Source organism: Heptranchias perlo, chromosome 3 (genome assembly GCF_035084215.1).
Source record: "Heptranchias perlo isolate sHepPer1 chromosome 3, sHepPer1.hap1, whole genome shotgun sequence".
Taxonomy (NCBI): Eukaryota; Metazoa; Chordata; class Chondrichthyes; order Hexanchiformes; family Hexanchidae; genus Heptranchias; species Heptranchias perlo.
The window spans coordinates 50,154,636-50,442,993 of record NC_090327.1 but is presented as its reverse complement, the minus strand read 5'-3'; the positions used below and the strand labels follow the sequence as shown (position 1 = coordinate 50,442,993).

Genomic DNA, 288,358 nt, shown 5'->3' with positions numbered 1-288,358 from the left:
GCCACTTGCCGCAGAATACCCAGCCTCTGAGCTGCTCTTGTAGCCACAGTATTTATATGGCTGGTCCAGTTAAGTTTCTGCTCAATGGTGACCCCCAGGATATTGATGGTGGGGGATTCGGCGATGGTAAAGCCGTTGAATGTCAAGGGGAGGTGGTTAGAATCTCTCTTGTTGGAGATGGTCATTGCCTGACACTTGTATAAGAACATAAGAACATAAGAAATTGGAGCAGGAGTAGGCCAATCGGCCCCTCGAGCCTGCTCCGCCATTCAATAAGATCATGGCTGATCTGATCCCAACCACAAATCTAAAGAACACAAGAAGTCGGAGCAGGACCCGGCCACACAGCCCCTGGGCCCTCTCCGCCACCCACAGGGCATTGACCGATCCGAACTCAGCTTCATGTCCAATTTCCTGCCCGCTCCCCATAACCCCTAATTCCCTTTACTTCTAGGAAACTGTCTATTTCTGTTTTAAATTTATCTAATGATGTAGCTTCCACAGCTTCCTGGGGCAGCAAATTCCACAGACCTACCACCCTCTGAGTGAAGAAGTTTCTCCTCATCTCAGTTTTGAAAGAGCAGCCCCTTATTCTAAGATTATGCCCCCTAGTTCTAGTTTCACCCATCTTTGGGAACATCCTTACTGCATCCACCCGATCAAGACCCTTCACAATCTTATATGTTTCAATAAGATCGCCTCTCATTCTTCTGAACTCCAATGAGTAGAGTCCCAATCTACTCAACCTCTCCTCATATGTCCACCCCCTCATCCCCGGGATTAACCGAGTGAACCTTCTTTGTACTGCCTCGAGAGCAAGTATGTCTTTTCTTAAGTATGGAGACCAAAACTGTATGCAGTATTCCAGGTGCGGTCTCACCAATACCTTATATAACTGCAGCAATACCTCCTTGTTTTTATATTCTATCCCCCTAGCAATAAAAGCCAACATTCCGTTGGCTTTCTTGATCACCTGCTGCACCTGCATACCAACTTTTTGATTTTCTTGCACTAGGACCCCCAGATCCCTTTGTACTGCAGTACTTTCCAGTCTCTCGCCATTAAGAAAATAACTTGCTCTCTGATTTTTCCTGCCAAAGTGCATAACCTCACATTTTCCAATATTATATTGCATCTGCCAAATCTCCGCCCACTCACCCAGCCTGTCTATATCCCCTTGCAGGTTTTTTATGTCCTCCTCACTCTCTACTTTCCCTCCCATCTTTGTATCATCTGCAAATTTTGATATGTTGCACTCGGTCCCCTCCTCCAAATCGTTAATATAGATTGTAAAGAGTTGGGGACCCAGCACCGACCCCTGTGGAACACCACTGGTTACTGGTTGCCAGTCCGAAAATGAACCATTTATCCCAACTCTCTGCTTCCTGTTCGATAACCAATCCTCCACCCATGCCAGAATATTACCCCCAATCCCGTGATTTTTTATCTTAAGTAATAATCTTTTATGTGGCACCTTGTCGAATGCCTTCTGGAAGTCTAAATACACTATGTCCACTGGTTCCCCTTTATCCACCCTATACGTTATATCCTCGAAGAACTCAAGCAAATTTGTCAGACATGACTTCCCCTTCATAAAGCCATGCTGACTTTGTCCTATTAAATTATGCTTATCTAAATGTTCCGTTACTGTCTCCTTAATAATAGACTCCAAAATTTTACCCACCACAGATGTTAAGCTAACTGGCCTATAATTTCCAGCCTTCTGCCTACTACCCTTTTTAAATAACGGTGTTACATTAGCAGTTTTCCAATCTGCCGGGACCTCTCCTGAGTCCAGGGAATTTTGGAAAACTATCACCAAAACATCCACAATCCCTACTGCCTGGCGTGAATGTTACTTGCCACTCATCAGCCCAAGCCTGGATGTTGTCCAGGTCTTGCTGCATGCGGGCTCAGACTGCCTCATTATTTGAGGGGTTGCGAATGGAATTGAACACTGTGCAATCATCAGCGAACATCCCCTTTTGTGACCTTATGATGGAGGGAAGGTCATTGATGAAGCAGCTGAAGATGGTTGGGCCTAGGACACTGCCGTGAAGAACTCCTGCAGCAATGTCCTGGGGCTGAGATGATTGGCCTCCAACAACCACTACCATCTTCCATTGTGCTAGGTATGACTCCAGCCACTGGAGAGTTTTCCACCCGATTCCCCTTGACTTCAATTTTACTGGGGCTCCTTGGTGCCACACTCGGTCAAATGCTGCCTTGATGTCAAGGGCAGTCAATCTCACCTCACCTCTGGAATTCAGCTCTTTTGTCCATGTTTGGACCAAGGCTGTAATGAGGTCTGGAGCTGAGTGGTCCTGGCGGAACCCAAACTGAGCATCGGTAAGCAGGTTATTGGTGAGTAAGTGCCGCTTGATAGCACTGTCGATGACACCTTCCATCACTTTGCTGATGATTTGAGAGTAGACTGATGGGGCGGTAATTGGCCAGATTGGATTTGTCCTGCATTTTATGGACAGGACATACCTGGACAATTTTCCACATTGTCGGGTAGATGCCAGTGTTGTAGCTGTACTGGAACAGTTTGGCTAGAGGTGCAGCTAGTTCTGGAGCACAAGTCTTCAGCAGTACAGCCAGGATTTTGTCGGGGCCCATAGCCTTTGCTGTATCCAGTGCACTCAGCCGTTTCTTGATATCACGTGGAGTGAATCGAATTGGCTGAAGACTGGCTTCTGTGATGATGGGGATATCAGGAGGAGGCTGAGATGGATCATCCACTTGGCACTTCTGGCTGAAGATGGTTGCAAACGCCTTGTCTTTTGCACTCACTTGCTGGACTCCACCATCATTGAGGATGGGATGTTTACAGAGCCTCCTCTTCCATTTGTTGTTTAATTGTCCACCACCATTCACGACTGGATGTGGCAGGACTGCAGAGCTTTGATCTGATCCATTGGTTGTGGAATCACTTAGCTCTGTCTATAGCATGTTGCTTCCGCTGTTTGGCAACGCATGTAGTCCTGAGTTGTAGCTTCACCAGTTTGGCAACTCATTTTTAGGTACGCCTGGTGCTGCTCCTAGCATGCTCTTCTACACTCCTCATTGAACCAGGGTTGATCCCCTGGCTTGTTGGTAACGGTAGAGTGAGGAATATGCTGGGCCATGAGGTTACAGATTGTGCTGGAATACAATTCTGCTGCTGCTGATGGCCCACAGCGCCTCATGGATGCCCAGTTTTGAGCTGCTAGATCTGTTCTGAATCTATCCCATTTAGCACGGTGGTAGTGCCACACAACACGTTGGATGGTGTCCTCAGTGCGAAGATGGGACTGCGTCTCAACAAGGACTGTGCGGTGGTCACTCCTACCAATACTGTCATGGACAGATGCATCTGCGACAGGTAGATTGGTGACGACGAGGTCAAGTAAGTTTTTCCCTCGTGTTGGTTTGCTCATCACCTGCCACTGTCCCAGTCTGGCAGCTATGTCCTTCAGGACTCGGCCAGCTCGGTCAGTAGTGGTGCTACCGAGCCACTCTTGGTGATGGGCATTGAAGTCCCCCACCCAGAGTACATTCTGTGCCCTTGCTATCCTCAGTGCTTCCTCCAAGTGGTGCTCAACATGGAGGAGGACTGATTCATCAGCTTAGGGAGGGCGGTAGGTGGTAATCAGCAGGAGGTTTCCTTGCCCATGTTTGACCTGATGCCGTGAGATTTCATGGGGTCTGAAGTCAATGTCGAGGACTCCCAGGGCCACTCCCTCCTGACTGTATATCACTGTACCGCCACCTCTGGTCAGGCTGTCCTGCCGGTGGGACAGGACATACCCAGGGATGGTGCTGGAAGAGTCTGGGACGTTGGCTGAAAGATATGACTCTGTGAGTATGGCTATGTCAGGCTGTTGCTTGACTAGTCTGTGGGACAGCTCTCCCAATTTTGGCACAAGTCCCCAGATGTTAGTGAGGAGGACCTTGCAAGTTCGACTGGGCTTGATTTGCCTTTGTCGTGTCCGGTGCCTAGTGGTCCGATGCCGGGTGGGCCGTCCGGCTCTGTGGTCATAGATACTAAATCATGCACGTTAATGTGTACTTCATTAACAGTCGCCATGATTCCTTCATTTAATGGCAATCAAGGATCAGGAAGGCTGGATGGATGGCGGCTATGATCCACTACAGCCATGGCTCCTTGCCTGACTGAATTTTCAAGAAGAGCAAGCGAGTTAGCGAGCATTTAGGGAGCAGCGATCATAGTAGCATAAGGTTTAGAATAGCTATGGAAAAGGACACGGACCACTCTAAAGTAAAAATACTCAATTGGAGGAGGGGCAATTTCAATGGGATGAGAACAGATCTGGCCTGGTGGAATCAAAGATTGGGAGACAAAACTGTAATTGAACAGTGGACAGCCTTGAAAGAGGAGATGGTTCAGGTACAGTGTAGGCACTTTCCCACAAGGCAGAAAGGTAAGGCAACTAAAGCCAGAGCTCCCTGGATGACAAAAGAGATAGTGAGTGAGATGAAACGGAAAAAAGGGGCGTATGACAGATATCAGGTTGAAAATACAAGTGAGAACCAGGCTGAATATAGAAAGTTAAGAGGGGAAGTGAAAAAGGAAATAAGAAGGGCAAACCGAGAGTAAGAGAATAGACTGGCGGCCAACATAAAATGGAATCCAAAAGTCTTCTAAAGGCATGTAAAAAGTAAGCGGGTAGTAAGAGGAAGGGTGGGGCCGATTAGGCCGATAAAGGAGATCTACTCACGGAGGCAGAGGGGATGGCCGAGGTACTAAATGAGCACTTTGCATCTGTCGTTACCAAGGAAGATGCTGCCAGAGTCTCAGTAAAGGAAGATATAGTTGAGATACTGGATGGGCTAAAAATTGTTAAAGAAGAGGTACTTGAAAGGCTAGCTGTACTTAAAGTAGATACATCACCTGGTCTGGATGGGATGCATCCTAGGTTGCTGAAGGAAGTAAGGGTGGAAATTGTGGAGGTACTGGACATAATCTTCCAAACATCCGTAGATACGGAGGTGGTGCCAGAGGACTGGAGAATTACAAATGTTACACCCTTGTTCAGAAAAGGGTGTAAGGATGAACCCAGCAACTATAGGCCAGTAAGTTTAACCTCAGTGGTGGGGAAACTTTTAGAAATGATAATCCAGGACAGAATTAACAGTCGCTTGGACGAGGGTGGATTGATTTGGGAAAGCCAGCACGGATTTGTTAAAGGCAAATTGTGTTTAACTAACCTGATAGAGTTTTTTGATGAGGTAACAAAGAGGGTAGTTGAGGGCATTGCAGTTGATGTGGTGTATATGGACGTTCAAAAGGTGTTTGATAAGGTGCCACATGGTAGGCTTATCATCAAGATTGCGGCCCATGGAATAAAGGGGGCAATAGCAACATGGATACAGAATTGGTTAAGGGACAGGAAACAGAGAGTAGTGGTGAACGGTTGTTTTTCAGACTGGGGGGAGGTGTGCAGTGGTGTTCTCCAGAGGTCGGTGCTGGGACCGTTGCTTTTCTTGATATATGTTAATGACGTGGACTTGGGTGTACAGGGCACAATTTCCAAATTTGCAGATGACAGAAAACTTGGAAGTGTAGTGAACAGTGAGGAGGATAGTGATAGACTTCAAGAGGATATAGACAGGTTGGTGGCATGGGCGGACATGTGGCAGATGAAATTTAATGCAGAAAAATGCGAAGTAATACATTTCAGTAGGAAGAACGAGGAGAGGCAATATAAACTAGAGGGCACAATTCTAAAAGGGGTACAGGAACAGAGAGATCTGGGGGTATATGTGCACAAATCGTTGAAGGTGGCAGCGTAGGTTGAGAAAGCGGTTAAAAAAGTATTCGCGATCCTGGGCTTTATAAATAGAGGCATAGTGTACAAAAGTATGGCAGTCATGATGAACCTTTATAAAATACTGGTTCAGCCACAACTGAAATATTGTGTCCAGTTCTGAGCACCGCACTTTAGGAAAGATGTAAAGGCCTTAGAGAGGGTGCAGAAGAGATTTACTAGAATGATTCCAGTGATGAGGGACTTTAGTTACTTGGAAAGTCAGGAGAAACTGGAGTTGTTCTCCTTGGAACAGAGACGGTTGTGAGGAGATTTGATAGAGATATTCAAAATCATGAAGGGTTTAGGCAGAGTAGATAGAGAGAAACTGTTCCCATTGGCGGAAGGGTCAAGAACCAGAGGACATTGATTTAAGGTGATTGGCAAAAGAACCAAAGGTGACATGAGGAAAAACGTTTTTACACAGCGAGTGGTTAGGATCTGGAATGCACTGCCCGAGGGGATGGTGGAGGCAGATTCAATCATGGCCTTCAAAAGAGAACTGGATAAGTACTTGAAAGGAAAAAATTTGCAGAGGATAGGGCGGGGGAGTGGGACTAGCTGGATTGCTCTTGCATTGGGCCGGCGTGGACTCGATGGGCTGAATGGCCTTCTTTCGTGCTGTAACCTTTCTATGATTCTATGAGTTCTCCCTGGTATCCTGGCCAATATTTAGCCCTCAACCAACATCACTATATAAAACAGATGATCTGGTCATTTATTACAGTGCTGTTTTTGGGACCTTGCTGTGCGCAAAATTGGCTGCCACGTTTTCTACATTACAACAGTGACTACACTTTGTAAGTAATTCATTGGTCGTACAGCGCTTTGGGACTTCCTGAGGTCATGAAATGCACTATATAAATGCAAGTTCTTTCTTTTCTTTCTATCTGAAGAGTGGCAGAATGAAATGAACACAAAGGGTAGAATTTTCACTACCAGCCGGGAAGGGAGCGGTGGGGAGGGGGGCGTGGGGTGAGTGGGAGATCGATTTTCGGGTCCAAAACCAGGAAGGTGAGTGTGCAGGAGTCACAATGATAGGGTTTTATGTCAGGCAGCCAGTCGAGGAGGAGATGGAGGGTGCCGGGGAAGAAATCGGGGTGGGGGGGAGGGTGCCAGGGAGGAGTTCGGGTGGGGGCCAGGGAAGAGAGTGGGGGAGTGGGGGGAGGCCCAGAGAGGAGTGCGGGGACCGGGGAAGAGATCGAAGGGGGGCCCCAGGGAGGAGTTCGGAGGACTGGGGAAGAGATCAGGGTGGGGGGGGCCAGGGCGGAGTTCGGGGGGCCAGGCAGGAGATTGGGGGTCCGGGAAGATCAGAGGGCCGGGAAGAAGATCGGAGGTCGCTGGAGGTAGGCAGGGATCCACCATGGTGGGGCGGGGGTCCGCCACTGGGGTGGGGGGGGGCGGTCGGTGGCCGATCACTGGCTTGTTGGGCCTGAATGAAGCACTCCTGCTCCTCCTACTGGCTCTGACCGCTCCTCATCTTCCTGTGCTTCTTGATTCCCACTCTTTCAAAGAAGTGCGCACTTGTTAGCTCTGCCCTGGTCTCTCTCGGTGAAATAGCCATCCAAAGGACTGTACTAATTTGCATATAATGTACACACCTGCCTACTATCCTTATGCAAAGCAATCGTAGTTATTCAGTAATAATTGCTTTAAGTAGTATCAGAAATTAGGATTGAGGGCTCAGTTTAGTCAATTTAATTGTAGAAGAGGCATTTTTTGTTGACCTTTTAAAAAATACTGAATCTGCATTTACTGAAAAATGTGCTGCAGAGTGAGTTTTTCTCTGATTAAACTGACTCGTGATCTGTAGGTTCAGGATCAGGTTTAAGTTAAGCAGAGTAGGCAAGACTTCCAGTTTCAATTCTCTCAACTCCACCAGAAGCTGAGTCACTAACAATGTCCTGCGGTGGAATGTGTGACAGTCCTGGTCTATCTATTAACTTATATTTCCATATATTAGCTTGAACCTTTTATTTTGAGGCTAAATAATCTGTATCTCTCCATGAGGCAAAAGTACCTCTTTTCTCTCCCGTTTTCTTCCTTTGTTGGTTCTCTCCTGAATCTGAGAGGAATGTACAAACAGTCTACTTTAAGGCAGATGCCAATGCCACTCTTGACTAGCTGCCAAGGAGTGCACAAGAATGGTCTTGAGGAGACTCCTCGTCTGATTTTCTTTGAGAAAATCTGAGGAAATGCGAGGACTCTACTTTGTGCCTTCCTGCACAGTGCAGCTGAGATCAGGGGACTAATCAGAGCAGAAGATGAACCTACATCTTTGCACAGTCTGAGGGCATGTACGTAGCTTCACCTCACACCTTTGAATTGAACCTTTTTGAATGAGTGCTGTTAATGATAGGCAAAGGCAATTTGCTTTGAACATACTGGGCTACCTATAAACTACTCCTTAGATGTTATGCATGCCTGTAGCACAAAGAGCTGACCTCATACTATAGTTCTAGCTCAGCTTTTTAATGGCACTCCTGGTACATGGCATGTGATGTACTGGAAGTGCAAGGGACAAGCACCATGATATTTGGTGGCAGTAGCTCTTAAAGGTGTGCTGTCCCCTCTTAAAGGGGTGTTAATATTGATGGTGAAAGATGGCTTCCGCATGGCAAAAGGGATAATTTTCACTTGTGACGATGGCGGAAAACTGAAGGTAGCGGATAGATTGCCCACCTGATTTTCCTTTCCATAACCCATATCTTCTCACATTCCTTTGCAAACATATATCCCTGTTCTATCTGCCTATAGAAGAAGGCTGCACATAACAGGGACCAGTGCATACAATCTGCTTAATCGCCAACCCATCCACCACCTTAAACATTCACTTCTTCAATCACCAGCGCACTGTGGTTGCAGTGCGTATTATCTATAGGATGCATTGCAGCAAGTTGCCACGGCTTTTTCGACAGCACCTCCCCAAACCATTCTGTACCCACACTCGCTGTGGATTGGTATACTGTTACCAGTTCTACTAATTCTCTATTTCAAACCAGCTTGAAAAAAAAAGCAAATAAATAGCAATAGCCCAGGGTTGTGGTTTGACAAGTTGTACTTTGGACTGGCGGTTGCAGTGCACTTACAATTAGATTCAATTTTCACACTTTATTAGCAACAGACATGAGTCTGATTTTGGCAAAGTTCTGCTGGTAGCATAGAGTCTCCCTGGTGACAAGTTGAACAAACACAGGCTAGCACGTCCAATTTTCAACATGTCCCATTCTGCAGCAAAGAAAAATGCTGGGATATTCTTTCAGCCTTCATAAAGCTTCAATGTGGATTTTAAATATTTGTCCAGGAAGGATTGTCTGGGCCGGTAGATGTGGGTCCTGACTAAGACGCTTGTCTACATAATGTTTGGAATACAGTTGCATCTGGATCTTGTGGCTTTGTTGCCATTTGAAATGATGTGGTGACACTGCATGGCCAGACTAGTAGGAGGCTTCTTAAAGGTGAGCACATCTTTTTAACATTTTGTTTTGCCTATTGTATTGCTTTATCTACATTTTTATTGGTGCATTAATTTTCATCTCCGTTTACTTGCAGCAACCAAAGTGGGCAGGTTGGAAATTCTTCTGTTGTTCCTAGATTTGGAGAAGGAAAAGTAGTTTTTGAGAAGACAAGAAAAGCTTGTGCAATTATATCTCACAAATTATGTACACACCCATCTTAGTCAGGTCCCACATTTATTGACCCAGACAATCCCACATTTATTGACCCAGTTACATGGGTAAGATGGGTATAGAGGGATATGGGCCAAGTGCAGGCAATTGGGACTAGCTTAGTGGTATAAACTGGGCGACATGGACATGTTGGGCCGAAGGGCCTGTTTCCATGTTGTAAACTTCTATGATTCTATGATGCTAATCCTTCCTGGGTAAATATTTAAAATCCACCTTGAAGCTTTATGAAGGCTGAAAGAATATTTGTTCTAATATGCAGCCTGTTACTTTTAAGTGCACTCATTCCTTTCAATTTAATTTGCACATATCCGATTAGGCTAACAGTTGGTGCAAGGTCAAATCTGTCCTGAGAACTGATGCTAATCATTCAAATGACCTGACCTTGCAAAATGTGATAGTCACCTCAGTGCACTGTGGGTTACCTTGCAGGGAGTGCAAAATCAGGGCTATGCTGTACAAATGTTTTTGTGCTAGAAGAGTACACCACATTGCTAATGAAAAGATCGACATTTATCCATTCACTCATGATTCAGGAAATTCTCAGTATTCATCAACATTAGCATATTTTTGGAAAATGAACCTTTGTGAAATTATTTGTGTTTTTATAATGACCATGTCCTGCACGATAGTGGTTGGCTGTATGCTGCATAACTTTGTTCTGCAGTGTCTACTGGACCTTCAGCATGATGAAGGAGACGACACTGATGACAAAGGATGGTGAGGAAGTGGGAGGGCTCCAACCCATGCCTGCAGCCAGAGGTCTTCAACAGCAGCTCACTAAAGAGCGCTTCAACTGAATATTCCCTGCTCCCTTACATGTTCAACATGTAGCAATCCTTCCACCCTTGTAAACACTCTGCATGCACCCAAAGATAAAGGCGTTGAAATTCATGTCAGCTAAAACTGCAGGGTCACCAGCTACTACAGCTACACGTAACCCCACCAGCAGGAAAAAAAAGTTATCTGTTTTTAATACAACTGGACATTCTCTCTCTCTCTCTCTCTGCCTTTCGGGTGTCTGTCTCTATCTGTCTGTGTAATCTGACCCATTGTGTATTCAGTATACTGGGATGTACTGTTTTCCATGGCTAACCTGTCTGAACACCAACGACACCTTTGATTGGTGTGATTGTGTCCCAGCCTAACATAAGATATGCGATTTGAGAACCTTTCACTCACTCACCTGATGAAGGAGATAATCTCCGAAAGCTTGTGATTTTCAAATAAAACTGTTGGACTATAACCTGGTGTTGTAAGATTCCTTACATATGAATTTGAACATAGGAATTGAGGAAACAATATCATAATTGGCTTATTACAAAGTTTTGAAACACCACTCCTTGCTTAGCTGCATCTCTATACCTCAAGAAAATTGTATTGGCAAGGTAATCAAAATGTCTCAGACATAATTGAATAGATTTTCCAAGTCCTCACACTCCCTCAGTGCATATTGAAAAACTACAAGGTGTTACCCAAAATTTGGGAGTGGCGGTCGACAAGGACTCAAAATCTATCGTAAAAGTGTTTGAACATGCCTTCTGTAGTTAATTATTGCTACGATCATAATTGATTCATTGGCACATTACATGGATAAACCACCATCAGCAATGCTATTTCATTTTACTTGAGATTATATTGTGATTTTGTAGTATTTTAGGTAATGTGTGAACCCACAAGAACACAGCATTTAAAAACCTTGGAGAGAAGCTGTATGAAGTCCTGTTTGATACAGTGAAAAGATGTTAATTACCTGAAATCCAATCCTTCCATTTGCCCTCTAAAAATCATTGATTAACATTGTTGTAGACAACACATTGAAAGTTAAATTCCAGGGAATGAAAGACATGGAACATTTTGCATCATCATTGAAAGGGAACATCCAGATATCTCGAGAAAAGCAAATGAATTGTTGGTTCCTTAGTTCCCTGATTTCCTAATATCAGTAATACTGTTATAGGCAGATATTGAGTGAAGGCCAGGGCCAAACGCACAGAAGGAATGGAAAGCCAGTGGAGAGTCATATTGGGCCACTGCCATCTACCTGTTAGTGTTCAGTTGAAGAATGGCAGTCAGCCGACAGTGAGACCTGCACAGAAAGAAAAGGGAACAAAATAGAGATCAGTCATAGAAAATAAAACCTCACTCGCCAGAGAGTTAAGGTATTCATTATTAGTTTGCAGCAAATTACCCAGCTTTCAGGAGAACAGCGTCCACGACACCACACAACTCTGCCACGGCAACCTCTGCAAGACATGCCAGATCATCGACACAGATACCACCATCACACGAGAGGATACCACCCACCAGGTACATGGTTCATACTCCTGTGACTCGGCCAACGTTGTCTACCTCATACGTTGCAGGAAAGGATGCCCCGGAGCATGGTACATTGGCGAGACAATGCAGACACTGCGACAACGGATGAACGGACACCGCGCAACAATCGCCAGACAGGAGGGTTCCCTCCCAGTCGGGGAACACTTTAGCAGTCAAGGACATTCAGCCACCGATCTTTGGGTAAGCGTTCTCCAAGGCGGCCTTCGAGACACACGACAACACAAAATCGTCGAGCAGAAGTTGATAGCCAAGTTCCGCACCCATGAGGACGGCCTCAACCGGGATCTTGGGTTCATGTCACGCTACACGTAACCCCACCAGCAAAAGGGGAAAAAAAAGTTATCTGTTTTTAATTCTCTCTCTCTCTGCCATTTGGGTCTCTTTCTCTCTGTCTGTGTAATTGACACAATGTATATTCAGTGTACTGGGACGTACTGTTCTCCGTGACTGGCCTGTTTGAACACCAACGACACCTTTTGATTGGTGTGATGGTGTCCCAGCCTAATATAAGATATGCGATTTGAGAACCTTTCACTCATTCACCTGACGAAGGGGATAATCTCCGAAAGCTTGTGATTTTAAAATAAAATTGTTGGACTATAACCTGGTGTTGTAAGATTCCTTACATTCATTATTAGTGGGATAGTCCCTTCACAGTTCATAGTATCATGAAGCTTTCTGTCCTAATTTTAAGATCTTCTAAACTATTAACTCTGAACACAATGCAACCTGGCACACCTGCTCTGTGGAGTAACCCTGACCTAAAGTGATTAATTTAGGTAAATTGTCTCAGTTTACCAGACACACACAATCACAAAATACATTATTTTGTTCAATTCTAATTTCTGCACAATGTTTTAAATCCATCAAAATACAATAGCCAAGATCATCTGATCAATTATACCCAACAATTGGACTTAACATCGCTGTAACCAATTGGACAAAGGGGCACAGGTGCATTATGCCAGATCTCTGCCCATTCAGTGCCCCATTTAATTTAGCAATCTGATTTTCAATATCCCAGGAAGCACCACCTAGTTTGTTGGCAGCAGTATGTAAACGAGGCCACAATTAAATAATTACATCAGTCACACAATTAACTGTTCACATCAGCATAGCATTGATTCATCTACACACCCACATAAAATGGGTGTCCAGCATAACTGAAGTGAATGTAAACAGCCCGATGTGAAGATTGGCAGAAGCATTTTAATGCTATTTCTCAACTTTTTCTGTTTTTTAAAATTTTTTTCTTTTCTATTTCGATGGTCAAAAAGCTTTATGTCAAGTGTAATGGCACTGCCATTTTTTGTTGTAATGTTCACTGTAACCCCACAACGGGTTTCCTCCAGTAAACCGTCCTCCACTTAGGAACATAGGATCAGGAGTAGGCCATTTAGCCCCTCGTGCCTGCTCCGCCATTTGATAAGGTCATGGCTGATCTGTGATCTAACTCCACATACCTGCCTTTGGCCCATATCCCTTAATAACTTTGGTTGCCAAAAAGCTATCCATCTCAGATTTAAATTTAGCAATTGAGCTAGTATCAATTGCCGTTTGCGGAAGAGAGTTCCAAACTTCTACCACCCTTTGTGTGTAGAAATGTTTTCTAATCTCGCTCCTGAAAGATCTGGCTCTAATTTTTAGACTGTGCCCCCTACTCCTAAAATCCCCAACCAGCGGAAATAGTTTCTCTCTATCCACCCTATCTGTTCCCCTTAATATCTTATAAACTTCGATCAGATCACCCTGTAACCTTCTAAACTCCAGAGAATACAACCCAGATTTGTGTAATCTCTCCTCGTAACTTAACCCTTGAAGTCCGGGTATCATTCTAGTAAACCTACGCTGCACTCCCTCCAAGGCCAGTATGTCCTTCCGAAGGTGCGGTGCCCAGAATTGCTCACAGTACTCCAGGTGCGGTCTAACCAGGGTTTTGTATAGCTGCAGCATAACTTCTGCCCCCTTGTACTCTAGTCCTCTAGATATAAAGGCCAACATTCCATTTGCCTTCTTGATTATTTTCTGCACCTGTTCATGACACTTCACTGAACCCCTAAGTCCCTTTGGACATCCACTTTTTACCATTTAGAAAGTACCCTGTTCTATCCTTTTTTGATCCAAAGTGGATGACCTCACATTTGCCTACATCAAATTCCATTTGCCACAGTTTTGCCCATTCACCTAATCTATCAATATCGCTTTGTAATTTTACGTTTTCATCTACACTGCTTATAATGCCACCAATGTTTGTGTCATCGGCAAACTTAGATATGAGACTTTCTATTCCTTCATCTAAGTCGTTAATAAATATTGTGAATAATTGAGGCCCGAAGACAGATCCCTGCGGGACTCCACTAGTCACATCCTGCCAATGTGAGTTTTTTTTTATTCGTTCACGGGATGTGGGCGTCGCTGGCAAGGCCGGCATTTATTGCCCATCCCTAATTGCCCTCGAGAAGAGTACCTTCCCATTATCCCTACTCTCTGTCGCCTTTCGCTGAGCCAACTTCCTAATCAAGTCCGTACTTTTCCCTCGATTCCATGGGCTTCTATCTTAGCTAACAGTCTCTTATGTGGGACCTTATTAAATGCCTTCTGGAAGTCCATATAAATAACATCCATTGACATTCCCCTGTCCACTACTTTAGTCACCTCTTCAAAAAATTCAATCAGGTTTGTCAGGCACGACCTACCTTTCACAAATCCATGCTGGCTCTCTCTGATTAACTGAAAATTCTCAAGGTGTTCAGTCACCCTATCCTTAATTATGGACTCCAGCATTTTCCCCACAACAGATGTTAGACTAACTGGTCTATAATTCCCCAGTTTCCCTCTCTCTCCTTTCTTAAAAAGCGGAGTGATATGTGCAATGTTCCAATCTAGAGGGACAGTTCCTGAATCTAGAGAACTTTGAAAGATTATAGTTAGGGCATCCGCAATGTGCTCACCTACTTCCTTTAAAACCCTGGGATGGAAACCATCTGGTCCTGGGGATTTGTCACTCTTTAGTGCTATTATTTTCTTCATTACTGTTGCTTTACTTATGTTAACTTTATCGAGTCCCTGTCCCTAATTCAATATAAGTTTTCTTGGGATTTCCAGTATGCTATCCTCTTTTTCGACTGTAAATACTGACGCAAAATAATTGTTCAACATTTCGGCCATTTCCCCATTGTCAATGACAATATCCCCACTTTCAGTTTTTAAGGGGCCAACACTGCTCCTGACCACCCTCTTTTTCCTAATATAACTATAAGAGTTCTTCGTGTTGGTTTTGATATCCCTTGCGAGTTTCTTTTCATACTCTCTTTTTACAGCCCTTATTATCTGTTTTGTGACCCTTTGTTGATCTTTGTATCTTTCCCATTCGCCAGGATCTGTGCCATTTTTTGCCTTTTTGTCTGCCCTTTCCTTACTTCTTATACTGTCCCTTACCTCTTTAGTTGTCCATGGCTGTTTTTTTTGGCAAGTAGAGTTCTTGCCCCTTATGGGTATAAACCGATTCTGTATCACGTTAAATGTTTCTTTAAACATTTCCCACTGATCATCAGTCGTTTTACCCATTAACAGTTTTGCCCAGTTTACTGTGGACAGTCTCTGTCTCATCCCATTGAAGTCGGCCTTACCCAAGTCTAGAATCTTAGCAGCTGATTCACTTTTTTCTCCTTCAAACACTACATTGAACTCGATCATGTTATGATCGCTATTGGATAGATGTTCACGCACAGTTAAGCTGTTAACTAAATCTGGTTCATTACTCATTACTAAATCTAGTATGGCTTGCCCCCTTGTTGCCTCCAGGACATACTGCTGTAGAAAACTATCCCGGACACACTCAAGAAATTCACTACCTTTCTGACAGTTGCTAGTCTGCTTTTCCCAATCTATGTGAAGGTTAAAGCCCCCCATTAAGACCACTATTACACATTTTAGAGGAAGAAGAGGACCAAGGAGGGATGCAAAGCAGGTCAGGCTTCACCAGAGGTAGTCTGTGCTGACCCACCAATCTAAAGGCTTACCTTGATTTGTCAAAGGAACAGCGCCTGTGGAGGCTCTTGTTCACAAGGAAGGCCATGACAGAATTGTGATGAACTCGATTCTTTCCCCTCAGTCTGGTTCAGCAAATTCTGAGTCGAATACACCGTTGCAGTTCAACAATAACTTTATTGGAGTAGAACTTGGAACTTGGTCTGCAGCATTGATCTGGACTCCCGATCGAGTCCCACCTATGCTGGCAAAGCAAGACAAAGAACATACAGAAAATACACACGTTTATACAGCTCAATAAGGGTTGGAACATTGTTAGCATGAGGGTCAATACCAATCATAAGCCTGGCATAGGTTGGCCATGAGGGGTTACCTCACTACAGGCCAATCATGGACAATACAGTTAGCTGATCACGCCGCAGTGACAGACATAGATGAATGTCTCTTCATCTCCTAGCTTGGAATGTTTTCCCCCAATCATCCCACATCCTTATCAGCTAACCTGGAATGGTCTCTGGCTTCACTAAGCTCATTATTTCTATTGATCACCCAGCTGCACAGAGACACCTACACCAAACTCCCTACTCCCTAATGGCAACATGTCAATGATGAGCATAAGCAGACCCCAACATCTAACGAGTTACTCATCTCACTATTAGCCTTGAAGGGGCCCATTGTTCTAACCTAGGCAGCTTCTAATTAACCCTTGCTTGTCCTATTACTACTTTTCTACTTTGCCACTTAGACATTCTCATTCTATACTTTGTCACTTATACATTCTCATTCTTTGCCACTTCGACATTCTCATTCGTTCGACATTCTCATTCCCCCCTTTTATCATTTTATGATAACTAATCGTTGTCCACTCAGCAATTCTGTCTTGCAGAGCCTATTAGATTCTTCATCAACATCATACCTTACTACATGCTCTGTTTCCTTCTTGTCACATACTTTGACTTGTCTGATAACTAGCATCTTTGGGATCCTGCGATTTGTCTACCGTACCGCGGATTTTGATGGAAACAACAATTATGGCAAAAATAAGTATTGCTGCAATCAGAATAACTAATCCATGCATTAGATACGATTCCCATGAGCCACTGAAAAGCCAGTCTAACGAATCTTCCCCCAAGGAACCTTCTAATCTTAGATAGTCAAAAATATCCATAGGGGCTAACCCATTATGCCTTCTCTCTTGGTTAAATCTCAAGTACCGATCGTGCCTCTGTCTATCTCTCTCTTGTTGACACAACTCAGGGGACCTTTGTCCTTCATATTTACAGACATAATCATATTCGCACTCAGTCCAATGACAGGGTAAGGCACCATCTGATCGACCTCCCATCTCTAGTGTACGGTGGGGCTGCCTCAGGAGCCCGGTACAGTTGCCCATACGGGTGACGTTCCATCTTCCGAATCCCTCTGGGTCATCGTCGTTGCACCGAAGTACGTCTCCTTGGCACAGGTGGTATATGCGTTCAGGCTGGTCCCGTCGACATGTTCTCCTTTTAGTTACTCCCAGGGTCAGCAAGAGTCCAAGGCAGAAGATCCAAGGGAAGACTTCCATGGCTGGTCACGATACCTGTATAGGGAAGATTTCTTAAGAGAAAAGAGAAGTTAGCATCTTAAATTTGACTGATAGTTTTGCAGTGGTGGAGGTGAACCCAAGCACTCTTCCCCTCTACTTTCACAGCGGTAGGGGTGGTGAGTAAGACTTGATAGGGCCCCTCCCAACGAGGTTCCAGTCCTTTCCTTGTCCAATTCCTGATTAACACGTACGTTCCCGGTTCGATTTTAGACGGACTGGCTATAGGAGGAAGTTCAACGTAGGTAGCTCGTACCCGAGAGTGGAGGCTTCTCAATGCCTTAGTTAATGACAAAATATAGTTAGTCATTTCTGTTGTCATGTGGTGAAAGTGGACGGTTTTCGGAACATTTTGATTCCACGGGGTCTTGAGGGGTCTCCCATATATAATTTCAGCAGGACTTAACCGTGCTATCCCAGCCGGGGTAGTACGTATCTGAAATAAGGCTATAGGAAGAAGTTTGAGCCAAGTCGTACCAGTTTCTGCCTGCAATTTAGCCAGTTTATTTTTCAAAGTCTGATTAGCACGTTCAACCAACCCAGCGGCTTGTGGTCTGTAAGCACAATGTAGTTGCTGTTTAATGCCCATCTGGGCGCAGAATTCCTTGTTCACCTGACCCACAAAATGAGGGCCGTTATCGGAACTCAATTGATTTGGAATTCCGTACCTAGGGATGATCTCTTTCATCAGAACTTTTACAACAGTAGAGGCTTTGTTATCCGTTGTCGGATAGGCCTCTATCCATTTACTAAATACATCAACAATGACTAAAACATATTTATAACCCTGACATCTTTCCAACTCAATGTAGTCCATTTGGAGGGTCTCAAAGGGACCTTCAGGTAAAGGGGTCTTTCCCCATTCGCAAGGCACTCCCTTTCCAGGGTTGTGTTGTTGACAAATGAGGCAACGACTGCTGATGCTCTGGGCTAGGGCTTGCAACCTAGGATGCCACCATGTAGCCAGCAGTGTATCACTAGTAGCCTTGGCACAACAATGAGTTGCAAAGTGTACACATTCAATAACCCATAATGCTAATTCATCTGACATACAAGTCTGCCCCGCAGGGGTAACCCACAATTTAGACACACAGTCATAAGTACAACCAAGTTGTTCCCACAATTGCTTATCACAGTCAGGAGCGTCCTCCTGTAATTTAACGACGTCTTGGATGGTTGGCATTGGCTTTTCAGAGGGAGACTTGCTCTGTTTTGAGCTTTTAGTCTGACTCATCATTCTAGGGACAACCACCCTCTGTGTCTGGGACGCTTCCTTAGCTTCCTGATCAGCATATCTATTCCCTATATCTACTGGGGTCTGTCCTGTCGTGAGGGCGGGGCATTTTATAACTGAAATCTGTCTTGGTAACATAAGGGCTTGTAACAAATCTGAGACTAACTTCTGATGGGAAATCTGCGTACCTGCAGAAGTCAGAAACCCTCTGTTTTTCCATAACTGTCCAAAATCGTGAACTACCCCGAAAGCGTATCTGGAATCTGTATACACATTAACCCTTTGGTCTTTTCCGAGGACACAAGCTCTTATCAGTGCAAACAGCTCCACTTGTTGGGCAGAATATGGAAATTCAAAAGCAGCAGATTCAACAGTTTTACCGTCCTGGTCCACTATTGCATATCCTGAAAGTTTCTCCCCAAAGGAACCAATAGAGGCACTCCCATCTACATACATAGTTATGTCCGGATCTTTTATTGGGACATCAGACAGATCGTCTCTGACAGAAGTGTCTTCCTTAATCAAAGATAAACAATCGTGTCCTGGATCAGTCTGTTCAAGGGGTGGCTCTGTGAGAAAACATGCTGGGTTGATGGTAGTACAATGTTTAAATCGCAGCTTAGGATTATTCAGCAGATATATCTCATACTTATTTTGTCGAGCCATGGTAAGATGTTGAGTCTGCAGCTGGCCTAATAATGCAGTTACCGAGTGTGAACTGTGTACAGTGATGTCCTGTTGTAAAGTCAGATTAGCAGCCGACTGCAGGCTATTGTAAATGGCCGTTAAAATCTGAGTACAAACTGGATGTCCCAGTGCCACCGGATCTAACTTCGAAGAGTAGTACGCTACCGGTCTATGCTTGTCTCCATGTTTTTGAGTTAAAACAGCAGTCGAGCAATCAGTGAGGATAGTACAGTACAACTGAAATGGTCTGTCATACAGGGGTCTCCCCAATGCGGGTGCTTGTGACAACGCTTCCTTTAATCTCTTAAATGCCCCTAAGGCATTGGAATCTAGTTGAAATTCGCCCTCTATGCTGGTATATGGCGTTAATAATTTAGTGTCCAAGGCAATGTTAGGGATCCACTGTCTGCAATAGTTCATCATTCCCATCCACTGCCGTACCTCCTTTGCAGTGTGAGGTACAGGGAATTGACAGATTGGTTCAATCCTGCTTCTTTCTAAGCTCCGCTCAGTTGCTGAGAGCATGATACCAAGAAACTTAACCCTCTGTTGGCCCACCAGTACTTTCGAGTGGGATACTATGTATCCTAGTGAGGATAAGTGATTTAGCAGTTGGGCAGTGTCTTCCCGGTTACTCTGCTCATCAGGGCTGGCTATCGACATACTGGACTAGCGCAGACCCTTGTTTTAAAGTTAATGTCTATAATTGCTCCTGTAAGCATCTAGAAAATAACGTTGGGGAGTTAACGAAGCCTTGTGGCAGTCGGGTCCAAGTATATTGCTGTCCCTTGTAAGTGAAGGCAAAAAGGTACTGACTTGATGGGTCTAGCGGCAAGGCGAAAAAAGCATGTTGGAGATCGACTACTGCAAAGACTTTGGCTGTTGCAGGAATTTGAGCCAGAATGTGGGCTGGATTGGCCACTAACGCATGTATCGATTGTACAATCGCATTAATTGATCGTAAATCCTGTACTAATCTGTACTGATTCGGCTTTCCTGGCTTCGGGACTGCAAGGATGGGCGTGTTACACGGGGACTGACATTTAATCAAAATACCTTGCTTTAATAATCCAGCGATCAGTTTGTCAATGCTTGGTATTGCCTGTTGCTTTAGTGGGTATTGTCGAATAGAGGGTAATACCACATTGTCCTGCAGAGCGATATGAATAGGAGTCATTTTAACACATCCGACCTGTGTGGGATCCTCTGCCCCCACTTGTGGATTGACGTATTCTGGTTTTTCATTGCCCACATGGTGGCACAATTGTGCCCTGTTAACCCTTGGTGTCTGATAAAACAGAATAGTCCGGCCGTCTGACAGGGTCTGTTTCTGTCGGTTATCTGGATCAGCTTGTTCGACTGTTTGTTTTACCATGGGTCCTAGATCTCTCGCATGATACGGGTAATTCACTTCCCGGGTGATATGTGGGACTCCCTTTATTTCAAAGTATCCTGGATCCCATCCCATTGTCTTCGCAGCACCCCGAGTGATGTAACCTGTAACAGGTGCTTCCTTCCACAACTCTGAGGGGATCTCAACATACTCTGCTCTCCCTTCTGGTCCTGTAACCATAGCTCGACGGATAACTTCCCATTCCGTTCCTACATAGCTTCGGTAAAAGTCCTTCAATTCCTTATTTCTCCCACTCCTATCATAGGCCAAGGTTACATGAAGGGAACCCTCATCTTCGAAGTCTAGAGACCACCATTGTGGGGTGATGGAAACATAACACTGCATTTTAGGGGCCCATGGTTTCACAGTCAGTCCTTCGTCCCCGCACTCAATGCTCAGGCGGAATGCACATAGCAAGTCTCTAGCCATGAGGTTACAGTCTAGTCCACTTGTAATTACAAATTGGTGTTTTACTGGCTCATTTCCAAATTGTACTTCCACTGGTTCAGATATCGGGTATTGGCTCACTTGTCCCTGAAAACCAGACAGACTCTGTTTTTCCCCGGACTCAGGGAGATTGAGTTCCGATCGGACAGATGACATGGTTGCTCCGGTGTCTACCAAGAATATATGTGGGTTTCCTTTAATCATCAGTGACAGAACGGGCTCCTGCTCTGACTGGATCCCGTTTACCACAAGGTTAGCTAGTCAATACTGGGGGAACGGATTGTTTTGGGAAAAGTCCGTATATCTTCCTCGTCCTTGATTCCCTTGCCGATTCCCTTGCCAACCTCCTCTTCGCTGCCCTTGCATATGGCCCCCTTTTCCTTGTCTACGGGAGGGACATTGCTTGCTCCAGTGGCCTGGCTGACCACAATTAAAACAGGCATCTGAACCTGTTTTTCTCCCCCCTCCTCCTCTCACTTCAAAATCACGTCTCGGGGGAACGTAGGGTGGGCCGTAATTAGGAGCGGTTGGTCCGTTAGGGTGTATAATGTACCCATTCCCTTCTCCGTCAACCCATCCTGGGACACAATACTGAGGCTCCATCTGATATCCTGTTCTGTCTGGGATGTGTTTCGGCTCTTCCTTTTTTACCACATACTCAGTTTTGACTCTAACCTGGGCTTGACCTTCCTGGTGCTTATTATCCGTCCAGTAGTATTTCACTGCCCTATCCATCTGATTGGGAGTATTCTCTGACCAGTTCATATTATTAGTCTTAATTGCTTGAGCAACCTGAGTCGGCAGGCAGTTCAGTAACGTAGCGCAGAACAGTGGTGAGTTTCTTCCCTCACGGTATGCTACATCTCCTGACTGATTCTGGTATATTTCAGAGAATCTTTCCAAATATTCGTCTGCTCCCTCGCCCTTTTTAGGCCTGGTGTCTAAGATCTTATTTAGGTCAATTGGTTTTTGTAGGGTGGTGGTCAAGGCGTTGAGTATAGACTGTTCGCGATCACCATTCTATGCCTGAGCGTTTGCCAATTCAGTATAATTCACATACTGTAAGTGACCCAAAAACCGAGTGCGTTCAGCAGGGGTTAAAATTTGCTGCACTAATGCCCACAAGTCTCTTGGTTCTGCATTATAAACGGAAATGGTAGTCCGAAGAAAGTCTACAAACAGGGTAGGTGATTTCTTTCTATCCGGCATCCCTGCTAGAATGGCCATTATCTCGTGGGGTCTCCAGGGACAGTGCACATTTATCAATTGGGGGTTGCCAGGTGCTCCGACGTTAGCCTGGTCATAGGCGGGATTAGGCACCTGTTTCATTGGTAACTGACGAGGGGTCGATTCATACCTAACTAGTGTCTCAGTACGAGGTTCTGAGTTTAGCAATGTCAAGTCGTCTCCTGCTGCTCCACTGTCTGTGTCTCTAAGTTCCTGACTGTCCAGTCTCTGATCTCTCTGCTTTCTAAAACTAAGTGGGCTGGCTGAGAATTTAAATGTTGGAGCCAATAATTCCGTAGTTTTACTTCTGGTACGGGAGGAGACCGGGGAGACAATTTGAGGCGTTATCGCAGGGGTTTGAACAGCCAGTTCCGTAGGCACCGAAGGATAGAGATTACCGTACTCAGGAGGGGCATTAGGACCCTGGGGAGCTACACGGGACCTACAATTCCACTCATCCAATTCATCCTCGTCTTCCTCAGCCAAGCAAAGGCCAATCATTGGATTACGTAATCCACTTTTATCAAGCCCTTTTGGCTCACCCGAAGTCTTTTCAGACTTCTGTTTAGAGTGTCTCTCATTTTTACATTCTCCTTTTAAGACCTCTACAGACTTAACCACTGCTCCCTCAGTGAGTGTTATTCCTAACTTCAACGCGTTATCTTGCCAACTTGCTAATACCGAAGCTTCTTTCAATTCTTGACAGTACTGTCTCCATGAAGCAATTAACCCTTTGGTTGGTTTAGCTGCATTATTTTTCCAAATTAATTCCTCTGCTTTTATGGCAGTATCCAGGTCTTTAGTTCCTCCCAATGGCCATTGAACATTTCCCAGTCTTTTATTCAACCCGCCTGACAATTGTCTAAATTGTTTTGCCTTGTCTGGATATTTTTCACACAAAATCTGTAAGGCACTGCCGGGTTCTGCAGTGACATCCAGACAATTACCCATTTTATCTCTCGTTTCCCTTACGCTTAATCAACTAGTTAACACACCCGTATTATCGCCCCCCAGTCGCTTACTGGATTTAATTATGGTCCTGACCGCTTGTGCGTCACAATCCTAAGTGCCCTTGGTGTCTGCGCCCACTTCAGGGTCCTGACCTTCGCGTGGAGGATCTCCTCTCTTAACAACCAGTCTAAGGCTGAGCGTGTGACATCGGCACTTCCTTCTGTAGTCGATCAGCACAAGCAATCAGTTCCTGTTTATACCCACTCCCCAAAGATTCGACGTTCTGGTTTATACCCAATCACCAGAGACTCGAACACTAACTCTTAGTGATATTGATCACTGACCCACTGTGTTCTAAGGTCCTGTTTATATCCAATTATCAGGAACTCGAACCTAGTGATATTTTGATCACTAACGCACCGTATTTGAAATTCCTGTTTATATCCAGTTACCAGGAACTCGAACCTAGTGATATTTTGATCACTAACGCACCGTATTCAAAATTCCTGTTTATATCCAGTTACCAGGAACTTGAACATTGACTTTCAGTGATAATTTTGATCACCGACCTAAGTTTAATTACTCCCTCAGCACATACGCTGACCCTCAGCCGAAGCTGACCCTCAGCCGAAGCTGACCGACCCTCAGCCGAAGCTGACCCTCAGCCAAAGCTGACCCTCAGTGATGTCGAATCACTGACCTATCTCGGTGTATTCGCCAGACTGACCTGAATCTCGTAAGGACGCCACACGAGTGTTAGCGAGTGGACGATTCGTCGTCAGACTTAACAGATTCAGGAAAGCCGAAGTGGTAAAAGAAAGCTTTACTCACCCCGGGGGCGCCTCCTCCTTCGTCCGTGTCCGAAACAACGGTGATCGACCGTTGAGATCCTGCCGACTACGCCAAATGATGAACTTGATTCTTTCCCCTCAGTCTGGTTCAGCAAATTCTGAGTCGAATACACCGTTGCAGTTCAACAATAACTTTATTAGAGTCGAACTTGGAACTTGGTCTGCAGCATTGATCTGGACTCCCGATAGAGTCCCACCTATGCTGGCAAAGCAAGACAAAGAACATACAGAAAATACACACGTTTATACAGCTCAATAGGGGTTGGAACATTGTTAGCATGAGGGTCAATACCAATCATAAGCCTGGCATAGGTTGGCCATGAGGGGTTACCTCACTACAGGCCAATCATGGACAATACAGTTAGCTGATCACGCCGCAGTGACAGACATAGATGAATGTCTCTTCATCTCCTAGCTTGGAATGTTTTCCCCCAATCATCCCACATCCTTATCAGCTAACCTGGAATGGTCTCTGGCTTCACTAAGCTCATTATTTCTATTGATCACCCAGCTGCACAGAGACACCTATACCAAACTCCCTACTCCCTAATGGCAACATGTCAATGATGAGCATAAGCAGACCCCAACATCTAACGAGTTACTCATCTCACTATTAGCCTTGAAGGGGCCCATTGTTCTAACCTAGGCAGCTTCTAATTAACCCTTGCTTGTCCTATTACTACTTTTCTACTTTGCCACTTAGACATTCTCATTCTATACTTTGTCACTTATACATTCTCATTCTTTGCCACTTCGACATTCTCATTCTTTGCCACTTAGACATTCTCATTCGTTAGACATTCTCAATTGTACCATGTGTTCCAAGGTGACCTGCAGCCATGCTCCTCCACGGGCACACCACTGCCAATGGTTGTCAAGGGTCACAATTGCCCTTAACTGTTATATTTTGCAATCAATCCTTGCTGCCAATGGGACATCAAAAAGATAACCCAATCATCTGTAATAGGTGTATTAACCAATTCACCAATGCCTTGTTTGCTTGAGCAGGAAATTCCATCTCCTTCCCCACTGACAACTGGTAGAAGCATGGGAGGGCTGTGGAATTTTAGAGAATGGTAGGATTCCCAAAGGCCCGGAGAATAATAGGTTGAGCCCACGTGGTTCTACGTGCTCCTTCACGTGATGCCATTATCTGCATAAATTGGAAAGGATTTCTCTTCATGAGTGTTCACCTTGACTCTGACCATCAGTACTTAATTTTGCAATTCAGTGCTCATTTCCAGGGTAGCTCTCATGATACCTTCATTTTAAGGGAATCCAACATACTAACAGTAACAACAAAGGAAAGTGGCAGAGTTGCCCCTTCCATCTGGATCTCTGGCTCATGACAGCTCTAAGAACTTTAGCTGAAAACAGGTGTAATGAGATGAATATTTTCACCAGAGTAATCATAGAGCACACAACTGGCATGTTGAAGCAGTGTTTCAGATGCCTGGGGCCATCTGACAGTACAACCCAGCTAAAATATCAAGGATCATGGTAATCTGCTGCATGGTGCACAACTTTGTCTTGCAAAGAGGTATCACCTTAGAGTCCTGGAGGAGGAAGGCCTGCTGACGGAGGAAAGGGACCACCAAGAGCAGCATGAGGAGCTTGGAGAGGCATGCAGAACAGAACCTGTTGCTAGCTACAAGAGCCATTTGGCAAGCTCTCACGGAAGAGACCTCCTAACTTAGGAATATGCCCATTGCATTATCAATCCAGTCCATACTTTTCCCATGCCCGCCACTGATATACCTTTACTTACAGTGCCTTAAATCAATGACCAAGTCTTCCATTCCTGACATCTAAGAAAACATGCTACAAAACATTTAGCAAGAACTCTGTCTGGACATATTATAACTACATGTGATGTGTGGGAGTGCATGTACTTGCATCACGTATCTACATTAGATTGAAAGCTTATTTAGGGCTGAATGCCTGTACATATTTGAATGAAGATATACTTTCAGGTAAAGACTAGTGGTGCAAATCATACCCTGCTGCACATTGAGCATTCATAGTAAGCACTGTGAGTACTTTAAGTGTGAGAGGGAGGTAATTGTAAGTGTCATAGTTGCTTACTACACTGTATTAATAGCAGATGATGTTAGGCTGTCCTATCTCGGCTAACCTGGTAAGGTCATTAAACTAATGGCATTGCTTCCAGGTGTGCCATATGGTGAGGATGGCATTCATGCCTCTACCAATGCTTCTTGGGGTCCTGCGATGGTTACTGCTGAACTACTCTGTCTCACTTCTCACCAGCATTCTCTGGGCTGCTGAACTCCTCCTAGACATTCTTTCACCAAAGAAGCTTGCTGCCTTGCAAGCTAGCAAACCGCAATGCCTGCTTCCTTGAATTGTTCCATGCCTTTAAATTCTGCAGCAGCACCAGATTTCCCAACTATCAATAGGCAAGCTCCAATCTCAGACGTCTTCATTTTTGGAGCTTGCCTTAATTATGTTAATGATGCTGACCCTGGAAATACATGTGGGGTCAGTGTACTAAAGGTCATGTGGGTGCTGTTCCTGCATTGTCTGACTTTTGGTCAGATGTATGCCCGACTGGAAAATCTATGCCACTGAATCAAAATAATGACATTTTCAGAGAACATTGTTATAGCTGAATAAATAAAAGGTTGGTCAGCTTCATATTCAGCTATGCTTTGGGTGGGCTTGTTTGAACTGAGCCTATTTTCTAATACATAGAAGTTACAACACGGAAACAGGCCACTGGACCTAACCAGTCCTTGTTGGCATTTACCCTCCATGTGAGCAAAAAGCTCTAAACACATTTATCAGCCCTTTTCCCATATCCCTTCAAACCATTTTCCTTCATCCACTTATCCAATCTAATCTTGAATGTTGACATAGTTTCTGTCTCAACCATTAACCCCAGAAGTGAACTCCACAGCCTCACAACTCTTTGTGTGAAGAAGTTTCTCTTGCCCCCAGTTCTGAATCTCATATATCCACCAACAGCAAATATTACTCCATGCTTGAAGACTGATGTGTACTTTTCAATCTTTAGAAAATAACAGGTCCTTAGACCTGTGCTCTGAGTCCTATTGCACTAAATCAGAAAGAACTGTTCATTATGACCAGCAGCTGTCAGAAATTAGCATTTGGATAGATGACTGTACCGCAGAGAGCTTGTATGCCAGTGACATCTCCCTTCCATCTGAGAAAGCTTTTTAACAGGTTTCTTTTTAAGGCCATTGCACCCTCCCTTCACACTTTCTGAATTGGCTTATTATCTTATATTCCAATCCCCTGCAGACTGGAATATTTTTGTTAATGCTTCACATTAGCTTAGAAACTGCAGCTCTGCAAAGAACAGGCATGTGTTCAAGAGATAAAGTATCCGAGGATATTACATTTATCTTGACAAACTCTTGCAGGAACTTGTTTGTACAGTACCACAAAGTGAAAAACAAGCTTACACAGCAGAATGTACTCAGGCACAATGCCTCATTTACTCAATACAATTAATAGGTTACCGACTGTGGCAAACTCAAGGCGGATTGCAAATTGCCCAGCTCCCTTGGAGTCATCCAAACATTATGTACATGGGGGGAAGAGAGGTTTGAAAAATTATATAAAGGCCTATGGGGAAGGAGGGCTTACATAAAACAGATGCAAACTTTTTTTATGGAAGCTGCAAATGACATCACATCAGGGCTGAAGGAAAATGAAAAGGAGAGGAAAGAGGAGAGGCCAGGAGCCAGGGGTCAGAGACTACAGCTCGAGCCAAATGGGGGGTGAGGATGGGGTATTAAAGGGGTATTAAAGGGCAGGGGAGGTGAATGAGAAGAGGCAAACAACTGAAAGTGCAGTGCCACGCAGCAGCCACATACCCTGAGGCAAAGATGGCACAAACAATAGCAAACCGAGTGAATGGTGCTCACAACACCCTGAGCGGGGGAAGCTATATAAACTGTGGCAATGGGATTCTCCCCCATCCACTCTATGTGTAACTGAGATTGAGTCTGATGCTCCACTCCAGATTTGATTGTCAGTTTTAACCTCATTGTCATTCCATTTCATGTCTAGGGGGCCATGACTGGAGACCAACACCTGCTGCAGCTATCTAATCATTTTCTCTAAGCAATAATCTTAGAGAACGCTAATAAGCACCTTATGCTGTCTCCTGGGAATTACAGTCTTTTATATCAGATTCCTGTGTTTGTACACTTTGTTTGTTTACATCGAAGTTCTTAAAGGGGAGTCAAGAAAGAACTTGCATGTATATAGAGCCTTTCATGCCCTAATGACGCCATTTCAAGTGTTGTCACTGTTGTTATGTTGGCAAACATGGCAACCAATCTGTGCACATCAAGGTCCCACTAGCAGCAAATGAGATAAATGACCAGATAATCTATTTTAGTGGTGATGGTTCAGAGATGAATGCTCATCCAAAAGACAGACCTCTGACAATGCAGCACTCCCTCAGTACCACACTGAAATGTCAGCCTAGATTATAAGACCATAAGAGATAGGAGCAGGAGTAGGCTATTTGGCCCTTCGAGCCTGCTCCGCCATTTAATGAGATCATGGCTGATCTGATTTTTACCTCAACTCTATTTTTCTGCCTTTTCCCCATATTCTTTGACTCCCTTGCTGATCAAAAATTTGTCTAACTCAGCCTTGAACGCATTCAATGACTCAACCTCCACAGCTTTTTGAGGTAAAGAAGTCCAAAGATTCACGACCCTCTGGGAGAAGAAATTCCTCCTCATTTCAGTCTTAAACGGACAACCCCTTATTCTGACACTATGCCCCCTAGTTTTAGATTCCCCCATGAGGGGTAACATCCTCTCAGCATCTACCCAATCGAGTCCCCTCAGAACCATTTATGTTTCAATAAGATTTCCTCTCATTCTTCTAAACTCCAATGAGTATAGACCCAACCTGTTCAATCTTTCCTCATAAGACAACCCTTCTCTGAACTGCCTCCAATGCAAGTACATCCTTCCTTAAATAAGGGCACCAGAACTGTACGCAGTCCTCCAGGTGTGGTCTCACCAGCACCCTGTACAGTTGGAGCATGACTTCCCTGCTCTTATACTCCATCCCCCTAGAAATAAAGGCCGATATTCCATTTGCCTTCCGAATTACCTGCAGCACCTATATGTTCACTTTTTGGGCCGGATATTACCAGGGTGGCGGGTTTGCGGCGGGAGGTGGTGATTGGGCGCGTGGGTAACGCGCCCGGTGAAATCAGTCTGCCCCGAACACAATCGCAGGCTGATTGGATCCACTTACCTCTTGTTCCGGGTTCCCCGCTGCTGAGCTGCGCAGCGGGCGGACTGCGCATGTGCAGTAAGGTCTGTCAGCTGGAGGAGCCCTATTTAAAGGGGCAGTCCTCCACTGACTGATGCTGCAAGAAATAGGAAAAAGTACAGCATGGAGCAGCCCAGGGGGATGGCTGCTCCCAGGTTTAATGATGCCTCACTCCAGCTTTTACTGGATGGGGTGAGGAGGAGGGGGAGGACAGAGATCTTCCCCCCGGCGGGTGGGAGGAAGCGGCCTGCCTCTGCCACCAAGAAGGCCTGGCTTGAGGTGGCAGAGGAGGTCACCTGCACCACCAACATATCACCCACCTGCATACAGTGCAGGAGGCGCTGCAATGACCTCAGTAAGTCAGACAAAGTGAGTACACTTACTCATTCCCCTACACTCCGTCTGCCACATCACCGCCCCCCACCCCACATCTCCTTCTGCACTGCCAACACTACTCTGTCACATCACCCCTTACACCCACTCAAACCTCATCCTCATCTTACCTGCACTTACTCACATTGCCAGTACTCATCCCGCCACTACCACTCAACCCAATCCTCATACAATCTCATGGATCTATCTCATACTCACCCTCTCATGCATCTCTTCCACGGTCAGCCTCACTCAACCTGCCACTACCTGTGCTGCAGCCACAGGGCATGCATCACATATGTGCAGTAGGCAGCGTAAGGCAAACGTGTCGTGAGCATGAAAGGGATGCACAAGGGTTTTTGAGGGTTTGTCATGGTTTTTACTTATATTTAATTTCTGAGCAACTCACATCACATATTATATTGGCACCACTACTGCCACGTCTTTGCGAATCTTGTCTGGTTTGTGCAATAATGCCCTTTCCTGAGGATCACAATGAAGACCCACATCTGATGCCACCCATTGTGTCACTGCAGAGTTGGTGTAGGTGTATTTGCAGGGCTTTTTTGTGCAGATGACTGAGAGACGTCGGCGATGTCCCCGGTGACACCCTGGAAGGATGCGGAGGAGAAGTTGTTGAGGGCAATGGTGACGTTGACAGCGACAGGAAAGAAGATGGTGCTCGGGCCAGCCGGGAGCAGCTCGGCATGAAGGAGGCTGCAGATGACCACGACTACATGTCGGGTGACTCTGAGCCTCCGTGTGCACTGCTGCTCAGAGAGGTCCAGGAAGCTGAGCCTCAGTCTGTGGACCCTGTGGCGAGGGTAGTGCCCTCTGCGATGCATCTCTCTCTCTGCGGTTGCCCTCCCTCCTGCTGTGCAGGTGGATGTGTCACAGCACTGTGTTGTGGAGCTCCACGTGTCAGAGGTGGACGGCTGTTCGCCCTCCGAGGAGGTCATGACTGCAGATACGGCAGCCCCCATCCGGAAGATGTCAGACATGATTTCCCCTTCATAAAACCATGTTGACTCTCCTTGATTGTATTATGAGTCTCCAAACGTCCTGCTACTACTTCCGTAATAATGGATTCTAGCATTTTCCCAATGACAGATGTTAGGCTAACTGGTCTATAGTTAACTGCCTTCTGTCTCACTTCCTTCTTGAATAGGGGTGTTACATTTGCGGTTTTCCAATCCGCTGGGACCTTTCCAGAATCTAGTGATTTCTGGAAGATTACAACCAATGCATCCACTATCTCTGTAGCCACTTCCCTTAAGACCCTCGGATGCAAGCCATCAGGTCCAGGGGACTTGTCAGCCTTTAGACCCATTAGTTTACCGAGTAATTTTTCCTCTATTGATAGTGATTGTTTTTAGATCCTCCCTCCCCTTTGCCCCTTGATTTTCTACTATTATTGGTATGTTATTAGTGTCTTCTACTGTGAAGACAGATACAAAATATCTGTTCAATTCCTCTGCCATTTCCTTGTTTTCCATTATTATTTCCTCAGTCTCATCTTCTAAGGGACCAATGTTCACTTTAGCTACCCTCTTCCTTTTTATATATTTATAGAAACTTTTTCTGTCAGGTTTTATATTTCTTGCTCGTTTACTCTCATAATTTATTTTCTCCCTCTTTACTATTCTTTTAGTCATCCTTTGCTGGTTTTTAAAGTTTTCCAATCTTCGGGCTTACCAGTAATCTTTGCCATGTTGTATGCTTTTTCTTTTAACCTGATACCATCCTTGACTTCCTTAGTTAGCCATGGTTGGTTCACCCTTTTTGTGGAGTCTTTCCTCCTCACAGGGAAATATTTTTGTTGCGAGTCATAAAATATCTTTTTAAATGTTTGTCACTGCTTATCCACCATCACACCATCTAATCTGTTTACCCAGTCCACTTTAGCCAATTCCGCCCTCATTCCTTTGTAATTGCCCTTATTTAAGTTTAATACAGTAGTTTCAGACCCAAGATCTTTGCTCTCAAACTGGATGTGAAATTCTATCACTGCTTCCCAAGGAATCCTTTAGTTTGAGATCATTAATTAATCCTGTTTCGTTACCCATTACCAGATCCAAAATGGCCTGTTCCCTGGTTGGTTCCCCAACGTATTGGTCGAAGAAACAGTCCCGAATACACTCTATGAACGCCTCCTCAGGGCTACATTTGCCAATTCGATTTGTCCAATCTATGTTAAAGTTAAAATCGTCCATGATTATTGCATTACCTTTTTTACATCCACCCCCCCCATATTTCCTGATTTATATTTTGCCCTACAGTGTAGCTACTGTTGGGGACCTATATATTACTCCTACCAGTGATTTATTTCCCTTGCTATTTCTTACCTCTACCCAAATTGATTCGACATCTTGGTCTTCTGAGCCAAGATCATTTCTCACTATTATACCAATTTCATCCTTTATTAACAGAGCTACTCCACCACCTTTACCTTTTTTCCTATCCTTATAAACACAAAGCCTCGGAGTGAGGCTATGAACCCACAATCTTCTGATCCTGAGGCAAGAGTGCTATAACTGAGCCAAGTTGCCACTCCAGGAGTGTCTGGTGTCCAGTATGCTCAGAGGTTCAGCATAATGTCGCAGGACCATCAGCGGCTGGAGGCTTCTATGAGTGGCATTGCTGAGCCAGGTTGCTGATGCTTGTTCTCAGTATTGTTAATGTTTGAAAGGGGCTGTTAAAGGAGCAAAAATATCATCAGAGTCCCAAGCCATTCCAATGAGGAAATTTAATGAACAAAAAATACAAAAAAAAAGATTTAAGTTTTAGAATTCGAAGTTACACTTCCTTAAAAAAAAACAATTTTCAAAGTATGACTTAAAGCCAGCTTCCTAAAATCTATCCTTCCCTTTCTCACAGGCTGATGCCCTACTAATCTATTAAAAACAAACCACATCTTAAGGATGGGATTATTTTTTTTTTCTTAAGTCTTCCTTCTTTATCATTCCTGTCCTGAAGGCAGTATCAGGGTTATGGTTCCACTGCAGCCAACTGGTGTCTCGCTCAGGTGGCCATGCCTCATGTGTGAACCTGGATAATTGAGCTATTTGACCATTGAGGTCATTACAGCCAAGCTCAATCCTGCCTTCGCCTGATACCGACAGGGGTGTACTTTTTATCAGCGATTAGTGCAGAGTGAGAACATAGGCCAATTTTTTCCCTTTCCCAGCATAAGAACACAGGCTAATAATAGCACTTTGACTCTTGCTGAGGTCAGTTAATTGATAGGTTTTTGTTAGGCAAGGGTATTAAGGGCTACGGAACCAAGACGGGTAGATGGAGTTAAGATGCAGATCAGCCATGATCTAATTGAATGGCAGAACAGGCTCGAGGGGCTGAATGGTCTACTCTTGTTCCTATGTAACTCAGCACAGACTGAACCTGGGATCTTCCAGTTCTCTGCTGCTAAGTATTACACCATCATATGCACTTACTCCCTGAGTCAGGGGGTAGATGCCTTCTCAATGGCACCAGCAAGTTTTTAGGAGCTGACAGATATACAGGTGAAGCAGATTTGATCATAGAAAAGGCTGTGAACTTTCTGTGGTAAATTTTCAGGTGTCTGAGTGGGAGTGAGGTAGTTTCATGTATTATAGCTGTTGCATGTATGGATGTCTCTGCAAGAGGTGTTTAAGTTTTGATAATGGCTGCATTCATTGTAGTAGAGCAGAAGCTGCAGAAAATGCAGCTCAAAGCTGAGGAGGGAAATGACAGCGGTATATAGTAGCTGGATCTTACCACTATCTCAATCATATCACGTCCATTCCCATGTCACAGCTTCCTTCCTCACGGTTATTGCAGTCTGGTATGAATTATAACAGTTGTTTTTTTAATAGATTTCCCACAAATGACAGTCAGAACTCCCACACACTTATCACTTGCTGTCTCTCCTCACAGTTCACAGCTGTTGAACATAACTCATAATGTTCTCAAAAAGTTGGATGTAATTAAGTCAATTCGTTAGCTGAACAAATATTTTCAGTTGGGCCCAAAATTCCTATTCCAATGAAAAATGGGGTTGTGGAAACATGTCAAATATCTGTGTTTTCAGGGCAGTGTCTGCTTCACCACACTCACCATTCCTAGCTCCTCCCTCGATTCCATTGCTAACTCCCCCCTTCAGTGACACTTACTATTCCTCCCCTCAGTGCTGCTCCCAGCACTTACTGCCTAAATAATCCTGCATACAGTGGATGGGAATTCCTGATCTTGAGAGACCTTCCCACAATGTGCAGCAGTGTTCAATCCCCTCAAGCAGCAGTTACAACACTGGCATCTACCCGACAATGTGGAAAATTGCCCAGATACGTCCTGTCCACAAAAAGCAGGACAAATCCAATCCAGCCAATTACCGTCCCATCAGTCTACTCTCAATCATCAGCAAAGTGATGGAAGGTGTCGTCGACAGTGCTATCAAGCGGCACTTACTCACCAATAACCTGCTCACCGATGCTCAGTTTGGGTTCCGCCAGGACCACTCGGCTCCAGACCTCATTACAGCCTTGGTCCAAACATGGACAAAAGAGCTGAATTCCAGAGGTGAGGTGAGAGTGACTGCTCTTGACATCAAGGCAGTATTTGGCTGAGTGTGGCACCAAGGAGCCCTAGTAAAATTGAAATCAATGGGAATCAGGGGGAATACTCTCCAGTGGTTGGAATCATACCTAGCACAAAGGAAGATGGTAGTGGTTGTTGGAGGCCAATCATCTCAGCCCCAGGACATTGCTGCAGGAGTTCCTCAGGGCAGTGTCCTAGGCCCAACCTTCTTCAGCTGCTTCATCAATGACCTTCCTCCATTAGGGCATTGGCCTATTCATCAAGGCATTCAAAGGTTGTGAGTTTGAGTCCTACTAGGGTCGAATTATTGAGGGTTTGAAGCTGAACGATGAATGCCCGGGGTTAAAAACCCGACTTCTCCAGTGATCCATGTGACTTGGCTGTGAGGCCCCCCATGACAGAATAATCTGATGCTCACTATCGACACACAGATGAAGAATGCCCATTTGGGTGAGGTACTGGAAGGGTGCCAGTACCTGTGGAACTGTACCCCCGTGAGGGCCAGTGCCTGTGGAACTGTACCCCCGTAAATGGGCTGCCGACTCGTTTTACACTAATCACAAAAGTCAAGATTTGCAGATCTACCTCCATCCATAATTGAGAAAATTTACTAATTATGTTGGAATATCTGCTAAATAGTAAAGTCTTGAGAGTCTGTCTTGGCTGCACTGATTTAGCATTTACAGTGCGCTTAGAGGGGACAAATTCTCGCTCCCTCCCCCCGCACCGCGCCCCCCCCCTTCCCTCCCTCCCACACTCCCTCCATTAAATCAGCACCAAACCCACTGTTTCAAATGTGACTGGTCTGTACAATAGGCTGGGTGGCTCATTTTCGGCCGGTGCGGACACGATGGGCCAAATGGCCTCCTTCTGTGCCGTTAATTTTCTATGATTCTATGATAAGTTCAGAAATGGGGATGTTCACTGATGATTGCACAGTGTTCAGTTCCATTCGCTACCCCTCAGATAATGAAGCAGTCCGTGCCCGCATACAGCAAGACCTGGACAACATCCAGGCTTGGGCTCATAAGTGGCAAGTAACATTCGCGTCAGACAAGTGCCAGGCAATGACCATTTCCAACAGGAGAGAGTCTAACCACCTCCCCTTGACATTCAACGGCATTACCATTGCCGAATCCTCCACCATCAACATCCTGGGGGTCACCATTGACCAGAAACTTAACTGGACCAGCCATATAAATACTGTGGCCACAAGAGCAGGTCAGAGGCTGGGTATTCTGTGGCGAGTGACTCACCTCCTGACTCCCAAAAGCCTTTCCACCATCTGCAAGGCAGGAGTGTGATGGAATACTCTCCACTTGCCTGGATGAGTGCAGCTCCAACAACACTCAAGAAGCTCGACACCATCCAGGACAAAGCAGCCTGCTTGATTGGCACCCCATCCACCACCCTAAACATTTACTCCCTTCACCACCGGCGCACTGTGGCTGCAATGTATACCATCCACAGGATGCACTGCAGCAACTCCCCAAGGCTCCCTCGACAGCACTTCCCAAACCCGCGACTTCTACTACCTAGAAGAACAAGAGCAGCAGGCACATGGGAACAACACCACCTGCGTGTTCCCCTCCAAGTCACACACCATCCCAACTTGGAAATATATCGCCGTTCCGTCATTGTCGCTGGGTCAAAATCCTGGAACTCCCTTCCTAACAGCAATGTGGGAGAACCTTCACCGCATGGACTGCAGCGGTTCAAGAAGGCGGTTCACCACCACCTTCTCAAGGGCAATTAAGGATGGGCAATAAATGCTGGCCTAGCCAGCGATGCCCACACTCCATGAACGAATAAAAAAAAATGGACATTGGTGAGGAGAGGAGGGAGAGGATTTCCAGCATGGAACTGGGGATCGGGTTAAGAGAGTGCCAGCATAAACTTAGGGGAAAGGGAGTGCCAGTTTGAACTGAGGGGAAGGGGAGTGCCAGTTTGAACTGAGGGGAAGGAGAGTGCCCGTTTGAACTGAGGGGAAGGAGAGTGCCCGTTTGAACTGAGGGGAAGGAGTGTGCCCGTTTGAACTGAGGGGAAGGAGAGTTCCCGTTTGAACTGAGGGGAAGGAGAGTGCCCGTTTAAACTGAGGGGAAGGAGAGTGCCCGTTTGAACTGAGTGGATGGAGAGTGCCCGTTTGAACTGAGGGGAAGGAGAGTGCCCGTTTAAACTGAGGGGAAGGAGAGTGCCCGTTTGAACTGAGGGGAAGGAGAGTGCCCGTTTGAACTGAGTGGATGGAGAGTGCCCGTTTGAACTGAGGGGAAGGAGAGTGCCCGTTTGAACTGAGGGGAAGGGGAGTGCCGGTTTGAACTGAGGGGAAGGGGAGTGCCAGTTTGAACTGAGTGGATGGAGAGTGCCCGTTTGAACTGAGGGGAAGGAGAGTGCCAGTGTAAACTGAGGGGAAAGAGAGTGCCCGTTTGAACTGAGGGGAAGGAGAGTGCCAGTTTGAACTGAGGGGAAGGAGAGTGCCAGTTTGAACTGAGGGGAAGGAGAGTGCCAGTTTGAACTGAGGGGAAGGAGAGTGCCAGTTTGAACTGAGGGGAAGGAGAGTGCCGGTATGAACTGAGGGGAAGGAGAGTGCCAGTTTGAACTGAGGGGAAGGAGAGTGCCAGTTTGAACTGAGGGGAAGGAGAGTGCCAGTTTGAACTGAGGGGAAGGAGAGTGCCGGTTTGAACTGAGGGGAAGGAGAGTGCCCGTTTGAACTGAGGGGAAGGAGAGTGCCAGTTTGAACTGAGGGGAAGGAGAGTGCCGGTATGAACTGAGGGGAAGGAGAGTGCCAGTTTGAACTGAGGGGAAGGAGAGTGCCAGTTTGAACTGAGGGGAAGGAGAGTGCCAGTTTGAACTGAGGGGAAGGAGAGTGCCGGTTTGAACTGAGGGGAAGGGGAGTGCCAGTTTGAACTGAGGGGAAGGAGAGTGCCAGTTTGAACTGAGGGGAAGGAGAGTGCCAGTTTGAACTGAGGGGAAGGAGAGTGCCAGTTTGAACTGAGGGGAAGGAGAGTGCCCGTTTGAACTGAGGGGAAGGGGAGTGCCAGTTTGAACTGAGGGGAAGGAGAGTGCCCGTTTGAACTGAGGGGAAGGGGAGTGCCCGTTTGAACTGAGGGGAAGGAGAGTGCCAGTTTGAACTGAGGGGAAGGAGAGTGCCAGTTTGAACTGAGGGGAAGGGGAGTGCCAGTTTGAACTGAGGGGAAGGAGAGTGCCAGTTTGAACTGAGGGGAAGGAGAGTGCTAGTTTGAACTGAGGGGAAGGGGAGTGCCAGTTTGAACTGAGGGGAAGGAGAGTGCCCGTTTGAACTGAGGGGAAGGGGAGTGCCAGTTTGAACTGAGGGGAAGGAGAGTGCCCGTTTGAACTGAGGGGAAGGGGAGTGCCAGTTTGAACTGAGTGGATGGAGAGTGCCCGTTTGAACTGAGGGGAAGGAGAGTGCCAGTTTGAACTGAGGGGAAGGAGAGTGCCAGTTTGAACTGAGGGGAAGGAGAGTGCCCGTTTGAACTGAGGGGAAGGAGAGTGCCAGTTTGAACTGAGGGGAAGGAGAGTGCCAGTTTGAACTGAGGGGAAGGGGAGTGCCAGTTTGAACTGAGGGGAAGGGGAGTGCCAGTTTGAACTGAGGGGAAGGGGAGTGCCCGTTTGAACTGAGGGGAAGGAGAGTGCCAGTTTGAACTGAGGGGAAGGGGAGTGCCAGTTTGAACTGAGGGGAAGGGGAGTGCCAGTTTGAACTGAGGGGAAGGAGAGTGCCAGTTTGAACTGAGGGGAAGGAGAGTGCCCGTTTGAACTGAGGGGAAGGAGAGTGCCAGTTTGAACTGAGGGGAAGGAGAGTGCCAGTTTGAACTGAGGGGAAGGAGAGTGCCCGTTTGAACTGAGGGGAAGGGGAGTGCCCGTTTGAACTGAGGGGAAGGAGAGTGCCAGTTTGAACTGAGGGGAAGGAGGGTGCCAGTTTGAACTGAGTGGATGGAGAGTGCCTGTTTGAACTGAGGGGAAGGAGAGTGCCAGTTTGAACTGAGGGGAAGGAGAGTGCCAGTTTGAACTGAGGGGAAGGAGAGTGCCAGTTTGAACTGAGGGGAAGGGGAGTGCCCGTTTGAACTGAGGGGAAGGAGAGTGCCAGTTTGAACTGAGGGGAAGGGGAGTGCCAGTTTGAACTGAGGGGAAGGGGAGTGCCAGCGTAAACTGAGGGGAAGGAGAGTGCCCGTTTGAACTGAGGGGAAGGAGAGTGCCAGCGTAAACTGAGGGGAAGGGGAGTGCCCGTTTGAACTGAGGGGAAGGGGAGTGCCAGTTTGAACTGAGTGGATGGGGAGTGCCCGTTTGAACTGAGGGGAAGGAGAGTGCCAGTGTAAACTGAGGGGAAAGAGAGTGCCAGTTTGAACTGAGTGGATGGAGAGTGCCGGTTTGAACTGAGGGGAAGGGGAGTGCCAGTTTGAACTGAGGGGAAGGAGAGTGCCAGTTTGAACTGAGGGGAAGGAGAGTGCCAGTTTGAACTGAGGGGAAGGAGAGTGCCAGTTTGAACTGAGGGGAAGGAGAGTGCCAGTTTGAACTGAGTGGAAGGAGAGTGCCAGTTTGAACTGAGGGGAAGGAGAGTGCCGGTTTGAACTGAGGGGAAGGAGAGTGCCAGTTTGAACTGAGGGGAAGGGGAGTGCCAGTTTGAACTGAGGGGAAGGAGAGTGCCAGTTTGAACTGAGGGGAAGGAGAGTGCCAGTTTGAACTGAGGGGAAGGGGAGTGCCAGTTTGAACTGAGGGGAAGGGGAGTGCCAGTTTGAACTGAGGGGAAGGAGAGTGCCAGTTTGAACTGAGGGGAAGGGGAGTGCCAGTTTGAACTGAGGGGAAGGAGAGTGCCAGTTTGAACTGAGGGGAAGGAGAGTGCCAGTTTGAACTGAGTGGAAGGAGAGTGCCAGTTTGAACTGAGGGGAAGGAGAGTGCCGGTTTGAACTGAGGGGAAGGGGAGTGCCAGTTTGAACTGAGGGGAAGGAGAGTGCCAGTTTGAACTGAGGGGAAGGAGAGTGCCCGTTTGAACTGAGGGGAAGGGGAGTGCCAGTTTGAACTGAGGGGAAGGAGAGTGCCAGTTTGAACTGAGGGGAAGGAGAGTGCCCGTTTGAACTGAGGGGAACGGGAGTGCCAGTTTGAACTGAGGGGAAGGGGAGTGCCAGTTTGAACTGAGGGGAAGGAGAGTGCCCGTTTGAACTGAGGGGAACGGGAGTGCCCGTTTGAACTGAGGGGAAGGAGAGTGCCAGTTTGAACTGAGGGGATGGAGAGTGCCCGTTTGAACTGAGGGGAAGGAGAGTGCCAGTTTGAACTGAGGGGAAGGGGAGTGCCAGTTTGAACTGAGGGGAAGGGGAGTGCCAGTTTGAACTGAGTGGATGGAGAGTGCCAGTTTGAACTGAGGGGAAGGAGAGTGCCAGTTTGAACTGAGGGGAAGGGGAGTGCCAGTTTGAACTGAGGGGAAGGAGAGTGCCAGTTTGAACTGAGGGGAAGGAGAGTGCCCGTTTGAACTGAGGGGAAGGAGAGTGCCAGTTTGAACTGAGGGGAAGGAGAGTGCCAGTTTGAACTGAGGGGAAGGGGAGTGCCAGTTTGAACTGAGGGGAAGGAGAGTGCCAGTTTGAACTGAGGGGAAGGAGAGTGCCAGTTTGAACTGAGGGGAAGGGGAGTGCCAGTTTGAACTGAGGGGAAGGAGTGTGCCCGTTTGAACTGAGGGGAAGGAGAGTGCCAGTTTGAACTGAGGGGAAGGAGAGTGCCAGTTTGAACTGAGGGGAAGGGGAGTGCCAGTTTGAACTGAGGGGAAGGAGTGTGCCCGTTTGAACTGAGGGGAAGGAGAGTGCCCGTTTGAACTGAGGGGAAGGAGAGTGCCAGTTTGAACTGAGGGGAAGGAGAGTGCCAGTTTGAACTGAGGGGAAGGGGAGTGCCCGTTTGAACTGAGGGGAAGGAGAGTGCCAGTTTGAACTGAGGGGAAGGAGAGTGCCAGTTTGAACTGAGGGGAAGGGGAGTGCCAGTTTGAACTGAGGGGAAGGAGAGTGCCCGTTTGAACTGAGGGGAAGGAGAGTGCCAGTTTGAACTGAGGGGAAGGAGAGTGCCAGTTTGAACTGAGGGGAAGGAGTGTGCCCGTTTGAACTGAGGGGAAGGAGAGTGCCCGTTTGAACTGAGGGGAAGGAGAGTGCCAGTTTGAACTGAGGGGAAGGGGAGTGCCAGTTTGAACTGAGGGGAAGGAGTGTGCCCGTTTGAACTGAGGGGAAGGAGAGTGCCAGTTTGAACTGAGGGGAAGGAGAGTGCCAGTTTGAACTGAGGGGAAGGAGAGTGCCCGTTTGAACTGAGGGGATGGAGAGTGCCGGTATGAACTGAGGGGAAGGAGAGTGCCAGTTTGAACTGAGGGGAAGGAGAGTGCCCGTTTGAACTGAGGGGAAGGAGAGTGCCAGTTTGAACTGAGGGGAAGGAGAGTGCCAGTTTGAACTGAGGGGAAGGAGAGTGCCCGTTTGAACTGAGGGGAAGGAGAGTGCCAGTTTGAACTGAGGGGAAGGGGAGTGCCAGTTTGAACTGAGGGGAAGGGGAGTGCCAGTTTGAACTGAGGGGAAGGGGAGTGCCAGTTTGAACTGAGGGGAAGGGGAGTGCCAGTTTGAACTGAGTGGATGGAGAGTGCCAGTTTGAACTGAGTGGATGGAGAGTGCCAGTTTGAACTGAGGGGAAGGAGAGTGCCAGTTTGAACTGAGGGGATGGAGAGTGCCAGTTTGAACTGAGGGGAAGGGGAGTGCCAGTTTGAACTGAGGGGAAGGGGAGTGCCTGTTTGAACTGAGGGGAAGGGGAGTGCCTGTTTGAACTGAGGGGAAGGGGAGTGCCAGTTTGAACTGAGGGGAAGGGGAGTGCCAGTTTGAACTGAGGGGATGGAGAGTGCCAGTTTGAACTGAGGGGAAGGAGAGTGCCCGTTTGAACTGAGGGGAAGGGGAGTGCCAGTTTGAACTGAGGGGAAGGGGAGTGCCAGTTTGAACTGAGGGGAAGGGGAGTGCCTGTTTGAACTGAGGGGAAGGAGAGTGCCAGTTTGAACTGAGGGGAAGGGGAGTGCCCGTTTGAACTGAGGGGAAGGAGAGTGCCAGTTTGAACTGAGGGGAAGGAGAGTGCCAGTTTGAACTGAGGGGAAGGAGAGTGCCAGTTTGAACTGAGTGGAAGGAGAGTGCCAGTTTGAACTGAGGGGAAGGAGAGTGCCCGTTTGAACTGAGGGGAAGGAGAGTGCCAGTTTGAACTGAGGGGAAGGAGTGTGCCCGTTTGAACTGAGGGGAAGGGGAGTGCCCGTTTGAACTGAGGGGAAGGAGAGTGCCCGTTTGAACTGAGGGGAAGGAGAGTGCCAGTTTGAACTGAGGGGAAGGGGAGTGCCAGTTTGAACTGAGGGGAAGGAGAGTGCCCGTTTGAACTGAGGGGAAGGGGAGTGCCAGTTTGAACTGAGGGGAAGGAGAGTGCCCGTTTGAACTGAGGGGAAGGAGAGTGCCAGTTTGAACTGAGGGGAAGGAGAGTGCCAGCGTAAACTGAGGGGAAGGGGAGTGCCAGTTTGAACTGACAGTAATGGTTGGTGGGGGGAAGGGGCAGCAAGACAGTGCTATTATAAATTAAGAGGGGAAGGAGGGTGCCAGCAGGAATGTGGGGGAAGGGGAAAGAGACTGCCAACATGAACTGAAAGGGGAAAGGAAAAAGAGAGTGCCAACATGAAGTAGAGAAAGGAGAAGAGTGCCAGACCGAACTGAGGATAGAGAGAGAACAGTATCCTTCATATGGGGGAGCGGTGAAGAGTGCAATCTTGAATTGAGGATGAGAGGGAGAAGACTCAGCAGGAAGTGGGGGTGGAGGGGAAACTTTTAGCTTCAACTCAAGAGAGCAGCAGAAGAGTGCCAGTGTAAAGTGAGAGTGATGTGGGGGAAGAATGCCAGCATGAACTGTGAGGAGGAGGGAGAAAAATGTTGGTGTGAACTGAGTGGAAAGTACAAGCATGAATTGAGAGGGGAGAAAGAAAGAACAAATTCTAGGATCTTCCTCATGTATTCAAGAAATGGCAGAGCATCACAAGCATCTTGTTTTAGGCTTAATAAATTTATTGAATAATGGATGAACAAATGAATAAATAACAGAAAGACAATGTATATATTTATAGTAGATGGTAGACTACGGTAACCTCCTCGAACTTGGAAAATAATGAATTGTTCATAATTTCTATACTAAACTATATATTTTATAATTAAATTTTATATACACATATATTTTCTCCTTACATTCCTACCAACTGCAGCTACTAACGGACAGTCCTGATGTCTATAAAAGTTCCAAACTGTAAATACTCCCCAACAGTTACAGTGGCTTATAGATTTGAGTAACTGCCACCAAATTTAAGAGGAGTAGCAAGTTATGCACATATTGAACAAATTACACAGTATTATTTTATCTGAATTGTATGGCTTGGCTCCTCCCTCAAGTCAACAAGCTCAGAGACAACTGATCAAAAGACCTCATAGCATTGTATCAAGTTAGGCAGGGCCATGATTCTGAATGCAGCTAATTTTTAATAACTTATATATTTTGACTGAATTAGGTGTCAGGCATGACTCAGTGATAGCTCACTTGCCTCTGTGTCAGAAGGTTGTGGGTTCAGAGTCCCACTCCAGAGACTTGAACATATAATCTAGTCTGACACTTCAGTGCAGTATTGAGGGAGAGTTTTTGGATGAGACATTAAACTGAGGCCCTGTGTGCCCACGCAGGTGGATGCAAAAGATCCTACGGTACTATTTGACAAAGAACAGGGTAGTTCCCCCAGTATTTTGGCCGACAGTTATCCCTCAACCAACATCTAAAGTAGCTAATCTGGTCATTTAGTTCATTGCTGGTTGTGGGACCTTGCTGTGCACAAATTCGTTGCCACATTACAACAGTGATTAAACTTCAAAAGTACTTCATTGGCTGTAAAGCGCTTTAGGTCATCCTGAGGTCCAAAAAAAATGCTATATAAATGCAACTTCTTTCTTTATTAAAGGAACCACTACCAAGCTGAATCAATAGTAAATGGTTTTTGTCACAGACAGACATTAATCAGTTTTCATTGAAAGAGAAATTTTGCACTCATCTGTTGTAATCCAACCCTCCATTATATTTCTAGAATATTATGTTCATTATTTGAATTATATAATCTCCATAGTATTCTTTTACAAGGCATTTATGGTGTGACTGTGCTAAGCACTCACATTTTAACACTGTACTGGGGAGTACAGTCATTGGACTTACGTTTGTGCCCACAGTTTCCACACCTTATTGCGTCAATCGGAGAGTCACTGAATGGAGTATAAAGATTATTGCTGATTGAGTCACACAAGGTTTTTTGTGAACCTCCAAGTAACCATTTACAGAGCAGCAGCAACTGAGGCCTTGGAGCAGGCACTTCACATGTTCTTTTCGATGGGACATGGAGAATGGAATTGTGATTCAGCATGACAGCACCTTAAGAAGAAGAGGATAAAATTGGAGGGGAAAACATATTTTTTTTTAAAAAGGGACAAACTAGGGCAATTTGTTATAAAATGTTTTAGTCCTTGGAGTGGTGATTATCAGTGCGTTAAAATGTTTAAAGCAATTCCATGGGCATCAGTCACACTCTAGTATCTCAGCCACATGGCCATTCTTCATGTGTAAGCCTATTTGAGTGTTGGCAACTGTGAAGCAAGTTACAGTTGAGTCCAATACTGTCCTCACCCTGTGCCCATACAATAGTCACTGGATAGTGGTCGAGGAAGTTGTCTGTTTTTTCCCCCTAACCAGGGGAACTGTAGCCAATTACCACTACTCCAACTGAGATTCATGGTCTGTGTGGCTCAGTATCACACTGGGTGGAGCATTTATCCATTAAGCCTTCACTGTCTCTCTCTATTCTTTAGCAAACTTCAGTACTATGCATTATCAATGAAAAAGATTCATTTCAGTACAAGGCCTAGTTGGTGATGGGTGAAAGCCATTGAGATTATAGGGATAATAAACTCTGCTTACTGCATTCATTGTCATTTATATTTGAAACAACTAATCTGTGCTAGAACTTCATCACAGTAAATTTTTGTTCGCAAACTGACTAACGTCAGCATATAGAGAAATGCATTGACTGAACAAATCAAACCAAACCACATCAATATAACAACAGTGGCAGAAGTGCAAACATAAGGTTAAACTAAAGTAAATTGCTGTCTTTGTATAAAGTGTTGTGCAACACTATTAAACAAAAGTGTTAGTACAATGTAAAATACAGCTGATAGCTCCACTGTGATTCTCATTGTCTCTAGTACAATACAGAAGTCATTTATCAATGAGTTTGTGCTATTAATAGGAGTTCAGTGAAAGTACACAAGATATATTTTTAAAAATACCTTTCCAAAATTATTCTGGAGATTGAAAAGTGTATTTAAGATGTTGGAATGTATATAAAACAGAACAAGGTTGTACACTTAATCTTATTGAGGTCTATGCTTCAATATATTTTGCTTCAGGAATATAAACAAATAAATCACCATTTGAAGTTCCTATAAGATTTATATTACCTGCAACAAAAGTTCATATTTGCTGATAAATGCCCAATATTGTGGATGTCAACAGTTTTCTTTGTAAGATATTTATATATATTGTCTTTCTTTTTTGATCATGATTTTTGGGCATAGACCATCACTTGAATTTCTGGTAGGGGCGATTGATGGGCGCAGGAAGATACCCACCCAATTTTCTTTTGTTCATGCGTGTCTAACACTAATTCATCTACCTGCCATATAAAATGGGCAGCTAATGTTGCCAGGAACTGAACTGTGTATGGAAGTTCTTTTAAAGATCCCTTTGCACAATTTTCAGTCTATTTCTCAACCATGTTCTTGTTTATTTTTTGTTGCTCCTGTTGATTAGGTGGTCAGGTGCCTTTGTGGCCGTTGTGACACGGCCATTTTTTCCCAACAGCTGAAATAGTACCACTATGTGCTTTCCCATGGGAATCCCTCTATCGTACCTGTGCTTTCTCGAGGCAAAAAAGGGAAATCAATGGAGGAATGGCAGGCACGTTAGTCTGCACCTGAGGCATCCGCATATGCCCGCTAGTATCCTTGCACCCAAATTTACAGACCAAGATGCACATAGCATGATTCGTAAAGGAGACTCTGGTTGAGTTGTGCCACATGCTGCAAAGTGACCTGAAGCCAAATTCATCCACAGGCATGGAACTACCAGGCTGTGAGGATGACAACAACCCCTAAATTCCATGCTTCCAGATCATTCTAAGATACCACTGACGGCACCACCCACATTAGTCAATCTGCAGTACGGCGATCTGTGAAGCAAGTGATGGAAGCTTTGTTTGCTTGAGCAAAGAATTTCATCTACTTTTTGAAGGTCCAGGGGGTTATTGCTTGCACCCATGTGGTCCTACCTGCTTCATTGCACAATGACACTACCTACATGATTCAGAAAGGATTTCAGTCTCTGAATGTTAGATTTATTTACGACCACATGCACTGGGCTAGGCATTTCGATGTAAGCTGTCTCCATGCCTTCATCTTAAGGCAGACCATGGTCAAACCAATATTTGACCCACAAAGGAACATTGCAGGATAGTTCCTAGTTGATCATGAAATCTCTGCGGTGTCCCAGATCACCAGCTGAACACTTGGCATCCACCTACGTAATCATTAAAAAAAACATTTGTATGTTGCAGCAGTGTTTCAGGAGCCTAGGCAGACCTGGGGCATCCAGGCTAGGAATATTGCATTCTGTGGTATTGTAGAGGAGGAAGATACCCCTCTGCAGCAAGTGAACCAGCATTAAAAGCAGAAGCGACCTGAAACCAACTTCCCTTCATGGCCCCCACACGAGCTGACATTGTAAATGGTTCCCTCTCCTCAGGTACTTTCCCCTCCCTTTCAAAACCATTGTCAACACCCCCTCCTCAAAAAAACCACACTCAATCCCTCTGTTCTTGAAAACTACTGCCCCATCTCCAACTCCCTTTCATCTCCTTGAATGTCCTTCAATGTGTTGTCACCTCCTAAACCCATGCCCATCTTTTTCGCAACTCCCTGTTTGAAACTTTCCAATCAGGTTTCCGCCCCTGCTACAACATTGAAACAGCCCTAATCAAAGTCACAAATGACATCCTCTTTAACTTTAAGCCTGGTGCACTATCCCTCCTTGTTCTTCTCGACATCTCTACAGCCTTTGACACAGTCGACCATACCATCTTCCTCCAATGCCTCTCCTCTGTTTTTCAGCTCAGTAAAACTGCCCTCACTTGGTTACACTTTTAACTATCCGATTGTAACCAGAGCATCTCCAACATTGGCTTCTCTTCCCAGCCCTGCACCGTTACAATTAGAATCCCTCAAGGGTGTGTCCTTGGCTCCATCCTTGTCCTCATCTACTTGCTGCCCCTTGGCGACATCATCCAGTTCCATATGTATACCGATGATACCCAGCTCTACCTCTCCACCACTTCTGTTGATCCTTCCACTGCCTCTGATATGTCAGACTGCTTGTCCAACATTCAGTCCTGAATGACCCACAAGTTCCTTAAGTTAAACATTGAGAAGACCAAAGCCATCATCTTCAGCCCCCGCCATAAACTCTACCCTCGCCACCGATTCCATCCTTCTCCCTGGCCACTGTCTCAGATTGAAACAGACTGATCACATCATCGGCCTCCTAACTCTGAGCTGAGCTGAGGTTCTGACATCTTGTCCTCTCCATTACAAAGACCACCTACTTCCACCTCCGTAACATTTGCCGGCCTCCACCCCATCCGCTGCTGAAACCCTCATCTATTTGCTGCCTTCAGATTTGACTATTCCAATGATTTTATGGCCATCCTTCCCTTCCACCCTCCATAAACACCAGCTCATCCAAAACTCGGATCCCATACCATCTCAAGTCCCGCTGACTCAGCTATCCTGTGCTCGCTGACCTATGTTGGCTCGAGTACCCCAACACTTCAAATTTAAAATTCTGATCCTCGTGTTTAAATCCCTTCATGGCCTCACCCCATCCTAGCTCTGTAACTTCCTCCACCCCTAAAACTTCCGAAAACTCTGCGTTCATCTGACACTGGCCTCTTGTGTATGTCCAGTCCCTTTGCCCCATCGTTGGCGGTCGTGTCTTCAACCATTGAGCTCACAATGTGGAATTCCCTAAATCACTTCTCTTTCCTCCTTTAAGACCCTTTTTAAAACCTACATCTTTAATCAAGCTATTAGTCACCCTTCCTAATATCTGCTTCTTTGGTTTGGAGTCCATTTTTGTCTTATTTAGATTTTCTATGTAAAATGCAAGTTGTTGTTGAAAGGGCTGCAGAAGAGAATCTTTTTCTGGCCTGGAGAGCCATTTATCACAGACCTTCTCCTAATGTTCATTGCGTCAACAGTCCGGTCTACATCTTGCCCGTGTTCTCCACTAATTAGTCTTCACCTTATCTCTCCCACTGAATTCCTAAAACTTCCATTCTGTCAGCTGCTGAAATGTCAATCAAAACCTTAGGAAAAAACACTTGCTGCAAAGAGTCTAACTGTAGTGCAACCGACTTTTTTATTACCCTACATGTGATGTGTGCCGGTGCCTACTATTCTGTTTTCCAATGCTTTCCCTTAAACCTAATGCAGTGTTTCATCTTAATGCAACCTCAGGGGCAGGCTGCCATGTGTCCATAGAGCCTCTTGAGAATACAGTGATCCTCCACCTCCAGTGGCTGGACCCTGAGATAGACCAGCTGCCAGCTTTACCACTTCTGCAATTGGATGGTTGGCCTGACCCTATATGCTTTCTGGCACCTGTGGCATGAAGGTGGAATGGCACACATGTCTTGCTATTCTGAGAAATAGCACCATCATCCATGCCCATTTCAGCCATGTCTTGATCGGAAAATTGAGACTCCTGTGCCACATACAATAGTCCAGCAGAGAAATGGGCAGATGATATGCTCCTAAGCCCCTGCCAAAGCTGTTATATAATTGACAACTAGGAAGTATAGAAGAGTGCCCTGGCATGAGTCATGCTTCCTCTTTTCCTCCCTTGCTACTTGCCACTTCCCCCTTATGGTGTACCCAAGATAAGGAAGTCACTATGTGAGCAATTGTGCATCAGGCTCTAATGTAGTATAGCACTATGCAGCTTTAAGAGATGTTAAACTCTTAGCTTTGTTTTTAATTAATATTTCTATTGGTATTTCAAAGTTCACATGAACATTAAGCTGACAACATTATTAAAATGGTCACTAAATACTGGACATTAAAAGCAATTTGCAGTTTTCATAGAAACGCAATCTCCAAAACACCAGTAAAAATCCAGAAAGTCTTCTAATCCCAATTAATAAAAATGGGATTTGAGGTAGTCAGTCACTTTACAGCAGTGGCCCCAACCAAAATCTTAAACAACTCACTCCTCCCCATCTACAATTTGCTGACCTCTGAATCTCTACTATTTGAGGTTTCAAACATTTGCCTTCCATCTACCTTTTCCTTTGTCCTTTGTTCACTGCACTTTAATTACCTCTATTATTGTACTGTTTTTCACAGCCATCCACACTGGGTGCTATATAACTCCATAGGTTCTTTAAAAAAAATTCTAATATCCACAGTTTTCATGATCTTCCCTTTTAGTTAAAAACAGATTAGATAGAGAGTGCAATGTTGTAGGAGTTCATGTGACGGAAATAATTTTTCTTTCATGGTGATAAATAGGTCACAGGGTAAATAAGTTCTGGGAATCGACACTAACAATGTGTTGGCTGCTCTGTGGAGAATAGATGCCAACTGATTCAGCAGGAGGAGTTAAGAATTAGGGTAAAGGTCATATATTACATTACCACTAGATCTTTAAAAGCACTCTTACAGTACAGGAATGCAGGTGTTGGGAGCCTCAGTGGGCTGTATTACTTAATGAACATAAGAATATAAGAAATAGTAGCAGAAGTAAACCATACGGCCCCTTAAGCCTGCTCCACCATTCAATAAGATCATGACTGATCTTCGACCTCAACTCCACTTTCCTGCCCAATCCCCATGTCCCTTGAGTCCCTCAGAGACCAAAAATCTATCGATCTTAGTCTTGAATATACTCAGTGACTGAGCATCCACAGCCCTCTGGGGTAGAGAATTCCAAAGATTCACAACCCTCTGAGTGAAGAAATTTCTCCTCCTCTCAGACCTAAATGGCCGACTCCTTATCCTGAGACTGTGCCCCTTAATTCTAGACTCTCTTCTGCCAGGGGTAAACAGCCTCTCAGCAACTACCCTGTCAAGCCCTCTCAGAATCTTATATGTTTCAATGAGATCACCTCTCATTCTTCTAAACTCCAGAGTGTATTGGCCCATTCTACTCAATCTCTTCTCACAGGACAACCCTCTCATCCCAGGAATCAACCTAGGGTTGCAATGAAAGTGGCCCAACTCACCTGAAACCAACGGCATCATGGATCCACAATTTGCATTGGGTTGAAGCTGCCCATTATTGTAATGAAAACACAGGGAGCTGGTTCATCCCATTTGCACTCTATTAGGGTGAATTTCCTTGGTGTTTCTCCGCTCCACTGCCCTAACTTCCATTGAAGGGAGCAATTTTTAACGCAGGGCGGAATCGGGCGTGGGGGGCACAACACGGGCGGTTCACCTGATAGTCTGACCATGAAAGTACCTAGAACAGGCCCCACCATTTATGGTATCTTCTGACTACTCATGAAAAAGTCCCAGGGGTAGATTTAATAACATTCCCTGTGTCTCGGTGATCCAGTGACAGATTCTAACTGTCCATCACAGAGTTTATCCGAGCTCGATTCTCAATCCAAATGTGTGTCATCTTTTAGAGACACCAAGAGAGAACATTAGAGAAGGAAACAAATGGCTGATTGGATTCCAATTCCATCCCCATGGTTACTCTTCGATCAACTAACCAATTAGAACAATCGTAGTGTAGCTTTTTCTTCTGTAATCTATGTTTTCTGAACAGACACAGAATGAACCGAGACCGTCAGCACACCCCTTTTAAACAGACACATACAGTGTCCAAAATAGCCGGTACGCTTAACACATTGTAAGCGGCGCCTTTATAATTGACTACTACAGTACAGGCAAATGGTTAGCACTATTTACCTGTATTAGACGGCTGCCTGTGATAAGTGTGGATGTTGTAAGTGGTGGGGACTGTACAACATTCCTCCACCATATTATCATGCATATTTAAAATTGTTTAAGCGCTGGATTTCCAGTTCTGCAGAATTATATTTTTTAACCGAACATGAACTCTAGGACTGGTAGCTTTCACTGATCTCTCCATGGTAAACTCCTACTTATAGCTCTCCAGATTTTGATGCATTCGGTAGGTCGATTTCCAATATTCCTTTCAGTATTCTACAGGCATCTCTCCATAATAGTTTTCCATTCACCATCTGCTGATGATTCTATTTTCACCCACCTGTCAGATACCACCAACATAAGTTGATCACCTACTCATTGGTGCAACAATCTCCTGATCAACAACTTCAAGTGTCAACATGAAGAGGAATAGCTGGAAACCAAAATAACACCAACCATGACGTGATCTCCACTGCAGTTTTTATCAGCCTCACCCAAATGGTTTGCTTCCCAACTGAACATAGTACCTATTTTGTGAAAATACAGTTTATATGATGATATCTACAGAAAGAATTATAGTTTCTTTTTACACTAGGCATTATAATTTCTGAAAATAAATCAAGATGTTACATTAAAGTCCATTGCATATTTTGGTCTAGAATAAAATGTGATTACAGTGACACCTGAAGCTCTGAAGTGCTTTGGGCACTGGAGCTCCATATTATTTGTCTTTAGGCTTGCGATCTAGTCCACCCCTGACAGCTCAGCATGGGCAGGCAGCCCCTAGTGTGCTGGGAGCTTGCGCATTGTTTGTGCAAGGCTCATTGGGGTAGAAATTGGACCTCATTGTACCCATTTTATAGCATAAAATGAGCACAATGAGAGCCAATTTTAGGGACCAATGTCCTGAACCCCAAGGATGCCTGAAAGAAGTACGACTCAAAAACAGGCATTAGGTGCCTTGCATATGTAAAGTAAGGGCCTAATGACTGTTTTAGGACCCCGCTGCAAAATTAGACAGCACGTCGCAGAGCAGGCCTGCTCCACTGAGGATTCTTCAGTAGCCGCTGTGGCCTAAGCAGTGGCTGCCACCAAAGGGTCAGTTTTAAAAAAATAACGTTTAAAAACATTCCTATGGAGCCAGGAGGAGCAGGATTGCTCCCCTTGAATCCACAGTACCCCGACTGACCCAAACACCCCACCCCCAACCTCCTTGGACTTGCCTTTAGGCTGCTGCCGGCAAGGCAAACAGCCCCAAATTCATCTATTCCTCCACAGGCAGCTCACCGAAATAATATTAATGAGGCCCAAAGCCTAATTTCAGCCTCCCGGTTAGAGCGCCCGCTCCTTGCATGGTGCCCATTTCAGGCCCAAAAATAGGCTGTAACAGATTCGGAGGTGACACCAATTGGTAATCAATGTCTCATTTATTAATAGTCAAATCAAACATATAAAGGTGTCAAATATTTAGACAACAAAAATCAAAGCAATATTACCCCTCTGGGCAGAGGTTATAATTAAGTTGGCGACGTGGTTGTTTCAAATTTTCCAACAGTGAGGTAGTCTTCTAATAGTCAAGTGTTCTTCTGACAGCGGTATCATCTTCAGACAGCTAAGTGTTCTTTCGACAGCTGGGTGAACTTCGCTAATTCCTCTGCCCTCAAAGACATTGGTTTTTATGTCTCCCTGGCAGGAAACTCACACCATATATGGAACAACCACATATAAGACCCTCATAGATTAACAAAGTTGTTTTTCAAAGAATTCCAGATGGCCAGCTTATTTTAACATTACTCATTTAACAACAAGATCCTTTTGCAAATTCATTTTTCAAAGAATTCAAGCTGGTCAATTTGTTTTAACATTAATCATTTAATCACAAGACACTTTTCAAGGTAGTTCTTCAAGGTGGCCAGCTTGTGTGACCGCATTGTCTAGCTATCTAACCATGATCCTGGTCTTATCGCTATCTTTGCATTATTGTTCTGCTTTTTTGGGTCATTGTTCCTCTTTTATCATGTAGCTGCCATGTCTAGCAGGGAGAGTGACGCAGGTCAGTCACTAGTCAGTCAAAGGTTAACAGTTTACAATTCAGCAAAACAAGTTGCACACTCAGCAAAATACGCAGCACAGCCTGCAGAGCATGATGGTTAGTAACTTTAAAAAAAATGTCAATTTTTCCCTATTTCCAATATCCTTACAAGGCCTAAAGCAATTTCACCCCCATTAAGCCCCAGAAATTATTTAAATTAGGGCGTATCCTTCCCACAATGCAGCTGCCTGAGTAGCGATACAGTTGTCCGCTACAGAGGAGTCCTTCCTAAAAAATTTAAATTTTGCTCCAGGCTGACCCCTTCCTTGGTATAGACCTACTTTTACTTAATGTCCACCCAGTCTCCAGGCCTTTATTGACCAATTATTCAATGGGTCCCAGCACATGTAAAGAAAACATTCCTGTACTTCCATTGCTGTTGGTGCCTGATATTCCAGCCCCCAGTGGGTAACGTACTTTGTGCTGGGAGCAGCAGCAAATATTTCAATAAGCTGAGCTTGCATTATCGTGTAAGGGGAGTTCACTTTGGCACAGACATGTTCAGTGCCCGATGCACTGTGTTCTTGGCACCGCTGCACTTCGATCAATTATTGGTCCCAATAAATCCAATGATGTTTTTATTGAATAGGATCTGGGAATTTCACTGGTGTTTTGGAGATCATATTCTGCGATTCTAGGGGCTCAATTTTGCAGGGAAATAGCGGGTGCATTGAGGGCGGGGGGCTCCGAAAATCGGGGAAATCCCGATCGGGTTCGGAACCTGGCTCCAACCCGATCCAGGTTCCCCACTGACACGTCTGGGTGCACGCGCCCCTCCCAAATGCAGAAGTCCCAGCGGCAATTAAAGGCGGCAGGATGATACTTTACACAGTTGTTTAGATAGTTTAAGTACTTGAAGTACTTAATTTTCTCCACTTTGAGGCAGGGGTCCGATTTTGAAGCGCCCCCAACGTGTTTCCTGTGCTGTGGGAAACACTCCATGTTCTAACAGACGTGTTTCAGCCAGCAGCCAGATGGACATTCAAATGCTTGTTTGACAGATGGGGAGAAAAGGTGAGTTATTGCAGCAGGGCACTCAGTTCTTTCACACAAACTTTTGGCTGCAAGATCTTTGTGTTTACGCTGAAAATTATTAGTTTCCACTCACAATTCTTCTGTTCACACATATTTAACTACTTTGCGGACCCTCTCAAACTCACACCATCAGGATGGGGGGGCGTCATGGCTGCATTCACCACTACATCCAAGGACGAGCAACATCACCAGCCTCACCAGGCATGACGTCCACCTCCACCACGTTGTGCTCCACAACACAGCGCTGCACCACAGGCAACTGCACAAGAGCACAGAGGGCAACAACAGATAGAACGACATCGCAGGAGGCACTACCCTCGCCACAGGGTCTACAGACCGAGGCTCAGCTTCCTGGACCTCTCTGAGGAGCAGTGCATACGGAGGCTCAGAGTCAGTCACCAGGTAGTCGCAGACATCTGCAGCCTCCTTCATGCCGAGCTACTCCCGTTGGGCCGAGCAGCATCTCCTTACCTATCTCTGTCAAAATCACCACTGCCTTAACTTCTTCACCTCCAGATCATTCCAGGTTGCCACCGGGGACATCACCAGGGTCTCTCAGTTATCTGTACACAAGTGCATAAGGCAGGCCACCAACACAGCTTGTTTTGCAGAGCTTCGCAGTATGTCAGTCCCCATGGACGACCTCAGCCAGACGGAGAGGACAGTGGAATTCCACTCTGTAGCTGGCTCCCCACAGCTGAGGGTGCAATCGATTGCACCCATATAGCAATTAGAGCACCTCCAAATGTTCATCAACAGGAAGGAGTATCATTCCATCAACACTCAGCTCGTTTGTGACCACCGCAAAAAATTCCTTCATGTGTGCGCCAGATTCCCTGGCATGAGCCACAATTCCTTCTTCCTGAGGGAATCCAACATCCTGCCCCTCTTCCACGCACCAAACATCCTTAAGGGCTGGCTCCTCGGGGACAAGGGATACCCCCTACACACGTGGTTCATGACACCTCTGAGGAACCCCATCACCGAGCAACAGCGTCGATAAAACAACAGCCACATGGCCACCAGGTCTACAACTGAGCATGCTATATTGCTGCTCAAGATGTGATTTAGTTGCCTTGATCGTTCTGGGTGAGCGCTTCAATACGCACCAGACAGAGTGGGACGCATTATAGTAGTGTGTTGTGCCCTGCTCAACATGGCACAATAGAGAGTGGTGCCGCTTGAGGAGGCCCCATCCACATCTGCCATCCAAATTGAGGAGGAAGAGGAGGAGGAGCAGGAGGAACCCATGGGCAGAGCAGTGGCTCACCTGGCTGCTCATGAGGCCAGGGAGTCACTGATATGTGAACGGTTCTCCTAACATCAGAAAGTGTGAGGAGTCCAGTCTTCAGACCACCTGGAAAGAGCAGCACCCACACCAGGCCGCCCACCCCTCCCTGCACAAAACAGTTCTGCAACTACACATACACCCACTGTAAAGTGACCCAATGGGAGGCATCCATTGTCGGCGTTCATAGCGAACCTCATGAAAAAGCCAGTCAAGAATGGCAAACACGTGGCAGTAGTGGTGACAATAATAATATTTAATGTGATATAAACAAAAAGCAAATATAAATGAAAAACATGTCAGTCTGTCAGACACCCTTGTGCATACCCTTCGTGCTCACAAAATCTTCACTTTTCGCTTCCTACTACTTCTACGTGGTGCATCCCCTGTGGCTGCAGCAGAGGTGGTGGCAAGTTGCTCATGTTCATGCCCTGACTGCTTAGATGCTTTGGGCCGACGCCCTCTAGGTTTTGGAGCCCGTGAGGGACCCTCCAAAGACTGCTCCACACGCACGTGTGCAGGGGCAGACTCGGCCACCTGGAGAGAAGGCAACATTCCGGGTACTGGTTGAGAGGGGGGGCAACAGGTGAGATGTGGGAGCGCTTTGAGTGGCGTCCCCACTTCCATGTCCGCTTTCGCCATCATCCCTCCTCTGGGCCAGGGCCACATCATTCCTATCACTCTGCTGGACAACAGTTTGGAGGACATGAGTGATGCCTTGTGAGGCCAGTGCTCGTGTATCTGTCTGCATGTTTAAGGTGGCAGAATGTTGTTCACCCTGAGTCTGAACAGCCATTGTCAGGGTCTGAATGGACTCATTTGTGAGCCGTGCTTGAAGCTCCATGGAGGCTAGCCTTCTCTCCATCGCAGACATTCCCACACTTACCTGTGACACTATCTCAGACAGTTGCTCACGCCCCTGTGATAGTATCTCAGAGATTCCCTCCCGTACCTGTGCCACCATTCCACTCATGCAAGAGTTGAACTCCTCCATCCTCTGTGCTATTGTGGAGAGTGCGCGTGGCACCTGCTCCATTACCTCGCAAATATGCAGCTGTCCCTCTATCATTCTCATTTTAAAGGATGGCCCCCAGGGTTCCGCATCTGCGTCAGCTGAGCAGAGCCTGGACAGGAGTGCTCCCACTAACTCGACTCTCCGCAACTGCCCCTGCCACCAGTGTCTGCTCGTGCTCACATGTGTGTGGTAACTCACCAGGTGCCAACCCAACTAACTGACTACTAGGAGCCACCGAGGTGTGAGTATCTGCGCTGGTGGATGGCTCGCTAAGATGTGATGGTGCACCCTCAGAGGCTGGCAGGTCCTCTGAGGATTCGCCCTCTGCCGTCACAGCGGCCGCTGAAGGCCCTGTATGTAATAAAACAGAAGGCAATATTAAGCATCATCACAGATGTGTCATGTTGCAATGAGCATAATGAGGTGCTGAAGATGGCAAGGCATGTTAACATCAATTCATATTGTGTATGATGAATGTTAAAGTTGTGTCACCACACGTTTGTGTGGTGCTAGTCTCGGCGTCCCTGACGGACTGACACTCGAGAGTTCGGCTGAGCTCCAGTGCCTCCTGCTCCGCCTCTGTGAGGACAAGGATTTCTTGCGGCCCCCCTCCGGTCCTCGCCCTCTCCCATGCATTTTGCGCTCTCTTCTCCTAAAAGGGGAGAAAGAACAGACATGTGTGTGAGTGATGGTGAAGTGGCCAACTGATGAATGCATTGGTTTGGGTGAGGCTGACCGTGAAAGAGATGCATGAGAGGGTGAGTATGAGACAGAGCCATGACATTGGATGAGGATTGGGTTCAGTAGAAGTGGTGGGGTGACTAATGGGGAGGTGAGGAAGTGCAGGTAAGTTGAGGATGAGCCTTAAGTGGGTATGAGGAGTGGTGTGATAGAGTAGTGTTGGCAGTGCAGAATGAGTTGGGGGGATGGAGGCGGTGATGTGGAAGACGGAATGTAGGAGAATCAGTAAATGTACTCACTTAGGCTGACCTAGTTAGGTCATTGAAGCGTTTCCTGCACTGGACCCAGGTGTGCAAGATGTTACTGCTGCTGGTGACCTCCTCTGCCACCTCGAGCCAGGCCTTCTAGATCGCAGAGGCAGGCCACTTCCTCCTGTCCGCCGGGTAAAACAAATCCCTCCTCCTCCTCACCCCATCCAGTAGCACCTGGAGTGAGGCATCATTGAATCTTGGAGCAGCCTTGCCCCTGTGCTGCTCCATTGTGGTGTGCGGGTGTTTGCTCCAGGAAAAGCCATTGGAGCAATGGCCCTTTAAATAGAGCTCCTCCAGCTGACAACCTGTGATGCGGGCGCGCAGTCCGCCCGCTGCGCAGCTTTCGGATGGCAAACCCAGAAGCCACATTAACTGGCACCAATCGAATGGCGATCGTGCACCCCCCCTGCTGCCATCCGGCATAGGATTATGTGATTTTCAGCAGGGGCTGAAAATCACATAATCTTATGTTTTTACCAGTGTTTTGGGGAATGTATTCTGAAATTTCATTCATTTTATCATGGACCAACAATCTGTGGCCTTGAACATGATGCAAAAAAAATTAATTGTATTATTATTCCATAATCTGAGAGTAGAAACAAACTTCTTTATTCACTGAAAAATGTTTCTGCTGCTTTTTTCTATATAAAATGGTTTGCTATGCATTTGCTCTGTTAAATACTCTGCTACAAGAAGCAGACTTACTCTATGCTTCCTCATGCAACAACTTTCCAATTATGGCTGTGACATGAGGGAGACACACAGCATAGGACTGATGCTTTCCCACTGGAAAGGAGAGGAAAAATCAGAGGGCAAGTTACAATGGGACCCAATATTGTACCTGATTGTAGCCAATTCAAAAGTGGTATTGTTGCAGAACGAATTGTCTGTCTTCACAGAGGGAGAGAGAGAGAGAGGGGAGGGAACAGAAAGTTAGCTAAGACGTCACCTGGGGCTAATGATACACGACCGACAAACTCCTAACCCTTCTGTCTACTTTCAAACCTGCCCTAGCATCAAAAGCGTTCTGGTCAAAGCTACCACCACTTTTGACATGGTGGATCATTTCATTGTGCTCCACCAACTCATCTTTGTGGTCTACCTCTGTAGAATTGTCCACTCATGGTTTCATTCTATCATAGGCAGCACACCCTGCAATGCTTACTCCTCACAAGCCTGCATGCTCACCTATAGCATATCCTAACGTTTCTTCTTAGTTGTCTCTGATATCTCATTTACATGCCATCTGTCAGCAACATTAACTGCAAGCATGAGGTCAGCTTCTATATTTATCCTGATGACAAGCAGCTTTACCTCTCTGCCACCACGCTCAAATCCAGCTGGTGTTTTGGAGATCACATTTTGCGATTCTGTATGTTTTTTTTAAATTGTATGCCAATTACTTTATAGTGGTGGAACAGATCAAACTTTTTCCAGCTCCGCACTTGCAAGACTGAAGAAATCCCTTTCGGCCCACAGCAGAAACGTTATACTTTGGCCCCCACTCTATCTCCCTTTGTAGCTGCTTGCTCAATCTAAACCTAACAGTGCACAATCTCGGCATCTTGTTTGACTCTGAGTTGAGCTTTGAACCTTATATCTAGCCCATCATCAAAACCACCTACTTTCACCTCCATAATATCGCCACCTCACCCTCTCCACTCCCCAAAATCCGTATCGAGGCCTTTTATCACATTCAGACTTAATGGGCCCGATTTTACCAGGGGTGCGGGTTCTCGGCGGGTAGGCCAGCGGGCGCGTTGAAATTAGTGGATTGCCCGCGCGATCGTAGCAGGCAACACACTAATTGGATCCACTTACTTGCTCCTCCGGGTTCCCCGATGCTGATCTGCGCGTCGGGCGGGCTGCGCATGCGCAGTAAGATCTGTCAGCTGGAGGCGCTCTATTTAAAGGGGCAGTCCTCCACTGACAGATGCTGCCACAAACAGCAAAAATTACAGCATGGAGCAGCCCAGGTGGAAGGCTGCTCCCAGTTTAATGATGCCTCACTCCAGGTATCATTAGATGGGGTGAGGAGGAGGGGGAGGACAGAGATCTTCCCCCCGGCGGGCGGGAGGAAGCGGCCCACCTCTGCCACCAAGAAGGCCTGGCTCGAGGTGGCAGAGGGGGTCACCTGCGCCACCAACATATCGCCCACCTGCATACAGTGCAGGAGGCGCTCCAATGACCTCAGTAGGCCAGCCACAGTGAGAACACGTAGTCTTTCCCCTACACTCCGCCTGACACAACACTGCCCCCACCCCACATCTCCTTCGGCACTGCCAACACTAATCTGTCACATGACCCCTCATACCCACTCAAACCTCATCCTCATCTTACCCGCACCTACTCACCTCGCCAGTACTCACCCCGCCACTAACACGCAACCCAATCCTCATACAATCTCATGGCTCTATCCCATACTCACCCTCTCATGCATCTCTCTCACGGCCAGCCTCACTCAACCTGCCACTACCTGTGCTGCAGCCACAGGGCATGCATCACATACGCAGTAGGCAGCGTAAGGCAAACGTGCCGTGAGCATGAAGGGGATGCACAAGGGTGTTTGAGGGATTGTCATGGTTCGTACTTCTATTGAATTAAAAAACAACTCACATCACACATTATATTGGCACCACTACTGCCATGTCTTCGCGAATCCTGTCCGGTTTGTGCAATAATGCCCGCTCCTGGGTATCCCTATGAGGACCCACCACTGATGCCACCCAGTGTGTCACTGCATAGTGGGTGTAGGTGTATTTGCAGGGCTCTTCTGCGCAGACGACTGAGAGACATCGGGGATGTCCCCGGTTGCAGCCTGGAAGGCTGTGGAGCAGAAGTTCGGGAGGGCAGTGGTGACTTTGACAGCGACAGGTAAGAAGATGGTGCACGGGCCAGCCAGGAGCAGCTCGGCATGAAAGAGGCTGCAGATGTCCACGGCTACATGTCGAGTGACTCTGAGCCTCCGTGTGCACTGCTGCTCAGAGAGGTCCAGGAGGCTGAGCCTTGGTCTGTGGACCCTGTGGCGAGGGTAGTGCCCTCTGCGACGCATCTCTCTCTGCGGTAGCCCTCCCTCCTGCTGTACAGGTGGATGTGTCACAGCACTCTGTTGTGGAGCTCCACGTGTCAGAGGTGGACGGCGTGGATGGCGAGGCTGGTGAGGCTGGTGATGCCGTTCGCCCTCCGAGGAGGTCATGACTGCAGCTACGGCGGCCCCCATCCGCAAGATGTACATCTGAGGGGGTCCGCAAGGTAGGTACATGTCTCCGGACCCCGGGGTAAGTGTGCAGGTTGATGACTTCGACCATCAGGAGGAGGGTGGTGGAGGCCAAACTTTGTCCCAAGTGACAGAGCGGCCTCCTGCAATGGCTGAGGGTCTCTCCCCCCCCCACCTGTCAAATGGACCTTTGCAGCTGCCACAGGCTGACAGCTGCAACACGTCCATTTCAACTGGGACTGTTTCCCCAGTGTGTGAAACAGTCCCATGTTTATCCAAAATCACACACAGTCCCTTAATCAGGTCAGTTAATGACCTGAACAACCAAAGTAAATACACTCAAGTGGCATCCCGCTGGCTTTAATTGCCTGTGGGATTCCCACCAGCGGGGGCTGCGCACGCACCCCCGCACGTCAGCGCGGAACCCGGACGTGGGCGGGATCGAGGCGCGATCCGGTCCCGCTCCGGGATTTCGGGATTTTCGGGGCCCCCCCGCCGAGAACGCACCCGGTAGCGGGTGCTAAAATCGGGCCCAATGCCTCTTTCCTGGCATCCAAGCTCCATCCTACCCAAACTCTAACTAAGTCAGAACTCTGCCATCTGCAGCTTATCCTGCACTAAGTCCTGCTCACCTATCACCTTGTCCCTTACTGGGTCTCTGTCCCCCAGTGTATTAATTTCAAAATTATTTTCCTTGCTTATAATTCCCTCCATGACCTTGTCCTACCTTACCTCTGAAACTTCCTCTAACACCTATGTTCTAGCTCGTACCTTCCACTCCGACTTTCTGTACGTTCCCTTCCCCCCTCCATTAATTCACCATTGGTGACAAAATCTTCAGTCACCACACCCAGCACTCTGGAATTCTCTTCCTAAAGTCTTCCATCTTCTCACATTTCTAGTTTTCAAAGGTCTCGTCAAAACCTACCTATTCAACCGTTCCTTTGTTCATCTCTCTTTAGCTTCCTCGAGACTCCTTCTCAGTGTCCAATTCTCCACTCCAGAAATGTCACTAAGAGGTCTGAAGTTGTTGTTGCAATGTAGGACAGACAGAAGCATAACAGCAGTTTGTCTGTCCAAACTCTTTATCAGACACCAAAAGCTAAAATAGTAGTGAAAAAATTATTTAAAATGGCAGGGACAAATGGAATATATATGTTTTTAAAGGTTTCTGCACAACAACTACAAGAAAAAATTGTCAGCAATGATTACAGAGAATGCCAATGGGTAGCATATCACTATAGCTCTTTACTGACACCAGGTGGCCATAAAGTAAGTTAAAACAAAAATAAATCAATACTTTTTAAAACCTGGAAGAAACTCAGAAATGTTAATTTTGTAAGTGAAAGTTTTAATATGAAAATCATGCCCATATAGATTCAAATACATCACAGCGTGATAATCCTAAAAGTGATTAGTTGTATTCTAAGAAAGATATGACAAGAAAGGGGGCATTGAATTATAAGTTGAAACAAATTGTTTTAAAATGTGTAGCTCATCAGTAAGACAGTATTTAGAATATAGTGTTCAGTTTTGGTCACCCTTCCGTCAATATTACATTGTCGCATCAGAGAGAGTTTAGAGATGAAGTACCAATCTTATTCTGGGATTTAGGGCTCAAATTAAAGCCTTGATTTTTACTGGTGGCGAGAGACAAATGTGGGGTCAGCAGGGTGAGCGACAGGCTCGCGCTGACTCCTCAACGTGAGGCCAGAGCCATTTTAACTTCTGGGTCTCATTTAAATATACCAGGCCTGACTCCCACCCGAACGCGGGGTCAATGGCTCGAGGCCGACGGGCAGGGGTGGGGACAGTGCGGCAGGACGCCACAGCCAGGGAATGCAGGAATGCTGCCCTATAGTCGAGTAAATGGTGAGGTGGGGGTAAGTGATCACAGTCGGGGGAGGGAAGCCTTCCTTTTCATCTCCAGCATTCCTGGCACAGAGTTTCATACACCAGGAAATTATAGCGGGAATGCAAGCACGTGCTCTCCCCCCAATAATTTTCTGTCCATTCATTTTGGATGGAAAATCATGGGGAACATGTATCCAAATTCTAGATATGTGATCACAGCATGCGAAGTCTACACCAGGAGCATTGAAGAGGAAAATTTACCCAAAGAATTCATTAGGCTCAACAACACATGTGCTAACCACTTGTGCTTCATGTGGACAGTCTACATTCTGAGTTAGTGTCTGTGTGTTTGCATTTATAGATGAAAATTAGCACTGCTCCCAGCTTCCAGCTCACCTGACGAAGGAGATAATCTCCGAAAGCTTGTGATTTTCAAATAAAATTGTTGGACTATAACCTGGTGTTGTAAGATTCTTTACATTTGTCAACCCCAGTCCATCACCGGCATCTCCACATCATGCCTAGCTCCTACCTCAGCACCACCCCTGGTTGTGCCTCCCAGTCCCGCTCAGGGGAATGGAATGTTGCTGTGGGCTGAAATTCTTGTGATAGTTTTGTGATAGACCCCATCTGGAGTACTGTGTTCAATTTTGTGTTTAAAGCCAGGCACTCTATTTACACTCTATTACTTTTTTTCTTCTGAATTCTCAATCGTTCGTGCTGGGAGTAGTTAGGGCACAGGGGTAGTGGGATCTAAAAGAAAGCCAAGATCCAACTAATTGGAATCCTGCATGTGACATGTATATGGTTGAAGTAGGAAGCCAGTGTCAGATAATAACACAAGCGCTAGAGTTGGGCTACATCAACAACAGCACCTCAGGAAGGATATATTGGCTTTGGGGGGATACAGCGCAGATTCACTAGAATGATACCAGGACTTAGAGGGTTAAATTATGAGGACAGGTTGCATACACTTGGCTTGCATTCCCTTGAGTGTAGGAGATTGGAGAGGTGATCTGATCAAGGTGTTTAAAATATTAAAAGGATTTGATAGGGTAGATATGGAGAAATTATTTCTACTGGTGCGGGAATCAAGAACAAGGGGACATCATCTTAAAATTAGTACCAAGCCATTTAGGAGCAAAATCAGGAAGCACTTTTTCACAAAAAGGATAGTAGAAATTTGGAATCCTCTCCCCCAAGCGGCTGTATATCCTAGGACAATTAGAACTTTCAAGACTGAGTTGGATAGATTTTTGTTCGGTAAGGGTGTCAAGGAATATTGAGCAAGGACAGGGAAATGGAGTTGAAGTGCAGATCGGCCATGATCTAATTGAAAGTCGGAACAGGCAAGAGGAGCTGAATGGCCTGCTCCTGTTCTTAATGTTCCTATGAGTTCAACAAATCCCACCAAGAGCAGAGTTCCATCCTCCAATCCATAGAAATAAATGGAAGCTACAGCACAGAAACGGGCCATTTGGCCTAACCAGTCCGTGTCGGTGTTTAACCTCCACTGGTTTAAAGCCAGGCCTCTATTTATACTCTATTGTTTTTTTCTGAATTATCAATTGTTCAAGCCGGGAGTAGTTACGACACAGGGGTTTTGGATCTAAAACAGAGTCAAGATCCAACTAGTTGGGATCCTACATGTGACAAGTATATGGTTGAAGTAGGAAGCCAATGTCAGATATTAGGAGGGATAACCTAAAGTTTGGTCAAAGAGATGGGTTTGAAGGAGGGTCTATAAAAGAAAAGAATGAGGTGAAGAGACAGAAAAGTCTGGGAGAGAATTCCAGACAGTTGGACCTAGACAGCTGAAGGCATGGTTATCAATAGCTCGGCTAAGGGGCGGGGGAGGGAGGGTGCAGGAGAGGCTGGAATCAGAGGAACAGAGAGTTCATGTTAAGATTTTAGGGCTGGTGAAAAGGCTTAAAAACAAGGATGAGAATTTTAAATATGAGGCACTGAGGACCAGGAGTCATTGTAGGTCAATGAAGATGAGGTGATTGGTAAGCAGCAATTGGTGTGGGATAGTATACAGGTAGCAGAATTTTGGATGAGTTTATGGGTGGTGGAAGATGGGAGGCAGGATGGAATAGTGAAGTCTGGAGGTGACAAAGGCATGGATAAGGGTTTCAGAAGTAGATAGGCTGAGGCAGGGGCGGAGACAGGTGATATTATGGAGTTGGAAGTAGGCGGCGTTTGTGATGGAGAGGTTATAAGCTTGGAAGCTAAGCTCAAGGTTGAACAAGATGCCGCGGTTGCAAACAGTCTGGTTCAGCTTGAGACAGTGGCGAGGGAGACGGAAGGAGCCAGTGGTGAGGATTCAAAGTTTGTTGCAGAGGCCAAAGACAATGGCATCAGTGTTTAGCTGGAGTTGTGGCTCACCCAAGACTGTTGGACAAGCAGTCTGACAACATGGAAAGAGTGGAGGGGTTGAGAGAGGTGGTGGATAGGTACAGCTGAGTGTCCTTAATATGCATGTGGAAGCTGACTCCATCTCTGTGGATTATGTCACCAAGGAACAGCATGCAGATGAAGAAGAGGAGGGACCAATGATAGATGCTTGAGGGACTCTGGGAAGGGAAGAGAAGCCATAGCTAGAGATGCTCTGGCTATGATCAGATAGGAAAGAGTGGAACCAACCCAGGGCAATGGAGGAAAGGTGTTGGAGGAAGATGGTGTGGTCAACTATGTCAAAGGTTACAGAGAGTTGGAGGAGGACACGGAGGGTTAATGCACCATGGTCACAGTCCCATAGAATATCATTCATGTCTTTGGTTAAGGCTATTTCAGTGCTGTGGGTGGGGCGGAATCCTAATTATTGAGGTTAGAACAGGAAGTTGCGGGACAGAGGGGCATGGATTTGGGAGGCGACAACATGTTCAAAGACTTTGGAGAGGAAAGGGAGGTTGGAGATGGGGCGGTAGTTAGAGGAAAGGAAACCATTTCCAATGTAAGAAAGTTGGGTGGTCAGCAGTTTAGTGAAAATGGGGTCAAGGGAACGGGAGGTTAGTCTCCTGAATGAGATAAGCTTGGAGAAGCATTGAGGAAAATGGGATAGAAACTAGAGAAATGCTAGGATGGAGGAGGCTAGGGAGAGGTTTGACTTGGTGGACAAGGGGAAGGGAAAGATGCAGCTGAAAGGAAGGTCTTTATCTTGGTGACAAAGAAGTCTATGAGCTTCTTGCACTTGTTAGAGTGATGGTGGAGGGGGCAGAGGAGAAGGGTTTAAAAAAACAGTTGGTAGTGGAGGAAAAAAACAAGGAGTTATCTTTGCTCTCTCGGGTGAACATAGATCAGTGGACAGTTTTGGCAGAGAGGAGTGAGGCTTAGTAGAGCTTGATGTGGTCCAATCAGATCTGGTGATGGATGGCTAAAACTAGTTGCATACCATATATACTCAAGTCTGCCCCTTTTGAACTTGAGGGACCAAAGAGGGGGCTTTAAAGAACATCAACTATGTCAACCAAATAACTGATCATTAGAGAAGGAGTTTATTTAATGAAAATTTTAATACATTTTCATTTTAACCAGCCAATTTGACCCCAGAATGTTTTCCTCCATTTGAATAATAGATGAACATAAATGGTGCTGAAATTCTGCCACCGCCACAATTGAGGTTATAATGCCATGTTGCTGGTGCAAACAGTGCCAGTGGAGCAGTGTACTGACTGCCCCCAAATATCTACTCCAGCTCAATTGAATAATTACTCGTAACTGTCATTGTTAATTTTCATTTGTGCAGGGAGTAAGCTTAATGGAGCAGAAATTCTGGCCACCAAGTCCAAATTAAGGGAATGTGCACACTAAAAGGTAAGTGCCTTCAAATGGGGACAAATACTTATATCAGCTTTTATCAAGTTTCAAAATGAATTTCAGATATTTGTCAACCTTAGCTCAAGCTGAGAGTTGGGGAGGGAGTGTCAGACATAAATGAAGTGAAGGTAAACCCAGTGTGGAGGCACAAAACTGATTCTATGGGTAAGTGACAGAGTGAGTACAGCCATATTTGAGGGATGGCTAAATGGACAAGCAGCTACAAGAGGTAGGTGTGAGGAGGATTGTCCAATTTAGCACTTCAGGGCACTCTCCCCAGAGGGTAGCAGTACCCCATTCCTGGCAGCAGATGGTAAGCATTCCCAATGCTGGGTACACTACCTCAAGGTTATAACACCTGAAGTTATTAGAGATCGACCTAGCTGGATGATGCACAAGCAGTTGTGTTACCCAGGTTGGCATGCAGGGCGCGCACATGTGCATGTGCTCCTTCAGTTTCCAATCTCTCAAAACTGCTTTTCTGCTCGTACAACCAGATGCCATAATGAGGGTTTAATCCCAAGCTGGAGAACAGCCTCCCTTCTTAGGTCTCCTGTGCTTCTGTAATTTTCTGTTCTGTTTCAACAGAAAGTCTAGGTGGATTTCTCAGTAGCTTTGTTTTGAATCCCTTAAACATGGTGAGAGGTTTCCCCACATGTCAGACATTTGGCTGACAAAAAATACAAATATCAAGGAGTTGCTTTGTTGATCCAATATTAAGCCACTTGAAGAATGGGAAAAAAAACACTTGACTCTATCAACGCCATCAAATCAAAGGGTCTGAGGGGGTCAGGCAGCGAGACAAGGGAGGCAGCGTCCCAAAAGTTATTTGGGCCTGGCTATCTATTGGCTGCTAGTGGAGATTTATTGTAGGGGACTGGGAAGATACTGGGTAGATTGGTTCTTGGGGTCTGTAGGAGAAAGTGTCCTGTATTAAGGTCTGGCAGATGCCTCTTGCAGCTGGTAAAGGCACTTGTGTTAATGCCTCTTCTGGTCAGTAGCTGAGCCATATACACCAAATAAATCCAGAGTTCAATCCCTGCACTGTACATACAAACATACAAAAAAGAGCAAGATCATCAGGCCCATCAAACTTGCCTATTCCATTAGATGGTATAACCTCGCACACTGTCTTCCTGCCCCCCAGAAATGCTCTCCTGGGAAAGGAAACAAAAAGGGGGAAAAACTGGAAATTTAGGAAGAACTCTGGCAAATTGCTCTCCAACTCTCTAAGAGAATAAGGCAAGCTCCAGGATTGCTGCTGTTCATGACGCTTTGTTATTTAAACTATCCACTTACCCTCTTTAGCTGGCAATGTCTTCTTCTTTCAAGTTCCATTTTAAAGGGCTATAATGACCCCATACTCATTTCATGATGCGGAGGTTTGTTCCACAGAATGATGACTCTGCAAAAAGAAATACCCCTTGTCATCTAACTCTGGCTACAGATATTATAGACATGTTCCCCTATCAGCTGTGGCTCAGTGGTAGCACTCTTGTCTACAGACACAGAAGGTTGTAGGTTCAAGTCCCACTCCAGAGACTTAGCACATAATGTAGGCTGACACGTTATTGCAGTACTGAGGGGGTGCTGCACTGTTGGAGGTGCTGTCTTTCAGACGAGATGTTAAGCCAAGGTCTTGTCTGCCCTCTCAGGTGAACATAAAAGGTACCACAGCACTATTTGTGGTGTCTTGGCCAACATTTATCCCTCCTCAAAATATCCTTGCAACCTACCACCCCATTTCCAACCTCCCTTTCCTCTCCAAAGTCCTTGAACATGTTGTCACCTCCCAAATCCATGCTCATCTGTCCTGCAACTCCATGTCTTTTTTTTCCTTCATTCATGGGATGTGGGTGGTGCTGGCAAGGCCAGCATTTATTGCCCTTGAGAAAGTGGTGGTGAACCACCTTCTTGCTTTTATGTAACAGGATTGTACAACTGAGTGGCTTAATAGACCAATGTAGAGGGCAGTTAAGAATCAACCCATTGCTGTGGGTCTGGAGTCACATATAGGCTAGACCAGGTAAGGATGGTAGGTTTCCTTCCTTAAAGAACATTAATGTACCAAATGGGTTTTTATGACAATCCAGTAGTTTCATAGTGACCCTTACTCATACTAGCTTTTAATTCCATATTGTTTTTAATTAAGTGACTGAATTTAAATTCCCCAGCTGCTATGGTGGGATTTGAACTCATGTCGCTAGATTACTAGTCCAGTAACATAACAACTATGCTACGGTACCCATATCAGTTGAACCCCTCCAATCAGGTTTCCACCCCTGCCATAGCACTGAAGCGGCCCTTTTCAAAATCACAAATGACATTCTATGTGACTGTGATCATGGTAAACTATCCCTCCTCATCTTTCTGCAGCCTTTGACACAGTTGACCACACCAGCCTCCTCCAACTTGACTATTCCAATGCTCTCCTGGCCAGCCTTCCATTTCCACCCTCCATAAACTTGAACTCATCCAAAACTCTGCCGCGCGTACCCTAACTCGCACCAAGTTCTGTTCACCCATCACCCCGGTGCTCGCTGACCTACATTGGCCCCCGGTTTGGCAATGAGTCAATTTTAAAATTCTCATCCTTGTTTTCAGATCCTTCGCCCCTCCCTATCCCTGTACCTCCTACAGCCCGACATCCCTCTGAGATCTCTGCACTCCTTCTTTCTATGATTCCATTGCATTTTAAATAACCTAACTCCCAACATTAAATCCAATCCAAAACTGGACACAGACATACCAAAGCCATATATCGCCGAAGGATACTGTTTACCTATACTTAAGAATCCTGACTTAAAACCTTTATCACAAGAGCCACAGTCTCTTTTCTGATGATTTTTTTAACAGATATATTTGCATGGTATTGCCATGCCCAGTTTCCGAACCCACTGCATTTGTCCACATAAAATGACATCTGCCAAGCATATATAACTTGCTTCTAAATGTCCAAAATGTTGTGTGTTGCATATGTTACATGCTGCATGTGACATACTTGTGCTGTCACATGCACCATGTTATTTGTATCACCTGCACCCTGTTATTTGTATCACCTGCACCCTGTTATTTGTATCACCTGCACCCTGTTATTTGTATCACATGCACCATGTTATTTGTGTTGTCACATGCACCCTGTTATTTGTATCACCTGCACCCTGTTATTTGTATCACCTGCACCCTGTTATTTGTATCACATGCACCCTGTTATTTGTATCACATGCACCCTGTTATTTGTGTTGTCACATGCACCATGTTATTTGTATCACCTGCACCCTGTTATTTGTATCACATGCACCCTGTTATTTGTATCACATGCACCCTGTTATTTGTATCACATGCACCCTGTTATTTGTATCACATGCACCCTGTTATTTGTATCACATGCACCCTGTTATTTGTATCACATGCACCCTGTTATTTGTATCACATGCACCCTGTTATTTGTATCACATGCACCCTGTTATTTGTATCACATGCACCCTGTTATTTGTATCACATGCACCCTGTTATTTGTATCACATGCACCATGTTATTTGTATCACATGCACCCTGTTATTTGTATCACCTGCACCCTGTTATTTGTATCACATGCACCCTGTTATTGTGTTGTCACATGCACCCTGTTATTTGTATCACATGCACCCTGTTATTTGTGTTGTCACATGCACCATGTTATTTGTATCACCTGCACCCTGTTATTTGTATCACATGCACCCTGTTATTTGTATCACATGCACCCTGTTATTTGTATCACATGCACCCTGTTATTTGTATCACATGCACCCTGTTATTTGTATCACATGCACCCTGTTATTTGTATCACCTGCACCCTGTTATTTGTATCACATGCACCCTGTTATTTGTATCACCTGCACCCTGTTATTTGTATCACCTGCACCCTGTTATTTGTATCACATGCACCCTGTTATTTGTATCACATGCACCCTGTTATTTGTGTTGTCACATGCACCCTGTTATTTGTATCACATGCACCATGTTATTTGTATCAAATGCACCCTGTTATTTGTATCACATGCACCCTGTTATTTGTATCACATGCACCCTGTTATTTGTATCACATGCACCCTGTTATTTGTATCACATGCACCCTGTTATTTGTGTTGTCACATGCACCCTGTTATTTGTATCACATGCACCCTGTTATTTGTATCACATGCACCCTGTTATTTGTGTTGTCACATGCACCCTGTTATTTGTATCACATGCACCCTGTTATTTGTATCACATGCACCCTGTTATTTGTATCACATGCACCCTGTTATTTATATCACATGCACCCTGTTATTTGTATCACATGCACCCTGTTATTTGTATCACATGCACCCTGTTATTTGTATCACATGCACCCTGTTATTTGTATCACATGCACCCTGTTATTTATATCACATGCACCCTGTTATTTGTATCACATGCACCCTGTTATTTGTGTTGTCACATGCACCCTGTTATTTGTATCACATGCACCCTGTTATTTGTATCACATGCACCCTGTTATTTGTATCACCTGCACCCTGTTATTTGTATCACCTGCACCCTGTTATTTGTATCACATGCACCCTGTTATTTGTATCACATGCACCCTGTTATTTGTATCACATGCACCCTGTTATTTGTATCACATGCACCCTGTTATTTGTATCACATGCACCCTGTTATTTGTATCACATGCACCCTGTTATTTGTATCACATGCACCCTGTTATTTGTATCACATGCACCCTGTTATTTGTATCACATGCACCCTGTTATTTGTATCACATGCACCCTGTTATTTGTATCACCTGCACCCTGTTATTTGTATCACATGCACCCTGTTATTTGTATCACCTGCACCCTGTTATTTGTATCACCTGCACCCTGTTATTTGTATCACATGCACCCTGTTATTTGTATCACATGCACCCTGTTATTTGTGTTGTCACATGCACCCTGTTATTTGTATCACATGCACCATGTTATTTGTATCACATGCACCCTGTTATTTGTATCACATGCACCATGTTATTTGTATCACATGCACCCTGTTATTTGTATCACATGCACCCTGTTATTTGTATCACATGCACCCTGTTATTTGTATCACATGCACCCTGTTATTTGTATCACATGCACCCTGTTATTTGTATCACATGCACCCTGTTATTTGTATCACATGCACCCTGTTATTTGTATCACATGCACCCTGTTATTTGTATCACATGCACCCTGTTATTTGTATCACATGCACCATGTTATTTGTATCACATGCACCCTGTTATTTGTATCACATGCACCCTGTTATTTGTATCACATGCACCCTGTTATTTGTTTTGTCACATGCACCCTGTTATTTGTATCACATGCACCATGTTATTTGTATCACCTGCACCCTGTTATTTGTATCACATGCACCCTGTTATTTGTATCACATGCACCCTGTTATTTGTATCACATGCACCATGTTATTTATATCACATGCACCCTGTTATTTGTATCACATGCACCCTGTTATTTGTATCACATGCACCCTGTTATTGATATCACATGCACCCTGTTATTTATATCACATGCACCCTGTTATTTGTATCACATGCACCCTGTTATTTGTATCACATGCACCCTGTTATTTGTATCACATGCACCCTGTTATTTGTATCACATGCACCATGTTATTTGTATCACATGCACCCTGTTATTTGTATCACATGCACCATGTTATTTGTATCACATGCACCATGTTATTTGTATCACATGCACCCTGTTATTTGCATCACATGCACCATGTTATTTGTATCACATGCACCCTGTTATTTGTGTTGTCACATGCACCCTGTTATTTGTATCACATGCACCCTGTTATTTGTATCACATGCACCCTGTTATTTGTATCACATGCACCCTGTTATTTGTATCACATGCACCCTGTTATTTGTATCACATGCACCCTGTTATTTGTATCACATGCACCCTGTTATTTGTATCACATGCACCCTGTTATTTGTATCACATGCACCATGTTATTTGTATCACATGCACCCTGTTATTTGTATCACATGCACCCTGTTATTTGTATCACATGCACCCTGTTATTTGTATCACATGCACCATGTTATTTGTATCGCATGCACCCTGTTTTTTGTATCACATGCACCCTGTTATTTGTATCACATGCACCCTGTTATTTGTATCACATGCACCCTGTTATTTGTATCACATGCACCCTGTTATTTGTATCACATGCACCATGTTATTTGTATCACATGCACCCTGTTATTTGTATCACATGCACCCTGTTATTTGTATCACATGCACCCTGTTATTTGTTTTGTCACATGCACCCTGTTATTTGTATCACATGCACCATGTTATTTGTATCACCTGCACCCTGTTATTTGTATCACATGCACCCTGTTATTTGTATCACATGCACCCTGTTATTTGTATCACATGCACCATGTTATTTATATCACATGCACCCTGTTATTTGTATCACATGCACCCTGTTATTTGTATCACATGCACCCTGTTATTGATATCACATGCACCCTGTTATTTATATCACATGCACCCTGTTATTTGTATCACATGCACCCTGTTATTTGTATCACATGCACCCTGTTATTTGTATCACATGCACCCTGTTATTTGTATCACATGCACCCTGTTATTTGTATCACATGCACCCTGTTATTTGTATCACATGCACCATGTTATTTGTATCACATGCACCCTGTTATTTGTATCACATGCACCATGTTATTTGTATCACATGCACCATGTTATTTGTATCACATGCACCCTGTTATTTGTATCACATGCACCATGTTATTTGTATCACATGCACCCTGTTATTTGTGTTGTCACATGCACCCTGTTATTTGTATCACATGCACCCTGTTATTTGTATCACATGCACCCGGTTATTTGTATCACATGCACCCTGTTATTTGTATCACATGCACCCTGTTATTTGTAGCACATGCACCCTGTTATTTGTATCACATGCACCCTGTTATTTGTATCACATGCACCATGTTATTTGTATCACATGCACCCTGTTATTTGTGTTGTCACATGCACCCTGTTATTTGTATCACATGCACCCTGTTATTTGTATCACATGCACCATGTTATTTGTATCACATGCACCATGTTATTTGTATCACATGCACCATGTTATTTGTGTTGTCACATGCACCATGTTATTTGTATCACATGCACCATGTTATTTGTATCACATGCACCCTGTTATTTGTATCACATGCACCCTGTTATTTGTATCACATGCACCATGTTATTTGTATCACATGCACCATGTTATTTGTATCACATGCACCCTGTTATTTGTATCACATGCACCCTGTTATTTGTATCACATGCACCCTGTTATTTGTATCACATGCACCATGTTATTTGTATCACATGCACCCTGTTATTTGTATCACATGCACCATGTTATTTGTATCACATGCACCCTGTTATTTGTTTTGTCACATGCACCCTGTTATTTGTATCACATGCACCCTGTTATTTGTGTTGTCACATGCACCCTGTTATTTGTATCACATGCACCCTGTTATTTGTATCACATGCACCCTGTTATTTGTTTTGTCACATGCACCATGTTATTTGTATCACATGCACCCTGTTATTTGTATCACATGCACCCTGTTATTTGTATCACATGCACCATGTTATTTGTATCACATGCACCATGTTATTTGTATCACATGCACCCTGTTATTTGTATCACATGCACCCTGTTATTTGTATCACATGCACCCTGTTATTTGTATCACATGCACCCTGTTATTTGTATCACATGCACCCTGTTATTTGTATCACATGCACCCTGTTATTTGTATCACATGCTCCCTGTTATTTGTATCACATGCACCCTGTTATTTGTATCACATGCACCATGTTATTTGTATCACATGCACCCTGTTATTTGTATCACATGCACCATGTTATTTGTATCACATGCACCCTGTTATTTGTATCATATGCACCCTGTTATTTGTTTTGTCAAATGCACCCTGTTATTTGTATCACATGCACCCTGTTATTTGTATCACCTGCACCCTGTTATTTGTATCACATGCACCCTGTTATTTGTATCACATGCACCCTGTTATTTGTATCACATGCACCATGTTATTTGTATCACATGCACCATGTTATTTGTATCACATGCACCCTGTTATTTGCATCACATGCACCCTGTTATTTGTATCACCTGCACCCTGTTATTTGTATCACATGCACCCTGTTATTTGTATCACATGCACCCTGTTATTTGTATCACATGCACCCTGTTATTTGTATCACCTGCACCCTGTTATTTGTATCACATGCACCCTGTTATTTGTATCACCTGCACCCTGTTATTTGTATCACATGCACCCTGTTATTTGTGTTGTCACATTCACCATGTTATTTGTATCACATGCACCCTGTTATTTGTATCACATGCACCCTGTTATTTGTATCACATGCACCCTGTTATTTGTATGACCTGCACCCTGTTATTTGTATCACATGCACCCTGTTATTAGTATCACATGCACACTGTTATTTGTATCACATGCACCCTGTTATTTGTATCACATGCACCATGTTATTTGTTTTGTCACATGCACCCTGTTATTTGTATCACATGCACCCTGTTATTTGTATCACCTGCGCCCTGTTATTTGTATCACATGCACCCTGTTATTTGTATCACCTGCACCCTGTTATTTGTATCACATGCACCCTGTTATTTGTATCACCTGCACCCTGTTATTTGTATCACATGCACCTTGTTATTTGTGTTGTGACATGCACCATGTTATTTGTATCACATGTACCCTGTTATTTGTATCACATGCACCATGTTATTTGTATCACATGCACCCTGTTATTTGTATCATATGCACCCTGTTATTTGTTTTGTCAAATGCACCCTGTTATTTGTATCACATGCACCCTGTTATTTGTATCACCTGCACCCTGTTATTTGTATCACATGCACCCTGTTATTTGTATCACATGCACCCTGTTATTTGTATCACATGCACCATGTTATTTGTATCACATGCACCATGTTATTTGTATCACATGCACCCTGTTATTTGCATCACATGCACCCTGTTATTTGTATCACATGCACCCTGTTATTTGTATCACATGCACCCTGTTATTTGTATCACATGCACCCTGTTATTTGTATCACCTGCACCCTGTTATTTGTATCACATGCACCCTGTTATTTGTATCACCTGCACCCTGTTATTTGTATCACCTGCACCCTGTTATTTGTATCACATGCACCCTGTTATTTGTGTTGTCACATTCACCATGTTATTTGTATCACATGCACCCTGTTATTTGTATCACATGCACCCTGTTATTTGTATCACATGCACCCTGTTATTTGTATCACCTGCACCCTGTTATTTGTATCACATGCACCCTGTTATTAGTATCACATGCACCCTGTTATTTGTATCACATGCACCCTGTTATTTGTATCACATGCACCATGTTATTTGTTTTGTCACATGCACCCTGTTATTTGTATCACATGCACCCTGTTATTTGTATCACCTGCGCCCTGTTATTTGTATCACATGCACCCTGTTATTTGTATCACCTGCACCCTGTTATTTGTATCACATGCACCCTGTTATTTGTATCACCTGCACCCTGTTATTTGTATCACATGCACCCTGTTATTTGTGTTGTGACATGCACCATGTTATTTGTATCACATGCACCCTGTTATTTGTATCACATGCACCATGTTATTTGTGTTGTCACATGCACCCTGTTATTTGTATCACATGCACCATGTTATTTGTATCACATGCACCCTGTTATTTGTGTTGTCACATGCACCCTGTTATTTGTATCACATGCACCCTGTTATTTGTATCACATGCACCCTGCTATTTGTATCACATGCACCCTGTTATTTGTATCACATGCACCCTGTTATTTGTATCACATGCACCATGTTATTTGTATCACATGCACCCTGTTATTTGTATCACATGCACCATGTTATTTGTTTTGTCACATGCACCCTGTTATTTGTATCACATGCACCATGTTATTTGTATCACATGCACCCTGCTATTTGTATCACATGCACCATGTTATTTGTATCACCTGCACCCTGTTATTTGTATCACATGCACCCTGTTATTTGTATCACATGCACCATGTTATTTGTATCACATGCACCCTGTTATTTGTATCACATGCACCATGTTATTTGTATCACATGCACCCTGTTATTTGTATCACATGCACCCTGTTATTTGTATCACATGCACCCTGTTATTTGTATCACATGCACCATGTTATTTGTATCACATGCACCCTGTTATTTGTATCACATGCACCATGTTATTTGTTTTGTCACATGCACCCTGTTATTTGTATCACATGCACCCTGTTATTTGTATCACATGCACCATGTTATTTGTTTTGTCACATGCACCCTGTTATTTGTATCACATGCACCCTGTTATTTGTATCACATGCACCATGTTATTTGTATCACATGCACCATGTTATTTGTATCACATGCACCCTGTTATTTGTATCACATGCACCATGTTATTTGTTTTGTCACATGCACCCTGTTATTTGTATCACATGCACCATGTTATTTGTATCACATGCACCATGTTATTTGTATCACATGCACCCTGTTATTTGTATCACATGCACCATGTTATTTGTTTTGTCACATGCACCCTGTTATTTGTATCACATGCACCCTGTTATTTGTATCACCTTCACCCTGTTATTTGTATCACATGCACCCTGTTATTTGTATCACCTGCACCCTGTTATTTGTATCACATGCACCCTGTTATTTGTATCACCTGCACCCTGTTATTTGTATCACATGCACCCTGTTATTTGTGTTGTGACATGCACCATGTTATTTGTATCACATGCACCCTGTTATTTGTATCACATGCACCATGTTATTTGTGTTGTCACATGCACCCTGTTATTTGTATCACATGCACCATGTTATTTGTATCACATGCACCCTGTTATTTGTGTTGTCACATGCACCCTGTTATTTGTATCACATGCACCCTGCTATTTGTATCACATGCACCATGTTATTTGTATCACCTGCACCCTGTTATTTGTGTTGTCACATGCACCCTGTTATTTGTATCACATGCACCATGTTATTTGTATCACATGCACCCTGTTATTTGTGTTGTCACATGCACCCTGTTATTTGTATCACATGCACCCTGCTATTTGTATCACATGCACCATGTTATTTGTATCACCTGCACCCTGTTATTTGTATCACATGCACCCTGTTATTTGTATCACATGCACCCTGTTATTTGTATCACATGCACCATGTTATTTGTATCACATGCACCCTGTTATTTGTATCACATGCACCCTGTTATTTGTATCACATGCACCCTGTTATTTGTATCACATGCACCATGTTATTTGTATCACATGCACCCTGTTATTTGTATCACATGCACCATGTTATTTGTTTTGTCACATGCACCCTGTTATTTGTATCACATGCACCCTGTTATTTGTATCACATGCACCATGTTATTTGTTTTGTCACATGCACCCTGTTATTTGTATCACATGCACCCTGTTATTTGTATCACATGCACCATGTTATTTGTATCACATGCACCATGTTATTTGTATCACATGCACCATGTTATTTGTTTTGTCACATGCACCCTGTTATTTGTATCACATGCACCATGTTATTTGTATCACATGCACCATGTTATTTGTATCACATGCACCCTGTTATTTGTATCACATGCACCCTGTTATTTGTATCACATGCACCATGTTATTTGTTTTGTCACATGCACCCTGTTATTTGTATCACATGCACCATGTTATTTGTATCACATGCACCATGTTATTTGTATCACATGCACCCTGTTATTTGTATCACATGCACCATGTTATTTGTATCACATGCACCCTGTTATTTGTATCACATGCACCATGTTATTTGTTTTGTCACATGCACCATGTTATTTGTATCACATGCACCATGTTATTTGTATCACATGCACCCTGTTATTTGTATAACATGCACCCTGTTATTTGTATCACATGCACCATGTTATTTGTTTTGTCACATGCACCATGTTATTTGTATCACATGCACCATGTTATTTGTTTTGTCACATGCACCCTGTTATTTGTATCACATGCACCATGTTATTTGTATCACATGCACCCTGTTATTTGTATCACATGCACCCTGTTATTTGTTTTGTCACATGCACCCTGTTATTTGTATCACATGCACCATGTTATTTGTATCACATGCACCCTGTTATTTGTATCACATGCACCATGTTATTTGTATCACATGCACCATGTTATTTGTATCACATGCACCCTGTTATTTGTATCACATGCACCCTGTTATTTGTTTTGTCACATGCACCATGTTATTTGTATCACATGCACCATGTTATTTGTATCACATGCACCCTGTTATTTGTATCACATGCACCATGTTATTTGTTTTGTCACATGCACCTTGTTATTTTATCACATGCACCATGTTATTTGTATCACATGCACCCTGTTATTTGTATCACATGCACCATGTTATTTGTTTTGTCACATGCACCATGTTATTTGTATCACATGCACCATGTTATTTGTTTTGTCACATGCACCCTTTTATTTGTATCACATGCACCCTGTTATTTGTATCACATGCACCCTGTTATTTGTATCACATGCACCCTGTTATTTGTTTTGTCACATGCACCCTGTTATTTGTATCACATGCACCCTGTTATTTGTTTTGTCACATGCACCCTGTTATTTGTATCACATGCACCCTGTTATTTGTATCACATGCACCCTGTTATTTGTGTTGTCACATGCACCCTGTTATTTGTATCACATGCACCCTGTTATTTGTATCACATGCACCCTGTTATTTGTATCACATGCACCCTGTTATTTGTATCACATGCACCCTGTTATTTGTATCACATGCACCCTGTTATTTGTATCACATGCACCCTGTTATTTGTATCACATGCACCATGTTATTTGTATCACATGCACCATGTTATTTGTATCACATGCACCCTGTTATTTGTATCACATGCACCCTGTTATTTGTATCACATGCACCCTGTTATTTGTATCACATGCACCCTGTTATTTGTATCACATGCACCCTGTTATTTGTATCACATGCACCCTGTTATTTGTATCACATGCACCATGTTATTTGTATCACATGCACCCTGTTATTTGTATCACATGCACCATGTTATTTGTATCACATGCACCCTGTTATTTGTATCATATGCACCCTGTTATTTGTTTTGTCAAATGCACCCTGTTATTTGTATCACATGCACCCTGTTATTTGTATCACCTGCACCCTGTTATTTGTATCACATGCACCCTCTTATTTGTATCACATGCACCCTGTTATTTGTATCACATGCACCATGTTATTTGTATCACATGCACCATGTTATTTGTATCACATGCACCCTGTTATTTGCATCACATGCACCCTGTTATTTGTATCACCTGCACCCTGTTATTTGTATCACATGCACCCTGTTATTTGTATCACATGCACCCTGTTATTTGTATCACATGCACCCTGTTATTTGTATCACCTGCACCCTGTTATTTGTATCACATGCACCCTGTTATTTGTATCACCTGCACCCTGTTATTTGTATCACATGCACCCTGTTATTTGTATCACATGCACCCTGTTATTTGTGTTGTCACATTCACCATGTTATTTGTATCACATGCACCCTGTTATTTGTATCACATGCACCCTGTTATTTGTATCACATGCACCCTGTTATTTGTATCACCTGCACCCTGTTATTTGTATCACATGCACCCTGTTATTAGTATCACATGCACCCTGTTATTTGTATCACATGCACCCTGTTATTTGTATCACATGCACCATGTTATTTGTTTTGTCACATGCACCCTGTTATTTGTATCACATGCACCCTGTTATTTGTATCACCTGCGCCCTGTTATTTGTATCACATGCACCCTGTTATTTGTATCACCTGCACCCTGTTATTTGTATCACATGCACCCTGTTATTTGTATCACCTGCACCCTGTTATTTGTATCACATGCACCTTGTTATTTGTGTTGTGACATGCACCATGTTATTTGTATCACATGCACCCTGTTATTTGTATCACATGCACCATGTTATTTGTATCACATGCACCCTGTTATTTGTATCATATGCACCCTGTTATTTGTTTTGTCAAATGCACCCTGTTATTTGTATCACATGCACCCTGTTATTTGTATCACCTGCACCCTGTTATTTGTATCACATGCACCCTGTTATTTGTATCACATGCACCCTGTTATTTGTATCACATGCACCATGTTATTTGTATCACATGCACCATGTTATTTGTATCACATGCACCCTGTTATTTGCATCACATGCACCCTGTTATTTGTATCACCTGCACCCTGTTATTTGTATCACATGCACCCTGTTATTTGTATCACATGCACCCTGTTATTTGTATCACATGCACCCTGTTATTTGTATCACCTGCACCCTGTTATTTGTATCACATGCACCCTGTTATTTGTATCACCTGCACCCTGTTATTTGTATCACCTGCACCCTGTTATTTGTATCACATGCACCCTGTTATTTGTGTTGTCACATTCACCATGTTATTTGTATCACATGCACCCTGTTATTTGTATCACATGCACCCTGTTATTTGTATCACATGCACCCTGTTATTTGTATCACCTGCACCCTGTTATTTGTATCACATGCACCCTGTTATTAGTATCACATGCACCCTGTTATTTGTATCACATGCACCCTGTTATTTGTATCACATGCACCATGTTATTTGTTTTGTCACATGCACCCTGTTATTTGTATCACATGCACCCTGTTATTTGTATCACCTGCGCCCTGTTATTTGTATCACATGCACCCTGTTATTTGTATCACCTGCACCCTGTTATTTGTATCACATGCACCCTGTTATTTGTATCACCTGCACCCTGTTATTTGTATCACATGCACCCTGTTATTTGTGTTGTGACATGCACCATGTTATTTGTATCACATGCACCCTGTTATTTGTATCACATGCACCATGTTATTTGTGTTGTCACATGCACCCTGTTATTTGTATCACATGCACCATGTTATTTGTATCACATGCACCCTGTTATTTGTGTTGTCACATGCACCCTGTTATTTGTATCACATGCACCCTGTTATTTGTATCACATGCACCCTGCTATTTGTATCACATGCACCCTGTTATTTGTATCACATGCACCCTGTTATTTGTATCACATGCACCATGTTATTTGTATCACATGCACCCTGTTATTTGTATCACATGCACCATGTTATTTGTTTTGTCACATGCACCCTGTTATTTGTATCACATGCACCATGTTATTTGTATCACATGCACCCTGCTATTTGTATCACATGCACCCTGTTATTTGTATCACATGCACCATGTTATTTGTATCACATGCACCCTGTTATTTGTATCACATGCACCATGTTATTTGTATCACATGCACCCTGTTATTTGTATCACATGCACCCTGTTATTTGTATCACATGCACCCTGTTATTTGTATCACATGCACCATGTTATTTGTATCACATGCACCCTGTTATTTGTATCACATGCACCATGTTATTTGTTTTGTCACATGCACCCTGTTATTTGTATCACATGCACCCTGTTATTTGTATCACATGCACCATGTTATTTGTTTTGTCACATGCACCCTGTTATTTGTATCACATGCCCCCTGTTATTTGTATCACATGCACCATGTTATTTGTATCACATGCACCATGTTATTTGTATCACATGCACCCTGTTATTTGTATCACATGCACCATGTTATTTGTTTTGTCACATGCACCCTGTTATTTGTATCACATGCACCATGTTATTTGTATCACATGCACCATGTTATTTGTATCACATGCACCCTGTTATTTGTATCACATGCACCATGTTATTTGTTTTGTCACATGCACCCTGTTATTTGTATCACATGCACCCTGTTATTTGTATCACCTTCACCCTGTTATTTGTATCACATGCACCCTGTTATTTGTATCACCTGCACCCTGTTATTTGTATCACATGCACCCTGTTATTTGTATCACCTGCACCCTGTTATTTGTATCACATGCACCCTGTTATTTGTGTTGTGACATGCACCATGTTATTTGTATCACATGCACCCTGTTATTTGTATCACATGCACCATGTTATTTGTGTTGTCACATGCACCCTGTTATTTGTATCACATGCACCATGTTATTTGTATCACATGCACCCTGTTATTTGTGTTGTCACATGCACCCTGTTATTTGTATCACATGCACCCTGTTATTTGTATCACATGCACCCTGCTATTTGTATCACATGCACCCTGTTATTTGTATCACATGCACCCTGTTATTTGTATCACATGCACCATGTTATTTGTATCACATGCACCCTGTTATTTGTATCACATGCACCATGTTATTTGTTTTGTCACATGCACCCTGTTATTTGTATCACATGCACCATGTGATTTGTATCACATGCACCCTGCTATTTGTATCACATGCACCATGTTATTTGTATCACCTGCACCCTGTTATTTGTATCACATGCACCCTGTTATTTGTATCACATGCACCCTGTTATTTGTATCACATGCACCATGTTATTTGTATCACATGCACCCTGTTATTTGTATCACATGCACCCTGTTATTTGTATCACATGCACCCTGTTATTTGTATCACATGCACCATGTTATTTGTATCACATGCACCCTGTTATTTGTATCACATGCACCATGTTATTTGTTTTGTCACATGCACCCTGTTATTTGTATCACATGCACCCTGTTATTTGTATCACATGCACCATGTTATTTGTTTTGTCACATGCACCCTGTTATTTGTATCACATGCACCCTGTTATTTGTATCACATGCACCATGTTATTTGTATCACATGCACCATGTTATTTGTATCACATGCACCATGTTATTTGTTTTGTCACATGCACCCTGTTATTTGTATCACATGCACCATGTTATTTGTATCACATGCACCATGTTATTTGTATCACATGCACCCTGTTATTTGTATCACATGCACCCTGTTATTTGTATCACATGCACCATGTTATTTGTTTTGTCACATGCACCCTGTTATTTGTATCACATGCACCATGTTATTTGTATCACATGCACCATGTTATTTGTATCACATGCACCCTGTTATTTGTATCACATGCACCATGTTATTTGTATCACATGCACCCTGTTATTTGTATCACATGCACCATGTTATTTGTTTTGTCACATGCACCATGTTATTTGTATCACATGCACCATGTTATTTGTATCACATGCACCCTGTTATTTGTATAACATGCACCCTGTTATTTGTATCACATGCACCATGTTATTTGTTTTGTCACATGCACCATGTTATTTGTATCACATGCACCATGTTATTTGTTTTGTCACATGCACCCTGTTATTTGTATCACATGCACCATGTTATTTGTATCACATGCACCCTGTTATTTGTATCACATGCACCCTGTTATTTGTTTTGTCACATGCACCCTGTTATTTGTATCACATGCACCATGTTATTTGTATCACATGCACCCTGTTATTTGTATCACATGCACCATGTTATTTGTATCACATGCACCCTGTTATTTGTATCACATGCACCCTGTTATTTGTTTTGTCACATGCACCATGTTATTTGTATCACATGCACCATGTTATTTGTATCACATGCACCCTGTTATTTGTATCACATGCACCATGTTATTTGTTTTGTCACATGCACCTTGTTATTTTATCACATGCACCATGTTATTTGTATCACATGCACCCTGTTATTTGTATCACATGCACCATGTTATTTGTTTTGTCACATGCACCATGTTATTTGTATCACATGCACCATGTTATTTGTTTTGTCACATGCACCCTTTTATTTGTATCACATGCACCCTGTTATTTGTATCACATGCACCCTGTTATTTGTTTTGTCACATGCACCCTGTTATTTGTATCACATGCACCCTGTTATTTGTTTTGTCACATGCACCCTGTTATTTGTATCACATGCACCCTGTTATTTGTATCACATGCACCCTGTTATTTGTGTTGTCACATGCACCCTGTTATTTGTATCACATGCACCCTGTTATTTGTATCACATGCACCCTGTTATTTGTATCACATGCACCCTGTTATTTGTATCACATGCACCCTGTTATTTGTATCACCTGCACCCTGTTATTTGTATCACATGCACCCTGTTATTTGTATCACATGCACCCTGTTATTTGTATCACATGCACCATGTTATTTGTATCACATGCACCCTGTTATTTGTATCACCTGCACCCTGTTATTTTTATCACATGCACCCTGTTATTTGTATCACATGCACCCTGTTATTTGTATCACATGCACCATGTTATTTGTATCACATGCACCCTGTTATTTGTATCACATGCACCCTGTTATTTGTATCACATGCACCCTGTTATTTGTATCACATGCACCCTGTTATTTGTATCACCTGCACCCTGTTATTTGTATCACATGCACCCTGTTATTTGTATCACATGCACCCTGTTATTTGTATCACATGCACCATGTTATTTGTATCACATGCACCCTGTTATTTGTATCACCTGCACCCTGTTATTTTTATCACATGCACCCTGTTATTTGTATCACATGCACCATGCTATGTGCAATTTGTTGGGTGTTGCACTTCACGGGCGTTGCAACTGCATGTCACGTGTTCGGCTGCGTTCTACGTGATGACGTTTTAGTTTGTGTTTCGGTTTCATTCTGTGTGTTGAATTGCGGGTTTTTGCAGGCGGGGGAATGATGAACCTGACGCGGAACAAATTAAATAGCGGCCTGATAGAGGTGAGCCGGTCGCGGCAGCGGCTTTTCGTCGCGTCCGCCTGGAAGATACGGGAACACAGACTCGGGACTGGGGCACAGGCGGCTGGGTGTCGGTGAGGGGCAGGAGCGGCGGTGAGCGAGGAGTGACGCACACTGGACAGTGCAGTATATTGCACCCTGCAACCTGGGGTTACAGTGAGGAATGGTTTATATTGCACCCTGCAACCTGGGGTTACAGTGAGGAATGGTTTATATTGCACCCTGCAACCTGGGGTTACAGTGAGGAATGGTTTATATTGCACCCTGCAACCTGGGGTTACAGTGAGGAATGGTTTATATTGCACCCTGCAACCTGGGGTTACAGTGAGGAATGGTTTATATTGCACCCTGCAACCTGGGGTTACAGTGAGGAATGGTTTATATTGCACCCTGCAACCTGGGGTTACAGTGAGGAATGGTTTATATTGCACCCTGCAACCTGGGGTTACAGTGAGGAATGGTTCATATTGCACCCTGCAACCTGGGGTTACAGTGAGGAATGGTTCATATTGCACCCTGCAACCTGGGGTTACAGTGAGGAATGGTTCATATTGCACCCTGCAACCTGGGGTTACAGTGAGGAATGGTTCATATTGCACCCTGCAACCTGGGGTTACAGTGAGGAATGGTTTATATTGCACCCTGCAACCTGGGGTTACAGTGAGGAATGGTTCATATTGCACCCTGCAACCTGGGGTTACAGTGAGGAATGGTTTATATTGCACCCTGCAACCTGGGGTTACAGTGAGGAATGGTTCATATTGCACCCTGCAACCTGGGGTTACAGTGAGGAATGGTTCATATTGCACCCTGCAACCTGGGGTTACAGTGAGGAATGGTTTATATTGCACCCTGCAACCTGGGGTTACAGTGAGGAATGGTTCATATTGCACCCTGCAACCTGGGGTTACAGTGAGGAATGGTTTATATTGCACCCTGCAACCTGGGGTTACAGTGAGGAATGGTTTATATTGCACCCTGCAACCTGGGGTTACAGTGAGGAATGGTTTATATTGCACCCTGCAACCTGGGGTTACAGTGAGGAATGGTTTATATTGCACCCTGCAACCTGGGGTTACAGTGAGGAATGGTTCATATTGCACCCTGCAACCTGGGGTTACAGTGAGGAATGGTTTATATTGCACCCTGCAACCTGGGGTTACAGTGAGGAATGGTTTATATTGCACCCTGCAACCTGGGGTTACAGTGAGGAATGGTTTATATTGCACCCTGCAACCTGGGGTTACAGTGAGGAATGGTTCATATTGCACCCTGCAACCTGGGGTTACAGTGAGGAATGGTTTATATTGCACCCTGCAACCTGGGGTTACAGTGAGGAATGGTTCATATTGCACCCTGCAACCTGGGGTTACAGTGAGGAATGGTTTATATTGCACCCTGCAACCTGGGGTTACAGTGAGGAATGGTTCATATTGCACCCTGCAACCTGGGGTTACAGTGAGGAATGGTTTATATTGCACCCTGCAACCTGGGGTTACAGTGAGGAATGGTTCATATTGCACCCTGCAACCTGGGGTTACAGTGAGGAATGGTTTATATTGCACCCTGCAACCTGGGGTTACAGTGAGGAATGGTTCATATTGCACCCTGCAACCTGGGGTTACAGTGAGGAATGGTTCATATTGCACCCTGCAACCTGGGGTTACAGTGAGGGATGGTTTATATTGCACCCTGCAACCTGGGGTTACAGTGAGGAATGGTTTATATTGCACCCTGCAACCTGGGGTTACAGTGAGGGATGGTTTATATTGCACCCTGCAACCTGGGGTTACAGTGAGGGATGGTTTATATTGCACCCTGCAACCTGGGGTTACAGTGAGGGATGGTTTATATTGCACCCTGCAACCTGGGGTTACAGTGAGGGATGGTTTATATTGCACCCTGCAACCTGGGGTTACAGTGAGGAATGGTTTATATTGCACCCTGCAACCTGGGGTTACAGTGAGGAATGGTTTATATTGCACCCTGCAACCTGGGGTTACAGTGAGGAATGGTTTATATTGCACCCTGCAACCTGGGGTTACAGTGAGGAATGGTTTATATTGCACCCTGCAACCTGGGGTTACAGTGAGGAATGGTTTATATTGCACCCTGCAACCTGGGGTTACAGTGAGGGATGGTTTATATTGCACCCTGCAACCTGGGGTTACAGTGAGGGATGGTTTATATTGCACCCTGCAACCTGGGGTTACAGTGAGGAATGGTTCATATTGCACCCTGCAACCTGGGGTTACAGTGAGGGATGGTTTATATTGCACCCTGCAACCTGGGGTTACAGTGAGGAATGGTTTATATTGCACCCTGCAACCTGGGGTTACAGTGAGGGATGGTTTATATTGCACCCTGCAACCTGGGGTTACAGTGAGCAATGGTTTATATTGCACCCTGCAACCTGGGGTTACAGTGAGCAATGGTTTATATTGCACCCTGCAACCTGGGGTTACAGTGAGGGATGGTTTATATTGCACCCTGCAACCTGGGGTTACAGTGAGGAATGGTTTATATTGCACCCTGCAACCTGGGGTTACAGTGAGGAATGGTTTATATTGCACCCTGCAACCTGGGGTTACAGTGAGGAATGGTTTATATTGCACCCTGCAACCTGGGGTTACAGTGAGGAATGGTTCATATTGCACCCTGCAACCTGAGGTTACAGTGAGGAATGGTTCATATTGCACCCTGCAACCTGGGGTTACAGTGAGGAATGGTTTATATTGCACCCTGCAACCTGGGGTTACAGTGAGGAATGGTTTATATTGCACCCTGCAACCTGGGGTTACAGTGAGCAATGGTTTATATTGCACCCTGCAACCTGGGGTTACAGTGAGGAATGGTTTATATTGCACCCTGCAACCTGGGGTTACAGTGAGGAATGGTTTATATTGCACCCTGCAACCTGGGGTTACAGTGAGGAATGGTTTATATTGCACCCTGCAATCTGGGGTTACAGTGAGCAATGGTTTATATTGCACCCTGCAACCTGGGGTTACAGTGAGGAATGGTTTATATTGCACCCTGCAACCTGGGGTTACAGTGAGGAATGGTTTATATTGCACCCTGCAACCTGGGGTTACAGTGAGGAATGGTTTATATTGCACCCTGCAATCTGGGGTTACAGTGAGGAATGGTTTATATTGCACCCTGCAATCTGGGGTTACAGTGAGGGATGGTTTATATTGCACCCTGCAACCTGGGGTTACAGTGAGGAATGGTTTATATTGCAACCTGGGGTTACAGTGAGGAATGGTTTATATTGCACCCTGCAACCTCGGGTTACAGTGAGGAATGGTTTATATTGCATCCTGCAATCTGGGTTTACAGTGAGGAATGGTTTATATTGCATCCTGCAATCTGGGTTTACAGTGAGGAATGGTTTATATTGCATCCTGCAATCTGGGGTTACAGTGAGGGATGGTTTATATTGCACCCTGCAATCTGGGGTTACAGAGAGGAATGGTTTATATTGCACCCTGCAATCTGGGGTTACAGAGAGGAATGGTTTATATTGAACCCCGCAACCCGGGGTTACAGGAAGGAATGGTTTATATAGCACCCTGCGATCTGGGTTTACAGTGAGGAATGGTTTATATTGAACCCCGCAACCTGGGGTTACAGTGGGTTTATATTGCACCCTGCAATCTGGGTTTACAGTGAGGTGCGATGTATATTGCATTCTGGGGTCTGGGATTAGAGTGCAGAGTGGTGTGTATTGCACTCTTGGAGCTGTTAACTTTTTGAGAAAGGACATCTAAATGCCATTTTGAACCAAATACCATTTGTGAACCAAAAATTGCTTATTTCTACCCCATTGACTGATGTTTATCAGAGCTGCTTTCAAAGGTTCTGTGCTGACAGTCCGTGGTGCTGTCTTTCAGCTGTGATGTTAAACCAAGGCTCTAAGATGGACATAAAAGATCCCATGGCACTTCTGTAAGAAGAGCAGGAGAGTTCTGATGTCCTGGCCAGCATTTATCCCTCAACCAACATCACTAAAACAGGTTATCTGGTCATTTAACTCATTTCTGTTTGTGGGACCTTGCTGTGCGCATATTGGTTGCCACGTTTCCCTACACTACAAAAGTGACTACACTACAAAAGTGCTTTATTGGTTGTGAAGTGCTTTGGGTCGTCCAGAGGCTGAGAGATCCATTATACTGTTCTCTCTTTCTGGAAGCACATGAATTGGAGGAAGAAAGAGAGGAAAAACAGGCTTGCAGTGGCAGAAAGAGGAGCAGCACTGGGAGCATCGAAGAGCCCCTAAAATTTCAGACAAATGTGTAGAAGTGCTGTTGACAGAGATAAGGACAAGGATTGACTCTTTGGCACCCCTTATGAAAGACAGTATGGAGGGAGGTGGCACAGCCAGCCAGTGCTAGAGGGGAAATAAGAGATTGTGTCTTCTGAAGCTGTTACTCAGCTGTAGCACTTAAGGGTAAAGGAGAGGGTGTATCTGGGCTGGGATTTTTTGCAAGAGCTCACTTTGGCACCAAGACTGGGAGAAAAGGAGATTGGGACTTGCAATCACTGCTGGGAGGGAGGGATTGAGTAGGAAGCTAGACTGGTCAGAAAATGGAGAATCATGCCAGGCAAAGGGGAACCTGTTACTCAGCCTGGTTAAATTGAATTAGGATTAGGACTGGGAAGATTAGGTGGAAGAGTGGCTGCCTTTACTTTGAAAAAAAAATAGAAATCCGGCAAGTTCTTGCCACCCACAGACCAATCAAAGGAGGAACGAATCACTTGATTCTCAGGGATCAGTTAGATTCCTAAAAGTGTCACAGCTTCAAAAATAGCATTTGTAATAATGGCCAGTTTTGTGTTGGGGTCTGATATGCAGTAGGAATGAGGATGAGGCCACCCATATCATTCACAAAAGATTGTTGCAGCTGGTAGAGAGAGGAGGCCTAGCTCATCAGTCTGGGTTGTTTCAGCACCACCTCCCAGAAGACAAAGAGCATCATCTTGACGAGCTGCAGTTCCTAGCACTTTTTTTAAGAAAAACCTCTTGGAATCAAATGTTATTTTATATGCTATATAAGGTTTGATTTTGTAGATTTTCAAATATTTAGAAATGATCAACTAATAACAATAAAAGGAATTTATATTTTGATCTTATAATATGCAATGTTGCAAATAATTCTTATTTTTTTCTTTTACAGTGTTCATATAGTTATCCAGCAGAGGTTGTGAAAGAACTTAAAAATGTACAAGCAATGTACAGAGATCTCACTGTCTGTTTTGACTTTTATTGTAAGTGATGGTTCACTGTTTACATTGAGATGGGCAAATTATATTTAATTGTTCTCCTGTACATGATTAAAATGCATAATTCCACATTTATTTACTTAGAAAAGAGAGTCCCTGGAAAATGTTACTGTAAAATACAGGGTTTTTTTTCTGAGTGCAAATTTTGGTGAGTTTAAGAAGAAAATACAACACTGTATGATGAGGCAAAAACAAAAACAACTTGCATTTATATGGCACCTTTAACGTAGTAAAACGTCCCAAGGTGCCTCACAGGAGCTTTATCAAATAAAATTTGACATCAAGCCATGTTAGGAGATATTAGGTCAGGTGACCAAAAACTTGGTCAAAGAGGTAGGTTTTAAGAAGAAGTGAGAGGTAGAGAGGTTTAGGGAGGGAATTCCAGAGCTTAGGGCCTATGCAGCTGAAGGCACGGTCACCAATGGTGGAGCGATTAAAATCGGGAATGTGCAAGAGGCCAGAATTGGAGGAGCGTAGAGATCTCGGAGGGGGTTGTAGTGCTGGAGGAGGTTACAGAGATAGGGAGAGGCGAAGCTATGGAGGGATTTGAAATAATAACAGAAAATGCTGGAGAAGCTCAGCAAGTGAGGCAGTATCTGTAGAGAAAGAAACAGAGTTAACGTTTCAGGTCGAAGACATTTTGTCAGAACTGGAAGATGTTAAAAGAGTTAAAGTTTTTAAGCAAGTATAGAGCCAGGGAAAGGGGGGAAGGAAAGAACAAAAGGGAAGGACTGTGATAGGGTAGAGGGAAAAAGTGATTAAATGATAAAAGGGATGATGGTGCAAGGCAAGGAGGGTGGTAATGGGACAGGTTAAGAAACAAAAGGTGGGTCTGGAGTAGCTGTGAATGGCAACAGCAGAACCATTAACAACACTTGCTATCCAAAAAAATGGAAGCAATGGTTATGATCTGAAGTTATTGAAATCAGTGTTGAGTCCGGAAGGTTGTAAAGTGCCTAAACAAAAGATTAGGTGCTGTTCCTTGAGCTTACATTGAGCTTCATTGGAACAATGTAAGAGGCTGAAGACAGAGAGGTCAGAGTGGGAGTGGGACGGGGAATTAAAATGGCAAGCGACCGGAAGCTCAGGGTCACGCTTGCAGTCAGAGTGGAGGTGTTCAGCAAAGCGATCACCCAATCTGCGTTTGGTCTCCCCAATGTAGAGGAGACCGTATTGTGAGCAGCGAATACAGTATACTAAATTGAAAGAAGTACAAGTAAATCGCTGTTTCACCTGTAAGGAGTGTTTGGGGCCCTGGACAGTGGGAAGGGAGGAGGTGAAGGGGCAGGTGTTGCATCTCCTGTGCTTGCACGGGAAGGTGCCGTGGGGAGGAGAGCAGGTTTTGGGGGTGATGGAAGAGTAGGCTAGGGTGTCGGGGAGGGAACGGTCCTTTCGGAATGCTGAAAGGGGAGGGGAGGGGTAGATGTGTTTGGTGGTGGGATCGCGCTGGAGGTGGTGGAAATGGCAAAGGATTATACGTTGAATGTGGAGGCTGGTGGGGTGGAAGGTGAGGATATTGGGCACTCTATCATGGTTCTGGGCGGGAAAGGAAGGGGTGAGGGCAGAAGTGCGGGAAATAGGACGGACGCAGTCGAGGGCCCTATCAACTATAGTGGATGGGAATCCTCGGTTGAGGAAAAAGGAAGACGTATCGGACGCACTGGTGTGGAAGGTGGCATCGTCAGAACAGATGCAACAGAGACGAAGAAACTAGGAGAAGGGAATAGAGTCCTTACAGGAAGCGGGGTGGGAGGACGTGCAATCAAGGTAGCTGTGGGAGTCAGTGAGCTTATAATGGATGTTGGTTGACAGCCTGTCCCCAGAAATGGCGATAGAGAAGCCGAGGAAGGGAAGGGAAGAGTCGGAGATGGACCATGTGAAGGCAAGGGAAGGGTGGAAATTGGAAGCAAAGTTGATAACATTTTCCAGTTCGGGGCGAGAGCAGGAAGTGGCACCGATACAGTCATCTATGTACCGGAAAAAGAGGCGAGGGAGGGGACCTGAGTAGGACTGGAACAAGGAATATCCCACGTAGAGGGATTTGAAAACAAGGATGAGAATGTTAAACCTCCTCACTTGCAGGAAGACATCATTGCTCATTATCACATTGCTGTTTGTGGGACTTTGTGCAAATTGGCTTTCCTACATTACAACAGTGACTACACTTCAAAAAGTACTTCATTTTAGCTGTAAAGTGCTTTGGGATGTCCTGAGGTCACTATATGAATGCAAGTCTTTTTTCTTTCAAAGGGAAAAAGGAGATTTGGGGGGAAATTAAAGACATGGTCAAAGTGAGTTTTGAGGTTTTGAAAACAGGGATGAAGGTGACAAGATGGAGGAAACTGGGCAGTGTGTTTCAGAGTGTAAGAGCATAGTGGCTGAACGAGTAGCCACTGATTGAATGGGGGGCAAGGAGAAGCCCAGTGTTAGAGAAGTGAAATGTATGTGTATGGGTGTGTAAGGCAAGAGGAGATTACTATGTTAGGATTGGGATGAGGACATGTAGAGTGAATCAACTTGCCAGGACATGGGGAGCCAGTGAACCCTGGAGGGGACGGTTAATACGAGTGCCTAACGTGTTTGGGTGAAGATGCAGGCAGCAGTATTTTGAATGAGTTGAAGCTTTTGGGACAGAGAGGCTGGCTAGCGGAGCATTCAAAAATTTGAACCCTAAGATAATGAAATCATTGGCATCTCCATTACACTATATAATCCTCTCCTTATCAATACGTGAGGGAGGGGCCCTGAGTAGGACTGGAACAAGAAATGTCCCACGTAGAGGGATTTGAAAACAAGGATGAGAATGTTAAACCTCCTCACTTGCAGGAAGACATCATTGGTCAGTATCACATTGCTGTTTGTGGGATTGAGTAAATATGTGCACAATTGCGACATTTGAGCCTGAAAATACCACTAACACACTCGGTACTCTGTAATAAAAAGACAATTTGACATAATAAATCAGAGGCTTGATATATTCTATGTTACATGAGAACAGTGTATCCTCCAATGTTACTATATATTTCTTTGATATTAGAGTAAATACATCTGAATGAAGGTAGCTAAGTCAAGTCATGGTAGGTCGCAATATTTCTTTAATCCACTTTGTGAAAATATATTTTCCTTTTCCTTCCAGGTCATAGAACAGAAGTTAAAAATAAACTGGTTAATTTGAATGGTACTATTCCAGTGCCATGCAAAGGTAAGACAACACAGTATGGTAGCTATATTAGATTGTTAGGAACAAACAAATAGATCTGTATTGGTTGGCAATTTGGACTAACAGTTAAACTAGGGTTTCCCTTGGTAGATGTGCTTTTCCAGTCTTGAGAAATTTTATCTGAGAAACACTGCTGAAGGTGAAGTTGGGTTTTATCTTCAACAGCACTAGACCTTCAAAGCAAGTATTGATTTTAGAAAAATTACTTATAATACAAGAACAATTCATTGATGGCTTAACAAATTGATTCTTAAGAATAAGTAGGCTATTCCAACAAGAACTTGCTCAGCTTTTTTTGTCAGAAGTTTCCCTTTTTCTCCATCAATATTCAACAGATGTTAAATTGAGATGGGGAGGAATTTCTCCAGTGCAATATGCCGTGAAGTAATCTATAAACACAAGTCTTTAATTGTGCAGTTGATCACTAACTCCTTAGTAAAGTACAGTGCCGTTGAAGTAAGCTGACAAATTTACTTATTAATGATTTCTGTATAATTTTTTTTTATTGGTGGATAATGCAACACTTTGGGGGGAATTTTAACCCCCTGGAGGGGTGGGTGGGGTTAAATTCTTAAAAATGTGAAAACTGCCGTGAATGTGCCTACTTCCGGTTTAACTGGGGCGGGTTGGGAGGACGGGCGAGTAACCTGCACTCGAGAGGCGAGTCAGTAACTATAATGGCTCAGAATTTCCTTGGAGTGGTGAACCAACAGTGCTCGCCGCTCCATAGATTTATCCTAACTCGCTAACTTACGTGGTCTTTACTGGGTACACTTCCTCTGATAGGAAGAGAAGAGCCCAGCGTTCGCTCCAGCGAAACTAGGACCCATGGGAGAAGCGAGAGGAGCGATCTCTCCTCTCAACCCATCAGATTGTAGCATTTTTGACAAGCTGAGAAACTGTTTTTGCAGGCTGGAACTTTTTAAAAGTTAATTTTTAGTTGTTTGGCAGTCATTAAGACTTAGTTTAGACCTATATTTTTAAGAGTACCTGTTTTGTGGTGATATTAGTTACTTTCCAGTTGGGCAGATGAACAAGTTGACACTGGTTCAATGATTTCACTGATTGCAGCCGGCGATAACCCTTTAATTCGAAGCTGTCATATCGCCGGCGAATTAGGAGGAACAAGTTCCAGGTTTCCGCGTTCCATTGCGCATGTGCGAACGCCAGAACTTGCTCCTTGATTTCGCCACTAACAGCAGAGAGCGCTGTTAAGCTCACCATTCTTTTCTAAGCAATCTCTGGGCCAATATGTTAATGAGGTTGCGTGCCTCAGATTTTGGGAGCCATTTTGATTTAACAGCTGCGGGCCGAGTTTCCCTCGGCTTGGGAAACCCGACAGCTAAAGGGAGGCGAGAACTGCCGGATCCAGCACTGCTTGTGGGCCAGGAGTGCTTTCCCCCCCAAGCTAACCTGCCGCAATTGGCCCACCACCTCCCTGCAATCGGCCGACCTCCCTCCGATGTCCTGACCACCCCCCCCCCCCCCCCCCAAGAATGCAATGACGATTTTTTTCCCCCTCCACCCCAGTAAATTCGGTAGGACCTCCGAGTTTCTCATCTTTCCAGGTTTCCTGGATGCTGGTAATTCCCCGTAAATATTATGGTCTTCATGTTTTGGGCATTCATTGTGAAGATCAAACACTCTTAAGGTCAGCTATTGACTCCCCACACCAGTCTCTCTAAGTGAGATTGCTAATTTAGTTGGTGCCAATTACCGTTTTCTTTGGCCAGTTTTGTGTTGTGGACCATGCCACTAGAAATTGGATTAAGATTCCCTAAACTCATTTATATACCACCTTTAACTTGGGAAAACATACTAAGGCACATCACAAAAGTACAATCAGACAAATTGTGAAATGTCCTTTGCAGTCATCAGTCTGGAGAGACTTGCTGGCCAGGATTCAAACCCAGGTAATGCTGTTGAAAGGTTAACGTCTAACCCACTGTACCACCCAGTTCCTTCCCCCAAGATTAACAATTTAAGAAGAGTCTATTAAACTCCCAAGTCTTTTGTTTTGTGGCTCCTCTGTGGGTCAGGTTAGTGAATCATGTTTAGTAGACAAGAAGGAATGGAAAACAAATGTTTTATTTAAGTTTTTTAAAAAAACTTTAAATTTAGTGCCAAAAAGATAGAAATGGAAAGCTCCAGACATGGATCTTATATTAGGTGTATTTTAACAGTGTGCAAATGTGTTTATATTCAGGCATAATTTATAATGTTCCAATAAGCATCTGGTTGCATAACACACACCCGCAGAATCCGCCAAAATGTTTTGTGAAGGGGCTACCAATTCCGTGCCGAAACCCTGGAATCCATGTGGATAACACTGGCATGATGTCTTCAAGTTATTTGTACAACTGGAAATATGTAAGCAAGAATATATGTTTACACGATGAAAGCTCATGAGTATTATCATTTTGTTCATACAGCAAATACCAAAGCTGTAAAGACGATTCTTCATAAAATGATGAGACAAATCTATGGATGTTTGAAAGGCTCTGGTATTAGCAAATTTAAACACACACATTCTGACCTGAAGAACATAAGAAATAGGAGCAGGAGTAGGCCATACTGCCCCTCGTGTCTGCTCTGCCATTTAATAAGATCATGGCTGATCTTCGACCTCAAGTCCACTTTTCCGCCTGATCCCCATATCCTTTGATTCCCTTGGAGTCCAAAAATCTATCGATCTCAGTCTTGAATATACTCAACGACTGAGCATCCACAGCCCTCTGGGATAGAGAATTCCAAAGATTCACAACCCTCTGAGTGAACAAATTCCTCCTCATCTCAGTCCTAAATGGCCGACCCCTTATCCTGAGTTTATGCCCCTGAGTTCTGGACTCTCCAGCCAGGGGGAACAGCCTCACAGCATCTGTCAAGCTCTCTCAGAATCTTGTATGGCTCAATGAAATCACCCCATATTCTTCTAAATGAAGACTACGTTACTTGATGATAACTTGAATAAAATAGCGCATAAATTATTGAATGTAGCAATAATATGTTGAACTTTACCAAGTTTCTAGTAGAATATCTAACCTAGTCCTATTTGAACATGAGAATTGGCAGAATTTACTCATTAAGCACACATCAGATATATTATTCAATGATCAGACCGTGCCAAATTATGCCAAAATGACCATTATAATTGTGTTATAAACATTGCGCTGCAAAGGTGGTGTGAGGATAGTTTAAAATAATGACGTATCAAGTTTTTTTAATTGTACAATTACCTGTTGTAACGTTTTTAAACATAGAAATTGAGTAGAAGTAGATTTTTTTTTCATCCCACTACGTGTAACATTGGGATGAAAAAAATTGTACACACATTAGTAGCTGTAGGATTGCTGCAGAAGCATATAGAACTCTGGTCCTCATGATAGCTAGTTTTAAATGTCCTCACAAACTATTGGATATGTTTATAATATATATATAATGTATCTTTATCAGGGTTGTGGCAAACATTTTAAGTTTGAGCCAGCAATTTTATTTGTGATAAACTCTTGCTAAATCAGAATCAATCTCTCTCACCATCCCCATCCCCAGAACACGGTGGTGTTTTTATTTAATGTTTTGTGTGTCTCCCATCCCTATGTCCAATAAAAATAGCAAGCCAGCTAATTCACCCCACCAAATATATATCTTAGAAAGCTGTTGAAGAAAAGTCTGCCACTGATTTTTTTTCTCTCACTGTGATGCTGTTTTACCATTGAGCGGTAATGTTTTTAATTGCAACCAAATAGATACTTTTTTTTACATATATTGGAGTTTCTCCAAGTACAATAGAATACAAGAGTGAAAGTGTTATGCTCGAGGATTATTATGGGATTTTATAAATATTTAATTGCAAAGGTGGTGTGAGGGTAGTTTAAGAGCGTGGTTTTAAATGGGAGCATTAAAAATACAAGTTTGACTTGGGTTTAGCAAAGATGCAGTAAAGTAATTGCTGGGAAGTAAAAATACAAAGTTCAAGGCCTGGGCAATAAAGGTTTTCTTTGTTATTTATTGTTTACTTGATTGTTTTGCTTTCTTCAGCCAGCATCGCATTTGGTAGGTCTTATTGAAGACATAAGAACATCATTTATGCATTGCTTAAATAATCCAACACAGATTGATCTTTCGCAAGGTAAAGTTACATTTTTATATTAAAGGATTTAGTAGAATCCTTTTACTCTTATACCTTTTTAAATTTTGTTCTTTTGTGGGGGTAAGATGCCCTTCTGTTTTGTTTTATTTTCTTCCCGTCATTGGTCTTCCCATACTATGCACTAGGAATGGCTGTGAGGAAAGGCAGTCTGCTCCCAGACCTTACTGCTGTTCTGAAGAAAAAAGGATGTGTGACCAGTCTAGGAATAAATTCTCCCTTTGATTTTTTTTCCCCATCCCTGTGGGAAGACACTTGGCCCCTTCCCAAAGGCAGTGCAAAGTTCAGGAACTTCGCTTTGCACGTTGCGTAGTGCCAACATTTTGAATTGCAGTTTTATAGCTTGTTATTCTTGATGTAACTATGCCATTAGTGACCTATCTAACAGGAACACAAGTTTCTTTAGTGTAAGAGTGAGCCTTTTTGGTGTATTTATAATAGGAACGAGTCAAATTCCTGTGCCATTGTGTACAGTGAATAAATTACATAGACTACAGCACAGAAACAGGCCATTGGGCCCAACTATTCCATGTTGGTGTTTATGCTTTACACGAGTGTCCTCCTACCCCTCTTCATCTAACCCTATCAGCATAACTTTCTAATAAAGACCAAATGTAGTCTTCAGTTGAAGCAGTGTTAAAGGGTGTGGGATAATTGGACCAGGGCTTCCAGACATAATTCAGTCTCCATTTTGACATCATAGATTCGATCCTTATTTTTATGTTTCCATTATGTCTACATTTATAATGGAAATTGCCTATGCTGGCAGATCACTGACAGGGAGGGTGTAATGACAGTGTGACAAGTTTACATAGGCAGTTTCCATTATAAATGTGGACATAAGAATTCATAATGGGAAAAGTTGACAACAGGACGTAAGGTTTTCTGAACAAGAAGTATATGCAAACACCAGGTTTTTAATATAGACATGTTGAGTAAGGAAGAAGTGACTACTCCTTGGAATAAAGTGCTGGTAAGCCGGCACTTTTCTTATGCTAAAGCCTAGAAATCACTTCCTATTCATTTTAATTAATTTGAATTGTAATGTCTTTATTTTGTTGAGGAAAAAGTTTGGAATGCTATATTTTAAAGTCTATTAAAGCACAAAAAAAAAGTCATGACTTGGAAGAAAATTGTAAAAGTGATGTTTGCATATAGAACTTTCGGAGAACATGTTTTAATTATTTTTCTTTGAATTGTGTCTTTTAGCACACCTTTTCCCCAACTCTCTTGCTACACCTCTTCAGCCAAGGTAAGTCTCTGTTGCTGGTGATTGCCCATATGTTATTGGTGATTACTTTAGAAATTAAATACTTTGTAACTCCTCTGTAAATTTGTCTACTGTTACAGTGGTATATTTATTGATGGAAATACAGTGTACTTTTACTAAGTGTAGTCAGCAAGAAGTGAAACAGTAAGAATATTTAAAAATGTTAATGGTATACTAAACTGCTGTTAACTACAGAATTTGCAATAATTTACTGCATTAGATATCAATGCACCTATAACAAAGGCATTATTGTGTAAATCTTTTTAAATAGTACCAGCTTTTGATGTTATCCTTTACTTAGAAAAAAGTTTGGGAAATAGAGTTGGATGGAGCATAGGAATTTCTCTGCAGTACAGACTGAAGAGCTCATAAATACATAATGGAAGCACTAGGATAACACCATTGGCAGGAGAGTGTAATTACAGTGTGACAAGTTTACATAGGTAGTTTCCATTATAAATGTGGACATGAGAATTAATAATGGAAAAAGTTGACACAAAGTGTTTGCTGATGTAAGATTTTTAATATATAGAATTACATAGGATGTACAACACAGAAACAGGCCATTCGGCCCAACAGGTCCAAGCCGGTCTTTACGCTCCACACGAGCCTCCTCCCTGCCTACTTCATCTAACCCTATCATCATACCCTTCTATTCCTTTCTCCCTCATGTATTTATCTAGCTTCCCCTTAAATGCATCTATGTTAGTCGCCTCAACTACTCCTTGTGGTAGCGAGTTCCACATTCTAACCACTCTCTAGGTAAAGACGTTTCTCCTGAATTCCCTTTTGGATTTATTAGTGACTATCTTATATTTATGGCCCCTAGCTCTGGTCTCCCCCACAAATGGAAACATCTTCTTTACATCTACTCTATCAAACTCTTTCATAATAAGATCTCGATCAGGTCACCCCTCGGTCTTTTTTCTAGAGAAAAGAGCCCCAGCCTGCTCAATCTTTCCTGATAGGTATAACCTCTCAATTCTGGTATCATCCTAGTAAATCTTTTTTGCACCTTCTCCAGTACCTCTATATTCTTTTTATAATGTGGAGACCAGAAGTGTGGTCTAACCAAGGTTCTATACAAGTTTAAAGTAACTTCTCTGCTTTTCAATTCTATCCCTCTATAAATGAATCTCAGTGCTTGGTTTGCTTTATTTATGGCCTTATTAGTCTGCGTCGCTACTTTTAGTTATTTGTGTATCTGTACCCCCAAATCCTTTTGCTCCTCTACCCCATTTAGACTCGTATTATCCAAGCAGTATGTAGCCCCCTTATTCTTCCTACCAAAATGTGATACCTCACACTTTTCTATATTGAAATTTATTTGCCAATTACATACCCATTCTGCAAGTTTATTAATGTCTTCCTGTATTTTGTCGCAGTCTTCCTCAGTATTAAATATAGCCCTCAATTTTTGGTGTCGTCCGCAAATTTTGAAATTGGACTTCTGATTCCCGAGTCCAAATCGTTTTTGTAAATGGTGAACAACAGTGGTCCCAGCACTGATCCTTGTGGAACACCACATCCCACCTTTTGCCAGCCTGAATAACTACCTTTAACCCCCTACTCACTGTTTTCTGTTTTGTAGCCAGCTTGCCATCTATTCTGCTACTTGTCCCCTGACAACAACAACAACTTCTTGCATTTATATAGCATCTTTAGTGAAGTAAAATTTGACACCGAGCCATATAAGGAAATATTAGGACAGGTGACCAAAAGCTTGGAAAAGAGGTTGGTTTCAAGGAGCATCTTAAAGGAGGAGATAGAGGCGGAGAGGTTTAGGGAGGGATTTCTAGAGCTTAAGGCCTAGGCAGCTGAAGGCACGGCCGCCAATGGTGGATTAAAATCAGGGATGCACACGAGGCAAGAATTGGAGGAGTGCAGAGATCTCGGAGGGTTGTAGGAGGTTACAAAGATAGGGGCGAGACCCTGGAGGGATTTGAAAACAAGGATGAGAATTTTAAAATCGAGGCGTTGCCGGACCGGTAGCCAGTGTAGGTCAGCAAGCACAAGGGTGATGGTTGAATGGAACTTGGTGTGAGTGAGGATAAGGGCAGCAGAGTTTTGGATGAGCTCAAGTTTATGGAGGGTGGAAGATAGGAGTCCAGCCAGGAGATCATTGGAATAGTCATTGGGTGATGTTATGGAGGTGGAAGTAGGCGGTCTTGGTGATGGATTGGGTATATGGTTGGAAGTTCACCTCGGGGTCAAATAGGATGCCTCAGACAGTGGCCAGGGAGAGGGATGGAGTCGGTGGCTAGGGAACGGAGTTTGTGGCGGGGACTGAGGACAATGGCTTTGGTCTTCCTAATAATTAGTTGGAGGAAATTTCTGCTCTCGGACAAGCAGTGTGACAAATCAGAGACGGTGGCGGGATTGGGAGATGTGGTGGTGAGGTAGAGCTAGGTGTCGTCAGCGTACATGTGGAACCTGACATGTTTTTGGATAATGTCGCCGAAGGACAGCATGTAGATGAGAAATAGGTGGGGCCAAGGATAGATAAACTTGATTGGAGGGATTCAAACATGGAGTTGCGGGAAAGATGGGCACGGATTTGGAAGGCGACAACACGTTCAAGGACAATGGAGCGGAAAAGGAGGCCGGAGATGAGGCGATAATTTGCAAAGTCAGAGGGGTTAAGCATGACCTTCCCCTTTGAAATCCGTGCTAACTATTCTTTATTATATTTTCGTTTTCCAGATGATTTTCTATTACATCTTTGAGTAAAGATTCCATTATCTTTCCTACCACCGACATTAAGCTAACTGGTCTATAGTTCCCTGGACTTGTTCTATCTCCCTTTTTAAATATAGGAATCACGTTGGCTATCTGCCATTCCTCTGGCACTATTCCTTTTTCTAATGAATTTTTATATATATGTAATAATGCGTCTGCTATCTCCTTCCTAACTTCTTTTAATATGCGTGGATGCAATCCATCCGGACCAGGATGATACCCAGACTTCAAGGGTTAAGTTACGAGGAGAGATTACACAAATTGGGGTTGTATTCTCTAGAGTTTAGAAGGTTAAAGGTGATCTGACCAAAGGTTATAAGATATTAAGGGGAACAGATAGGGTGGATAGAGAGAAACTATTTCCGCTGGTTGGGGATTCTAGGACTAGGGGACACAATCTAAAAATTAGAGCCAGACCTTTCAGGAATGAGATTAGAAAACACTTCTACACACAAAGGGTGATAGAAGTTTGGAACTCTCTTCTGCAAATTGATACTAGCTCAATTGCTAATTTTAAATCTGAGATAGGTAGCTTTTTGCCAACTAAAGGTATTAAGGGATATGGGCCAAAGGCAGGTATATGGAGTTAGATCACAGATCAGCCATGATATTATCAAATAGCGGAGCGGGCTCGAGGGGCTGAATGGCCTACTCCTGTTCCTATGTTCCTAGGGGTTTTATCCTCTCTGATTGGTTTATCAATTATCTCTTCCCCTTTCTATCTTAAATGTCTTTATATCTTTTTTTGACCTCTTTTTCTAATGTCATGCCCACCATGTTAGTCTCCCTGGTAAATACTGAGGCAAATTATTTAGTTTTTCTGCCATTTCACTGTCATTACCTGTGAGTTTATCTTGTGCATCCCTTAATGGCTCTATCCCTGTCCTGATTTTTCTTTTGTTATTTATGTGTTTGCAGAATACTTTATTTCTTTTTGTATTCCTTGATAATGCAATTTCGTAGTTTCTCTTCGCCTTTCTAATTTCTTTTTAACTTTCCTAACCTTTTCAAATTCCCTTTTGTCATTCTATCCTTTGTTGTCTATGTACTTAGTGTATGCCTTTTTTTTTAGTTTCAATTTTGCTCTCATTTCTTTATTCATCTATGGTGTGTCATTACTGGCTAGTTTGTTCTTGCTTTTTTAGTGGGATATATTTCTCCTACAGTGTATTGATCACCATTTTAAATGTTTCTCAGTTCTGTTCTAGTTCTTTGTTTATCAGTACATTTTTCCAGTTTATTTTCTCTAGTTTCATTCTCATCCCCTGAAAATCAGCTCTTTTCCAATTTATTACTTTTGTCTTTGTCTTACTTATGTTCTTCTCAAACTTGACCCAGTGCTAAAGAATGAACCTACCACCATGGGGTATGTTGGTGAAACTGCTGAAACCCCCCCACACCAATGTTTTTGTTTTGTACTGATAGAGAGAGACAGCTTGCCCTGGAGAAACCCAGAGAACTGTCCACAGTGGATGAGAACTCCTGTTTTAGGTTTTGCAGCACTTACTGGGGCCAAACCAAGAGCCGACTGCGGACACTAGGTTATTATTTTGTTAAGTGGACATTGCATGCTCTGCACTTCAGAGAAAATAAGTTGCCTCAAATTAACTTTGAGTATTAGATAATTATCAATAGAATAGTATTTTTAAAATATTGTCAGTAGGGTGAAATGAAAGAATTGAGTGAGAGTGGAGTTTTCCACCTTTACCACTGACTGAAAATACAAGCCTTTGTAATACAGGCGGTTATGCACATCATTTCTAAAAGATAAAATCTGATGAGGTATATTGTTTTTCAGTTGTTCCATTGCCCCTTCCATTGGAAATAGTTATCAGAGCCTCCAGAACAATCCTCAGCCTCTGAATTCTGGTAGTTTCCTGCCTGTCTATCCAAATGAACGGCGTAAGTAAGCAGGTTAAGATAACTGGATACTAAGACATTTTTAAATAGTAAATGCATTTTTCAATCATTTTATTAAATGTTAACACCTGACAATACCTTGTAGGCAAGTTAGTACATAAAAGAAAGGTAGCTTTTATTGGACTGTGCAAAATCTTTCTGTCTCAGGAGAGCTTCGGCCAATTTAATATTTTCTTTAGTTGGCCACCCCCAATTACTTTAATGTCTCAGACATATCCCAAAGTGGTTCACATACAAAGAATTGCTTTGAAATTTAGCCACAGTTAAGTTGATGAATGCAGCTACCATTTTGTGCACAACAGTGTCCCACAAATAGCAATGAGATGAATGACCAGTTAACCTGGTGTTGGTTGAGGGAGGAAAGTTGGCCAGGACATTGCTAGAACTCCTTGCACTTCAAATAGTGCCATGCGATCTTTGTAATGTTTACCAGAATAAGCATTGAGGCCTCATTTTAACATCACTCAAGCATATATGGTAAGCTGACACTTCAGTGCAATACTGACTCAAAGACAAGAGTGCTATCAGCTGAATCAAAGTGGCACAAGGTGAGCTGAGTGGAGATAGATGCACGTTAGTCCTGAGGAGATTTGAGACCCACACTACTCAGTTGCTTCCTATGCTCCAGTATAGGAATCAACTGCAGGAGGTTAATTAACGACTCTTGTAACTTACAAAACACATGCAAAATATTAAAGTCATACTTTTGTAAAATGTAGTGAGTAGCTATTGCTCAAAATCGTAATCCTTCATTTTAACTAAATACACATTTATTGACCTAGTTACAAATATTGTCTGAAATTTATTCCACAAGAAAATATATTCTTAACATAGAAACATAGAAAATAGGAGCAGGAGTAGGCCATTCGGCCCTTCGAGCCTGGTCCGCCATTCAGTATGACCATGGCTGATCCTCTATCTGAGTACCATATTCCCGCTCTCTCCCCATACCCCTTGATGCCTTTTGTGTCTAAAAATCTATCTACCTCCTTCTTAAATATATTCAGTGACTTGGCCTCCACAGCCTTCTGTGGTAGAGAATTCCATAGGTTCACCACCCTCTGATTGAAGACATTTCTCCTCACTTCAGTCCTAAATGTCCTACCCTGTATCCTGAGACTGTGACCCCTTGTTCTAGACCCCCCCTCCCCCCCCAGCCAGGGGAAACATTCTCCCTGCATCCAGTCTGTCTAGCCCTGTCAGAATTTTATATGTTTCAATGAGATCCCCTCTCAATCTTCTAAACTCGAGTGAATACAGGCCGAGTCGACCCAATCTCTCCTCTTATGACAGTCCTGCCATCCCAGGAATCAGTCTGGTGAACCTTGGCTGCACTCCCTCTATGGTAAGTATATCCTTTCTTAGGTAAGGAGACCAAAACTGCACAATACTCCAGGTGTGGTCTCACCAAGGCCCTGTATAACTGCAGTAAGATATCCTTGCTGCTGTGCTCAAATCCTCTTGTATTGAAGGCCAACATACCATTTGCCTTCCTAATTGCTTGCTGGACCTGCATGTTTGCTTTCAGTGACTGGTGTACAAGGACACCCAGGTCCCTTTGTACATCAACATTTCCCAATCTATCACCATTCTTGATTAAATATTATATGGCAGGGAGATTTAGTAAATAGTACAGTTAATTCTGAGTAAATTTGGTTTGACAAAGAAGGGGAATCAAACTTTTTTTTAATATTCGTTCATGGGATGTGGGCGTCGCTGGCGAGGCCAGCGTTTATTGCCCATCCCTAATAAACTGATAAGTAGAATATGGTAGTAAGTGTTACAAATAGTTCTGAAGCTGGAAAACAATTCAGAAACTTAGTGCAATTTAGATTTAAGAGATTATTTTTTTTTATTTCTCTTCTCTCCTGAAGGTGGTGACTAACACTCTCATATCATTGGATGTGTACCAGCAGCTTTCAAGTACCTTGCCCTAATGACCATTCAATATGTGAGATTTGAGCACTGAATGTTAACAGGGTGCTCAGCAATGTGGTGGGGGATCACTGACTAGCCAAATGTTGTCTTTGCCCGAAGTCCACACATGTAACTTTCTGGTTGGAAGATTTAGGTAGAAATGGAACCCTAACATTAGTATCTCGCTGAACTCAATTAAATTAGCCAAGCGCAAGATAGAACTGGTGACATTCCTAGTGTACATAGCTAAGTATTACAACAAACAGGGTATTTACCCATTCAGCCATCAAGGATGCCTACTTTTATCTTTTTACATGTAAAAATATATACTTTTTGGCAGTGCTTAATTTGTTAGGGTCTATTAAATGTTAATTGTATTTGCATTTAAATTTTACAGCTCTTAGTTACCAACATCAAGTTAGTGGCTGTTCTGGGCCTCCTGCAAGAATTTCTATAAGGTAATACTCAGTACTAAGAAGTTGCTTGTTAACTGTTAATTCAAATTAAAATCCTGCAAAAACTATCCCTGTGCTGTTTCATTTAAATTGTTTAATTCAAATTACTGGATAATTTGATTTTTTTTCGAGGGAAAGTATCTTTAAATTAATAGGAACAGACTATATGTCACTGAAACTGGATTAGAAAAGAAACATAAGTACATTGGGATATCTGATTTCAGTTATTGTTTTGTGCAATCTCATATGATTCAAATTGGGTATTCTGTAGAAAGTTATTTTTGTGTCTTTAGATGTTTTGGGGTTTTAAAGTTTCCTTCTACGACACAAAAATTCAGATGCCATCTTAAAACCCTTTTCAACAGTTCTGCCACAAAAATTAAGTTGGACCATTACTGTGTAAATAGGCCTATTGATGCTTTCTTTATAAATGTTTCTTACATGACTGACTTTCATGAAACAAAAATAATGTGTAGTTGCATAATGGATTTAAAGTGAAGCATTAACCATGTTTTGTTTTATTTTATTTCTTTTGTAGTTCTAGTCTGTTATCTTCCAGATCTTTGCATGAAACTTACAAGGGAAAATCTGGTATGTATTACTGTTTTGTAATCCAGCAGCAGTTATGATCAGACTCACTTAATTCAATCGATAGAACTTATCTTTGTGTAATAATGTGAAAATAATAAAAACGCTACGCTTCCCCACATCATTGGATCATTTTGCTTGACTTAAACAAAGTGTTCATGATTTTGACCTGGAGCCGGGATCTCAGCGGGTGGGTAGATGTTCACGTGGGAAACCCGGAAGTGAGTTGAGTGCATCGGAATCAATTGAAGGTAATTATTTTTGCTTCCGGGTCTCCCGCACAACAGGCAGCCAGATTGACAGACTGGCTGCCTGTCAGGAAGGAAAGTAGCCGAGGATCAGAAAGGTAATATCAATTCAATGTATTTTTAAAAATCTTGTAGACACTCAGGATGCCTCTTTGGTAATCTGGCAGTGTGAATCTCCCTCTGGTTGTAGAACTTGCACAATTTGGGGAAGAAATAACTCCTTTAACTTTTTTGTGATGTGTGAGGCATTTTCCTCTCCAACATCAAGGATGAGCCGGAATAACATTTTAAGCTTATGAATCCTCATTTGCTGGTGTGAAACAGTACGAAACAATCACTTTTTGTGTCACACATCTACATTTAGCACAGCTATAGTCAAAAATAAGAAAATTCAGTTCTTAAGTCACTACCCTGCTCAGTCATTTTGTTTTAAAATATAAAAGAGGTTTAATATTAAACCGTGGAGAAGATCGGAGGGGTGGGGGCCATGGAGGACATCGGGGGAAGAGCTGGTGAGAAGATCGGAGAACAGTTGGAGATCGCAGGTCGGGAGAACAGTTGGAGATCGCAGGTTAGGAGGAAACTTGGAGATTGTAGATCGGTTGGACATCGGAGGGGAGTCAGACATCGGAGGGGAGTCAGACATCGGGGGGAGAAGGCAGTCTCCATTGAGGGGGTCTACATCAGGTGGTGGGGGTCGGTCGAACATGAGGTGTCTCCATCGGAGGGGTCGGACATGTGGGGGTGGGGGGAGGCCCGATCCTGGCAGGTAAGCTTGTTGGGCCTGGAGGGAACACTCCAGCTCCTCCTGGCCCACAAGCAATGCTATAAAGGCACTTGCGTCCTGGATCTGGCCCTTCTCACCTGCTTTCACCTGACGAGAATCAGAAGCGATGGGGAAACCCGAACAGGTATGGTTAAATTCGTTTTACATTTCTGATACACAAAAAATTCAGTGCCTCAACTATCGCAGTGAGATACATTGTCCCTTTAAATATTAGCCTGCTGGCTTTAAATGGAGACAGGACTTCTGGGTTTGTTGCGCGCGCATCTAAACGTGCCTGGGTTAAACCCGGAAGTGGGCACGTTGGAGCCAGGATGCGGTCCCGCTCCAAAAACAAACTATTTTCACTGCCCACTTGCCCCCAAACTACCTGTTCTTGGGGGTTAAAATTACCCCCGAGGTCCTTCCTCACACAACAGGAAAGAAAAAACAGAGAGGCATCTAAAGAACATCAGGTTTCAGGGTAATATTAGGAAAGCATGCTATCGAATAACCTGCCCGCGTACAGGTTCCCTTTTTGGAAGGACATTGGTGAACTACTTGGGTTTTTACAACACTTTAGCAGCATTAATGACCATTTTTCCTGGTGCCAGCCCATAAATTGCGCTCAGATTTCACAATTTGCCATGACAGGACTTGAACACCATCTATCTATATCTATATTATATTAAAAATCTTATGCCTGCATGCAGTTTCTGCCTGCATCACTTGGCTTCCTAAAGTCACGTTCATCCAGGCCCAACAAGCTCACCTGGCATAGTCGGACCACCCCAATCAGCCGAAGCCCCCCCCCCCCCGATCTTCAAGGCCAACCCAATGTCATCCACGTCCCCCCACCGAATCCTTCCATGGCCCACAATCTCTCGCAGCTCCTTTTTCCCCCTCCCTGACAGGCAGCAAGCTTTTCAGTCTGGCTGCCCATTATGTGGGAAACCTGGAAGCACAAATACCGTCAATTGAGTTGCGATCGCAGTATGTGACGCACTCACTTGACTTCCGGGTTCCCCACGCGAATATCTATGCACGCGTTGGGTGTTCCCGGCTCTGAGCTAAAATCATGCCCCTGGTCGCTGCTCTGTACCCGCTCCCCCATCTTAAAAGAGGTGTGGCTCAGGTTAGATAATTGGTAATATGGATGCAACTCATACATTAATATCCCAGTGTTGCATCACCAGCTCAGCAAGTTTTGTTAGCGATCCTTTATATAGTAACAGTAATGTTTTGGAGAAGACCGCTGATCCATCTAGCCCAACCTTCTAAGCCACCCATCAATTTCCTGATCATGATTCTGGAACTAATATTCTTGTATCCCTTTTCCTACTTGGACTTCATCCACTCCTTTTTTTAGAACCTGCAATCGTTATATGTTCTACTTCCCCCACTCGTTATAGGTTACATATAAAATACTCTAGTTTAAGTCCTCTCTCAACTGCAGTAATATGTTATTTTATATTTCAGAGATCCACTGTGTTGCAAAAGGGGCACCTTTGCTTTCTGGAGAGTGCACTACAAACAAAACTAAGAAGAAGTCTTATGTAACAGAGCTGATGTCCCTGGGAATCTCATTTTCGCAAAGCCCTGCAGAAGCTTCTCCTCCTAGGAGGGCAGATTCAAAAGGTGCATAATACTGGGAGGAACACACTGTGGCCTGTTAACAAAGAATAAATATCAATTCTTCAGAATTACAGGGAAGAGACATGGAGGTTTTTAGATTATCCTTTTGTGAACTACTTTGCTGTGTAATAATTCTTTGTACTGAAGATACAAAACACTGGGGGGAACAAATGCGGATTAGGTAACTGTTTGGCAGAACACGTCCATTCAGTTTGCCTGAGCTCCCTGTGGCTTGCCACTTTTAACTCGCCTTCCCATTCTGATCTCACTGCCTTTGGCCTCATACACTATTCCAGTGAAGCTCAACATGAGCTTGAGAAACAATTTCTCATGTCCTGCCTCGGCACTCTGCAGTCCTTTTGGTCTGAACGCTGACTTCAGCGACTTCAGACTTCAGCTGCATCCTCCATTTCTTTTACAACAGGGCTTGCTGACGTTAGTGTTTGGGGGAAGGGAGAGAGGTCGGTGTTTTGGGTGGGGAGACCCTTCATCAGAACATAGTGCTGTTAACCTGTTCTTTTCCTTTTCAGAGCTTTATTTTACTAAGTACCTTGTGTTTTAATTTCAAACGTAATCCCCAGGTTTGCTGTTTTCCATCTCTCCCATTTCCTTGCCCCTCCCACTCCCTTAGCTATTCACAGGTCCTTTGTTTTCTTTAACGTCTAACTTGTTTAAAAGAAAGCTAGAAAGAAACTTGTTTAATGCTTCTTTCCGTTACTGGGAAGATCTGTTACACCATTCCACTGATACTTCTCCTATTTCTCCCTCCTTTTTCTGATTCTATTAATATGCTTGTTCATCACTTATGTTTCACTTCTGAAAAAGAGTGCAATTCTAAAACTTTGACTGTTCTCGCCACAGATGCTGACTGACCTGCTGCCGTTTCCAGCTTTTTTTGTTCTAATTTCAGAATTCCAGTATGTTGCTTTTTATTTGACAGTTAATTTTCTTGTTCTAATAGCCTCCGGAAGTGGGGTGGGGGGGAAAGACACCTCCCTTACCCAATTTATTAACCAAGTTTTTTTGAAACTTAATTTTCATGTGGCTTGCTAAACCAAGAGTTTGGGAAGGCTGCCATGCCATAGGCCTGTATTTTACCAATTCCAATCTGACTGGCCATTTGGAGGGGTGGGAAAGTGATCTGAGGTTGACATGACCTCTTGTTTGTTGTATTTTTTCCCCATCCCTGTGGGGTAGCACCTTCACCAGATGGCCCTGTTGACATTTGAAACACTTTAAGTCGAGAACCTGGGATGTGAACCTGCGCCTTACTACTCCACGGTGCAGTGCGCCAACATATTGGCCGGGGTTTTCTGGTTTTGCGCTTGCTGGCCTGCGATTTTCCACGCATTATAATGAATGGGAGGAAAAATACAGGCTGGCAAGCACAGAAACATAAACTCCTGACCTTTGTGTCATCAGACTGCCATAAAAAGTATTTCATTTCTTCAAGAATGAGATTGTCAATGTGTCTGTGTAGTTGCTGTTTACTGCATTTTAATCAGTTGGTTGAAATGTTGTATTATTATTTCATTTTTTTAATAGATCATGCTGCAGAGAAGAGAATGGATTCTGTAGAACAAACTGTAGATCACTTCAAAGACTTAAATTTGGACACAGTGCTTAATGCATTTAACCTGGTGACATCTTCCCAAAAGAAACAAGGTAGCACTTGTACATAACAACAATCAACCTGAAATATGAAATGCTTAAATTGAATAACTACCTTGTCTAGCTTATCTTGCTTAGTGCCTTATTTCCTTACAATTATTTTTCTAGAATTGATATCTTTTATCATCTAAAGTAGTTCTACTGCTTGCTTTTAGACTAGATTATTAAGAATGCTATTTAATATTTAGAAAGTCCCCATCAGTGAAAATAACTATTTATAAAAAATTAGCAGAAAGTATTTGGCTGCTTTTATACTGCAGATACTAGTCTCAGACCAGTATCCATGAAGTGCAGTGTGCAGTTGGCATTCTGCTGCTACATGGCTGCAGGTTGCACTAAGGTCAGTCAGAAAGGAGGTCTGTGCAAGTGTACTTGAATGCACATGCGGAGCTCTACTCCTTGGCTGCGAATTTTCCACGTTAAGGCATAACAGGTGGAAATATCCCTTTCTCCTAATGCTGAAAAATCTATAAAGTGTCCAGGTGGTCCAAGAGTCCTGGGAAATTTTAAAATGTGGCTTTGTATCAGGTCGGAGTTATACTACACCTGCTGCAAACTCAAACTTGCATAATGCTGCCTCCTGAAGCGTGCGCTGGAGTCAGACGGGGATCTGACTGCCCAGTTACACAGCCAAGATTGTGCTGATGTACATCCATCAATGCAAAATATTATTTTAAAGAAAGCTGATCTTTGAAAAATTACTATTTATGTAGAGGTGTACAGATTTTCATTATCAGATTTGATACAGGTAAACTCATAATACTGTGACATGCAGGTTTTGGAATGACATGCTCTGTTTCTTGAAGGTGTGGTTGATTTTACATTTTCTTCTGATCGGATTGAATCAGAAGATAGAAAACCTTTGAGTTTACCTGATGCTCCGAAGTCAAGCTTGTATAAGGATAAACAGAAGAAAGTGCATGTGCTTAAAATTCCTGTTGAGTTTCCAGTGTACAGGATGAAAGATAAGCTTACCATATTTTTCCAAAGAGCTAGAAACGGTGGTGGGGAAATAGTCGATCTTCAGTATCCAACTAGAATTCCAGGATCTGCTGTTATCACATTTAATGATGCCAAAGGTACAATATGCTTGAAGTATGATTTAAATTGTACAATGTGTTTCAAATCAATAACACTAATCTATATAACTTTATTGTAAAATCTTACTTTGTCAGCAAAAATAAGACTTTATTATTTGTGTTCAAAACTAAGCTCTGTTGCATTCATATATCTGCTGTGATGAAAGCAACTGCATAGTTATACCTTAAGTGTTTTCAAGTAACTAGTATTTACCCATAGCCATAAAATAGTACCATAACTCTGTAGTCTGAGGGAGCTAAATTAACATCCATTGTGAGAAGAACATGATCAACCTTGAGTGCTTCCAGTGTGTGCATGGTAATTTATACCAGCCTGTTTAACCAGCTTGGAAGAGTACTATTAAGTCAGTAACATTCACTGTTTAAGCGCAAATATTTTCAGAAATGCTTCACTATAATTCTGTTTAAAAAGGGGTGCTGATGGTCATGCTTTCTCCTTAAAGGAGACTCATCTTTGACTTTCCACTAAAGCTTTTTAAATTATAGATAAGATTTACCCGTAACATTTTCTAACAGCAGGCTGCATTTTTTTCAGCAACTTCAAATCATGATTTAATAAAATAAATAATTGTTGCATTGCCTCATGCAAACTGGAATAACATCTGATACCAAAATGTTGGACTGGTAATGTTACTGAAAGATCGTTCTAATAGCCTTGGAAATCTATGGACTTTAAAAACAAACACAAAAAAATCCAATTAACTTTAATTTCAGTGACTAAGAAAAATTGAAAAAATGTAAAGTACACAATAAGATTAAACAAAAATATGGGTACACAGAATTTTCCATTTTCATACTGGATGTGAAAAATTATGCTCTATTCACTGACCCAAAAATACATTAAACTTAATTCATTTTTTGTTCAGTTGCAGAAAGAGTTGTCCAACAGGAACATCATGTAATCACCATTAATGATAAAAACTTCCCCGTACAGGTGAAGTTGTACAATGAAAAAGATGGTGTGTTAGTTAAAGATGACGCTGGTGCTAAAATTCTTGCTGTGGATATGGTGCATACTCAACAAACTTGGGTAGGTAACTTTAAATACTGACATATTGGTGCTTGGGAACTAGAATTATAGTTTCCCTTAGTTCATTGTGTTTTAACACCTGCTTCTTTACTGTGATAGCAGATACCATGTAAATGGTAAGTATAGATCATTGCGAAATAGACTTTTTTAGGTTGCAAAGGAAGTTTTTCCTCTTAATCACAGAGGGTTTTTGTTTTTTCAATTCACAGGCAGATTTGCCATTGATTCCTGTTGAGCTGTCAAAGGAAAAATCGGAAATTTTCCAGAGTCTACTGAGCCTTCAAGACCAGAATTTCAATGCTGAGGATGTGATGGAAGTTGTGCAGTCTGGTTTAAATTATGAATCAGCTTTGCGATATCTTTCTCATGAGTGTCCCATTTGCAGAGAGCAGGTGTCTTTTAGCAAGGTATGGTATAATGTATAGAATTCTTGGCTCTGCTATGAAGTATCAGGCAGTAATACACTAATCTTCTCTTGCAAAATCTATGACCTATGCAGCACACTCCTACCTCATGCAGAGCTGAGCATGAAGTAGTTAGCTGTTGATGTTATGTTTTATGTATTTATGTATCCTGGACATGGAAAGGCCATTGGACCCATACGTGCCCGCCCACATCATTTGGCTGATTTTATTCTGTACACCAACCATCCCTTCCCTTCATTCCTGAAAGAGGCAAAAATAAGACGACTTGTAGCCAGTTCAGCAGCCCTTTGCCTGAAATATCTTTAGAGCTGACAAGCTTTAAATAATCCTATTATCATGGTCTGGCCAATACAACCTAGGGCCCTGTTTGCTCTGGCCATGGTTTTTTGACACTGAGCTTGAACTTTTTCTCCCATTCAGTTACCTCTACCTGACAATGTTCTGTTCTACGCCCTTAATATATGAACCTACGTGCATAACTACACATTTGTTGATACTGAAGGACATTTGCAAGTCTTGGGTCCACTTCCACAATCTATCCAAATCCAGTTGTTTTCTATTTCTCTCTTCTAGGTTACCGACTCCACCAAACAATTTGGCATCACCTGCAAATTTAATGACTTCCCCATGCTGCACTACCCTGTGACCAGGCATATTGATATAATTACCTGTTAGCTGAGAAGCCCCAAAACTCTTATTGTTCAAGGGTACCAGCTTTGATATTTTAAGTCTAAGACAGTAGAGCACATTTTCTGCTCTAACTGGTTGAGTTGTACAGCCCCACACTGATACAAGAATACTGACTTGGAAAATTAAATCTTTTGTTACAGTTTATGTATCTCAATTGTGCTTTGTAGATGCAGGTTAAATAATTACTGAAACTTTCAGATTATAGCGTATTTGATAAAATATACATAATATACGAGAATGTTAGATTGGAGAAACTGATGAAGGTCATTCAGCACAGAACAGTGCTAGAAATCCCACTCAGCAGGGCCACAACAATGGCTTGTGTAGGAAATGGAGACATTGGCCTCTATTTTCACTCCAAGCCGTGGAGAGCGGAGGTGGAGCAATTCTGGATGGGAAATCCGGAAGTATGAGTTTCCCAGACGTCCTTACAATTTTGACGTAAGGTCGTCTTTTAAATTTTTTTCCGCAGGTTTCCCACGCGACAGCCAGCCAGATTGATAGGCTGGCTGCCTGTTGGGCGGGAAAGCTGCCGGGGAGCGGATGCCAGCAGGTAAGTCTAACATTGGGGGCTTGGGGCGGGACACCGGGGGAAGAGGAGGTCGGTCACCAGGGTGGGATGGGGGGGTCAGACATGGGGGTGGAAAGTCAGCTAATCGCGGGGGTCGGATCACGACAGGTAAGCTTGTTGGGCCTGAAGGAAACACTCCTGCTCCTCCTGGCCCACAAGTAGTGCAATAAAGGCACTTACCTGTTGATCTGGCCTTTCTCGCCTCCTTATGTGGTAAGAATCAGAAGGCCCGGGAATCCTGGCCCTCGGGAGTTAAAAATAAAAAAGCTATTAAAATGGAGGTCCACAGCCTCCCTAGCAACAACTGAAACAACAACAGTTTACATTTATGTAGCGCCTAAAACATTCTAAGGCACTTCACAGGAGCGTTATCAAACAAAATTTGACACAGAGCCACATAAGGAGATATTAGGACAGGTGACCAAAAGCTTGGTCAAAGAGATAGTTTTTAAGGAATGTCTTAAAGGAGGAGAGAGAGGCGGAGAGGTTTAGGGAAGGAATTCCAGAGCTTAGGGCCTAGACAGCTGAAGGCACGGCCGCCAATGGTGGAGCGATTAAAATCGGGGATGGGCAAGAGGCAAGAATTGAAGGAGCGCAGAGATCTCGGAGGGTTGTAGGGCTGGAGGAGGCCACAGAGATAGGGAAGGGCGAGCCCATGGAGGGATTTGAAAACAAGGATGAGAATTTTAAATTCGAGATGTTCCCGGACGGGGAGCCAATGTAGGTCAGCGAGCACAAGGATGATGGGTGAACAGGATTTGGTGCGAGTTTTGAATGAGTTCAAGTTTATGGAGGGTGGAAAATGGGAGGCCGCCAAGAGAATAGTCTAGGCTAGAGGTAACAAAGGCATGGATGAGTGTTTCAGCAGCAGCTGAGCTGAAACAGGTGATGTTATGGAGGTAGAAGTAGGCGGTCTTGGTAATGGAGCGGATATGTGGTCGGCAGCTCATCTCATGGTCAACTAGAATGCCAAGGTTGTGAACGGTCTGGTTCAGCCTCAGACAGTGGCCAAGGAGAAGGATGGAGCCAGTGGCTAGGGATTGGAGTTTGCGGTGGGGACCAAAGACAATGGCGTTGGTCTTCCCAATGTTGAGTTTGAGAAAAATTTTGCCCTTCCAGTTGAATAAGCAGTGTGACAAATGAGAGACAATGGAGGAGTCGAGAGAGGTGGTGAGGTTGAGCTGGGTGTCATCAGCGTACATGTAGAACCTGATGTGTTTTCGGATGATGTTGCCGAGGGGCAGCATATAGATGAGAAATAGGAAGGGCACTCTTCTTCGTTATGTTATGCACAGATTGTAATTTGCTATTGCTTTAACATGCACACTGCTTGCTTTCTAAGTACGTAAAAAAAAATTGCATATAGAACAGTGGAAATGGGAGTGTTCAGAGAAAGCTGTAGCAACTTCTGATCATCCTCTGAATCCCAAGTTAGACTGCTAGCCAATAATCACTTCCATCTATCAACTATGTTTAATGTATGTTTTAGAACTTCAGTCAGTGCTATTCTTATGTAATAAACTGTCTCATCTATCCATTATGTAATTCTTAAATCTCGATCATTTTTTTTCCAAACTTGACTGAATACGTATTGTATAGTTTGTTTAACTTAAATGACTTGTTCCTTTATATTTTTATTTTTGTAGATTGTCACAATGATACACTGTAGCTGTTCTTTCTGTGAAGACTGTTTTAAGAATTATTTTTCAACAGTCATAAAGGAAAAAAGCATTGTTAATGTGGTTTGCCCAATGTGCAATATACCTGATCTGAAAAGCCACCAACTCCAAGAGGATATCACGGAGTACTTCAATTTACTGGATATTCAGGTTAGAGTTTCAAAATCTGAAGAAAAATCCAGAGAAGTTGTTAGCAGAGATTCTATCAGAAGCTTAGGTCAGGAAGTAAGTTGTGTAACTGTATGAATAAGAGTAACCAATGGAAAGCACAAAAGTGGGAGGTTTGGCAAACGGTGAAGGACTGTAAAAGACTTCAGAAAGACATCGACAGAGTAGCGGAATTCATAAATATGGTTGGTCACTTTCTTTTTGTTAATGGGAATTTTTTGTGAGTGACAGAAGCGTTTAACCTGAGTGTCACATTTATTTAAAGAAGTAACCAATTAACTTGACTTAAACTTGTCAGATATTTTGTGAACTGCAGAATTTTGAATTATATAGATTGACATTTCTTAAAAGCTTATTATTGCAAAACATTTCATACTTAACTTGGGTGATTACAAGTGATTTAAAACCTAAATACCAACAATAACTATTTTGTAGTTTTAAAAAAAAATCTGGGTGACTTTTCAGGATGGAAATAGGAGAAAATTCCAAGTGTGACAATTTTACTAAACTTATGTAAACATTTTATTTTTAAATATTTAATTCTGTGGTTTTAATAATTAAGTCCCTACCTGTGTGTGTCTTTTTGTTTTTAAAGAAAATCTGTTAATTTTGATAAATTGAAATGTCTATGCATTGTTTTACAAAAAATATATATTTTAGATTCGCCACTATCTTGATGAACAAACTCATGAGTTGTTTCAAAGAAAGCTTCGAGACCGAACTCTGAAGGAAATGCCAAACTTCAGATGGTGTGCACATGTAAGGATGTTTTGTGGTTGGTCCCATTTCAATCGAGAAACGTTTTTCTAAAACTGGACACCAAATAGAGATTTTATTCTTGTAATCATCTGTACTTTTTAATGTTGGATTTTTACTTTATTTCCTTTCCTGAAAGCGATGACTCTTGCTGACACTCAGTTGCATGAGAGTCAATGGTCCTCGAGTACCTTACTCATGACCCTTCCTTATGTTAGAGGCAAGACAGTGTGTGTTGGAAGGTTATTTGGCTCTAGGGACATCACAGGTGTCTATTTACCCAATAATTGTGACGTAAAAGATCCCACGGCACTATTTCGAAGAAGAGCGGGGAGTTCTCCATGGTGTCCGGGCCAATATTTATCCCTCAACCAACGTAACTGAAACAGTTTATTAGATCGTTATCTCTGTTTGTGGGACCTTGCTGTGCGCTAATTAGCTGCCACATTTCCTACATTAAAACGGTGACTACACTTGAAAAGTACTTCATTCGCTGTAAAGCACTTTGGGACATCCTGAGGTCGTGAAGGGCACTGTATAAATGCAAGTCTTTTTTCCTTTTTTTATTTCCCACACATTCCCATGCATCTCCATTTTACATTTCAGCACTATCTGTCTATAAGATTCCACTCCCTCCACAATTCTCTAGAGTTAGGTACAGTTACATGTTTAATAGTGAGCCCATCCAACTCTGTGTTACCCCCTGCCATGGAAATGCACAATTGCAGTTTTGCAGCTAATGGTTTCAAAATGGCAGAATTAGTGAAAAAAAGACTAGCTTGGCTCTCTTACATCTTTTTAGATTAGTTCATTTACAAGATTAGTTATACTGGTTCTTAATACCAGAACTTATATATTTGTAATTGTTAGTTGTAGAATTGTTCCTTGATCATTCCATTGAATCTGTGGAGGCTGTCTAGACACTTCAACTATTGAGGCTTCAAACGATGAACCAATGTGCAGATAGGCAAGTCTGTGAGTAATGGCTGTGGATCACAGTTCTTGACTTCCTTAATTTCCTGTCTACTAAAGACTCAAAAATCATATGGAAGCCATATGGTTGAGGCAAAATTATTCAATCAAGGTTGCAACACAAATTGGATTAGTTAAATTTTTAAATAACACTAAACTTAATTTTATTCAGAACTTAGTTTCTATGTTAAATGTTGCATTGTTTCTTTCAGTGTTCCTTTGGACTGTTGCATGAGATAGATAGATTGAGAATGGATTGTCCTTCTTGTAAAAAAAGCACATGCTTCCAATGCAAGATTCCTGTAAGTAATCTGTAGTACTGTACAATTTTTTTGTGTTTAATTGATCTGCATTCCAGCTATTCTGGAGATTTCACAGAACTATGACCAAAGATGCTTCATGTTTTTTACTCAGTGGGAGCAACAGCATGAAGGAATCAGCTGTGAAAAATTTAAGCTGTGGAAGGAGCAGAATAACCCTGAGTATCAGGCAAGCAAACTAGACAACTACCTCACCAAAAATGGAATAGGTAATTAATTGCACTTAATAGCAGCTGATGATTATAGATTAACATTTTTAGCATGCCACAGACAAATGTAGTCATCAAATTATGCCCTTATTCTGTGGGCTATTGACAAGGTAGCTTGTCATGTAGCACTTTACTGTTTTGACATTTTAAAAAAATCCAATGATAAGTGTGCAACGATGATGTAATCATGGGTCAACGTTTGCCATTCAGTTAGCTTTTAAAATTGGCCTTTGGAGGCATTTTTTGGTCAAACAGATGTCAGTTTTTTTCTAAGTTGCTCCTATCCCCAAAAAGAATGCTGGACAGGGTGTCAGAAGATACAAGACAAATATAAATGGTTTTAATTTTTTTTTCCAAATTAAGGAATACGTTAGAATAGGTTATACTAGATAAAGAATAGTTAAAATAGGACAGAGAATGGGGGAAAGGATATCAGTACAAGTGTTAATGTTTTTTATTTAAGTTGCATATTTTATTTCTATTAAGTAACAAAGTTATTTATGACATTCGAGTGCATTTATTACTGTAATTGCATTTGTTTCAGTCTCTCAGCTTGTGAGCTGAAAACTTACAGAACCAATTGGTCATAGAGTCATGAATTTTCCTGTACTGTTCATAGTTTAAGGGCTAAAATCATTACTGGAACACCTGAGTGTTGAGACCCTTTCAAGAGGTGTGACCGATATGAATAGTTTTAAGTTTCCTAGGTGCAAAAGATTGGCTATAGTTGTTTACCATTATGGCAGTAGATTTTTGTTGTTTTTTCCATTTATATTGAAATCATAAATGTCTTCTGTATACATGCATTTTCTCTGTAAATAGCGAACAGCAGAAATCTTCCCTATATGGGGTGACATCTGTGTTCTTGAGTTAATGATATAATGTCTGTTTGATGTATTTTCAGACATTTTTGGCCTGCGGTGTGAGTTCTTATTCTCTTTCATTGTATATTTTGTGTCTGCATTAGAGTGCCCTAATTGCAGAGTTCGATTTGACCTATCCAGAGGAGGTTGTATTCATTTTAATTGCACAGAATGTCACTATCAATTCTGTGGTGGCTGTAAGAGACCCTTTAAATTTGGATCGGTAAGTTGTTACTGTCTCCAGATCCTTGAATGTGCTTTCTTTCATAAAATATTTTTGTGTTTTTATTGTGCTTTTCACTTTTATCTATAATATAAAGGTTGCTTTTTGCAGGTCCAATGTGTTAAAATTGGATAGCCATGTGGTGAAGGATAGAATACTAGAGCCTGAACTTTGGTTGTTTCCAAGCCTTTATTCATAGAGATTCCCCTTGCATACACCCTACATCCTACCTAAGCTCTCCTATAAAAAGGATACAAGTGAGTCCCCAATTGATACCCACCAACTGAATACAATTAACACTCATTGATAGAAATCATACAATTAACCCAAAGAACATTTACTAGACTTTTAGTCATTGTGATAATGAGTTGTGGATTCCTATTTGAAAACTATGTTTATTCAAAACATTTGATATTTAAGTAATGCACAACTCATGTTGTCCTATTGTAACACTTTTCTCCCTTTTTTTTCTTCTCTAACCATCTGCATTGTACCATCTCCCATTGAGGATTAACTAGTAACCTTTTCTTTTGTTAATCTAGCCTTTAAGTGCTCATTCAGATGTTTTCAAAATGTCCCAGGTTGTTGTCTTCTTTCTCTCCCTTTTTTTATTCGTTGATGGGATGTGGGTGTCGCTGGCAAGGCCAGCATTTATTGCCCATCCCTAATTGCCCTTGAGAAGGTGGTGGTGAGTCGCCGCTTTGAACCACTGCAGTCCGTGTGGTGAAGTTTCTCCCACAGTGCTGTTAGGAAAGGAGTTCCAGGATTTTGACCCAGCAACGATGAAGGAACGTAGATATATTTCTAAGTCGGGATGGTGTGTGACTTGGAGGGGAACGTGCAAGTGGTGTTGTTCCCATGTGCCTGCTGCTCTTGTCCTTCTAGGTGGTCGAGGTCGCAGGTTTGGGAGGTGCTGTCGAAGAAGCCTTGGGGAGTTGCTGCAGTGCATCCTGTGGATGGTACACACTGCAGCCACTGTGCGCCGGTGGTGAAGGGAGTGAATATTTAGGGTGGTGGATGGGGTGCCAATCAAGCGGGCTGCTTTGTCCTGGATGGTGTCGAGCTTTTTGAGTGTTGTTGGAGCTGCACTCATCCAGGCAAGTGGAGAGTATTCCATCACACTCCTGACTTGTGCCTTGCAGATGGTGGAAAGGCTTTGGGGAGTCAGGAGGTGAGTCACTCACCGCAGAATACCCAGCCTCTGACCTGCTCTTGTAGCCACAGTATTTATATGACTGGTCCAGTTAAGTTTCTGGTCAATGGAGACCCCCAGGATGTTGATGGTGGGGGATTCGGCGATGGTAATGCCGTTGAATGTCAAGGGGAGGTGGTTAGATTCTCTCTTGTTGGAGATGGTCATTGCCTGGCACTTGTCTGGCGCGAATGTTACTTGCCGCTTATGAGCCCGAGTCTGGATGTTGTCCAGGTCTTGCTGCATGCGGGCTCGGACTGCTTCATTATTTGAGGGGTTGCGAATGGAACTGAACACTGTGAAATCATCAGCAAACATCCCCATTTCTGACCTTATGATGGAGGGAAGGTCATTGATGAAGCAGCTGAAGATGGTTGGGCCTAGGACACTGCCGTGAAGAACTCCTGCAGCAATGTCCTGGGGCTGAGATGATTGGCCTCCAACAACCACTACCATCTTCCTTTGTGCTAGGTATGACTCCAGCCACTGGAGAGTTTTCCCCCTGATTCCCATTGACTTCAATTTTACTAGGGCTCCTTGGTGCCACACTCGGTCAAATGCTGCCTTGATGTCAAGGGCAGTCATTCTCACCTCACCTCTGGAATTCAGCTCTTTTGTCCATGTTTGGACCAAGGCTGTAATGAGGTCTGGAGCCGAGTGGTCCTGGCGGAACCCAAACTTGGCATCGGTGAGCAGGTTATTGGTGAGTAAGTGTCCTTTGATAGCACTGTCGATGACACCTTCCATCACTTTGCTGATGATTGAGAGTAGACTGATGGGGCGGTAATTGGCCGGATTGGATTTGTCCTGCTTTTTGTGGACAGGACATACCTGGGCAATTTTCCACATTATCGGGTAGATGCCAGTGTTGTAGCTGTACTGGAACAGCTTGGCTAGTGGCGCAGCTAGTTCTGGAGCAAAAGTCTTCACCACTACAGCTGGGATGCTGTTGGGGCCCATAGCCTTTGCTGTATCCAGTGCACTCAGCCGTTTCTTGATATCACGTGGAGTGAATCATATTGGCTGAAGACTGGCTTCCGTGATGGTGGGGATATCGGGAGGAGGCCGAGATGGATCATCCACTCGGCACTTCTGGCTGAAGATGGTTGCAAATGCTTCAGCCTTGTCCTTTGCACTCACGTGCTGGACTCCGCCATAATTGAGGATGGGGATGTTTGCAGAACCTCCTCCTCCCGTTAGTTGATTAATTGTCCACCACCATTCACGACTGGATGTGGCAGGACTGCAGAGTTTTGATCTGATCCGTTGGTTGTGGAATCGCTTAGCACTGTCTATAGCATGTTGCTTCCGCTGTTTAGTATGCATGTAGTCCTGAGTTGTAGCTTTACCAGGTTGGCACCTCCATTTTTAGGTGCACCTGGTGCTGCTCCTGGCATGCTCTTCTACACTCCTCATTGAACCAGGGTTGATCCCCTGGCTTGTTGGTAATGGTAGAGTGAAGAATATGCCGGGCCATGAGGTTATAGAACATGCTGGGATACAAATCTGCTGCTGCTGATGGCCCACAGCACCTCATGGATGCCCAGTTTTGAGCTGCTAGATCTGTTCTGAATCTATCCCATTTAGCACGGTGGTAGTGCCACACAACACGTTGGATGGTATCCTCAGTGCGAAGACGGGACTTCGTCTCCACGAGGACTGTGCGGTGGTCACTCCTACCAATACTGTCATGGACAGATGCATTTGCGACAGGTAGATTGGTGAGGACGAGGTCAAGTAGGTTTTTCCCTCGTGTTGGTTCGCTCACCACCTGCTGCAGGCCCAGTCTGGCAGCTATGTCTTTCAGGACTCGGCCAGCAGTGGTGCTACCGAGCCACTCTTGGTGATGGACATTGAATCCCCCACCCAGAGTACATTCTGTGCCCTTGCTACCCTCAGTGCTTCCTCCAAGTGGTGTTCAACGTGGAGGAGGACTGATTCAGCAGCTAAGGGAGGGCGGTAGGTGGTAATCAGCAGGAGGTTTCCTTGCCCATGTTTGACCTGATGCCAAGAGATTTTATGGGGTCCGGAGTCAATGTTGAGGACTCCCAGGGCCACTCCCTCCTGTCTGTATATCACTGTACCGCCACCTCTGGTGGGTGTGTCCTGCTGGTGGGACAGGACATACCCAGGGATGGTGATGGAAGAGTCTGGGATGTTGGCTGAAAGGTATGATTCTGTGAGTATGGCTATGTCAGGCTGTTGCTTGACTGGTCTTGGGACATTGGGACATAGGAACATAGGAACAGGAGTAGGCCATTCAGCCCCTCGTGCCTGCTCCGCCATTTGATAAGATCATGGCTGATCTGCGATCTAACTCCATATACCTGCCTTTGGCCCATATCCCTTAATACCTTTGGTTGCCAAAAAGCTATCTATCTCACATTTAAATTTAGCAATTGAGCTAGTATCAATTGCCGTTTGCGGAAGAGAGTTCCAAACTTCTACAACCCTTTGTGTATCGACATGTTTGCTAATCTCGCTCCTGAAAGGTCTGGCTCTAATTTTTAGACTGTGCCCCCTACTCCTAAAATCCCCAACCAGCGGAAATAGTTCCTCTCTATCCACCCTATCTGTTCCCCTTAATATCTTATAAACTTCGATCAGATCACCCCTTAACCTTCGAAACTCCAGAGAATACAACCCCAATTTGTGTAATCTCTCCTCGTAACTTAACCCTTGAAGTCCATGTATCGTTCTAGTAAACCTATGCTGCACTCCCTCCAAGGCCAATATGTCCTTCCGAAGGTGCGGTGCCCAGAACTGCTCACAGTACTCCAGGTGCGGTCTAACCAGGGTTTTGTGGAGCTGCAGCATAACTTCTGCCCCCTTGTACTCCAGTCCTCTGGATATCAAGGCCAGCATTCCATTAGCCTTCTTGATTATTTTCTGCACCTGTTCATAACACTTCAATGATCTATGCACCTGAACCCCTGAGTCCCTTTGGACATCCACTGTTTTTAACTTTTTACCATTTAGAAAGTACCCTGTTCTATCCTTTTTTGATCCAAAGTGGATGACCTCACATTTGTCTACATTGAATTCCATTTGCCACAGTTTTGCCCATTCACCTAATCTATCAATATCGCTTTGTAATTTTATGTTTTCATCTACACTGCTTACAATGCCACCAATGTTTGTGTCATCGGCAAACTTAGATATGAGACTTTCTATTCCTTCATCTAAGTCGTTAATAAATATTGTGAATAATTGAGGCCCCAAGACAGATCCCTGCGGGACTCCACTAGTCACATCATGCCAATGTGAGTACCTTCCCATTATCCCTACTCTCTGTCGCCTTTCGCTCAGCCAATTTCCTAACCAAGTCCGTACTTTTCCCTCGATTCCATGGGCTTCTATCTTAGCTAACAGTCTCTTATATGGGACCATATTAAATGCCTTATCAATTTTGGCACAAGTCCCCAGATGTTAGTGAGGAGGGCTTTGCAGGGTCGACTAGGCTTGGTTTGCCTTTGTCGTGTCCGGTGCCTAGTGGTCCGATGCCGGGTGGTCCCTCCGGTTTTAATCTTATGACTTAGCGAGATTTTACAACTGAGTGGCTTGCTAGGCCATTTAATAGGGCAGTTAAGAATCAACCACGTTGCTGTGGGTCTGGAGTCACATATAGGCTAGACCAGGTAAGGACGGCAGGTTTCCTTCCCTAAAGGGCATTAGTGAACCAGATGGGTTTTTACGACAATCCGGTAGTTTCATGGCCACCATTACTGATACTAGTATTTTAATTCCGGATTTTATTTAATTAATTGAATTTAAATTCCCCAGCTGCCCTGGCAGGATTTGAACTTATGATTCCAGACTACTAGTCCAGGCCTCTCTGCTATATGATGATATACTAATGTGGGGAAGCAGAGCGTGTTCGTTATCTTGTATTATTACGCAAAGATATGTTGCACTGATTGAACTAAGTCAATCTGATCGTGACTGCTGTTCGGTATGTTCACTTGCTGTGAAATAAAGCAGGTCTCAGCAAAGTATTTTCTTGGTCCCCCTTCGAAGAGATTGAAGAAGCATGCCTGCAAAAGATATGAGTATACATTTCAGATCACATGGGGTTTCTGTTGTCACACTCCCAGGTTACACTGTTGTATGGTTAGATACTGGGCAGTATAAGCACATGCCTAAACACAAGGCGTTCAGACCATTTACAGGAGTGACTAGCATCGCTGTACCCGAGAGAGTATCCAAGGCAAGACCCCGAATTTGTAGCAAAGGCCATTTGGCTCATGTTAGTTCATCCATCTGGAAAAACTCTAAAGCTCCCTCCCCCATTGTAGCATCCAGTTGTTTCTTGAATGATTCTATGTTTTTTGCTTTCACTGCTGTATCTAGAAGTCCAAACCATTTAATTATCACTCTTTGAAGACTTCCTGACATCATTCGTAAATTTGCCTTTTACTAGTTTGGCTGGATGGTATTAAGCTTCTTGAATGTTGTGGCTGCACGCATCCAGCCAAGTGGTGAGTAATCAGTCATGTTCTTCCTGTAAATGGTGGAAGGGCTGTGAGAGGTCAGGAGGTGAGCCATTCATTGCAGAGTACAAAGCCTCTGTCCTGCTCTTATAACTGTGATGTTGATATGGCTGGTCCATTTAAGCTTCTGGTCAGTGGTGACCCCTCAGATGTTGATGGTGGGGACTGCGGCAATGGCGCTGCCGTAAAAGGTCAGAGAGAGATCACTGGGCTTTCTCTTGTTCAAGATGTGGCATAAATGTTACCTGCATTTGTCAGCCCAAGGCCTGGATATTCTCCAAGTCCTGCTGTAGGTAGGCATGGACTGCTTCATTATCAGAGGAATTGTGAATGGAGATGAACAATCTGGAATCGTTAGCAAACAGCCCTACTCCTGACCTAATGATGAAAGGAAGGTCATTGATGAAACAGTCAAAGATGATTGGGTCGAGGACACTTCCCTGAGGGATTCTAATGATGTTCTGGGACTGTGATGTTTGACCTCTGATAGCCACAACATTCTTCCTTTGTGTCAGGCATGACTGCACCCACTGCAGGGTTTTCCTTTTGACCCTCGTTGACCTCTGTTTTGCATAAGGCTTCTTGATGTCATATTTGGTTGACCTTTTTTAGAAAGTTCAACTCTACGGCTAGAATGGCGAGCCCACACCCCAATGGAACAACAGTGTGGTGCTCTGATACTTCTAGCTTCCTGTGGGGCGAATGCCCAGGGAGTACTGTAAATGGCACAGGTGCCTGCCCCTTTTACGTAAATGATCCCAATCCCCCAAGGATGCTACAACTTTATTTCCTGTATATTGTCTGAGTCACTCAGATACCAGGTCAAGATGAGCACCGCCTCGAGTGGATCATGACGTCGTCATGCTTTACATTAGAATCATAGAAAGGTCACAGAACGGAAGGAGACTATTCAGCCCATCAAATCCGCGCAGGCTATATGTAAGAGCAATCCAGCTAGTCCCACTCCCCCGTCCTATCCCCGTAACCCTGCACATTTTTTCCTTTCAAGTACTTATCTAGTTCCCTTTTGAAAGCCATGATTGAATCTGCCTCCACCGCCCCGTGGGGAAGTGCATTCTAAATCCTAACCACTCGCTGTGTAAAATCACCTTAATCTATGTTCTCTGGTTCTTGACCCTTCTGCCAATGGGAACAGTTTCTCTCTATCTACTCTGTTTAGACCCTTCATGATTTTGAACATTTCTATTAAATCTCCTTCTCTGCTCTATCCACGTAACTAAAGTCCCCCATCCCTGGAATCAACCTATCAATCACTCTGTTCCTGTACCCCTTTTAGAGTTGTGCCCTCTAGTTTATATTGTCTCTCCTTTTTCTTCCTATTGAAATATATCACTTTGAATTTTTCTGCTTTAAATTTCATCTGCCACGTGTCCGCCCATGCCACCAGCCTGTCTATATCCTCTTGAAGTCTATCACTATCCTCCTCACTGTTTACTACCCTTCCAAGTTTTGTGTCATCTGCAAATTTTGAAATTGTGCCCGGTACACCCAAGTCCAAGTCATTAATATATATCAAGAAAAGCAGTGGTCCCAGCACTGACCCCTGGTGAACAGCACTGTACACCTCCCTCTGTTCGAATAACAACCGTTCACCACTACTCTCTGTTTCCTGTCACTTAGCCAATTCTGTACCCATGTTGCTACTGTCCCCTTTATTCCATGGGCCACAATCTTGATGATAAGCCTACCATGCGGCACTTTATCAAACGCCTTTTGAAAGTACATATACACCACAACAACTGCATTGCCCTCATCTACCCTCTCTATTACCTCATCAAAAAACTCTAACAGGTTAGTTAAACACGATTTGCCTTTAACAAATCCGTGCTGGCTTTCTCTAATCAATCCACCCTCGTCCAAGGGACTGTTAATTCTGTCCCGGATTATCGTTTCTAAAAATCTCCCCACCACTGAAGTTAAACTGACTGGCCTGTAGTTGCTGGGTTTATCCTTACACCCTTTTTTGAAGAAAGGTGTAACATTTGCAATTCTCCAGTCCTCTGGCACCATCCCCGTATCTGCGGATGTTTGGAAGATTGTGGCCAGTACCTCCGCAATTTCCACCCTTACTTCCCTCAGCAAGCTAGCATGCATCCCATCCGGACCGGGTGACTTATCTACTTAAAGCACAGCTAGTCTTTCTAGGAGCTCTTCTGTAACCAAAGTAACCAACTCTGACTTGAAATTTTCATGTTCCTCCTATCCCTTCGTAGAGCAAGCTGTCTTCTTCCTTATGGTAATCTGGTTAGCCTGTAGCATAACCCTAGGGATAAGCTGGATTTTTTTTTCATGCAGAGATGTCTAACCAGAATAGCTTTCTCTATCACAAGGTCAGAAATGGAGATGTTTGCTGATAATTGCACAGTGTTCAGTTCCATTCGCAACCCCTTAGATAATGAAGCAGTCCGTGCCCGCATGCAGCAAGACCTGGACAACATCCAGGCTTGAGCTCATAAGTGGCAAGTAACATTCGTGCCAGGCAATGATCATCTCCACAAGAGAGAATCTAACCACCTCCCCATGACATTCAACGGCATTACCATCGCCGAATCTCCCACCATCAACATCCTGGGGGTCACCATTGACAAGAAACTTAACTGGACCAGCCATATAAATACTGTGGCTACAAGAACAGGTGAGAGGCTGGGTATTCTGCGGTGAGTGACTCACTTCCTCACTCCTCAAAGCCTTTCCACCATCTACAAGGCACAAGTCAGGAGTGTTATGGAATACTCTCCACTTGCCTGGATGAGTGCAGATCCAACAACACTCAAGAAGCTCGACACCATCCAGGACAAAGCAGTCCACTTGATTGGCACCCCATCCACCACCCTAAACATTCACTCCCTTCACCACCGGCGCTCTGTGGCTGCAGTGTGAACCATCCACGGGATGCACTACAGCAACTTGCCAAGGCTTCTTCGACAGCACCTCCCAAACCCGCGACCTCTACCACCTAGAAGGACAAGAGCAGCAGGCACATGGGAACAACACCACCTGCACGTTCCCCTTCAAGTCACACGCCATCCCAACTTGGAAATATATTGTCGTTCCTTCATCGTCGTTGGGTCAAAATCCTGGAACTCCCTTCCTAACAGCATTGTGGGAGAACCTTCACCACACGGACTGCAGCGGTTCAAGAAGGCGGCTCACTACCACCTTCTCGAGGGCAATTAGTGATGGGCAATAAATGCCGGCCTTGCCAGCGACACCCACATCCCATGAACGAATAAAACAAAAAAAAGCTCATTGTGTAACTTTCTACCTCCTGCAGGATCAATTTCATCTACCACCCATGTCTTCTGACATATAGGGCTGTGCTGCCTTCTTTTCTGTCCACTCTATCTATATGCTTATTTGTTACTATCCTCTGGAGTTAGCCAAGTTTCAGTTATTCCCACTATGTTGTCGTTCCTTACAGCCAGAATCGTCTCCAGTTCCTGCACCTTATTTCATTTTTGTATTAATTGTTATAGAATCATAGACGTTTACAACATGGAAACAGGCCCTTCGGCCCAACATGTCCATGTCGCCCAGTTTATACCACTACGCTAGTCCCAGTTGCCTGCACTTGGCCCATATCCCTCTATACCCATCTTACCCATGTAACTGTCCAAATGCTTTTTAAAAGACAAAATTGTACCCGTGTCTACTACTGTTCTGGGCGAAACCGGCATGACAGCCATTTATGCCCTCAGAGCAATAAGGGGTGGGCAATAAGAGTCAACCACATGGTATGGAACTGGAGTAGTATGTAGGTCAGACTGGCAGTTTCACTTCCCTGAAGGACATTAATGATCTATTTAGATTTTCATGATAATCTAGAAGCTTTCATGGTATTTTTTTCTGGTAACAACCCACAAATTACTAGTTATTCAGTTCAGTTTCACAACCTACCATGGTGGAATTTTAATTTGTTTAAATACATCTTGATGTAGGTAGATTTACTTTGTTTCATAATCCCCAGTGCCTGCTTTTTCTTGGCCTCTGGTTCCTGTATACAGTTGCTATGCCCAAACCCACCTTTAATATCTTCTATCCTATGATTAGTCTCCTCTGAGAACTGGCTTCCTCACAGCCTCCAGCTGAAGTATACTTCAATCAGCTAGTCCCCTTTTAATCTTGCTTCTTTTGTTGCCCCTTTTTGATTTAACTTTGTATATTTTTACTTTGTGTACTCTTTGCTAAAAGCCATATCCAGATAATAGAAACTGCTTGCTTTATATAATTATACAATAATTATTTTCAATACATTTGATTACAACAGGCTTGTGCATTCCTGAGTAACTGCCATACAAAGGGATTGCATGCACATCATCCCCGGGACTGTTTCTATCACCTCAGAGACTGGAGTGTGGAACGGCTGCAGCAGCTATTAAATGTGAGTCGTATCTAATATCTTGATGTTTTACTCTGCCTAAAGTATTGTAAATGCATTTAAAATAATTTAACAAGAGGAAACATTATCGTAGAGGGAAGACATTCAATACAGACTACTCCTTGATTTCCCTCCCAAGCTCGCCATTAGGTATGAGAGATAACATTTAGAAAACCCCTAACTGGTAGGAGCAGTAAATGGCTGATAATGAATCATGCCAGTCTAGCTACTGATCTAAGAGATTCCCCGTGGAGCCTCTTGCAGTCAGGACTCGTCAGTGAGTCAGTGGATTGCTAGTTTGCCACAACTCCACACCGCGACTTGAAGTGGAGGATCTGTATATGGGGAGAGAAGGTTTCTCAAAGGACAACATTTATCAGTATGTCCACACAGTTTTATAGTGAAAGGTGTCCCTTCTACAGTCATATTCTTCTTGAGTCATATTATACTTTATTGAATACCAAAACAGTTGGCTTTTTTTGGCACTTTCTTATGTGTGATTTCTTTTCATACAGATGGAGGGTATTTCCTTGACTGCCTTTATTACAGATACCAGTCTAGGACAGGTGGAAGGTAATTACTATTAGCTTTTAATAATGGGGGGTAGTATACTGCATAAGAATATAATTTGTATGGACATTCTGTGCACCCTTAATTTTATGTGTCCTTTGACATTAATGAGTAGCTTGCCCATGGTGTTGCTCACAGGTAGTTTAGCATAGAGAATCTTGTCTTTTTTATATATATCTATATACACACACCAGATACTGTAATATTTGACAGAAGTTAATAGTGTTCAATTTAAATCATTGCTTCCCAACCCCAATAGTGGCTCTGTGGGATTTTTTTTTAACCACAGAACAAGGGAAGTGTACAGAAAAAGGAAAAATCACTTTTTAAAATTTTTATGAAATCATATTTTAAGATTAGACAGATGGCTACCCAGCAATACAGATATTGTTGCACTGAATAGTGTGATACCAATATTTTCAATTCTAACAGAGAAACATTTTTGGACATATGACATTTTGTGATGATCTAGATTTACATGTAAATGATAACTCTATACTTGTCTGCTTCACATAAATCCATAATACAGAATGAACTTTTTTGTGTGAAATGAAGAAAAACCCTATTTGCATTTATGCTGCATCCAATAGTAATGGGGCAATAAAATTGAATCCAACTTTTTCTGTAAATATCAACAAATGTAATCTTCACCGGTGGATTGCATAACTTTCTTCTCCATGATAAACATTGTGCTTCTTTAGGTAAATGTAAGGTAATGGAGCAGAGAGAAACCTCATGTGGTCTGAAAGATGAGCAATGTGGACACACTTCAATTAGAGGTTACTCGGGCTTCTGCAAGTAAGTGAAATGATAATCTTAGTTGACATTTCTCTGAACTTGAGTCTGCTAAAGATGGTCTGAGGCAACTATAGTACCTCCGACTTATTGAAAATAGTACTTAAAAGCTTTACAATAGTCCATTTGTGATGATTCTAATATTTGGAAATCACCAAGTCAGACCCAAAAGGTGATGGTATAGATTTTTATCTCCATGCATTATGTTTAATCTTGTATCTCAGTTGCTTACAGAGGAGACTGAATTCTGCATTCCCCCATTATTTCCTGTACAGTTGTGCCCCGGTTATCGTAATAAACTATGGGGAAACATGGCAACAATTTGCACAAACAAGGTCCCACAAATAGCAATGAGATAAATGACCAGATAATCTGTTTTAGTGATGTTGGCAGAAGGATATATATTGGCCAGGAAACCAGAAGAAGTAGTGCCGTGAGCTCTTTTATATCCATTTGAGAAGGCATATGGGGCCTCGGTTTAACATCTCATCCAAAAGATGACACCTCTTGACAGTGCAGCACTCCTTCAGTCCTGCACTGAAGTGTCAGCCTAGATTATGTGCTCGTCTCTAGAGTAAGCTTGAATCCAAGACCTTCTGACTTAGAGGCGAGAAAGCTACCACTGAGCCACGGCTGACACCTGTCTATTTCTAAGTACCCAGGTTTGACTGTCATTGAAAGATATGAGGTTCATCCCTGAGAGTCACTATGCAGCTTGAAATTGAATTTTGACAGTGCCCACTAATCATCTCACCATACTTATGAGCACTGAATGCAGGAACAAATTTTCTAATTCACCTCCTGTGTGCCCCAAGTCTCCACCCTTGGTCCCCTCCAATTCTTCAGTTACATGCAACCACTCAGCGACATTATTCACAAGCATGAGGTCAGTTTCCACTTGTATACTGGTGACATCCAACTCTATCTCTGCACCAAAAACATGGAGTCCAAGGCTGTTTCTGTACTGTCCAACTCCCTGTCTGACACAATGCTGGGGTGCGCCATTTTGTTAACAAACTGAAGTCATCCCTTTTGACTCCTGACAACATTAACTTTCCAAGCTGGCTGCTCAGGTTAAATTTGATGGTGTGCAACCAGTGTTCTGTTCAGTGCTGAGATATTTTTGCCCCATGTCTCATTTGTTATGTTTACTGCCACTTTCTACTTTCCAAACATGACCTATGTGAACTCATGACTCTTTTTATCTTCCCCTACTACCACTGTTCCTAATCATCTTGAGGATTGAGTTCTTGAATACCTTCTTTGCTGTGCTCTGCTATCCACAACCTCAGGTAATTCAGAGCATTGCAGCACGATTCCTGTCCTTGCAAAGCATCACTAAGTCCCTGTGCCTCAGCAAATCAATTTGTAGGATCTCCTTCTTCACTTCATCACATCAGAATGATATTTTCCAGCCATATGCCCCAGCCCACAGCCTCCACTCCTCTAACTCTGGATTACAGCTTTTTCCCTACTCATCAACGCCTTATCCTTCAGTCATTATATCCCTTTATTTTGGAATACTTTTCCAAAATCAGTTCATCTAGCCACTTCTTTTCTCATCTTCAAAGGACTCTTTAAAACCAATCTCTTCAAGGTTTGCTCCTTAATCTCTCCTCTCCGTTCAGTATCCACCTCACCCCTTGTAAAGCACTGAGATGTTTATGTTGCTGCTGTTATCATAATCATTGTCTCAAAACATCCTGTTTTTAAAATGTAAAACTATTCTTGCAATTAATTTTAACGTAGAAATGCTTGCATTTTATTTTTAATGAACAGTATTTACTTTCTTAAACTGATACCTAACCAAAATAAGACTGGCCAAGTTTTTCACCATGAGATATTTTTTGTTTAAACAAAATATTGCAAATCGAATTTGACAGTTGAAAACCGCACTTGGGAAAAATATAAAGACTTATTAATAAATGTGTCCAAAGACTTTTATTTGACACAGCGCTCTCATCTTCATTTCAGAATCCATTATAAACAGTGTTTGGTGGAACTCATTAATAAAAATTCTTTGGACCCAGCTGTACTATACAGCAAGAAGGAAATGTTAATGGAACTACAACGCTGGGGTATCACTATCCCTAACCAGCATGTGAATGAACTAGAAGAACAATTTATACAAAGACTAAGAAATGTAAGTTATCAAAAATCTCCAAAGAAAATGATCTCCTGTGTACAATTAAATGCATTAGCTATTAATATATTACATACCCAAAATTCAGTCAGCCAATTCAGTACCAATGATCAAAATCAAATTGTGTTTCTGACTGTATCTTTCTATTTTGCTGGCTCTCTGTTATCTTTGCACTCAACCATCGTTCCTATGCAGTAATACACCAGTTATTTAGTTTCTTTTTTGTTACTCACTTTTCTTTTCCTCACTTTTGTTTTTACTTGTACTAACTTTCTTTCCCTCTTCTGACTTCCCTTTCAGTTTCTTTTTGGCTTTGGGGTTGTGGATTGGCTGCTATTAGAAGCTGCTATTAGACACATTGGCACCATGCATTTCTCGCCCCAGATAACACCTTCCACTGCTCGTATTGTTTTTCTTCCTCCGACTTCTCTTCTCAAGAAAGTGATAATTCGTCTGGATCTGTTGCTAAAAACTCTGTTATTTTGCCTTTGACCATTATTCACATGAGCCTAGACAGTGAGTATTAGCAGGCTTTTTGACAACAGAAACCATTATCATCAACAACTTGCATTTAAATAGCGTCTTTAATGTAGTAAAATGTCCCACAGCGTTTCACAGGAGCGTTATCGAACAAAATTTGACACCGAGCCACATGAGATATTAGGACAGGTCACCAAAAGCTTGGTCAAAGAGGTAGGTTTTAAGGAGCATCTTGAAGGAGGAGAGAGAAGTGGATTGGTTTAGGGAGGAAATTCCAAAGCTTAGGGCCTTGGCAGCTGAAGGCACGGTCACCAATGGTGGAGCGATTAAAATCGGGGATGCGCAAGAGGCAAGAAATAGAGGAGCGCAGAGATCTTGGAGGGTTGTAGAACTGGAGGAGGACACTGAGATAGGGAGAGGCAAGGCCATGGAGAGATTTGAAAACAAGAACCGAGCCTGATCCTGTTTTAGTTTTAGTTCCCACATACATGCATTTTTCAGCAGAATCACAGGATACTGTTTAAAAAAAATGGCTAACCCTGGCTGACCTATTTTCTTCCTATCTCAGGTACACTGAACTCAATTGTAATAGATCAAATTCTCCCTGACTGAGATTTGTTAATTCAGCATAAACCAAGAGTCAAATCAGGAACCAAGAAGCAAAATACTGAAGATGCTGGAAATCGGAAACAAAAACAGAAAATGCTGGAAACACCCAGCAAGTGAGGCAGCATCTGTGGCGAAAGGAGAAAAGTTAATGTTTTAGGTATGACCCTTTGTCTGAACTCCTTGAGGCCTGAGGAAGGATTATACCTTAAACATTAACTTTTTCTCTTTCTTCACAGATGCTGCCTGACCTGCTGAGTGTTTGCAGCATTTTCTGTTTTTGTTTCAGTCAAACCTGGGACCTGGTTGATTGGTTCCAATCCTGTCTGTCTCATTATAGTCAGCAAATCTCCAGAAATAATACTCCTCCTCCTACCCCTGCATGGTCACTTTCGGAGTATGGGAAGGTTCCTTCCTTGGTTCCTTTTCCTGATTTACATGTTGCACCTTTTTGAATTTCCTCATGGCCAACAACATACTTGGGGCAGAAGTCTGGCAGAAGTTGACTAGCGGGCCCAGATAATGCTGGATCCCCACTCCAAAGATCATAGCCAGGAGATTTTCCCGGGGGCAGATGGAAATACTGTCTGTTCCATGGAGATCTGGTGTGCTAGAGGAAGGGTGGATAGCTTCACCTGCCAGATTCCCTGCTGTTCACTCTTCCTGTGCACCTGAGGTACTGCACATTGGCAAAATACAGGCCTACAGTAACTGTGAACGATAGAAATGGGGCTTAAGGGCCTGGGCCTTGGCTTGCAGCACTCCTGAAGTTTGAATATAGATGCATTGAAGTCAGTCGTCTGCTAAAGAGAGCCGATTCAAAAATCACCAGACCTTTGTAGCCAGTCGTAGGAACATAGGACATAGGAACAGGAGTAGGCCATTCAGCCCCTCGTGCCTGCTCCGCCATTTGATAAGATCATGGCTGATCTGCGATCTAACTTCATATGCCTGTCTTTGGCCCATATCCCTTAATACCTTTGGTTGCCAAAAAGCTATCTATTTCAGATTTAAATTTAGCAATTGAGCTAGTATCAATTGCCGTTTGCGGAAGAGAGTTCCAAACTTCTACCACCCTTTGTGTGTAGAAATGTTTTCTAATCTCGCTCCTGAAAGGTCTGGTTCTAATTTTTAGACTGTGCCCCCTATTCCTAGAATCCCCAACCAGCGGAAATAGTTCCTCTCTATCGACCCTATCTGTTTCCCTTAATATCTTATAAACTTCGATCAGATCACCCCTTAACCTTCGAAACTCCAGAGAATACAACCCCAATTTGTGTAAACTCTCCTCGTAAATTAACCCTTGAAGTCCAGGTATCATTCTAATAAACCTACGCTGCACTACCTCAAAGGCCAATATGTCCTTCCGAAGGTGCGGTGCCCAGAACTGCTCGCAGTACTCCAGGTGCGGTCTAACCAGGGTTTTGTATAGCTGCAGCATAACTTCTGCCCCCTTGTACTCCAGTCCTCGAAATATAAAGGCCAGCATTCCATTTGCCTTATTGATTATTTTCTGTACCTGTTCATGACACTTCAATGATCTGTGTACCTGAACCCCTAAGTCCGTTTGGTCATTCACTGTTTTTAAATTTTTACCATTTAGAAAGTACCCTGTTCTATCCTTTTTTGATCCAAAGTGGATGACCTCACATTTGTCTACATCGAATTCCATTTGCCACAGTTTTGCCCATTTACCTAATCTATCAATATCGCTTTGTAATTTTATGTTTTCATCTACACTGCTTACAATGCCACCAATGTTTGTGTCATCGGCAAAGTTAGATATGAGACTTTCTATGCCTTCATCTAAGTCGTTAATAAATATTGTGAATAATTGAGGCCCCAAGACAGATCCCTGCGTGACTCCACTAGTCACATCCTGCCAATGTGAGTACCTTCCCATTATCCCTACTCTCTGTCGCCTTTCGCTCAGCCAATTTCCTAACCAAGTCCGTACTTTTCCATGGGCTTCTATCTTAGCTAACAGTCTCTTATGTGGGACCTTATCAAATGCCTTCAGGAAGTCCATATAAATAACATCCATTGACATTCCCCTGTCCACTACTTTAGTCACCTCTTCAAAAAATTCAATCAGGTTTGTCAGGCACGACCTACCTTTCACAAATCCATGCTGGCTCTCTCTGATTAACTGAAAATTCTCGGTGTTCAGTCACCCTATCCTTAATTATAGACTCCAGCATTTTCCCCACAACAGATGTTAGTCTAACTGGTCTATAATTCCCCGGTTTCCCTCTCCCTCCTTTCTTAAAAAGCAGAGTGATGTGCAATTTTCCAATCTAGAGGGACAGTTCCTGAATCTAGAGAACTTTGAAAGATTATAGTTAGGGCATCTGCAATCTGCTCACCTACTTCCTTTAAAACCCTAGGATGGAAACCATCTGGTCCTGGGGATTTGTCACTCTTTAATGCTATTATTTTCTTCATTACTGTTGCTTTACTTATGTTAATTTTATTGAGTCCCTGTCCCCGATTCAATTTTAGTTTTCTTGGGATTTCTGGCATGCTATCCTCTTTTTCGACTGTAAATACTGACGCAAAGTAATTGTTCAACATGTCCGCCATTTCCCCATTGTCAATGACAATATCCCCACTTTCAGTTTTTAAGGGGCCAACACTGCTCCTGACCACCCTCTTTTTCCGAATGTAACTATAAAAGTTCTTCGTGTTGGTTTTGATATCCCTTGCAAGTTTCTTTTCATACTCTCTTTTTGTAGCTCTTACAATCTGTTTTGTGACCCTTTGTTGATCTTTGTATCTTTCCCATTCGCCAGGATCTGTGCCATTTTTTGCCTTTTTGTATGCCCTTTCCTTATGTCTTATACTTTCCCTTACCTCTTTAGTTGTCCATGGCTGTTTTTTTTGGCGAGTAGAGTTCTTGCCCCTCAGGGGTATAAACCGGTTCTGTATCTCGTTAAATGTTTCTTTAAACATTTCCCACTGATCATCAGTCGTTTTATCCATTAACAGATTTGCCCAGTTTACTGTGGACACTCTCTGTCTCATCCCATTGAAGTCGGCCTTACCCAAGTCTAGAATCTTAGCAGCTGATTCACTTTTTTCCCTTTCAAATACTGCATTGAACTCGATCACGTTATGATCGCTATTGGATAGATGTTCACGCACAGTTAAGCTGTCAACTAAATCTGGTTCATTACTCATTACTAGTATGGCTTGCCCCCTTGTTGCCTCCAGGACATACTGCTGTAGAAAACTATCCCGGACACACTCAAGAAATTCACTACCTTTCTGACAGTTGCTAGTCTGCTTTTCCCAATCTATGTGAAGGTTAAAATCCCCCATTAAGACCACTATGCCTTTGCTACACGCTTGTCTAATCTCTGCATTTATACAATCTAGCACTTCAGAGCTGCTGCCAGGGGTCCTATACACAACTCCCACTATAGTCTTAGATCCTTTCCTGTTTCTCAATTCAACCCATAAGGTCTCTGTTGGCTGCTTACCCCTCGTTATATCCTCCTTTATCATTGAAGTGATTTCATCTCTAATCATTAAGGCTACTCCTCCCCCTCTTCCATTTTCCCTATCTCTCCTGTAGACCTTATAACCCCGGTATATTTAGTTCCCAATCCTGACCATCCTGCAGCCATGTCTCAGTAATAGCTATCAAGTCATACCCTCCAATTTGAATTTGAACCTGTAGATCATTTAATTTATTACATATACTCCGTCGGCTTCATACTGAAAGTGACTTCCCAGGAGCATATTTTGTTCCACTGCCCTCTAGTCGGTGTCCAAGGTGCACCCACACAGGAATGGGCATCTGCTTTATTCAAACTTCCTGAGCGCAGGAACTCCAGCAGGGTCAGAATCTCTCCACATCAGCAGATTGCAAGTTTTCGCAGGTCCATAGTCTCTGATAGAGCAACACAAGTTGTGAGAATGAGTTTTCACTGCAAAATAGACTGAATCTCCTAGGATCACTCCTACTTAACTTTTCTTGGTTGGATGACCGTCCTCTCTTAGTGGGGCTATATGATGGGAAGCAGCAGTTTTAAGATTTTTTGGTAAGTAGAAGCTGATGAAGATAAGCTATGCTGCTTGACTTGCACCTATCAATTGATTGACAGCAGCTATAGATATCGACCCCAGACCGTGCATTTTATTTTTTTCACCTCATTCAATTAGCAGTGGGTGAAATATTTCTCTATTTACATCCATTCTTTTGCCATTTCAAATTAAAATTGACCAATTTAAACATTCATCCAGTGGCACTAAATCCACTGAACCAAATTAAATGTGAGTTGAAATGTAGGGTTTTGGCTATGGCTGACATAAACCGTACAACTTAAGACCAAAATAAAAATGAAGTAAAATGTAATAACTAGCCACCTTTTGTGAATTCTTTTGAATTTGGTGCAGTTCAAGTGAGCCTTTCTCCATGGAGATACAATCTTAAATGGGCCCTAGGTGATGCCTAAAAAATACTTTCTTTTTGAGTTCTTGGATGTCAGAGGAGGACATTTTGTTCAGAAGTAAACAGATTTACATAGAATTTTACAGCACAGAAACAGGCCATTTGGCCCAACAAGTCTATGGTGATGTTCATGCTCCACATGAGCCGCCTCCCTTCCATTCAAGTCATGTACTGTAATGACCAGCAGCTGATTGCATGCAGTTCAGTAATGTGAAACTAACACTTGTTATCTGGTTTAATTTTAACAGAAAATAATGAATGAACTAAAGCTGGACAATCAACAAACTCTTTGCAACAAGAATTCAGGATCATTTGATTCCATCAGTTAGATGTTTAATGAGAAGTAGAAGTATCCTGTGCAGACACGGAGGGGTAGATCTGACTGTGCGGTAGTGTAAAACTGGGTGACAGCAAGTCGGCAGCCCGTTTTACATCTCCCAATTTTTACTTCCGTTGACCCACTATCACCTGTTTTACATTATCACCTGTTTTACACTATCGCACAAAATTAAGATCTATCCTAGAGACTTTAAACTTACTGTGAAAATGCTTTATTTTAAGATCACATTTATTTTTATTTGTTTTATTCACCACTTATTAATTTTGTTTAAGCACTAGTTGATCTCTTGTGGCATTGCTCACAGACAAATGATTCTCAGTTTATTTTTAACTTTTTTTTCGTTGTGGTACATGTATCTGTTTGTTTTGTGTCTGTCTCCTCTCTTGTATATGGCTTTTACACATGTTACTTTTCTGCTGAATCAATTTTGATGCCTTATCATTGTTTTGTAATGAGATAGCAACTGGCATGAGATACACAACACACACAGATGAGAAAGAAGTTGGGACTTTGGGGCTGAGACTTGGCTTCAAGGTAAGAGAATGGAGTAGCTAGTTTGGGCCTGGCACCACTTGGGCTGAGTGTAGGAGAGGAAGGGTGAGAAGAGGAGATTGGGATTTGGCATGCAATAACCTGCACCTGAAAGGATCTTAGAAGCAGGAGCAGAGCTTGTATGGGTGCCCTATACAAGTGTGTTGTAGCATTAGGGGAATGTCAGTGTGGTGGTTGGCTCTTGGGATGCCTTTTTCAGAACTCTATAATGGTGCCCAGCTGAATCAGGGAAGCTCAGGGAATGTAGCAGAACTCAAGCCCAGCCTTCAGAAAAACTTCTTGCACACATTTTTAAGAAAATAGTAGGGAAATTAATATTTTTCACAATTTAATTTTTTTAATGTTAAATGTAATTTTTAAAAGAATACTATTTAAAAGAAAATAAATTCACCCATTTGATTGTCTGCATTGTAATAAATAACCATGAGAATAATTTTACAGAAATTACAAGGCTCCATTGTCAATGCAACACCTCACCATACATGTGCTTGGTTTGGAGATGGGGCTACAACAATCAATTCTGCACCCTGAGCTCATGTGTAGCAAGGCTCCTTAACAATGGTCTAACTTCAATTTCTGCCCCTTTTCTTTATAAAGTTAACATAGGGGGTTTGAGCCGATCAGGATTGATTTGCGTCCTATAGGCACGTTAGAAATTTTGCCCATGTTCTATTGCCACGTGCCAGCTGCAAGACAACTAGAATGATTCCCAAACTAATTCTAAAATTCAGTGTTATACAAAATTAAATTAACATGGAAACTGATGCACAACACAATGAAAATTATACACAGTGAGAGCTCCAGCCACTCTGGCTAAGTGGTGTACAGTCACTGAAATAACTGGTGTCACCTTCTGCTGGTTGTCTTTCTGAGGTTTCAAACTTTTGCAGTTAAGTAAACAACTCGCTGCTTGAGTGATTTTGCACATTGTTCCCATTTAATTTATATTACCTTTTAATCAATTTGTCCTTGTAAAATATCTCATTCTAATTATTTACCACTTTTATATTTTTGAATGTTTAAAAAAAATAAAATTTTCTGTATTTTTATCCGTGTGTTAAATATCCTACTGCAGAGCTGTCCAAAATGCAGCCTGTTATATTCAGCCTGCAAAATCTAGGCTACTCCGTTCTATTTGCATTTATATTTCTTACTCATTAATTTATCCTATTTAATAATTTTTTTGGATGGGGCAGGTTAGCCTCATTAGTGTAGAATTCCTAAAGTTAAAGGCCAAGATCGGTTAATAGCCTCAGCTTGAGATAGATGCAGATTAATAAGAACTTTGTTTAAAAGTTTATGTGCAGCCCATGATGATAAAAAGCATGGACATTCCTACTCTACTACCAATCCAGAGAAAAGACATTTCCTCCATCAGTCTGGAATAAATACAGAACCAAGAGGTGAAAGGATAGCAGCATATGCCATCCAGCCCTAGAACAAAGCATTTAAAATGCTAATTGTGAAGTGATTTAATTTGTAAACCCATATCCCATCTCTCATATTCACAATAATTAATCGCAGCCACCATGACATAAGGTGAAGCTAAACAAAGGCTTAATGTTTACATATTTATAAATACCATAAACTCATCTTCTATTGGGACCACTAACACGAGGGAGGGAGAATTGCAAATAGAATTTTCTGATTTGCAAATACAGTGCAGTACTTCACCTTTAAATAGCCAGAAGTACAACGACTTGCATTTACATAGTGCCTTTAACGTAGTAAAACATCCCAAGGTGCTTAAAAGAATTGAAAAGTGGTTAACAGAACCCACATTTACAAAAGAGGGTCAAGTGTCATATCTGGAAATTGCAGACAACGCTTATCCGCTACAAGGTCATAGGGCTCGATTTTACACGTAAATTTTGGTGGGGGGTGGCTGCAAAAATTGCAGAAATGCAGAGCAGGCTTGGAAGCTGGCTCCAATCCACCGACTTCCGAGTTCCCCACAGACGCACCTATGTCGCGCGGGCGTCCTGATGTCCCGCCGGAAATAAAAGCCGGTGGGATGATCATTAAAGAGCCTAATGTACCTCAATGAGGTACTTAAGGCACTTGAGACATAGTAGATGGTTAGAACGATTTTTAAACTTACCTGGGCGGCTTTCCATCGGCTACTGATTGGACTGGATCTGGCAAAAAGAAACAAAATAAAGAACAAACCACTGCACAAAGTTAAAACACAAAATCAACTTGCCTTTCCACCATGCTCCGATGTCTCCCTCTCCGATCTCCCCTACACTCCTCCACCACCACCCCCCCCTTCCGATCTCCCCTCTTCACCCCCTCCGGATGTCCCACCCGATCTTCCACTCCCCCCACCCCCCTCCCCGATCATCTATTCCATCGCCGGATGACGTCTCGCTCTCTTTTCCCCCCCCCCACCGCGGTTGCATTCCTGTTGGCAGCCAGGTGCGAAACCCGGAGAGAACTTTAAACACCATCAATTACGATGCGATTGCATCGGAAACAGCAAGTTTTGTTTATGCGGGTTTGCCACGTTCACCTTCACTGCGCCCCCCCCCCCCCCCGCCACCATTTCAAAATTGAGCCCATAGTGTAGATATTGTGAGCAATGCCATTCAGCCCCTCCTCGTTCATCCATCCAGAAAAAAACCTACAGTCCCCTCTTGTAAAGCAAATCTTTGAAAGACTCATGAGATCCAGAGCGTGAACAGTTAAAAAAGCATAACTTTTTATAAGGACACCTGATCCAGAAAATTAAAGACTTCCACTTGTATAGCACCTTATCACAGTGATGGCCCAAAGCAATTCACATCCACTAAATTGCTTTGCAGTTCTGGCATTGTTACCATGTGGATGAAATTACAAAGTTCTATACTGGAGGAGGGCAACAGGAGCTTTTTCAATTACATTCAGGTGTAGCACACAAACTACTGGATCAGGTGAGGTCGTCCTCTCATTGCAACACGAAACAAAACCAATTCTGGTCATTTAATAATGATTGATTTTCTTCGATGTTTAGAAAACTAATAAAACGAGTTTTATTAAAAGTTTAAACAAATTCTGGCAAACATTTAACAGTCCAGGTGTAAAAAGTTTTACAATTTTCAATGTTTTATATAAAAAATTGAAAAGTCGTACATTATTTTTATACTAATATTATCCTGGTTTACATTCTCATCATTTACAGGAGTGTCAATTAACATCCAAATAGTAGTTGTATGTAGTATCTAGCTAACCTACATTGGCTTCTGGTCCAGCAACGACTTAAATTTAAAATTTGCATCCTTGTGTTCAAATCCCACCGTGGCCTCGTGCCTCCCTATCTCTGTAACCTCCTCCAGCCCTACCATCCTCCAAAAACTCTGCACTCTTCCAATTCTGGGCTCTTGTGCATCCCCGATTTCCTTCACCCCACTATTGTTGGCCGTGCCTTAAACTATCTAGGTCCAAAGCTCCCTAAATCTCTCTGCCTCTTCTTTAAGATGCTCCTTAAAACCAACCTCTTTGGTCAAGCTTTTGGTCACCTATCCTAATTTCTCCTTATGTGGTTCACTGTCACATTTTGTCTGCCGATGCTCCTGTGAAGCAGGTCTTGGGGCCTTTTACTCTGTTAAATGCACTATATAAATGCAAGTTGCTTATAGTTGTACAGGGGTACATAAGGTATCCCATTCCTCCAAAAGGTGTCCTTGGGTTGGGTCTTTTCAGTAAGTTAATAGTATTTTTACATTAATGGCGAGAACCTAATTGACCATAAACATGTCTACAGGATCCATACTCACTGTTCTCTTATAGTTCATCACATTTGTTTTCTGAATGTAGATCCAGTCGTAAAATACACCTGTTCCAACCAAAGAACATTTAATGCTGAATTTTCCCCCACTATGCTGGAGGGGATGTCACAGAAAAGAAAGCCATCTCACCATCCCATCCTAAGGTTGCCAACTCTGGTTGGACATAACTCCTGGAGGTTTCAACAAATGACCTCTGCCACCAACCACCCCACCCCCACCATTGGTCGCCCAACATGTCCATCCTTATGGTGCACCGCCTTCCCACATCAATCAGAAACCAAAGAGACTCTTAGTTACCTGATTGATTGGATGATTCTTAACTGTCAAACAGCCTTTTTTCCTCATGTCCAATATTTTTGTAACTAGTAAACAAGTGTTCGACGAAAATGTTAAAAAAATTTTTTTTTAATTGTCCCAATGAATTTTCTTCCAGGTTGCTAGTAGCAGTGTCCTGGCTAGTAGTCTTTAATTCATGGAGAGTCCAGGTCAATCCGAGAGGGTTGGCAACCCTATCCCAGCCTGACCTGTATTTTCCTTCTTCCCTCCCTGCCACTTGCAAATGCTACTGGAGGAGATAGGGCCTGGATTCCAAGCCCATTTCTCTCCTGTCTTATTCTCACCATTCTCCGAACAGTCAGGTGAACCTGGCAGTAGTCCCAGGGATAGTGGGGGAAAGACCTTGAAGTCGCCCGAGGGAGAGGGTCTTGTAGCGGCGTCCTCTCCCTCCGTCACTCCCCTTCAGTGTGAGATTGGACCTAGTCTTCAGAGCTCTCTGTCCTTTAATATGGCTCCCACCTCTTCTGGTACTGCAGCAATGGTCCTAATGCAGCACACCTGGACTTTGCTCATGGCCACCGCTAGCGAGTTCCCACTTTCCCATGGGAATCTCCATAGGAGCTTGCCACAAATGCTTAATGACCCCGACCCAGAAAACTGGACCAGAAGCACGGTAGGGTCAGGACAGTGGTCAGAAGTCCCATCCCAACCCCACAGAGGCAGGAAGAGGGAAATTCAGCCCTTAACCTTCAAGGCTTCTATACTTCCTGCCGTATAAAGGAGGAAACTGGTATTTATCACTATTGTTTCTATAATCATAAACAATCCTCCCAAGTCTTTCACTTTAAAAAGATGTACCAGCAGTCTATACATATAACATGGATAAGTATAAATAGGAGCCTTCTAATAAGACTTGCATTCATATAACACCTTATAAAAATAAAACATAAAAGCACACCACAAATTATTTAATTCCAATGAAGAAAGACAAAAGATCAATGAATGGGGCTGATCTGCAAACAGGCGCAGATGGAATTAGTCAGAAATCAGTTCAAACATTTCTCAGTTCTTGCGCATTTCAAAAATACCTTTGAATAGCAATAGTAAAATAGCCATGTGGAATGTACTTGGAATAAATGATTTTGCACTTTTACATGTAGTAATAAAGGGAGCTGGTATATGTCCATATTTGTTCAAAATTACACTTCTCACATTCAATGTACTAATTTCCATTTATTAAATATCAAAACACTTAAGGAATGTGTGTTCATATACCATAATCATATATCTACCAAAACAATACCTGCACAGACCATCTAGTAATGGTCCAAATTCTGACTGCATCACTTAAATCCATCAGCTTCTGCAGAAGCAGGAAATTCTTTTATTGTAAAATATTGGTGAAAGTTATGATATTCATCAACATTGTGATACAGCACAATATACATCAGATACTGAACTTGACCTAACCAGTTCACCATTTTCACTTAATGGGTTCAGAGATATTCCTAGGACGTTTGCAAATGAAACACTGAAAACTTATTTAAACGGGTTTAAATGTAATAAACTGTATTGAGATACATTTTATTCTCATTACTCCTGATCATCCCTCTGATAAGGGATTGTCTGCACTTCTTGTGCTATTCTCTCTGCAATGGCTCTGCTGCTTGCAGCTATCACTCTGCGTGACATCAGATCAAAAGGTCCTCCTAAAAGGAGAAAACAAAATGTCAATTACAAGAGGGATATCATTAACATGGAGTATTCTTACAATTAGGTGTACATTAACTTCAAGGTTATTTTGTGTCAACTTTTAATGATAGGCAAAAATTATATAAGATGTTGACATTACCCTTAGCTTAGTTCTACAGGCAATTTGTGCAACCCTATCAGACAATAGATGTCTTGTATCTTATTGATGTACTTGCAATTTTATATTTCCTTAAATGCATTACACTAACAACTTGCAATTATATTGCACCTTTAACATAGAAAAACATCCCTAGGTACTTCATAGAGGCATAATCAAAAAATGGATACTGAGCCAAACAATCAGATTTTAGGAGGGACGACCAGAAGCTTGCTCACAGAGATGAGTTCGAAAAAAGGAGAAGCAGGGGGCTTTAGGGAAGGTATTCTTGAGCATGGGGCTTAGATGGCTGAAAGCATGGTCGCCAGTGATGGGGTGAAAGGATGAGGGGAGATGCATAAGGGGCCAAAGTCAGGAATGGAGAGTTGGGAGAGATAGGCAGGGGAAAAGCCTTGAAGGGATTTAAACATGAAGATGAGAGTTTTAAATTTGAGGCATTGGGAGCTCTGGAACTATTGTAGGTTAGTGAGGACAGGAGCAATGGGTGAACAGGACTTGGTGTGGAATAGGATACGGACAGCAGGGTTTTGGATGAGGTGAGACTTAGAGGGTGGTGGATAACAGGTCATCCAGGAGGGCATTGGAATAGTCCAGTTTGAAGGTGACAAAGGCATGGATGAAGGTTTTCAGCAGCAGATAGGCCAAGGTAGGGGCGGAAGCAGGCGATGTTATGGAGGTGGAAGTCGGCAGTTTTGTGACAGAGGACATGGGGTCGAAAGCTCAGTCTGGTTAACATGAGACAGTGGCCAGGAAGGGGGTTGGAATTGGTGGCAAGGGTACGGAGTTTGTGGTGGGAGCCGCAGATGATGACTTCGGTTTTCCCAATGTTTAACTGGGAAATTGCAGCTCATCCAAGACTGGATGTTGGACAAGCAGACTGACAACACAGAGGCAGTGGAGGGGTTGAGAGAGATTGTGGAGAGGTAGAGCTGCGTGTTATCAGCATGGAAGCTGACCACGTGTCTGCTGTGAAGTTGCCAAGGAGCAACATGTAGATGAGGAAGAGCAGAGGGCCACAGATAGTTATTTGGGAGACTGCAGAGCTGCTAATGCAGGGGCAGAAAGAGATGCCATTGTTAGAGATGCTCTGGCTATGATCATATAGTTATAAGTGGAACCAAGCGAGAGCAATCCCACTGAACAATGGAGAGGCTTTGGAGGAGATTGATGTAGTTGACTGTGCCAAAGGCTGCAGGGAGGATGAGGAGGGATAATGCACTATACATTAACAGAGGATATCACTTGTGACTTTGCTGTATTGATGCTGTGGGAGGGTCAGAAAATTGATGGCAGAATTTCAAACTGGGAGTTGCAGGAAAGATGGGCACAGATTTAGGAGGGGACAGCACATTCAACAACTTGATAGGAAAGGGAGGTTGGAAACGGGGCGGTAGTTTGTAAAGACAAAGGGGGCAAGGGTGAGTTTTTTGAACAGGGACTGATGACCGGTTTTGAAAGGGAGGGCGTCATTACCAGAGGAAAGGGAACCACAACACCATTAGGAATAGCAGTTCAAAGGATTTGGTATATGCCTGTCATGTGCATAATTTCGTTTGAACATAATTTGAACTTAAGTGTACATATTTTGAGAAAACACTAAGTAAATTTTAAGCACCTTTTTGATCAAATCTGACTGAAAATAGCATCATCTGAAGTTGTGCAAAAAAACTATTTGGCATTTTATCTAACTTTAGCAACAGATGTGTGTATTGCTCCTTCAAACTGGTCTTAAATTGTGCTAAATCTGAATAATTAAAAAAAAAACGATTTTAATCTATTCAAGTGAAAGGAGTTTGCTTTTACCAGAAAAACCATGAACAGAAAATATGCTAGAAAGTTCCACTTATATGCAAAACAGCGAATTTATGATTCACAATCACCTGATATATCTAGTACAACACCACCAGCCTCAGTAACAATGACTGCGGCTGCTGCCATATCCCAGCAGTGAATACCCATCTCATAGTAGGCATCTGCACCACCTGCTGCCACCGTGCACATGTTTACAGCTGCAGTTCCCAGAGCTCGAATTCTGAAACACATTCAGAAAGTAAGGCTAAAGTCTAAGTAAACTTTTCACATATCAGTACATGAAAGTTCTCCAAATAAACTGCCATTCAATACAGTTCATCAGCAATAGCAGTGGTTTGCAGTTTCACAGAAAAATAACCAGAATTGCAGAAAGTGATTCCCAAAACACCAGTAAAATTCCAGAATCCCATGTAATAAAAGGAAATTCAGTCACCATAAATCAATGTCTCTGCCCACTGACAGTCCTAGAGAGTCTCACAGAAGATAATGCTTGGAATACTGCCAAGTCAGTGCCTAGAGAAAAATGATCTTAATTTTTTTTTAAATCCTGTTTTGCAGGCTTAAAACACCATAAAACAATATTGCTATACACGTTTTTCTACTTCAGAGAAACCTTTATAATTTAACTTATTGAATAATTAGTTAAATTGTTAACTTCCAACTAAAGAATTGTGCATCCACTCCCTTTTCAATTATTTCTCATTCCTTCAAGTCTCCCTACACCATTCCTTACTGAGGGGGCAACAGGTGCCTGTTCCCGGGATTCCATTAATGCCATTCTAGAGATGATGTGTGACAAGCCAGTTGACTACTGATTTCTGTGCTTTGCTATATTACAACAGTGACTGTACTTCAAAAAAAAGTACTTCATTGGATGTGAAGCACTTTGGGATGTTCTGAGGTCATGAAAGGCACTATATAAATGCAAGTTCTTTTTTTAAAAAAATAACAGAGAAATGATTAGCCAGGATTTTTAAAAAATTGAAGTTCACATGGTAGATGTGGCTGGAAAGTGAAGACTATGAAGGTCTTTGCCATTTAATGCTAAGGTGCAGATTTCTGTAAAATAGTTGCAGATGATTTAGGAATCTGGTTACTTGATTAAGATTGCAAAATTCCGAGCAGCTATAAACTGTAAAGTTTTAAATGGGGTGAAACAGGCCACAGGCAAACCAATACTGATCTCTTACAATTCCCACGACACAAACTGGATAAGTTTGTACGGCATGACATGGCCAGTTACGCAGTGACCACAGATGTAGACAGATTGACTGCTCACCTTCATCTGGTCAGTGAATGGAATGCATGCAAGGTGGTTGCAAGACACTGACTGCTCTTTCACGATAATGCATGGTGGCCTGGTGAATGACTACAATCATATAAAGGGCAAAGTTGCTCGCATTTGGAGACTGGATGACCACAGAAATATCTATGGCCAGAGTTTGGCTGAATGATTTTGGTTACACGGGGTCGCAGGAGTGAACTTATTTATCCATGTCGTTTGATGTTCTAGTAGGGAATGACAAAGATACCAATGGAGTTATAGACAAGAAGTTCAGGGAAGAGGTCGGGGTGAAGCAGCGCATGGAGAGATTTATTGGTCCAGCACAGGCAGCTGCAGACATTTCTAACCAAGTAGCATAAGATCTAGGGCTCCCTGCACCTGAAGAATCAGGAGCTAAGGCGATAATACAAACCTGGGGAGGTTGGGGGGGGCACGAGGCTCAAGGAAAGACAGACAGAAAGTTCCATCCCATGGACTGAATTAAGAAAGGCACCAGATCCTGGGAGAGAGTGTTCAGTTATACAGAGGGAACATGGTGTTCGGGAAGCAGGTGTGCACCCCACAACACAGGAAGAAATAGCTTTCTCTCTTACCTGCTCAAGGGGAAAACACGGACCCCCACATGTCACATTGGCCAAGGATGGAGGAAAAGAAGTCACATTTCAGAATTTCTGACTATGCCACCGCAGGTGACTATGGTGTAACACATTTTAAAGCGTTACGGAGTTAAACTTAGTTCTCAAAGGGTTAAATTCTCAGGACAGCTGTGTAACGTATATTAAGACGTGTCTGAACCATTGTACTTCAGGCAATTAAAGTTTGTTCATGCATTTCACGTATTCTGGTTGAGATGACTCAATTCATTTGCATGGGTAGTTGCCAGAGCAGTCCGGGGAGCTTCCACTCCCTAAGGTTAGAAATTAACAAAAGGAGTGGAAAAATCCATGTTGAGACATAGCCAGGTTTTTAAAACAGAAGCTGCCATTACTAGCATTTGTTCAACGATGGCTGCGAGAAAGTTAAAATGCAGGGATAGTAGTTATTTTGTAGGGATATTTTGTTTAAGTCAAACAAGACAACCCACTGAAATGGAGAAGTGTAACATGTTCATTATTATGCAAACACAAGTTGTACTGATTGTGCAACAGTTATGATTAGACTTAATTCAATGTATTTAGCTGTTGTCTGTGAAATAAAGCAGCTTAAGGATTGTCTTACAAAGTGTTTTCGTGATTTGCCTTTGAAGAAATTGGAGAATCACACACAAGGGCATATGTGAAAGCCACATTATCCGGTGTAGGACAGAGGGCATATTGTTGCATCCCTTGGGTTACACAACTGAATAAGTAGATATAGTGTAAGTCAACATCTAAAATGTAAGGATTTGGGATCTGTTTAGGGAAGAGATCTGCATCACTGAACTTGAAAACTTATCTAGCAGATTTGAATTTGTAACATTGATCTTTATTGATGGGCTGATCCACTTAACCCTTTAGAAAACTGAAAAGATGATTGGTTACCTCTAGTTGCAGCATTTACATGGCTATTGGGGGGGGGGGCAGTGTTCCTCCAGAAGCAATTATGAAACCCACCTCCAAGTGAGTCTCGGCGCCTCGAGATGCAGCAGCAATGACGCTATGATGTCAAAGTACGAAACACCAAAAATTAAAATTTGGTCATGTGATTTGCGCAGTTTAATCTTTTCATAATTGTTACTGCTGTAGATACCGCTCCTATTGGTTTAGATCTCACGACTTTAGTGCATTCTTTGATGGCAGTGCAGTCACTGAGGAAATGTCCATTTCAGCGTGTGATTTTCAAAGTGTAGATTAAAACTGCTACTTTCAGCTTACAAGTTAAGCATTTCCTGGAATGTCCATTTAAATGCACGAAAGTAGTTCCTTGAAAATTGTTCACACAAGTTCTCATGAGCTGAAGGATAAAGCCCATGATGTGGCTGTTCCACTGATGATCTTCTTGCCTGTGTTACATATCTCTGGAACGTTGCTTTTCAACAATATGGCGATGTCCAAGACATTGAGAAATAAATCACCAAGATCTTAACAGAGTCAGGCATTGTGCAGATCTCAGTAAGTTATTTAATATTCCATCTAAGGTACATATATGGCTAACTAGTTTATTCTAAAATTACTATATGTGTTATGGTTGATAGTTCATCCTTGGACTTTCTTCATCAACCCAGGGAATCCATTCTCTCTCCCACTCTGTTCTTCACATCAATGAGTTCCCCCACTTGCACCCTTGCTATACATTCTTTAGTGAGTCCACTCTATATTCATGAACCACCTTCAAATTGCACAGTGCACACAATCTTTATTCTCCCCAGTTCATCCTAGAAGGAGTTTCTAGCAAAGATGATCATTGTCTATTGTCCATATACAAAAAAATCAATTTCAGATGTCATTTGTGAAACTTAAGATACCTACCCATGGCTCGGAATAGAAATGAGTTTTTCCATGTTTGAAAGAACGGTCTTCAGAATTTCTGGAGAGCGATTAGATCCAAGCTCAGTCACTATAAGAGCTTTGCTTATATCTACAAAATTTAAAAGACAAACAATTACTCAACTACATACAATGACATGGCAAGGATATCTAACTGTGCGAATCATATATCAGTACCAGAAAATTGACCTATAAAGAAAATACTTCTTAGATTACAACATTTCACACTCTTCAATCCCCACAGTGGATTATTAGAGTTCTTTACATTTTTTAGTTTTTGAGAAAACCTTCACAAGCAACCAAATCTCACAACACTCAAAAATCATGGGTTCACAAGTTTGTCAATTTTTGGATGAAAGTCAGTAAAGGCTGATAAGAAATTTTAAAATGAGCTCCTCTATTGGCCTAATGGGTAAATACACCATCCAGTGTAGCCATACAGACAACAGGATCCCATGTTCTTGCTGCATGCTGTGTTATTACAGTTGAGGCATTGCAATTGGTCTCAATATCCCTGTGCTAGGGAAAGAAAACATTAGCTAGGATTCCCACTCCTGCTGGAAGTGTGCACGTAAAAACATCAGGCAAGAACATGACTGGGTTTGACTGTAAAGCTCTCTGCTGTCAAACAGCTTGCTGACACTCACTGTCTAAGCTTGCACATGAAGACTGGCCACTTGTGCGAGTTACTGGAGAGCTGCCTTATCCATGGAGTCATACCCTAGCAACAGTCAGGATCTTCAAGAGAGAGGGAAGAAAACTGGAAAAACAAAAAGGAATTGCAGGAAATTATCCAGGGGAGGGGAGAAATTAGCAAAAATTAAAAATAATATTGCTGTTAATTTACTCAAAAAAAGCAGCCACTTCACTGCAGTACTGAAGCAGTGCTGCATTGTCAGAGGTGTGATCTTTCAGATATAACGTAAAACCAAGACCCTGGATTAACTGATCATTTATCGTAATGTTGCTTGTGGGACCTTGCTGTGTGCACATTGGCTGCTGTGTTTCCTTACATAACAGTGAGTTCTTTAAAAATGTACACTTGGGATGTGGGTAACGATGGCAAAGCCAAATCTATTGCTCATCCCTCGTTGCCCTGAGAAGGTAGTGGTGGCTTTCTACTTGAACTGCTGCAGTCCTTGTCATGATGGTGTTCCCACAATGGGGTTGTAAAATAGGAAATTCCAGGATACACTACTCTTCGAAAGTAATTCATTGGCTGAGAAATGCTTTGGGACATCCTGAGAACATGTAAAGTGCTATATAAATGTAAGGTTTTGTTTCTTTCAAAAAAAAATGATTTCAAAGGTGGTCCACCTGAAATAAATTTCCATTTGGGATCGAAGGTATGCTGGCATAAAAATGCTTAGCAATAGAAAATTGTGCTCTAACCACAAGGTCAACTATTGCCAGAGCAATTATTTGATATTAGAGTCATTGTGGAGAGAGAACAAGAACATTTACATCTACACAGACAGATTAATCCAATTCAATAAATATTCATAAAAGTCTGTAATTAAAAATTGAATTGGACATATATGACAGATTAGACTTTGGCATGTATTCATACCATATGAAAACAATTATATCCAACACCACCTCCCCTCGCCCCCCCCCCACCAAAACATGCCAGGTACCATACTAGAGGCAGGCAACCTCCTGCCACCAACTTTTTGCAAGTGCTCATTTACAACTTGCCATTGGGTGGTGTATCTAAGCTGTCCGAGCTGTCTATGTGGATAATGAAGATTTTCAAATGAAAACGTTCTTTTGCATCCCCAAAAAACTACACGAAGATGCACCTCATCTGACTGCAAAGACAGACTATGTTATGTATCTGTTGCCTTTAATGTGATCTAGTAGAAAAAGCCCTAATTCAAAATGAACACTCCAATTTTAATGAGCACTTTTCTTTAACAACAAATTAATTGTTGAAAGTACTTTTATTTATAATTTAAAATTATGAAAGCTCATATTTAAATTGGTTAGTAAAATCTGCTGAAGATCACTAGTCATAAATTAACTTCTTCCCTCTCTTTGCCATCTAACTCAACACCACATGCCAAAATGTGGACACCTGTCTCTCTGATTACCCAGTTTCATTTGTGAAGCCTCCAAAACAAGGGAGCTTTGAACTCTCCCTTCATAAATACTTATCAAAGCCTAACAGTGCCTTTCTAATTTACCATTCTCGTGACCACAAAGCAATTACATTGAAACTACAGCACAGAAACAGGCCATTCAGCCCAACAGGTCCATGCCGGTGCTTATGCTTCACACGAGCCTCCTCCCACCCTTCTTCATCTAACCCTATCAGCATACCCTTCTATTCCGTTCTCCCTCATGTGCTTCTCTAGCTTCCCCTTAAATGCATCTATGCTAATTGCCTCAACTACTCCTTGTGGTGGCGCGTTCCACATTCTTACCACTCTTTTGGTAAAGATGTTTCTCCTGAATTCCCTATTGGATTTATTAGCGACTATTTTATATTTATGACCTCTAGTTTTGGACTCTCCCACAAGTGGAAACATTTTCTCTATGTCTACCCTATCAAACCTTTTCATTATCTTAAAGACCTCTATCAGGTCACTCTCAGCCTTCTCTTTTCTAGAGAAAAGAGCCCCAGCCTGTTCAGCCTTTCCTGATAAGGATATCCTCTCAGTTCTGGTATCATCCTTGTGAATCTCTTTCGTACCTTCTCCAATGCCTCTATATCCTTTCTACAATATGGAGACCAGAACTGTGCACAATACTCTAAGTGTGGTCTAATCAAGATTCTATACAAGTTTAACATAACCTATACAAGTTTAAGTTAAATTGAAAGGTATTAACTCACCTTCTTGTCCAGATATTTTCAATCGTTGCCCATTGCAAAATGCACCTTGCCCTCTTTGAGCTGTGTACATCTTGTCCTCCACACAGCTATATACAACACCAATTTCACTCTAAGTGCAATATATAGAAAATGAGACACTCAGTGCACTACAAAATATATTAACTTCATCTATTACAACTGCCTGTGTTGAATTAAAAAAAACAAATATGGAGATACAATTCAATAACAACGTGCATTTATATTGCGCCTTTAATGTAAAATGTCCCATGGTGCTTCGCAGGAGCATAATCAGACAAAAATTGACAGCTAAAGATGGAGACATTAGGACAGGTGACCAAACGTTTGATCGAAGAGGTAGGTTTTAAACAGCATCTTAAAAAGGTGGAGAGGAGAAGAGGTTTGGGGAGAGAATTCCAGAGCTTTGGGCCTAAACAGCTGAAGGCATGGCCGCCAATGATGGGGCAAAGGAAGTGGGGGATGCACAAGAGGGTAGAGTTGGAGAAGCACATATTTCTCGGAGGGTTGTAGAGCTGGAGGAGGTTACAGAGATAGTGACGGGCTTGAAGGAGGGGCATAGAAGGATTTGAACACGAGGATGAGAATTTTAAATTTGAGTCGTTGTTGAACCAGGAGCCAATGTAGGTCAGCGGCAGGAAAATCTTAAGTTGAGTATAATTGAATGTCAGTTCAATATTTTTAATTGTAAACAATTTTACAACACCAAGTTATAGTCCAGCAATTTTATTTTAAATTCACAAGCTTTCGGAGGCTTCCCCCTTCGTCAGGTGAACGATGTGAAATTTAATATTTTTAAGACTAAGATACAACTCTGTCCAGCTCATAGCACATACTTTACAACATTCTCATTGTTTACAATTTTCACAATTGCTTCCAAATATTAAATGATGTAATACAAGAAAATATATTCAGAGCAAAAAATTAAATACTGTACAATATACTTGCATTACCTGTTTATTCACAGAAAAGCCAATAGAAACTGCTACAAAGGGAAACCTAGAAGACAAAATTGCCCAAGTTAAATGAACAATGTCCACTTCTGTTAATTTCACACCAGGCATCTTGAAGTTTCTTTTAAAATTTTAGTTTTAAAGCATCGTTGTGGTAGTTAGAAATACAGAACCATGGTCGGACAACATTCTCCCTAAGTGCACATACGAAAAAAAACTTAATCAGATCTACAGAGCTTATACAGTATATATTATCGAGAAACATGAAGCCTGTCCTAGCTAAAAAAGCATACCTGTGGACAAAATTAGTGGTCCCATCAATGGGATCAATTATCCAGGTGGGATTGTCTGTTAACACACTTGCTGCTCCATCTGCAACTGACTCTTCACCAATAAAGCTAAAATAAATAAAAGTCACAGTAAAACATTAAAATTCTTAAGTTAACCATTTTGTAGTTTATTTGGATTCTGCAGAATTTGAGCATTTCACCATCTGTCAAATTACACTGAATCCTGTACAGGAAAAGCAGTGTGCCACTAACCCAAGTTCTCAAAAGAACTCACTGCTTCATTGCTATACTGCGACAGACATTTTTCACTAAAACAAAGCTTTGATGAATGTGAAGTTACAGCAGCAGTTGTCTTTTCCAGATATGAATCATTTGAAAAGAAAATTGCTATAGTCTTTATAGAGAAGCATCTGTTTCTTCAAAGAATTGCAAAGTTTTATTCAGGGCGCAGTAACCCAAATATAGATCAATATTGCCTTTAAGGCATTTCGTTCCAAACTACTGTATACACACCAAACCCCATTCGGGAACTTCTTGACAAGTATATTTTTGTGGTGCATTAATGCTCAGAATTACACTTCATACTCAGATTATTACAATAATTCTTTACCTGTGAGAAGGAAATTTTTCCTTTAAGGTGCATATAATCATTTTTTCTACATTTTGATCAGTCTCTGTCACCAGGTCTGCAGGAGAACTTTTAATCTGAACGGTCTGTTCTTTTTTCAAAGCTTCACAAATAACCTGCAAAGAAAATATGAGTGATTTAACAACAAGAAATTAACAGAATCCTATGGAGCTGTCTCATTCTTTTAACTCCACAATTTCCTAATGGGAATAAGAATTTGCCTTTTAGTCCCTTTGAAGATGTAAAATATTGAAATATATTGAGAATAAAAATGTCAACTCTTTCTTCTCTTTCCCCCTCCAATTATTCTTTAACATGTGAGTTCTTTATATTCATATTTTTGCCTCAGCTTTGCATTGACTATAAATGTGACAAATTAAACATTTGGATAAAATAAATAGGAAAAGAGATAAACAAAACCTAATGCAACTTAGCAAAGTCGTTCTGAATGAACCAACACTTGCTCAAATGACAATTTACAGATTTTTTAAAATTTCAAATACTCAACTGAACACAAAATACATCTCCATGTTTGTTTGCTATTACAAAAAATAAGAGTGAATGGCTAAACAAATTGCACTTGCACTACTGCACCAAACTCACAATAAGTGACAAATACAGTAATCAACTAATCATCACATCAATAAAAGTGGCACTATATTCCTTGCATTATTTCCAGATTACAAGGTCAGGTATGTACTGTATATATACACCCACACATATAAAACATTCTGGAAACCAACAGAAGACTGGATATATATGAACCACACCGCATGTAAAGTCTTGTATATTGTTTAATCCGTGAGTGAAAGAGGCTGCATCACTCTCAAAGATGTGAGCCAGTTATGCCAACTTCCTTCACCTGGATGTAAAAAAGTTACAACAATTTCACATATAATACTGCATGTTTGTTCAAATTTTGCATAGTATATAGTTAAAAAAAGAAACTGGATTATGAATAGAATTGGAGATTTTTTTTTGGGGGGGGGGAAGGAATGGCAGAGAGAACATAAAGAATTTGTTCTGTAGTGCAGAGTAGTAGCACCCTATAATCAGTGGGATAGTTGGCTCTCGAATGCTGTGGCACTGTTAGTTGGTATTTGTTCGAAGATGTAGCAATGGTATCTACTCGTTTTATTTGTCAATGTGAAGTTTACAGATTAGCAATTTTTTATACCATCAATCCTTCAGAATGCCCAATCATAATCATACCAAGAGACATGCCAAGGCTACGTGTTACTCATTATACTATGAACATGCAGTTTGATTTTCAAATTGCCAGTGATTCATGGAAAAGTCATGCCCTTTCACAGATGAGATATAAAATTCTGTATTCCATGTAGTAGTGAGATAAGTAAACTTCACATGTTGTTTTTGGACCATGTGTGATTTCAAGCAATGCTACAAGGAAGCTATTCTATTATCTGTGTTCCACTACCAGATAGTTAACTCTATTGTAGAAAGGAAGAATTTATAACCTTGAGATTGAGAAATCCTATCTCATGGCGCTTGACTTATAATAAGTTGCCATGCTGCTGGAAGGAATAGTGAGGCAGGTAGGCGTACTCTGAACAGGAGGCATTCCTACCAAAGGGAATACATAAAGGAGCAATCCCACTGAGGGAACAATAGGGGAGTTAGGGAAAGTATGAAGGAAGATCAAAATGAAAATGATATTTTCTGGGGAAAAAAGGAAAAAAAAATCTATCTTCCCTCAGGAAGCATGCAGCCACTTGGGAATGCATGAAGTCCAGGAAAAGGAATGTGCTCGCAAATCAAGAAAGTCAATTAATTTTTGGTCTTAAAAAAGGCTTAATTAAAAAGTATGATGCATTTTATGAAGATTATGTTTGTGTTCTGAGCTAGAAATATGATGGAATAAACAAAAGCATGCGTTTAAAATTATTTTATCACACTAAATCCTTCAGCTGAACGTTTAAAAATAGTATTTCAGAAGAAAACAAGCTTCCCTGGATCATTTAAGTTTTGAGAGCTCAGTCTATTGAACATAGAAAATATGCACAATTCAAATTCCATTATTTACTCACTGCACCAGCTTGTCGGGCAACAGCGACTGCTACTTCCATACAATCTTGCCATGGATCTGATGCTGCACATTTGTTTGCCATCTTTCAACTGTGAATTCCTGTCTAAAAGAAAGTCACAGAAATTTGAAAGAACTGCTGTGCACTGTACATTCATACAGCTCAAGAAAATAAAGTTAGTTATCCTCACTGTAAGCTGGAAGTCATAGATACAGATTAACTCTGGCCTTAAAAGTGGGAGATTTGCCCAGATGTTGCAAAATGTGAACAAAAAAATGCTAACTTGTTCAGCAGGATCTATAGCAAAGAATCAGCACCACACACAATATTAGACTATTACAAATGCTGTATCCACCCAGTATCTACCCTTTCCAGGAAATTTTGTAATGAGCTAAGCACACAATTAAATTAAATGTTTGTGATACACTGTTGATCTAGTGGATTCTCCTTTTGCACTTTTTCTATTTTTATTGAACAATATCAAGTTTCCTGTGTAACCTTATTATTTATAAACCCAACCACTTGTTTCTTGTGTTGCAAGGTACTTTAGCAAATTTCTGCATGCACTTTAGCATTGAGCAATAAAGTTTCCTGAACCACAGGACTCAACAAAAAAGATCCACTGGCTATGCCTCCATTTCTGCATTTTGAGGTTGCACATAATTAGGTCTATATTTATACAAATCAAGTTAATAACATCTTTCACATCTGTATAGGACTCTACGTTACCTGTCAATCTTTTATACTCCAAGTGGATAAGCGTACACAGACAAGTCAGAAGCGACTTAAATATTAAAACCAAACACAAAAATTGAGGACCAATTATTTTTTTCTAAATATCTTTATGACCAGTTTGTAAATCATTCCATACAGTTGGTTTAGCGCTTATACACAGCTGTTGTGTTTCAGGAAATTTGCTCAGTTGCCCATCCTATACTAACAATCTTTGTGGAAGAAGTGTTATTGTGCAGCACAAAGGATATTCCATTAGTATTTACAGACGCGTGGTGCACAGTGACATCTGCAAAGACATGGTGCAGACACAGTCCATGTTGGTTGCATTACCTGTACAAAAAGGGCATGCATACCTATAGCTGAAAGATTGATGCACAATTTGCAAGTTTGACTACAATTATTTTGTCCGAGCTTTTATTTTATTCGTTCATGGGCCAGCATTTATTGCCCATCCCTAATTGCCTTTGGGAAGGTGGTGGTGAGCTGCCTTCTTGATGCAGTCTCTGTGGTGAACACACGGTGCTGTTAGGTAGGGAGTTCCGGGATTTTGACCCAGTGACGATGAAGGAACAGCGATATATTTCCACTCTGTTGAGAGTGCATGTAATCGAGAGTTGCCTTGTCAACAGACATGGGAGCAGTGCAAACAAATTTTATTGGTTTCACTCTCCACTGATAACAATACATACAACAGCTCCACAATCTGCAGCATCAAAGTTTGCAAATGCACTAACTAACTATAGAAGCTGTGTAAACTACCTGCAGGGAATTCAGTACTACACTTTGCACTGGGGTATCTCAAGCATGTCACAAGTTTAGTCTGCTGGTTATCCATCAACCATGCTGAAGTGCAACTTGAAAGTTTCAAGCACTTCTGCTAAGTACAAGGTCGAGGAATGTAGAATCATAGAAGTTTACAACATGGAAACAGGCCCTTCGGCCCAACATGTCCATGTCGCCCAGTTTATACCACTAAGCTAGTCCCAATTGCCTGCACTTGGCCCATATCCCTCTATACCCATCTTACCCATGTAACTGTCCAAATGCTTTTTAAAAGACAAAATTGTACCCACCTCTACTACTGCCTCTGGCAGCTCGTTCCAGACACTCACCACCCTTTGAGTGAAAAAATTGCCCCTCTGGACCCTTTTGTATCTCTCTCCTCTCACCTTAAAAATGTACCTTTGGTAATTTACTTTTTCTTTCTTTGGAAATAATGAATCTGCCATTTTTACATTGCATGCCTAGATACATCAATAATCATAATTAATTACTTAGCTAAAAAAAGATCACAGGCTTGTCTCCAGAAAAAAAAATAACAAGTATCTTTCTGTAATAAATAATTCAGTGGCATCAGGAGAATTAGAATGCTGTCTAGCATTTCTTTGCATTTAACAATTTTATTTGCAAAATGCTGGTGAAACAAAATAAGAATGGGGAACACTGAAGGCCAGATTTGGGGGGGGGGGGGTGGAGAAGGGAAGAAGGGATGACATTCCGAGAGTTGGGACACAAAAAGTACGGTTAGGAAATATTTCCAACTGTAATCCACTTAAGTGTCAGCCTTGGCTCAGTGCTCTGAGTCAGAAGGATGTGGGTTCAAGTCCCACTCCAGAGACTTGAGCATATAATCTAGTTTGCTACTTCAGTGCAGTATTGAGGGAGTACTGCACTGTCAGAGGTGCTGTCTTGCGGATGAGATATTAAACTAAGACTCTGGCCTTTCTGATGGACGTAGATCCCATGGCATTATTCTAAGAGGGCAGTTCTCCCAGTGTCCTGGCTAATATTTATTCTTCAACCAATATCACTAAAAAGCAGATTATCTAGTCTTTTATACAATTGTTGTTTGTGGGACCGTGTTGTGCACAGATTGGCTGCTGCATTTCCCTCCCTTACACCAGTGACAAAAGTATTTCATTGGCTGTAAAGCACTTTTCGGGACATCCTGAGGTTGTGAAAGTCGTTACATAGATGCAATTCCTTTCTTTCTTTGGATTAAAAAATTACCAACTGGCTGCAGCCATCTCGAGTTTATTCTTGCTCGTCTGATTTTAGGGTCTAGGAACATTTCAGAGTTTTCTCTTAAAGGAACCCAAGGTCACTCATCTCTCCAGGGAGCAGAAGTAAAATGATCAGGATGATTGGCAGGAATGGGCTGGAAGGACCTGAAGTTCTTTTACTACACCCCCCGCCCCCGCCCCCGCCCGGCGCGCTTCATCCCCATCCCAGGACAGACACACCGTTTAAACCAAGCAGAAGAGCAGCTCGGAATGGCCTTCAGCAAGTGGTCAGAGACTGGAGCCGAGCCCAGCCGCCCAGCCCAGCCATCCCCAACAGGGAAGGTCCTCCGGGCCGAAATATCGGTGGCTAAAGTCCCTGCCTTCTTATTCAGAGAACGGTTCATCACCGGGAATCGGACCGGGCCTGTGCAATAACCGAGAGCCCCGCCGCCTGCTCACCCGCCGCCGGTCCGCTTCTCTCCCCGGGAACGACTCTCAGGTTCACCGACACCAATCTCTTCCGGAGTCACTCACTGCCCATGCGCAGCCCCAGGGAGCGTCTTACAACCTGCCGTGGGAGCGAAAAGGAAAACTGAAAACTACACGCCAACCTGGAACAGAAGCAAAAGCTGTCACAGGCTCAATGACAGCCTGAGGACACGTTGTGAGGATTTAAACTGCAGTTTACAACTTAGGAGGCCATTCGGCTCATCCTGTCTGTGCTGGCTCATTGCTAGTGCAATGCAAATCTAATCCCACTGCCCTGCTCTTTTCCCATAGGCTCGTATTTTCCTCTGCTTCAATTATTTATCCAATTTTCCCTTAAAATATGCAACGGTCTCTGCTTTAACCAATCCCTATGGCAAAGTATTCAATGCTCCAGCAACACTTTCTCCTAACTCTGTAGTGACAGTTTTAATTTGAAGCCCCTTTGTTACTGACTCCCCAACCAAAGTCTTTTCTCAGTTAATTTACCAAAATGTTAGAAATCTCTATTAAATCTCTTATCTTTGTCTGCTCCAGTGAAAATGGTCCCAATATTTTGTTTATTTTTATAATTATAAATTTCCATGGCATCCTCCTGGCGTACCCTACTTAGAACTGTGCTGTACCCTACTTAGAATTACATCGAATGTACAGCACAGAAACAGGCCATTCGGCTCGACAGGTCGATATCAGTGTTTATGCTGCACACGAGCCTCCTCCCTCCTTACTTCATCTAACCCTACCGGCATGTCCTTCTATTCCTTTCCCCCTCTTGTGTTTATCTAGCTTCCCATTAAATGCATCAATACTAGTCGCCTCAACTACTCCTTGTGATGGCGAGTTCCACGTTCTAACCACTCTCTGTGTAAAGAAGTCTCTCCTGAATTCCTTATTGGATTTATTAGTGACTATCTTATATTTATGGTCCCTAGATCTGGTCTCCCCCACAAATGGAAGCATCTTCTCTACGTCTATCCTATCAAACCCTTTCATAATCTTAAAGACCTCTATCAGGTCACCCCTCTGTCCTTTTTCTCTGTCCTCTCAGTTCTGGTATAATCCTGGTAAATCGACAGCGCCTCCCAAACCCGCGACCTCTACCACCTAGAAGGACAAGGGCAGCAGGCACATGGGAACACCACCACCTGCACGTTCCCCTCCAAGTTACATACCATCCTGACTTGGAAATAAATTGCCGTTCCTTCCTCGTCGCTGGGTCAAAATCCTAGAACTCCCTACCTAACAGCACTGTGGGAGTACCTTCATCACACGGACTGCAGCGGTTCAAGAAGGCGGCTCACCACCACCTTCTCAAGTGAAATTAGGGATGGGCAATAAATGCTGGCCTTGCCAGCAATGCCCACATCCCATGAATGAATAAAAAAATATTTTTTGCACCTTCTCCAGTGCCTCTACATCCTTTTTATAATATGGAGACCAGAACTGTACATAGTACTCCAAGTGTGGTTTAACCAAGGTTCTACACAAGTTTAATATAACTTCTCTGCTTTACAATTCTATCTAGAAATGAACCTCTGTGCTTGGTTTGCTTTTTTTATGGCCTTATTAACCTGCGTCGTTACTTTTAGTGATTTGTATATCTGTATCCCAGATCCCTCTGCTCCTCTACCCCTTTTAGACTCTTATTATCCAAGCAGTACGTGGCCCACTTATCCTTCCTACCAAAATGTAATACCTCACACTTATCTATATTGAAATTCATTTGCCAATTACATGCTTATTCTACCAGTTTATTAATATCTTCCTGTATTTTGTTGCAGTCCTCCTCGGTGTTAACTATACCCCCAATTTGGTGTCGTCCGCAAATTTTAAAAGTGCTCTTCCAATTCCTGAGTCCAAATTGTTTATGTAAATGGTGAACAACGATGGTCCCAGCACCAATCCTTGTGGAACATCACTTCCCACCTTTTGCCAGTCTGAGTAACTACCTTTGACCCCTACTCTCTGATTTCTGTTTTGTAGCCAGCTTGCTATCCATTCTGCTACATGTCCCCTGACTCCACATGCTCTGACCTTAGTCATGAGTCTACAATGTGATACCTTATCGAAGGCCTTTTGAGATCCAAATATATTACATCTAGTGCATTACCCTTGTCTACCCTTTCTGTTACTTCTTCAAAGAATTCAATAAGGTTGGTCAAGCATGCCCTTTCCTTTTGAAATCCGTGCTGACTGTTCTTTATTATATTTTCGGTTTCTAGATGTTTTTCTATTCTATTTCACATCTTCGAGTAAGGATTCCATTATCTTTCCTACCACCAACGTTAAGCTAATTGGTCTATAGTTCTCTGGACTGGTTCTATCTCCCTCTCTATTCTTTAATATTCTTTCTATAATGGTATGCTCAAAGCTGCACACAGTAGCCTAACTGTGATCTAACCAGTATTTTGTTCAAATTTATCATTACTTCTTTACTCTCATACTCTATGCACCTATTTATAAAACTCAAAACGCTGTTAGCCTTATATTTGAAATGGCTTTGCAGTTTCAGGGAATTATGTATTTGAACCCCTTAGTCTCTTTGTTCGCCTACACTCTGTAGCAATGTTCCACTGAGTATGTACCCCCATTCCTTATTTTACCTCCTTAAATGTATTACCTGACACATATCCACATTAAATTGCATCTGCCACTTACCTGCCCATTCCGCTAACCTGTGTCTTCCGGAAGTTGTTTACAATCCACCTTATTTACTAAACACTTTACTTTTGTGTCATCAGCAAACTTCAAAATTTTGCTCCCCATGTCCAAATTTAAATCAACTATATTTAGCAAAATACTTAAATACAAAATACAGTAAAATAAATAAATAAAAGTTTCAGTACTCTTGTCTCAGTCATTTCCACTAAAACTAAACTCGCCTGGCCTTTCACACTCCATAGACCTCTTATACCTTGAGAATGACCTCTTCCTACTCAGCTCAAACTTATACTGTCTCAAACAGCTGATAAGAAAATAAACACACTACCTATTGAAAAAAGTAATTAACCTATTACTGATTCAGCTAGCCTATAGTTAAGACACCAAATAGACAAGTATAAACATCTCCTAGTAATGAACAACTAAAATAAAGTAAATTTTATTCAAAATTCAGCAAAATAAATAAAAATTTCAGTTCATGGGGCCGAAATCAGCAATAACGGGATAGTAACGGCCTCAAAATATGATCGGTGGACACCACCCATTAACCCCGACAATTGGCACACCGCAACTTTCAAAGAGGCCCACCACTGGGAAGTCAAAGCATCTGTTTCAGGTGGAAGGCCCCTTTAAAGATGCAAATTGAGGTCCTAGAGGTGTATAGGATCCCAAATGCCATTTTTGGAGAGAACTGGTCAGAATATGCATCAGTTTCACTGGTGTTAGTGTCAAAGAGGCCATGTAAGGGTAAGTTTCACTTTTTTGTGGGGCCAGGAAGAATAGGAATGCTCTTCTGGGCTCCATAAAAATACTGTAGGTCGCTGCAAGCCTGGGCCCCCCTCGGCCTCACCCTGCCTCCCTCCCCAGTGACTCCCCAAAGCCTTTCCACCATCTACAAGGCACAAGTCAAGAGTGTGATGGAATACTCTCCACTTGCCTGGATGAGTGCAGCTCCAACAACACTCAAGAAGCTCAACACCATCCAGGACAAAGCAGCCCGCTTGATTGGCACCCCATCCACCACCCTAAACGTTCACTCCCTTCACCACCGCGCACCATGGCTGCAGTGTGTACCATCCACAGGATGCACTGCAGCAACTCGCCAAGACTTTTTTGACAGCACCTCCCAAACCCGCGACCTCTGCCACCTAGAAGGACAAGGGCAGCAGACACATGGGAACAACACCACCTGTACGTTCCCCTCCAACTCACACACCATCCTGACTCGTCGCTGGGTCAAAATCCTCGAACTCCCTACCAAACAGCACTGTGGGAGAAGCTTCACAACACGGACTGCAGCGGTTCAAGAAGGCAGCTCACCACCACCTTCTCAAGGGCAATTAGGGATGGGCAATAAATGCTGGCCTTGCCAGCGACGCCCACATCCCATGAACGAATATTAAAAAAATCCCAGGATCTACCTGCAGCTGCCGCTAACATCACAGCCACATGACATTCCTGCTTGGCTCTTCTTATTTTAGTATCCTCTCCAGGTCACAAGGTCAGAAACAAATAGAAGGAAATAATGAAGTTTCTTTCTTTTATTACACACTTTTTATGATTGAGCACCAACAAATCACAAGTGAACAGAGTGTGATATCTGGAATGGGATGGTTGCTCTCAAAATGCTTAAATAAATAGAAGATGAGCAGGTGAGTGTTATGCATTCTATTTTGTACAAAACAAATTTCAAGTAAAAATACATGTACACAAAAAGTCTAATGTTGTTTAAAAATGTGTCACACTCATAGAAGCTATAAATCAAAGTATGTTGCAGCCATTTCTGACATGTTTAGACGTATATGAAACATTTTTTAAAAATCAGATCCTAAAACCTAGTTGCTTAGTTTTGGTACTTTAATCATTAGAGACTGGGCAGATATGTGGCAAATACAATTCAATTAAGACAAATGTGAAGGGCTACATTTTGGGAAAAATAATCGAGAATTGAAATATACCCTAAATTTTAAAAATTCACAGTGTAGTGGAGGGACAGAGAGATTTAGTGGTGCATGGGTCAATGGATTGGTAACAAAGGGTCATAAGGTTTAGATTAGTACTAGAAGCACAATGAGGGAAGTTAGAAGAATTTATCATGCAAAGAGCTGTTAAGGGGAGAAATTCAACTCACAACTCAAAGCAGTTGTGCTTCATGTAAATGCTACTGTTACATTGTAAATTTAACCCTAAGGAATGCAAGACCAATTTTGCCATTGGGACTAACATGAAACAGTAGCTTGCCTCTTATCATATTCTATTGTACTGAAGTTAGCAGTCAACTCCTAGGAAACATTAAACTATTAAATCAATTGTTAAGTCTTGTATAGTGATATGATACTGAACCTTTCAATATCCTACTATTGCCTATTATATAGATATCTAGCTGAATAAGTTGCTCTGAATCTTGTGAGCTATTTGATTATTTAACCCAAAAATAATTTGGGAATTTGAGACTAACACTTTGTAATTAGTGGCACTTGACTGTTTGAAACTCTACCTACAACTCTTGAAGAGAACATTTGAAAGAAAAACTTATAAATGCAGTGTTTTATTGGTTTTAAGTCTTTTTCTGCAGTTATAAAATATTAACAGTAATATAATCTCATAGGCTGCACTCAGAGCTACAATAAAAGGAGCAGCAGAGCTTGCATCAGCCTCTGCTTGAGAGAAAGAAAACTGCAACATTGCCAATGCTATTAATGTGTTCTGGACTCCACTTTCTATTGCCACGGTCTTACAAACTCTAAGAGGGAGTTTGTAATAGCTGGCAGAGAAGTATCCAGTAAAGAGACCAAATGCTGGGACTAGTAATCCAATGGGAAACAATTTTGGGTCAGCGCTCTGTAGGAACGTGGATCCCATTTTGAAACCAAGATAAAAACCTACTGTGATTATCACTATACTAAACGGCTTTATTATTCTTTCAAAGATTTTGGCTACCTTAGGAATTTTATGTTTGAGGTATATTCCAAACGACATAGGTACTGCAATAGAAAGGAGGGTGGACCCAATTGTAAAGAATGGAATGTGTAGATTATTTGATGTACCCAAAATGACACTGAATATTGATAAAGACACTGGCATCAGAAAAACTGCTAACACTGTAGATGTGAATGTCATAGTAACAGCCAATGTGACATTTCCATCCAATAATAGAGCATAGAGATAACCGCCTCCTCCACCAGGACAAGAGCAAGCCATGATAAAGCCCAGAGACAAAGCTTCGTTCAACTGAACCAGCCTTGTTAAAAGAAACCCGTAGAGTGGCATTACTACAAACTGGACAACAGCACCAATAACAACAGGATGGGGCTGGTTCCAGGTATTAACTAAGGTTTCCAAATCAATTTTGCACCCGAAAGCACATTTGTTCAATAAAACCAATAGAATGAGCAAATACATCAGAGGGGTTGCAGTGAAACGTTTTTGTGGTTCAGTTAAATTTCTCATGGATGTATTTGGAATCACTTGAGGTTTGCTGCCATTTTTATGCTCAACCAGGACATCACTGCCTTCCAGGGAATCCCAGAGCTTGATTTCCAGGCTGCTCGCTCTTATTTCACCAGGTTTTATATAAACCTTGTATGTGGCCGGATCTGATCCAAGAATCACATTAACTATCGTCCCAATCTTTAGATTCTGCTCTTCTCCTCTGAAATCATGCTTCACATATGTAGATGAAACAATAAATGCACCTTGTGCCTTTTCTAAAACCTTAAGATCCTTGTCAGAATTTAGACGTTGAATTGTCATAGCAGAATTCTTTGATCGTCCCATTGTTACTAAGAAGATCCAAACAAGATAAAACATCTGCCCCATTCCGGTTATAATTTAACTGCAGACGTTGTTGCAATCCACTGCTTCAAAAGTTTTTATTCCAGGTTTTCCTATGCCCCAGTACGACAGACTTGCTGAACTTGGCCACTTATTTCCATATCTTCACACTGCATTGACTATATTTTCCTTTTCAGAAGAATTATTAGAATTTCTTTTAATTTCAGCACTTACTGGAGTGTCCGAAAGGAGAGAAAGAAAATGCAACTTCGATAGTATTCGTTATCTGTTCCAGTGGTTTTACAGTAAAATGATGAATCACCGTTCTGAAATTGGTCAATGATTGACATAAATTGCTGTATTTTTTACTCAGTGCTTCCTTGTTGGTAGCTCCAAATAGATTATTTCGTACCTTACTTTGATTTCCAGGACCAAGTTATTAGAAAGTAAAAAAAAGAAATTTATTTGCATGCTCTTCACCTGCAGTGAAAATATTAACAGATTTGGTTGCATTCCAACTATTATCACCCGTCGTGTTATGTAGTTCAAAGTCCTCACATTGCTTAAATGGTTAAACAACTATAACCATGCTGTAAGTATGATTTAAACTGCTTGCACAATAATGTGATTCTAAAACCAAAGTCTGCACATCCACACACCTGTAAAACTAAACTATTACAAATTCCAGAATGTCCCATTAACAAAAACTAACAAGCCTTGAACCAGTCCATTATTACTATTCATAACGGAGTTCTGCACTTGAAGCTGAAGTGAAGTTGATCAGAGCAAAACAAAAATAATTAACCCAATTTGAAAGGCTAAATTCAAAGAAATGGCTGAAGACAACGCCCAAATATCCCTGGGGTCAACTGGATTCTCCTTTTGAAAGAAGGGATATGACTTGCTCAATTTAAATAGGTATTTTTATAGCAGCATATATACAAGTGGCATATGTCCAATAACAAGGAACAGCAAGATCCACCTATTATAGTTCAATACATCAACTGTCATAGAATTACTAGAGAAGAAAATTACAATGGGTACTGCTCTCAGATGGACACTTTGCACGCTGGTACCAAATACCTCTATTTTAACACAGGTGTTACCCTATTTAAATGCCACAGAGAGGAATTTGGTACAAGTGTATTAAGTGTTGGTATCAGAATGGCACCAATCATAATTTCTACTCCAGAGTTGATTTCACAGAGGTAATTTTAGAGATTCTACTCTTAGCATGCAACCTCGCTACATGAGGTGTAAGATGAAGTTAGGGCTGTAAGACTGATAATAGGGCTGATATTGTCACTTGCACTCCCAGCCAGGGAGCCTTGCCTCACAAAACTATGACTCATATGTGTTAGGAATAGCTTTGAGTGTCGATGAAGATATGCCAGTTGAATCAATTTATTTATGTGATGTATCAACTGATTATTTTTTCAGACTTCTGCTAAGAGATAATAGTGGAAAAAACATGATTTATGTTGTAATAGATGAGTATGTTGCACTTCACAATATCAATAAAATGTGAAGCAGAAACAGATTTTCTTTTGTTAAATATTAATATGACATTATAAATATTCAAACTTCATTAATCCAGAATATCATAAGAACATGTAAAAAATGTTTAATCATTTATTCATTCTTGGGATGTGGGCATTGCTGGCAAGGCGGGCATTTATTGCCCATCGCTAGTTTCCCTTGAGAAGGCAGTGGTGCACCGCCTTCTTTAACTGCTGCAGTCTGTGTAGTGAACAATGTTGTTTAGTCGGGAGTTCCAGGATTTTGGATTTTGACCCAGTGACAATGAAGGAATGGCAATATATGTCCAAATTGGGATGGTGTGTGACTTGGAGGGGAACTTGGAGGTGATGGGTATTCCCATGCACTTGCTGCCCTTGTCCTTCTAGGTGGTGAAGGTTGTGGGTTTGGGGGTTGCTGCCGAAGAAGTCTTAGCAAGTTGCTGCAGTACATCCTGTAAATAGTACACACTGCAGCCACGGTGCGCCAGTGGTGGAGGGATTGTATGTTTAGCATGGTGGATGGGCTGCCGATCAAGCAGACTGCTTTGTCCTGGTAGTGTCGAGCTTGTTGAGTGTTGTTGGAACTGCATCTATCCAGACAAGTGGAGGGCATTCCATCACACTAGTGACTTGTGCCTTGCAGGTGGTAGATAGGCTTAGGGGAGTCAGGAGGTAAGTCACTCAACGCAGAATACCCAGCCTTTGATCTGCTCTAGTAGTCACGGCATTTATATGGCTGGTCCAGTTCAAGACACTGCCTTGAAGAACTGATGCAGCGATGTCCTGGTACTGAGATGATTGGCCTCCAATGACCACAACCATCTTCCTTTGTGCTGGGTATGACTCTAGCCACTGGAGAATTTTTCCCTTGATCCCAACTGACTTCAGTTTTACTAGCGCATCTTGGTGGAACATTCAGTCAAATGTTGCCTTGATGTCAAGGTCAGTCACTCTCATCTCATCTCTGGAATTCAACTCTTGTGTCCATGTTTGGACCAAGGCTGTAATGAGGTCTGGAGCCAAGTGGTTCTGGGAACCCAAACTGAGCATCGGTGAGCGAGTAAGTGCCACTTGATAGCACTGTTGACGACTCCTTCCATCACTTTGCTGATGAATGGGAGTAGGCTGATGGGGGTGTAATTGGCCTGGTTGGATTTGTCCTGTTTTTTGTTGACACGACCTAGCTGAGCAATTTTCCACAGTGTTGTAGCTGTACTGGAACAGCTTAGTTAAGGGCGAGACTAATTCTGGAGCACAGGTCTTCAGCATTACAACCGGAATATTGTCAGGTCCCGTAGCCTTTGAGTGTCCAGTGCACTCAGCCATTTCTTGATGTCACATGGAGCGAATTGATGTTCTTATGTTCTTATGTTCTTCAGATGATGAACTTACCATATTGCCACGTTACTGCTTTTGTGTCGATGCAAACCAGTTTCCAATACAAAAGCGGTACAGGAGTCAGGTCAGTGACTTAGTGGCAAAAGATGGTCATCTGGCACCACTTGGACCCGATGTAGCATCATTTCAGATCAGTGCAAAGACACGTTTTTGCCTAGGCCCTAAGCTCTGGAATTCCCTCCCTAAACCTCTCCGCCTCTCTCTCCTCCTTTAAGACAGTCCTTAAAACCTATCTCTTTGACCAAGCTTTTGGCCACCTGTCCTAATATCTCCTTATATGGCTTGGTGTCAAATTTTGTTTGATAACGCCCCTGTGAAGTGCCTTCGGATGTTTTACTATGTTAAAGGTACTGTATAAATGCAAGTTGTTGTTGAAGCCTGTAAATCATTAGCCAATTTCAAACTGAAAACAGACTCCCATAATTGAAGTGTTGTTGTACCATGTGAAGAGTTAATTGTATTTCACTGTTTGAAGGCAGTAGCATACTCTTTGTGTCATACTTAAATCATGATTTAGGTGTGCAACGCATTTTGTTATGAGGATAGAGATTTACAGCATCTGTTGTATTTAAAGCTACAGAATCCCACAATTATTTTAAAAAAAATTTATTTTATATTCTCATCAAAGTGAGAATATAAAGTGCCGATGCTGGCGAATGGAAAACCTTTTCCTCTTCTGGCAGCATGTATTAAAACAGTCTGCTTCCACAATGCGTACCCCAGTATCAGAAAAGCACCAGTGTGATTTTGTTCTATTTCCTTTTGGCCTCACCAGACCAATGAGTTTGCCCCTGTATCAGCAATTTTGGGTTACAGGTCTACACTTACTGGGAAATGGGCTGAAATAATTTTATGTAAAGTCCTCACAAGTTTGCAGAGAAGATACTTTCATTACTTTAGGTTGAATTTTTACTAATAAGTTCTAAGAGGAAAAGACAATGTGTAAACCAACTATGCCAACCAGTCACCATCCCTTAATTATCAATAGAATGTTCTAATGTATAAATAGCTTGGAAAAACTGCAGCAAAAATAAAATTAGGCCATTATGAATCATACAACTTTTAGACTTTATTGTATTCTCTCATGTTTCTATGTAGTCAATGCACTGCTGACGTTAGCCTTGTTACACAAGTTAACATCATGTAGCATGTTTGCTGCAATTTCCAATGGCATTTGATATCACTGTGCTATAAGTGGAGTTTAAAAAAGCACGCGGGAAACCAAAATTGAAAAGTGCTAGTTAGGATGTTTAAAAATGGGGAGGGAGGGAATACAGCTTTAAATTTTTCTTCAAATCTTCACACTGATTAAAATACTTTGTTCCACCTTCCATTTATAAAGAGTAAGAAAACAGTCCCTTCATCTAAATTATCCCATCTCCCACACAGACCACATACCATTGGGGATCACATGAAACATACAGCGGTATTAATATGTTTGTGACAGAACTAACAAACCATCAGCTTTTGAAATTGCACTTGAATTCAGCATAATCTTAAATCCAGCATAATATCAGGATACAAAAATAAGTTATACATAGAAATAGCATTTATATCACATCTTTCACGCTATGTTCCAAAGCACTTTACAGCTTATGAGTTACTTTTGACGTGCAGTCACTGTTGTTACGTAGGTAAACAACAGCCAATTTGCATACAGCAAGTTCCCACAAACAGCAATGATATAAATGACCAGATAATCTGCTTTAGTTAAAAGATAAACATTGGCCAGGACAATTTCCCTTTCTGCTTTAGTGTCATGGGATCTTTGACATACATGTGAAACGGCAGATGCCGCCTCAGTTTAATATCACATTAGGAAGATGACGCTTCCGTCAATGCATTGCTCCCTCAGTACTGACCTGAAGTGCCAGCCTAGATTATGTTCTCAAGTCCTGGAATGTGGCTTGACCCCATTACTTTCTTTCTCAGAGTCAAAAGTGCAACCACTAGCCCAAGCCGGCATTTCATTTATCTATATACTAAAAGTCTTACCTCTGCTGCAATTTCTGTCAAATTTTCCATTATGTCCACATTTATAATGAAATTGTCTTTGTAAACTTGTCTCAACAGTAATTACATGCTCCCCCGTGGCGGTGTATAAAACGGCATGATGTAACTTTCGAACGGGAATTGGATATATACTTGGCTTCCTTCTGTGCTGTATGATTCTATGTATGACATTAAAATGGGGACTGAATTATTTCTGTGCATCCTGGTCCAATTAAACCCCACTCCACCTGGTCTTGACTCCTGTAAGTAATGCTATAGAAATTTGACAGATATATTTTTAAAGATCTTGGCCCAGAGTTTCCACTAGATTGCGCTGGCTTTTTCAATGGAATCCGGCCGAATCAGCGCAAGACAATTTTGAATTACGCCAGGCATAATGAGTTTCCGCGATCTTTTGCGCTGGCTATAAAAAAAATCGCAGAAACTAGCCCCGCCCCCGCTCAAAACAACAAGGATGGTACATTTCCATTGTTTGTGCCAGCCTGCAGCCGTTTGAGGATTTTAAAATGAAGCTATTTTTCTTAGGCATGAAGGCACTGCTAAGCATTGTTTAAATGTTTTTAATTAGTAAAAAATATAAATTTATTAAGAATCATAGAATCATAGAATGATTACAGCACAGAAGGTGGCTATTCGGCCCATCGAGCCCGTGCCGGCTCTTTGTAAGAGCAATCCAGTTAGTCCCATTCCCCCGCTCTTTCCCCGTAGCCCTGCAATTTTTTTTCCCTTCAAGTATTTATCCAATTCCTTTTGAAAGCCATGATTAAATCTGCTTCCACCACCCCTTCAGGCAGTGCAGTCCAGATCATAACTACTCGCTGCGTAAAAAAGTTTTTCCTCATCGCCTTTAGTTCTTTTGCCAAACACCTTAAATCTGTGTCCTCTGGTTCTCGACCCTTCCGCCAATGGGACAGTTTCTCTTGATTTATTTTATCTAAACCCTTTCATGATTTTGAACACTTCTATCAAATCTCCTCACAACCATCTCTGCTCTAAGAAGAACAACCCCAGCTTCTCCAGTCTATCCACGTAACTGAAGTCCCTCATTCCTGGAACATTCTAGTAAACCTTTTCTGCACTCTCTCGCAGGTCTTCACATCCTTCCTAAAGTGCGGTGCCCAGAATTAGACACAATACTCCAATTGTGGCTGAACCAGTGATTTATAAAGGTTCAACATGACTTCCTTGCTTTTGTACACTATGCCTCTATTTATAAAGCCCAGGATTCCGTATGCTTTTTTAACCGCTTTCTCAACCTGTACTGCCACCTTCAAAGGTTTATTCACATATACACTCTGTTCCTGCACCTACTTTAGATTTGCACTATTTAGTTTATATTGCCTCTCCTTGTTCTTCCTGACAAAACTGACTAGTGTAATGAAAGTAGGAAATGCTTCAGTATAGTTTTTTTTGAGTCATTTTCATTAAATCAGGTTACGCACAGGCAGGACTGGATACCTTTATTAAAATTGCTGATTTTTGGTGATATACCCATTTCCACTGTATTAATAAAACTGCAATCTTCAATATATCTCTTACATACATCAATGAATATTTTTGATTGCAAAAAAACGATTACACCATGTTGAGCTGCCGAATTGCCCTGATTTATAGCCGATTTTACATTTGTGATTATGTAAATGCAGTTCAGCAGAAACTCAGCGGAAAATGCACCACTGCAATTTTTGGGTGTAATTTGCTTCCAATTGCCAATTTCGCCAAAGCAGAAACTCCAGGCCCTTGCGTACGTATGCACTTTCTGTCCAACTTCCTGTTGTCATGGTTTTTGGTCAGCTTTTATGTCAGGTAACATTGAAGCTGCCTAGGCAAACAAGGTCTGGCCAGTAGGTGGCATAGTGGAGTGAGTTTCTGAAGCCTCTCTCTCAACTGTTATCATCTTGCACACAAAAACTTAATTTCATCGACTGACGCTTTACTAGAATTCAGTGTTGTTTTCTTATTGTCTTGCCTGCATTAAACTTTTAATCATGGTCATTTTAATGACCTCAATAACTATATCAGTGAAGATGTGGAGATGCCGGTGATGGACTGGGGTTGACAATTGTAAACAATTTTACAACACCAAGTTATAGTCCAGCAATTTTATTTTAAATTCACAAGCTTTCGGAGGCTTTCTCCTTCCTCCTTCCCACATCGTTCACCTGAGGAAGGAGAAAGCCTCCGAAAGCTTGTGAATTTAAAATAAAATTGCTGGACTATAACTTGGTGTTGTAAAATTGTTTACAATATATCAGTGAAACCAGTGCTGAGATACCTATCCATTATAACCATCTCTGCAACTAAATACCACACAAAGACAAAATGTATCTAAAATTTTAATCATATTCCAGAATTTAAGAGTGCAGAAAGATTCTTCAAATGACTTGTGGGGAAAAACCATATGATGGCAGTTTAAAATCATTCTTTTTTTTATTTGTTCATGGGATGTGGGCGTTGCTGGCGAGGCCAGCATTTATTGCCCATCCCTAATTGCCCTTGAGAAGGTGGTGGTGAGCCGCCTTCTTGAACAGTTGCAGTCCGTGTGGTGAAGGTTCTCCCACAGTGCTGTTAGGAAGGGAGTTCCAGGATTTTGACCCAGCGACGATGAAGGAATGGCAATATATTTCCAAGTCAGGATGGTGTGTGACTTGGAGGGGAACGTGCAGGTGGTGTTGTTCCCGTGTGCCTGCTGTCCTTGTCCTTCTAGGTGGTAGAAGTCGTGGGTTTGGGAGGTGCTGTCGAAGAAGCCTTGGCGAGTTGCTGCAGTGCATCCTGTGGATGGTACACACTGCAGCCACTGTGCGCCGATGGTGGAGGGAGTGAATGTTTAGGGTGGTGGATGGGGTGCCAATCAAGCGGGCTGCTTTGTCCTGGATAGTGTCGAGCTTCTTGAGTGTTGTTGGAGCTGCATTCATCTAGGCAAGTGGAGAGTATTCCATCATACTCCTGACTTGTGCCTTGTAGATGGTGGAAAGGCTTTGGGGAGTCAGGAGGTGAGTCACTCGCCACAGAATACCCAGCTTCTGACCTGCTCTTGTAGCCACAGTATTTATGTGGCTGGTCCAGTTAAGTTTCTGGTCAATGGTGACCCTCAAGATGTTGATGGTGGGGGATTCGGCGATGGTAATGCCGTTGAATGTCAAGGGGAAGTGGTTAGATTCTCTCCTGTAGGAGATGGTCGTTGCCTGGCACTTGTCTGGCGCGAATGTTACTTGCCACTTATCAGCCCAAGCCTGGATGTTGTCCAGGTCTTGCTTCATGCAGGCACGGACTGCTTCATTATCTGAGGGGTTGCGAATGGAACTGAACACTGTGCAATCATCAGCAAACATCCCCATTTCTGACCTTATGAAGGAGGGAAGGTCATTGATGAAGCAGCTGAAGATGGTTGGGCCTAGGACACTGCCCTGAGTAACTCCTGCAGCAATGTCCTGGGGCTGAGATGATTGGCCTCCGACAATCACTGCCATCTTCCTTTGTGCTAGGTATGACTCCAGCCACTGGAGAGTTTTCCCCGATTCCCATTGACTTCAATTTTACTAGGGCTCCTTGGTGCCACACTCGGTCAAATGCTGCCTTGACATCAAGGGCAGTTACTCTCAACACACCTCTGGAATTCAGCTCTTTTGTCCATGATTGGACCAAGGCTGTAATGAGGTCTGAAGCCGAGTGGTCCAGGCGGAATCCAAACTGAGCATCGGTGGGCAGGTTATTGGTAAGTGCCGCTTGATAGCACTGTCGACGACACCTTCCATCACTTTGCTGATGATTGAGAGTAGTCTGATGGGGCGGTAATTGGCCGGATTGGATTTGTCCTGCTTTTTGTGAACAGGACATACCTGGACAATTTTCCACATTGTCGGGTAGATGCCAGTGATGTAGCTGTACTGAAACAGTTTGGCTAGAGGCGCGGCTAGTTCTGGAGCACAAATCTTCAGCAGTACAGCCGGGATGTTGTTGGGGCCCATAGCCGTTGCTGTATCCAGTGCACTCAGCCATTTCTTGATATCACGTGGAGTGAATCGAATTGGCTGAAGACTGGCTTCTGTGATGGTGGGGATTTCGGGAGGAGGTCGAACTGGATCATCCACTCGGCTGAAGATGGTTGCAAACGCCTCAGCCTTGTCTTTTACACTCATGTGCTGGACTCTGCCATCATTCAGGATAGCTTCATCCTCCCGTTAGTTGTTTAATTGTCCATCACCATTCACAACTGGCAGGACTGCAGAGCTTTGATCTGATCCATTAGTTGTGGAATCACTTAGCTCTGTCTATAGTATGTTGCTTCTGCTGTTTAGCATGCACCTAAGTCCTCTGTTGTAGCTTCACCAGGTTGGCACCTCATTTTTAGGTACGCCTGGTGCTGCTCCTGGCATACTCTGCAACACTCATTGAACCAGGGTTGATCCCCTGGCTTGTTGGTAGTGGTAGAGTGAGGAATATGCCAGGCCATGAGGTTATAGATTGTGCTGGAATACAAATCTGCTGCTGCTGCTGATGGCCCACAGCACCTCGTGAATGCCCAGTTTTGAATCTATCCCATTTAGCATGGTGGTAGTGCCACACATGTTGGATGGTGTTCCTCAGTGCGAAGACGGGACTTCGTCTCCACGAGGACTGTGCGGTGGTTACTCCTACCAATACTGTCATGGACAGATGCATCTGCGACAGGTAGATTGGTGAGGATGAGGTCAAGTAGGTTCTTCCCCCATGTTGATTCGCTCACCACCTGCTGCAGGCCCAGTCTGGCAGCTATGTCCTTCAGGACTCAGCCAGATCGGTCAGTCGTGGTGCTACCGAGCCACTCTTGATGATGAACATTGACGTCCCCCACCCAGAGAACGTTCACTAGTTTAAATTCAGTGTAGGACTAGAATCACATGCATGTCAAACCAGGTAGGGGCAGCAGGTTTCCTTCCCTGAAGGAAATTAGTGACCCAGTTTTTACAAATATCCATCAGCTTTCATGGTCATTTTCCTGGTGCCAGACCATAAATGATCAGATTTATTGATACCAGTTTCAGAGCTTGGTGGGATTTAAACTCATGACCTCTAGGTTGCTAGTCCAGTACCATAACTATTAGTTAAATATACCCCATAACACAGGGGGCAAACTAAAGTGGAATTAAAAAGTAAACTAAAATAATGGCAAAAAATTTCCCGACTTGGAAATATATCGCCATTCCTTCATCGTCGCCGGGTCAAAATCCTGGAACTCCCTACCCAACAGCACTATGGGAGAACCTTCACCACATAGATTGCAGCGGTTCAAGGCGGCGGCTCACCACCACCTTCTCAAGGGAAACTAGGGATGGGCAATAAATGCTGGCCTCGCCAGCGACGTCCACATCCCATGAAGACAGAAGAGATCATTTCTGGAAATACATTTCAACTCTAAATATGATCAGTTCAAATTCAGCTAAATTGTAACCCATGAAGTAGGTAACAATGTTCTTGGACAGATTGTTTAAGGCTTCCAAATTAAATTTTAATTAAACACAATTTTGATAATACAAAAAGGGTACACTATTTACACAGCATTTTCTGACAAGGTTATAATACATCAATGTACACATCAACAGAATGTATTTTCTTCAGAGTACTTTCCTATTAAAATGTGATCATTAGGTTTTGTTCATTTTAGTAACCGTCAATCCGTGTATGAGTTTGTGCTTTCTAATGTTACACAATCATTGTCTAAATATTCAAGGATAATTGTTCCCCCATTGTTCAGTGGACAGTCGGTACTTGTCATCCACAATTCCAAAGTATGGTCCATGGGCAATACACTTCCTGATTCACTGTGACACAGTCTCAGTTTCTGGGGAATTAAAGAAAAAGAGCATAAAAAGAGGTAGGGATGCAAAAAGTAATTTGTCCTATTGAAGTACACTACCTGTCTCATCATGGCAGCAATATTTTTGTCTTTATCACCTTGCTTGATTATTCCAAAACATTTCCACTTTTTAAGCAAAAATGGTTTTCTTCAGATCATGGTAAATTTACTTTTCACTAATTTCCATTTTTGTCCTCCAATCCTACTTTCTTGGTATATTTTGAAGTAATTTGTTTACCTTATTTACAAGTTAATATTTTATATATTTTAATAAGTATTCCCCTTAATCAACCTCTTAACTGTAGCGCTTCATTTTCGCTAATCTTTCCGCTTAGCTCATCCCCGTTGCACCTGGGATCAGTCGCGTTGCTCTTTTCTGCACCCTTTTTACTGCAAACATTACTTTTTTGTAAAGCCGTAGCATAACTTCTGTAGTCTTGTAATGTTTTGCCACGTTGTCACAACATGAAAAGTGGTATGTCTACTACTGTTTCAATGCCTCTCCCTAGCTCTCCATGTGCTAATTCATTGTAAGCCCATTTCCCACCTTTAAAAACAAATCTATGCATACTTTACATTTATCTGCCCAATGGCATAACTGATCTAAATCCTCAGCAGGATCCTCTTTCTTTACTGTTCTTCCTATTTTTGACTTTAAAATATCAAGCAGTAACATTATACATAGTGTTTCATCAAACCAATTTTTTAAAAAACATTTATTTACTTTTATGTTACCTTCATTTCCCCCTCTTTACGAGAATAGGATATGCAGCCTAGTTCTAGGGCCATGTCACTCTTATTTGGCTGCCAGAAGACAAGCAAGAGAGGCTTGGGGGAAAAAAAAACTTCTCTTTTCAGCATCTCCCCACATGTGGAAGTAGATATTCAGACTTCAGACTTGACTGTTCCAATGCTCTCCTGGCCAGCCTCCCATTTTCCACCCACCCTCCGTAAACTTCATCTCATCCAAAACTCTGCTGCCCGTATCCTAACTCGCTCGAAGTCCCGTTCACCCATCACCCCTGGGCTCACTGACCTACACTGGCTTCCGGTCCAGCAACGTCTCAAATTTAAAATTCTCACCCATGTGTTCAAATCCCTCCATGGCCTCGACCCTCCCTATCTCTGTAACCTCCTCCGGCCCTACGATCCTCTGATTCCGACTTCTTGTGCATCCCTGATTTCCTTCGCCTCTCCATTGGTGGCCATGCCTTCAGCTGCCTAGGTCCTAAGCTCTGGAATTCCCTCCCTAAATCTCTTTGCATCTCTACATCTCTCTCCTCCTCCAAGACTCTCCATAAAACCTATCTCTTTGTCCAAACTTTTGGTCACCTGTCCTAATATCTCCTTATGCGGCTCATGTCAAATTTTGTCTATTAACGTGCCTGTGAAGCACCTTGGGATGTTTTACTACATTAAAAGGTGCTATATAAATGTAAGTAGTTGTTGTTGAGCTCAACAGGACAGGAGAATGTCATCTGTGCTCCAGCTCACTGCACCACCTTTTATTGTTAGTTTTGCTATTTGAAACTATGGACAAACCTGACTTAGCAACACAAAATAGATTAATATATGACATGCTAGCTAAATAATGGACATAAGCCACAGAATGGTACATGTATACAGACGGTAAATGCAAAATTTTTATATTTTATCAAATGTTACCTTAGATGTCAAAATATTGTTGTCATTTCTTAGGTTCAACAGTGAAGCTGCATTATCCACCATTTTTCCAATACTCCATTTGGAACAGAAGAACATTGGTTTGCTTTTCTCTTTGCTTCCTCTTGGCAAAAAAACTTGAAAATACACACGCTCATTCTGCAAGTAACAACTTCAATTCAGTAACGATTGTGTCCATTTGTACATTTGAGAAAATCAACAGCTTAACTTCTGTAACTTTACACCAGTTTGTGTTGCTGATTTACAACTAGGAACCCATAAAATTCTTGAATGGATTCCTTTTGTAAAGTTTACCTTATTTGCAAAAGATTTAAGTGGAGAAAACACCATGAATGTTCTGGCCTGAGGATCTAAACTATCTACAGGCTCTTCTTACTCTAGAAAAGCGTACACTTAAGTGATTTGATGAAGTATTTAAAACGATCAAAGGACTGGACTGTGTCCATGTAGTTAGGGAGAACGATGGGATATGCGTAATAGTTACATAAGCACAGAACCAGGTTAGATGTCAGGAGATTTTTCTTTTCACAGAGAGTATGGACCATTGGAATAAGTTGTTGACTCACTGCTGATGTTCAAAGGGGAGCTGGGCAAATTCCTGGAGGAAGCTGATATTGCTGCATACAAAAAGGTAGGTTTACCTAGTAGTCACTGCCATCTCCTGGAACTTGTTTTTGATTGCTTTCGGGGGTTGGAGAGGAATTTCACAGAATTCTTTTTTCCTCAGATTGCTTACGGTTTTTTAAATCATTTTTTTCTTGCTCTCCCAGGAGATGACACGGCTGCTGGTGGGTGGGGAGCAATAACGGTCATGATGCTTAGTTGCAACATGACTAAACGAGGCAGGCTAGATGGACCAGCTGGTCTTTTTCGTATGTTCATATCCACAATATCACACTGCACACACACCACGAGGATTCCCTACACTACCAGCCCTCTGCGTCTAACTTACATATGTAGATTGTGTTCACCTGCACTCGCAATAGCACCAAACTCAGAATCAAACTCTGCTTATTCACTTCACACACGTATTAAATTGTAGAAAAAGAAGTCTTCTGTCCAACTGACTTGAAGACTGAGCTCTATCTATGGCTCAACTCTGGCCTCTTGCAACTCAGCTCAAATTTATACTCTTAACTTACACAATAGCCCAACTGCCACAGGAAAAACAGCTAATTAGAGAAAAGCAAATCTCACCACTTATGTAACCAATTACCTATTACCAGCTTAAACCCGTCCAAAGCAAGGAAGGTACCAAAGAAACAAATTTAAACAGCTTCTAATATTGAACAAGTAAAATTAATTAAAATGTCAGTACTTGGGATGATATGCTCAATGGATCATCAATCGAGGCCATATAGGTTGAGCTAAGAAATAAAAAAGGGGCAGTCACACTACTAGGAGTGTACTATAGACCCCCGAATAGCGAAAGGGAGATAGAAGAACCAAATATGCAGGCAAATTTCTGAGTGCAAAAATAAGAGGGCAATAATTGTAGGGGACTTCAACTACCCTAACATCAACTGGGATTCAAACAGTGTGAGGGGCACAGAAGGCGCAAAATTCTTGATCGGTGTCCAGGAGAACTTTTTTAGCCAGTACGTGACAAGCCCAACAAGAGGGGATGCAATTCCAGATTTAGTCCTGGGAAATGAAGATGGGCAAGTGGGTGAAGTGACAGTGGGTGACCACATTGGGGATAGTGACCACAATTCAGTTAGTTTTAGCATTATTATGGAAAAGGAGAGTTAAATCAGGAGTAAAAATTTTAAATTGGGGGAAGGCAAATTTTATAGAAATAAGAGGTGATTTGGCAGTAGACTGGACACAACTACTTGAAGAGAAATCAGTGGGAGGCACTAAAAAGTGAAATTCTACGGGTACAATGCAGACACGTCCCCTCAAAGAAAAAGGGTGGCACTGCCAAATTTAGAGCCCCTGGTTGTCCGGAAGTATACGGGGCAAGATAAAGCAGAAAAAGAAAGCTTGTGACTGTCACAGAAAACTAAATACTGCAGAAAGCCTAGAGAAGTATAGAAAGTACAGGGATGATGTAAAGGAAAGCAAAAAGAGGACATGAAAAAATATTGGCTAGTAAGATTAAACAAAACTCAAAGATTTTTATCACAACATTAAGAACAAGAGGATAGCTAAAGAAAAGGTGGGACCTATCAGGGATGATAAGGGTAACTTGTGTGTAGAAGCAGAGGATGTGGGTCGGGTTTTAAATGAATATTTTGTCTCCGTATTCACAGTGGAAAGGGATGATCCGGACGTAGTAGTTCGAAAGGAGAGGTGTGAAATACTGGATAAGGTAAATATAACGAGAGAGGAAGTACTAGAGTGACTGGAATCCTTGAAAGTTGATAAGTCACCAGGGTCGGATGGATTGTTTCCTAGGCTATTGAAGGAAGCCAGGGAGGAAATAGCGGATGTTCGGAGGATCATTTTCCAGTCCTCACTAGATACAGGGGAGGTACCGGAGGACTGGAAGACTGCAAACGTAGCACCGTTGTTTAAAAAGGATACGAGGGAAAGGCCGAACAATTACAGGCCGGTCAGTCTTACCTCGGTGGTGGGCGAACTATTAGTTTATCCTATCTCTCAGTATTGATTCTATCACTTAGAAAAGCATAGTTTAATCAGGGATAGTCAGCATGGATTTGTTCAGGGAAGGTCATGCCGTACAAATCTGATTGAATTCTTTCAGGAAGTGACAAGGAGGATTGATGAGGGTAGTGCAGTGGATGTTGTCTACATGGATTTTAGTAAGGCATTTGACAAGGTCCCACATGGCAGACTGGTCAGAAAGGTAAAAGCCCATGGGATACAGGGAAATCTGGCGAATTGGATCCAAAATTGGCTCAGTAACAGGAAACAAAGGGTAAAAGTCGATGGATATCTTTGCGAATGGAAATCTGTTTCCAGTGGTGTGCCACAGGGCTCAGTGTTGGGTCCCTTGCTGTTTGTGGTATATATTAATGATTTGGACTTGAATGTAGGGGGCATGATTGGCAAATTTGCAGATGACATAAAAATTGGCAGTGTAGTTGATAGTGTAGAGGATAGCTGTAGACTCCAAGAAGATATCAATGGGTTGGTGGAGCGGGCGGAAAAATGGCAAATGGAATTCAACCCGGAGAAGTGTGAGGTAATGCACTTAGGGAGGGCAAACAGTAAAAGGGAATACGCAGTAAACGGGAATATACTGAGAGGGGTAGAGGAAGTGAGAGACCTTGGAGTGCATGTTCACAGGTCCCTGAAGGTGGCAGTACAGGTAGATAAGGTTGTGAAGAAGGCATACGGAATGCTCTCAGTTATTAGCTGAGGTACAGAATACAAAAGCAGGGATGTAATGATGGAACTGTATAAAACGCAGGTAAGGCCACAGCTGGAGTATTGTGCGCAGTTCTGGTCACCACATTACAGGAAGGACGTAATTGCTCTGGAGAGAGTGCAGAGAAGTTTTACAAGAATATTGCCAGGGCTTGAAAATTGCAGCTACGAGATTGGATAGGCTGGGGTTGTTTTCCTTGGAGCAGAGAAGGCTGAGGGGTGACTTGATTGAGGTGCACAAAATTATGAGGGGCCCAGATAGAGTAGACAGAAGGACCTGTTTCCCCTAGCGGAGAGTTCAAGAACTAGAGGACATAGATTGGCCGAAGGATTAGAGGGGACATGTGGAAAAACGTTTTTACCCAGAGTGGTAGGTGTATGGAATTCGCTGCCTGAATTGGTGGTAGAGGAAGGGACCCTCAACTCTTTTTAAAAGTACCTGGACCTACACCTAAAGTGCTGTAAGCTGCAGGGCGACCGACCGGGTGCTGGAAAGTGGGATTAGAATGGGCACCTGGTTGTTCTTCGAGCCGGGGCGGACACGATGGGCCGAATGGCCCCCTTCTGTGCTGTATCTTTTCTATGGTTCTATGGCTCTTTCTACTTGTGCCCCAATTTGGGCAAATCCATGGCCCTCTCTTGCTGGTTCCAGCTATCGATTGAGTAAATGATGAAATTTTGTACTCTGGTCTTGAGGGAAGTGGCAGTAGGGATTGTGGATGCTTTGGTAATAATTTTCCAAAATTCTCTGGACTCAGCAAAGGTCCCGGCAGATTGGAAAACTGCTAATGTAACACCCTTATTTAAAAAGGGTAGTAGGCAGAAGGCTGGAAATTATAGACCAGTTAGCCTAACATCTGTGGTGGGTAAAATTTTGGAGTCTATTATTAAGGAGACAGTAATGGAACATTTAGATAAACATAATTTAATAGGACAAAGTCAGCATGGCTTTATGAAGGGGAAGTCATGTCTGACAAATTTGCTTGAGTTCTTTGAGGACATAACGTACAGGGTGGATAAAGGGGAACCAGTGGACGTAGTGTATTTAGACTTCCAGAAGGCATTCGACAAGGTGCCACATAAAAGATTATTGCTCAAGATAAAGAATAACTGGATTGGGGGTAATATTCTGGCATGGGTGGAGGATTGGTTATCTAACAGGAAGCAGAGAGTTGGGATAAATGGTTCATTCTCGGACTGGCAACCAGTAGCCAGTGGTGTTCCACAGGGGTCGGTGCTGGGTCCCCAACTCTTTACAATCTATATTAACGATTTGGAGGAGGGGACCGAGTGTAACATATCAAAGTTTGCAGATGATACAAAGATGGGAGGGAAAGTAGAGAGTGAGGAGGACATAAAAAACCTACAAGGGGATATAGACAGGCTGAGTGAGTGGGCGGAGATTTGGCAGATGCAATACAATGTTGGAAAATGTGAGGATATGCACTTTGGCAGGAAAAATCAGAGAGCAAGTTATTATCTTAATGGCGAGAAACTGGAAAGTACTGCAGTACAAAGGGATCTGGGGGTCCGAGTGCAAGAAAATCAAAAAGTTAGTATGCAGGTGCAGCAGCTGATCAAGAAGGCCAACGGAATGTTGGCTTTTATTGCTAGGGGGATAGAATATAAAAACAGAGAGGTATTGCTGGAATACTGCATACAGTTTTGGCGTCCATACTTAAGAAAAGACATACTTGCTCTCGAGGCAGTACAAAGAAGGTTCACTCGGTTGATCCCGGGGATGAGGGGGTGGACATATGAGGAGAGGTTGAGTAGATTGGGACTCTACTCATTGGAGTTCAGAAGAATGAGAGGCGATCTTATTGAAACATATAAGATTGTGAAGGGGCTTGATCGGGTGGATGCAGTAAGGATGTTCCCAAGGATGGGTGAAACTAGAACTAGGGGGCATAATCTTAGAATAAGGGGCTGCTCTTTCAAAACTGAGATGAGGAGTAACTTCTTCACTCAGAGGGTAGTAGGTCTGTGGAATTTGCTGCCCCAGGAAGCTGTGGAAGCTACATCATTAAATAAATTTAAAACAGAAATAGACAGTTTCCGCGAAGTAAAGGGAATTAGGGGTAACGGGGAGCGGGCAGGAAATTGGACATGAAGCTGAGTTCGGATCGGTCAAGGCCCTGTGGGTGGTGGAGCGGGCCCAGGGGCTGAGTGGCCGGGTCCTGCTCCTACTTCTTGTGTTCTTTAGATTTGAGGTAAGGATCAGATCAGCCATGATCTTATTGAATGGCGGAGCAGGCTCGAGGGGCCGATTGGCCTACTCCTGCTCCTATTTCTTATGTTCTTATGGTACACAACACAAGTCATCTGCTTTATCCTTGTACGAACTATAGATTGGTTGATGTTACCAATGTCCCCAGTAGCAGACTAGAAGAAGCCCCAGGCAAAAAGATTCTGGGCTGCAGTGACCTTTAGAACATAAGAACATAAGAAATAGGAGCAGGAGTAGGCCAATCGGCCCCTCGAGCCTGCTCCGCCATTCAATAAGATCATGGCTGATCTGATCCCAACCACAAAACTAAAGAACACACGAAGTAGGAGCAGGATCCGGCCACTCAGCCCCTGGGCCCTCTCCGCCACCCACAGGGCATTGACCGATCCGAACTCAGCTTCATGTCCAATTTCCTGCCCACTCCCCATAACCCCTAATTCCCTTTACTTCTAGAAAACTGTCCATTTCTGTTTTAAATTTATCTAGTGATGTAGCTTCCACAGCTTCCTGGGGCAGCAAATTCCACAGACCTACCACCCTCTGAGTGAAGAAGTTTCTCCTCATCTCAGTTTTGAAAGAGCAGCCCCTTATTCTAAGATTATGCCCCCTAGTTCTAGTTTCACCCATCTTTGGGAACATCCTTACTGCATCCACCCGATCAAGCCCCTTCACAATCTTATATGTTTCAATAAGATCGCCTCTCATTCTTCTGAACTCCAATGAGTAGAGTCCCAATCTACTCAACCTCTCCTCATATGTCCACCCCCTCATCCCCGGGATTAACCGAGTGAACCTTCTTTGTACTGCCTCGAGAGCAAGTATGTCTTTTCTTAAGTGTGGACACCAAAACTGTATGCAGTATTCCAGGTGCGGTCTCACCAATACCTTATATAACTGCAGCAATACCTCCCTGTTTTTATATTCTATCCCCCTAGCAATAAAAGCCAACATTCCGTTGGCCTTCTTGATCACCTGCTGCACCTGCATACCAACGTTTTGATTTTCTTGTACTAGGACCCCCAGATCCCTTTGTACTGCAGTACTTTCTAGTCTCTCGCCATTAAGAAAATAACTTGCTCTCTGATTTTTCCTGCCAAAGTGAATAACCTCACATTTTCCAATATTATATTGCATCTGCCAAATCTCCGCCCACTCACCCAGCCTGTCTATATCCCCTTGCAGGTTTTTTATGTCCTCCTCACTCTCTACTTTCCCTCCCATCTTTGTATCATCTGCAAACTTTGATATGTTGCACTCGGTCCCCTCCTCCAAATCGTTAATATAGATTGTAAAGAGTTGGGGACCCAGCACTGACCCCTGTGGAACACCACTGTTTACTGGTTGCCAGTCCGAGAATGAACCATTTATCCCAACTCTCTGCCTCCTGTTCGATAACCAATCCTCCACCCATGCCAGAATATTACCCCCAATCCCGTGATTTTTTATCTTAAGTAATAATCTTTTATGTGGCACCTTGTCGAATGCCTTCTGGAAGTCTAAATACACTACGTCCACTGGTTCCCCTTTATCCACCCTGTACATTATATCCTCAAAGAACTCAAGCAAATTTGTCAGACATGACTTCCCCTTCATAAAGCCATGCTGACTTTGTCCTATTAAATTATGTTTATCTAAATGTTCCGTTACTGTCTCCTTAATAATAGACTCCAAAATTTTACCCACCACAGATGTTAGGCTAACTGGCCTATAATTTCCAGCCTTCTGCCTACTACCCTTTTTAAATAACGGTGTTACATTAGCAGTTTTCCAATCTGCCGGGACCTCTCCTGAGTCCAGGGAATTTTGGAAAACTATCACCAAAGCATCCACAATCCCTATTGCCACTTCCCTCAAGACCCTAGGATGTAAGCCATCAGGTCCAGGGGATTTATCCGCTTTGAGTCCCTTTATTTTACTGAGTACCATCTCCTGAGTGATTTTAATCGTATTTAGCTCCTCCCCCCGTATAGCCCCCTGTTTGTCCAGTGTTGGGATATTCTTAGTATCCTCTACCGTAAAGACTGAAACAAAATATTTGTTCAGCATTTTTGCCATCTCCATGTTTCCCACCATTAATTTCCCGGTCTCATCCTCTAAGGGACCTACGTTTGCCTTCGCCACCCTTTTTCTTTTTATATAACTATAGAAACTCCTGCTATCTGTTTTTATATTTTTTGCTAATTTCTTTTCATAATCTAACTTCCCTTTCTTAATCAATCCTTTCGTTACTTTTTGCTGTCTTTTGAAGAATTCCCAATCTTCTATCCTCCCACTAAGTTTGGCTACCTTATATGTCCTTGTTTTTAGTCGGATACTATCCTTAATTTCTTTACTTAGCCACGGATGGCTGTCATTTATTTTACACCCTTTTTTCCTCAGTGGAATATATTTATTTTGAAAGTTGTAAAATAACTCCCTAAATGAACACCACTGCTCATGTACCGTCTTACCCTTTAATCTATTTTCCCAGTCCACTTTAATCAATTCCGCTCTCATACCATCATAGTCTCCTTTATTCAAGCTCAGTACGCTTGTTTGAGAATCAACCTTCTCACCCTCTAATTGGATATGGAATTCAACCATGTTGTGGTCGCTCGTTCCAAGGGGATCCTTAACTAGGACATTATTAATTAATCCTGACTCATTACACAGGACCAGGTCCAGGGTTGCCTGCCCCCTTGTAGGATCAGTTACATACTGCTCAAGAAATCCATCCCTGATGCACTCAATGAACTCTTCCTCAAGGCTGCTCTGCCCAATTTGATTTGTCCAGTTAATATGATAGTTAAAATCCCCCATAATTATAGCTGTTCCCTTATTACATGCCCCGACTATTTCCTGATTAATACTTCTTCCAGCAGAGTTGCAACTATTAGGAGGCCTATATACTACGCCCACTAGTGTTTTTTTCCCCTTATTATTCCTTATCTCTACCCAAACTGTTTCATTATCTTGATGCTTTGTCCCAATATCATTTATCTGTATTACAGTGATTCCTTCCTTTATTAACATAGCCACCCCACCTCCCCTTCCTTCCTGCCTGTCCTTCCTGATTGTTAAATACCCTGGCATATTTAATTCCCAGTCGTTGTCAGCCTGCAGCCATGTTTCTGTAATGGCCACAAGATCATACCCATACGTAGTTATTTGTGCCGTTAACTCGTCCATTTTGTTACAAATGCTACGTGCATTCAGATAAAGAACTTTCAAATCTGTTTTGTGACGCTTAGTTCCTGCTTTTTCCTTTTTTAACACTTTACCTTTTACTCCATACCTTCTGTCCCTTCCTGTTACGCTTTCCTCTGTCTCCCTGCTCAGGTTCCCAACCCCCTGCCACTTTAGTTTAAACCCTCCCCAACAGCACTAGCAAACACTCCTCCTAGGACAGCGGTCCCGGCCCTGCCCAGGTGCACCTTTACAGCAAATAGGCAAGTTCGCTGCAGGTCACTTTCCAGTATGCAACACAACTGCTACTTTCTTCCTGAAGAAGCACTACTTTCATCTGCATTGCACCTCTGACAAGTGCCTTTGCCTGTGTACTCAATTGGCAGCGCAAGGGCGCATTGGTGCATGGTGTTACTTACAATCCTTGCATTGTTCCTTTTTCTCCAAGTAAGATGAATAAAGATGAATTCCTACAAGGGCACCTATCATTCAAAGGTCCAGGAATTTTTCAAAACTAGAGTCACCAAAATCCCTCCCTTTTGCATATAGCGCGGAGAATTGTAATAGAAATTTAATTTGAATAATGGGTTGATAAAATAACAAATTCAGAAGACACCTGTTGCCCCTTTAAATACTTTGACACTCAAATGGTAAGTCTTGGATGCTGAAGTTATATGGGCATGAGGAACAAGTGTAATCATGTCATAAACTATGTTAAATCTAAATACCACCACTTCTCTGCTCATTTAAAATATGAAACTCCCACCTATTTTGGGCTGGAAATTCTGCTACCTGTCCAACCCGTACAAAAATGTGATTAGCATGCAGCATGGTCAGAGACCTACTGGGACTGATCTTTACCAATTTTTACACTCTGTCTGCATCTGTTTCGAGAGCATAATAGTGACTAAAAAGCAGCTCCGAGACATGGTTTAAAAATTGGAAATTCATCACAATATGCACTATCCTCATCGGGGCAGCTTCAGTGAAGATTTCACCTTAGATAGACTGACATTAACCTGTGGTATGGACCCGACTCCAACAGCATGCAGTTTCAGCTTCATAAGTGCCACTTTTGCAGCAGTCTCATTGTTCTTTGCTCCTTTTCTTCCTTTCTTCGGTGGGATTGCTTTCTTGGCTTTTGATTAAAAAAAATTTTAATTCAAACACACTGCATGACAAAAAGCAATATTAACAATGGATGAGCTAATAATTTACCTGCCCATTTAAAACCAATAAGATTATGCTTGAGCAGATGCAACTTATTGTCACCTGTCCTTGGAACAAATATATCATTTCCATTCTGTGAAATTTAACACTAATTGCAAAGAGGAGAACCAAATAGGCTATGCAGGTGCTGCTGAGTGATACATGAAAGATTATGCATACACTATCCATGCAGTGAATTAAGGACCTCAGCCTGGACATATGAAATAGTCCTCCAGAAAGGTAGGAAAGTGTTAATCTGCACTGATGTCATAAACCTACCAGTAGCTGACTACAGTTGCTTTAGAAAAAGGCCTGAAAAAAAGGTGTGTCTGGCCTCACCCTTTGATCAGGGATCAGCACAAAACAACAGTATCCACAAAATTCCAATAATTTCCTGTTCTACTACAACAAGGAATGTACAATTTGTTATTGTATTTTTAGTTTTCACTAAGCTGACACATACTTTTTGAGCATTTGATTAGACTCTAAATATTAATTTACTGGTAGCCAGGTCACAATGGATAATGTAAGATATAGAATGGCTATGCTGCTTATGAATGGTAATGCAGTACTTACCAACAGTCTCTTTTACTACTTGCTGAGTGACAACGAAATGTGATTTAGGCACCTCTTGCTTTTCACAGTCATGTTCTGACTGGTGTCGATGCCTGTAACATAAACACGAACATACTGAAGTACAAAACTTAACCAACACCAGTATCAGAATTCAACTTACACAAATACTCACCCCAGACAAAAGTGTTTCTCACAATACGGGCAAATTACTGGCAAGAGTTCTTTTGCCTTACAGCTTTTGTATGTACAGTTGTAAGGTGAGGTTCCTTCAGATTTCACTGGTTCCTTCCTTAAACAAACCTGAAATTTGAATTTCAGACTTTAAATATTTAGCTCCCTGACTTTGTAGCACACTAAATGTTACTACGTACTAGCAGGGATCTCCCATTGTGTTGCTCACAGTGTATAGGTATGTTTTCGCCATGTAGGGATAACATTATGACCACTGATTTACAGAGTAATTTAAATTTCATTTTTCTTAAATTATATTCTGGTATTTTCCTGGTGTAATGGCAAGAGAATTCCACAATTCTGTCCATTATTCTGTGAAAACCAAATAAGTGGTCTTTATTTTATATACATTATTTTACCAATGCATTTAGTTTTTCTCTCTTAAAATAGAGACTGCACAGCAAGACATAGCAGTTGAAGTTAGATACCACCCTGGATATTTAGCAGTACTGAGCAAAGGAAATGAGTTTAGCTGCACTTGGGGCATCAAGCTTTGGTAGCACAGGGTTTGGGGTTTTGGCAAAACTGGAATGGAGGGTCACGGAGCATGGTAGCAGGCTCCCTGGGGTTTTGCAGCATGGTGAGGGATCCTTTGGTCTTGCATCACTGTGGAGTGAGGGAAACTGAGGTTTGGCAGGAAGCGGGGTAGAATGTGAGATCTGACTCACTAGTATCCATCAGCAGTGAGGGAAGAGGTAAAGTATCCCAGGTCTGGCAGCACTGGTTTGTAACTTTCTAAGAGATCTATGCAAACATCAAATTTGGTGCTTTATGATTCAATCTTGCAAGTATATCCTCTGTACATGTCTCTCGGTCTGCCTTTCTGTCTATGTGTCTCACAGAAGACAGTAATTAGAATGTTTATATTTTCTTTCTTTTTATTTGTTTTGGGATACAAGAGATGCTGGCAAGGCCACATTTATCACACATCCCTAGCTGCCGTGAGATGATGGTGGTAATGGGCAAAGGAAGTGAGTTTAGCTGCACTTGCGGCATCAAGCTTTGGTAGCACAGGGTTCGGGTTTTGGCAAAACTGGAACGGAGGGTCACAGAGCATGGTAGCACTAAAGTAGGCTCCCTGGGGTTTTGCAGCATATCCTTATGGTGCAATGTAGAGGGGAAGGGTGTTGAGTCCAGTGGCAGGGGCCGATCAAGCGAACTGATATGCCCTGGATGGTGTTGAGTTTATCAATTGTTGTCAACATAAGCTCGAGGAACAGCACCTCATCTTTTGATTAGGCACTTTACAACCTTCTGGACTCAACAATGATTTCAATAACTTCAGATCATAACGACCGCTCCCATTTTTTCAGACAGCAAGTGCTGGTAATGGTTCTGCTGTTGCCATTCAAAGCTCTTCTAGACCAATCTTTTGTTTCTTAACTTGTCCCATTACCATCATCCCTTTTGTCATTTAATCCCTCCACCCTATCCCAGACTTTCCCTTTTGTTCTTTCCTCCCCTCCATCCCCCTTTCACTGGCTCTGTACTTGCTTAAAAACTTTAACTCTTAACATCTTCCAGCTCTGACAAAAGGTCTTCGACCTGAAACGTTAACTGTTTCTTTCCCCACAGATGCTGCCTCTCTTGCTGAGCTTTTCCAGCATTTTCTGTTTTATTTCAGATTTCCAGCATCCGCAGTATTTTGCTTTTGAATTGTTGTTGAGGCTGCACCCACCACACTCCTAATTTGAGCCTTGAGGGATCAGGAAGTAAGCCACTTGTCACACAGTACCCAGCCTCTGCCCTACTCTCATAGCTATGGGGTTGATATGGCTGGTCCAGTTAAGCTTCAGGTCAATGGTGACCCTCAAGATATTGGTGGTCAGTAGACCTGGAAATGGTGGTGCGATTGAAGGTCGGGGTAAGTGGCTGGGCTTTCCCTTTTTTGTGTTGGTCATTACTTGGCACGAATGTTACCCGACACTTGCCAGTCTGTGCCTGGATGTTGTCTGTGCTTGGATATTATCTAAGTCCTGTGTGAGTGATAAGGACTGTTTCATTGTTGGAGCAGTTGTAAATGGAGCCAAACACTACAGAATTGTCGATAACAGCTCCACTCCTGATATTCTAATGGAGAGGTGCTCATTGAAGCAGCAGATGAAAATGGTTGGGCTGAGGACATGTCCCTGAGGAACTCCTGCAGCGATGTCCTGGGACTGCAACGAATGGTCTCTGACATCCACAACCATCTTCCTTTGTGTCAGGCACAACTCCAGCCAATGAAGTGTTTTCCCATTCACCATTATTTTGAATTTTGATAGGAAGAATAAGAAGGCCACATACTCCTTGGAAAGTAAGAGTCTAAATGGAGTAGAGGAGCAAAGGGATCTAGGGGTACACATTCACAAATCATTAAAAGTAGCAACGCAAGTTAATATGGCCATAAAAAATGCAAACAAAGGAGTGGGGTTTATTGCTAGAGGAATAGCATTGAAAAGCAGGGAAGTTATGTTAAACTTGTACAAACCTGAGTTAGACCACACTTGGGAGTACTGTGTACAGTTCTGATCTCCATATTACAAAAAGGGTATAGGGGCACTGGAGAAGGTACAAAAAAGATTTACAAGGATGATACCAGAACTGAGAGGTTATAACTAGCAGGAAAGACTGAACAGGCTGGGGCTCTTTTCTCTAGAAAAGAGAAGGCTGAGGGGTGATGTTATAGAGGTCTTTAAAATTATGAAGGGGTTTGATAGGGTAGACGTAGAGAAGATGTTTCATAAGAACATAAGAAATAGGAGCAGGAGTAGGCCATACGCCCCCTCAAGCATGCTCCGCCATTCAATAAGATCCTTTTTTAAAATTCGTTCATGGGATGTGGGAGTCGCTGGCAAAGCCAGCATTTATTGCCCATCCCTAATTGCCCTTGAGACTGATCTTTGACCTCAACTCCACTTTCCCACCCGATCCCCTTGTGGGGGAATCCAAAACTAGGAGCCATAAATATAAGGTAGTCACTAATAAATCCAATAAAGAATTCAGGAGAAACTACTTTATCCAGAGTGGTTAGAATGTGGAGCTTGCTAACACATGGAGTAGTTGAGGCAAATAGCATAAATGCATTTAAGGGGAAGCTAAATAAATACGTGGGAGAAAGGGATAGAAGGATATCCTGATGGGGTTAGATGAAGTAGGATGGGAAAAGGCTCATGTGGAGCATAAACACCAGCACAGACCAGTTGGACTGAATGGCCTGTTTCTGTGCTGTAAATTCTGTGTAATTATTGACCTCAGTTTTGCTAGGGCTCCTTTGTCAAATGCTGTCTTGATTTTGAGGACAGCTACTCCCACCTCTCCTCAGGCATTCAGCTCATGTTGGTGTCTGGATCAAGGCTGTGACAAGATCTGGAACCGAGCATTTCTGGCAGGACTAGAACTGAGCATCGGCAAGCTGGTTATTTGTGTGTATGTGTCACTTAATGGCACTGTTGATGACTCATTCCACCATTTTCCTGAGGAGGGTGATAGGGTGGTAATTTAACAGGTTAGATCCTGTTTTTGTGGATAGAATATATCTGGGAAATCTTCCAGAAAATTACATCAAGTTTGTAGCATCTCAATAAATTATGCAAATGAGCACATTTACTTAATAGGTTACATTGCCACACAAATGTTAAAGAATTTTTTCTATGAATATTCCAATTCAACTGATATATTGATACTCACTTTATGTTCCTTCCTGCATTATTTATCAGCAAGTGAGAAAGTAGGTAATAACCTCTCAGTTTCCTACCAAATATTTGCTGTCGTGCCCATTAGGAGCTGTACAAGTGGAGCTTAGGGGAACTTGCCTGTTAAGCTTCTGTCCTTGTAGGAAACGCCTCACCTCCACTACCATCCACTTATGGTTCGGTGAATTAATAGAGCATCTCTGAATGGGAGGGGCTTTTTTTTTACAAGGGCTGTGTTATAAGAAAACAATACATTTTGTCTTATCAGGAAATTCACTGTCCTAGTTATGTGCACATATTTTAACTTGTTTTACAGCAAAGTGTATCTTTTTTCATTTAACCCCAATATCATAAGGTACTTCTGATAAAATATGATGAGGCAGATACAATAAAATCTCCCTTCAGATGTCATGATAATTTGCCTCAACCGAAGCGTAGAACACACCCCGAATTGCACCACTGAAATATGTGCCTTTTTGCCTCAGGGCAACATTGATAAATTTAGCGCAAGCCTATGACTAGTCCTGTAATCATAATGGAAATTGAGATTTAGACTTCCCAACAAAAAGAGGACTTTCAAATGTTGCCTTAATACAGTTAAAACCATCTAATTCAGAAATATGTTTCAAGTGGTTAAAAATAATCACTCAAAATCATCTGGCACATTCCAAACAGGGGCCTGCAGCACAATGTGACACAGAAGATTCTTTGTGATCTATTTAAATACAGGGGAAAGTGATCTATCTATTGCCCACATTAATGCTCAAAAGCATAAAATACTACATGCACATGTTCAATTTACAAAAACTCACCCCAGAACAACCATGAGCATCTTTACTTCTATGTTCAAGGCTAAAGAAAAGGAAGAATATATGGTATACCAACTGCAATATTTAATAAAAGGCTGGAAGAACTAAGAGGAATCATCCCTATTGTTATATTAATATAATGCATTTTCTTAGTTAGAATTGTAGCTGCTTATTTCGATGAACAATACTGTACCAGTAAGTTCCTGAGCATTCATCACAAACAAATGGTAGAAAATCTGAAAGATGGGAGAATGCTGGTTAGTTTTACAAAACTCATCAGCTATTTTGACAGCTTATTTGCTATTCACTTAAAATTACTTCAGCATTTACCTGGAATGACTTTTTGGCAATTATACCAATGAGAAAAAAAATTCAGTTAATTCTCTAAGTTCACAATTGACTTACATATAATCATAAAATAAGGTTAATGATTATCTGGTAACATATAATCATTAACCTTATTTATATATATATATATCAGACATATATATTGAGTCTGATTTTGGAGCCAAATTTCCAGTAAACACGTTTAATAAACGTGCTTTATACACTTGTTTGTAAGACTAGAAATGTATATCCTTGTTGGGGGCCACAAGTGTGTGTGCACACACGTGAAAAGGAAATCACATAGTGCATTCCTGTCAAGGACTGCGAAGTTTCACTCTTCCAGTGTTGTGACATTTAGATGGTAATTTCCTCTCCCTACCCCTGACTTCCAATTTTTCACTGCTTATTTAAGATCAAATACACAGGGTCATTAGAGGAGCCACAAGAGGTAGTGCTCATCTTGACCTGGTATTTGTAAATAACCTAAAGTACAAAAAAAGGAACTTGTGGCACCCTTGGGGACAGCAACCACAGAATGACAAAAACAGGATAGTAAACTTTTCTGAATTACTTCCCCCAAGTAATCATAGGGAGATAATGAGCAACATGCCCTCCTCCAACAGTTATCCCAGTCAAAATTAATGACTTCAATATAACAGAGATGGAAGTCCTAGACAGGGCGAAAGAGCTCAAAAAAAATAATTCTCAGGGATAGATGGTTATTTATCTGAATGCTAAAGGCGACAAGGGAGGAGATGTGAGGCACTGACAATTATGAAGGAGTCACTCGACATAGGGGAAAATAATATTCGATTGGAAACAGGCCAACATGCTGCCCATATTCAAAATGGCTTACAAATCAGTCTCAAGCAACTATATAACCATTAATCTTATTTCAATTGTGTGTAAAATAATGGAATCAATTATCAAGTGTAAACTTGAATCTGTGCAATAATGATTAGGAGCAGATACTGCTTGACCAAACTCCTTGATTTCAGAGGATGTAATATCCCAAGTGGATAATGGTAATCCCAATGAAAATATTGTGTCATGACTTCTAGAGGGCATTGACAAAGTTCTGTGTGAAAGGGTATTAGTTAAGCTCAAAGCTGTAGGGGTATAAATAAGAAACTGGCTGAATGGTAGAAAACAACAGGTACATGTGAGAGGAGTTACACTGAGTGGGGTGTCCCAGGGATCTGTTAGTACTACTATATCTAATTTACATCAATGATTTGGACTCAGAAACCCAATATAAATTAGCCAAATTTGCAGATGATATCAAACTAGGAGAGACAGTGAAATTAGAGCAGCCAGTTAAAACTTCATAGCCAAAGCAGCTGAATATAAGTCAGAGGAAGCTGATCAAACTGTGCAGTGTTATGGTCAGACTATTGCTTGAGTGCCAGCTTCAGTCCAAAGGCAGTGCAGCGAAGTGGGTTTTTCAGCCGCTTCCCGTTGATAGGACTTCAATTAAAGATATTCCCGTCGCAGCTACTATTTACACGGTATAGTCATACTTCTATTCTGACCTGTACCTACTCCTCCCAGGTTCATACCTAACTGTCCACAGTGCTGCACCGCACAATGCCGTCCGATCTCCAACTCCGCCATTTTGTCGCTGGCTCCCCTTTGACCCGCCCCTTCGCCGAGTGACAGCCAGTTTACCGGAAGTGCCACCGAGTCGGCCCCGAGCCGATGCGCGTTCCTTGTTTTCGTGCGGCTCGAGGCGGCGGAGAATCGTTATGAATAAATTTTCAAATTTGTTCAAGGGCGGCTCGGGCTCGGGCTCATCCCGCGCCAGGAAACAGGGCCCGGGCCCGGGCCCGCAGGAAGCCCTCCATCGTCTCCGGGCGACCGAGGAGATGTTAACCAAGAAACAGGAGTACCTGGAGAGTAGGATCGAGAAAGAGCTGGAGACCGCCCGGAGGAGCGGCACCAAGAACAAGAGAGGTAGGAGCACAGCCAGCCAGAAATATACAGCACCAGGGCAGGAGAGACAGGGACACAACTACCTCTCCCCTCCGAGTATACAGTGCACCACGGGCAGGAGAGACAGGGACACAACTACCTCTCCCCTCCGAGTATACAGTACACCAGGGCAGGAGAGACAGGGACACAACTACCTCTCCCCTCCGAGTATACAGTGCACCACGGGCAGGAGAGACAGGGACACAACTACCTCTCCCCTCCGAGTATACAGTGCACCACGGGCAGGAGAGACAGGGACACAACTACCTCTCCCCTCCGAGTATACAGTACACCAGAGCAGGAGAGACAGGGACACAACTACCTCTCCCCTCCGAGTATACAGTACACCAGAGCAGGAGAGACAGGGACACAATTTCTCCTCCCTTCCGAGTATACAGCACACCAGGGCAGGAGAGATAGGGACACAACTACCTCTCCCCTCTGAGTATACAGTATACGGTACACCAGAGCAGGAGAGACAGGAACACAACTACCTCTCCCCTCTGAGTATATGGTACACCAATGACAAGAAAGGCATGAATGCAACTATCCCATCCCTGGGAATATATCATTACACCAAGGGCCAGAGAGGCAAGAACAGTTTTACCTCTGAATAAAAGTAATAATACATATCATGAGCAAGGGGTAGGAAATCACCTTCAAAACACCACAAGTAACAAGTGAGGTAGTGACATGACACCCCAATCCCTCAAAGATAACAGAATACTAGGGGTAAGATGGAAATACTATTCTGCCCCTTCAAATATAACACAGCATCAGGTGCTAGAGATAGGAAATCATCTCCAAAACAGCACAAATAACAAGTGAGGTGGAAGTACAGCTCCCGTAGCACCATGGACAAGAGGGATAGCAACACTATCCCAACCCCTTAAACATAACACCTAACTCTCCCTCCAAAATATAACACAGTACTGCATATTCTTTATGGATCTTTGGTGTGTATTTAAAGAGGACATGTATAAATAGTGTGTATGAAAGTATAGAAAATACACCACTAATAAATAGCAGACCTACTAATTAACAAGCATTCTAATTGCAAGTGAGTCTGCTGTCACAAGTGATATATTTTCCAATTACCAGCTATCTTGGGTATATTATTTACTGTGTACACGGTATGCAAATTGAACTACGCCTCCATTCAGCAGTAGTGTATGACAAGTATATGCACACACAATGGGTAAATATATAAGAGTTGTAGCACAAAGCAGCAACTGTTTACAGTTAATACAGTTTTATATTTAAAGAGGTTCATGTATTAGAAACAAAAAATCTTGCAGCCAGCAAAGACCATGTGTTCGTCTCATCAGTCTTCCTGCTGTTCTAACAGTTCTATCCAATAAATTGATTCTCCAAGATATGTGTCCAATTCAATTCTGAAGTGATCTAAGCTACTTGCTCCTACAATCTCCCGTAGCAAGATATTCAAAAAACTAGCCACCCTGTCAGTGAAAATAATGCTTTATGTTCCACCTGAATCAGCTTATACTTATTTGGCCATCCTGTAGCAACCAAATTGCCCGGACTGTCCTCTACATCCCTAAGCTTTCCTAATTTTAATACCTCAATATCCCCATCAGTCTCCTCCTACCAAATGAGGCATCCCACTTTTGTGAGTGAATCCACGTACGTTTTATTCTCTAGTCCCCTAATCGTTCTAGTAACTCTGCACCTTTCTCAGCAGATGCATCCTTCCTGTAATGAGGGTTTCAGAAGCCTGACCAACACTCTATAAGTGGCAGGACAACCTCCCTTTGATTTACATTCTATTTCCCTTTTTGCACAACCTAATGTCCGTTTGCTTTTTTGATAGCAGCCTCATGTAGGCTTGATGTCTTGTGGGATTTATTTATAACTGCCAGATCCCTTTCCTGATTCATCTTAATCCTACAGTTGTGCTGCTTATTTTGTATCTCTAGGAGCATGACTTTACACTTATATTGACATTTTAAACTGCATCTGCCAATTGTTTTCCAACTTCCCAGTCTAAGTTCCTTACGTAGCTTGTCCCCATCTTCTGCTGTATTAAGAAGGACAAAAGAACTTCTATTTATTAACTGCCTTTCACTACCTCAGAACTCCCAAAGCACTTCACAGTCAATTAAGTGCTTTTGAAGTGTAGTCATTGTTGCAATGTCGGCAAAGGTGGTAGCCAATTTGCGCACAGCAAGGTCCCACAAACAACAATGAGATAAATGACTACATAATCTGTTTTGGCGGTGGTGGTTGAAGGATGACTGTTAGCCAGGAGACCAGGAAACCTTCCTGCTCTTTGAGTAATGTCATGGGATATTTTACGGCCATCACGGCAGATGGGACCTCGGTTTAACGTCTCATCTGAGCGACAGCACCTCTGATGGGACAAAATTCCTTCAGTACTGCACTGAAATGCCAGCCTAGATTATTTGCTGTAGTCTCTGGAGTGGGGCTTGAACCCACAACCTTGACTTAAAGGTGAGAGAGCTACCACTGAGCCAGTGCTGCCACTTTTATTAGGCACCTCTGCTATTTTGGTGTCAGCCGTGAACTTTGAGATGAAGCTACTGACACCTTCTTCCAGGTCATTTTTAAAAGGATCCCCTCCATCCAGAATACTTGCCATTGACACAGACCCTCTGTTTCCTATTTCCCAGCTATGATTCGGTCCATCTTAGCACACTGCTTCCAACGCTATGCATGCTAATGTTCTCCCCTAATTTTCTCTGAGATGCCTTCTTGAAATTTTTACTACAATCTAAGTAAACTGGACTTTGGTTTTATAGAGAATTCAGAGTTGTTGAGGAGAAATAACTGCTCAGCCCAAATTAATTTGTAAACAATTTTACAACACCAAGTTATAGTCCAACAAATTTATTTTAAATTCCACAAGCTTTCGGAGGCTTCCTCCTTCGTCAGGTGAAGGAGGAAACCTCTGAAAGCTTGTGGAATTTAAAATAAATTTGTTGGACTATAACTTGGTGTTGTAAAATTGTTTACAATTGTCAACCCCAGTCCATCACCGGCATCTCCAAATTAATTTGAGTTGTGGTATTAGAATTATGCTGAAAATTGTTTAGACCACTGAGAACTGGATTGACCACCCAAATTCACTTCTAAGAAATGATATAATAAAGTATAAGCTTTGACAGTTTGTGTCTGTAGGTGCCACAAAATAGACAACATATATATGTATATACGGAAGGTTTTGTGGCTTTAGTGAAAAACAGAATAGCACCATTGCACATTTAAAATGCCACCTTAGATGAACCAAAAATGTTGGGGGGGGTGGGGGGAGCAGAGCAGAGCAGATCTGATTATAGTGTGCTTTCAGAAAATCACTGCTAAAGTTATGCTGAATCAGATAAATAGGAACCCGCCCATTTTCTTTTGGGATCACCCCTCTTGCCTATTTTGGACCAGTATGTAATGATGTGACACAAATTAATCTCCCTCCCAGGCTCATTGTGATACAACAGGTGTTGGATTAAACACAAAAAGCAGATTATATCTGATGATCAGAGGTCTCCTAATGATGTCAGAATGTCGTGTACCCTCGTCGGTTGTTTTAAATGTAATAACGTGTTATGTCGTCAGGTAATAATCCAGTTTTTTTCTGAATGGTTGGTTGGTTGCTCTGTTTTGTACAGACCATTAAGTAGTGACGTTGAGGAAAACCCAATCCTGTCAGAAAATCTAAAAGTGCCCCCCTGAATGGAGGTGTCACTAATAATAGCAAACAAACTAAAATCAATATCCTGTAATTCAAATAACAATAGTCATATTTATATCAATAATAATCAATTGATGCCATCAAGTGAGTGTCAAATTCCTATGTTGTGACTGGCTAGTGAGATTGGGTTGTATAATGTATTGTATTATGAGATTATCCTGTTTCTGTAGAATGTAGTTACATTTTTATTGTCTGCAGTTTTTTTATATACCGAATTAGCCATAATCCCAATGAGCACTATTAAGGTGTACATAGTTTCATTTTTGGAAACTTGCCAAGTTAGAACAGGGTGTTTTCATTTGAAAGAGCTTTCCTGAACCAGCGCAATTGGTAGAAACTCACAATGTCAACCTGATCCGGGCGAATTGAATCTTAAACCGGCGTAAAAGATCGTGGAAAACACGAACGCCAGTGGTTTTGGGCATAATTCGCGTTTAAAATTCCCTGATCTTTTGCACTGGTTTGGACGATTGCGCTGGAATCTCAGTGTTAGGTCCCTTGCTGTTTGTGGAATATATTAATGATTTGGACTTGAATGTAGGGGGCATGATTGGCCAATTTGCAGATGACACAAAAATTGGCCGTGTTGTTGATAGTGAAGAGAATAGCTGTAGACTCCAAGAAGATATCAATGGGTTGGTGGAGTGGGTGGAAAAGTGGCTAGTGGAGCTCAACCCGGAGAAGTGTGAGGTAATGCACTTAGGGAGGGCAAACAGTAAAAGGGAATACGCAGTAAACGGGAATGTATTGAGAGGGGTAGAGGAAGTGAGGGACCTTGGAGTGCATGTTCACAGGTCCCTGAAGGTGGCAGTACAGGTAGATAAGATCGTGAAGAAGGCATACGGAATGCTCTTTGTTATTAGCTGAGATATAGAATACAAAAGCAGAGATGTAATGATGGAACTGTATAAAATGCAGGTAAGGCCACAGCTGGAGTATTGTGTGCAGTTCAGGTCCCCACATTACAGGAAGGACGTAATTGCTCTGGAGAGAGTGCAGAGAAGATTTACAAGAATGTTGCCAGGGCTTGAAAATTGCAGCTACGAGGAGAGATTGGATAGGCTGGGGTTGTTTTCCTTAGAGCAGAGGAGGCTGAGGGGAGACTTGATTGAGCGGAGAGTTCAAGAACTAGAGGACATAGATTTAAGATGATTGGCGGAAGGATTAGAGGGGATATGAGGAAAAACTTTTTTATCCGGAGGTTGGTGGGTGTATGGAATTTTGCTGCCCGAATTGGTGGTAGAGGCAAGGACCCTCAACTCTTTTTAAAAAGGACCTGGACCTGCACCTAGTGCTGTAGGCTGCAGGGCTATGGACCGGGTGCTGGAAGGTAGGATTAGAATGGGCGCCTGGTTGTTCTTCGAGCCGGCACGGACACGATGGTCCGAATAGCCCCCTTCTGTGCTGTATCTTTTCTATGGTTCTATTCTATGGTTCTATCTGGGCGTAAAACCAGCGGAAACGTGGAAACTCTACCCCCTCAACTTATTTTAAACAAAGCTATCCTCACAAACCAAATACACGTTGGGAAACAATGCAACATTTCACTCATGAAGATAATATTTCAGTGATTTTGTCAGTCGTTTGTACAGGGGTGCACTACTCAAGTGGCCTTTCTTCAGGTATAAGGCTTAAAGAGTGAGTATCGGTGTGTTGCCATCAATGCCGAGCCAGCTCCCGGTATCACTGTGTCATGCTACTAGTGGTTGCTGGATATCATACGGGAGTGGGACTCTGGCCATTTTTTTCTCTCTCGTTCGGTTATGCTGAGGCGAATTTGTTGTATACTCTAAATTTGGCTGCCAGTTTAGAGTAGCAATTGAACCCTCATAGTTTCTTTGGGTGTGTGGTATGTTTTCTCACTGAACTATTTGCAGAGGTTCTTAAAGGCACATCTTGATTTGTTTCTACCATTAAAGATTGCAATATGTCATATTTGTGCTTGGTTTAAAGCTAAGTCATTTCTTATCACTAAAATCTGTTAAAAGCTAATAGAGAATAAAACTTCAGTGAAATTTGAATGGAACAAAATTACTAAATCAAATAAGTTGATTTAATGTTTGTATTTGAATAGTAAATTTTTGTTTAGGCTTTATAGAGTGCCTTTTCTGCCATATTATACAACATATATAACTTGCACAAATTGCATTCCAGTAAGCAAATTTACTATGTGATGCTAAATATTAGATGGGAATTAATATTGCACATTTCAAAGAATACAGTTCTAATTTTGAGCATGTATAGAACTGCTACTGTAGTTTTCCGGGGTTAATGGTTATTCATTTCACATCTTGATTTGTTAATTGTTAAATGTTTGAGAAGGAGGACCATTTTGACATTTTTATCGTAATGCATGGTTTCCCTCTGATTTTATTTTGCATGTTTTAATTGGGCACATGTGTTTCTCTTGACAGATCACCTCTGGTTTATTCACTTTCTTCATACTTGCAGAAGGAACACCTCCAAATCTTTTCAGTCTTCTCTGGCCTGATCTGTGATAAAAGCTACGTAAACCTGTAGTCCTTCTTTCTGTCAGATCACCTGTAAGTCTCATTTGGTGAATGGTTTAAACTCTGGGGCTGTTTTTTTCCCTTTCCAAGAAACTTCTTTTCTGTCTCTAAATATGAATGTACTGTAGAATAATGTCAGAATTTTGCTTAAACTGAATTTGGTCCCAAAATTCTTAAGGATTTTTAGAAATGATGCATAACATTTGCATGTGAGATGAAATGTACACAATAGTTCTTGTGGTTTAACTTGTAATGAAGCACTGTGAAGTCATGTATGCATTTGGGCCCATTTCAAAATATTTTTTCTCCTTACTTTCCCTGAATTGTGCATCAATTCAGGTCAAGTCTGTTGAGAGGCATTGTTTTCGCAGACCAATTCCAATGCTGTTGCTGTGCAGGTGGCCTGGAACAACTTGTACTGATTCCCATTTTTCTTGTGGGAAGACTATAATTTTCTGCTTAGTACCTCCCCAAAAGGTTTGGGAATTTTGGGTGTAAACCACAAGCTGCCATCTTTCTCTCTGAATTTATGGACAATAATGATTCACAGCATTGCAAACAAAAGTGAAGTAAAAGTCACCTTAGTTTTGAGTAAATGGTGTATGTTGTACAAAGTGTTCTGGAACAATTTGAAACCCAAAGCCAAACAATGAGTACATAATGTCACACCCAGTGGTACCACTTTACCAGTGTTATTTAGAAGGCCTTCAGAAGTCGCTTTGTGTGCAGGTATGATGCTTGTAAGTTCCGAGTCTTGCATACGAATGAGAAAACAATAATAATGTTTCATTACTGTGTGCTGCATTTATTGCATTATCAGAACATTAAATATTATGTTTACTAGTGTTCATTATATTGTTTTAATAAACCTACAGTGTGCCTAGCTTTTTGAGGTGCATACAAAACACTGAGGCATCTTCCAGTTTTGCAAGTAATGTACTACTAAGAACCTAAGCTAATTGCACCACAATAGGTTTGATTTCACTGAATTGATATAATTTGGTGCTATTCGCTGTTGTGCAGCAATTCCAAGCAACGGTTTTGGCAACATCTATCTGCAATAGTAGGCAAGTATATATGTATTTTAGGAATGAAGAGTACATTAAAAAGTGTATTGCCAATTTCCTCTACCCCAAGAAGAAATGTTTACAGCACAGAAATAAACTGGTTTCCTTTCAACGCACTGCTTCAGTGGTTCTTTATTTTTTCTATGGCAACAGTTCTGAACTTGTGGATCTCAATTCCTTTCTCTTTGGAGGAGGGGCAGTGACCACTTACCATTCTGCTTCTTGATGTGGTCCTCAGTGCTGGTCCCAACTCCCAACCGATGCTTCTGCTTTGCTTCAGGAGGTGATTTTTTTGCTGTGTGCTGCAAGTGTGAATTTCTGAACTTGGAACAGTTTTTGCCAGATCGAAAAGTCTGCTCCTGGAGCAAGCGAAAGTGGAAGGAAGGAGCCAGGATCAGCAGCCATGTGCGTGGCAGGGAGGAGCACCTGTGTGGTATGGGAGCATACCTCGAGGAGCAGGGTGGCAAAGAGGAGTGACTCAGGAAGTGGAGTAACTTTTTAGTATTTAGTTAGTCATGAGTAAATTATGGTCACAGGAAAATTTTGCCCCGCCAGCACAGTGTTCCAATGGAGGGTTCCCACCCATGCGCCAACATGTTTATCCCTCCTCAAGAAATGCCGACACACCCATCCCACAATGCTGGCATCTCCTATTGTAAAGAAAGTGGGAGTTAAAATCATGGTTTGAAGCTATTAAAATCAATATTAAAGCCAGTGGGTTACAGAGTGTCTAATAAAAAGATAAAGTGCTGTTCCTCAAGCTTTTGTTTCAGATTTCTAGCAATTGCAGTTTTTTGCTCTTTATCATCGAAGTAGGACCCAGTCCAATGGGCACATACCTCATCCAGCTGAAATAATGCATCCTACTCATGAATATCCATCTTCTTGGTCAGTTGCAGTTGTTTCTTTTTCTCTGCTTATATGTTGCATTGGGTATTCCTTTTTTTTTCTAGTTTCCCTTGATGATTATGTGGTGGATATTCTGAAAATACTTTCTGAAAATCTGATACTAAAGTTATATTCCTTGAACTGATTACATTCATAGTTATATTGTTTCTTTTCCCAGCTGCCCTACAAGCACTCAAACGAAAGAAGAGATTTGAAAAACAGTTAGCACAGATTGATGGTACACTCTCTACAATTGAATTCCAACGAGAAGCATTAGAAAATGCAAACACAAATACTGAAGTATTGAAATCTATGGGCTATGCTGCAAAGGCCATAAAAGCTGCTCATGAGCACATGTAAGTGATCCATCTGTGCCAAATTCTAGTTAGCTTATTTCCAAATAAGTGATTCTAATAATTGACATTACTTTGGATCCATATTGCATTCAATTTTTTTTAGTCCCTATTGTTGTTTGTGTGGATATATCGGGGGGACGGTACGGGGTGATAGTCAGGAGGATGGACGAGCGATGACTGGCAGTTGCTCCCAGTTTTAATGTGGGGCAGGGAGGAGCACTACTGCTCCTCCCCAACTCCACATTCAGTTAAGGAGGTGGGGTGGCAATTTTGATTAAATAAACAATTACAGCTGTGAGTAGGGATGATAAGTTAGAAGGAACATCAAATGAGGCCATATGGGTTGAGCTAAGGAACAAAATAGGGGCAGTTGCACTACTGGGAGTGTACTGTAGACCCCCAAACAGTCAGAGGGGGATAGAAGAGCAAATATTTAGGCAAATTCCTGAGAACTGCAAAAACAATAGGGCAGTAATACGGGATTTCAACTACTCTAATATTAACTGGGATACAAACAGTGTGAAAGGCATAGAGGGCACAAAATTCTTAAATTGCATTTTCAGGAGAACTTTTTTTAGCCAGTAGGTAGCAAGCCCAACAAGAGAGGGGGCAGTTCTGGATTTAGTTTTAGGAAATGAAGCTGGGCAGGTTGAAGGAGTTCAGAGGTCCAAGAGATTCAGAATCAACATGTTCCCACAAAGAAATAGGGTGGGACTGGCAATTCTAGAGCCCACTGGATGTCAAGGAGCATACAGGGTAGGATAAGGCAGAAAAGGAAAGCTTATGTCAGACACCGAGAACTCAATACTGCAGAAAGTCTAGAGGAGTATAGAAAGTGCAGGGGTGAAATTAAAAAGGAAATTAGGAAAGCAAAGAGAGGGCATGAAAAAATATTGGCAAGTAAAATGAAGGAAAACCCAAAGATGTTTTAAAAATACATTACGAGTAAGAGGATAACTAAGGAAAGAGTAGGGCCTATTAGCGACCAAAAAGATAACCTATGTATGGAGGCGGAAGATGTTGCTATGGTTCTTAATGAATACTTTGTGTCTGTCTTCACAAAAGAGAGGGACGATGCAGACATTGTAGTTAAGGAGGAGTGTGAAATATTGCATGGGCTAAACATAGTGAGAGAGGAAGTATTAAGGGGATTAGCATCTTTGAAAGTAGATAAATCACAAGGGCCGGATGAAATGTATCCCAGGCTGTTAAAAGAAACAAGGGAGGAAATAGCGGAGGTTCTGACCATCATTTTCCAATCCTCACTGGATACAGGCGTGGTGCCGGAGGATTGGAGGACTGCTAACATTGTACCATTATTTAAAAAGGGAGCGAGGGATAGACCAAGTAATTATAGGCCAGTCAGTTTAACCTCGGTGGAGGGCAAATTATTGGAATCAATTCTGAGGGACAGGATAAACCGTCACTTAGAAAGGCACGGAGTAATCAAGGACAGTCATCGTGGATTTGTTAAGGGAAGGTCGTGTCTGACTAACTTGATTGAATTTTTTGAGGCGGTATCAAGGAGGGTAGATGAGGGTAGCGCAATTGATGTAGTCTACATGGATTTTAGCAAGGTTTTTGACAAGGTCCCACATGGCAGACTGGTCAAAAAAGTACAAGCTCATGGGATCCAAGGGAAAGTGGCAAGTTGGATCCAAAATTGGCTCAGTGGCAGGAAGCAAAGGGTAAAGGTCGATGTTTTTGTGCCTGGAAGGATGTTTCCAGTGGGGTTCTGCAGGGCTCAGTACTAGGTCCCTTGCTTTTTGTGGTATTTATTAATGATTAGGACTTAAATGTAGGGGGTATGATTAAGAAGTTTGCAGATGACACAAAAATTGGTTGTGTGGTTGATAGTGAGGAGGAAAGCTGTAGACTGCAGGAAGATATCAATGGACTAGTCAGGTGGGCAGAAAAGTGGCAAACGGAATTCAATCTGGAGAAATGTGAGGTAATGCATTTGGGGAGGGCAAACAAGGCAAGGAACTACACAGTAAATGGGAGGATACTGAAAGGTGTCGAGGAAGTGAGGGACCTTGGAGTACATGTCCACAGATCCCTGAAGGTAGCAGGACAGGTAGATAAGGTGGTTAAGAAGGCCATTCAGCCCATCGTGTCTGCACCGGCTGAGAAACGAGCCACCCAGCCTCCCTACGTTTAAGCCCAAATCATTAATGAATACCACAAAAAGCAAAGGACCTAGTACCGAGCCCTGCGGCACCCCACTAGAAACAGCCGGCGCAAAAACACCTGTTGACCATTACCCTTTGCTTCCTGCCACTGAACCAATTTTGGATCCAATTTGCCACATTCCCTTGACCTTTACTTTTTTGACCAATCTGTCACGTGGGACCTTGTCAAAAGCCTTGCTAAAATCCATGTAGACTACATCAATTGCGCTACCCTCATCGATCCTTCTGGTCACCTCCTCGAAAATTCAATCAAGTTAGTCAGACACGACCTCTCCTTAACAAATCCGTGCTGACTGTCCTTGATTAGTCCGTGCCTTTCTAAGTGACAGTTTATCCTGTCCCTCAGAATTGATTCCAATAATTTGCCCACCACTGAGGTTAGGCTGACTGGCCTGTAATTACTCGGTCTATCCTTTGCTCCCTTTTTAAACAATGGTACAACGTTAGCAGTCCTCCAATCCTCCGGCACTACGCCTGTATCCAGTGAAGTTTGGAAAATGATTGTTAAAGCCTCCGCTATTTCCTCCCTGGCTTCTTTTAATAGCCTGGGATACATTTCATCCGGCCCTTGTGATTTATCTACTTTCAAAGATGCTAATCCCCTTAATACTTCCTCTCCCACTATGTTTATCCCATCCAATATTTCACACTTCTTCTTAACTTCAATCCCTATATCATCCCTCTCCTTTGTGAAGACAGACACAAAGTATTCATTAAGAACCATACCCACATATAGTTTACTTTTTTGGTCTCTAATAGGCCCTACTCTTTCCTTAGTTATCCTCTTGCTCTTTATGTATTTATAAGACATCTTTTGGTTTTCTTTGATTTTACTTGCTAATATTTTTTCATGCTCTCTCTTTGCCTTTCCCAATTTCCTTTTTAACTTCACCCCTGCACTTTGTATACTCCTCTAAGCTTTCCATATTATTGAGTTCCCAGTGTCTATTACAGGCTTTCTTTTTCTGCCTTATCTTACCCTGAATGCTTCTTGACATCCAGGGGCCTCTAGATTTGGCAGCCCCTCCCTTTTTCTTTGTTGGAACATGTTTACCCTTAACCCCTTGAATCACCCCTTTGAATGTCTCCCACTGCTCTGACACTGACTTCAAGTAGCTGTTTCTAGTTTGCTTCTGCTAAATCACTTCTCAGTTTAGTAAAATTGGCCTTTCCCCAATTGAAAACTTTAACTGCTGCTCTGTCTTTTTTTGTCCTTTTCCATAACTATGCTAAAACTAACTGTATTATGATCACTACCACCAAAATGCTCTCCCACTGCTACTTCTTCCACCTGCCCCTCTTCATTTCCTAGAACTAAATCCAGAACTGCACCCCCCGCCTCTCGTTGGGCTTGCTATACACTGGCTAAAAAAATTCTTCTGTATGCAATTTAAGAATTCTGCGCCCTCTATGCCATTCACACTGTTTGTATCCCAGTTAATATTAGGGTAGTTGAAATCCCCTACTATTACTGCCCTATTGTTTTTGCACTTCTCAGAAATGTGCCTACATATTTGCTCCTCTATCTCCCTCTGACTGTTTGGGGGTCTATAGTACACTCCCAGTAGTGTGACTGCCCCTTTTTTGTTCTTTAGCTCAACCCATAAGGCCTCATTTGATGCTCCTTCATATACCAGGTTAGTTTATTAAAGATTGAAATTACATTAAAAAACTTTAAGTTTCTACATTAAATGTGTCTTATGAATAAAATGAAATCCCACAAAAACCCATAATTGTAGAGGCCAGTGTCTGAAATGGTTTGAAGGAAAACTGAGTTGGTAAAACTGAAGCTAAAGTTTTGGAGGTATTAATTGATTTCTTTTCCCCCAGGGATTTAGATAAAATTGATGAGATGATGCAAGATATCACAGAACAGCATGAAATAGCACACGAAATCTCTGATGCAATTTCCCGACCAGCTGCATTTGGTTCAGAATTTGATGAGGTACATAAGAAAATATTTAATCAAATATAGATGACAAATCTGGAGTTGATTTGTGAAGGGGAGAAAATATACTGAAAGGAATTTTTTAAATGTATGAAAGATATTGAGGGGGTCTAATAAACAAATTTGGGCTCTTCCTGTTTACTATTGTTTATTTCTAGACATCAGCTGTTTGTTCCAGTGATGATAGCATGGCTGACAGTCGGGGAAATTCAAACTTTTTCCATTTGTGGGCCACACGATTGCTTATGGAGCCTGTGGGCTGCATGTAAAAAGCTGTATACTACTACTAACATTGTAAATCTATTTAGGATAGCCCAGGCTTTCTTACCCTTTTCCCATCCTTTCATTACTTTGAATCTTGTTTATTTTCCCCTTAGCTAAAAGCTGTAGATTTGCCTACCTGTAAGCTCAGTTGGGCTTATGACCTTTGCTGCTCAGGACTTTTTGGTGGACGGAATTTTTAAATAGAAGGATTGAAAAATGTCTTTTCACTGTCCTTTTTCACCAATCAGAAAATGACATTTTCAATCCAGCAGCCCTTTGCTGGTCACACTGGGAGCTTGCTAAGGATAGTCCAGGGTATATTTTCACATCATTTTTAATATTGGATATTCTGGAATTTATGAGTCAGTTCTGACCAGTGTGTGGATTTCATTGGAACTCAGTTGGCCCCTGCACCAAAAGCTTCTCTGAGATTGAATGTTGCAATGGTCAGCCACCTACTGCAGGCCCACAGACAGAATAATGTTGCAAATTCATTGGGGTGGGTTCTGTCCTATTTCCTCTAGCAGCAGTGACAATGATGGGTTAGTTCTTGTCTTGTGAAGGTACCTCTGCCGGTGTATCAAAAACCTTTCTTCCATTGTTTGGAGTCCACAGACGTTGGGCAGATAGGTTGAGCAGATAAAGCGTAGGAGGTGATATGCTGCCTTTATTGCTCAGTTCTGGATTGTTTTTAGCCTCTTAATCTGCCCCCGTCCCCATGTCCCTTCAATTTTCATCGTTACCAACACACTGGCAGACAGTAATTTGGGCTTGATGCAGCATTGGAGCTCTGCTACCTCTCTGTAGAGGTGTATATAGAGAAAAATCAGTTTAAAAAAAATCAGGTATAGATGAGCAGGACATGGAAATCAAAGAAGATTCAGGCAATGCGAGAGAAAGATCAGGCAAGAAAAAAAGACAGAAGTAGTTAAAGCAACAACAAAAAATACAATTGCTGATGTCTGGGAAAACCTTGGCTAAATCAATATTGGTATAATGGGGTTTACTTATGTACAAGTGCAATTGTAGCACAACATTAATTTCAAAACAGTGCTTTGAGGAGCTGTAAGGCTTAATATATGTATTAAAAATGACCACATTATTAGAGTTTCTATAAAAATAGTCCTTGTAGAATGCTGATATGTTTCTGAAATGGGAACTACTATCAAATAGTGTCACCTTACTTGTCATAAGTTATGGAACTGAAAGCATTGCTGAAAATATATTGAGCCATGTAATTACTTTTTCATTTTTGAAGAGACATAATGCAATCACCACATGTTCTGTTATAGATCTTGGAAATTTAAATCGCTCTGTGAACATTCATAAGAAAATAAGAAACAGGAGCAGGAGTAGGCCATCAGGCCCGTCAAGCCTGCTCCGCCATTCAACAAGATCATGGCTGATCTTCTACCTCAACGCCATTTTCCTGCACCGTCCCCATATCCCTTGATGCCTTTAATATCTATCGATCTCTGTTTTGAATGTACTCAATGACTGAGCCTCCACAGCCCTCTGGGGTAGAGAATTCCAAAGATTCACCACCCTCTGAGTGAAGAAATTTCTCCTCATCTCAGTCCTAAATGGCCTACCACTTATTCTGAGACTGTGACCCCTGGTTCTAGATTCCCCAGCCAGGGGAAACATCCTCCTTGCATCTACTCTGTCGAGCCCTGTAAGAATTTTGTATGTTTCAATGAAATTGTTGGCCTTAAAGAAATACTCTGAGCTGCCCTGATGGCTCTAGATGTACCACATGATTTATTGCTGAACTATAGAGTCTAGGAAGGACCAGGTTAAATCCCTGTTCTGTCCTGAGTTAGCAATTGACAGCCAGTGTAACAGTAGGGATGCTGCAATTGTCCCTGGGCCAAGTAGAAAAAGAAAACCAGCTTGATCTTGATCACTATGCAGTGACCCCTATTGCAAGTGAAGACTGCCACTTGGATAAGTTACCAGAGGGCTGCTGGCAACTGTACCTAAGCATGAGTTTTCTGGAGCTGAGAGGAAAGGGCTGAAAATTGGAAAAAGGGATGTTTATGTTTTTTTAAAAGAGTTTTGTCAGTTAATATAAATTAGTATGCCTATTGTATTAAGTTAGAGGTTAAGGTTATGTATTGGTCGGCCATTAACTATTGTATCCCTGACAAATAGTACCTTATGGTTGTCATTGTAATTGGAAACTGCAGTACTTTTTGTTGATAGCTGCACTATAAACAAGAAGAATGTGACTTTCGAAAAAGCTTGTCTCCATTTCCCAGGGTTCTTTGCTGATGAAGCTGAAACTGAGGAAAAGAGTAGGGTGCTAAATTTCTCAATATCTGCAATGCAAAGTTAGAAAATTCTATCCTTACAACTCTAGTGCTGTCATCTGCAGGCCAAGGAGTTCCCAATGAGGGATGGACACTGGGCAGCAGTTAGCAAGACAGATTTCTCTGGTTTGCTGTTGGTAGGGAAATTGGGCAGAGACCAATATAAGTGAGGATATGAATGACTTCATCTAATTTGTACTTCATACATGATTAGCTTGATCAGTTAGATCAATTAATGTTGTTTTATTAAAGTTTGTATTCCATTATGACCATAGCCCTTTATATATAAATTATTGTTGTTTCAAATTATTTAATTTATTTCTTGAACTTCTTTCAATTATGAGTGTTTTACCTTTCCATCTTTTATCAATTAAAAAATTCCAGTGTTTTAGTTGCTATGGGTAAATCTCAAAGTTCTTCCATGCCATCATAAATTGTTTGATGCACATTGTTTCCAGGATGAATTGCTGGCAGAATTAGAGGAGCTGGAACAAGAAGAATTAAATAAGAAAATGAGTAAAGGACTGCCAAAAGTTCCAACCACTTCCCTCCCATCCAGACAAGGTGAGCTAACTGGAGCTGGCTGTTGGAATTAATAAAGTATACAGGATGTTCTTGGACACTAATGTACCACAGGACTAGTGAAAATCCATTTGGAAAAAGGGAGTAAATTATACAAGTTTTCCACACTTAAGTATTTTTTATCGATAAAATCAATGTCTCTTGTTAAGAGTTTAACAAAAAGCACTTACAAGTATATTAACATTCAGTAAGCAACAACTTAATGAATTATATTGGGCCAGAATTTGCTCTCAAAATAACAGTGAGGCTAATGTGCTCGCCATTATTTATGCGCAAATGCTGCTGCAACTACAGGCAAGGGCAGCTGTGTGGTTAAACGTGGAATTCCAAAAGTTGCTGTCCGAGAGGCGCCGCTCTGCCGTTAGCTTTGCGAAAACGGCATCTCACTGTCTGCCTCACCAGTGAAATGCATTGAACAGCTTGTAGTTCCTGTATTTGCGCAGTAGATACAAACTAAATTCACCACAGAAAGTTAAGTCATAGAATCATAGAAAGGTTACAGCACGGAAGGAGGCCATTCAGCCCATCGAGTTCGTACCAGCTCTACGCAAGACCAATCCAGCTAGTCTCACTCCCCAGCCCTATCCCCGTAGCCCTGCAAATTTTTTCCTCTCAAGTACTTATCCAGTTCCCTTTTAGAGGCCATGATTGAATCTGCCTCCACCATCCCCGCGGGAAGTGCATTCCAGATCTTAACCATTTGCTGTGTAAAATAGTTTTTCCTCGTCACCTTTGGTTCTTTTGCCAATCACCTTAAATCTATGCCCTCTGGTTCTTGACCCTTCCGCCAATGGGAACAGTTTTTCTGTATCTACTCTGTCTAGACCCTTCATGATTTTGAATACCTCTATCAAATCTCCTCGCAACCTTCTCTGTTCCAAGGAGAATAACCCCAGCTCCTCCAGTCTATCCACGTAATTAAAGCCCCTCATTCCTGGAATCTCTTCTGCACCCTCTCTAAGGCCTTCACATCTTTGCTAAAGTGCGATACCCAGAACTGGACGCAATACTCCAGTTGTGGCCGAACCAATGTTTTATAAAGGTGGTTCATGACTTCCGTACTTTTGTGCACTGTACCTCTATTTACAAAGCCCAGGATCCCGTATGCTTTTTTAACCGCTTTCTCAACCTGCCCTGCCACCTTCAACGATTTGTGCACATATACCCCCAGATCTCTCTGTTCCTGTACCCCTTTTAGAATTGTGCCCTCTAGTTTATATTGCCTCTCCTCATTCTTCCTACCAAAATGTATCACTTTGCATTTTCTGCGTTAAATTTCATCTGCCACATGTCCACCCGTGCCACCAGCCTGTCTATATCCTCTTGAAGTCTATCACTATCCTCCTCACTGTTAACTACCCTTCCAAGTTTTGTGTCATCTGCAAATTTTGAAATTGTGCCCTGTATACCAAAGTCCAAGTCATTAATACATATCAAGAAAAGCAGTGGTCCCAGCACCAACCCCTGGGGAACACCATTGTATACCTCCCTCTAGTCCAAAAAACAACCGTTCACCACTACTCTCTGTTTCCTGTCACTTAGCCAATTCTGTATCCATGTTGCTACTGCCCCTTTTATTCCATGGGCCACAATCTTGATGATAAGCCTATCATGCGGCGCTTTATCAAACACCTTTTGAAAGTCCATATACACCACATCAACTGCATTGCCCTCATTTACCCTCTCTGCTACCTCATCAAAAAACTCTATCAAGTTGGTTAAACACAATTTGCCTTTAACAAATCCGTGCTGGCTTTCCCTAATCAATCCACCCTCGTCCAAGTGACTGCTAATTCTGTTCTGGATTATCGTTTCTAAAAGTTTCCCCACCACTGAAGTTAAACTGACTGGCCTGTAGTTGCTGGATTTATCCTTACACCCTTTTTTGAACAAGGGTGTAACATTTGCAATTCTCCAGTCCTCTGGCACCACCCCCGTATCTACGGATGTTTGGAAGATTATGGCCAGTTCCTCTACAATTTCCACCTTTACTTCCCTCAGCAACCTAAGATGCATCCCATCCGGACCGGATGACTTATCTACTTTTAATTACAGCTAGCCTTTCTAGTACCTTTTTATCAATTTTTAGCCCATCCAGTATCTCAATTGTATCTTCCTTTACTGAGACTCTGGCAGCATCTTCTTCCTTGGTAAAGACAGATGGAAAGTACTTATTTAGTACCTCCGCCATCCCCTCTGCCTCCATGAGTAGATCTCCTTTATGGTCCCTAATCGGCCCCACCCCTCCTATTACAACCCGTTTACTGTTTGCAGGCCTATGGAAGACTTTTGGATTTCTTGCCAGTCTATTCCCTTACTCTCTCTTTTCCCCTCTTATTTCCTTTTCATTTCCCCAATGAACTTTCTATATTCAACCTGGTTCTCACTTGTATTTTCAACCTGACATCTGTCATACACCCTTTTTTTCGGTTTCATCTTACTCTCTATCTCTTTTGTCATCCAGGGAGCTGTGGCTTTAGTTACCCTACCTTTCTGCCTTGTGCGAATGTGCCTAGACTGTACCCCAACCATCTCCTCTTCAAAGGCCGCCCACTGTTCAATTACAGTTTTGCCTGCCAATCTTTGATTCCAATTTACCCAGGCCAGATCTGTTCTCATCCCACTGAAATTGGCCCTCCTCCAGTTGAGTATTTTTACTTTAGAGTGGTTCATGTCCTTTCCCATAGCTATTCTAAACTTTATGGTACTATGATCGTTGCTCCCTAAATGATCCCCACTGACACTTGCTCCACCTGGCCCGCCCCATTCCCTAGAACCAAGTCCAGCAATGCCTCCTTCCTCGTTGGGCCGGAAACATACTGGTCAAGAAAGTTATCCTGAACACTTTTCAAAAATTCCTCCCCCTCTTTGCCCCTTATATTGTTACTGTTATCCAAGTCTTGTTCATTTCAGTCTGAGTACCCGTTTAATGACGTGATAAGCATTAATTACTGCCATTCAACCTCGCTGGAACTGAAAATTAACTATTACAAGTATGGAGTCTCATTCCTTCAGGTTTTAATTGTTGTTGGGAGATTTTAGAAATGCAAAATTTTACATTAAAATGTTATTTTTATTTTCCTTTCTGTCTTTCTTTTTCTCTCTCTCTTAATCCAACCTTTAGGAACATAGGAACAGGAGTAGGCCATTCAGCCCCTCGTGCCTGCTCCGCCATTTGATAAGATCATGGCTGATCTGTGATCTAGCTCCATATACCTGCCTTTGGCCCATATCCCTTAATACCTTTGGTTGCCAAAAAGCTATCTATCTCACATTTAAATTTAGCAATTGAGCTAGTATCAATTGCCGTTTGCGGAAGAGAGTTCCAAACTTCTACCACCCTTTGTGTGTAGAAATGTTTTCTAATCTTGCTCCTGAAAGGTCTGGCTCTAATTTTTAGACTGTGCCCCCTATTCCTAGAATCCCCAACCAGCGGAAATAGTTTCTCTCTATCCACCCTATTCTATTCTATTCATTCCCTCTCTTTATTTCCCTTTCCGTACCTGATTTGACATTGAATTCACCCACACTAATTTACACTTCCTTCTCAGCCCCTGCGCTGTTAATTTCAGAATACTTCAATCTGATTGATCAAGGAGATACACAGTTGCTTGCCCTGTTCATTCAGGTCCCAGATGTCCTGTTTCCCTCGCTGCGACGTTATCAGCTTACACTTTCAGCAACTTGCCACGCAAAAAATTAAAAAACCAAAACGTGCAAGGGCAAGTCTAACTATGTCCTGCCACATCAAATTATGGCTCTTTATTTACATTTGCTTATCCATATCATGTAACAATTAGATATTGTTACAAACGTTCAACATTATGGGCAATTTAACATTGTCTTTGAGCAAGGGGTTACTAGAACAGTGTTTCTAAAGATGAGGGCGAAATTAGAATTACAACACAGGCTACGCTTGAATATCTTTTGGTAAATGATTAAGAAGCATGTGAGCTAGATGCCAATCCACCCTCTTGGCTAGAGAATTGTGTGGGCCACATGGAAAAAGTACAATTCCTCAATAAAGGAACACTAATTGTCTCCTTTCTAGTTACAACTAAGAAGAAAACAAAGGAGGAAGATGAAAGTATGAAGCATTTGAAAGCATGGGCATCATAGAACCGCCCACAAGAACTAGGAATACTAAGGGACATGAAGGTGACTTTGTATTCATATGTGTGATGGTAAATAGTCCTGCAAAATTGTATGTACTGTATGGTTATGGGGTATGAGGTTCAATTCTGCAGTGTGGTAAGCTCTGATATTCACATGGATTTTTTTTTATCATTGATAGCAAATCATCCATTTTTTAATGTATTAGCATACACTAAATCTCTATGCAGTTCAAGTCAGACTAAGTTTGGAAAATAATTTCAACATACAAATTTCATAATGATACTGGATGTACGTCAAAAGTGAAATGATTCCAGGGGCTGAAATATCCCATTCAGTACATAGCTATATAGAACATTTTGAGCAAAGAACTGATGAAAGCCTGATATTTTCAAGAGACCAATCACATAATGCATAAACATTTATAAAAAATCAAACTGAGATTTGATGGTTGATTTGAGATGAATCCTTCTGACATTCAGATATTCCTTGGCATCTGTTCTGTTTTTAAATCCACAGGTGTGCACACAAGACTAATCTGATTTATTCCTAATGAGTTATTTTTGTAACAAAGCAGTTGTTACATAATTAGAAACCCATGTACGACACACACTAGCTCTCAGCTTTGAAAGCACTAAATTTAAAATTTCACTTCCTGCTGCAGCTTGCATTAGCAATAACCAATAAAAACACTACAGAAGTGGAAACTGGCACATGTTCAGGAGAAAGGGAAGAAAATTGAAGGGAAAAAGTAAAATAAAACACCATAGAAGCAAACAGCGCAACACAAAATATACTGTCACTCAGGACAAAAGATCCTTTAGCTAATTTCACATGAGGTATTGATTTGCTACTGAAGGGATTTTACACCAGATGAAGACCAGCTGCTTCAAACAACACAAGAGATTCATATCCACACATGTTGCCACAGCTCAAAAACTAAAGAACACTCCATAAGAAATATAGTGTGCATGTAACAAATGATCAAACACAGCTAAGTAAATATGACACCAACCCTATTGTCTCTTGAACCTATTTACACTGTCCACTTCCATGTCCTTCCCTGGTAATTTATTCCGCAAGTCTTTTTTTCTGCCCAACTTTCCTTCTTATTCCTTACTCCCTAGTCTTTAAATCAAAAGCAAAATACTGCGGATGCTGGAAATCTGAAATAAAAACCGGAAATGCTGGAAATACTCAGCAGGTCAGGCAGCACAGTGGAGAAAGAAACAGAGTTAACGTTTCAGGTCAATGACCCTTCATCAGAACTGGCAGCCAGTTCTGATGAAGGGTCATCGATCTGAAACGTTAATTCTATTTCTTTCTCCACAGATGCTGCCTGACATGCTGAGTAATTCCAGTATTTTCTGATTTTATCCCTAATCTTTAATTTACTTATATTCCCCAGTATTTGAGCCCTTTGCGATAATGAACAATTTGCTGGAATCAACTTTGCCAATTCCTGTTTTAATTTTGAAAATTTCATTTGGGTTACATCAAAGTTTGTACCGAGCCCAACTTCCTTAATGATTTTGAAAACCTAAGTAAATGAATGGGAATAGCACCAGGCACAAGTGAACTAAATTTAAAACAATTTTTAACAACCCCATGTTTCAAATAGTCACAACACAAGGCTTGAAACTTTCTATTGCTATTACAAATACAGAAGATCCAAATAAAAATATGTGTTGGCATTATAATATTGAACCTTCTGTCCAAAAGAACTGCAATAGAAAAGGGTTGATATAACTAATAGTGAATGTGCTGGAGAGTATGTTGAAAACGCTCATCCTTTCTCAAGTTTCTATATAAAAGTCAGAATGGGATAGTTGCCTAAAGCTGTTGTTACACAATTCTTAGAGCACATATTTGCTTGTTCTGCCACCAGAGGAATGAGGTGTCTAGCAAAGGGATATCTTTTATATTTAGAAAAGAAGGGACAAGGAAAGTAAAAATCCCATGTAAACTGAAAGGGATTAAGGCACATTGCAAACTGCTTATGAGGAAGAATATGCAAAAAATAGATATTTAAAATAAAATTATCACCTATCTGCAATAGTAACATATATAATTCACAGATAAGAATTTTTAAACAGTGAAAATAAAACCAATAAAAGTAATGAAAACAACCTCATCAGGTGATATTATTAAATAATTTCAGAACTACGGCTACGTTTATGCACACCACAAAAATAATGTTTCTTGTTGAATCCCTGGTATTTCATGGCCTATCTCTGGAACCATCTCTAGCCTTACCTCCCCCCCTCCCCCTGCCATACAAACTCTCTGTTCCACTGACTCTGGCAATTTGTGCATCTCCCTCGCCCCGCCAGTGGCGGCCGTGCCGTCGGCCGTCTATGCCCAATGCTCTGGAATTCCTTCTCTAAATCCCTCTGCCTTTCCACCTTTCTCCACCTCTTCCTAATATCTATTTCTTGTCTTGCTGTCCATTTTTGCCCAATTACATCTCTGTGAAGTGCCTTGGGATGTTTTACTATATTAAAGGTGCTATATAAATACAAGATATTGTTCATTTGAGAATATCACATGGTAGCACAATAGATGATTGTGTGTCATTCAACTGAAACGTCACAGAGAAAGAGATAAATTTGGAACATTGCAAAAGCAAAAATATATAAAACAGAAAAAAGCTAATCAAAAATAAAATGCATGTCTGTCAAAAAACAAAACAAAACCATATCTGTATAACATAATAAAAATCTTATGTTTGTACGCACTTCCTAACAACTTTTTCCATTACAAATTCCTAAGTCCACATTTATAATAGAAACTTCCTGTAGTATAATATAAAAAAGGGGATGAGTTTCTACGGAAGGTGTCTTGCTCATCCACTGTAATTTCAGCGTAAGAGTCACAGAAATCCTAGCTATTTTTCCGAGGTTTCCGCAGCTCCTGCTGAAGTTGCAGCAGATGAGTGGGAGAACACCTGCGGAACTTCACCCCCAAAGTGCATATGCAGATATTACCCAGTAATTATATACAAAATACAAGAGCAGCATAGAGGAGAAACCAAAGTTAGACCATGACATAGACATCAATGCCTACAATATAAATGATGCAGCTTTCTGAGTTCACTCAGTATGCCTTGTGGGGGGTATAGTGAGTGAACTGCTTCACTTAATCTCTCCCCAGACAAATGGGCCAAGATCAGGAACTTGCTATGGGGAAATTGTGGATGAAAATTTGGTCTTGTACACTACAGAAATTATATTTTATATTTAACACAAGCTTTTTTTTAAAAGCACAAATACCTGTGGTATAGAAGAATACATGACACTGGCTTGATAGCTTATCAAGAAAATTTAAATGAAGCCTTTTCTTGCACTTTTTTTTTCTCTTGCATTGCAAGATTTTGAATGACTTTATATTGTATTTTATATGTTTGAGAAGGTAAAATAGTTGATTTGATTTACTGTGTCCAGTAGTTTTTTTTGTTAAACTACCTGATTCTTTTATGTTTTTGGTCTAATTAAGGTGTAATTTAAAATGGGGGGGAAAATATCAAATTTACATAGACCTAAATTCATTTTGCTTTCTTTGGAAAATCTGCATAAACACAAGTAATTTTATGTCACAGTTAAGATGCATCCAAGCAATTAAATCGATCAGTATAATTATTTTACTTGATAACATATATATTTCTGTAAGTATAATAGTACAATTAACACTGAGTAACCAAAAAGATTTGTCTTTAAATAGAACCTATATATACATATTTTTATTTGATTTGTTTTTATAGATGTTCATTGAAGATAAATGCACATGTTCAAAAAGCCAACTAGTAGATGGTGGTGGTACACAAATGCATTTTGTAAATAAAAGTATTTCATTTCCATATAATGTAATGTCTTTGAGTTGAATGTTACCCTATTACCATAAGCAAAACCAAAAATTGAAATAGCTATTACAGAATGATGATTGGGCTTTTACTGGTAGATTTCTGGAAGATAAACAATTTTGGTGTTTAACATAACCATAGTGTCAGCAGATACTCAATCCAGGGACACCATAGCAGAGCCTGATCGTGTCTTCGTGCAGATATGCACATTTCAGCAGGGTTGACTCTATACCAATTATGAGCAGGATTCCTGGCCAATTTAATGCTCCTTAAATCAAGGCATTCAAGACCGCCACCAGATTGAGAGCTAATTTAGCACAGCAGGGACCAAATCTTGGATTTTCCTGGTCTGTATGGCTCAGCTACTGACTATAGACCTGCTGTGCCCTGAGTGAGCCTTGTTATTAATCCACCCTTTTTTGTGCTGATAATGGAGGGGGTACTTGCATAGAGACATTACATGGGACAAAGTGGATTATTTTGCATAAACCATGAGTTTCTGATGTGTAGTCTCTATGTAATGCAATTAATAAGGTTCTAATTATTTACTATATTCCCAACATGTGGTAGAAAATGTAAAATAAATTAATATTTAACCTTGAATGTTTTTTACACCCTTAAAAACAAAGCATTTTTTTAACAATTCTTCTGTGGTTTTCTTTTCTGTTAAAATGTTCTGAGTTTTGCCACTGGAATTTCTGCATTCTGTTAACACTGATTTTTTTCCTTTAAGTTTTGCTATGCAACTTTAAATCCTATGCCAATTTTTAAAATTACTGTTATATAAATCTGTTACAATATTATAAGGGTGAGTATAGGCCATAGAATGTTAGCATTATGTAGATTGAGATACTTAGTGTTTTCCCACCTAGCTGAATAAGGAATTCCTCATGTTGGTTTGTTTTCTCCAACAATGTTTTGGCTGTCATGCCAGTTTGGTGCAGTTGATTTTGTATCTCGACATGTGCCTGCATTGCTCACAGTTGTTATTGTAATACCAAGAACAGCTGTGTTACATATAGTAAATGTGTTCATACGTATGTCAGTTTACCTCAGTTGGTATCTTTTATCTGAGTCGATAAAATCTGTGATAGCACTTCTGTGGGAGTACTGCATTGTTGAAGGTGCTGTCTTTTGAATAAGATGTCAACTTACAACAACAACCTGCATGTATATGGTGCCTTTAACATAGTAAAATGCCCTAAGACGCTTCACAGGAGTATAATCATACAAAAATTGACACTGAGTCAAGGAAGGATACATTAGCAGAGGTGACCAAAAGCTTGGTCAAAGATGTAGGTTTTAAGGAGCATCTTAAAGGAGGAGAGAGAGGTAGCAAGGCGAAGAGGTTTGTGGAGGGAACTCCAGAGCTTAGGGCCCAGACGGCTAAAGGTACGGCCGCCAATGGTGGGACAAAGGAAGTAGAGGATGAACAAGAGGCCAGAGTTGGAGGAATGCAGAGTTCTCTGAGAGATGTAAGTCTGGAGGGAGGAGTAAGGCCAGGGAGGAATTTTAACGTGAGGATGAGACTATTAAAATTGAGGCGTTGTTGGACCGAGAGCCAATGTAGGGTGAGCAAGCACAGGGGTAATGGGTGAACAGGACTTAGTGCAAGTTAGAACATGTGCAGCAGAGTTCTGGATGAACTCCAGTTTATGGAGGGTGGGAGATGGAAGGCTGGCCAGGAGAGCATCGGAATAGTCAAGGCTGGAAGTAACAAAAGCATGGATGAGGTTTTCAGCAGCAGATGGGCTAAGGCAGGGATGGAAAGTGGCAATATTACAGAGGTTGAAGTAGGCCGTCTTTGTGATGGAGTGGACATGGGGTTGGAAGTACAGCTCAGGGTCAAATAGGACGCTGAGGTTGTGAAGTCTGGTTCAACTTGAGACAGTGGCCAGAGAGGGGAATGGAATTGGTGGCTAGGGAACGGAATTTGTGGTGGGGGCCGAAAACAATGGTTTTGGTCTTCCCTATGTTTAATTGGAGGAAATTTTGGCTCATTCAAGATTGGATTTTGGACAATTAGTCTGATAACACAGGCAGTGGAGGGGTTGCGAGAGGTGGTGGTGAGTTAAAGTTGGGTATCGTCAGTCTGCATATGGAACATGATGTGTCTTCGGATGATGTCGAGGAGCAGCATGTAGATGAGAAATAGGAGGGGGCCATGGATTGATCCTTAGGGAACTCCAGAAGTAACGTGGGGTGGGAAGAAAAGCCATTGCAGGAGGTTCTCTGGCTATGACTGAATAGGTAAGAGTGGAAACAGGAGACGGCAGTTCCACTCAGCTGGGAATGGAGGAGATGCATTACAGGAGGATGATGTGGTCAACTGTGTCAGAGGCTGCAGACAGGTCGAGAAGGATGAGGCGGGATAATGCACCAGTCACAAAGGATGTTATTTATGACTTTGTTTAGGGCTGTTTCAGTGCTGTGGCAGGGGTGGAAACCAGATTGGAGAGGTACAAATATAAAGTTGCGGGAAAGATGGGCATGGATTTGGAAGGCGACAACATGTTCAAGGGCTTTTCTTAGAAATGCTCAAATGCATTACAGTGATAGTTAAGTAGGCAGTCATTTTACATACAGTAAGATATGACGAGGGACAGTGATACAGTAATCTGTTTTTGCTGGTATTAGTTGAGAGAGGAATTAATATTGGCTAGGACACAGTATTCCCTGCTCTTCAAATAGTGCCTGTGATCTTTAACATCCATTGGAACATATAGACAGGGCCTCAGTTCAATATCTTATCTCCTTCTGTATTTCATTAGTGTCACCCTAAATTATTTACTCAAGTCCCAGAATGGAGCTTGAACACATACCTGTGGACCCAAAGGCAAGAGCTCTATGCTGACACATGCATCAAGAGGTAGCTGTAATCGTGACCCATTGCCTTGACCTGTTAGGTTGTGAGTAACCTAGTGGCTATTTCCAGTTTAAATGAGCAGTGTGCACATAAAATGTATTAGTGTGTATCTCACTTGCCTCTTTTCAGATAGAAGCTATAGGCTACATTCATTAGTTGTGGCTGGCAATATAATGCATCGGTGGGACCCATGTGGCAAGAATAAAACTGAAGCCTATTTTATTCAACTTGAACCTTTGGGAAGACTTTTTTTTCAGTTGTGATGGAAGGATACACAGGTTAGTTTTAGGAAGCACTTAGCGCATATATTCAGAAGCCACCTGATGTCATAGGAATGTCTCCCAGTTATTCCTCTACTTTCATCTCCCGTGCATCTCCCCCACTCCCAGGCAAGGGTATCTTATACTGGTGCTGTGGTATGACTAGAGTTTATGCTCCTCACCTGAAACCAGTGTTTTCCATTTGCTGTATATTTTGTTCTAGTTATTGGTTACAAATTTGGGCAAAAAATTTCCAACCCAAATCATGCCCACATATTGTCTTATACTTCTTGTTTCCCATTTTTTTCCTCTGGTGACAGACAAAAAAGTTTTCCTGCTCATGTCCTCCAGGAGAGGGTGCTTCACCAATGGAATGTTCTCATTGTGAATTTTTTCCACTTTATCACTGAAATATAGTGTAGGATTTGAACCTTGTGTACAATAGATTTACTGTAGTCAATTTTACAAGCTGAGGCAAAGTAAGTTGATGCCTTAGATTCACCATTATAAACTATGATTGCCTTTCATATATTGTAGTTTCCTTAAGTTAGATCTGTGACCTGGACAAACGGGGCCTTCTATCATTTTCTTTCGATAATACAATTGAGAAGGATGAAGTCCTTTTGAATTTGCTGCTTGTGGGTCTCATATTAATATATGTAGTGTCTCATGCTCTCTGCTTATATATTACATGACCATTGGTCAGGACCAATGTTTGGAGCCAATTGCCAGTGATTTCCGTGGGGTTCTTCTGATCTCCGGCTGTAACTTCAGCAGAAGATCAGAGGAAACCTGTTTGTCGTTCCTGCCAATCTTCAGTCAAAGTAATGGTGGGAGATTAGGGACCCTCTGCAGAAATTCTACCCCAATGTGTTTACAACTTTTAACAATTTACCATATTTTTATGTCCTTGGGCATGAGTTGAGATCCCCAGCAAACCAATGATAGAAAAATTTTAATAAGCAGACTAGTTTATAATTCCCTACATCACTGAAGCTAGCAATGCTGCTATGGGGAGGTACCAAGTAGAGATTAGGTGCCTTCTCACTCTGGAGGAGAAGAGACACCCTTGTGTGGCCTCAGTGGCTCACATGCGCAGAAGCAAAGGAGCAGGCTGCCGACCTACCTAACTGGCTGCAGATGCAGGATGGCCCAGGAGACCAGGTGAAGAAAAAAAGAAAGGGTTAGATAGCCTCACAAAATGCGACTCAAGCGTCCCAAAAGGTCGGTCATTCTGTTATTTGGGGTCATTTGCTCAGTACTGTGATTTCCTGTCAGTTACTCTTACTGCTGCATTTCCTGTTGATTATCCATATATTGAGGGCATTCCTGCTTGGAAGCATTTTCTTCACTTTCCATGACTTGGCATGCTGCTATGGAGCCTACTGGGAAGAGAAAGAGGCATCTTTATAGCATGCCCATTCTTGTCAGGAAATTTCTAGGTTTTTTTTTGTGAGGGAAATAGGTTTGTGTGCCCTCCACACATAATAGGTGTGCTGAAAAGAACATGTTATAATAGCTGCTATGAGCAACTCAAACATGATGACAATTTAAGACTTCCAGGGGTAGGTAGTTGTATATATCTTTATGGCACCTTGTCAATTAACAAATCCACATTTAGTACCATTTTCGGGTTGCTTGATTTATGAAGCAACATGGAGTTCATGGGTGGTTAGAATGTGTGGGTCGTAGTATCAGTATGTATAATGCCGTTCAGATCTGCAACATCAGTCATTGCAGCAAAGAGCTAATCCCATGCTCCTGGTACGCTAAGTATACATAATTATTTCAACCTGTTTATTCCCCTGAAATAGGTTTTTTATGTCAGTTCTGAATTTCAAAACCTTGTGGTGGGGAGCATAATGTATTCCTCAACTCTGGCCTTGAGATGTATTGCAGAACCACAGGGGTTATAGTAGCAGCTGAACTGGATTGCAGAATTCAACAGACCACAACAGTAGCATTATATTTGATTGGCACTGCAGTCAGGAAACAGAGCGGATATTATTTCACATTTCTTAGGTTCCATGTAGGGGAGGGGGCATAATATATTATCAATTGGAAAAATTGCTATACTGCTATGAGTATCAGTGTCGGTAAAACTCAACTGTTCACATCCTCCATAAATTATGACTATACCAGCTTCTTTCTTAGAAATATGTTTTTACAATAATGGTTGCTTACTACTTTCAATTTCCAGTCTTTTTCTTTTATAGATTCATGTACTTTGTTCCCAATGTCTCTGTGATTTGCCTTTCTCTGGTTTCTTGCCTGCTTCTGCTTTTCTTCCAATTTCAGTCATTTTTGATCTTTAATTGCTTTATTTTTGGTGTTTCCCTCCCAAATAGTTGTTGTTCATTTTACTTTCTAATTTTCTGTTTATGTTGGACATTGTACTAGGGTTTAAGGTGGCCTAGGATGCTGTTCCACTTCTTGCTACTTACAGTACTGCTTCTTATTTTCTCAGGATTTCAGAAGTTTGCATTTTTCATTGGCTTGGATCTCATAATATTAAAAAGACTATTGCATGCCTGCTTCATTCTGGATTCTTCTGACTTACTGCCACACACTTCCATTACTAAGTTAGTTTTATCTTAACAGGTTTTTGCCTGCTCCCGTTAATCTTTTTGCCAAACTCTACCACCTTGGCCACTGATCCTGCTGCCGAATATTTTGCCACCAAAGGCTCCCACTGGCCTTGTTGCTGTTGTCACGTGACTGGTCATAAGGTCAGAAGTGGGGCTACTCACTGACAATTATAGTGTTCAGTTCTATTTGCAACTCCCCATATAATGAAGTAGCCCATATCAGCCTACAGCAGGCTGAGATGTGGCAAGTAACATTTGTGCCACATAAGTGCCAGGTAAAGGCCATCTCCAGCAAGAGAAAGTCCAACCACCTCCCCCTGACCTTCAACACCACCAAGTCCCCACTAGCAACATTTTGGGGGTTACCATTGACCAGAAGTTTAATTGGACCAGCCATATCAACACTGTGACTACAAGTGTAGGGCAGAGGATGGGTACTCTGCAAGAGTGACTCACCTCAACCTCTCAATGCCTCTCCACAAAGCAGGGTACTTGATTGGCATCCTGCCACTGTACTCAATATTCATCCCCTCTACCATTGGTACACTAGCTGCAGTATGTACTATTTACAGGATGCACTGTAGGAACACACCAAGCTTACTTCAACAACACTTCCCAGCCCTGCAATCTCTACTAATGACAAGAGCAGCACCATCATGGGTACACCATCATCTCCAAGTTTCCCTCCAAGTCACACACCAGCCTGATTTAGACTTATATTGCTGTTACCTTCAATGTTACTGGGTCAAATCCTGCAATTTCCTTTCGAACAGCTTATGGAGCACCTTTGATACAAGGACTGCAGTGGTTCATCTTCTATGTGCATCCCCAATTGCCCAATCAATGCAGCCTTACCACTTGCCAGTCCAAGCCTGGATGTTATCCAGGTGCTGCTGTATGCTGGCATAGGCTCATATATAATTATTAAAAGAAACATAGATTGGGGTAAATGTTTTCTCCAATACACCTCTTTACATTTACGTGTTACCATTTACTGAGTTTCTCATCTGCTTCCATCCTTAAAGTCTGCAAGGGAAGATAGTATCACAAAGGCATTGTCTGACTATCATATCAAGAATGTCTTAAAAAGAGCATCAATATGACTGCTTCTCACCGACAACCTGGACTTTTGCCTGCAGCATTGGGCAGTTGTATAATGAAGTGACTATGGCAAGTAATTATACTTTCAGATTCTAATAGCATGGATTGAGGAAATGGGGATTAATAGTGGGGAAGTTAACTTTGTGTTCCTGCCTGGTATAGAACCAGGGACATTCTGCATATTAGGTGAACAAGATAATCACTACCCTACAGAAAGGGAAAGCAATAATGGGGAAGTGAAATCTTAAATTTAGTTGTACTTGCGAAGAAAATACTTTGAAACAGCAATAACTAAATACATGTTTTTTTTTGAGAAGTAGCTGGGAATGGTAGGCATTAACCAATTCAATTTTTTTAGTTTGTGCAGCTGAACAAAGAATTTTTATTTGATACTTTGAAAATCAAAAATGACTTCTATTCTTGTAACCTGCAGTTCTAAACCCAAGGAAATACCACTTTTCCTGTCTGTACAACTGTTGACATATGGAACTCTGTTCTTTATATACTTTCAAAAATCTTGGTTGTTGGAGTATGGACTAGACTGTGCTCAAACTCCTCAGACCTCAAGTAGATTGCTTTTTCGCACGTGTTTTTTTTTGTCCCTTATGCTGTATCTCTCACTCCTGAGTTATTGAACTTGGAAACAAACAGCGAATGTACTGCAAGAAAAGAGATTCTTTAGCATTTCCTGAAAACATGAGCTGTGTATTTTCTTGGAGAATCTTCGGGAACATTTTCATAGTTTGCATGGATACTAGAAAAGAGTTATCAACAGATCCACTGATTATGCTATGAAAAGGTCAATACAAATTTTCACGGATCCTTGTATTTTTTTTAAACCTCACTGCAGGTATAGAATCATAGAAAGGTTACAGCACAGAAGGAGGCCATTCGGCCCATTGAGTCCGCGCTGGCTCAATGCAAGAGCAATCTAGCTAGTCCCGCGCTCCGCCCTTTCCCTGTAGCCCTGCAATTTTTTTCCTTTCAAGTACTTATCCAGTTCCGTTTTGAAGGCCATGATTGAATCTGCCTCCACCACCCCCTCGGGCAGTGCATTCTAGATCCTAACCACTTGCTGTGTAAAAAAAAAATGCCAAAAAAGTAGCACCTCAGCAATATATCTCTCAAAGCAAGGCAACAGTCGCTCTAATATTCATTCAAAATTAATCAAGAGTGGGGAGGTATTCAAAGATAATTATTTTAGGATAAATTAAAGTATAAGTTATGATAATGGTCAAACAAGAGTACATTTGGAAATGCTGAAATATCAACTTCTATTTGAAAATAAAGACCAGGTGCAGAAAGGTGGGCCTTGTAATGCTAAAACATTATTGTTTTCATTAGTAGTGATTGAACTCTAAGAACTTTAGCAAAACAGTTCAGTAGAATTCCTTGCAATGTGAAAGTGGCAGAGTGGGGTGTTTTCACTGTTAGATGTTTGCCAAATTCTGCTGTAAAGCACCAATGATTTCACATATTTTCAAAGTATAATAAGGAAGCTAAAAAAAATTAGTTCTGTAAATTTGCACTTGGCAAACACCTTTGATCTTGTGCCATACTAGACAAAAACAATAATTGTAGAGGGAATGAAAATGTTGAGAACTGCTGTTATTCCATTGTTCTTTTGCAGTTTGAGTGCTGAGTTCTGGTCACATGTTTACCAATAGTACCAACCAAAAATGTACTACTGAGATCGAACAAAATTAAAGAAAGAACTTGCATGATATAGCACCTTTCACACCTCAGGACATTCCCAAGTATATTCAAATTCTTCTATAGCTTAGCCTTTTCAGCTTTGCCGTCTACACCTGCATTAGCTTTGTATCATCTGCAAATTTAAGCACTGTACTTGTGACTCCAAGCTCTAGATCATTTATGAAAATATTAAACAAGAGATCCCAAAACAGACCCCACTGATATTCTCCCAGGCTAATGACAATCCTTGTACCACCACCCTCTGGGTTCTATCAGTCAACCAATTACGTATCCATTGCAAATTATTTTCACTGATTCCTGCTTTCCTTATTTTCAGTACCAGCCTTTCTAGAGGAACTGTAGCAAAGACCTTACTGAAATTCAAATACACCACATCTACTACCTTACCCCTATCAAGCTCCTTTGTCACACGCTCAAAGAAAACCAGTAAATTAGATTGGCAAAACCTCCCCTTCATGAACCCACATCAGCTATCTTTTATGATTTTATTTCTTTCCAGATACTCTTTGTAAACATAGTATCTGAAACTTGACCCATAATGGACATCAAACTCACTGGTCTAGTTTCCTGGGTCATTTTTTTAAAAAAAAGTAACATTTGCCTTTCTCCAGTCTCGTCTCTTGTATTCAGTGATTTCTGGAAGATCTATGCCAGAGTTCCTGCAAATTCCTCCCTTAGTGCCTTAAGGACCCTTGGAAATCGCTTATCTGGCCCTGGAATTAGTCACTAAGTTTGTACAGTTGTTTGGCAACCATTATGGTAGTAATGTGAATAGTGTCACTACTCACTTCTGCAACACCCTCTAGTCCCCCCTTTCCAGATGAAAAAAGTTACACGTCTCCTTGATAAAGACTGAGGCAAAAAAGTTATTTAGCACTTTTTCAGCCTGTATAGCCTCAACTAATCCCACTTTGTGGCACCATTCCACCCCTCATTTTTCTCAATATAACTAAAAGAAACTTATTGTCCTTCACTTCTCTGAAATTTTTCTTTGACATTCTGATGCCTGTTTCACACTCCTGGTATGCGAACACAAGAAATAGGAGTAGGCCATACGGCCCCTCAAGCCTGCTCCACCATTCAATCAGATCACTGCTGCTCTTTGACCTCAACTCCACTTTCCTGCCCGATCCCCATAGAGTCCAAAAATCTATCCATCTCAAACTTGAATATATTCAATCACTCAGCATCCACAGCCCTCTGGGGTACAGAATTCCAAAGATTCACAACCCTCTGAGTGAAGAAATTCCTCCTCATCTCAGTCTTGAATGGTTGACCCCTTATCCTGCAACTATGCCCCTTAGTTCTAGACTCTCTAGCCTGGGGAAACAATCTCTCAGCATCTACCACTCTTGAATCCATCTTGTGTGCCATTTTTGACAGTTCCTTGGTAGCCCCAACTGTTGTTCCCATCTGAGATCTCTATGCTCTTATTACTTCCGAATGAGTTCTATTTATTGAGCTCTGCATTACATGAGATCTGATTTCTAGGTGTGTGGTCTTGGGAAGTCTAGGGAGAAAGAGCAAGAACAATGAAAGATGTGAAGATGATGGAAAAGAAAAATTGGTATGCATATGCCAATTTCTAGGGCTGTAAATTACTGATTGAAATGCAGTCTACAAATCTGCCATTCACTTAAGGCTGCCAATTCCTTGAGTCTAATTTCTGCTGAACCTTAGGCCTCCCAGGTCATGCGCGTGTTGGAAGCACATCATCAGTTATGTGTCCAAAAATGGGCCATCACAAATTTTAAACCAGATGACTTTTAAGAAATGATTTCAGCAGCATTTTTAATTAAGTGGTGCAAAATTTATTTTTGCAGTGGAAACTCAATTTTTCATAGTAAGAGTTAATTTACTAGCTCAGTGTTTACCTGAAAAGGAGTTGGCAGCCTTAAGTCAACCGCAGATTTGTAGACCACATTTCCATCAGTAATTTACAACCCTACATTTTGCATTTAGGAGGATGACTGCCAACAAATACTTCACATTTCTGTCTAGAGGATATACAGCCTAGTTTTAAACATTTTCAGCTGAGTTACTAGAATAGTTCATGCTAGCATTAAAATAATGATTAAGAAAGACATAAGACAAAGACCAATATAATAGATTTGGAAAAAGCTAATTTTGAAGTGATGAAAATGGAATTGGGGCAGGTAAATTGGAAAAAAATGTTGACAAAGAAATAGAACAGCACTGGGAAATATTTAAAAGTGATCGAGAGTTCAGGAGAAGGAAATTCCTCTAAAAAGCAAGAACAAACTAGCCAATAATGAAACACCCTGGATGAAGAGATATGGATAAAATTGAAAAGAAAAAAGCATACTCTAAGTACATAGACAACAAAAGGAGAGGATGACAAAAGGGAATACGAAGAGGTTAGGAAAGTAGTAAAAAAAATTAGAAAAGCAAAGAGGAACTATGAGATTAAATTATCAAGGAATATAAAAAGAAATAGTATTCCACAGATATATAAACAAAAGAAAATTCAGAATAGGGATAGGTCTACTATGGGATGCACAAGATAAACTCAAGTAACGACAGCGAAATGGCAGAAATACTGAAGAGTTACTTTGCCTCCGTATTTACCAGGGAGACTGACAAGGTGGGCAGGACAGAAGAGATTGAAAAAACATATTAAGACCTTTATGATGGGAAGGTGGTGGGGTAGATAATTGATAAACTAATCAAACTTAGGGAGGATAAGACCCCCAGGTTTGAATGGATTGCATCCACAAATGTTAAAAGTTAGGGAGGAGATAGCAGAAAGGGGAAAAGGGAAATTCATTAAAAAAGGGAATAGTGCCAGAGGACTGGAACACACTACAAGGAGTAGTTGAAGCAAATAGCATACATGCATTTGAGGGGAAGCTGGATAATGTTATTCCTATATTTAAAAAGAGATAGAACAAGTCCAGGGAACTATGGATCAATTAGCTTAACTTCAGTGGTAGGAAAGATTACGTAATAGAAAGACATCTAGAACAATCAAGCACAGGTTTCATTTTTAGAGGGACAGAATTGAAAAGCAGAGAAGTTATGTTAAACTTGTAGAGAACCTTGGTTAGACCACAGAGTACAGTGCAGTTCTGCATATTATAGAAAGAATGCAGAGGCATTGGGGAGTGCGCAAATATTCACAAGGATAATTAATACCAGAAATGAGAGGATATCCTTCTCAGGAAAGGCTGAATAGGCTGGGGCTCTTTCCTCTAGAAAAGAGAAGGCTGAGGGATGACCTGATAGAGGTCTTCAAGATAATGAAAGGGTAGACATTGAGAAAATGTTTTCACTTATGGGGGGTGTCCAAAACTAGAGGTCATAAATATAAAATAGTCACTAATAAATCCAATAGGGAATTCAGGAGAAACCTCATTACCCAAAGTGTTAAGAATGTGGAACACACTACAAGGAGTAGTTGAAGCAAATAGCATACATGCATTTGAGGGGAAGCTGGATAAACACGAGGGAGAAAGCAATAGAAGGGTATCCTAGGGTTAGATGAAGTAGTGAGGGAAGAGGCTCGTGTGGAGCATAAATGCCGGCATAGACCAGTTGGGCCGAATGGCCTGTTTCTGTGCTGTGGTTTCAATGTAACTCAATATCAGAAGAGTGAAATTAGGTCAAATGATCATCTATAATGGCAACTAGTCTGAGCCCTGTCATTTGAAGATGCTTGCTATAAACGGAAGTTGGGGAGTAGTTTCTGAAGAAAATGCACAAATAAACAAATCAGTTGCTACTTTGTGCATCTAAATATATGGATTTTTAAATGTCAAAAACAGATCACAGTACTGAATATCGAATCATAGAAGTTTACAACATGGAAACAGGCCCTTCGGCCCAACATGTCCATGGGACAATGGGAAAAGTCTTTATTATAAAAAAAAGCAAGCAGCATTCTTTGTCCACCAATGCAAACATGCAAATTAAAACCAATAAATTTCCCCTTTTCAGAAAGTTGTATTTGTTTTCACATAAAAGATCTTAATATGGTGGGGTAGTCCCATGGTAATATGCTATAATTTAAGTCATGCATACAATCTCCATAAATTTGGCACATCGCAAATAATGTGCATCAATACATGACCAAACATTTGATGCAAGACTTTCCACCTTCCAGTGGAAGTTTGAAGTAGCTGATCTCCTGTTTAAATTTATTGTATTTAGGGACTATAGAACTCAATCTAAATTACTAGCATAAATTAAAAAGATTTCTAATATGAAATCAGGCAGTTCTGGTATAAATACTCAAAAAAATCCCATATCTTGGCTTCAGAACAGTCCAACATTTTCCATAGACTCTCAGTAACAAAGATATGGGTGAAGCAAAAACAAATCACAAATGTGATTACCTACACCTCTTGCAAATCTAGAAAAACAAGGCACTTAGACATGCAATTTTTGATAAACCAAAATAAATGAAGCAAAACCAGTTAATTTGATTGTAACAACAGGTAAAAAGGCACCGTGCAATATCTCAAAAATTAAAACATCTTTTGCCAATGAAACTTGGCAAAAAATGCACCACACGACTTAGTGAACAGTTTGCGTTTTTTTCTAGTCACAAATTAGTAATAAACCGTAAACTACTGTGCCATACAACAGGACAGTCAAAATCAGCAAAAATCACAGACATTATGATTTTAGTAAACTGAAAATTAATGTAGGTATATATTTTCATCTGATCTAAACAAAAATCTGTTTAACAGACACATTTAGTGAACAAACCTAAACGAGGTCAAGTGCTGCAGTTGTGTCCATTGGCTAAAACATAATTCACGCTGCTTAAACAAGGTTGAAGCACTTTAAGTTGAACCATATTGATGCCCATTCAAACCCAGTAGTTTTGTTTGAGAAACCCAATGACATTCAAAACCAAAATCATCATGTGGAACATTTAGACAGCTCAATTTAGTTAGCTCCAAGAAATAACTTGGCTTTTATTTTGCTAGGCAACTATGGCTTGGATGACTGAAATGGCAATATATCTTATATTTGCATCTACCTGTAATGCATTTACTACTTTAGCCAAACTATTGCTGTTTATACTTCTAGGTGGAGATTGAATGCAGCTTACAGAAAACCAATTATTGAACAAATAAAATTGAATGGCTCTAGCATCGAATCAATAGCCCAATTTATTTGCAAAGCAATCATTTGGAGCTACAGTTAAATGCACAAATCAGATAGCCTAGTAAAGCCGATTTACTAATAAAATCTATTTTGTTGCATCAAGCAAAAATATATTGAGATTTGTTTATAGAAAAGGGAAATTTCCTTGGCTACTTCAGGAATGATGAATCCTAAAAACATACAAATACTAGAAATCATATGGAGTTGTAGCATTTAGCTGTATTCCAGCTACAGCTATTGCTGCAATATAATATCACCGCTGAGAGAAACAATCATTAACAAATGCTGATGTTGGGTGTTCTATTAGTCTTCTTCTGCAGCTTGGGCTTCTTCTACTGATGAAGATGTTTCAGTTATAGGGTTGTTCCAGCAGGCTCCAGCTTGTTCTTCATCAGACACCATTCCAGAACTGAAATAGTATTAAAGAAAAATAAATTGATCTCAACAGCAACACAAATATGCAAGAATTGGCTACTACATATCTTTTAGAGAAAGTTTTGAAAGCCTCCACTGCACTTTGTATAATACCAAACCACAACTCAGCAATCTATACATTATAAGCTCTGTGTATGGCACACACCACTTGTTCACAAACCTTACTTCCTCATCATTATTTTTAATACTTTTGTGTGAAAATTTTATCACTGAAACCACTTATGTAAACATTTATAATGGGAATTTCTAATGTAAATACTCGTCTGTAGTTGCAAGACTCCGAGTGGCAGCATAGTTGTGTTTCCTCATTCCCATCTTCCAGCTTCCTCATTCTTTGGGGAGTATGCCAAGGAATGGGGCCAGAATCCAAGGAGGCCAGTCCCCGACTGGTTGGAGCAGTTAGGTGGGGAAAAAGGAGTGCGGATTGGAGCAGTGAGGTTCACTACTGGTCAATTCCCCATTTGTACAGCCTATGGGCCTTGTCATAGCCTCCAGCACCATCTTTCCATCTACCTGCCCAGGCCACACTTCAAAAGCCTATTCTTTGGGTGAAATTCCCTAAAAGGCTTTCCCGAAAAAAGCCTTAGAGTAAAGACTGAATCGGCATTGATATAGTGTCTTTCATAATCTCTGGAGATCCCAAAACGCTTTACAGACAATGAAGTACTTTTGAAGTGTGCTCACTGTTATAATGTAGGGAAATGCAGCAGAAAAGCAACTTGCTGATCGTATTAATGGTAATAGCAAAGTACATAAAGAGGTAAAGAAAGTCAACCCCTTAAAAAAACAAATAGAAGATAAAAGGCACAACAAAATTGTTAAATTAACATCTTCATAGTGGAAAAGATGGATAAGACACTAGAAGCAGACAGAAAATGAGATTAGTGAAGGAAAAAGACTTACAGGCATTTGTAACAACAGAAAAACTGTAATGAATAAAATAATGTAATTGAAGCTGGACAAATCTGCAGGCCCAGTTTTCAAGAGCATATTAACAAATTAGGTAAAGAAATTGAAGATGTATTCGTTATAATCTTCAAAATTTATGCATTTTTCCCCATGGACTGTAAGTCAGTGTCTGTGTCTTCAAAATTACCTGTTATCCTCTATTACAGCTTGGTCAGCCTCTACTGCAGAAGACTCAACCTCTCCACTACATTCACTCTCCTGCCCCGAGGGTCTGCGTGTTTTGTCCTGTTCCAAGGACATTTCCCTACAAGAGTCAAGAATACAAAACATTTTAATACAAAAATTAGACAACATACTAGTTTTACTGTATGCATATATTCATGCTGCAGTTCTTTGCTGTGGCACAATTTTAGTGTCAAGCAGTAAAACAAGAATAGGTAGCCAGATTTGAAATGTAATGGTAACCTTCAAACTCAGAAATTGACAAGAGGCTCTTTAAATTGTCAATGGGAGGTTTGCCCTGCTGTGCTGCTATGTGAGGACAGATTCAGGCTTGGCTATGATGACACTTATGGTTGAACAATCTGCCCAGCATTCAAAGTCCAGACAAGAATAGCTACTGCCATGCACGGATCGAGCAGGTAAGGACAACCAAGAGGCAGAAAACATCACACACATTTGAGTCTATTAAATAAAGTTCACACTATACAATAATAGACAAACAAAATTAGACTGCCAATTGGATTGTAATGTTCTACAATTCTTTACACAGACGAGCATAGTCCAATTGTGAAATCTAGACTATTAAATAATTCAGCAGTACAGTACACATCTATACTCTGACGACTCATTACCACTGATGTTAATTTACCAATACCCCTGTAATTATCTAGTGTCTGACAAAACATCTGTCCTTAGCTTTAGTAAGAATTAAAGCAAATTAACACATTCCGCCCCCCGCCCCCCAAAACAGATATTAAAAGTAATTCAGGAGCTGGACCTACAGAATCACATCAAAACTATTTTGAAAGCTGTTTTTAAAAGAAAAAGGGTATTTTGCATAATTTTCTTTTTTTTTGTGTAATTTTACAGCCAAGAGACCAAGTGAATAATGCCCCAAAGTCACCAGCAGAGCCCCTATGGACAGCTACTGAAAGACATCAAGGGCGACAAAGCGCAATTCGCCCCTATGATTTTTCTTTCTAGTCTTGCTGGACACAGCTCAGTCCATGAACTGACTAGATCGGGTCTCAAGCCTGTCCCCATCCTAACTCTTGACACTGCCCAGTCATCTAAATATCCCAAATGGAAGGTAGCAATTTAATCATTTAACTCTGCAGACCTTGTGGTAAAAGTGGAATGACTGAATTGTTAAAACTCAAAGTCATTGATTAGACAAACCATAAGACACTCCACAAATAAATCTCATATCTAAATACCTTACTCTACTTTCTAAAACTTCTATATGAAGATGTTTTTCTTCCAGTAATTTCTTCAAAGCCTCAACTTCCTTCTGTTTTTCAGAAAGCTCCTTTTGCAGTCTGTAGTTAGTTTCTTCCAATGTTTCACAGAAGGCCTGTAGTGGGAAACCATAACTAAATGTAATACACTGCATTCTTCATTGAACTATATCATTCAGATGCTACAACTGCTATCAGAGTTTCTGTCTTAAATAATCATAACTGTGGTACAAATGTGTTGTAACTTTCCAAGCACAGTAAGACATTTTTTTCTTCTTCTTAGATAGTCCCTCAGGGTCAAGGCTGACTTGCTTCCACTCCGGGAGGGGGGTTCTGCGGTGGCTGAATAATCCAATCCTGGAGCCGCAGACTCGGCCACAGGTGGAGCAGGTAGTGTTTAATAAGACATTAGTGTGTGGATAAAAACAGAAAATGTTGGAAACATACTACAGGTCAATTAGCATTGGAAAAAGGGATTACACTCAAATTAACCCCTCCCTCTTTTCCAGACACTAACCAACCATGTGTAGTTCCAGCATTTATGGTGTATTACTACTACATGGATTTTAAGTTTTAAATAGAAGAAATAAAGATTTCCTACTTGGTAAGATCAGCTTCATCTAAATCTGTCAACCACTGTAGGAGTACAGCATGACTTCAGAAGTTCTGGGAAACCATGTGCTGAATACAATAGTGAGAATATTGTGACTTTGCAGTTAGGAGATGTTGCACATCATCTCTTACTCTTATGCTATATAAAACCTCAGACAACAGCACCAGTTTGTTTTGGCCTGAAGCGATACCCAATAATTACTAATCACTTGACAGTAACTCTCCTCTCCTCCTCTTTCCCCATATCCCCTAGGAAATCTATCATCATCTTCATTCTGCATCCTTTGGTACAGGAGTGTACCAAAATGATACAAAATTAAAGGAGAGGGGACGTCCCTGCATAGGAGCCATGACACCAAGTGTTTGAACAAATATTCTAAATACACTGCACTGCAATTAAATTTAGACAGCCAGATTTACTAAAAAAGTGGGAGGAATGCAACAGCCTTGCATATGGTATCAATTGGAACCTGATTGAAAGATGCCAAGCAAGTATCCACAAAGTGACCCTGCAAAATGGTAACGTTAAGTGTTCTCAACTAGACATCTGGCTATCTGCTACTTTACTGGTTTGCCTTGGGTCTTTGCACCATATGAAACGAATAACTGTCAATACTGCATAAAATCCTCTGTGCAAAAGAACGTGACTTAGGCTTTTGTAAGTACGTACTCAATGCAAGCAAAGTTCCAGTTTTGATTTGCGATTTTTGACCCAATTGAAACTGCAGAATAATCTTGGGACTTAGCTAGAGTTTTAACCTTCGGACTGCCTTGTCAGATCACAAATATGGTGGATCTACAATAAGGTTCGCTAAGTCTACAAGTCAAAATTAACACCAGCAGTACCATTATCCATGAAAGAAATTTGAACTCATACATTCAAAAAGGTTTAAATAGATATATTAACTTGTAAAGAACTAAGTTAACGTCTTAGTCGAGAACCATTGATGGCCTAATTGGGCACAATCTTCAAATATCTTGGATAAAACGTGACACCAACAGGTGATCCCCTAATGATTAAAACATAAATGGATCATGAAAAACTTAATGGCTAACATGAACCCAAATAAAACTAGGTTTTAAGCTAATGTTGAACAGATGCTGGAGATACTTCAGAACTTGTGGAACTAAAAAACTTAAAGTATGACCACTGCACACACGTTTCCCATTTTATGTTATAAGCTCTGTTAGTAGATGCCACGCATGGACTAATCAAGGTATCTATCATCAGGGATGGGAAATCTGATCTGAGAGTTACAATAACAGAACTTCAGCCTGGAGGTAAAGATGACATGGATGAGGGCTTCAGAGTGGATGAGTAAAGTGATAAGCCAAATTGGACCAGGATAGGGAATGTGGTGGAACATATACCTGGGATGAAGTACACTAAGGCTGAGTGGTGTACTATGCAAGAGTGCCAGAGGCTCAATGGACCCTTTATGCCTAGTCTATTTTGGGTTTAGAAGTAGATCATTTAAGTATGTTGGCCCAGACTGTGGTCCATAGGGAAGTGACCACGAGGAGTTTCATGAAAGGTATCTGCTGTGATCCTGGAAAGAGTTCCACACTGGAGCCACTACATCAAGGCTTTGGATAACTCCACATTAAATAACTCTGTACTCAAAACTTTGCTTTAACAATGCATTCTTGGGCAATGTCACCATCTCCCTCTGCTTCCCCATGGCTCAGTGGTAGCACTCTCGCCTCGGAGTCAGAGGCTGTGGGCTCAAGTGCCACTCCAGAGGCTTGAGCACATAATCCAGATTGCCACTTCAGTGCAGTACTGAGGAAGTGCTGCACTGTCAGACAAGACATTAAACCGCAGCCCCGTCTGTCCCCTCAGATGGATATAAAAGATCCCACGGCACTATTCCAAAATAGAGCAGGCGAGCTCGCCCAGTGTCCTGGTCAACATTTATCCCTCATCCAACACCTAAAAACAGATGATCTGCTCATTTTCTTCATTGCTGTTTGTGGAACCTTGCTGTGCACAAATTGGCTGCCGTATTTTCTACATTACAACAATGAATACACTTCAAAAGTACTTCATTGGCTGTGAAGCTCTTTGGGACGTCCTGAGGTCGTGAAGGACGCTATATCAATTCAAATCTTTTTCCCCATCCATTTGAGGGAATCTTTTCTCCCCAACTGCCTATTGCTAGACAGAACTGATTCCATTGCAGTTCTAGTTTGCCCAGTTACAGGTGGCATCATATGTCTTATTGATTCAGCTGAGTCACAGATAGCATTGTTCAGGCATTGTGCTGTTTCATTCCTCAGCATGACGACCAAGGTTGGGGGCGAAGGGAAGACGGATGCAAGATTCCCTTTGGTTTATCCCTAGGAGGGAGTCAGTAGATTTCTCAAAGAATTGTTAAATGTGAAAATTACAATTTTTGTCTTGTGTGCCAATGCTTTGGTGTTTCCCCCTGTGTGGCTGACTAAAAAGAGCACAAATTTCTTTCATATGCTTGGCTTCAGAACGCTGCCCAAACTTTTGACAAGAGGCCCAATGTAAGGAGCAAAGAATCTTTATTTTAGGAAAAATGAACTGAAACAATGGCATAGGTCTCAGGACTTAATACACCGTGGGAATAGATGAGCAAATGTGGCACCTCATAACTGCATCATGACATTCTCATGCTTGCTCAGGACATAGCATCCATAGAACCCATTAAGCTGAACTAGGCTATACTCCCACAAAGTATGTGGAATGAAGAAGTATTCTTTGTATTTATAGGGAGGATGTAGATAATGTGATAGGAAATACCAAATTTACAAAATTAATGGTCATTCTGAAACCAATTAACCATTCTTCAAAGCCTTGATTTAATTAGCTTTACTTTCACATATGGAAAAAAGTGTACATGACAGCAACTACAATTTTGAAGTTTTGAATTGCATAAATTGTGTGAATTGAAGCCTAATAACCTATCCAGATTTAGATATGAGAAGGTATGATAAATACCAACACAATCGCCACCACAAAGGGAATCAGCCTGATAAAAGGAAGTAGGAGGTCTTACAAACTTTTAAGAACTGGGCATGGAAGGATAGATTTGCAGGTACAAAATAAAAATTACTATCCCCCCAAAAACAAATATACTGTTTTCATCCAATTTGCGTGGCATCTACAAAGTGCCCAAATATTGTAGGTGGAATTATAAATAAAAGATTAAGTAATGGTACTGGCTCAGTAACATTTATAGCAACATTTCAGACACTATTTTCCCACTAAAATCTGAATGTTTGACTACATGACTTAAAAAGTCATCTTGTGTAGACAAGTTCAACATTAAAATGTATTGGTACCCATTCCATTAACTTCACCCACTTCTAGCATTCCTGCATTCTTCAGCAAATGTTTCATTGTCCATAAAAACAATGACACTACTGTGCGCAGAAACCATTTGTTAATTTGCTATAGTTATTTCACACCCTAGAGAATTCAACAAAACTTACCCTACTCTCTTCTAGGCTGTCAAAGGGACCCGGTGGATCATCCAGACATAAAAACTCTCTCACTGAAGTACTGAAAAGACAAGGTTACTTTAGTAGAGAAGATGGATTTTGTTACAGATCAATTTCCAACAAGGTCCATGCATTTGCAAAACCTAATTCAATACAAGTCCCATGGTATTCAGCATTAATTTAAAAAGGAGTGGTAACATCAAAGAAATACTGCAGACCCAAGTTCTTCAGTGGACTTATCCTAAACTTTGCATAGTCACTAATAACTGTTCATTTATATTTTTAGTCAGCATTACCATTTCCCCCCAGATATCCTCTATTTCTACAGAAGCTGACATACTCTACATCAACTACTTTTTTCCTTCGAGTCCACCTAAATTCCCCAATTTATGTTTAACTATTAAGAGCACATGGAGGAATGCAATTTTAAAGTTTCTATTTGTTTGAAATGTCACATGGGGAGAAAAACTAAGGGATGCCCATGTAAAACAGAACGTATATGTAGATCTGCTTAAAATAGGTATTGGTAGCTTAGTGCAAGTTAATTTACTGCTAAGCATCTTGATTTCCACTTCCACACACAACCTTTCTTCAGCAAGTACAGAATGCAAAGTAAGACGCATTCATCCTTTCTAACAGCATCTGAAATAGTCTCAACCGAAAGAAAACCGAAAAATAATCTCAATTGTCACAATAATTTAAAAATTATTCAGCTAAACAAAAAGCAGCTGAACTGAAATTAAAATGTTAGCCACTATTAGAACTTGAAACAAATACTATGGTGATGCAAGCAGCATTGGCACTGGGTTTATAACATATATTTGACATTCTCTCTTATTCCAGGGTCGAACACGAGAAGTAGAACTAGCATTTTTTTTAAACCCACTGTGGCCATAAACTTCATGGGGCTAAATATTCATATTAGTATCCTGACATTTAAGGGGAATACATTTGCCTTCAAAAAACTGATAGGAGTCTGTACAACCTTCTTGGAGACACTTTTAAAAGAGTGGCTCTACAGGAAGACACCTTCAGTTCTTTAATTGAAATGGGGCCTCTAGACCATCTAAGTATTTTTTTGGAGGCAAAAAGGATAAATTAATCTGTTGATTACTCAGTAAATACCTGTTTTTTTTAAAAAGGCTAGAGTTTAAACGGCCATAGTTTAATCACAATGAATTAAAAAAAAGGCCTTTTAACAAGTAAAATAAACTGAATTTACATCAAGTTACATCAAAACTACAACAGGCCATTTGGCCCAACTGGTCTACGCCAGCGTTTATGCTCCACATGCACCTCCTTCCACCCCTCTTCATCTAGCCCTATAAGGATACCTTTCTATTCATTTCTCCCTCATGTGCTTATCTAGCTTCTCCTTAAATGCATCTACGCTAATCACCTTAACTACTCCTTGTGTGAGTACGTTCCACATTCTTACCACTCTGAGTAAAGAAACATAGAAAATAGGAGCAAGAGTAGGCTATTCGGCCCTTCTCCGCCATTCAAAATGATCATGGCTGATCGTCTAACTCAGTACCCTGTTCCCGCTTTTTCCCCATAACCCTTGATCTCTTTAGCATTAAGAAATATATCTATATCCTTCTTGAATACATCTAATGACTTGGCCTCCACTGCCTTCTGTGGTAGAGAATTCCACAGGTTCACCACCCTCAGTGAAGAAATTTCTCCTCATCTCGATTCTAAATGGCATACCCCGTAACCTGAGACTGTGACCCCTGGTTCTGGACTCCCCAGCCATCGGGAACATCCTCTCTGCATCTGGCCTGTCTAGTCCTGTTAGAATTTTATATGTTTCGATGAGATCACCTCTCATTCCTCTAAATCCTAGTGAATATAGGCCTAGTCAACCCAATCTCTCCTCATAAGTCAGTCCTGCCATCCCAGGAATCAGTCTGGTAAACCTTCGTTGCACTCCCTCCAATGGCAAGGACATCCTTCCTCAGATAAGGAGACCAAAACTGCATACAATACTCCAGATGTGGTCTCACCAAGGCCCTGTGTAACTGCAGTAAGACATCCCTGCTCCTGTACTCAAATCCTCTTGCAATGAAGGCCAACATACCATTCGCCTTCCTAACTGCTTGCTGCACCTGAATGCTGGCTTTCAGCGACTGGTGTACAAGGACACCCAGGTCTCGTTGCACCTCCCCTTTTCCCAATCTATCACCATTCAGATAATAATCTGCCTTTCTGTTTTTACAACCGAAGTGGATAACCTCACATTTATCCACGTTATACTGCATCTGCCATGTTCTTGTCCACTCACCCAACTTGTCTAAATCACATTGGAGCCTCTTTGCATCCTCCTCACAGCTCACATTCCACCCCAGCTTTGTGTCATCTGCAAACTTGGAAATGTTACATTTAGTTCCCTCATCTAAATCATTGATATATATTGTGAATAGCTGGGGCCCAAGCACTGATCCCTGCGGTACCCCACTAGTCACTGCCTGCCACCCAGAAAAAGACCTGTTTATTCCTACTCTTTGTTTCCTGCCTGTCAACCAATTCTCAATCCATGCCAGTATATTCCCCCCAATCCCATGTGCTTTAATTTTGCACACTAACCTCTTGTGTGGAACCTTATCAAAAGCCTTCTGAAAATCCAAATACACCACATCCACTGGTTCTCCCCTATCTACTCTACTAGTTACATCCTCAAAAAACTCCAGTAGATTTGTTAAGCATGATTTCCCTTTCATAAACCCATGCTGACTTTGTCCAATCCCGTTAATGCCCTCCAAGCGTTCTGTTATCACATCTTTTATAATAGACTCTAGCATTTTCCCCACTACTGATATTAGGCTAACTGGTCTGTAATTCCATTTTTTCTCTCCCTCCTTTTTTAAATAGTGGGGTTACATTTGCCACCCTCCAATCTGTAGGAACTGTTCCAGAGTCTATAGAATTTTGGAAGATGATCACCAATACATCCACTATTTCCAGGGCCACTTCCTTTAGTACTCTAGGATGTGGATGTTTCTGCTGAATTCCCTATTGGATTTCTTAATGACATATTTATGACCTCTAGTTTTGGACTCCACCACAAGTGGAAACATTTTCTCTACGTCTACCCTATCAAACCCTTTTAGTTATCTTAAAGACCTCTATCTGGTCTCCAACGAGAGAATCTAACCACCTCCCCTTGACATTCAACGGCATTACCATCACCGAATCCCCCCACCATCAACATCCTGGGTTGGGGGGTGGTCCACCATTGACCAGAAACTTAACTGGACCAGCCATATAAATACTGTGGCTACAAGAGCAGGTCAGAGGCTGGGTATTCTGCGGTGAGTGACTCACCTCCTGACTCCCCATAGCCTTTCTACCATCTACAAGGCACAAGTCAGGAGTGTGATGGAATACTCTCCACTTGCCTGGATGAGTGCAGCTCCAACAACACTCAAGAAGCTCGACACCATCCAGGAAAAAGCAGCCCACTTGATTGGCACTCCATCCACCACCCTAAACATTCACTCCCTTCGCCACCGGCACACTGTGGCTTCAGTGTGTACCATCTACAAGATGCACTGCAGCAACTTGCCAAGGCTTCCTCAACAGCACCTCCCGAACACACAACCTCTACCACCAAGGACAAGGGCAGCAGGCGCATGGGAACGCCACCACATGCAAGTTCCCCTCCAAGTCACGCACCATCCTGATTTGGAAATATATCGCTGTTCCTTCATAGTCACTGCGTCAAAATCCTGGAACTCCCTACCAAACAGCACTGTGGGAGTACCTTCACCACACAGACTGCAGCGGTTCAAGAAAGCAGCTCACCACCATCTTCTCAAGGGCAATTAGGGATGGGCAATACATGCTGGCCTTGCCAGCGACACCCACATCCCATGAATAAATAAAATAAGGTCACCCCTCATTTTTTTTCTCTTAAAGAAAAGGCCGAGTCCCAGCCTGTTCAGCCTTTCCTGATAAGGATATCCTCTCAGTTCTGGTACTATTCCTTGTGAATCTTTTTTGCACCCTCTCCAATGCCTCTATATCCTTTCTATAAGAACATAAGAAATAGGAGCAGGAGTAGGCCAATCGGCCCCTCGAGCCTGCTCCGCCATTCAATAAGATCATGGCTGATCTGATCCTAACCTCAAATCTAAAGAACACAAGAAGTAGGAGCAGGACCCGGCCACTCAGCCCCTGGGCCCACTCCGCCACCCACAGGGCCTTGACCGATCCGAACTCAGCTTCATGTCCAATTTCCTGCCCGCTCCCCGTAACCCCTAATTCCCTTTACTTCTAGGAAACTGTCTATTTCTGTTTTAAATTTATTTAATGATGTAGCTTCCACAGCTTCCTGGGGCAGCAAATTCCACAGACCTACCACCCTCTGAGTGAAGAAGTTTCTCCTCATCTCAGTTTTGAAAGAGCAACCCCTTATTCTAAGATTATGCCCCCTGGTTCTAGTTTCACCCATCCTTGGGAACATCCTTACCGCATCCACCCGATCAAGCCCCTTCACAATCTTATATGTTTCAATAAGATCGCCTCTCATTCTTCTGAACTCCAATGAGTAGAGTCCCAATCTACTCAACCTCTCCTCATATGTCCACCCCCTCATCCCCGGGATTAACCGAGTGAACCTTCTTTGTACTGCCTCGAGAGCAAGTATGTCTTTTCTTAAGTATGGACACCAAAACTGTATGCAGTATTCCAGGTGCGGTCTCACCAATACCTTATATAACTGCAGCAAAACCTCCCTGTTTTTATATTCTATCTCCCTAGCAATAAAAGCCAACATTCCGTTGGCCTTCTTGATCACCTGCTGCACCTGCATACTAACTTTTTGATTTTCTTGCACTCGGACCCCCAGATCCCTTTGTACTGCAGTACTTTCCAGTTTCTCGCCATTGAGATAATAACTTGCTCTCTGATTTTTCCTGCCAAAGTGCATAACCTCACATTTTCCAATATTGTATTGCATCTGCCAAATCTCTGCCCACTCACCCAGCCTGTCTATATCCCCTTGTAGGTTTTTTATGTCCTCCTCACTCTCTACTTTCCCTCCCATCTTTGTATCATCTGCAAACTTTGATATGTTAACACTCGGTCCCCTCCTCCAAATCGTTAATATAGATTGTAAAGAGTTGGGGACCCAGCACCGACCCCTGTGGAACACCACTGGCTACTGGTTGCCAGTCCGAGAATGAACCATTTATCCCAACTCTCTGCTTCCTGTTAGATAACCAATCCTCCACCCATGCCAGAATATTACCCCCAATCGAGTGATTCTTTATCTTGAGCAATAATCTTTTATGTGGCACCTTGTCGAATGCCTTCTGGAAGTCTAAATACACTACGTCCACTGGTTCCCCTTCATCCACCCTGTACGTTATGTCCTCAAAGAACTCAAGCAAATTTGTCAGACATGACTTCCCCTTCATAAAGCCATGCTGACTTTGTCCTATTAAGTTATGTTTATCTAAATCTTCAGTTACTGTCTCCTTAATAATAGACTCCAAAATTTTACCCACCACAGATGTTAGGCTAACTAGTCTATAATTTCCAGCCTTCTGCCTACTACCCTTTTTAAATAAGGGTGTTACATTAGCAGTTTTCCAATCTGCCGGGACCTTTGCTGAGTCCAGAGAAGATGGAGATCAGAACTGTGCACAATACTCCCAAGTGTGATCTAACCAAGGTTCTATACAAGTTTAACATAACTTCTTTGCTTTACAATTCTATCCCTTTAGACATGAATACTAGTGCTTGATTTGCCTTTTTTATGGCCCTATTAACCTGCGTCACTACTTTTAGTGATGTGTACCCCGAGATCCCTTTGAACACAAGAACATAAGAAATAAGAGTAGGCCATACGGCCCCTCGAGCCTGCTCCGCCATTCAATATCATGGCTAATCTTCGACCTCAACTCCACTTTCCAACCCTATCCCCATATCCCTTGATTCCCTTAGAGTCCAAAAATCTATCGATCTAAGCCTTGAATATATTCAACGACTGAGAATCCACAGCCCTCGGGGTAGAGAATTCCAAAAATTCACATCTGTTTGAGTGAAGAAATTCCTCTTTATCTCAGTCCTAAATGGCTGACCCCTTATCCTGAGACTATGCCCCCTAGTTGTAGACTCTCCAGCCAGGGGAAACAGCCTCTCAGCATCTACCCTGTCAAGCCTCTAAGAATTTTATACGTTTCAATGAGATCACCTCTCGTTCTTATAAACTCCAGAGAATATAAGCCCATTTTCCCTCAATCTTTCCACATAGGACAACCCTCTCATTCTTTGCTCCTCTATCCTGTTTAGAGTATTATCCACGCAGTTTATGGCCTCCTTATTCTTCCTACCAAAATGTACCACCTCACACTGATCTATATTGAAATTCATTTGCCAATTACAAGTTCATTTTGCAAGTTTATTGTCCTCTTACATTTTGACGCATTCTTCCTTTGTATTAACTGTCCCCCCCAATTTGGTGTCGGAAGTACAATTTCAAAATTTGCAGACAAGTCCCGAATCCAAATAGTTAACATAAATTGTGAACGGTGGTCCCAGCACCGATCCCTGTGGAACACCACTTCCCACCTTCTGCCAGTCTGAGTAGCTGTCCTTAACCCCTACTTTCTGTTTTGTAGCCAACTTGCTATCCATTCGGTTACCTATCCCCTGACCCCACATGGCTCTGACCTTAGCCATAAGTTTACAATGCGGTAAATTCTCAAAGGCCTTTTGAACTCCAAGATATATTACATCTACTGCATTACCCTTGTTTACTCTTTGTTACTTCTGCAAAGAATTCAATAAGGTTGGTCACTCATGAATTTCCTTTCTGAAATATATGCTGACTATTCTTTATTATATTTTCGTTCTCTAGATATCTTTCTAATTTATTAAACTTTCTAAGGACATGAAGTCTTCGTTCACATACTAGGCTGCTGTTGTACGACATACAGTCTCAAATAGATATCTAAAATGCACACCCAAAAGATTTGATTTGTACTGCCAGTGGTGTCATATTGCTGGCATCAATTAACTCAGTGACAAAGCAGCATTGCACATGTGCGCTTGGACACAAGCAGAGATCCGCTGTCCAGGTAGCTCATTTTTAATATTCAGAGAGTGGGGCAGGAATGTAAGATCCCTCATAACATTAAAATCAAAAGCTTATAGCATTGCCAAGAGCCCAGGCCATTTTTAAATATAGCTTTGCAAAGACTGGGGTTATATGATATTTGGTTGGACTACCTGTTAAACCTGGTCTCACATGCGCTACTTTGTTACACTCAGCAGTCAGATCATTCATGCTGATAATCCCTCAAAACCACTTAGTATTAATGCAAAAATGGCAATATAGCAGATTAGGTTTTAGAAAGAATATTAAGCAGAACCACTAAAAAGAGTTAAACAATTCCTTTTGTCCAGTCACTGTTATATGATATATGGAAAGTTTGTGCCAACAAGTGGCTCTATTAAAGTACTGTTCTCATTAATAATCATTAACTCCTGTGTACATTAGGCACGTTCATATACCTGTTAGCAATATCTTTGTGTGCTACTAGATTTTGCAGAAATGCCTGCAGTCCTAGTTGTCGGTCTTCCAGAAAGTTAGGGTCATAATTATCCTTGAACCAGCGTTTGGGAGGAAGTGCAAGACGAAAACCAGGAAACATCTCCTTTAGCTGGAAGAAATTTGAAAAATTTTACAGTTTTTGTTTTATTGATTAAATGGAATTTCTTGGTAGCAACATACCCTTGATAGTAAAGTTTTTGATTATATTAGATGTATATAAAGTTCGCATTCATCGATGACACATAAAATTTAAGGACAGCCTTTGAATACATAAATATTTGAACTTTAACCTAATTTGTGGATATGAACATAACTCATTACACAAATATTTACATCCAAGCGCTTAATGCATTGTACCTGAAAGTGACTATTTTCTCTTTACACATGCTGACTGCTGTGTATTTCTTGTGTTCAGATTTCTAGCATTTACACTTTTTTAATATAAAAACAATTTACACTTTGTTTTAATAAGTGAAGCTACTTCATAACACTACTACAGTGAAGTGGTCAAATTGACAATTTTGGCTTAAAGTAATAAGGTTTGGAATCAAACCAACTAAACATCACAAGTCAGTGATCTAATACTGTAGAGCCTAGTATAACATGTCAATCTTTATTTGATTTATAATTTTGTTACAATTCCTAAAAGTTGAATTTTAACAACTGCCAAATTAGAGTCTGACAAAGAGAAAGTCCACATCACTTAAAAAGTTACCAAACTTACTCAAATCATGATGTGGAGATGCCGGTGATGGACTGGGGTTGACAATTGTAAACAATTTTACAACACCAAGTTATAGTCCAGCAATTTTATTTTAAATTCACAAGCTTTCGGAGGCTTCCTCCTTCCTCAGGTAAATGTTCAGGAGCTCCTCGAAGCCTACGCATTTATACATATAGAACAATACATGGTGTTTACAGAATGCCCCTGCAACTGCCCGTTGCCAAGGCAATCACCGTGTTCAGACAGAGAGGTGTCACCTGCAGAACCCCCAAATACACATTCAACAAAAAAACAAACAGGAAAAAAAAAGAGGCAGAAACATCCGGAAGGCAGAGAAAGCCAGCAAATGACCCATTATATTAAAAACAGATAACATTTGTTCGCTGGTGGGGTAACGTGTAGCGTGACATGAACCCAAGATCCCGGTTGAGGCCGTCCTCATGGGTGTGGAACTTGGCTATCAATTTCTGCTCGACGATTTTGCGTTGTCGTGTGTCTTGAAGGCCGCCTTGGAGTACGCTTACCCGAAGGTCGGTGGATGAATGTCCATGACTGCTGAAGTGTTCCCCGACTGGGAGGGAACCCTCCTGTTTGGCGATTGTTGCGCGGTGTCCGTTCATCCGTTGTCGCAGCGTCTGCATGGTCTCGCCAATGTACCATGCTCTGGGGCATCCTTTCCTGCAACGTACGAGGTAGACAACGTTGGCCGAGTCACAGGAGTATGAACCATGCACCTGGTGGGTGGTGTCCTCTCGTGTGATGGTGGTATCTGTGTCGATGATCTGGCATGTCTTGCAGAGGTTACCGTGGCAGGGTTGTGTGGTGTCGTGGACGCTGTTCTCTTGAAAGCTAGGTAATTTGCTGCGAACGATGGTCTGTTTGAGGTTGGGTGGCTGTTTAAAGGCGAGTAGTGGAGGTGTGGGGATGGCCATAGCGAGGTGTTTGTCCTCATTGACGACATGTTGAAGGCTGCGGAGAACATGGCGTAGTTTCTCCGCTCCGGGGAAGTACTGGACGACAAAGGGTACTCTGTTGGTTGCGTCCCGTGTTAGTCTCCTGAGGAGGTCTATGCGATTTTTTGCTGTGGCCCGTCGGAACTGTCGATCGATGAGTCGAGCGTCATATCCCGTTCTTACTAGGGCGTCTTTCAGCGTCTGTAGGTGTCCATCGCGTTCCTCCTCGTCTGAGCAGACCCTGTGTATTCGCAGGGCCTGTCCATAGGGGATGGCCTCTTTGACGTGGTTAGGGTGGAAGCTGGAAAAGTGGAGCATCGTGAGGTTGTCCGTGGGCTTGCGGTAGAGTGAGGTGCTGAGGTGCCCGTCTTTGATGGAGATTCGTGTGTCCAAGAAAGAAACTGATTCTGAGGAGTAGTCCATGGTGAGCTTGATGGTGGGATGGAACTTGTTGATGTTATCGTGAAGTCTCGTTAGTGATTCCTTGCCGTGGGTCCATACAAAGAAAATGTCGTCGATGTATCTGGTGTATAGTGTTGGTTGGAGGTCTTGTGCAGTGAAGAAGTCCTGCTCGAACTTGTGCATGAAAATGTTGGCGTATTGGGGTGCGAATTTGGTCCCCATGGCTGTTCCGTGTGTTTGGGTAAAGAACTGGTTATCGAAGGTGAAGACATTGTGATCCAGGATGAAGCGGATGAGTTGTAGGATGGCTTCCGGAGATTGGCTGTTGTTGGTGTTGAGTATTGATGCTGTCGCAGCGATGCCGTCATCGTGGGGGATACTGGTGTATAGTGCCGAGACGTCCATCGTGGTGAGAAGTGTTCCTGGTTCAACTGGTCCGTGGGTACTGAGTTTTTGTAGGAAGTCTGTAGTGTCGCGACAGAAGCTGGGGGTTCCCTGTACGATGGGTTTCAGGATGCCCTCGATGTATCCAGAGAGGTTCTCACACAGGGTTCCGTTGCCTGATACGATGGGACGTCCGGGTGTGTTGGCTTTGTGTATCTTTGGGAGGCAGTAGAAGTCTCCCACGCGGGGATTACGTGGAATGAGAGTGCGTAGGATGCTTTGAAGGTCTGGATCGAAGGTCTTGATCAGTTTGTTGAGCTGGTGGGTGTGTTCTTTGGTCGGATCTGCGGGTAACCGTCTGTAGTGTTCCTGGTTGTCCAGTTGTCGGTATGCTTCTTTGCAATAGTCTGTTCTGTTCTGTATGACTATGGCTCCTCCTTTGTCTGCTGGTTTGATGACGATGTTGTGGTTGGTCTTGAGAGCGTTGATGGCGTTGCGTTGTGCTCGGGTGACATTCTGGACTGTCTTCTGAGTGCGGCTGATGAATCTGGCATTGACGCATTTCCTGACAGCTTGAGCATACATGTCCAGCTTGAGAAACTCGGCATCACCACCAGCAACGACCAAGCTTCCCCTGGTACCACGGTTGCAACCACAGGGAAGTCTATTGTCAATTTATCCGACCACACCCTTCAACCAGACGAAATCGAAGTTCTCAGCCGAGGGCTCAATTTCTGCCCCACTACCAAAATGGACCCCACTAGTCTCGCGGCGGACACAGAGGAATTCATCAGGAGAATGAGGCTCCGGGAATTCTACCACAAACCCCAAGATTTCAGCAGCGAACCCAATGAGACAATCGACGATCCGGAACAGCAGACAGAGGGATCCGCGGTACAGCAACCGAAGAGGAAAGAGTCAAACTGGACTCCTCCGGAGGGTCGCTGCCCTCAGCTGGACATGTATGCTCAGGAAATGCGTCAATGCCAGATTCATCAGCCGCACTCAGAAGACAGTCCAGAATGTCACCCGAGCACAACGCAACGCCATCAACGCTCTCAAGACCAACCGCAACATCGTCATCAAACCAGCGGACAAAGGAGGAGCCATAGTCATACAGAACAGAACAGACTATTGCAAAGAAGCATACCGACAACTGGACAACCAGGAACACTACAGACGGTTACCCGCAGATCCGACCAAAGAACACACCCACCAGCTCAACAAACTGATCAAGACCTTCGATCCAGACCTTCAAAGCATCCGACGCACTCTCATCCCACGTAATCCCCGCGTGGGAGACTTCTACTGCCTCCCAAAGATACACAAAGCCAACACACCCGGACGTCCCATCGTATCAGGCAACGGAACCCTGTGTGAGAACCTCTCTGGATACATCGAGGGCATCCTGAAACCCATCGTACAGGGAACCCCCAGCTTCTGTCGTGACACTACAGACTTCCTACAAAAACTCAGTACCCACGGACCAGTTGAACCAGGAACACTTCTCACCACGATGGACGTCTCGGCACTATACACCAGTATCCCCCACGATGACGGCATCGCTGCGACAGCATCAATACTCAACACCAACAACAGCCAATCTCCGGAAGCCATCCTACAACTCATCCGCTTCATCCTGGATCACAATGTCTTCACCTTCGATAACCAGTTCTTTACCCAAACACACGGAACAGCCATGGGGACCAAATTCGCACCCCAATATGCCAACATTTTCATGCACAAGTTCGAGCAGGACTTCTTCACTGCACAAGACCTCCAACCAACACTATACACCAGATACATCGACGACATTTTCTTTCTATGGACCCACGGCAAGGAATCACTAAAGAGACTACACGATAACATCAACAAGTTCCATCCCACCATCAAGCTCACCATGGACTACTCCTCAGAATCAGTTTCTTTCTTGGACACACGAATCTCCATCAAAGACGGGCATCTCAGCACCTCACTCTACCGCAAGCCCACGGACAACCTCACGATGCTCCACTTTTCCAGCTTCCACCCTAACCACGTCAAAGAGGCCATCCCCTATGGACAGGCCCTGCGAATACACAGGGTCTGCTCAGACGAGGAGGAACGCGATGGACACCTACAGACGCTGAAAGACGCCCTAGTAAGAACGGGATATGACGCTCGACTCATCGATCGACAGTTCCGACGGGCCACAGCAAAAAATCGCATAGACCTCCTCAGGAGACTAACACGGGACGCAACCAACAGAGTACCCTTTGTCGTCCAGTACTTCCCCGGAGCGGAGAAACTACGCCATGTTCTCCGCAGCCTTCAACATGTCATCAATGAGGACAAACACCTCGCTATGGCCATCCCCACACCTCCACTACTCGCCTTTAAACAGCCACCCAACCTCAAACAGACCATCGTTCGCAGCAAATTACCTAGCTTTCAAGAGAACAGCGTCCACGACACCACACAACCCTGCCACGGTAACCTCTGCAAGACATGCCAGATCATCGACACAGATACCACCATCACACGAGAGGACACCACCCACCAGGTGCATGGTTCATACTCCTGTGACTCGGCCAACGTTGTCTACCTCATACGTTGCAGGAAAGGATGCCCCAGAGCATGGTACATTGGCGAGACCATGCAGACGCTGCGACAACGGATGAACGGACACCGCGCAACAATCGCCAAACAGGAGGGTTCCCTCCCAGTCGGGGAACACTTCAGCAGTCATGGACATTCATCCACCGACCTTCGGGTAAGCGTACTCCAAGGCGGCCTTCGAGACACACGACAACGCAAAATCGTCGAGCAGAAATTGATAGCCAAGTTCCGCACCCATGAGGACGGCCTCAACCTGGATCTTGGGTTCATGTCACGCTACACGTTACCCCACCAGCGAACAAATGTTATCTGTTTTTAATATAATGGGTCATTTGCTGGCTTTCTCTGCCTTCCGGATGTTTCTGCCTCTCTCTGTTTTTTTTCCTGTTTGTTTTTTTGTTGAATGTGTATTCGGGGGTTCTGCAGGTGACACCTCTCTGTCTGAACACGGTGATTGCCTTGGCAACGGGCAGTTGCAGGGGCATTCTGTAAACACCATGTATTGTTCTATATGTATAAATGCGTAGGCTTCGAGGAGCTCCTGAACATTTAACCTGAGGAAGGAGGAAGCCTCCGAAAGCTTGTGAATTTAAAATAAAATTGCTGGACTATAACTTGGTGTTGTAAAATTGTTTACAATTACTCAAATCAGAAAGAGCCATTTGCGAGAAAACAATTTATTTCATTTAGTCTATAGGCTCATCTTTTTAAAAACTCAGGGGCCAAAAAAGAACTTTAGAGCACCATTAGTGATATCATCTGATTTTTAAAATATTTGTTAACAGGATGTGGGCAGTGCTGGCAAGGCCAATTTATCACCCATCCCTATTTACCCTAGCTCAGTGGGTAAATATACAGCCTAGTTTGATACTAGGGTTGCCACTTCCTGGTTAGGCCACACCTGTTAAATACTTTCCTTGCACCGTTTCTGTAACTTGTAAAATAGGTTAATATATCCAAATGAAGCATTAAGCTTCTGAAGATTTGTATCTAAACAGTCACGTTAATTGGAAAACATACCTATTAAAATAATTTTTCATGGAACTATCTGACAGCTCTATAACTAGCATTTCCAGATTTCAATTTGCAATCAATCAGCATTAAGTATTTATTTTCCCATCTCTTTTGTAAACAGTTGTGTGGAAGGAGTTTTGTCTTTTAAAATAGAGTAACTTTCTAAAAGCAATGGAGAACTGGCTGACAGGCAACCCGTTTGGCAAGTAAAGCCAATTTATAAAACGTGATTTAAACAGGCTAAGGCAGCCGTCGTGTATGGGATCATATCACCATAAAGAGTACAAACCTCATTTTGCAGATAAAGAACTCCCGGCTGTATTTGTAGGTGCAACCCATCTGGTCCAGATGCAGATATGAGGGAGAACCAATTTCCAGCAGGGTGTTGTGGAATTAGGTATATCAGCCTTTTTGCTATCCTCGCTTATTTCTAGAAGTTAGTTTAAACTTTCAGAAGAACTAATTTTCTCCATAGTTTCCAGGGTACAAACTGCCTACTAATTTTGTCTCCTGTAAATTTGAATTTTGATAGCAAGAAATGTTAATGTCAAATTATAACACAGCTTTTTGTCTCCATACAGGAAAATTTAGAATGAGTTACTAAATTCACCAGGTGACACACAAAGAGACCCTTCTGCTGTGAAATTGTTGGGGGGGGGCGGGGTCAATAATTACACCAAAAATGTTCTTGTGAATATAAAGCAGGTCATCTCATTTTGCACTCACCAGCTAAAATTATCAGCAGGGATTTCTCTCATGTTCTCACAAAAAGTCCCAAAGAAACTTGCCAATAGAAAAATAGAAAACATGTATATAGAAGGGAGATTGCAGTGTGCAGAAGGGAAAGTCCTGCCAGCCACTGTTTTATTTCATGCCATTTGTATTATTTCAATGTTACCAATTGAAAAATATTTAAAATATGATGTGCATTTTATTCTCTGAATTCAGGTAGAATGAATTATGTTGTGCATTGGTGACAATTAACATTTTTTTTTTGGTAACATACAGATTTTTTCCTTCATTGATGTAATTTAGAGAATGACTGATTAATTACTTAATAAAAAGATGAAATTAACTCTGCTTGATAGAAGATACACAGTAGGTATATTGTGAGGAGGAGATATTCAACTTAAAGCTTTGTTTAGTTATTTCCAAGCTTTGCTTCTAAATATGAATGGCAAGCTTGCATTAAGTGCTCTTATAAAGTATGACAACATTTGAGCTACAAAATTTAGCTGGTTCCTTTGAAAGGATTAGGGCTTATTCTAGCACACCATGCATTCTGGGTAGAGACATCCACCATTAACCCCCAAAATCACAGAACAGATCGTATTATGACCTGGGGCAGGGAGTGTGAGGGGCTGCAATGCAATCCTGGATTGGATGGAAGCTTCTGCATTCATTATATCCCTTCAGGTCACCTGTTAAACCAGCAATGCACATTCACCATTGTGAACCGTACACCAGCACAGACAGCAAATGCAAAGTACTCATCTACCGGGTTGTTAGCATCAGTGCTTGGGAGATAAATCCTCCATTCCAGGAGACTCCCTGACAATCCAGGAGGGATAGCAACCCCATTTGATACTGGACCAGGAAGATGCCATGTTTAATCCCTGGTGCTTGTTTTTAGCCAGGGCAGCAGTATGGGTCCTACAATTAGACTCAACAATCTTACTCCTGATCATTATCCAGTGACCCCTGCAGGAAACTCCACAGGTAGATACTGAATTAAGACAGGATCTGATTTGGATGTCACCTTTATTTTTCTCTCTCCTTCCCTGCCTCCCCATCTCCCCAACACATTTCCTTTCTAAGCTCACACACGAATTGAGTGATCCCACTCCTATCTTGGGCTTGTAAATGGATAGGCTTTGAAGCAGCCAGGGGTGAATCACTTGTCACAGAGTAATTAGCCCCTGCCCTTGTAGCCATGGTGTTAATACAGCTCGTCCAGTTAAACTTCTGGTCAATGGTGACCCCAAAGATGTTGGTGAGTTATGGACACTGGAGCCACTGTTGAAGGTCAAGGGAAGATGGCTGAGCTCTCTCTCGTTCAAATGGTCAATACCTGGTATTTCTGTGGTATGAATGCTACCTGCCACTTGTCAGCCCAAGCCTGGATGTTATCTAGGTCCTGATGTAAGTTAACATAGGCTGCTTCATTATCAAAAGAAGTTGTGAATGGAGCTGACCACTGTAGAATCAATGAATGAACAGCCCCACTCCTCATCTTTGGCAGAGGGAAGGTCATTGGTGAAACAACTAGATTTTGGGGCTTAGTATGCTTCCCTGAAGAACTTCTGCAGTGGTGTCTGCAGTAATGGCTAGTCTCCAACAACCACAACCATCTTCCTTTGTCACAAGTATGACTCCGGCTACTTGAGGGTTTTCCATTTGATCCCCATTGATCTGAGTTTTGCTAGGGCTCCCAGATGCTATATTCAGTTGAAAGGTGTCTTGATGTCAAGGGTAACTACACTCCCCTCCCCTCTCCTCTGTCCGTAATGCAGCAAGCTGCTCGGCTTGATCCAATGTAGAAGGACAATGTCACAGCATTACAGTTATAGTGTACAAAAATATTCTAAAAATATCTTTCCTTCCTGAAGGTGGCTCATATCAATGCAAATGCCCTCACCACTACCTAACTCAGCACAGAATAGGGATTAAATTGCAAGATTACTCTGGTCTGTATGGCTCAGTAGCATACCAGACAGTACATTTACCTAAAGAGCTATCACTATCAGAATCTTTAAAAAAACACTAGCTTACCTTCAAAACAAAGTTTATATTTTAGGATTTTTCTTTGACATGTGCACCAGGGATCGGATATCCCATCAATTCAGTTAGGATGAAAAAATTATTTGTAGATGAGAAATGTAAAGTCAGGAGTGTGCATATATGTAGTTCTTTACTCAGTAGAAATATTTCTTTCTTCTCCATGTTTACATTAAGTCTTACAATATTTTTTTTGTGTTTTAGTGCTTCTTTAAAATATTTTTTCCATCAGCCTATCTACTTAAACGAAAAATACATTGTTGGTTACAAACCTTGTCATTCAGTCGTGAAAAATCTGTATATCTCCTGAAAACCACCCAGTTCTCCTCTAGATGATTTTTCACAAGTATCTTGTAAACCTATAATTAACAAGACGACAGATAATAATATGCATACAAAAAACTAGTGTTCAACAATTTAACTGTTTAGATATTTAGTGAAAACATGCTGATTTTCTAGTTCCCAAATCTGAAATAAAGATGGATATAGGACTCTACCTCTGAAAATGTTTCTTTTGGTAATCACTTGTATGTGCTTTGTTACGATTATCTAAGTTGAAGAAACAAAGCAGGAAAGGAAATGAACCACCGACAGTTCCTGCTCTGCAAAGTGCACATATCTGAATTTCGGGTGACAGACTCTGGATCGGACATCTTCCCCATAATCAAGTAGCCTGTTTACTCACTGCCTAGGGTGAAATGAAGTACTAGATGACTGTTGCAAACTTTGGAGCCATATTCCTGCACAAGTCACAGTCTTTGAAGGGGCATGGGAAAAAAATGACATTGCAGAAAAAGCTCATTTAAAAATAAACCTTCTGTTTTAATTTATTTCAAAAGCACATGTTGAAAATGACAATCAACAAAACCTGAATTGTACTAAAAACCATCAAAAATGTCTAAATTTCTGTAAATGCAGTTAGAATAATTGGGCAGAACATAATTTTGATTTTACTTTAGGGCCGTGTTATATGCTCAGATCACTATACTTTTCTACATGCAAAACTTCAAACATTTCTCACTATTCCCCACCCAATGTAGCTGACACACACTAGGTAAATGCAATACACAAAATGCGACTTTTCTTACAAATAGAATTAAGAAAAACATGCACATCATAATGGAAATGTGGCATGCCAAATTAAATATGTATCGGGGACCTTCATATTTCCTAATTAAGGCAGGTTTTTCTAAAATTGCCTTTCCCATCCAATACATTTTTTTTTAAAGTTTGCTTAGAGCAAAAGGGTAAACAACACTCTTGGCAAACTACATGTTTGCATCTAAAGGGAAATTTAAAAAAACACTGGTGTCCAAATTAGGAAGAGATTTGAAACATCTCTGGGATTTGATCAATCATTTCTGCAGCAATTGGGTTGTTGAGCACACAAAGTACTCAAAGGGTGAGCAATGAGATTAGTGATTCCCCGTAAAAGACATGCTCGTTTTTACCCGCAAGTTTTCATGGATGTGAAACCATTCCAGTTGGCTGACTCCACTTGACTACTCCATGTTGTTTTCACTAAGATAATACTTATCCCACTGGACTGGATCTAATGTTCATGCAGTCTTTTGCAGAGGTTTACAGGCTCTATTTTAAAGCCGAACTGTTCATCATTATCCTTATAAACAAACATTTTGGACGTATTCCATTTTACTTGTAGCAAATTTTCTAACAAATAAAGAAGCCTACAAAATACATTGTTTCCCCCCTTTTTTTCCCTAGCAATCTTCTATCCACACTCCTAAAGATGCTGACTCGTGGCTGAGGGATGATTCCATCGGTGCCAGTACCCTGTAGTAGTCTATTCTTCATTTTCAAGTAATCGAATGAGAGCAATACAGCCAAGCCTAACTATCTTCAGCCCAGATCCATACAGACAAATTCCAGAAGGGATTGCTGAATGGGACAATGATCTGGAGCATGAACTGTGGGGAACCCTCTCCTTAACAAAGGCTAAGTGCAGCACTTCTACCATTACCGTGACCAAGTACCTGGCCTCAAAAATGGGTTGTAATGATCACAGAGACTATGATAATGCAACCCTCCCAGAAAAAATCCCAATTAAATTTAATCCAAAAGTACAGCTATCAACTGTAGATAAATGTGTGTCAAATGCAACAGATTCCCAAACCATTCCCGTTTACTCCCACTGTACAGAATTCTTGAATGAAAGAGCAATGATCCAACCTGCATTCCTCAACTTGTACTATTAATTCCAGAACCATAACTCTACAGCTGATTTTAATTAAATGCCATTCCTTTAAGTAAAAAATCTTGATCAAGCATTAATAAGTTCCATTTTTGAATGGCTCTACAGGCAGCAGCATATTGTTACCACTCGTGTAGAAAATGTGTTATGGAGCAGTTACACATTTGATTAGAACATGTTGGCCACAGTAAAGGGATTTTTTTTCTACACATGCTTTTAAGATAGCAATCCAAGCATCTTATTAGGCAAACTGTGCATCTAATTAAATACCGATAGATGTAACATTAGAAAAAGTGAAAGATAACTGCTATTACTGTTTTTTCTTGTTTAATGGCAGTGAAAGTCACAAGCTTCAGGAAAGATGAAGGAAAAAATCTCCTCTCCTCCTCGCTAGAATAGCAGATGTGGAATAAACTTTCAGACAAGGTGGCAGAGTCGGGTCAATTGGCACCTTTTAAAAAGAGCTAGATCGATATCCTGCTCTTATGTTCTAAAAAAGGTAGGAATTAGCAGCACAACACACACATGAAGTTAACATGCAAACATGTATAATTTCTTGTACTAAAATGAAAACCAAAGGTTAAAAATCCAGAAATAGTGTGGTTGATGAAACATTAAAACTTTAATTTTTTTTCTAACTGTTCAGATTAAATACTTTTATCAGTAACTGAGACCAAAAAAGATTTACATAACAGGATACATCTGCAGTGACATTACTACCTAGTTCCCTTACTTTCAGAAAGATGTCAGACCACAACCACACTTATTTTTAAGATTTGGTCTGCTCATTAGAGTAGATAAAAATCACAATTTTAACTGGAGCTCTATAAATAAGAGATATAGAATATTACATCACAGAAACAGGTCACTGAGCATATCAAGTCTACACTGGTGCTTTTCTGCACAAGCCTTCGAGTCTAATTCAACTTTTCTCTTGGCATTCTTTGAGGATGTAACTAGTAGAATAGATATGGGGGAACCGGTAGATGTGGTGTATTTGGATTTTTAGAATGCTTTTGATAAGATCCCACACAGGAGGTTAGTGAACAAAGTTAGAGCACATGGAATTGGAGGTATTATACTGGCATGGATTGAGAATTGATTAACAGACAGAAAACAGGAATAAACGGGTCTTTTTCAGGTTGGCAGACTGTGACTAGTGGGGTACCGCAAGGATCGGTGCTTGGACCTCAGCTATTCACAATCTATAGTAATGATTTGGATGAGGGGACCAAATGTAATATTTCCAAGTATGCTGATGACACAAAACTAGGTGGGAATATGAGTTGTGAGGAGGATGCAAAGAGGCTTCAAGGGGATATAGACAGGCTAAGTGAATGGGCAAGAACATGGCAGATGGAATAGAATGTGGAAAAATGTGAAGTTATCCACTTTGGTAGGAAAAACAGAAGTGCAGAGTATTTTTTTTTAAATAGAGAGATTTGAGCATGAACATTTCCCAAGGGACCTGGGTGTCCTTGTACATGAGTCACTGAAAGCTAACTTGCAGGTGCAACAAGCAATTAGGAAGGCAAATGATATGTTGGCCTTTATTACAAGAGGATGTGAGTACAGGAGTAAAGATATCTTACTGCAATTATATAGGGACTTGGTGAGATCACACCTGGAGTATTGCGTACAATTTTTGGTCTCCTTACCCAAGGATATACTTGCCATAGAGGGTATGCAACGGAGGTTCACCAGACTGATTCCTGGGATGGCAGGATTGTCGTATGAGGAGAGATTGAGTAGATTAGGCCTGTATTCTCTCGAGTTTAAGAATGAGAGGTGATCTCATTGAAACATACAAAATTCTTACAGAGCTCGACAGGGTAGATGTTTCCCCTGGCTAGGGAGTCTAGAACCAGGGGTCACAGTCTCAGAATAAGCGGTAGGCCATTTAGGACTGAGATGAGGAGAAATTGCTTCTCTCAGAGGGTGGTGAATCTTTGGAATTCTCTACCCCAGAGGGCTGGAGGCTCAGTCACTGAGTACATCCAAAACAGAGATCGCTAGATATTAAAAGGCATCAAGGGATAAGGGGATAGTGCAGGAAAATGGCTTTGAGGTGAAAGATCAGCCATAATCTTGTTGAATGGTGGAACAGGCTCAAGGGGCCGGATGGCCTGCTCCTATATCATATGTGCTGCTCCTTCCATGTAACCTTTATCATCCCCTTTTTAAACATAGAAACATAGAAAATAGTAGCAGGAGTAGGCCATTCGGCCCTTCGAGCCTGCTCTGCCATTCAATATGACCATGGCCGATCCGCTCTCAATACCATATTCCTGCACTCTCCCCATACCCCTTGATGCCTTTTGTGTCTAGAAATCTATCTAGCTCCTCCTTAAATATATTCAGTGACTTGGCCTCCACAGCCTTCTGTGGTAGAGAATTCCACAGGTTCACCACCCTCTGAGTGAAGAAATTTCTCCCCATCTCAGTCCTAAATGTCCTACCCTGTATACGGAGACCGTGGCCCCTCGTTCTAGACATCCCAAGCCAGGGGAAACATCCTCCCTGCATCCAGTCTGTCTAGCCCTGTCAGAATTGTATATGTTTCAATGAGATCCCCACTCATTCTCTTATTCTTCTAAACTCGAGTGAATACAGGCCGAGTCAACCCAATCTCTCCTCATAAGACAATCCCGCCATCCCAGGAATCAGTGTCTGGTGAACCTTTGTTGCACACCCTCTATGGCAAGTATATCCTTTCTTAGGTAAGGAGACCAAAACTGCACACAATACTCCAGATGTGGTCTCACCAAGGCCCTGTATAACTGCAGTAAGACATCCTTGGCTCCTGTACTCAAATCCTCTTGCAATGAAGGCCAACATACCATTTGCCTTCCTACCTGCTTGCTGCACCTGCATGTTTGCTTTCAGTGACTGGTGTACAAGGACATCCAGGTCCCTTTGTACATCAACATTTCCCAATCTACCACCATTTAAATAACACTCTGCCTTTCTGTTTTTCCTTCTGAAGTGGATAACTCCACATTATACTGCATCTACCATGCATTTGCCCACTCACTCAACTTGTCTAAATCGCCTTGAAGCCTCTTTTCATCCTCCTCACAATCCCACCAATTTTTGTGTCGTCAGCAAACTTGGAAATATTACATTTGGTTCCCTCATCCAAATCATTGATATATATTGAGTAGCTGGGGCCCAAGCACTGATCCCTGCGGTACCCCACTAGTCTGCCACCCCGAAAAAGACCCATTTATTCCTACTCTGTTTCCTGTGTTAACCAATTTTCAATCCATGCCAGTATATTACCCCCAATCCCATGTGCTTTAATTTTGCACACTAACCTCTTATGTGGGACTTTATCAAAGGCCTTCTGAAAATCCAAATAAACCACATCCACTGGTTCTCCCTTATCTATTCTACCAGTTACATCCTCAAAAAACTCCAGCAGGTTTGTCAAATATGATATCCTTTTCATAAATCCATGTTGACTTTGTCTAATCCCGCTGATATTTTCTAAATGTCCTGTTATCACATCCTTTATAATAGACTCCAGCATTTTCCCTACTACTGATGTTAGGCTAACCGGTCTGTAGTTCCCTGTTTTCTCTCTCCCTCCTTTTTTAAAAATAGTGGGGTTACATTTGCCACCCTCCAATCTGCAGGAACTGTTCCATAATCTATAGAATTTTGGAAGATGACAGTGGATGCATTAGTTATTTCCATGGCTACCTCTTTTAGTACTCTGGGATGCAGATTATCAGGTCCTGGGGATTTATCGGCTTTCAGTCCCATTAATTTCTCCAGCACTTTTTTTCTTTTACTAATACTAATTTCCTTTAATTCCTCCTTCTCACTAGTCCCTTGGTTCCCTAGCATTTCTGGGAAGTTATTTGTGTCCTCTTCCATGAAGACAGAACCAAAGTATTTGTTTAATTGTTCTCCATTATAAATTCTCCCGTTTCTGACTGTAAGGGACCTACATTTGTCTCCACTAATCTTTTTCTTTTTACATACTTGTAGAAGCTTTTACAGTCCACTTTCATGTTCCTTGCAAGTTTACTCTCATACTCCATTTTTCCCCTCTTAATCAATCCTTTGGTCCTTTTTTGCTGAATTCTACACTATTCCCAATCCAAAGGCTTGCTACTTTTTCTGGCAACTTTATATGACTCCTCTTTGGATCGAATACTATCCTTAATTTCTTTTGTTAGCCATGGTTGTACCGCTTTTCCTTTTGTTTTTTTGCGCCAGAAAGGAATGTATAATTGTTGCAATTCATGCATTTGTTCCTTAAACATTAGCCATTGTCTATCCACCGTCATGCCTTTTAATGAAGCTTCCCAATCTATCATAGCCAACTCACTCCTCATACCTTCGTAGTTTCCTTTGTTTAGATTTAGAAACCTAGTTTCGGATTGGATTACTTCACTTTCCATCTTCATGAAGAATTCTGTGTTATGGTCACTCTTCCCTAAAGGACCCCGCACAACAAGATTATTAATTAACCCCTTTCTCATTGCACAATACCCAATCTAGGATAGCCTGTTCCCTGGTTGGCTCCTCAACGTACTGGTCTAAAAAAACATCTTGTACACACTCCAAGAATTCATCCTCCACAGTATTATTGCTAATTTGGTTTGGCTAGTCTATATGCAGATTAAAGTCACCCATGATTACTATAGTACCCTTGTTACATGCATCTCTAGTTTTCTGTTTGATCCCATCCCCTACATTACCACTACTGTTTGGAGGCCTGTAGACAACTCCCACCAGTGTTTTCTGTCCCTTGGTGCTTCTTAACTCCACCCAGACTGATTCTACATCTTGATTTTCTGAGCCAATATCCTCTCTCACTATTGCTCTGATTTCATCCTTTATTAACAATGCCAGCCCACCTCCTTTTCCTTTTTGCCTATCTTTCCTAAATATCGAATACCCTTGGATATTCAGCTCCCAGCCTTGGTCACCCTGCAGCCATGGTCACCCTGAAGCCATGTCTCTGTAATTGTTATTATATCATATCCGTTTACATCTATTTGCACTGTTATTCATCTACCTTATTATGAATGCTGCGTGCATTCAGATACAGTGCCTTTAGATTTGGCTTTTTAAAATTTTTAGACATCTTAGCATATTTTTGTACTATGGCCCCATTTTTTCTTACCCCGACCCTATTTGTCGTCTTTTGTTTGTACGCTCTGTCCCTTCCTGAAACAATCTTGTTCATTCTAGATTTCTCTCCACCGGGACCCACCCCCCCCTTATTTAGTTCAAAGCCCTATCTACCTCCCTAGTTATTTGATTCATTAGCACTCTAGTCCCAGCATGGTTCAGGTGTAGTCCATCCCAATGGAACAGCTCCCTCTTTCCCCAGTACTGGTGCCAGTGCCCCACGAATCAAAACCCACTTCTCCCACACCAATCTATGAGCCACGCATTCATCTCCCTGATCCTATTGGCCCTATGCCAATTTGCTCATGGCTCAGGTAATAATCCAGAGATTACTACCTTTGTGGTTCTGCTTTTTAATTTAGTCCCTAGCTGCTCAAACTCTCTCAGCAGAACCTTTTCTAGCAAATATCCAATTCCCTTTTAAACTAATGTATGGAGTCTGCTTAAATGACAATTTGTGGCAGATTCTTTTCTAGCCCTCTCTTTCTCCCTGATTGTTACAGTCTCACTAACTAGCAGAAATAACCTCTCACTATCAAAACTTCATAATCTTGAAGGCCTTGATCATGTCAACCCTTAACCTTGAGCGCCAGTGTAAAAAAAACCTAACTTTTAAAGTCTCTCTTCATAAATGTATCTCCCTAATCCCTCATTAACAACCTAATGAATCTACACTACACCTTTTCCATTGCTTTTATATCTTTACTATAATGAGGTGCCCAAAACTGTCCACAATATTCCAACAGCTTAACTTAAGGCCTTGCACAAAATCAGTATTACCTCCTTACGTTTGCGTTTTATGCCTCTAGAATCAAAACCAAGGATTCGGTTTGCCTTTATTACAGCACTATACCTTTAATGACCTGTGTTTCTACACATCAAGGTACCTCTGCTCCTCTCCTTCATTTACAATCTTACCATTTAAGGTGTATTTTCTTTCTGCATTCTAACTTTCAAAATATATTGCTTCATCTTTTTCTACATTAAACTCCATCTGCCATCTATCTGCCCACCATGTTATCCTATCACTATCCTCCTGCAATTTTTCACAATTTTCTAGAACATCCCACACCTCCCCTCCCCCAAATTGGGTAACAAATTTCAATATTGTACACCCCCCCCCCCCGCGGAAAATAATGTAGTAGTTATAAATTCTACCGATTAATATTAAGGATTTTCTTTTTGGGAACAAGAGTAATTAGTGAAATTCTGAGCCAAACATATACATGTTATCATAGTTAGATCACAGACATTTAAATCTCTTAATAAACAAATCACACACACATACTGAAGTTTATTTAACAAACAGTAGTCCGAATGAAAGCAATAGGACAGAGATAAAGGAATAATGTAATGGGAATAACAAAACTAGGAGACTAGCTTTAGCTTTCTAGATAGTGAGTGAAATGCTAAAATAGTGAACATAAGTAAATTTCACTCAGTCTAGTTTATCTTTCACATACACAGGCTGACAGGCATACACTGCACAGATCTACCCAACTATCACCTTAAATGCACGGAAAACAAAGTGGGTACAGTAGAACTTTGGTTATTTGCATTCCCATTACTTGTAAAAACTAGAGAGTGGGGACTTACTTTTACATAAGCCAGCTAAAATGCAACTGAGAATTGTGTTAGTTTTTTATTCCCCCCCAAGCAAAACAGGATTCATTTCTTGATCAAAGATAAGTAATTATCACTCTATCCAGTTCCTATAGAACTTGCTATTATAGCAGCTCTGATAATTAGCTTTGATAGAAGAGACAAGCACAAGTCGTCATTTTCAGCCCAAGAAACTATTATGAGTTGGGTTGCCAGCATTTATTTCAAGAATGTCTCATTTTTAAAAATAAAAAAGTGGGTCTTAACTGTACATATTAGGAACTTAGTATGATTATTTAGACTACCTGACCAAGTGTAAGGGGAATCTGGATTGTCTGCCAATTTCCATTATCTGCTTGATTGTTTTAGATAATTGAATTTCTGCTATACTTGTGCAGAAAGAAAAGCACCAACAGTAAAGTTAAAACCAGCCACAGATTCTGAATATTAAGAGACTCACTACCTCACTAGGTAGTCTATATTCCTATGCTTGCTGTTCCAAAACGTATCCATCAAGTAAACACTCATGTTTTACCTTTTAGTCAGAGGCCATTAATCCAAATCGTTTGGAGCTCTCAAAACTTACTCTGAATAATTATTTTGCTGTACCACAACTTATTCAAAAAAGGGCACTTCCCAAACTTCTCAGATAAAGCCTGTAAATGTTTCAGGTCATTTCTATTTGGTGAACAAGGCTAACACTAACTCAAGCAATAAAGTCAAATTGAGGTTGACACCAGCCTGCCTTACAAGTAAAATGAAATGCAAACACATTATTCACTTTATACTAAGTATTGCACTTAGGATTTTAATCTTCTAATACCAACATGAGGAAACAGCAATTTCTGCTGAGGATAACAGACTGGCATCACAGCAGTTATTCAAATGAAAATCTATGTGATCTAATTCTCAAGAGTAGCTTGCACAAGATTTCCCTCCACAGATACAAATATCCCTTTAATATTTACTTGTGTAGTTCAGTAGATGTGTCAGCTTTGTAGATGCAGTTGTTTGGTTTGTAGAATGTGTACAATTTATATGGGAGTGAATTAAGCAAAGACAGGGGAAATTGTGCAAGCAAGATTCCCAGGTGTGCAATTTCCTCAGTCTCAAATGTAACCAATGTTACTGCAGTGTGAATAGGGAAAGTCTGTATAGTGGATTGACAGCTCAGCCTGCTCACCGTCAAACACTATTTGGGGGACCGAAGCCAAGCTGCATTCTGTCATGTGTGCTATTTATTTTGCCACTATAGGCAGTTTCAGTTGATGGCAGCAAGTGAAAACCTTGTCTCAGTAGTTCCTCTAATGGCAAGTGTGCAAGGTAACATATACTGCAGTATTTGTGCCACTAGAGGCAACTTTATAGTATAAAAGGGAGACAACAGTATTAGAGTTCAAGGTGGTTTGCAGTTTCTATCTTTTCTCTCAAACAGAAGAGAACAAACATATTTATATAGCAACTCAGGATCTCCCAAGTTTTGCACAGCCATGAATTATTTTGGAGTGTAGTCACTTTTGTTACATAGGCAATGACTGTATTTAGTTTGCAAATTAACACGGACATGTCCAAATTATGATGTGGAGATGCCGGTGATGGACTGGGGTTGACAATTGTAAACAATTTTACAACACCAAGTTATAGTCCAACAATTTTATTTTTAATCCCACAAGCTTTCGGAGGCTTCCCCCTTCCTCAGGTGGTGTGGAAGGGGGAAGCCTCCACACCACCTGAGGAAGGGGGAAGCCTCCGAAAGCTTGTGGGATTAAAAATAAAATTGTTGGACTATAACTTGGTGTTGTAAAATTGTTTACAAATGTCCAAATTAGCCTGAGCTCTCTCAGCCTTTGGTTCAAGGCCCGAAACAATTCAGAATCCTGAGAAGAAACATGTCAACACATAAATCTCTTTCAAAACAAAGGTATTGCCCCAATTCCCCACACTTGGTTCATTCTCCAATGCAATGGTTTTCCCTACCAAATTTGGGCAACGACAAAAAATTGCAAACAAAAATTGGAAATAAATAGCAGCACAAGCATTCGTCCTGCCTGTGCATGCAGGAGTATTTTCAGTTGCTACTTCTTTGATCCATCCCCCTTAGAGGCCAAGGTAGGTGGGGAGCCCTGGGGAACTGTTGTATATGATGATCAACCAACAATAGGAAGTCAGAGCAATGGTAATTATTTATGAAGCCACCCTAGCAAAAACAAAACAAGCAGGTTTTACAAGTCAGTGGGAAAAGGGCTACGGTAACCTAGTGCCCAAAACTAAATGGGATATGAAAGGTTAAGCTTCAAAATGAACTGAACCATTTATTTCACCAAAGTACACAATGACAGTTGAAACAAGGATATTTATAAAATCAGTATACATATACAAAAGTCAAATATAGCTTACTGTGAATTTTGCCCTTTCTTCCATAACTTCATATCCCAACATAGTAGGTGTAGCAGGTCTCTCTTCCCAGTTTGTTGATTCAGTCTCTCTCTCAGACTCCACAGGTCTGGAAGAGTATTCAATAGATGAGTTTGCACCATTGAGCTTAGTTCTTAGTAAAGGACTATTATTTGTCACGGTTGTGGAAGCTAGGTGATCAGAAGTAACTGTCTTTCTAAATCCACCAGAATGGAAATCGCCTACTTGATCTTTTGATGATTTTGAACTGGTAGATACACTGTCTAAAGAGTGAAGTGAAGAACTCCTCCGACTTCTACTTGCAACTGTTCCGGGAGAGGAATTCCCCACAGGTATGGGCACAGGGACAAATGAAGTGGTCATCCTTCTGCTGGCACGCTTACTGGAACCAGTTTCTCCCTGCCAGGCATGAGAGGGCAAATCAAGTTTGCCTCTCACAAACTACAAAAGCAAGAAGAAAAATTAATTCAATTTCAGAACCAAATAAAAATGCTCATACTGGTGACCAACTTGGAAGTGTGCAGAAAAGTTCCTTATATTAAAAGTTATATGATAAGATTAAAGCTACAGCCAATTTTACCATCAATTATACATATCTGAAATTAATAGCTTTTTTAAAAAAGTGAAACATTAGAACAGAGCACCCAAAAGACAAACAGTATTAATGTCACAGATATTTGAAAGAACTCATTACTAAGCTACCTCTAGCCATCCAAATATAACTATTTTAGGATTTTTAAAAAATTGTATTTTGGCATTTTAGGTAATAGGAACAAGAGTAAACTTTCTACTCTAACTAATGCTAGAGGTGGTGCAGAGGCAAGCATCAGACTGATCCTTGGCATCAGGCGGATGAGCTATGAGGAACATATGGGCCCCTTCAGCATCAAAAAGCAATTGTCTCGGAGGGTACAGAAGTATGATACTTAACAGAATAGAAAAGGTAAATCTGGAACGGTATAAGAACATAAGAAATAGGAGCAGGAGTAGGCCAATCGGCCCCTCGAGCCTGCTCCGCCATTCAATAAGGTCATGGCTGATCTGATCCTAACCTCAAATCTAAATTCATGTCCAATTTCCTGCCCGCTCCCCATAATCCCTAATTCCCTTTACTTCTAGGAAACTGTCTATTTCTGTTTTAAATTTATTTAATGATGTAGCTTCCACAGCTTCCTGGGGCAGCAAATTCCACAGACCTACTACCCTCTGAATGAAGTTTCTCCTCATCTCAGTTTTGAAAGAGCAGCCCCTTATTCTAAGATTATGCCCCCTAGTTCTAGTTTCACCCATCCTTGGGAACATCCTTACCGCATCCACCCGATCAAGCCCCTTCACAATCTTATATGTTTCAATAAGATCGCCTCTCATTCTTCTGAACTCCAATGAGTAGAGTCCCAATCTACTCAACCTCTCCTCATATGTCCACCCCCTCATCCCCGGGATTAACCGTGTGAACCTATGTTTTGGTACACCCAAGGAGGCAAATGTTCAAAGATGGTAAAGTGCAAGTTTAGAACAAATGCCAGGAAGTATTACATTAAAAAAGTATGCCATTGCTGCAATAAGTTATTGGGATGGGTGGTTTAAGTCAAGACAGTGGACTCATTGAAGAAACAACTAAATGATGCAAGAAGGAGATGGTAGGGTTGGTAGTCTACCTTGTGATAATGTCAACAGTAAAACAGGTATGCAGTTTGCAAGAGTGGCGACTGAATTAATGTACACACATCTGCACTTCAACATCATAAGGTCAGAATTGGGGATGTTCACTGGTGATTGCACAGTGTACAGTTCCATTCGCAACCCCTTCGATAATGAAGCAGTCCATGCCCCCATGCAACAAGACCTGGACAATATCCAGGCTTGGGCTGACAAGTGGCAAGTAACATTCGCGCCAGATAAGTGTCAGGCAATGACCATCTCCAACAAGAGTGTCTAACCACCTCCCCTTGACATTCAACGGCATTACCATCGCCAAATCCCCCACCATCAACATCCTGAGGGTCACCATTGACCAGAAACTTAACTGGACCAGTCACATATATACTGTGGCTACAAGAGCAGGTCAGAGGCTGGGTGTTCTGTGGCAAGTGACTCACCTCCTGATTCCCCAAAGCCTTTCCACCATCTACAAAGCACAAGTCAGGAGTGTGATGGAATACTCTCCACTTGCCTGGATGAGTGCAGTTCCAACAACACTCAAGAAGCTCGACACCATCCAGGACAAAGCAGCCCGCTTGATTGGCACCCCATCCATCACCCTAAACATTCACTCCCTTCACGACCGATGCACCGTAGCTGCAGTGTGGACCATCCACAGGATGTACTGCAGCAACTCGCCAAGGCTTCTTCGACATCACCTCCCAAACCCGCGACCTCTACCACCTAGAAGGACAAGGGCAGCAGGCACACGGGAACACCACCACCTGCATGTTCCCCTCCAAGTCACACACCATCCTGACTTGGAAATATATCGCCATTCCTTCATCGTTGCTGGGTCAAAATCCTGGAACTCCACAGTGCTGTTAGATAGGGAGTTCCAGGATTTTGACCCAGCGACGATGAAGGAACGACGATATATTTCCAAGTCGGGATGGTGTGTGACTTGGAGGGGAACGTGCAGGTGGTGTTGTTCCCGTGTGCCTGCTGCCCTTGTCCTTGCTGCATGCGGGCACAGACTGCTTCATTATCTGAGGGGTTGTGAATGGAACAGAACACCTTTTCTGAAGGTGACTCACACGAGGATACTGTTTCACAGATGGCCTTCCAGTAACTTGCCAAACAGCCATTTTTCATATATGAATTAGTGTAATGAGCATCATGGGTTATTTAACCATGTTCCCCATACAGCACGGCAGGACCATGACTTACCAATATTCACATACTTTCCAACAGATGTCACGTATAAAGACCAGATGTAGGAATTCTGGACAATTTGCTTCTCCCTAGCTCATGGTGCAAAAACCAAATTATAGTCCACCCCCATCTCCCAAGTGATTAGGTAACTCGTGAGATTAAACATCAAACCCAATACTTTTTGGTTAAAGAATTTGCATTTGTATAATGTGTTTCACGACCTCAGGGCATCCCAAAGTGTTTTACAGCCAATTAAAAATACTTTTGCAGTGTAGTCACTGCTATAATGCAGGAAACACAGTAAGGTCCCACAAACAGCAATGAGATAATAACCAGATAATCTGTTTTAGTGATGTTAGTTGAGAGATAAATATTGGCCAGGACACCGGGGGAGATCTCCCCTGCTCTCCTTCGAAAGAGTGCCATGGGATCTTTTACGACCACGAGAGGGCAGACGGGGCCTCGGTTTAATGTCTCATCCGAAAGACGGCATCTCCAAGGATGCAGCAAACATTGAATTGGGAGTGTCAGCCTAGATTATGTGCTCAAGTCTTTGCCACACAGGAACAGGAGCAAGCTATACGGTCCCTCGAGCCTGCTCCGCCATTCAATAAGATTACGGCTGATCTTCGACTTCAGCTTCACTTTCTCGCCCGATCCCCATATCCCTCGATTCCCCTGGAATCCAAAAATCCATCTACCTATCTCAGCCTTGAATATACTCAACATTCAGCATCCACAGCCCTTGCATAGAGAATTCCAAAGATTCACAACCCTCAGTGAAGAAATTCCTCCTCAGCTCAGTTTTAAATGGCTGACTCCATGTCCTGAGACTATGCCCCCTAGTTCTAGACTCTCCAGCCAAGGGAAACAACCTCTCAGCATCTAACTCCATATACCTGCCCTAGCCCCATAGACCTCAATATTTCTGGTTAACAAAAATTGATCAATCTCAGATTTAAAGTTAACAATTGAGCTAGCATCAACTGCCGTTTGCGGAAGAAAGTTCCAAACTTCTACCACCCTTTGCATGTAGAAGTGTTTCCTAACTTCACTCCTGAAAGTCTTGGCACTAATTTTTAGGCTATGTCCCCTAGTCCTGGTCTCCCCAACCACCTGAAATGACTCTGTGTCACTTCCTGCTCGCACCCCGAACTTGAAAATTTTAATCAAGTTTGCTTCCAATTTCCACCCTTCCCTCGCCTTCAAAAAGGTCCTTCGCCGTCCCTTCCTCGACTTCTCTATCTGGGGATAGGCTGTCAACCAATATCTATTATAAGCCCACCAGCTACCTTGATTAAACTTCCTTCCACCCCGCTTCCTGTAAGGATTCTATTCCCTTCTCCCAGTTTCTTCGTCTCATCTGTTCTGACGATGCCACCTTCCATACCAGTGCTTCTGATATGTCTTCCTTTTTCCTCAAAACGAGGATTCCCCTCCACTGTAGTTGACAGAGCCCTCGACTGTGTCCGTCCTATTTTCCGCACTTCTGCCCTCACCCCTTCCTCTCCCTCCTAGAACCATAAGGTCCTCACCTTCCGCCCCACCAGCCTCCACGTTCAATGTATCATTCTCCGCCATTTCCACAACCACCTCCAGCGCGATCCCACCACCAAACACATCTTCCCCTCCCAGCATTCCAAAGGGACCGCTCCCTCTGTGACAACCTGGTCCACTCTTCCATCACCCGCTTTCCTCCCCACGGCACCTTCCCGTGCAAGCACAGAAGATGCAACACCTGCCCTTCCCATTGTCCAGGGCCCCAAACACTCCTTCCAGGTGAAACAGCAGTTTACTCATACTTCTTTCAATTTAGTATACTGTATTCACTGCTCACAATGCGGCCACTACATTGGGGAGACCAAACGCAGATTGGGGGAGCCCTTTGCTGAATACCTCCACTCTGTCCACAAGCGTGACCCTGACCTGCCATCGGTTGCTATTTTAATTCCCCATTCCACTACCACCTCTCTATCCTCTTACACTGTTCCAATGAAGCTCATCCGATGCTCGAGGAGTGGCACTGCATCGCTCATTTAGGCACTACACGACCTTCCGGACTCAACACTGATTTCAATAACTTCAGATTGTGTGTGGGGGTCTGCGTGTTTATTTATTGGACTGCAGCTGCTGTTGTCATTTACAGCTACTCTAGACCCATTTTTTGTTTCTGAACTTGTCCCATTACCACCCTCTTTGCCTTGCAGCATCATCCCTTCTGTCATTTAATCACTCTTGCCCTCGACCCTATCACAGACCTTCCCTTTTGTTCTTTCCTTTCCCCCCTCCCCCTGGCTCTGTACTTGCTTAAAAACGTTAACATCTTCCAGTTCTGACGAAAGGTCTTCAACCTGAAACGTTAGCTGTTTCTTTCTCCACAGATGCTGCCTCACTTGCTGAGCTTTTCCAGCATTTTCTGCTTTTATTTCAGATTTCCAGCATCTGCAGTATTTCACTTTTGAGATAGTTTCTCCCTTTCTACCCTATTAACTCCCATTAATAGCTTGAAAACGTCAATCAAATCACCCCTTAATCTTCTAAATTCCAGGCAATATAACCCTAGTTTGTGTAATCTCTCCTCATAATTTAACCCTTCAAGGCCAATATATCCCTCCTAAGGTACAAAGCCCAGAACTGAACACAGTATTCCAGGTGTGATCTAACCAGGGCTTTGTGTAGCTGTAGCATAACTCCTACCCCCTTGTATTTTAGTCCTCTAGATATAAAGGCCAGCATTCCATTAGCCTTTTTGATTATTTTCTTTACCTGTCTATGACATTTTAATGATTTACATACACAGACCTCAGTCTCTTTGGACCTCCACAGTTTCCAGCTTTTCACCATTTAGAAAGTACTCTAACCTATCCGTTTTCGGTCTAAAGTGGATGACCTCACACTTGCCTACATTGAAATCCATTCGCCACAGTTTTGCCCATTCACTTGACCCATGAATATCTCTGTACCCACGACCTTCTGACTTAGAGGCGAGAGTGCTACCACTCAGCCAAGGCTGACATCTTAAATATATCCAAAAATGGCTCAGTGCCAAAATGTATTTTCCCACCGAGCCATCCAGAAGCTATGCTCTTAGTACCAAACACTTAGATCTCATCACCTCGACCACTGTGCATTACCCCCTTACACAGCTGTTAAAATACACGCATGCACGTCATTTTATCAAGACCCTAATGCGTCTGAAGTAACAGCACGGGTAAAAGAACTAATCACTGGAGAGACAGAGACCAGACTGTAAATGGGCTGACCAGGTGCTAGCTTATTTCATTCACATCCAAAAGGCCTGCGCGAACTGGTAAAACCATGGACCCTAATGTGTCTATATACAACACAAGTAGAATCACCGCATTAAATAAGGCAACGGAATGCGTTTACATGAAGTTAAGCCAGCTACGTAGTACATTCAAAAACCGCGTAAATTTAATTTACAACACAGGGTATTTCCAAATATTATAATCCATCTTTCCTTACATGCAACTATACCGTAATGGAGCACATCTATAGCCCAGGCAGACACTAACTGGACTAATTCCCTTCAGCAAAATAGGAGGAGATTTTTCCTAACCAACCTTCAACTCATTCGCGTGTTTTCAACCGCGTTCCGGTCACTGCGGCTCCACCTGGTCAACAGGCAGCTCGCTTCGTGTGACCGTCCCGGGCCGCCATTCACTGCATTTAACGATCCCCGGCCGTTGGTTCACTCCTTCGAACGTCGCCCGGGAGCCGCAGCGCGCGGGGCGGGCAGGCTCGCTCCCGAAATGGAACGGGGAGGAGGAGCTGGTGTGAAACAAACAGGGTCACGCGCTCAGCCTGCAGCAACACAAACTCCGAGCTCCAGCAAAAAAAAAGCACGGCCAACTGCGGCCCCTCAGTCACATACGGGACAAGCGAGGAGGGAGATACCGAACCACACCACATTTACAAGTGACCACCACTCACCGAGCTCCTGCAATCACCTCCTGCTTCTCACTCCCTGCTGCGTCAGCACGTCGCCGACGGCAGATCTACAAACAGCTCGCTGGGCAGCGTGCGAGCGGCTGTATTCACAGTGTGACCTGCAGGGTCTGGAGAACCAAGGAGACTGCTGCTGATTTGTAGTACACTGCTACTCATTATGTGCCTGAAGTAGAAGGGAAGTACGGGAGCGAGTATCCCTTACTGTAAGGAGTAGAACTCTCTCATTGTGTACATTGAGAGCAAGATGTACTAATGATAGGGTTGCCAACCCTCCAGGATTGACTTGTAGGTCTCCAGGAATTAAAGATTAACCTCCTCAACACTGATGCAAGCAATCTGGGAGAAATATCATTAGGATATTCAAAAAATTGTGTATTTTTTCATTTTCTCTGCATGCCCTTTTACGATTAGTTATAAAAATATTGGAGATGGGAAAAAAGGATTGACTGGGCAGGGCAGTGATAAAACCTCCAAGAATACATTCAACCAGAGTTGGCAACCCTAATTAACAACCGAATCTTCCATAAGTGGGAGATACGCTGCAGGAGGATGATACCATGTGATGCACAATTCTGTTGCCAAGGAGCTATGAAAATAACCTTCACATTGCACTCGGGGGGCATTAACTCAGGATCTTGCAGTGTGGGTCACCATCCTCCCTGACAGTAATTACTTGCAAGCATAATATTAAAACCCCTTCACTTTAACAGGGTGATAACGAAAAAAAAACTTGTATTTGTATAGTAAATTATGTTAATTGTATCGATGTGATTTATATCAATTAGTGTTAATTGTATTCAGGTGGTGCATATCAATTGGGAACTCTCGTATCCATTTATAAGAGCTGATCTAGGTGGGTGGTTGTAATGTGGAGGTCTGTGAATAAAGGTTTGGAAGCAACTGAAGATTGGGCTTTAGTATTCTATCCTTCACCACCTGCTAGCCGATTTAGAACATATCATCCCAAGGCACTTCACAGGAGCACTATGAAACAAAATTTGACACCAAGCCATACAATTCTGAGGTCTATCTAGCAAGCAGCGTATTTTCCCAGAATTGGGCAGGTTTGGATTGCTCACCCAGCTGATCCCAAATCATTGCCTCTATTCTGTTCAGTGGAGCCACTTGGGGATAGTCTTTCTTGATGATGTCATAGCAAAGTCTAGCAGAAGGAAAACCCAACCTAATTTACTGATTGAGGTAAAGATTTTACATTTTTAAACAAAATTTACTCAGTATTTTATAACTTTTCTTCACATTGGCACTGGGAGTACTTTTAATAATTATTTTTATTTTTTACATTAAAATTTTGTATTCTGGTTAACTTAAGCGTGTATATACTTCACAATTGATACATTTATAATTTTGAGAGGAAGACAAGTGACATTTTGATTTTCAACACAACAATCAGGCCGTCATTTCGCAAAAGTTAACTCAACGGTCAATATCTCACATCCAAGCCTCCTCTGCCCTGCCCCAGTTCACAGAGACATTTCACCCTCAATAGAGCCAGATCACAAAGACACTGTACCCTATCCAATTCCCCACTCTTTCACAGAGACACAATCTATCATTTGGAAAACCTTCCAGTTCATAACATCACTCTTCTCCAAGTTTTCCCCAGCTCAAGTTGGCCGTCTTATCCGCCTCCAACTCTGCCAATTCAGGCTGGCAATCTTTCGAACCCCTTAAGTTCATGCTAACACTCTTTCACCCCTGCCCCAATTCATGCTGGCACACTCCCTCATTAATGTTGGCACTCTCCTCCCCCCACCCCACCTCCCAAAAAAAATAAGCACTGCTCCCAGCTTCTCCCCCTCGCCCAAACATTACTTTCAGCTTCTGCCCTATTCTTTACATTTCTTGCTTCCTTCTCCCTTTTATTACCATTCATTTCCCCTTCTCCCTCCCCTCAGTGCTGCACCTACCCGAGTTATGCTGCTAATGGATGGAATTTTGGCTGCTGCGCACTGTAAATGTTCTCGCATGAATTCCCACCTACGGTATGCAGTGGCTGGAATTTATGAAGGTATTCTTGCAGGAATGACAGTGATGGGAGAGAGTTGGTCAGCAGTGAGTTTTGTCAGCAAATGATGACGCGTGGACCGGGCCACTCAAACATTGTGAAATAGCGATGGTTGGTATGTATGAAGGTCAGTCATACTGTTAGAGCAGATTAAAACACACAGGAGCTGGAAATCCTCAGACCAATTCTATACAAAGAGGTTGCAGAATGGGCACCAGCCAAGCACATCAAAATCCAGGCTGCGGCTGAAAGTTATCAAAACGTGAAGTGAGATCTGATTAGCAGTGGGAAGTAATGCACAGATTGAAGAGATTACCAATGAAGAGACAGAAGTGAATGCAAATAAAGGAAACGTCTGAATCTGAGGAATAATGGGCAGAGCAGAGATATGTGAAATTATATTTGTCCTGAATACAAGATATGACCATTGAAATTTAAAGGAGTTTAACCTCTGTAATGCTAGCTTGGTTGAGTTGGTAACACCCTTCCTCTGAGACAGAAGGTTGTGCATTCAAGCCCCTGCCCAAGGTCTAGGCTGACACTATTATAATATTGAGGAAGTGGTGCATTGTTATAAGAAGTACTCTTTGGATGAGATATTAAACGAAGGTTCTGTCTGTCTGCTACAAGTCTCATTGCACTACTGAATGAAGCTGCTAATGATGAGCACTGTAGAACTGAAGTAACTTGTTGCTAAGCAATTGTACCATCCATACTATTCAGTGGGTATAGATACAGGAGTGGGTACCTTTTTGTTAATTCACATTTTTTTTGTGAATTTGCACTCCTGCCCCATCATGCTGGCTGATACTGCCGTATTGCTGCACCACTGTTACTTGCTGATTTCTGCAGGGCTTGAGGCTTGGGGGTTGTTCTCTGCGCTGCTTGTGGCAGATTTAGGATTTATTATCTCCAAATCCACCAATAACAGCACAAAGAATAATCAGTAAGCCTCAAGCCCTGCAGAATTCAAACAAGTAACACTGGGACACCAGTAGTCACATCCTGCCAATTGGAGAGCCTACTCTCTGTGTACTACCTCCTACCTAATTCCCACCCATGCCATAGGTTGCCTCCAAATCCATGCGCTTTCATTTTTGCTAACAATCTCTTGTGTGGAACCTTATCGAATGCCTTCTGGAAATCCATATAAATAAGATCAGCCATGATCGTATTGAATGGCGGAGCAGACTCGAGGGGCCGTATGGCTTACTCCTGCTTCTATTTCTTATGTTCTTATGTACATCCATAGACACCCCCTTATCTACTACTATTTTGATGAGGTTAGTAACCTCATCAAAAAATTCAACTATGAAGAGGGGGTGCAGGCAAGAGGTTCAGTGAAGAAGACAAAAGGGGCAAGATGAGGGGGAAGGAACAGCAATTTGAAGGGGAGATGAAGAGTTGGAATGGTGACAGCAAGGAAGAGGCGGGGCAGAAGAAAGAGGACAAGGAGTATAAGTGTGAAGGAGGGAGAGGGAAAGGGTGAGGGCGGATGAGGAAAAAGGAAAGGGTGAGAGAAGGTGAGGGATGAGAGTCAAAGGAAATGATGTGGTGAGGGAAAGAAGAGGATGAGAACAGGAGAGCAAGAGGTAAAAGGGTAAAGAGAACGTAAGAGGTGGAGGGACACTGGAGGGACGAGGGGCATGCATGTGCTGATGGAAAGACACTCAGCATGGAACAAATAGCAGAAATGGCAAATAACAACAGCACACAGGATGAGACAGAGTACCAGGACATGGTGAGGGGGTAGTCCATGACAACGATGTTGTGCTGTGGACATACAAAGTAGCGAAGCAGACAGAGAGAACGAGGAGAAGATAGATACAGACGTAGCCTCACAGAGATGACGGAGACAGATAAGACAATGTGTTGAATTTTGAGGACTCCTGCCCGGCAGTATTGGGGCAGTAGCGACCTGAATATGGCATGTGCCGTACACTTTATGCCCTGTATCAGCTGGCAGCTGGGCTGAAGAGGAGCTGACAGATAACAGACAGGAATGCTCCCCTAAGCTCCACAAAACCAGCTTGGGCCACTGCCGCTCTGGCTTCCCGCCCTACAGAGATTGGAGCCATCCCCAACAAACCTACCTTCTTGTGGCCTGAAGGCAGCCCGGCCTGGCCACCCAATATTGCAGCAGCACGATGCTGCTCGATTTGCGCCTGCACCCCGCCGACCTGATGCTAATGGACCGGACCATCAGCCGGAACTATTGGCTGCTGACTGACGCGTTCCACCGCCCAGCTGCCCGAAGTCCACTCAGAGGGAAAATCTAGCCCAATATATCCAATCTAAAAAGTAGGACCTCAAAGGTAGTAATCTCAGGATTGCTACCAGTGCCACGGGCTAGTCAGAGTAGGAATGACAGGATAGCTAGGATGAATACGTGGCTTGAGAGATGGTGCAAGAGGGAGGGATTCAAATTCCTGGGCCATTGGAACCGGTTCTGGGGGAGGTGGGACCAGTACAAATTGGACGGTCTGCATCTGGGCAGGACTGGAACCAATGTCCTAGGGGGAGTGTTTGCTAGTGCTGTTGGGGAGGGTTTAAACTAATGTGGCAGGGGGATGGGAACCGATGCAGGAAGTCAGTGGGAAGTAAAGTGGTGACAGAAACAAAAGGCAGTAAGGGAGAGTGTACAAAACATGACCGGACAGATGGCCTGAGAAAGCAGGGCAAAGACCAAGGGAAGTCTAGATTAAACTGCATTTATTTCAATGCAAGAAGTCTGATGGGCAAGGCAGATGAACTCAGGGCATGGATGGGTACATGGGACTGGGATGTTATAGCTATTACTGAAACATGGCTAAGGGAGGGGCAGGACTGGCAGCTCAATGTTCCAGGGTACAGATGCTATAGGAAAGATAGAGCAGGAGGTAAGAGAGGAGGGGGAGTTGCGTTCTTGATCAGGGAGAACATCACGGCAGTAGTGAGAGGGGTTATATCCGAGGGTTCACCCACTGAGTCTCTATGGGTAGAACTGAAAAATAAGATCACTTTGATAGGATTGTACTACAGACCCCCAAATAGTCAACGGGAAATTGAGGAGCAAATATGTAAGGAGATTACAGACAGCTGCAAGAAAAATAGGGTGGTAATAGTAGGGGACTTTAACTTTCCCAACATTGACTGGGACAGCCATAGCATTAGGGGCTTGGATGGAGAGAAATTTGTTGAGTGTATTCAGGAGGAATTTCTCATTCAGTATGTGGATGGCCCGACTAGAGAGGGGGTAAAACTTGACCTCCTCTTGGGAAATAAGGAAGGGCAGGTGACAGAAGTGTTAGTGAGGGATCACTTTGGGACCAGTGATCATAATTCCATTAGTTTTAAGATAGCTATGGAGAATGATAGGTCTGGCCCAAAAGTTAAAATTCTAAATTGGGGAAAGGCCAATTTTGATGGTATTAGACAGGAACTTTCAGAAGTTGATTGGGAGAGTCTGTTGGCAGGCAAAGGGACGTCTGGTAAGTGGGAGGCTTTCAAAAGTGTGTTAACCAGGGTTCCTTATAAAGTGAAGGGCAAGGCTGGTAGAAGTAGGGAACCTTGGATGACTCGGGAGATTGAGGCCCTAATCAAAAAGAAGAAGGAGGCATATGACATGCATAGGCAGCTGGGATCAAGTGGATCCCTTGAAGAGTATAGAGATTGCTGGAGTAGAGTTAAGAGAGAAATCAGGAGGGCAAAAAGGGGACATGAGATTGCTTTGGCAGATAAGGCAAAGGAGAATCCAAAGAGCTTCTACAAATACATAAAGGGCAAAAGAGTAACTAGGGAGAGAGTAGGGCCTCTTAAGGATCAACAAGGTCATCTATGTGCAGAACCACAAGAGATGGGTGAGATCCTAAATGAATATTTCACATTGGTATTTACGGTTGAGAAAGGCATGGATGTTAGGGAACTTGGGGAAATAAATAGTGATGTCTTGAGGAGTGTACATATTACAGAGAGAGAAGTGCTGGAAGTCTTAACGCGCATCAAGGTAGATAAATCTCCGGGACCTGATGAAATGTATCCCAGGATGTTATGGGAGGTTAGGGAGGAAATTGCGGGTCCCCTAGCAGAGATATTTGAATCATCGACAGCTACAGGTGAGGTGCCTGAAGATTGGAGGGTAGCAAATGTTGTGCCTTTGTTTAAGAAGGGCGGCCGAGAAAAGCCTGGGAAGAACAGACCGGTGGGCCTGACATCTGTAGTGGGTAAGTTGTTAGAGGGTATTCTGAGAGACAGGATCTACAGGCGTTTGGAGAGGCAAGGACTGATTAGGAACAGTCAGCATGGTTTTGTGAGAGGAAAATCATGTCTCACGAATTTGATTGAGTTTTTTGAAGGGGTAACCAAGAAGATAGATGAGGGCTGTGCAGTAGACGTGGTCTACATGGACTTCAGCAAAGCCTTTGACAAGGTACCGCATGGTAGGTTGTTACATAAGGTTAAATCTCACAGGATCCAAGGTGAGGTAGCCAATTGGATACAAAATTGGCTTGACGACAGAAGACAGAGGGTGGTTGCAGAGGGTTGTTTTTCAAACTGGAGGCCTGTGACCAGCGGTGTGCCTCAGGGATCGGTGCTGGGTCCACTGTTATTTGTTATTTATATTAATGATTTGGATGAGAATTTAGGAGGCATGGTTAGTAAGTTTGCAGATGACACCAAGATTGGTGGCATTGTGGACAGTGAAGAAGGTTATCTAGGATTGCAACGGGATCTTGATAAATTGGGCCAGTGGGCCGATGAATGGCAGATGGAGATTAATTTAGATAAATGTGAGGTGATGCATTTTGGTAGATCGAATCGGGCCAGGACCTACTCCGTTAATGGTAGGGCGTTGGGGAGAGTTATAGAACAAAGAGATCTAGGAGTACAGGTTCATAGCTCCTTGAAAGTGGAGTCACAGGTGGATAGGGTGGTGAAGAAGGCATTCAGCATGCTTGGTTTCATTGGTCAGAACATTGAATACAGGAGTTGGGATGTCTTGTTGAAGTTGTACAAGACATTAGTAAGGCCACACTTGGAATACTGTATACAGTTCTGGTCACCCTATTATAGAAAGGATATTATTAAACTAGAAAGAGTGCAGAAAAGATTTACTAGGATGCTACCGGGACTTGATGGTTTGACTTATAGGGAGAGGTTAGACAGACTGGGACTTTTTTCCCTGGAGAGTAGGAGGTTAAGGGGTGATCTTATAGAAGTCTATAAAATAATGAGGGGCATAGATAAGGTAGATAGTCAAAATCTTTTCCCAAAGGTCTATAACGAGGGGGCATAGATTTAAGGTGAGAGGGGAGAGATACAAAAGGGTCCAGAGGGGCAATTTTTTCACTCAAAGGGTGGTGAGTGTCTGGAACGAGCTGCCAGAGGCAGTAGTAGAGGCGGGTACAATTTTGTCTTTTAAAAAGCATTTGGACAGTTACATGGGTAAGATGGGTATAGAGGGATATGGGCCAAGTGCAGGCAATTGGGACTAGCTTAGTGGTATAAACTGGGTGACATGAACATGTTGGGCCGAAGGGCCTGTTTCCATGTTGTAAACTTCTATGATTCTAATTACCTACTGCGAGTAATGCTACAGGAGATTCATTAATGTTTAAGAAATATTGATCTTGTGCATTTTAGCTGTGTTGGGACTTTTGCCTAATATTGAGGAAGATTAGGGGAAACTCCACAGAACTTTCTCTTGGAATGACTACATTTGAAACTGCTCTGCAGGGTTTGTGATGAATATATTGGCATACATTTTTCTGATCACTATTTGAATGCATTTATAATCCAGTTTAAAGTTAGTGGATCAGCTAATGTGTCAAAACAGTGTACAATTTCATATGAACACACTGGGGAGGAACTTTCAATTTTGGTGGAGGCACACAAAACAGGCAGTAGCGGATTGGCTGCATGTTATACACCCCGCCCGCTTTTCCTTCCTAAAGCGCTTCATAGCCAATGATGTACTTTTGAAGTGCAGTCACTGTTGTAACGTAGGGAAACTCAGCAGCCAATTTGCGCGCAGTGAGGTCCCACAAACAGCAATGAGATGAACGACCAGATAATATGTTTTGGTGGTGTTGGTTGAGGGATAAATATTGGCCAGGGCACCGGGAGAGCCTCCTCTACTCTTCTTCAAAATAATGCTATTGGATCTCTTCTGTCCACTTAGGAGAGCAGATGGGGCCACAATTTAACATCTTATCTAAAAGATAGCACCTCCAAAAGTGCAGTACAGTGTTCCCTCAGTGTTGCACTGAAGTGTCAGCGAAGATTACATGCGCACCTCCTTAGTGGGAACTCATGACCTTCTGACACAGAGGTGAGAATGTTACCACTGAGCCAAGCCTAGCACTTTACTGAACTATAGTAATGTTGGAGAACAGAACATTTTCATGTTGTTACTAACTGGCAGATTCTAAATGGAATGCAAATATAACAAATAAAAAAGTCCCTATATTCCACCTTTCCTTTGAAGCAAACAGCAACACTATTTACTATTTATACAAGTATACATTTCTACTTGTCCTTCAACTAAAGTAAATGTCCTGCAGTCCCAAATTTATATTACAAATCTGAGAAGGTTTGTATTGGGACTTCAGGACATTTACTTTAGCCTATGTAATCCACGTAGTTGAATAGACAAATTACTGCGACATTACATTAATTAGCTTGTTCGTGGGTCCCTGGTTAACATAGCTAACCAGTGATAATAGCATGATTTAAAAAATGAAGTTAGGGTGGATTGATAGCACCCACAGTGCAGTTTTATTTCCCAAATAGATGGTTTTGAGGTTTTGATTCGACCCCCACCCCCACCCCAAGAGCTGCCTAGTAGTCAAGCTGTCATGCCACTGCTTTGAGATAATGTGAATCAATCACAGACATAAACAAGTCCAATAATTCTTCTTCCTTGTGAAAGAAGGCTGCCTGATGACAAGTAGCTCCTGTGAGGAGAAACCTGGGGAAAATGGGGGATAATATTAAAGATTAAAAAAAATATTTTACAATTACTTGTGGTAGCTTGCACCTGTTAATTGTATTGTATTCCTGTGATACAGAAGTGTAAAATAAAATAACTTCCATCCTGTAATGCAAGCATCTCCTGATTAAAAGTTCAAGATTCTGATTTCGAGTCTTTAACATTTTTTATCAAACGTAATCTATTCTACATTAAAAATGGTCTGTAGTCATTGAAATCAATGGAAAACAAATTGGGCAGGGTGTAAAATGGCTGCCGATCCACTATCGGCCATTTTGTGCTAATGCCCAAGATGAATTTCACCTCCAACATTCCACTGGAGTCGTTCCTTTATGTGGTGCTGTCAGCTCAATGATACGTTACCTAATGTTATCTGACACCATATTCAGGTTAATTCAATTCATATTGGGGTAGATTTTCATCTTCTCTGCCTGGGTGGTAATCTGTGGGGCAGATTGCACGCTCTTTACAGAACCTCCCTGATTTTCATTCCATTAATTCCAATCTAACCCATTCTGTTTAAAAATTGAAAGGCCAAAATGTGAAAAGCAGAAATGGATAACCCTAAAGAAATTAAATGAAACTGGTGAAAAACAGATATCTATTACAGCAAAGTGAAGAAGTAGAGCAAACCTCAGCCAGAATCAAAATATCAGAGCACAGTAGAAAGCATTGTTGATGATTTCCTGAAAAGCGTGAGTGATGAATCTAGTGCAACCCCAATCCAACAACAACAATGGACAGAAAATCTGCAAGCACAAGTAGTGGAATAAGTGTAAATACCTTGAGGCATGTTGTTATGAAGACAGCTGTTGGTGCACAACCAGGAATTGGCTAAGAAACTGACTGAAGAAGAATATAATATTCAGGTAAGTGCAGTGAAGAAGAAAGGAGCACTGTGATACAAGTCCGTGCAACCCAACCCCCACCCCCCAGCTCCCCTTCCTCAAGGCAACTATCTTCCAACCCTAGCCAATCAGACAAATGAGTAAAGTTGCTTCCCCCACACTGGTGATGATTTGCCTGCTGAACTTGCATCCCCTTGAAACAGAGCCCAAATCCTGGCCCTCAACCTCCACCACTCCTAATGCTCCCCACACAGAGCAGGAATTCAACCAGAACCTCCCCTTCTCCACATTGAGCAAGGCTTTGGCAGTTAATACCCCACCCCCCATTGAGTAGACTTTTGGCCCTGAATCTCTGAACCTTCCTTACTGAGCAAGATTGCAGTCCCGGTTCCCGCCCCCTCCCTGATGAGCAAGATTTCGATCCTGCCTCCCCCACACCCGCTGTCTGCATTTCCCATTCCAATCTACCCGCTGGTTGCCAACCTTTGTCCCCCTACCCCTCAAGCACCCACTGGCTGCAGTTGCCTCTCACAGGCTACCCCTACTCCACTTTAGTTCCCCTTTCACTGTAACTCCACTTCCACTTCCCATCCACAGCATCCCTGCCCCTCGCTGGCCGTACCTCCCCTCCACTGATGGCTAACTGTTCCATGCACTACTAAAACACTCCTTGGGAAACCGTTGTGCAGCCTGGGAAAGAAGAACAAAATTACTAAATTCACAAATGTTTCCGAATCAACTAAACGTAAACACAAACTTGAAGTAAAAACAGAAATCAAATAAAACATAAATTTTTATTGATAAGGATGGTTGTTTGTGGCATTTCATCAATTTAAATCTTTAAAGATAAAAAAAAGTGCCCATCCCATCCATTTCTGAAAGGTCACTGCAAATAACATCATTGGCCCGGAAATTGCTCATGAAATAACCGTGAGGCTAACAGGGCTCATCGTTATTTCAGGGCAAATGGAAGAGCAAGTTCCAGAGAGCACACGTGCAGTCAAATGCAGAAACTATTTGCCCTGCTCGTTTGACAGCTGCTTGGGAAGGACAGCTCACCGACTGAATGAATGGACCAGTGTGAACTTGCTGCACTACCCAGCTGGAACGAACTAATCTCTCCATAAGAAAGGTATGCTGGGTTTTTTAGGTCGAAACTAACTTTTAACGGTGTGGTAAGTCTTAATGAATGCCAATCAACCTCTCTGGCATTGAAAATTAACTTTTAAAAATGTGGAGCCTCATTACTTCTGATTTTAATTGTTGTTGGTCACTCATATTAAAAAAAAATTACTTTTTCTTTCTGTCTCTGTTATCTGTGTCTTTTAATTCGATATTTCTTACTCTCTCTTTATTTCGCTTTCTCTAAATGATTTTAAAATTGAATTCACAGTTGTAGCTTTCACTTCCTGGTTCTGACTGCGTGGCTTGTCATAATAAGAATAAGAATAAAACCGGACGGACCACCCGGCATCGGACCACTAGGCACCGGACACGACAACGGCAAAACACCAAGCCCAGTCGACCCTGCAAGGTCCTCCTTACTAACATCTGGGGACTTGTGCCAAAATTGGGAGAGCTGTCCCACAGACCAGTCAAGCAACAGCCTGACATAGCCATACTTACAGAATCATATCTTTCAGCCAACGTCCCAGAATCTTTCATCACCATCCCTGGGTATGTCCTGTCCCACCGGCAGGACAGACCCACCAGAGGTGGCGGTACAGTGATATACAGTCAGGAGGGAGTGGCCCTGGGAGTCCTCAACATTGACTCTGGACCCCATGAAATCTCATGGCATCAGGTCAAACATGGGCACGGAAACCTCCTGCTGATTACCACCTACCGTCCTCCC

The 288,358-nt window shown here is 42.3% G+C and overlaps 6 protein-coding genes across 18 annotated transcripts; 2 read left to right on the top strand and 4 right to left on the bottom strand.

The window, feature by feature from the left end:
• The first annotated feature begins 84,797 nt into the window (after positions 1–84,797).
• On the top strand, positions 84,798–140,818 carry si:dkey-181m9.8 (E3 ubiquitin-protein ligase RNF31). 3 transcript variants are annotated; one of them, XM_067975405.1, is made up of 24 exons: positions 84,798–84,880; positions 90,079–90,169; positions 93,321–93,386; positions 95,611–95,774; positions 97,443–97,533; positions 98,761–98,803; positions 103,359–103,462; positions 105,795–105,855; positions 106,391–106,443; positions 108,931–109,089; positions 110,632–110,751; positions 111,564–111,836; positions 112,724–112,887; positions 113,097–113,294; positions 116,220–116,402; positions 117,081–117,179; positions 118,361–118,450; positions 118,563–118,677; positions 119,645–119,763; positions 129,734–129,847; positions 130,360–130,417; positions 131,116–131,212; positions 133,184–133,352; positions 139,143–140,818. In XM_067975405.1, exons 1-24 carry the CDS (start codon positions 84,836–84,838, stop codon positions 139,221–139,223), a joined length of 2,757 nt encoding a protein of 918 aa, XP_067831506.1. In that variant the 5' UTR covers positions 84,798–84,835; the 3' UTR covers positions 139,224–140,818. The 3 variants fall into 3 exon arrangements, with proteins under 3 accessions (XP_067831506.1, XP_067831514.1, XP_067831524.1); XM_067975413.1 differs by lacking the exon at positions 84,798–84,880 and having other exon boundaries at positions 90,082–90,169; positions 95,664–95,774; positions 139,143–140,817; XM_067975423.1 differs by lacking the exons at positions 84,798–84,880; positions 95,611–95,774 and having other exon boundaries at positions 90,082–90,169; positions 139,143–140,817.
• A 4,563-nt stretch (positions 140,819–145,381) lies between these two features.
• Positions 145,382–161,328, bottom strand: impa1 (inositol monophosphatase 1). Of its 2 annotated transcripts, none has more exons than XM_067979594.1 (9): positions 161,226–161,328; positions 158,032–158,133; positions 155,966–156,099; positions 155,359–155,463; positions 155,066–155,111; positions 154,098–154,206; positions 151,244–151,352; positions 147,580–147,731; positions 145,382–145,538 (listed from the first exon to the last, which is right to left on the bottom strand). In XM_067979594.1, the coding sequence occupies exons 2-9, from the start codon at positions 158,110–158,112 to the stop codon at positions 145,423–145,425; spliced, it is 852 nt and encodes a 283-aa protein (XP_067835695.1). In that variant the 5' UTR covers positions 158,113–158,133; positions 161,226–161,328; the 3' UTR covers positions 145,382–145,422. The 2 variants fall into 2 exon arrangements, with proteins under 2 accessions (XP_067835695.1, XP_067835696.1); XM_067979595.1 differs by having other exon boundaries at positions 158,032–158,129; positions 161,226–161,298.
• A 4,139-nt stretch (positions 161,329–165,467) lies between these two features.
• LOC137308201 (sodium/bile acid cotransporter 5-like) lies at positions 165,468–167,690 on the bottom strand. Its single transcript, XM_067977057.1, has one exon. The coding sequence runs from the start codon at positions 167,688–167,690 to the stop codon at positions 166,446–166,448; it is 1,245 nt and encodes a 414-aa protein (XP_067833158.1). The 3' UTR covers positions 165,468–166,445.
• Positions 167,691–178,081: 10,391 nt separating this feature from the next.
• zfand1 (zinc finger, AN1-type domain 1) lies at positions 178,082–197,353 on the bottom strand. 6 transcript variants are annotated; one of them, XM_067979551.1, is made up of 8 exons: positions 197,254–197,353; positions 195,561–195,603; positions 195,371–195,410; positions 190,826–190,953; positions 190,654–190,745; positions 189,888–190,006; positions 180,120–180,275; positions 178,082–178,439 (listed from the first exon to the last, which is right to left on the bottom strand). In XM_067979551.1, the coding sequence occupies exons 1-8, from the start codon at positions 197,306–197,308 to the stop codon at positions 178,269–178,271; spliced, it is 804 nt and encodes a 267-aa protein (XP_067835652.1). In that variant the 5' UTR covers positions 197,309–197,353; the 3' UTR covers positions 178,082–178,268. The 6 variants fall into 6 exon arrangements, with proteins under 6 accessions (XP_067835652.1, XP_067835649.1, XP_067835667.1 ...); XM_067979548.1 differs by having other exon boundaries at positions 197,227–197,323; XM_067979566.1 differs by lacking the exon at positions 195,371–195,410 and having other exon boundaries at positions 197,254–197,339.
• On the top strand, positions 197,349–270,330 carry LOC137313795 (charged multivesicular body protein 4b-like). 4 transcript variants are annotated; one of them, XR_010961058.1, is made up of 7 exons: positions 197,349–197,647; positions 206,036–206,213; positions 210,236–210,350; positions 213,388–213,493; positions 217,563–217,669; positions 261,004–261,165; positions 270,041–270,330. XR_010961058.1 is itself a non-coding variant. In XM_067979586.1 (6 exons), the coding sequence occupies exons 1-5, from the start codon at positions 197,440–197,442 to the stop codon at positions 217,628–217,630; spliced, it is 675 nt and encodes a 224-aa protein (XP_067835687.1). In that variant the 5' UTR covers positions 197,349–197,439; the 3' UTR covers positions 217,631–217,669; positions 238,238–238,562. The 4 variants fall into 4 exon arrangements, 3 of the variants coding, with proteins under 3 accessions (XP_067835687.1, XP_067835688.1, XP_067835686.1); XM_067979586.1 differs by lacking the exons at positions 261,004–261,165; positions 270,041–270,330 and adding an exon at positions 238,238–238,562; XM_067979587.1 differs by lacking the exons at positions 261,004–261,165; positions 270,041–270,330 and adding an exon at positions 235,073–235,132.
• snx16 (sorting nexin 16) lies at positions 233,814–276,770 on the bottom strand. Of its 2 annotated transcripts, none has more exons than XM_067979546.1 (8): positions 276,642–276,770; positions 269,814–270,272; positions 258,727–258,813; positions 249,562–249,710; positions 242,029–242,098; positions 237,934–238,070; positions 236,682–236,798; positions 233,814–235,559 (listed from the first exon to the last, which is right to left on the bottom strand). In XM_067979546.1, exons 2-8 carry the CDS (start codon positions 270,192–270,194, stop codon positions 235,454–235,456), a joined length of 1,047 nt encoding a protein of 348 aa, XP_067835647.1. In that variant the 5' UTR covers positions 270,195–270,272; positions 276,642–276,770; the 3' UTR covers positions 233,814–235,453. The 2 variants fall into 2 exon arrangements, with proteins under 2 accessions (XP_067835647.1, XP_067835646.1); XM_067979545.1 differs by lacking the exon at positions 276,642–276,770 and adding an exon at positions 276,272–276,604.
• Positions 276,771–288,358: the final 11,588 nt, after the last annotated feature.

Bases quoted from the DNA above. Each gene is read 5' to 3' on its own strand.
- zfand1 (XM_067979548.1), bottom strand. From the start codon at position 197,308: ATGGCGGAGTTGGAGATCGGACGGCATTGTGCGGTGCAGCACTGTGGA. The intron at 195,604-197,226 runs GTCAGAATAGAA...CCCATCTTTCAG, and splicing joins CCTGGGAGGAGTAGGTACAG to ATTTTCTACCATTTGTTTGT. The intron at 180,276-189,887 runs GTTAATGTCAGT...TGTTACTTGCAG, and splicing joins GAGTCGGGTCCATACCACAG to AATGAGCGTGTGTATTTTCA.
- LOC137313795 (XM_067979586.1), top strand. From the start codon at position 197,440: ATGAATAAATTTTCAAATTTGTTCAAGGGCGGCTCGGGCTCGGGCTCA. The intron at 197,648-206,035 runs GTAGGAGCACAG...TTCTTTTCCCAG, and splicing joins CGGCACCAAGAACAAGAGAG to CTGCCCTACAAGCACTCAAA. The intron at 210,351-213,387 runs GTACATAAGAAA...CATTGTTTCCAG, and splicing joins TTGGTTCAGAATTTGATGAG to GATGAATTGCTGGCAGAATT.
- impa1 (XM_067979594.1), bottom strand. From the start codon at position 158,112: ATGGCAAACAAATGTGCAGCATCAGATCCATGGCAAGATTGTATGGAA. The intron at 155,464-155,965 runs GTAAAGAATTAT...TATTTATTTTAG, and splicing joins GAAAAATTTCCTTCTCACAG to CTTTATTGGTGAAGAGTCAG. The intron at 154,207-155,065 runs GTAATGCAAGTA...TATTGCACTTAG, and splicing joins GCTTTTCTGTGAATAAACAG to AGTGAAATTGGTGTTGTATA.
- snx16 (XM_067979546.1), bottom strand. From the start codon at position 270,194: ATGACCACTTCATTTGTCCCTGTGCCCATACCTGTGGGGAATTCCTCT. The intron at 258,814-269,813 runs GTAAGCTATATT...TGTTAATTATAG, and splicing joins AAGAAAGGGCAAAATTCACA to GTTTACAAGATACTTGTGAA. The intron at 236,799-237,933 runs GTATTTAGATAT...TGACTCTTGTAG, and splicing joins GTTTTAGAAAGTAGAGTAAG to GGAAATGTCCTTGGAACAGG.
- LOC137308201 (XM_067977057.1), bottom strand. From the start codon at position 167,690: ATGGGACGATCAAAGAATTCTGCTATGACAATTCAACGTCTAAATTCT.
- si:dkey-181m9.8 (XM_067975405.1), top strand. From the start codon at position 84,836: ATGATGAACCTGACGCGGAACAAATTAAATAGCGGCCTGATAGAG. The intron at 117,180-118,360 runs GTAAGGATGTTT...TGTTTCTTTCAG, and splicing joins ACTTCAGATGGTGTGCACAT to TGTTCCTTTGGACTGTTGCA. The intron at 118,451-118,562 runs GTAAGTAATCTG...TTTTTTACTCAG, and splicing joins GCTTCCAATGCAAGATTCCT to TGGGAGCAACAGCATGAAGG.